General features: G+C 32.0%; 11 protein-coding genes across 30 annotated transcripts; 6 read left to right on the top strand and 5 right to left on the bottom strand.

Moving 5' to 3' along the window:
• Nucleotides 1–7,958: 7,958 nt before the first annotated feature.
• Nucleotides 7,959–54,204, bottom strand: LOC139510155 (uncharacterized). 8 transcript variants are annotated; one of them, XM_071296505.1, is made up of 11 exons: nucleotides 54,069–54,204; nucleotides 47,258–47,362; nucleotides 34,846–34,977; nucleotides 34,035–34,055; nucleotides 19,262–19,437; nucleotides 17,708–17,808; nucleotides 15,544–15,639; nucleotides 14,275–14,514; nucleotides 12,874–13,024; nucleotides 11,893–12,028; nucleotides 7,959–11,412 (listed from the first exon to the last, which is right to left on the bottom strand). In XM_071296505.1, the coding sequence occupies exons 3-11, from the start codon at nucleotides 34,918–34,920 to the stop codon at nucleotides 10,270–10,272; spliced, it is 2,139 nt and encodes a 712-aa protein (XP_071152606.1). In that variant the 5' UTR covers nucleotides 34,921–34,977; nucleotides 47,258–47,362; nucleotides 54,069–54,204; the 3' UTR covers nucleotides 7,959–10,269. The 8 variants fall into 8 exon arrangements, with proteins under 8 accessions (XP_071152606.1, XP_071152659.1, XP_071152630.1 ...); XM_071296558.1 differs by lacking the exon at nucleotides 14,275–14,514; XM_071296529.1 differs by lacking the exon at nucleotides 34,035–34,055.
• Nucleotides 54,205–54,277: 73 nt separating this feature from the next.
• On the top strand, nucleotides 54,278–85,154 carry LOC139510147 (mitogen-activated protein kinase kinase kinase 1-like). Of its 2 annotated transcripts, XM_071296470.1 has the most exons (21): nucleotides 54,278–54,816; nucleotides 56,360–56,422; nucleotides 58,467–58,584; nucleotides 61,035–61,067; nucleotides 62,007–62,138; nucleotides 62,529–62,687; nucleotides 63,760–63,876; nucleotides 65,277–65,413; nucleotides 65,733–65,854; nucleotides 67,146–67,233; nucleotides 69,494–69,647; nucleotides 70,198–70,440; nucleotides 71,883–72,004; nucleotides 73,499–73,590; nucleotides 75,827–77,419; nucleotides 79,965–80,137; nucleotides 80,612–80,773; nucleotides 81,152–81,314; nucleotides 82,035–82,166; nucleotides 82,593–82,867; nucleotides 83,228–85,154. In XM_071296470.1, the coding sequence occupies exons 1-21, from the start codon at nucleotides 54,629–54,631 to the stop codon at nucleotides 83,384–83,386; spliced, it is 4,425 nt and encodes a 1,474-aa protein (XP_071152571.1). In that variant the 5' UTR covers nucleotides 54,278–54,628; the 3' UTR covers nucleotides 83,387–85,154. The 2 variants fall into 2 exon arrangements, with proteins under 2 accessions (XP_071152571.1, XP_071152582.1); XM_071296481.1 differs by lacking the exon at nucleotides 56,360–56,422 and having other exon boundaries at nucleotides 54,288–54,816.
• Nucleotides 85,155–91,524: 6,370 nt separating this feature from the next.
• LOC139522603 (coiled-coil domain-containing protein 24-like) lies at nucleotides 91,525–101,323 on the top strand. Of its 2 annotated transcripts, none has more exons than XM_071316072.1 (9): nucleotides 91,525–91,641; nucleotides 92,658–92,828; nucleotides 93,348–93,508; nucleotides 94,440–94,507; nucleotides 96,197–96,296; nucleotides 96,751–96,843; nucleotides 97,594–97,721; nucleotides 99,035–99,137; nucleotides 100,319–101,323. In XM_071316072.1, exons 2-9 carry the CDS (start codon nucleotides 92,676–92,678, stop codon nucleotides 100,755–100,757), a joined length of 1,245 nt encoding a protein of 414 aa, XP_071172173.1. In that variant the 5' UTR covers nucleotides 91,525–91,641; nucleotides 92,658–92,675; the 3' UTR covers nucleotides 100,758–101,323. The 2 variants fall into 2 exon arrangements, with proteins under 2 accessions (XP_071172173.1, XP_071172180.1); XM_071316079.1 differs by having other exon boundaries at nucleotides 91,538–91,588.
• Nucleotides 101,324–110,969: 9,646 nt separating this feature from the next.
• On the bottom strand, nucleotides 110,970–115,405 carry LOC139510116 (uncharacterized). Of its 3 annotated transcripts, none has more exons than XM_071296422.1 (2): nucleotides 115,265–115,405; nucleotides 110,970–112,416 (listed from the first exon to the last, which is right to left on the bottom strand). In XM_071296422.1, exons 1-2 carry the CDS (start codon nucleotides 115,273–115,275, stop codon nucleotides 111,069–111,071), a joined length of 1,359 nt encoding a protein of 452 aa, XP_071152523.1. In that variant the 5' UTR covers nucleotides 115,276–115,405; the 3' UTR covers nucleotides 110,970–111,068. The 3 variants fall into 3 exon arrangements, with proteins under 3 accessions (XP_071152523.1, XP_071152532.1, XP_071152541.1); XM_071296431.1 differs by lacking the exon at nucleotides 115,265–115,405 and adding an exon at nucleotides 114,766–114,895; XM_071296440.1 differs by lacking the exon at nucleotides 115,265–115,405 and adding an exon at nucleotides 112,913–113,038.
• Nucleotides 115,406–117,550: 2,145 nt separating this feature from the next.
• Nucleotides 117,551–147,671, top strand: LOC139510070 (protein KRI1 homolog). 2 transcript variants are annotated; one of them, XM_071296313.1, is made up of 19 exons: nucleotides 117,551–117,683; nucleotides 119,297–119,373; nucleotides 124,675–124,780; nucleotides 127,149–127,251; nucleotides 133,794–133,883; nucleotides 134,914–134,998; nucleotides 135,541–135,624; nucleotides 136,379–136,482; nucleotides 138,144–138,270; nucleotides 138,799–138,894; nucleotides 140,151–140,260; nucleotides 140,327–140,387; nucleotides 141,164–141,251; nucleotides 141,764–141,843; nucleotides 142,307–142,415; nucleotides 144,243–144,373; nucleotides 144,996–145,060; nucleotides 145,996–146,100; nucleotides 146,961–147,671. In XM_071296313.1, exons 1-19 carry the CDS (start codon nucleotides 117,605–117,607, stop codon nucleotides 147,640–147,642), a joined length of 2,382 nt encoding a protein of 793 aa, XP_071152414.1. In that variant the 5' UTR covers nucleotides 117,551–117,604; the 3' UTR covers nucleotides 147,643–147,671. The 2 variants fall into 2 exon arrangements, with proteins under 2 accessions (XP_071152414.1, XP_071152404.1); XM_071296303.1 differs by lacking the exon at nucleotides 140,327–140,387 and having other exon boundaries at nucleotides 140,151–140,321.
• On the bottom strand, nucleotides 129,719–133,608 carry LOC139510078 (beta-1,3-galactosyltransferase 5-like). The gene has a single exon (XM_071296326.1). It carries the CDS (start codon nucleotides 131,411–131,413, stop codon nucleotides 130,169–130,171), a length of 1,245 nt encoding a protein of 414 aa, XP_071152427.1. The 5' UTR covers nucleotides 131,414–133,608; the 3' UTR covers nucleotides 129,719–130,168.
• A 3,178-nt stretch (nucleotides 147,672–150,849) lies between the features above and the next one.
• Nucleotides 150,850–157,240, bottom strand: LOC139510108 (uncharacterized). Its single transcript, XM_071296409.1, has 5 exons — nucleotides 157,059–157,240; nucleotides 156,152–156,269; nucleotides 153,864–154,003; nucleotides 151,645–151,777; nucleotides 150,850–151,342 (listed from the first exon to the last, which is right to left on the bottom strand). Exons 1-5 carry the CDS (start codon nucleotides 157,189–157,191, stop codon nucleotides 151,333–151,335), a joined length of 534 nt encoding a protein of 177 aa, XP_071152510.1. The 5' UTR covers nucleotides 157,192–157,240; the 3' UTR covers nucleotides 150,850–151,332.
• LOC139510087 (organic solute transporter subunit alpha-like) lies at nucleotides 156,294–181,424 on the top strand. Of its 7 annotated transcripts, none has more exons than XM_071296364.1 (9): nucleotides 156,294–156,391; nucleotides 157,709–157,767; nucleotides 167,385–167,551; nucleotides 170,470–170,543; nucleotides 171,737–171,901; nucleotides 174,101–174,215; nucleotides 175,283–175,535; nucleotides 177,251–177,396; nucleotides 180,616–181,424. In XM_071296364.1, the coding sequence occupies exons 1-9, from the start codon at nucleotides 156,378–156,380 to the stop codon at nucleotides 180,715–180,717; spliced, it is 1,095 nt and encodes a 364-aa protein (XP_071152465.1). In that variant the 5' UTR covers nucleotides 156,294–156,377; the 3' UTR covers nucleotides 180,718–181,424. The 7 variants fall into 7 exon arrangements, with proteins under 7 accessions (XP_071152465.1, XP_071152439.1, XP_071152486.1 ...); XM_071296338.1 differs by having other exon boundaries at nucleotides 156,295–156,391; nucleotides 177,251–177,432; XM_071296385.1 differs by having other exon boundaries at nucleotides 156,296–156,391; nucleotides 181,268–181,424.
• A 12,410-nt stretch (nucleotides 181,425–193,834) lies between these two features.
• On the top strand, nucleotides 193,835–209,863 carry LOC139522585 (organic solute transporter subunit alpha-like). Of its 2 annotated transcripts, none has more exons than XM_071316061.1 (8): nucleotides 193,835–193,951; nucleotides 194,937–195,091; nucleotides 196,310–196,383; nucleotides 202,032–202,187; nucleotides 205,169–205,283; nucleotides 205,976–206,228; nucleotides 208,200–208,348; nucleotides 209,342–209,863. In XM_071316061.1, the coding sequence occupies exons 1-8, from the start codon at nucleotides 193,903–193,905 to the stop codon at nucleotides 209,345–209,347; spliced, it is 957 nt and encodes a 318-aa protein (XP_071172162.1). In that variant the 5' UTR covers nucleotides 193,835–193,902; the 3' UTR covers nucleotides 209,348–209,863. The 2 variants fall into 2 exon arrangements, with proteins under 2 accessions (XP_071172162.1, XP_071172154.1); XM_071316053.1 differs by lacking the exon at nucleotides 209,342–209,863 and adding an exon at nucleotides 208,628–208,754.
• A 10,961-nt stretch (nucleotides 209,864–220,824) lies between these two features.
• On the top strand, nucleotides 220,825–221,370 carry LOC139506568 (uncharacterized). Its single transcript, XM_071295489.1, has one exon. The coding sequence runs from the start codon at nucleotides 220,825–220,827 to the stop codon at nucleotides 221,368–221,370; it is 546 nt and encodes a 181-aa protein (XP_071151590.1).
• Nucleotides 221,371–221,903: 533 nt separating this feature from the next.
• Nucleotides 221,904–226,208, bottom strand: LOC139522575 (ceramide kinase-like). The gene is made up of 8 exons (XM_071316045.1): nucleotides 226,045–226,208; nucleotides 225,751–225,921; nucleotides 225,391–225,513; nucleotides 225,133–225,196; nucleotides 224,424–224,791; nucleotides 223,307–223,516; nucleotides 222,719–222,903; nucleotides 221,904–222,445 (listed from the first exon to the last, which is right to left on the bottom strand). The coding sequence occupies exons 1-8, from the start codon at nucleotides 226,127–226,129 to the stop codon at nucleotides 222,236–222,238; spliced, it is 1,416 nt and encodes a 471-aa protein (XP_071172146.1). The 5' UTR covers nucleotides 226,130–226,208; the 3' UTR covers nucleotides 221,904–222,235.
• Between the last annotated feature and the right edge of the window lie 23,384 nt (nucleotides 226,209–249,592).

Below are 249,592 nucleotides of genomic sequence, written 5' to 3'. Positions count from 1 at the left end.
TTCCACATAGAAAGGTGCGTGGGTGTTAGTAGTACGTCGTATAGTGATCTTAGTAGGAAGCTTATTTATGTTGTGTCTTCTGTACTATCATTTTTCTGTTTGTCTTTTTCTTTCTAGCCATGGCGTTGTCAGTTTATTTTTGATCTAGGAGTTTGAATGTCCCTTTAGTATCATTCGTACCTCTTTTATCATCTGTCCGTCCATTCTCCACATCTCATGCAAACATATCTTTTTGGTCTTCCCATTTCATATGTTGCCCTTTTTGTTTCATACTGACGGCACTTGCCATAATAGTTGCTGAATGTAGCCAACACCAAGTCGTCCTCGCCCGATGTTACCACTCCCACTATGTCTCTGTCACTCTGTGTCTAAATCGGCTCTCTACATCTTCTATAGCACTCTTGGTCACCCATTTCCTTCCTATCCTAACATCAACATTTGCCTCTAAGTCTTTCACCTTGTCATCTTTAATGTATCTTAGCATCATAACTTGTCTGGTTTTGGTGACTTTAATAAACTTCTCTAATAGAAGACAGTGGTAGTTGAAGTTTTGAACTGGTGCTGTACAAACCATTGCTGCTAAAACTCTTTGGAACTCCAAACCATTTGCGTAAGTTGTTGAACATCCTTTCTAAACTTTCAACTTTGGTTAGAGGTACTTCGTACATCAACAGAGGCCATGTGATCCTTGGTAATATTTCATACTTACCCAATATTTTGACTGTTTTCTCCATAAAAGAGGGACGAAAGATACCAAAGGGACAGTCAAACTCATAAATCTAAAACAAACTGACAACGCCATGGCTAAAAATGAAAACGACAAATAAACAACAGCACACATTACACAACATAGAAAACTAAAGAATAAACAACACGAACCCCACCTAAAAACTAAGGGTGATCTCATGTGCTCCGGAAGGGTAAGCAGATCCTGCTCCATATGAGGCACCCGTTATGTTGCTTATGTGTTAACAAATCCGGTAAATAGTCTAATTCGGTAGGTCACAATCATGAAAGGGAAGGGGATTGTAGTTACGACGTAAGGAACATATCCAATATCATTTGTGAAACGGTTATTCCATAACGGTCAACCAACTCGTGATGGCGTCCGTAAAATTTACAAAGGGATGATTTCAACTTCACCATTTGGAACTCTTGGATTAATGGCTTCCTTGTGAACAGCAACCCTCTATCAAGAAAATCATGATAGGAAACGCAAGCACGGGAATATCGTATCAATTGGTAGGTATAAACCCCGTATGCAGGTGCTGCTAGAATGTTGCTACTTAGAAATGGAAAGTTCACAATTGGAAAGCTGAAATCATCTCTTTTGTCGTAAAGTTTTGTTTTCAACCGACCTTCATTGTCAATTTCTAGATGAAAGTCAAGATATGAGGCCGACTTAACTGCATCTGTCGTATCCTTTATCTCTAGTTCGATGGGATAAATACATCCAACATAGCCACCAAATTTGGAATTATTTAGTGAGAGAACATCATCTATATAGCGGAAAGTAGAGTTAAAGGATGTTGCCAACTTCTTATCTTTCTTCCTAAGAAGTTCCTACATGAAGTCAGCCTAATAATAATAAAGAAACAAGTCGGAAAGTAGAGGGGCACAGTTTGTTCCCATTGGAATGCCGACAGTCTGATGAAAAACACGTCCTCCGAACGTAACAAATTTGTTGTCAATCAAGAAATCAAGCATATTGATAATATCAGTTTCAGAGAATTTTTTGTTTGAAGCAGAGTGATTCTTTACAAAGTAGGATTTGTCTCTCCCTAAAACAAGATACTTGTATCAACGATGGCCATTCTTTTTTATGAAGCAAAGCAATACCAACTCTTTCAATTTATCTGTTAGTTTGGAATGTGGAATACTTGCACATGTGTAAAGAGTAGAAAAGTCAAATGTTTTAATACTGTTACAAGATGAAATAGAGTTAGATTGTATGTACTCTAAAAGATCTTTGAAATTTTTAAGTATCCACATTTGATTCACGACCCCTCTAGAATAGGCAGATTCACAATAACTTTGAAGCCCGTCTTTGATTGCTGATAAAATAGATGTTAATAATTTAGAAAGAGGTTTCGTGGAGCACTTGGAAGACCCAGCTATATACCGTGGTTTGTAAGGACACTTATGTAGTTTAGGTATCCAATACAGTGATGGAAGATCCAGTTCTTCATCTTTGGTTGAAATTCCAAAGGAACACAGAACAGACCTATGATTATAGTTGAAATGATGTATCCTCCAATTCGGATCTTTCTGTCCTGTACCGTTTCTTTCTTTAACAATAGACTCCTTGACTTTGAAGGCTTGAAGTTCATGCGTGCCCAGTCTATAAACTCACATAAATCTTACAGTATCCACTTAGCTACCAGAACTGACTTTGCTGTTATTTTATCATGCCATCCATAAATACTCTTGTTGGTGGCCGACTGACCCCAGATGACATTACGGACCCTCTGTTCATCTGATCTGCTGATTCTACTAGTAGATCCATTGCTGCTGCGAATAGAACTATCGATATGGTACATCTTGTAACAATTGCCACTTCTTGTCTCTGCCACGCTGTTGTGTAGTCTGCAACTGTAAGCCTCATTATAAAGTTGTTGAAATAGTATAGTGCTGAAGCATTTGTCTACCCATAGCAGGTACTAGTATGTGGTATTTCTTCAAGGTTAAGTCTACTAGCTTGTGTGGTATACTTCCGTAAGCATTTGCCAGGTCTTACCACATGACAGTCAAATCACCTGTTTTCGCTTTGACTTCTTGGATAGTCTTTGTTAAAACGCTGGTATGTTCGAGGCACCCTTGTACTCCTGGTACTCCACCTTTCTGAACTGAGGTGTTGCTATAGTTGTTCTCAAGCATACTAGTATATGTTGTAACCCGCTTTGCCAAGATTGCGTTTGTATATTCTCCCTGTTGACATTGCTTACCTCTTTTTATGACTTTTGTTTGTGTACCTTTGTTTTCTTGAAGCACTTTGTTAAGTTGCGTTGTTCTCTCCTCAGTTTGGCAATTTCACTTACTTAGTACTCTTCTGTTATCTTTCCTGGTCTGAATTTTACCTTTCTTCTGTTATTCCCTATCTAATTAAAATATAGATTTCTGATTTCGTTAGGGACGACATCAAAAGTTCAATGTAGGATAAAAAAACTTAATTCACATAGTTTTTTCACTGACCCCCACCCCCCTCTTAACTAAATTTGGAAAAAAAAAGATTTACCAATAGGGATATATGTAAAAATCGATTTTAGAGATACAAAACTTGTAGAATTATACCCCTACCCCCAAACTATTTGATTTAAGTTTTTTTTATCCTACATCGATCTTTTGATGTCGTCCCTTATTCTACATGCTTTGACTCCTTTTGTAGATCATAAAATCAGATTTGTGATTCCCTGGATCCGTTTGTAGAACATAAAATCAGATTTGTGATTCCCTGGATCCTTTTGCCGCTTTGACTCCATGTTATTGGTCATATAGTAAAATCAGCTATTCACATGTTATTGGTTTAATATTATGATCTGAAATTAATCTATTTGCTTCGATTAATTTTGTTAGTCAAAAAAATAGGTCTGTGATCCCCTAAATATTTTTTTTGCTTTAAATTCATCGATGTTGTTAGTCATTTTAAGTAAGATCAGTGTTTCAATTGCTCATTGGCACTGAATCCATGCTTTTGGTCATAAAGTTAGATCTGTAATTTAATAGACCATTATTGCTTTGAACCCAGGCTGTTGTTTTTCAAGTAAGACCTGTGATTCACCAAATCTTTTGCTTTGAATCCATCGATGTTGTTAGTCATTATGATGTTCTTTCACTAAATAATTCAAAATTTGGTGACTATGTTGAACGCATCTATCCCATCGAACTAGAGATAAAGAATGCGACAGTTAAGTCTGCCTCATATATTGACTAACATCTAGAAATTGAAAATGAGGGTCGGTTGAAAACAAAACTTTACGACAAAAGAGATTATTTCAGCTTTCCAATTGTGAACTCTCCATTTCTAAGAAGCAATATTCCAGCAGCACCTGCATACGGGGTATATATATCTCCCAATTAATACGAAATTCCCGTGCTTGCGTTTCCTATCATGATTTTCTTGATAAAGGGTTGCTGTTCACAAGGAAGCTATTCAACCAAGAGTTCCAAATGGTGAAGTTGAAATCATCCCTTCGAAAATTTTACGGACGCCATCACGAGTTGATTGACCGTTATGGAATAACCGTTTCTCAAATGATATTGGATACAATCCCCTTCCCTTTCATAAATATGATACCGAATTAGACTATTTACCGCATTTGTTATAATTTGAGCAACACGACGGGTACCACATGTGGAGCAGAATCTACTTACCCTTCCGGAGCACCTGAGACCACCCCTAGTTTTTGGTGGGGTTCGTGTTGCTTATTCTTTAGTTTTCTATGATTTGTCATGTGTAATATTGTTTGTCTGTTTGTCGTTTTCAATTTTAGCCATGGCGTTGTCAGTCAGTTTATTTTCGATTTATGAGTGTGACTGTCCCTCTGGTATCTTTCGTCCCTTGTTTTTTAAAGTAAGATTTGTGTTTAAATTTGAAACTTTCAATGGTTCACTTACACTGAATCCATGATGTTGGTGATACAGTTAGATCTGCAATTCACTGGATCCTTTTGCTTTGAATACATGTTTTTTTTTGTCATCACGTAAGATTTGTGATTCAATAATTCTTTTTGCATTAAATCCATCCTTGTTGTTGGTGATTTTATGTAAGATCTGTATTTCAATGGATTAGTTTGATTTGAATCTTTCTGTTGGTCGTAAAGTAAGATCTGCAATTCATTGGTTCTATTTTCTCGGAATTCATGTTGTAAGTTATACAGTAAGATATGTGTTTCACCATTTTAAGTAAGAAATGTATTTCAATGCATCATTAGCTCTGAATCCATGTCGTTGGTCTTAAATTATGACCTGCGTTTTCCTGAATCCATGTTGTTCATTAAAAAAAGCAAACTCCTAGATTTACTGGATCTATCTGTTTTAAATCCACGATGTTGGTCCTTCTGTAAGATCTGTACTTCAATGAATCAATTGCTCTGATTCCATGTCGTTGGTCATTTTAAGTTTGATATGTGAATCACTGTATCCTTTAGCGTTGAATCCATTTTATTGTTCATAAAGTAAGGTCATAGATTCACTGGATCTATCTGTTTTAAATCCATGTTGTGTTTGTCATTTTAAGTAAGATCTGTATTTCAACGGATCAATTACTTTGAATCCTTTTGATGGTCATAAAGTAGTTATACAAGAGTCAATTTTCTTCATAATGTTGCTTTAAAGTACTTGTTTGTGAGATAAGTAGGAGGGGCGAAATATACTAGAGTTAAACTCATAGAGAGAAAATAAACTCACAACGCCATGTCTAAAAAATAGAAAGACAAACAGACAAATAATAGTACACAAAACACAACATAGAAAAGACCAAGCAACAAGAACTCCACTAAAAACTAGGGGTGATCACAGGTGCTCCGGAATGGTAAGCAGATCCTGCTCCACATGTTGCACCCGGCGTCGTGCTCATGTTATTACAAACCCGGTAAATAGTCTAATTCGGTAGGTCTTTCGTGATTAAAAGAAAAGTGGATTGTAGTTCAGACATAAGGAACATATCCGATATCATCTGTGAAACAGTTATTTCATAACGGTCAACCATGCAACTCGTGATGGCGTCCATAAAATTTTCGAAGGGATTATTTCAACTTCACCATTTGGATCTCTAGGTTGAATAGCTTCCTTGTGAACAGCATCCATCTATCAAGGAATTCATGATAGGAAATACAAGCCCGGGAATATCGTCTCAATTGAGAAATATAAACTCCGTATGCAGGCGCTGCTGGAATGTTGCTACACAAAAATGGAAAGTTCACATTTGGGAAGCTGAAATTAAATCATATTTTTTGTGGTAAAGTTTTGTTTTCAATCGACCCTCAATGTCAATTTCTAGATGAAAGTCAGATATGAGGCCGACTTAACTGGATCTGTCGTATCCTTTATCTCTAGTTCGATGGGATAAAAAAGTTCAACATAGCCACCAAATTTAGAATTATTTAGTGAGAGAACATCATCTATATAGCGGAAAGTAAAGTTAAAGGATATTGCTAACTTCTTATCTTTCTTCCTAAGTTCCTGTATGAAGTCAGCCTCATACTAATAAAGAAACAAGTCGACAGGAAGAGGGGCACAATTCGTTCCCATTAGAATGCCGAGTCTGTTGAAAAACACGTCCTCCAAACGCAAAACATATTTTATCAATCAAGAAATCAAGCATGTTTATAATGTCAGTTTCAGAGAATTTTTTATTTGAATAAGAGTGGTTCTTTACAAAGTAGGATTTATACCTCCAAAAGACAAGATAAATCATTCCCAGGTGCAGCATCAGCATGGTTCCAATCACAAGGACTATTTCCTCTTTGTATTGGTTCTGTGAAAAATTCATTGAGTATATATGTTCAAGTATTCCGTTTTAGGGCTATGTCAATATTATCATCTTGGCCTGTTGCTTTTTGGGGATTTATATTTATTTTTATAGACACTCTATCTTGTCCATGTTGTTAATTGTTTCGTGAATTGCAGCAATTTTATCATGAAAAACTTTATAAGCCATAATAAACCAAATTTGAACTATTCTTCTTAAACCATATTTGTAAGGATTTTCTGTTCTGAGGGATATCTGTAAATGAAGTGTTCTTCTGAGAGATATTATCTACTCTTTTCATTGTTCTGAATTTTTTTGAAGGAATAAAGCTATTCGGTTGTTTTATATAATCTCTGTTACTCAATAACAAATCTAAAAATAAGTCTTCATGGGGATGTATCAATTGTTTGAATTTAGTTTTTTTTCTTTCTATGGAGAATATTTTTTTGTACATTTATTTTACAGTTTGAATCCAAGGTAGTTGTTGTAAAGTTGTTTTCAACCAACCCTAATTGCCAATTTCTAGTTGCATTTGATAAAATTAAATATTCACAAAAGAGATGATTTCAGCTAGCCAATTGTGAACTTTCTATTTCTATGTAGAAACATTCAAGCAGCACCTGTATACAGAGTATTTATCTCTCAGTTGATAAGGGCTTATATTTCCTATCTGAATATCATGATTTTCTTGATAGAGAGCTGCTGCTCACAAGAAAGCTTTTAAACTGAGAGTTACAAGTGGTGAAGTTGAAATCGTCCCTTTATAAGTTTTACTGACGCCATCTCAAGTTAGTTGACAATTATGGAATATCAATTTCACAAATGATAGGGGATATGTTTCTTATGTCGTAGCTACAATCTGGCCACCTTTAAACTTATTACCGAGTTTGTACTAACATAAGCAACAAAATGGATGCCACACGTGGAACATGATCTGTTTACAATTCCAGAACACCTGAGATCACCCCAAATTTTTGGTGGGGTTCATAATGCTGAGTCTTTAGTTTTCTTTGTTGTGTTTTGTGTACTATTGTTTGTCTATTTTTCTTTTTCTGTTTTAGCCATGGTGTTGTCAATTTACTGTGGCAAATGAGTTTGAATGTCCCTCTGGTATCTTTCGAGCCAAGGGTTTCAAATTAACATTTGGTACTTGAAGGTTCAGAACCTTTGACACTCCTAACTGAAAGGTCCACAACCTATATTCCAGGTCCTACTTTTACTGGAAATATTTCATGATTCAGTAAGATACAAAATTCATCCTCTTTTAAATTAAGTAGGCTCATATTATTAGGGATAATTTCTGCAATGTTGGTACAATTTTGCTCAGTAGTATCTGGAAATACCATTTGCATTTGATATCAATCAACACCAAGTTATAGGAACTACTGAAACTATCTGACCTAATAAATTAATAGTTGGATGGAAAATCATGTTTAACCACACTCACAACTGAAAATCCTGTTTTTAACCAATCAAGAAAAAGCAAATGGCTTTTCAAATTATTTTATAATTACCAGAATTATAGTATAAAGAATATTTGACACAAAAAAATTATCAACAAGAATTATGTGTATATGATAAAAATCTAAAATAAATTTGTCATGACAAAATCTAAAAATAAAAAGATAAATATGAAATATTGTCAGTAAAAACATTATTTGTTGTTGAAAAAATAAAATCATTATACCAAGGAGGTCATTTATATATAACCTCCTTGATTGTACACTATACAAATAATAATAATAAAAAAAAAAAAAAAAAATGCAGTATGACTACAAACATTGGCACATTAAAAAATACTTGTTAAAATTCTATAAAACAAACTATACCTCAAATGCAGAACTTCATGTAATGATTTTATCAATTAAGATTAGTTGAGACTGAATTTAAAAAAAAAAAAAAACTTTTATCTTATTTATGTTCAGTTCAACAAGAGATCTGTGTTGCATTAAAACTATATTTCATGCAAGTCAAATAAAGGCATACACAAAAATGTCCATTGATTTCCTATTTTACAAAATTGATTAGCGTAAAGTAGAAAATACTGGAAACCTGACTTTGCAATTTTAGTGCCAAACATGTTTGTGATCCCTAATACTAATACTGAACTTCATCAACTTTCAAATCTAAGTGGAAGGGAACATATTTGCAATGTTATCAAAATTACAAAATTAGCAGAAATATAACCCTTGCTAATAATCTCACGTTTTATAGTTTACTATAAAGTTTTCACACCCAGCTTTAAACAAAACATCTTTTATGAATTACAAAATGATTTTTTGAAATCATAATAATGAATGGTACATGCTAAAAGTTGTCTACTTGGGTTGCTGACAAATACATTATTCTGCATTGTGTCTGAGTTATTTGATTATTTTTTCGGGATGCTACTAAATGTTAAAGCTGTATTTGATAAAATTAATACTAAATGAATATTCAAACAGTTAATGAAGTTGGAATTGAGATATTGAAAAAAAAACACCAAATAAATAAATGAAAATTAATCTAACATGATATAAACAGCTGAGAAAGAAATTACATTGCTGTAAGGAGTTGTCTCCCATTATCATTTATCATTAAAACAAAAACAAAACAACATTTTCAACAATTGTCCCTTAAATTCTCTGAAAATATATGATTTCTGTGTTTTTTTGATTGACTATTCGATGTATCTATTTTACTTAAGGCACACAACAGTAAGAGCTAGAGTAAATGAAAATTATCTTTTAAAATTAAAAAATATTTTTTGATTTCTTGAATTATCTTGTTACTTTCAATACACAGATGATACAAGCTTATAATGTGGATTCATTTATTTTCGTGGATACCAATTTAAGTGGATTAAGGATAACTTGCATATTCATGGATATTTCCTTTCGTGGCTTTGATGAGATCTGCATAGTCCTAGAAACCTATAAAAAAAATCATCATTTGTTGAACATTTAATTTCATGGTTTAACTGTACCCAAGAAATCCATGAAAATTGGTATCCAACAAATAATAATGTATCCACAGTATTTATAAAATATTTTTTTGTATTTTGTAAAATTTTACTTTAATCATACTGCATAGACAATTCTACAATTACAAATATATAATAAACATTAATAGTGCCTCAAATGCATAATAAATTCGTAGGATTTCTGGTTTCTGGTATAGCAATACCTGTTGTATTTCCTATACACTGATTATGAAATGGATTATCTTCCTTACATATGAGTGATATGACTCTTCTCTTCACAAGAAGTAAACGAATAAATGCACTTAATTATACCATTAAAGGGACATAATCACTAAAACATAATAACATAAGGATGACAATAATAATCGTCTTTTCAATCTTACGTTTTAAACAATCTTAATTTTAGATCACTTTTAGATCCATATTTCAGAAAAGATTTCCATTACATTAACAAGGAATTCTAAATCCTATTTATCCTCTAGAAAATTCAAGTTGAAACCCTCTATATTTTTATGAAGTTAACATTTAGAATTCATAGGAAAAAAAAGTACATTTAAAGATCAAACTCATAGATGTCTATAATTTTGATTTCTCTAGAAATCTAAGATTCAATGATATCTAGTAATAAAAGATTTAGTGAATTATCTTTAAATTTGATCCCCAAAAAAATAAAATGAAAATGATTTAAAATCAACTACTAAAGAAATGCATGTACCATACACTGAGACGATATAAACCATGAGACTTTTAACTCACTACAGTTTATATCTATACAGTATATCTATCTATAACTACACAATATATAATCAGAACAGCTCTAAAACAATGTCAAAGCATATCAAGACAGGTCATCCTTGAATTTAACAGTTTTTTCAATCGAACTTTCTGTTATTTTCTGTAAATCAGTTCCTTCTTTTTTGAGGCGACTAGTGGTTTCTACCTCAGTTCCAGTTCTATTTGTCGGCCATGGAGATTCACCTTCAAACTGTTCAGCTGTTGGTATATTTATAGATACGGTTGCAGGTGATAGAGGTGCTGATCTTTTGGGATCTGCTACTTTGGTTTCCTCTCTCTCTTCCACAGGTGGTTCTGGAGACGGAGCAGGTGCTGGGGTCGTTTGTTTGACCTCTCGTTCTTTTTCAACAACCTGCACTTTGTTCTGTTTAGTTACCTGTCTTATTGCTTCATTAGTTTTTGCTTGAGATATATATTCATCTTGTTTCGGTAGGTTTGGGTGTGTTGGATTAGGAATAGGCATTTTGATTTGAGAAGAAATCTGAATATATTCAGTTTCAGATTTGGGGCCAAAACTTGAGTATAGTGCTGGACTTCCAATACGCCCTGATCTTCCAGAAGAACTACGATAACCAAGTTTTGAACCAGAACGTTCACCATTCCTATATGATCTATCACTTCCTCTGACAGAACTTGCAGACTTCAATGAAATATCTGTGTTAGATCGTACAAGAGATCCTGTTGGGGGACCTACTACTAAATCAGATGTCTTCGACCGACCTATGCTATAATTCAAGGTCACAACTTTGGCCTTGGAATGTTTAGAACTTATATCACTTCTGTCACTAGCATGTGAATCCACAATACTAATTTTGCTAGGACTATGCACATTTTCTTTTCCATCATCCATCCGTGGAGACATTCCATTTTGTTCAAAATAAATACTACTTCCCTCCAGGCTATCCTCTGACCTATGATGTGTCCGTCGGTTATCAAGTGTATGTCTCAAAACATCGTCAACCGATAAATTATGAAGCATTGATTCATCATCCAATGATTTCTGGTCTATAGTAATGTCTACAAGTTTATTATTTTGTTCATGACCAGTAACATATGTACGTGATTTTGGACGATGTTTTACTTTATAACTCCCTGGTCTTTCAATTATTGTCATACTTATTTTTTCTTTCAATCTATCTTCCTCATTTTCTTTAGTAAACAGAACTGGATGTGTCTCACATAAATTCTGAAACAAAAAATGACTTTCTTAATAATTGATGATACAAAGAACAAAATGGTTGGTAAAGGGCATAGTAAATTAGTAATCAGAAAAAAAATCCTGTAAAGTCACATTAAAGATAGACTATTTACTTATCAATCTTTGATAATGTTTACTTGAAGTTAATTGAAACACATCTTTATGTATAGTATAAATTAAAAGAAGTACCCTGTATCTTTAAAAGTAAAAATTTACACTTCTTACAAAGCAAATGAGATACTTCTGATGATTGATGACAAACTAGCGTCAATCTAATCAAAAGGGTTAACAATCAAGGACTTTGGATATCTGAGTTAAAAGCATCTGCACTGAGATGAATTTACATCAGATGAAGAATAGTCTGTGGCGAATTCAGAATTTTCACTGACTACCACAGAAGGGGCGGTGGCCCAGGCACCCTGGACCCCTCTTAATCTGCCTCTGATAGTTAAATTAATAAATACTTACTGGTTTAGCTCTTTCCTCTAGTTCCCCTCTAGGGGAGATAACTTTAGTGACAGGACTGGTAACTGCATCATCCCAACATAGTGGAATGATCATGACACCATTACTTTTCCTTTCAGGTTCTTCTTCCTTTATGTAGCTGTTAAAGTAATGAACAAAAGTATTTTTTTAACATAAGAAACATTGGTCACTATCTTTTTCTGCTGTCAATTACAAAAAAATATTTGCCCTGCACAAAACTTTGAAAAAACTTTTTTCATTGGAGCGTCACTGATGAGTCTTTTGTAGACGAAACGCGCATCTGGCCTAAATACTAAATATTAATCCTGGTATCTATGATGAGTTTATTTACAACTACACGGTAAATGCCACTGCTGGTGGAGTTTTAATTCCCCGAGGGTATCACCAGCCCAGTAGTCAGCACTTCTGTGTGGACTTGAATTGTCATTGATATGGTCATAATATTAAGTTAACTGTTTACAATACATTGAACTTTTTGAAATCCTTAGGCTTTTCTACCTCAGGAATAAATTACCTTAGCTGTATTTGGCAAAACTTTTAGAATTTTTTTTTGGTCCTCTGTGCTCTTCAACTTTGTACTGTAATTGGCCGTTTTAACCTTTTTTCATTCGAGCGTCACTATTGAGTCTTTTGTAAACGAAACGCACGTCTGGCATAAATACTAAATTTGAATCCTGGTATCTATGATGAGTTTATTGACATATAAAGATTTGTAAATATTGAAGATGCTTAAAATGGTTTGGTTTGTTCTGTGTACATGATTTTTTTCCCATATCTTTGGTTGTTCCTATATGGTATGACTTTGCCTTCTCGAATCTCCAAAGTGGATGCATTTCAATTACTTCAACCAAAAAACACAATATTTCACCTAGATTCCCTAGTCCATTTTTAACCTTAAGATCTTGAGACTGGACACTACCACTGATGCCAATTCTAACTTTATATCCTTTCTGTATATATTACCTTGTTTCTCTGGTCCATCTCTTGACCTTTAGATCTTGAGACTGGACACTTCCATTGATGCCAATCCTAACTTTGTCTCCTTTCTGTAACTGCTGAGCTACCTTACTACCAACACTACTCTCTATGTTGTAATACTCTGTCTCCTCTGTCACTGTAATAGGTCAAGGTCAATAAATATAGGTATCAAGTTAACACAAGGTCAATAAATATAGGTATCAAGTTAACACAAGGTCAATAAATATAGGTATCAAGTTAACACAAGGTCAATAGATATAGGTATCAAGTTAACACAAGGTCAATAAATATAGGTATCAAGTTAACACAAGGTCAATAAATATAGGTATCATGTAAACACATAAATAGTTTTTTCATGATTGACTGATTAGTGTTTCTTATAGCAGTCTTAGCACGAAAAGGCTACTATGCAGGCAGGTTCATATATGAGACAGCATATTGCTTAATTTGATATTTAGTATATGTGATGCCTTGTAAGTAAATATTAATCAACGTTTTTGAACGGTAAATATTAGCTTGTACATGTAAAATGAAATATTATATAAAACTTTCATATTAGATCATGATATCTATATTTCAAGGATTTTTGTATTGTATTGTGTGTTGCATATTTTTGAGACATTTTGATGTGATTTATAATGTCAACATGATCTGAAAATCAAAAACATATATTACATGAAATTACTTTGTTTTTTTTAATTGGTTAGAACATGCCTTATGTTGTTAAGTTATCATGCATGGTAATGTTAGGTGTGCATGGGACATAATGAAAGATAGAAAGATCATATCACCATGTTGAAGTATCTGTTAACAGTCAATTAAAAATTGATTTATTGATATACAAGCTAAAAAGAATTTCCGTATAACATTATTTTATCAAATTATCTCCCCTTATTCTGAAGTTACCAGTTTTATTTAAAATGCTAACATAAAAAGAATAAAAATGCTGTACATTTTTGTATTTGTGTATTTGTTTTTAGAGAAGACAACTATTTCAACATTATTTTTGAGACAATGTATTTATATAAGTTCAATGTTCTTTTATCCTCATCCATTTTTTTTAAATTACTTGTAAGTAAGTACTTATTTATACTATTATTTGTATATGATATATCTATTAATAAAATTACTTAAACACTTATGATTATTTTCTCATAATTTAAAACTTAAAAGCATATTTTTTTTCATATTCTCTGACTGTAAAAAGAATAAAGTTCAAAGATTTCATTCCATCTGCGTTATCTTTCCTTGTTATGTTATAATTGAAATGAGGCTTATTTCTGAGCATTTAACAAAGAAGTAAATATAAAGATTGCTGTTTATCCCTGTCTGTTTGCAAATCTACTACAACTAACTAGCAGATGCTGCAAATCTACTACAACTTACAAGCAAATGCATCCACAATGCCAGTGGATCCCTCTGCCGGTGTTCCCCCAAACATCAGCCAACTATCAAAGCTAGTGGGACCCTCCTTGGATTGTCCCCTTACAAACACACCCTGGTTTAAGTTGTGGTGGTCTGGTTCCCAATGCTCATGAATTTTCTGTGTTAATTCTTTTGTTTGTCTACTTGACACCAAAAGAGGATCATTTTTCTTTTTTCGATCTTCAGATTTTTGTACTGCTCCTATAAATTTAATATAACACTGCCTTGTTATATGTCTAAAAGAGATGCATTTATTTTTAGCTAAGCTCTAATATAGCTTTAACAACTGAATCTAACTTAAGGTAGTATGGAAGCCAAAATATAGTGGAGGCCACTTAGGAATATCGATCAATTTAAATAGATTGTTTTGCTTAAATTAGGAAACTGATATATTTCAAAATTTTCTGAAGATATTTTGTAAATGTGTTTTTTCTCATTTTTTTATTTTTTAATTCTAATATTTGTTCCTAGACTTTGGAAATAAAATGCCTTTTTGCAAGTACAACAAAAAATCTAAATAGTTTATCAATATTCCAATACTACCATAAGTTCTTATAACAAACCTTTAGTACCTGTAATAGCTTATAAATCTTACTAAATTTCTTATAGCCATATATTAATCACAGTCACAGATCAACATTATAGGATAAAAATTCATGTATGTTTTTTTTTCCAAAATATAGTAAGGAGTAGACTTAATTTGCAAATATAGAGATTGTTCTTGTTAATTTTTTTTTAATGTTAATTGGAAAGATAAAAACCAAAACCTGTGCAATAACTGCAGTTAACTTGCTGTAACATTTTTTTTTCTCAGAAATGTTGACATTAAATTTTTAAAGTTTCATAATAATTTATACACATGTACAAACTATATTTCTAAGGATTTTGAGCACATGTTTTCAGCCATAGGTAAGACAATTCTATATTGTGAAAGTCCGTGTTGATAAGTTGTAAATTCATGTGATTGTTGAAAACCTTGTGGTTTGAAGCTTTTAAAAGTACAAATTAAAGAAACTTTCTAATAATCACAATCTTTTAATTCAATATTTCGAATGGACCACAAAATTTCACAAACACTGACTGGTACTTCCACAAATAGTTATTTCTTCAAAATGACTCAAATTAACTAAGCTGCAAGTTGGAACAACACTTATCAATCTGAAAAATGTTATACCAAAGTTTAACTGCATTAGTTAGAAGACACCAAGTTTATCTTTTCTATTACAGTACCTGCTGTTTTGGGACGTAAATTGGACCTTGGTCTGTTAGCCCTTGGTGTTGATGGCTGTGATTTGGAGGAAGTCAGCGGTCTTCCTTGAATCTCAACTAAAAAAGAAAATAACTAAATTTTTTAAAAAGGAAATTTTGTTTATGACAAAGTTGTGCATAGTGACAAATTATCAAACAAAATGGTGGATACACAGAGAAATTTCAAAAATACATTGTTAAGGTCAAATATAATATATGTGTTTCCTCAAACCCTATCTATTCTAATTTTTAGTGCCTACCATTACGCTTTTTATTCCATTTTGGAACAAGCAGTCAGACTGATTCCCTAGTAGAAACCAGCTGAAACATGTTTATTGTAAAAAAGAATAATATTGCCTACCTACTACTGACCCTATTTTTTTCAGCATGTTAGCGGAAACACATGAATTTTTTTTTTGCCTTATTGGGGTTACTTTTATTGCAAGGGGAAAATAAGCTTGAATCTCTGGAGCAAGAAAATGATTACAGTAATTTCCTGTAAGATAAAAAAACAAAAAAAAACATTTCGACTTCTTAATGGTATCAATGTTGTGAAATATTGACAGATCTAATCCTGATTTTATAGAAATTCAATAAATATTATCATCATATGTCAACATAATGGTATAAAGTTATAAGATAAAGCTGCAATGAGTTTACACTTTTCTTTTATCAGTCTTCCATAATGTTTATTGCTGTAAATTACCAAACTTTTTATTGACAGCCAAATCATTGGTAATTCCATTAAATGTTTGTATAATAAACATATTATTTTTATAACTAATTATAAAAAAATAATTATTTTGTCAGCAAAAAATAATTTGAGAATGTTCTCACATTAAGAATAAATGAAGATAAGTTGCATGACTGATTTCAATACTGTTAAATAAGAATAATCCATTTTGAAAACATTATTAAAAGTCTTTATATTGAGAACAAATTAAAAGATTACACAGTGTTATAAGTTAATCAGTACTGGGTGTTTACACAGACAGACAATATGGATCAAACTGTTTAAAAATATGTTAAGTTTCCACAAAAAACTATCGATGCTGTCAGTTTTTATTGCAAAAAACTTTATCTTCAGATGTTTTTCTTGATGATAAAGAAGCTTCTGTCTAAGTTTTGTAAAATTCTATGAAGGTTTGACATAGTTATTGTTGACATAGGAGCTTGTACTTGAGTGGGTGTTGTTTTTTCTCATGCTTGTTTTCATTAATTGTTTTGCATAGTTTGTTCTTGTATTGTGCCGTTACATCTCTGTCCCACTGGTAAGGGGGAGGGTTTGCCGCCAGCAAACTAGTTTAACCTCCCCACATTCTGTATGTGCCTGTCCAGAACCATTTAATTCAGTGGTTTTTGTTTGTTGCTACACATCATATTATTTTTTTTTCTCATTATTTTGTACATGAATCAGGCAACTTTGTGTTACATTTGTCATTTCAGGGCTTTTTTTAGAGCTGAATATGCTGTATGGGTTTGAAGGCTGTACAGTGACCTATAGTTGTTTATTTCTGTGTCATCTGATCTCTTATGGAAGGTTGTCTCATTGGAAATCATTCCACGGGTTTGAAGGCTGTACAGTGACCTATAGTTGTTTATTTCTGTGTCATTTGGTCTCTTATGGAAGGTTGTCTCATTGGAAATCATTCCACGGGTTTGAAGGCTGTACAGTGACCTATAGTTGTTTATTTCTGTGTCATCTGATCTCTTATGGAAGGTTGTCTCATTGGAAATCATTCCACGGGTTTGAAGGCTGTACAGTGACCTATAGTTGTTTATTTCTGTGTCATCTGATCTCTTATGGAAGGTTGTCTCATTGGAAATCATTCCACGGGTTTGAAGGCTGTACAGTGACCTATAGTTGTTTATTTCTGTGTCATCTGATCTCTTATGGAAGGTTGTCTCATTGGAAATCATTCCACGGGTTTGAAGGCTGTACAGTGACCTATAGTTGTTTATTTCTGTGTCATCTGGTCTCTTATGGAAGGTTGTCTTATGGAAGGTTGTCTCATTGGAAATCATTCCACATCTACTTATTTTTATATTGTAAATTTTTAAATACAAAATCACTTAGGTGCAAGTTCTGAACTTTTTAAATGTTGGGTTAATTAATTTAACAGTAAGAGTTCTTTATGTAACATACTGTTTAAGCGTTTAAATTTTCTGAGATGATCCTGGTCACCATGATACTGTCTGTTTGGAGATTGTGGACGTCTTCCCTTGGACGGAGCTGACTGTATGTTTCTGAAATAACAAATATTAACTATTAAAGCACATGTTAATATGTGGTTAGGTGTTCTGGGAGAAAGATCTTTTGAGATTTTTCATACACTTGACTACTTTAGGTAGAAAGGGGAAAAAAAAGGGGGGTGGTGAATACTGCCATCCTGGCTTAAAAAGTAACAGAAAACAATTGGTATAAACCTTTAATGAAATAGGCAAAATTTGAGAGAGGAATGCTATTCATCTTTAAGAATTTTCATCTTTACAAAAAGAAATGTTTTTTATGCCCCACCTACGATAGTAGAGGGGCATTATGTTTTCTGGTCTGTGCCTCTGTTCGTTCCTCCGTCCATCCCTCTGTGCCTCTGTTCGTCCGTCCGGTTAAAGTTTTTGGTCGAGGTAGTTTTTGATGAAGCTGAAGTCCAATCAACTTGAAACTTAATACACATGTTCCCCATGATATGATCTTTCTAATTTTAATGCCAAATTATAGTTTTGACCCCAATTTCTTGGTCCACTGAACATAGAAAATGATAGTGCAAAGTTCAGGTTAAAGTTTTTGGTCAAGGTAGTTTTTTATGAAGTTAAAGTTACATCAACTTGAAACTTAGTACACATGTTCCCTATGATATGATCTTTCTAATATTAATTCCAAATTAAAGTTTTGACCCCAATTTCACGGTCCACTGAACATAGAAAATGATAGTGGGAGTGGGGCATCCGTGTACTATGGACACATTCTTGTTATAAATAAAATTAATACCAACTGAGCCATATGTGAGGGTGGTAATGCCCTTTACCGTCAGGCGTCAAACGAAAATTTACAGTTTAATAGCGTCAAATTTGTTAAAATTTTACAGTGATTCATCAAAATATCGCTATCGTGATTCGTCAGATGTCTCAAATAATTATCTTTACCGTTATTTTTGGGGAAAAAAAGCATGATTCGTCAAATTCTGCTGATTTTTTTATCATTCAAAAGAAAGTGTACATTTTATCGTCTGACATGCACTAAAAATTACTGTTAACGTCATTTGGCAAGAATTTTTATTATTATATGTCATGAAGGTACCCCCATCACTACCCTCATATGTGAAGAGATAACTTTATTAATCTTATCTTATACAGGAATGCACAGTCAATTTAACTATTTTGTTTCGTAGCACTTAAAATAATTCCATGAACCAAATTTTTCTTTTTATTTTCTGAAGGCACAATATAGGAGCTATCTTTCATATCTTGTTTCAAAATCATATATTGACCGTTTTGTTTTCATTGTATTCACACATGTTTTATATCCACAAAATCAGACAAACTTGCATATGTAGCTTAAAATAAAGCCTTGAGAGACTGTGACACATACTTTTTATTATATTTATGAAAACAGCATGATATAAACTTCATTTTGGCAAAGTAAAAAAAACCTGTGTTTTAGAATCCACACTCACCTGACCATAGTTAATAAAATACTTACCTTGGTTTATTGTATATGGAGTGTATTAGTTGATGCTGTTCTTTAATGATATCTGTGGATGATTTTGGCCTATATGTCCTGGTACCGGTCACATCAATATTGACAGTTCGACAGGATAATACTGGTTGTGGAGGGTAATAACGATGTTTTATTTCTATTTCACCTAGTGGCCGCTTCTACAAAATAAAACAAATAAAGTATTAAATAATTTGTGTACTAAGTTTCAAGTTAATTGGGCTTCAGCTTCATCAAAAACTACCTTGACCAACAGCTTAAACCTGAAACTTGCACATTCATTTTCTATGTTCAGTGGATTGTGGAATTGGGGTCAAAAGTCTAATTTGGCTTTAAAATTAGATAGATCATACCATAAGGAACATGTGTACTAAGTTTCAAGTTAATTGGACTTCAGTTTCATCAAAAACTACCTTGACCAAAAACTTTAACCTGAAGCGGGACAAACAGATGGACGAACAAACAACAGACAGACCAAGGCACAGACCAGAAAACATATTGCCCCTCTACTATCGTAGGTGGGGCATAAAAAGTTCAAAACATAAATAGACATCACTATGATCAAAACATAAACAGGCAACATCATGGTCAAAACATAAACACACAACATCATAGTCAAAACATAAACAGGCAACATCATAGTTACAAACCACACTATGGTTGAAACATAAACAAACCACACCATGGTCAAAACATAAACAGACAACACCATGGTCAAAACATAAACAACCACCCCCTGGTCAAAACATAAACAGGCAACACCATGGTCAAAACATAAACAGACAACACCATGGTCAAAACATAAACAGGCAACATCATGGTCAAAACATAAACAGGCAACATCATGGTCAAAACATAAACAGACAACCCCATGGTCAAAACATAAACAGACAACATCACGGTCAAAACATAAACAGGCAACATCACGGTCAAAACATAAATAGGCAACATCACAGTCAAAAAATAAACAGACAACATCAGGGTCAAAACATAAACAGAAAACATCACGATAAAAACATACACGGACAACACCATGGTCAAAACATACACAGACAACACCATGGTCAAAACATAAACAGACAACACCATGGTCAAAACATAAACAAACCACACCATGGTTGAAACTTAACAAACCACACCATGGTCAAAACATAAACATACCACACCATGGTCAAAACATAAACAGGCCACATCATGGTCAAAACATAAACTGACAACATCATGGTCAAAACATACACAGACAACATCATGGTCAAAACATACACAGACAACACCATGGTCAAAACATAAACATACCACACCATGGTCAAAACATAAACAGGCAACATCATGGTCAAAACATAAACAGACAACATCATGGTCAAAATATACACAGACAACACCATGGTCAAAACATAAAGTTGATAAACTACAAATATACAAACAATAACCTATAAAACACTTCATAAACAAAAGGCTGTCACAACGACAGCAAACCGGATTTATTAACATTTATTTGTGTCCTGGCAATATCACAAGAACCATAACTGATGAATGCTGAAAGTGAAAATCGTCAATATCAAATTTGACCTCCATTTTGTAGTCAGTATCAACATATTAAAATTTGAAAACCTTAGATTGAATGGTTCATTAGTAAATGCAACAACGTGAATGGAAACGCCATTTTACGATCTTTCAAGAACCATAACTCCTGAACGGTAAAAGTCAAAATCGTCATTATTAAACTTGACCTCTATTTTGTCATCAGTAACAACATATAAAAATTTCAAAAGCTTTGGTTGAATGGTTTATGAAAAAATGCACAGACACGACTGGAAACACCATTTTTCAATCTTTCAAGAACCATAACTCCTGAACGGTAAAAGTCAAAATCGTCATTATTGATCTTGACCTCCATTTTGTCATCAGTAACAATATATTAAAATTTGGGAAGCTTTGGTAGAACAGTTCATGCGTAAATGCATGGACACGACTGAAAACTCCATTTTTCAATCTTTCAAGAATCATAACTCCTGAACCGTAAAAGTCAAAATCGTCATTATTTAACTTGACCTCCATTTTGTCATCGGTAACAACATATTAAAATTTGGGAAGCTTTGGTAGAACAGTTCATGCGTAAATGCACGGACACAGCTGGAAACTCCATTTTTCAATCTTTCAAGAACCATAACTCCTGAACGGTAAAACTTGACCTAGCTTCCTTTAGTTGTCAGTAACAACATATTAAAATTTTAAAAGCTTTGGTTGAACGGTTCATGAGTAATTGCACGGACAACATTTGATTGCCGCCCGCCCGCCCGTCCACCCTCCCTCCCGCCGTACATCCCCAAATCAATAACCGACATTTTTGTCACAAAAATCCGGTTAAAAACTAAAGATAAGACAAAATTGTCTACTTCATTCGATTGAATTAGTTTATCTGAAAGATTTAAACTGATTTAGTCATTAAAGACGCTCAAATTCAAGCTTAAATATGAAAAATCTATCAAATGTGCCATAATATGTCACTTTTCCAATGGTTTTTGTCAAAAATGAAAGTGGCCGCATTCGTGTTCACTCTGAACCTTTATACATGTTGTGTTTTTTCATCAAATGTAACTTACATTTTAATATTAAAAATAACCACAAATGTGGCTACTTCCATTCATTAAAATATTACTCAAATGCAAAAATTGTGATGATTTCAGTAATTCAGCATGACTTAATGATGTTTGTTCCCGATTTAGTGTGGTTATCATATTTGCAACAGATTATTTTCCCCATACATGTGCATACATAATAAAACTCAAATATCTGTTTTTCATGTTCGAGACATAACTTTATTCCTCAAAAAGAGAATACTAAAGATTAAAGAAAGCTATAAAGTATGGCACTTATAGACTTCTGTAGATTATTAGTAACTACTTGTAATTTCAATAGGGCTTTCTTAAATTACTTGTGACTTATAAATGTTGAATAAATTATAAAAACATTATAAATGTTGAATAAATTATGAAAACATTATAAATGTTGAATAAATTATGAAAACATTATAAATGTTGAATAAATCATAAAAACAATGTGCAATAGTCATGTTTGATGGACAACCCTTTACAGAACAAGTTATCTGGTAAGAAATATTCCTATTGTTTTTCTCTGCTATTCTTAAAGAATCTACAACTGATATAAGAAATATGAATACAAAGACAGGTAGGGTATATAACCCAATAACAAAAATAACCAAAAGACATCTACAGGTCAAAATAGAGTCTAAATTAAAACCTTTTGATGGTCCATAAAGCTAAAATGACAATATTTTAGTTAACGATAGCAGAGATGACACAGATGTGTCAATAGATATAGGAAGATGTGGTATGAGTGCCAATGAGACAACTCTCCATCCAAGTAACAATTTATAAAAGTAACCCATTATAGGCCAAGGTACAGCCTTCAACACGGAGCCTTGGCTAACACCGAACAGCAAGCTATAAAGGACCCCAAAAACTACTAGTGTAAAACCATTCAAACAAGAAAACCAACGGTCTAATCTATATAAACAGCATGGTTGAGCCGTTAGAGAAAATGGACAATAACTACATACAGACAAACAAAACCTAGAGATGTATAATATATCTTATGTGAAAATGACAATTAGAATGATGGTTGTAGTATGAACGTAGTTAGGTCGTAAAAAGAGCGTAATGAGGACGGCAAGGGCGTGCTAGAATCGTACTATGGTCTTGAACAGCATGGTGTAAATGTGGTATAGTCGTAGTGGAAGCATAGTTTGGTTGCGGTGAGAACGTGATGGTCATAGTGAGGTCGTAATAACGTCGCTGTGAGATCGAAGAGCAGGCTCTCGGAATAGAATCACCCTTTCGCTACGCTCTCGCTATGATTGTACAGCGACCTTTGCGATCTTACTACGACCTTAGTGCGCTCTCACCACGCTTCTACTACGACATGATTTCGCCACGACCGCACCACGATTGTTTTGAACATGTTCAAAGTTGGCCACGCTCATCACGATCTTGAAGACCTCACCACGACCGTGATACGACCTTACTGCGATCTTCATGATCTATTACGATCATCAAAATTTGCATTTTTTCACAGATTGTAGTGCGATCGTTGCCTAGTGGGACTGCGGTATTAATGTCTAATCTTTTCAGAATTGGTCATGACATACTATCAGACCATTATTTAAGAAAATGTTATGCAAATTATGACCTTATTTTCTCTGCCAGTTTATGAGATTTAAATTAAATGTTACAGAGAATAGGAATAATGGCAATGTTAAAATAGCCTAGTAAGTTACTCGCCTATAGATGCAAAATTATTGAAATTGATACATGTACCACATATTGAAAAGCTTATAGTAAATGTTATTCAAGCAATATGCCTACCTACATCATAATTTACTAAAAATAGTGCTTTGTTTTAAGCTGATATTTATATTACAATCTTTTAAAGATGGATAAAATCTAGAGTATTTGAACAGATAAAATCTTTTCTGTAACAAAATACAATATTTAGTAATATATCTGTATTAAATGATAGAATGCTCAGGACAGCATTTCATACTCCTGTTGTCAGGTTACGATCTGAGGAAACATTTAGATTCAGAGCTTTTTGTTTTTATGACTTTAAAATATAATCCATTAAACTTTAAAGTCAATTTCATATTTAAGTATTTAGAATTTTCATACTACTTTAAATAAATTAAAAATCGTTTTGATATAATTATTTAAGAAAACTGTTTAGTTTAAGAACCGCTAACTAATGGTTTCCAAACATTTAATTTAAATGGTCCACAAATTTTAAATAAAAAATTAGAACTTTTTTCTACATAAGGACAGGTACAATGCATAAAAAACTCTTACAAAATAGACAAAAAACTCACGGTAATTCCTACATCTTCACAATTGAAATTTGAGAAAAAAATTCACAGTATATTCCTACTTCTTCACAGTTTTTTTGCCTACAGGTTGACAAAATGAAGTCCTCTTGATAACTTGTATGCATATCCAGACATTTACATAGTGAGTCCAAACATTTTTCAAATCAATAACAGAATTTGTTAACTTTTTCTTTGATAAACATTCAACTTACAGACCTCTACGTCAATTACTCTGTCACTTAGGAGTTTAATTCCAATATGGAATTCACATAAACTAAACAAGTTAGTATGAAATACAACACATAAAACAAGATACGCTCCCGAGCAACATTAATCTACACTTTACTTTTACTTTAATGATTCGTGTTTTACCGTATTATGTAACTTTCATGGTAAAAATCTTTAAATTATTTATGACAAATATAAAACTTAATCAGATTATTTTGTCAGGGATGTCATTTTCATTCAATATAGGTAAATAATATATAATAAAATTGTTAGGTATATATTCTAACTCCCCTGCTGTGATTTTTCAGATGAAAACTTTGTGTTCAGGAATGAATGTTTCAGGTCAAGCAAAATAAAAGACCTACATATTCAGGATGAAGCACAGTATGGTAGTATACAAAATATGTGCATTTGATTTCTATATGTTTGCACCAAGTGTGTACGCCTCCATAAGTATCTTACATAAAAACAGTCATTTAAAAATAAAAACAGAATTCTTAAAACTTTTTAAGTCTTTGAAATTATGGAGATGGTTCAACCTTTAATGTAGCATTGCAACCATAAGGATCACCAAATGTATTAGTATTATAAGTATATTTCTGTACAATGTTTAAATAACAACTAGGACAGGTCCAATTTGTTTATTTCTAATTGTGATGTGTCATTTATAGCTTTGAAGTTATTGTTTGAAAATACCTCATTTATTCATTTTTTTTAATTTTTTTTTATTAAGGATTCAATTGTAGGTTATAGTAACCCATTTGTAACATAAATCTTAGAATGATCTGTATCACTATGTCAAGCTAATTGAAAGTTGTTGAGCTATATTGTACTATGAAAATGGTGCTGAAATGGTTAAATACCACTGCCATTCCATTATTAATTTCTGAAAAATGTGTGAAAGCGTTGACCCTATGATCATATATCGACAAAAATATATATTCATTGCACCAGAGTATTTATAAAACATTTATTTTTGAAACGCTAATATAAGTCGATCCCAGACAAGCAGATTATAAATGTATTGCTAATTTCTTTATTGAATTCCTTGATACATTAACAATAACAATAGTAACAGTACTTATTACAGCTTTTGTCATAGAGAAATTGTTGGAGTTATAAATGATGAGAGAAGATAATTCATATTTCTCAGTTACCTATAAATGCAGAGAATCATCTACATTTACTTCAAAGTACCATACCGGAAAGTGACCATAGAATAATAAAATATTCTGCTCACAATATCAAGAAATTATTATTTCAACAAAATTAATAAACCTATAATTAAGTAAAACTTTATACATACCCTTAAGAATATCAAACTGAGATTAAATTACCAGATAGTTTATTACAAGGACATTCCAATAACACTGTTTTGACACATATAAAATGGTTAAACCTAATAAGTTATAATATTTTTTCTTATCAACACCTTTTATCTAACTTGAGGTCTCAACAAATTTAATTAAATGCTAGAACACTGCTTAATTGGCCTTGTTTTAAACAAAGTTACTATAAATAGTTAGTTCTTTATAAAAGTCAATCATTTTGAATGATTATGTAATGCTATACTTAGGTTAATTAATTTAAATGTGATTTTCATTAACTTTGAAAAGTGAATAACAACAACTGGGGAAGTATGCTAAAGTAAGTGAGGGAGTACCAGCTCTTTGTAATAAACCCAACCCAAGGTATCTTGCTAGAAAAGGCTGAATCAAGTTTCAATCAAGCACACCTTAAAGCTGACCTTATCAATAACCAATGTCAAAGAATGAAACAAAGTAATCTCAAATATGAAATCTAATATCTACATTATATGTTAATATTTGAATTGAAAATTATTGCATAAAGTTTATTCTCATCAAGTATGTACTTTATAAAGGTTTTTACATATAAGTACATTTGTACATACAATTAATGAATAAATATTCGTGTCACATATGTATCAAAGTATTTCCAATTTGTTTGTAAAAGTTTACCCATAGATGTCTTTTGGTTTTTCATATATTTGACATACTAGCTCTTTCATTAAATTATATCCAAAATCTCCTTTTCATATTAAAATACTTTTCAATTTAATATTAACTTTGTATGACCAGATTTTCAACATATTTTTTTATGTTTTTCGTTATAAAGAGGGAGAAAAAAAATCTTACCTTCAATATGCAATGATCAAATTTTAAAAATGTGTCAACCCATTAACAAAGACTTTTCTAAACTGTAATAGACCTCCTGAATTGTTTGGACAATACTAATTGGTCAAATTTTTAAAAGACTATCTGTCAGGGTTAATCCAAAATAACAATCATAAAGATCTTTAAAAATCCTATAATCATCTCTTTTAAGAAGATATACAAGCAAGTTCATATCAAAAAGTAAACAAAGTACAGGATAAAAATAACACTTCTTTCATGAATACACAAAGCATATAGAAATCTTCAAAAGGATAGTGGGGACATGTTATAATTCTGTTCTTCAATCAAACTTTAAAATAATGGACAGAAAAGATCAGATTAATATTTTGTCAAAAGAAAACAAAAATTCTACCTTATTATGTTAGTATAGGAACGTTAGTTATTGGCAAATTAAAAGGACAAAAATCTACAAGAACACTTTTTATAATTTTAAAAGAATTTTTAGAACAGGTCTTCTACATTTTGCATGGTCTCGGACTCTCCGCAATGTATCTTGTTTTTAATACTTATATAAAAAAATAAGGTCTCCAGTCATACTTCAGTGATTACCTATATTATCAACCAAATTTTTTTTGGAAAAACACACACACAAAAACACACTGAATCTGCTTATGTCTTATATATTTTTAATCAAAATCATCCTCATGGAACATGCAACATCTTAAAGTGTTCCATATCTAAGGAGAGGTAATTTTTTGTCACAAGATTTTTTTCACTGTGATACAGTGGCGGATCCAGAACTTTTTATAATAAAAATACAATTTTAATATCACACTTAACTATCAAGATTTGTTATTTGAATTTTATTAAAAAGTTGAATAAATGTTATATTTAATTACCTTAGTTTGAAGCTCGGTGTCTTATCACAAATATCCAATGTACTGTCAATAGCACAAAAAAAAGAAGTACAAAAAAGGATGCTTAACAAGACCTACAGATCTTTAACACTGCCTACACTAATAAAGACATAAAATCTGAAAATATTGTTTCAATTCATGACTTGAGTATTTGTGCAGAAGAGTATGTCTGTTTTAGTACAAGTACCCTATTTTTTTAATAACACCTTTTAAAAATGTTCAGAAATGCATGGGTAACCTATTGAATTATTTTCGACTGTTAAATTGTAAAATGTTGAGTCTATCTTAAAGTCTGTCCTTAGCTTTTAACTCTTTCATGGTTATTTTAATTAATCTGCGTTTATAATATCAATAAGCCCTCAAGTGGATTTAAATCTTATAACATATTCACTGTCAATAAATCTGTCATGGAAATGGAAGTAAACTGAAAAAAAAAGACTTTATGTTATGTTATGGGTTCATGGACCCATACATTTGTTTACTTTCAAATTATACATGATTAATAGCATCTTCTGGATCATTCACAATAACCAAAATTGACAAATCTTATTATGCAGGCCTCTGCAATCCCCTAAGAATAAGTCATGCCTTAGTTTCTAATGTCTATCAAAGATTTTAAGCACTTTAACCTTTTATAGAATTTGTCTCATTTTAGAATTTATTAGAGAATAAAGTCTTAAAGGAAAATAAATGACATATTACTGTAATTTTGAACTTTATTCTAAATTCTGTCATGAACACCTGGCAAAACTTCATTAATTACCTTCTTTATCAATATTAGGACTTTAAAAATCTAGATTATCAAACTTATACCTAGTACATGTAATTTCATATTCCATGAATTTCCTCCAAGGATTCATCCCAATCATTTATCAGAGACAAGACTCAAAAGGGTCCAGGATGAGAAACTTTAACCATGCCAATGATTTTTATTGTCAGCCTGTTTACATTTGACTGACAATCCATGTTATGCAAATATTTTGTTGTCAGCCTGTTTACATTTGACTGACAATCACTGTTATGCCAATGCTCTGTTGTCAGTCTGTTTCCATTTGACTGAAAATCAATGTATGTTATGCCAGCCTGTTTACATTTGACTGACAATCAATGTTATGCCAATGTTTTGTTATCAGCCTGTTAACATTTGACTGATAATCAATGTTATGCCAATGTTTTGTTATCAGCCTGTTAACATTTGACTGACAATAAATGTTATGCCAATGTTTTGTTATCAGCCTGTTTACATTTGACTGACAATCAATGTTATGCCAATTGTTTGTTATCAGCCTGTTTACATTTGACTGACAATAAATGTTATGCCAATGTTTTGTTATCAGCCTGTTTATATTTGACTAATAATCAATATTATGCCAATGTTCTGTTATCAGCCTGTTTACATTTGACTGACGATCAAAGTTATGCCAATGGTCTGTTGTCAACCAGTTTACATTTGACTGACAATCAATGTTATGCCAATGTTCTGATGACTGTCTACTTTAAGTTTTGACTAACAATCAATGTTATGTCAATGTTCTGATGACTGTCTATTTATATTTGACTGACAATCCATGTTATGCAAATGTTCTGTTGTCATTCTGTTTATATTTGACTGACAATCAATGTTATGCCAATGTTCTGTTGTCAGTTTGTTTACATTTAAAATAAAATTGAGAATGGAAATGGGGAATGTGTCAAAGAGACAACAACCCGACCAAATAAAAAACAACAGCAGAGGGTCACCAACAGGTCTTCAATGTAGCGAGAAATTCCCGCACCCGGAGGTGTCCTTCAGCTGGCCCCTAAACAAATATATACTAGTCCAGTGATAATGAACGCCATACTAATTTCCAAATTGTACACAAGAAACTAAAATTAAAATAATACAAGACTAACAAAGGTCAAAGGCTCCTGATTGGGACAGGCGCAAAAATGCGGCGGGGTTAAATATGTTTGAGATCTCAACCCTCCCCCTATACCTCTGACTGACAATCAATATGCCAATGTTCTGTTGTCATTCTGTTTACATTTGACTGACAATCAGTATGCCAATGTTCTGTTGTCATTTTGTTTGCATTTGACCGACAATCAATGTTATGCCAATGTTTTGTCGTCAACATGTTTACATTTGACTGACAATCAATATCAATATGCCAATGTTTTGTTGTAAATAGATATAGGAAGATGTGGTGTGAGTGCCAATGAGACAACTCTCCATACAAATAACAATTTAAAAAGTAAACCATTATAGGTTAAAGTACGGCCTTCAACACAGAGCCTTAGCTCACACCGAACAACAAGCTATAAAGGGCTAGTCTATTTACTTTTGACTGAAAATCAATGTTATGCCAATGTTCTAATGTAAGTTTGTTTACATTTGACTGACAATCAATGTTATGACAATGTTTTGTTGTCAACCTGTTTACATTTGACTGACAATCAATGTTATGCCAATGTTTTGTTATCAGCCTGTTTACATTTGTCTAACAATCAATGTTATGCCAATGTTTTGTTGTCAACCTGTTTACGTTTGACTAACAATCAATGTTATGCCAATGTTTTGTTATCAGCCTGTTTACATTTGACTGATAATCAATGTTATGTCAATGTTTTGTTAGCAGCCTGTTTACATTTGACTGACAATTAGTGTTATGCCAATGTTTTGTTGTCAACCTGTTTCAATTTGACTGACAATCAATGTTATGCCAATGTTTTGTATCAGCCTGTTTACATTTGACTGACAATCAATGTTATGCCAATGTTTTGTTATCAGCCTGTTAACATTTGACTGATAATCAATGTTATGCCAATGTTTTGTTAGCAGCCTGTTTACATTTGACTAACAATCAGTGTTATGCCAACGTTTTGTTATCAGCCTGTTTACATTTGACTGACAATCAATGTTATACCAATGTTTTGTTGTCAATATGTTTACATTTGACTGACAATCAATGTTATGCCAATGTTCTGTTGTCAGTCTGTTTACATTTGACTGACTACCGGGTATCAATGTTATGACAAAGTTTTGATGTCAGTCTGTAAATTTGACTGACAGTCAATGTTATATCAATGGTCTTTTTACTGCTTGTTTACATTTGATGCCAATGATCTTTTGAATAGCATATTTAACTAACAACATAATACTAAAATTGTCCTTTAAACAGGATAATGGAAACATTAGATATAAATTGTTTCAACATAGTTTTTTTCAGCAGGATAACTGTGAGTGTTATGTTTAGAATGTATTATCATAAATGTACAACTTATGATATAAATTGTTGGAGCCCATAATGAACAAGCACATGCACATGTATTTAGAGTCAGAGAACATCATTGGACATGAACAAGCTGGTTTTAGACAATACAAAAGCACAGAAGACCAGACTACACATTTATCACAGGTAGTAGAAGATGCCTTCCAATCAAAGAAAGTAACATTGGCTGTCTTTGCAGATTTTCAAAGAGCATTTGATAAGGTATGGAAAGATGGACTCTGTGCAAAAATGCTTAGATATGGCATAAGTTGAAGAATGTACAAATGAACCAATGCTTACTTGTACAATAGAAGAGCAAGAGTGCTGGTAGATTGGCAATGTGGACAGAAAGTACTCTTAAAACAAGGGTCCTACAAGGAGGAGTATTACAACCAACTCTATTCATACTCTTTATGAACGACCTAGTACCAGAGTTACCAAAAGGGGTACAATCAGCACTTTATCATTTATGCAAACGATCTTGTTCTCTGGTACTCAGAAAAGTATGCATCTACAGCTAAATACAGAATACAAACAGCTTTGGATATGATAGTCACATGGGCTAAGCAGTGGTATTTTACCATCCACAGAGAAAAAACAACAGGAACACTCTTCACACTCTTTGGATGATACTCCACTTAAAATGAAAGTCCAACAAACATACCTTGGGGTAACTTTTGACAAAAGAATGATGTGAAAGCAACATATGACATCAGCTGAAGCGAAGGCTAGGAGAAAATTGAACATCATGAGGAAACTTGCAGAAACAAAATGGGGTGCAAATGAAAAAATCTTGAAATATGTCTACCAAGGGAATGCACGACCACACCTTGAATACGGATCTAGCGCATGGATGACTGCAGCCAAGTCTCACCATCAGACTTTAGACAAAGTTCAGAATCAGGTACTACGTATCATCACAGGTGCTATGAAATCAACACCAATAAAAAGTATGGAGGATATTACAAACATACCACCATTAGGTAAGAGAAGGAAGTGCAAAGCCCTGATACAGGCCACCAAATATCAGTGTTCACAAGACCACCCAATGATTACCAGACTGAAACAACTCTCATCAGGCAGACTCAAAAGATCCAGCTTTACATAAGAGACAAGAGCGTTACAAAGACAACACCTGGAAGCTCTACCTAAATATATTGAACCTAAAGCTTTCACAATGGATCACAACCCATGTGAAGATAAACTTGGAAATGTCACCATCCATACCCTTGTTCTGCTCATTACCACCAAAGATGAACAGACTAGCAATGTAAAACACTGACAATGAGCATGCTTGAAGAAGAGTACCTTTCAGAAACCTGGGTAAGAGTATATACAGATGGGTCAGCCACAAATGCAACAACAAAAGGATGGGCTGGTATATACATTAAGTACCCCAATGGAGACAATCAGAGGCAATACCAACAGGCCTACATTGTTAAAACTACAAAGCTGAAGAAGAAGCCCTTACTCATGCTGCACACTCCATCAATAACAAAATCGATAATACACTTCAAGTAGTATTCCTGACTGATGCCCTCTCTGTGCTACAAGCTTTGAAGAACGACAAGCTACCTCAACTCCAACTAGCCTTATATAAAATCAAAATAAAATTGAGAATGGAAATGGGGAATGTGTCAAAGAGACAACAACCCGACCAAATAAAAAACAACAGCAGAGGGTCACCAACAGGTCTTCAATGTAGCGAGAAATTCCCGCACCCAGAGTCGTCCTTCAGCTGGCCCCTGAACAAATATATACTAGTCCAGTGATAATGAACGCCATACTAATTTCCAAATTGTACACAAGAAACTAAAATTAAAATAATACAAGACCAACAAAGGCCAGAGGCTCAAAAGTCTGACAACAGTAATTCAGTGGATCCCTTTGGGGTAATGAACAAGCTGATAAATTAGCAAAGTATGGTGCTGAACAAAGACAGGAAGAAAATCCAGTCTGCTTCACAGAGATGAAGACTATCATCAAATCTCTGTTCAACACTCCACAGCAACAAGACAGTTACCATCAGCTAACAAGATCTGAACAAACCACCATATTTAGACTGAGGACAGGACACAACAGACTCAACCAACATCTACACAAAGTCATGAAGTTGTTCCATTTCCAATGTGTACTTGTAGAGAAGCAGAGCAGGAACGGCGCACCTCTTACAGTCATGCAAGATCCATCAGGCATTGAGAGAGAAGATATGGCACTTAGATACACCACTCAAAGAGAAACTATACAAACCAGTGGATGCCCTACAGAAGACCACCAGATTTGTTGAGGAGACTGGTATTCAAGTGTAAAGGTGAACGATAAGAAGATGATATAAAGTAAGCACTGTATCTTCAGTTAACCCTCTGTTTTAAAAATGTCAAAATGCATTTTATGGACAAAATGAATTGAAAATTTATCTAACGAAATCTTTTAAAAATCTGACCTTAAATGACAAATGATATAAAATCATTTCATTTCATATTTTACTTTTTGGTGTATACATGCCTATTAACTTTACAATACACAGAACAAGCCATTTTAAACACATTACCACACAAGTTATATTCATATATGTCCTTTGTATGAGTATGTCTTATATATTCAGGTTATCTCTAGTTAAACAGACATAGCAATCTAAACAATAGAATTTACTGGGTAAATTTATTAATTTTCAACTTAAATCTGTTTATATGCACTGTTGACACACTACATATGTCTGGCCTGTCAGAAGAAAATTCAGAAAATGACTATTTGATGGACAACAACATTGCTAATTCGTTCAAAGTTCTTAGACCATGAACTAGGGGGCAGGGCCTCAGACGGTTGACAAACTGAGACGTATTAATAGTTTTAGTGGTACACAAAAACATACATTACAACGAATCTGGCTTATTTATGATCTAGTTTTAATGAAACTATGTGAATGTAGAATTTTGAAAACCAAAATATTAAGGCGATAATCAGCATGAATTATAAATTCTGATAGAATTCTTGTTTTCGTCAATGAAATGTTCAATAATATTCAATTAGAATTATTTAAATAAGCAATGCTGCATCAAAAAATAAATTCTGGTGACGTAAAAAACTTGGTTCTAAATAATATGATCCAAATAGTGCTTCTTCCCATTTTCTTTGTCGCCTTTCCTATTCATGAAGTATATTGTCACCTGTCACCATGTCTTACTGAAGTTACATCACAAAAAGCAATTATAACTGACCCTTAAACACAAATTTGAATAAATATTTGTAAAATAAAGTGAACTGATAGCTATAATTTGCAGTGCAGTGTATGGTATATAAAGCATATAATTTATGTTTTTTATAACACAATTTTTCTTTTCATCCTACCTGAATTTCTCCACTTATGAACTGAAAGCACAATAAAGTCTAAAATTTCTATTTTTTTAGCAAAAGGAATTTAACTTATAAATTATAAATGAATCGGGTATGAAACTTTATAGCTTTTTGATTGTCTGATGACTAAACTGTAGAAATTCTGATTATGGGAGAAAATGTCTGAAAGGTAAGAAGATTTTATTTTATTTCAAATCTCAAAGCTACAATGTGCAATGATACATAAAGCCTGTTGTTGCTTCATGGCAGTATAAGATATAAACTTTCGGTTTTATAAAAAGCCTGTGCAGAATTGCTCAAATATATATCTTTTATAGGTGGTAAATACAGACAGACATTAGCAACAATATAAAACTTATATACTGTAGGAATAATTTTATTAACCTTATCTCATGAACTTGAGCACTACTGTAATTGCATTTAAAATGGGATTTTATCTGTTTTAGTGGTCAGTAGGACTACTGCAAATGTTACTGAAAAACTGGTCAAATAAACTAAGTTCAAGCTAATATTTTGGACAGGAGGACAAATTAACTACTGGACATAACTCTCCTAAACATTAGTTTGTTTGACAATGTAAGTCAAATCATGACTCACATTTTATCAACATATCAAATACTTAATTCAGGACCTCTTGACCCCTCATGTTGTTGTATTATCATGATTTAAGGATTGATATAAAAATTAAAATTAAAAAAATCAACAACCTAACATCAAAGCATGATCTTTTACTCTCCAATGCTGTAGTCATTCAACTAACTATAATCAAGACACAATCTACAATATAGTTTCCTATCAGTCTTACCATTGCTTGCTTTCTAAGTATCTTCCTAGCATGCATGTCAGCAAAGTCCATTGCTGTTATATATCTTTGTGCCATCCTACTTTCTGTTTATCTTTAAACTGCACAATAATTCACATCCTTAATTTTGGCATCCTGCAATTAAATTGACAACTTATTAACAAAAAACGTTAACAATCTTTCAAATGAATTTTATAAAAAAGTAAGAATTTCCCAATTTTAATACCATACAATGAAAATATTCCAACACTTTTCAAATCTCAGATAAAAATATATTTTGTTATAAATAATATTCAAATCAAATTTCAGATAAAAATGTATGTTGGTACAAATTATTTGAATAAAAGAACTTCAAACAAAACATATTATATCTAATAACCCCATAGGGTTTAAAAAATAAAGAATTTTGAAATTAATGGCATTAAAACTGGTAATATTTTGCCATAAAACATTAACAATAACATGATGTGTCAATATATGAATAAAATACCGTTAAATCCCATCAGAAAATCAAATAAAACTTAAATGACTTGTTAAAATAGGCACATATTCTATTTTAGCAACTGTATGTTTGCAATAACATAATCTGAATAAAATGCATAGAGGTCTTTTAGATTTAAGATTTTGGGTGTTCCTGTCTCACTGAACATATATCTCTCTTCATTCACAAAGATGATCCAAACTTTACAAGGTTTAATTAGGAACAAGAGAACCAGAATTATCTCCCCTAACAAAATTGCAAGACAAAAATTTCTGGTGTCAGAAAGATACCAAAAAGGACATTCAAACTCATAAGTGGAAATAAACAGAATACAGGCCATCTTTATGCATATAATGCTTATAGGCTGACATTGGGGAAACACTGCCAATAGTCGTAAGGTACAATTAATTTTTGTTCTGAAGGTTCTAAATGCAATGAATTTGGTGTAAGTCTAAGGAATTTCTAAAGTTAATAAACCTGATTGAATCACAAATTAATCTGTTTATTATAAACTAATTTTCTAAACATCAGCTTCAGATCTTCAGGCATCCCAACAAAAATTTCAGAGAAGTATAATTTTCATAAATTTTTGTATCAGATCAATATCTTCAGGAATTACGAAAAAAACTCTTGAAAACTGTTTTATATCAGAGAAGGAACTAAGGAAAAACAGCCTTGTATGATTATTTAATTTTAGATTCTTGTGTATAATTCAGAGTTTAGTATGATGTTCATTATCACTGAACTAGTATACATATTTGTTTAGGGGCCAGCTGAAGGACACCTCCGGGTCCAGGATTTTCTAGCTGCATTGAAGACCCATTGGTGGCCTTCGGCTGTTGTCTGCTCTATGGTCGGGTTGTTGTCTCTTTGACAAATGCCCTATTTCCATTCTCAATGTTATGTAACACTTTCATGCAACAGCCACTTTATAATTGTGGAAGTATAAAAATTAAAACTTGAAATTTAAGATTTTAATCAACATTTAATATTTGAAAGGTCAAAAGAACAATTAGTCATAAGGTTCTTTTCTTAAAATACTAAGAGGACAATTTAGACGTAAGACATGATAGAATGTCATCATAGAACTTAAAAAATAAAATTTTACCGTTAAAAAACATTTAAAAGTTAAATGGTCTGTTGAATTAAATGATTGGTTACGATTAAAAGAACGATTTAAAACATTTTCTTGGTGTGTAATTAAAATGCACTGTTCAAATCATAAGGGTTGAAAACAAATATCAACAAGATTATATGTCCTTAGGACACCATGATCACTTGCAGTCGTATTTTCCTACTAATGTGTTCAAAGAAAATAGAGGGTCACCATAATTTTTCATATAAGTTTTAAAAATGGTGAAAATTGAACTTGACTTTAATCAAGTCACAGGAAAACCTAAATAAAAATTTTGTAAAAGAGTTTGCATGTTGATGAAAAGACACTATTTGGCAGACACCCAAACCACATGCCTGCTGTACATCCCCAAATTGAGAACTGTTTTTTCATTCAAAAATCCTGTTACAAACTTGATGTACTCAGTTTCAATATGATCCCATGTGACAGAAGCTTTAGAGTAACATACCTCAACCTAAAACTAACTTAAGAATGCACTTATTTCAAAATATCACTTTTCTGTGTTCAGTGAGCCATGTAATTTTTGTAAAAAAAGAAACATGTGTTAAAGTTTTTAAGTTTTTATGACCACAACTTTAGTGGTAAACAAACTTGACCAAAACAGACCATTAAAGAGTACACAGACCATACACAATGCCTCTCTACTATCCTAGGCATTGCAAAAAAATACCAACCCCACTGAAGAATCCATACTTGATAATTGATATACATGTTCAGATATGAGAAAATCAACCAGATATTTTGTATTGGATAAACCAGTAAATGTCACTAGACCCTGGCTAAAACAGATTGTACTGCTATCCTACAAAATATAACTCACACAAACTACTAATCAATGTATGAAAGAAAAGTTAAACAATTAATTTTAACCATTTAAATTATTTAAGCCTTTTTCAGATCACCAATATTTTATCTTTATGTTAAAAAAAAATTAAATAACTTACAATTTAGATAACCTTCTAAGTATATCACATTTAGTTGTTTTATGCTGAAACGTGGCAGAAACTCAATTACTATAATGCACGGTGCATAATATTTCATGAACCTGTTGTCATCTTTCTTCTAGGTATTGTACAATACACACTTAAACAAACACAGATAACCCCTGTCCATACAAAACAATTATTACTGCCTGAACGAGCATGTCAACTCGAGATTTAAACCATTTGTCTTAATATTCTTCCACGTTTCTATCTTATGAATGAATCTTGATCCTTTAAATAAATAGTGGAAACCCGTTACCGATCACTAAGATTTTCCCGATCAAAGTTACTGATGTTCTAATGATCTTTATAATGACAAAGTTTTAACTCTTCTGTTGTCATGTTTAAAATTTCATTCGTTTCAATAAATATGAAATCTATGGAAAACTTCAATACTACCAAATATTTACATAAATAAGTCAAATGATGCAGTAAATTATTACAATGTATATCTTTCTACACAGAGTTGTTACTGCTATATATTGAATAAATGATTTTGAACCAAGGTTGATAGGATTATATGTGAACCATTCTGGCATCCAGCCACTGAAAGGGAGATAAAAAGTCCATAATATTGACAATGTTATAATTTGTCCCAATATCATCAATATCTTTTATGGAATTACTTGCTGTGTTTAACAATATTCTCCTATTAAATTTTTCTGCCAATTTCAATATTACTAGTATAATAGATTGACAAGTTTTTCATCAATTTTAATTTTGTAGCAATAAACAGTAAATTATTTTAATTTCTAATTTTCAGCTTATGTTAAATGTAATCTATTAAAAGTGTAGTTTTTTACTTCTTTTTTTTTTTTTGGGGGGGGGGGTTCTATGTTAGGAACATACAAACTAGGGAAATTTAGTTTAATATGATACAAAAATATCTGTGTCAAACATGCAGTATCTATGAAAATCAACTGGTATAAATGAACCACTATGATTTAGGATTTGGTATTGAAATTTAATATAGATATGATTATTGTTTGTCTCAGCTTTAAATGTCTATTGATATACAATATTTTAAATGTTTGAACATTGTGTGTCAATACGACTAATGTATAAAATATATAATGACATATGTAATTAATAGAGTTGTCAAGAGCTACACTACTCAAAACATCATATTCAATACTTTAATACATCAGAAATGTACAGAAGAAAACGCTATTGATTCCATATATTAAACATACAATTTACTCCAATCATGAATGAAAAATTCATAAGCAATCCCTTGTGGTTCCACATCTTATCTTTAAGCCAGGAGATTTTAGTTAGACCTCCTTGGTCTATCAGACAAAGTCATCTCTTTCTTTTGGTGAATTTCAACAAGCTTTCATGGACCCCAACCCCATTCAATGGTTTGAATAAAATAGACTTAAAGAAGAGGAAAATTTTATAGTTACCCAGACCTACTTATCGTTGTGTACTTTATTACATTTTTTACTTTAGTTAACCAGACCTACTTATCGTTGTGTACTTTATTACATTTTTTACTTTAGTTAACCAGACCTACTTATCGTTGTGTACTTTATTACATTTTTTACTTCGAAGCATTTGATGTTGCTGTATTGTTATACTATGTTTTTTTTCTCAGCATACCTTCGAAATACATCATTACTGTCACAAAGGAGTAGGTCCGGTAAGGACTGATTTTGGCCTCAAATTTCAGGTTCATCTTACGAAAAATTTTGACCACTTTTTAAACTCTTAAGTGTCTATTTCATTTGAATTAATTAATTTATGTGAAAGATTTTAACTGATTTAGTCATTAAAAACAACCCGATTCAAGCTCAAATATGAAAAATCTATCAAATATGCTGAAAAATGTCACTTTTCATATGATTTTAGTCAAAAATGAAAGTGGCCGCATCCGTGTTCATCCTCAACCTTTATATATGTTATGTATTATCATAAAATACAAGTTACATTTCAATATTAAGGATGAACACGAATGCGGCCACTTTCGTTTCACACTAAAACTGTCTAAAATTTAACTAAAATGCTAGAATTTTGAAGATTTCAGTAATTTAGCATGACTTAATGGTGCTAGTACCCGATATATGTGCATTGTATTGTCAAAAACAGCCCATATTTATGTAGGAGAAGCATTCAACTGTCCAATAAATAACTAAAAGTTTACATTTTAACAATTTTGTAAAACTGCTATATTTTGGGGCCAAAAAGGGGTCTTACTGAACCTACTCCTTTAAACTATATCTAAGAATTAATTAGTCCTTTTGAAACTTTATTAAGGAGTAAAAGCTTAACTCATGCATCATTTTATAAGAAGAACAGAAGAGCTTTATACTTTAAAATGCTTGCCATTCAATGCTTTACTACATACCCTATACACGGAAGCATTCAATTTAAAAAACTAAACAAAACATTTCTATGCTTTAACCATATAATCACAGCAAAAAAGAGTAACCATAAAATCTGGTTGTGCACTAAACCCGCCATGGAGATTTTCAAAAGTTGGCAAACTGGTTATTACCAGTTATATTAAGCCTATTACTACTTTTCTATAATAGAAAAACAAAGGGTATGGGGTATGCATTAATTATGTTGTTAAGAAGAGCATCATAACATACAGTTATAGATGTTGCATTTTATTGGGAAATAAATAATACTGTTGGAATGTCTCAGCCAATAAAAATCATGATTTGAAACTTCTATGACATGTAATAATATAAGAATGTAACCAAACGAAATTTGTGCTTTTCAAACATTAGTATGTGATAGCTATAGCCTGTGTAAACTTGTAATATTGACTGCCAAAAACTAAATCCATCTATTAGTAAAATAAAATAAATTAATCAAGAAATTAAAAGCTTTTTCTTCAGACACTATCTACTGATCTTCTACTGAAAAAGTTTCATATAAACAAAGCTATTGCAGGTGTCATAAAAATGATAAAAAATGCCTCAGTAAGAGTTTCATAAATTTCTATATTATTTTATCCCCAGATTTTATCTTAATATTTAACAGCAATATAAAGTCATTTTTTTTTCTCAATTACAAAGTTTTTTTAATTTTAAAAACACCATTTGCATAAGTTTTCAATTTATCTGTTACATATTTATGCAGAATAATTAGATATCAAGTCAAAGACATGGGTATCTATCAAGTTGGATGTAGTAAATCCATAACCTCCGATTTAATTTTTTTTTTTACCACAGACAGAGAACATATCAATCTATTACTTCAGTAATTTTTGTGTCTGCCCTTCCATTTTGTGACTCAAGAAAAAAGTACCTGACTATAATAGGCTCAGAAAATTCATATTATTGGTATAGGGCAGCCTAGGGTCATACATTAATTCACTCACTTATGTCTGTTACTAGTATAATTATTATACTAGTAACAGATTAGTATATGTATTACAATAAGAAAAAAAGAATTGTTAAAAATATTGGCACTTTGGGCAAAATGAGTCCTAGCATTTGCATCCTCTTTATAAATAATGAAATGAATGAGATGTTATGATTGCCAATAAGACAACCATCCACCAGAGTGTGAATAACATGGATGTGAAAGAGAGGTGAAGACACAAAATGGACAGTCAAACTCATTAGCTGAAAAATAAACTGATAATGCCATAATATGGAGAGAAAAAAACCTGAAAGACAAGCATCAGTTCACAAAACACAGCATAGAAAACTAAAGACTGAACAACACAAACCCTATCAAAAATGGGGAGGAAGTGATATGGAAGGGTAAGCAGATCCTGCTCCACATGTTGCATTTGTTGTGGTGCTCATGTAAATTCAGACCCAGTGATAAGTATAATTCAGTAGGTCATATTTGTGGTGTAAGCATTTTAAATATGTCACAGTATGGCCTTCAACAATTAGCAAAAACAATACTGAATATCTATAAAATCATTCTCCTTTTAAAAAAAAATCTGTTTGAAGTCTTTGAAACATTCACTAAGTTAATTCTAATTTAAATATGGAAGTTTTTATCTCAAATCTCAAATGCATACTTGGACCTGATATTTCCTCTTTACAAAAATATAAATATAAATATTACAATTAATGTTCTTCCCTTCTTGATATAATACAAAATCACTTAAGATTTGCTCAATATTCCATTTAATTACAGTTTTAATTGGAGATTGATTGTACTATTATTTTACCATTTAAAATATGTCTATATAATTACCTGCTTTTATGGATTGTATTATTCCCAAAGTTTATCGTTAAACGTTGAATTGAAAGAGACTATTACATATCAAAAGCACTCAATATACTTCCTTTCAATTCAACTCTATTCAAATACTTTCTCATGAAAAAGGTTCACTTTATCTTTAACCAATAATATATTATTGTATATCAATTTAAATATTTGTTTAAAATCTGTGCAAACAATAGCAAATCCAATAAAATGAAAGTCTGGGGATTAAAGTCTTTTGAGAAGGATTTCACCACATCAAATGTTGAACGAATGCATTGAATGTGTAGGATTATCTACCGTCTCAAATCTTATTAATGATATCGTTATTTATGTGAGGTGTGCTGATATAAAGGCAAAAACAAGGTTATCTTTTCTTGAATTCTAGCAGGACCATGTTAATACAATGACTATATAACTTAAAATAATTCTTTTTGTGAGTTTAATTTCATTTTTGAGGCAGTATTGATTTTGAGACAGATGCCATATTAAATAATATATACTTTAATGAATAACCTTCAATTTTTTAGGATAATGCAGTAGGATATAAGGTCTTTAAGTAATCAACTTTAAAAAAAAGTACAAAGCTGGCAAAGCCAACGGATGGTTCCCATACTGCAAAATTTTTATAAAGAAAACATTTTATTTCAAGGGTTCAATTAATAAGCATAGTTGAATGGAGAAAAAACATGTACTATTAAGGCCAAATAAAATAGTATGTGTGGTTCCAGTTACATTTGAAAATAAGTAAGGGTAGGTAGGTAGGGACTTTTTTTTTATTTTATGTTTTTTTTTAACATTGAGTCTATGGGAGCAACATTCTGACTTTAACAGTGCTTGATGAAAAATGACAATAAAATGTTTAGGGTAGAGTAGACTAATTTTTAAGACAAAAAAGTAGGGACGGTAGGGTCACTGGAACCACACATATATTTTTATTTAGCCTAATGTTAAATTTTCACCTATATAAATGTGTTACATTTCTAAGTGCCAGGATACCATCCCAAAACCAACTGTACAACAAAATAGTTTTTTGTATATTATATATGCAACAGTGACCTTGACCTTTACTAAAAGCATATCATGTAACTTAACTTTACCAATGATCCATGTAAATGAGGTCAAGTTCATATCCAGACATCATGCAATCATTCCATACACCAAATATAGTTGAGCAATTCGCCTTTTCAGAATCTAAAGGACTGTGGGTAATCTCATTGTTCCTACACCAAAATGAAAATAACATTAAATCATTGGACGGATTTCCATTGTTTAGAACGTTTTAAACCAATCACAATGTTTTGGTGTACGCTTTGAAAATATTACCCAAAATGCATTAGATTATGAAATGGGGAATTGCTTATAGTAGATGAGAAACAGACATACAAATGTGACTTATTTATAATAACCATGAAATCTTAACTTTGACCAACAAAATTTGAAAATGAAGTCAAAGTCAAACGAACCCTAACAAACTGACATGTACACCTTACGATCATTATATATATATTATATTTGACCTACAGCATATAGTTTCTGAAATATAAACTTGCCCAAGTAATTAACCTTGATCACTAAAATGAGGTGGAGGTCAGATGAACCATGTCTGATGGTTACTGTAAACCAACTGATTTTCGCAAGCGACTTATTTTTGCAACTTTCGCAAATATGTAAAACTTTGATCACTCCTTATTAAACTACATCGAGTAAATTAGAAAATCGCAAAATTAAATAGCTGCGAAATGGTATAGGAAGAGTAAAACCCGAAAAAAAGTATCTACAAAAATAAGTTGGTTTACAGTATGTTGGCCTTTAAAGGATCTCAAACATGTATGCCAAATAAATTATTAAAACACCCTTTATCCAATGCTAAAGCCCAAATATGGTTATATCATCAGGTCACATGTTTACCATATAGTGTAAAAATGTTTACCGTAACATGTCAAAAAGTTTACTGTAACATGAACATTAGCTAAATATAGATAATTGTAACCATGGAAAATCCCACTGGGATTTTTCACCGGTTAACTCAACCGCCGGTAAACTCAACCGCCGGTTAACTCAACCGCCGGTAAACTCAACCGCCGGTTAACTCAACCGCCGCCTAACTCAACCGCCGGTTAACTCAACCGCCAGTTAACTCAACCGCCGGTTAACCCAACCGCCGGTTAACTCAACCGCCGGTTACCATATCTATATAAATAGGGTGCAAACATTAATCCACCATTCTGCCTCTGATGAAGGTCCTTTATGGACCGAAACCGGTCAGGCTATCAAACATCACCAGGCGCTGTTAATTATGTGTATTGGTATATACTATATTTTTATGCTTTTACATTTTTCTCACTGATACACATAGTTAATATGGCTTCTACTAACGAAAGCTCCATGGAGCTAATGTGTTTAGAGACTACTTATGTCAGTACACCTTTCCTATATTGCCTATTGATTTTTCACTGGCATAGGAGCTCTAAGCGTAAGCCTAGCGATTACCTGAAATTGATGTATATATGTAATACCTACATTACAAACTTAAGGTGTTGAAAACTTTTTAACACTGAGGATTAATATTCATCTACCTTTGATCTTGAAAGGAGTACTAAAGGCTTAAATGAAGCATTCTAAATAAGAACCCCCCCCCTAAACCAAATTTTGTTTGGTTAGGGGGGGGGGTAATAGTTTTGACTTGATGTTTTGGTGTATCACAAGCTAAAACGTCAAGACTGCATGACTACCATGAATTACTATTTCAAGACTTGATATACAGGTGTATCATAAGCCTGAGGTCAAGACTGCATGACTACTAGGAAGTACTATTTCAAGACTTGATATTTAGGTGTATCATAAGCCAAATATTAAGATCACATAACTACCATGAAATACTATTCCAAGACTTGATATTTAGGTGGATCATAAGCCAAAGATCAAGACTAAATGATTACTATGTACTTCTTAAATTATTAAAACACCCTTTATCCAATGCTAAAGCCCAAATATGGTTATATCATCAGGTCACATGTTTACCATATAGTGTAAAAATGTTTACCGTAACATGTCAAAAAGTTTACCGTAACATGTCAAAAAGTTTACTGTAACATGAACATTAGCTAAATATAGATAATTGTAACCATGGAAAATCCCACTGGGATTTTTCACCGGTTAACTCAACCGCCGGTAAACTCAACCGCCGGTTAACTCAACTGCCGGTAAACTCAACCGCCGGTTAACTCAACCGCCGCCTAACTCAACCGCCGGTTAACTCAACCGCCAGTTAACTCAACCGCCGGTTAACCCAACCGCCGGTTAACTCAACCGCCGGTTACCATATCTATATAAATAGGGTGCAAACATTAATCCACCATTCTGCCTCTGATGAAGGTCCTTTATGGACCGAAACCGGTCAGGCTATCAAACATCACCAGGCGCTGTTAATTATGTGTATTGGTATATACTATATTTTTATGCTTTTACATTTTTCTCACTGATACACATAGTTAATATGGCTTCTACTAACGAAAGCTCCATGGAGCTAATGTGTTTAGAGACTACTTATGTCAGTACACCTTTCCTATATTGCCTATTGATTTTTCACTGGCATAGGAGCTCTAAGCGTAAGCCTAGCGATTACCTGAAATTGATGTATATATGTAATACCTACATTACAAACTTAAGGTGTTGAAAACTTTTTAACACTGAGGATTAATATTCATCTACCTTTGATCTTGAAAGGAGTACTAAAGGCTTAAATGAAGCATTCTAAATAAGAACCCCCCCCCCCTAAACCAAATTTTGTTTGGTTAGGGGGGGGGGGGTAATAGTTTTGACTTGATGTTTTGGTGTATCACAAGCTAAAACGTCAAGACTGCATGACTACCATGAATTACTATTTCAAGACTTGATATACAGGTGTATCATAAGCCTGAGGTCAAGACTGCATGACTACTAGGAAGTACTATTTCAAGACTTGATATTTAGGTGTATCATAAGCCAAATATTAAGATCACATAACTACCATGAAATACTATTCCAAGACTTGATATTTAGGTGGATCATAAGCCAAAGATCAAGACTAAATGATTACTATGTACTTCTTAAATTATTAAAACACCCTTTATCCAATGCTAAAGCCCAAATATGGTTATATCATCAGGTCACATGTTTACCATATAGTGTAAAAATGTTTACCGTAACATGTCAAAAAGTTTACTGTAACATGAACATTAGCTAAATATAGATAATTGTAACCATGGAAAATCCCACTGGGATTTTTCACCGGTTAACTCAACCGCCGGTAAACTCAACCGCCGGTTAACTCAACCGCCGGTAAACTCAACCGCCGGTTAACTCAACCGCCGCCTAACTCAACCGCCGGTTAACTCAACCGCCAGTTAACTCAACCGCCGGTTAACCCAACCGCCGGTTAACTCAACCGCCGGTTACCATATCTATATAAATAGGGTGCAAACATTAATCCACCATTCTGCCTCTGATGAAGGTCCTTTATGGACCGAAACCGGTCAGGCTATCAAACATCACCAGGCGCTGTTAATTATGTGTATTGGTATATACTATATTTTTATGCTTTTACATTTTTCTCACTGATACACATAGTTAATATGGCTTCTACTAACGAAAGCTCCATGGAGCTAATGTGTTTAGAGACTACTTATGTCAGTACACCTTTCCTATATTGCCTATGTATGCCAAATATAGTTATCCTACATTATTGTATTACGTAATAAGTCACATGACAAAAAACAAACAGTAATGGTTTCAGCTTTTGAATTATAATACTTTTAAGTAGTTCATTTGATATCAAGTTTGTATCTACCTACATGTAAATAGTCTGACTGTCTTACTTGACAATTGAAAATGTATGATTACTGATTACATATAATCACACTGCAAAATGTAATCGATTACATCTGATTACAATTACCCTATGCCTGTTGTGTATTTCTCTTTTTCTCTATTGATTTAAAAAGTTAGCAATCAAATTATTAATTAATTTTTGACATTCTTTATTTTCTTAGACAGAATTTTTTAGTTTCTAAAACCCACACCTAAGTCACATTACTTGAGGAAAACTTCTCAAAAGTAAAAAGTGCCTTTTATCCCTGAAACCAAGGACAGTGTTATTTGACTACTTATTAATAGAATAACTGAACAAATAAACAGTTTCTGTCACTTCATGTAGGGCCAAAACAAATGGATCGTGAATGCCATAACAATTACATTTAGATGTATTTTTCATTATGATACATTATTTTGATTGGCTAGCAGAAATCTAATGTCCTTCTGATATTTACATTCATTTCACAATGAAATTAACATTCATGATGACACGAGGTTCCACAATAAAGTGCACAGTCAGGTAAGTTAAAGAAAAACTTGATAGAAATCGTGATTTCATGATCCTAGCTAAAGAAAATGTAGTTATAATTATTGAATGGTTCTTTTTGTAATTTTATAGGGTTGCAAAAGCATTGACTGTGCACACTTTTTTAGAATGAAGCACTTCCTCGCTTCATACAAAATGTACTTTCTTGGTCAATGCTTTTACACCCCAATGAATTTACAAAAAGAAGCATTTAATTCTTAAATACAGGTTAATATTAAAATAGGGTATATCAGACATACCATCAGTTCTTTGCCAACATGTTCTTTTAGCACTTATTGTTCTGGAAGACATCTTGAAGAATTCTGCTAATAACCTGTTACATCTCAGATGGTCATGTGATCAACCTGGAAAATATATGTTTTTATAGTTAAAAAGGTATGAAAATTAAAAAAAATTAGATTTCAAATTAACACATGTCCTATGAAGCAGGGGAGATAAAAGAAATATATTATCTTGAACCAGATGCTCCGCAGGGTGCAGCTTTATACGACCGCAGAGGTCGAAACCCTGAATGGTTGGGGGCAAGTATGACCACAACATTCAAGCTGGATACTGCCCTGAATTTGTATTGTGATTAAATAGTTGACACAGGATAGGTTTCTGACACAAAATGGAATGTGGTCTAATGCATTTAAATTTTTTTTTTTGCTTTTTAGCAATTCACTATGCTGTTGAATATAAATCCCCTCAAAGAAAAAATATTAAAAGAAATTTTCTTTTTAAATTCTGAAATCTGAAATGAGAAAAAAATATTGAACATCCCCCTCCCTAATTTTTTTTCACTTCCCCCTTTCCCTTATTCCAAAAATGATCTCAATTCAAATTTCTAATGGAGTTTGCAACAATAACTACTCATTTAAATACTTTATAAAATAATAAAATATAAAATGTCATACAGTCATGGTTAAAATTAAAAAAAAAAAGGGGGGAATGTGTCCAAAAGGTCAAAGATAATGCCCCTGCTAGCATATAACTTTATAACGGGATATGACTCGAGAACTGTAAAAGTGAAGCTGCCAAAAATTGAACTTAAACTGAGTTTAGAGGTAATAAGCATTATATACACATTTCATTAAATTTAGTTAAGACAAACTTAAGTTAAGAGAACATGAATTCTTCAATTTTTCCACTTGTAAAGGGCATAACCCTAGAATGGTAATCAAAGTGCTTGTAATCACTGAATGGTAAAGATTGCTTTAATTTATCAGTTGGTAGTAAAGTGAATATTACATTGTATATTGTATATAGCATTGATTTAAGTTGATTCAACTACTATTCTGGACAAAGAAAGATAACTCCAATTTTCAAAGAAGATTTCATAAAGCATTGGTTTTATGTGATTCAACAACCATTCTGGTCAAAGAAAGATAACTCCAATTTATTGACTTGAAACTACAAAAATGCTTGTTTTTGGACCTTTTTGGCCCTTTATTCTTAGACTGTTTGCCTCATAACCCTTAAAATATATCTCAACCTTCTACTTATGGTATTAATCATTGTGGTACAATTTCAGAATAATTGAAATACTTATACACAACTTATTGTCCTGACACTAGATAAATGCTTGTTTTGGCCTCTTTGGGCTCCTAATTCCTAAACCTTAGGGACCATAACCCCCAAAATCAATCCCAAGCTTCCTTTTGTGGTTATAAACATTGTGTTAAATTTTATTAATTTCTGTTTACTTATACTAAAGTTATAATCTAGAAACCATCCGTCTTTGGACGACGTTGACGACGTGATACCAATATGCGACCGCAAAATTTTTTGCCGTCGTGTAAAAATAAGTTTTAGTCATTTCATCAAATTTTATATGACCAACCTGTGGTTATTCTAAAAAAAAACCAGTTGTTTTAAGCAAAGCAAATGTCATATGATTTTTTTTTAAATGAAACAATATACATTAAATGAGACAGAATACCAAATATCATATTGAGGTTAACACACAGTAATAAACATAGACATGTGTCAATACAATATGGCATGCCTGAATAGTCCAAGTATATAAAAGTTGGGAATGACAGTTTATAAGCCACATGTTACTAATATTTACATGGTAAAGCAGTATGTTGGACATGACAATATGGTTGTTCTTCTGATCTTGTTAGCAATCTTAGTCACAAGTCCTTTGCCCTAGACTAGTCAATTTTTTTTTTGGACTTAATAAGTATTTGCAAAACTAATACAATAGAAAAATGATGAAATATTGGTATTCAGATTATTAGTTGGCAAGGATTTTGGTGCAGAGTGCTGTGAGGTATACAATTCTTACCAGATTTTCATGAAACTTATATCAAAGGTTAATATATCAGTAATGTATTGGGCAAGTATGAAAATCATTGCAGATCAAATAGTTTTTAAAGGAGTTATATCCATTGGATGCACTGTCACACCTACATTTATTAAAGAATTGTTATGCAAATTATATCAAATTTTTATCTGGTAGGACAAGTTTAAAAATCAAAAATCATGTTTTTCGATCAGTACTAATTATGTATGATTTTACAGTTGTGTCCCATTGAAATAATATTTATATTTAATTCTTAGAAATCTTATACAGGCTTATATTTCATGATCAACTTTTTTTTCATTTTATAAAATTTATATAAAAGTCTGATATCAGCCAGGTTTTGGAAGATTGCTGACCAACTATTTTTACAGGAGTTCTTTCCCTTTGAAATAGTTATTTTTAAAGTTCATGTTTTCAGTGGAAAGTAAGGCCCTTTTCATACCATGTTATTTTATAATATGTTTTTTTGCATTGGATTTTGTCATTTTTTTGCAATTTTAATTGTTGGTTACAGCATATTTGCTGACATACTTTCAATGTGGTTTACAGTGGCGGATCCAGGGGGGGGGGGGGGGGGTTTCGGGGGTTGAAACCCCCCCCTTTTTTTGGCCGATCAATGCATTTGAATGGGAGCATATAGTTGGAACCCCCCCCTTTACTCTGGGTTGGGAACCCCCCCTTTTTGAAATGGCTGGATCCGCCACTTGTTTATTATATTCATAATATATGAGACAACCTATGCAGTTTTTGGTGTTTTCATTACTAAACTACTAAAAGAGAAACCTTTAAACGCTTTAAAAATGACTGTCATAATTTTGCAGAACACTGACAGCAGGTACATGTAAATTCCCTACCTATTCCAAACTTTGACAGAGTAAATCAATATTGTCTTATCTTGAATCAATACTTCACTTTGATACACATACAATTATATCATAAAGGTGTTAAACATGTCTCCAACAATGCCTTATTTGTATAAAGAGCCCTAATAACTGATAAACTATCTGTCATTATTACAAAGACAGGAGACAATATAAATACTCTTCAATCTTTATTCAGCTATTTATTCAGATAACACAAAATTTACAATGTACTTCAAAAATGTCAATTATATTCAGTCATAAGGTTATCATCTTCTGACTAAGTTTATATAGGTATGTTTACAATTTCAGGTGGTGTTGCTATGTAGACTAATTTCTAGAGGATAATTTTATCAGATCAGAGGCGGATTTAAAGGTTTTTTTGGGGGGCCTGCCCCCCTCCTCCACTTTTTCTGGGAAAAATTTGGTTGATTATATAGGGAATCAATGAAGCATGACTAGAGCGACCCCCCTCTTAAGCAGTCAGTTGGCCCCCACTTAATAAATTTTCTGGATCCCCCACTGCAGATCCAAATTAAAGATTCTTACAGCCTCTGTAGATGTTATAGTTTCATTGTCTCAAATGTTGTTGGCTTGGCAGTGGTAGATGTTTCATAACAAATTTACTCTAAGAAATAATTGAAAGACAGGCATGTTAGTTTTGCACAGATCAAAATGAAAGTTAATAGACCACTTTAGAAAAAGTTTTTAGTGTATGTGTGCCTTTATGACTTTTATCTAAAATAAAGCAGTTCTGTATGTTTTCCCTAACAACAGCTAGCAGTGCTGATTATTAATCATAAGAATTTAGTTTGCCGATAAATTCCTGCAATATAGCATAAAAAAAAATCATATTTTTCAACTGCCCAATATCGGAAGGAAGTGACAATGCACCTAAACGCACAAATGATGTTCTTTACCTCTTTTTTTTTTTTACCTTTTAGGGTCTTTTTAAGAAAGTAAGTCCTTATGAAGATATATTTAACCTAGCGTTTCCATATTAATCTCACCTTCAGGTACATGTGCACCAATCTTACTCCTAATTACCCAGTATATAATTGCTATTTTCTTATTGGCCATGTACCACTTGGGACATGTAATAAAAGTCGTTTTAGACATATTATAGTTGTATATATACTTTCATTTATATACCTTTTATAACTTTAAAAATAATTGTATTGCACTTTTATAGTAATGGTGTAAAAAAAATTCGTTTGTTGCTGTGTTACAAAAATGTTTTCCATTCATTATTTTGTACTTAAATAAGGCTGTTAGTTTTCTCGTTTGAATTGTTTTACATTTGTAATTTAGGGGCCTTGCATAGCTGACTATGTAGAATGGGATTTGCTCATTGTTGAAGGCTGTACGGTGAAGTCTAGTTGTTTATTTCTGTGTCATTTGGTCTATTGTGGCGAGTTGTCTTGTTGGCAAATATACCACATCAAATCTTCTTTTTAAATGTAGATGAAATTTTTAAAAAATGATTTATTTTATGGTTTTTAACCATAATAAACATTTTATCCATTTTAAGGTTATATTTATATAAAAAAAAAAGGAGACCGAAAATCTATATGGTCACATGTACAATAGAATAAGAGATATTTTATGATGTCGGTACCAGTATTTAGATGACTTCCACATGATCTTTACAAATGTGGACAGTCTTGTTTAGAAATGATTTAATGGAATAACAAGTTGATTGGTTTATTATGACACACACACATTTGTCAATCACTTAGACATTACTTTTATCACTGAGCTAATCATGTAATATAACTGTGGTGGAATCAATCATCTAAATAATATATTTATTTTAAAAAAAATATTCTTTTCAATTCCAAGACAGCTTTATCATAAAATTTTGAAGCAAAACATCAACATTTTTTTTCAAAGCATTTTTTTATGGATCATTTGGCAAAACAGATGTGGAGGTATATATTTTCAATACTTAAAAATATAAGAAAATTTAATCTTTGCCTGTCTGTACTGACTGGACATTTTCTAAGTCTAATCATCATGATCATATACATTTTGTAGATGAAGATTGTGTGTATATATATATAGAAATATTTATTAAAGTCATATGAAACGAGTGACCAATGAAAAATAATGTTTATCCAATTCTTGAACCAATGCATGTATATTCATAAACGTAGTCTTCTGTGCACGATTTTATCTTTTTTTACTCAACCATATTATCGCATAATCGTCATTTTTTTTTTCTCTCTGTCTGTTATGAAGTGAAAATATGGCAGCTACTTAAATGTCGTGTTTTGAAGCTGAAGTTTGCCAATTGTCACCTTATTGTAAACAATAAAAAAAGCATCGATATTTAGCACGTGTATAACATGTACAATCAGATAATAGTTTATTTTAATGACAGATCCATGCATATTGCGATCACCGGATTTTTACGAGAAGGGTCACGCTGAGGTCATATTGTATACGGAAAATATGTGGGCGAATTGCTTCCTGGAAGCAAGGAATTAAAATAAAGTAAACTTCTTCTAAATATGGACAGATTAAAGAATTTTCTTCAGAAAAAAATATATGTACATAAGTTTTATAATGAAAACTATCCATTTAGTTATAAAAAACATATTCATCATTTTTTTTAATTTGAGGTATCATATGACTTTAAAACATCTTATTTTTTTTCTCCAAAACTTTAATAAGAACTGATAACAAAAAGGCATAATTGACTGGAATCGGGTCTGTTCGCCCTGATTACATGTTTGCCCTTGGTCCGGTCGCCCTGAGTTCGTTCGCCCATAGAGTCTGTTCGCCCTGCATACTTTTATTTCAAAATATTAATTTTAAGCCTTTAAGGGCATAAAGTTTACTAAAACTTATTCAGATATTTGTATGGTATAAATTCTCGACATTCATGAAAAAACATGGAAATATTTAAAAGTTGATGGCTTATTTGGGAGCATTAATTGTTCAATGATATAATAATAATTCTCACTGCTTGTTTAATGTCTTTCAAACTTATCTTTGTTGGATAAATAATAAAAATAACGTTTTGTTTTGATAAATTTGTCAGCTTGAAATGACTGTAAAGCAGTCATTTATGAATTGTAAAACATAGAAAGAATTTACAAGTTCATTTATTCCTATATTATACTGCATAAATTGACTTGATAGAATTATTTAAACTGTAACAGTTATAACACATATCAATAAAGATAAATACATTGTATTCAAGTATTCTACTACATTTGTATGCAAATAAAACGGAAACTGATTATTTGGTTGCAGTAATACAAATATTGAGCGAATTTGTCATCAATATTTATCATACTCTGTACAAATAATGAACATTATGCAAGTAGACAATAATAATAAAATAAAAAAATCAGGGCAAATGGACCCTGGGCGAACAGGTATCAGGGCGAATAGGTACCAGGGCGAACGTGAATCAGGGCAGACGGACCCTGATTCTAATGGACTGTAATGACCAAGGCCAAGTGGTGATAGGCCAAAACAACACATGGACTTTAACATATCTGAAGCCCCAAACATCATGAACATCACACATAAATTTGCTTCATGAAAAAATTCTTCTTCTTTATACATGTATTTACGGAATGCCATCAACTTTTTGGGAATTACTTTCCGGTATTACTGAAGCAACAGCCCTGGTATCCAGACAATTTGCTGTTAAATGATCATGCAATTCTCTCAAGTCTACACTAGTCACTCATGAGCCATAAGTCTATAAGTGCAAAATTATATCCTATTTATTTTTTTAGGGGAGGTCACTGATTTTAATTAATTTTAGAGGGGAAAATTCTGACTGCAATTATTTGTCTGCAGTGATATGATATCATATATATTTTATAGGATGATCCTCGGGTGTTAAAGGGTCTTGCACATTGACATTTAATGTTACCCTACCATTTAACAATGTGCTTGACGTTGTCAACAACAACTACCAAGTTGATCGTTTTCTCCTTTTCGTAATCAATTATTATGTAGCATGAAAAGGGAAATAACTAGCCAAGCACCTGTCCTCCTTTCGAAATTTCTAGACTGATCCTTTCTTCAGAAGCTAATTTTCGAAAATTCCGAGAATTTACATAGATCAGGCAGACGTTTTTACATACGTGATGATTCACCTGCTATTGAGCTTGTAAGAGACATCATTGTAAATAAAATTGGAAATGAACTAAGAAAGTTGGTTTGTAAACAAAATGAGGTGGTAAAAACAAGGGTATTCCTACCGGAAATAGCTGTGCTAGATAAATAATAAACCGCATACCAAAATAAGATAACATTTTGAATTGAATGCCATCGAAATGTAACTACAGAAACGTTTGCAAATACATCTTTTGTTGTATTTGGCGCTTGTTTATTTATAATTTGTCTGCATGTCGTCAATAATTTAGTTAGAATTACAATGAAATGAATGGTGAAAGCAGTCTTTGAGCTTTATGTGACATGATACTCCGTGAAATATGGAATCAGCTACATTAGCAAATGATGACGCTGAAACAAGTAAGCAGTCACAGACAAATGGTTTTTTCTTCGAGGATACAGATTTTAAACCAAATTGTATAGATTCTGAGGAATATCTTGGACCTCATGATTGGAGAAAGATTCTGAGACCAATCGAAGATGGAAATTTAAAGTCACAATCAGCAAGGTTATAATTGTATTTTATAAAAGTAATATTTAAATATGACTGCACAGATGTATAATGTAGTTTTACCAACATTTTCATGTTTCAATGGGCTGTCTCAAACTATAAAAAAGTTTTAAAGCTTGACTTATAGATGAATATTAGTATACAGAAATCATAAGCTACATGTATATTTGTAGCAGTCAGATGTTACATGTCTGTTTAAAACAACTGCACAAGCTCTTCAGATAAGTTGCATCCAATGGGGATTGCACTTCAATTGTTTGACAAATTAAATAATCATAAGCAACACAATATTTATTCTTTATCGCTCAACCAAGTGTAAATGTCAAGTTTTGATGAGGTGACTTCATTTTCCAATAAAAACCCTTGCATGGCTGGTTTGTAGTTTTCTTGTATGCAGGAAAGCTTTGTTAGGGATAAAATAATGATTAGAAACTCAAATAAAAAAATTCATTTCTAGATTTAAGTCAAGATACAAATGTATGCAGCAGACTTAGTTGTATTATTTGTATCTTACAAAAATGTAGCTACACCATCCTTTATTACAGGGTCAATTGGATAGATGCAATCAACAAACTTTGGTTTATCAATGAATATTAACAGAAATACATGTATATCTATATGCATTTAGCGAACATGAAGTTAAAGGTCAATAACTAGCTTTGTTAAATTCTTCTGGAACAGTCACTGAATTAAGTTTACCCAAAATGAATTAAGGAACACATGAGAAGTATTGAATCTTTTTTAAAACATACCATTTTCAATGTTAATTTAGAAATCAAGCATTTCTTATTGCTTATAATCAAACATGTACATGTAATGCATATTTACACGTGTAGATCATGAAAAAACTGCTATTTTTTAACATACATTTGTAATTGAATTAAATAACATGCAGCACACTTTTTTTTCTAAACATACATGTACATGTGTATATGTATCATGTACATTCCAATTAACAGCAATTTATATACATGAATATGTTTGCTCATCTACATCTACATGTAATTGGTTTTTATTTTGATGTTAAAGGCTAGTTCTGTTTTTTTCTTTCTATTGAAGTAGAAAGCAGACATATCTGTAAAATGCAAGATTCAGATTATATAACTGATTAAAATGGTTACGTCTCAAAATTATTGACAGAAGTCATTTTATATTCTTTTAATTGTTCTGAATATATTTACCACTTGAGTTGAATTTCACGAAAAATAAAATTAATGGATTTTTTTTTTTATCATTCAATATACAATTGTATATAATATGAATAAGGTGCATAATGCATGTATATTATGCATATAATTGCAGATTTCAAGAAAGGAATGACGCAATTCTGTAGTTGAGGAAAATACAATTTTTAGCATATTTGAGTGTGACAATGTTGAATTGTTATAGAAAACAAAACAGGCCCCACATGCACCATGTTACAGAATTTACATCATTTTCCCAAAATCTTTTATATCCATTCCAAACCTTGGAATAGATCATCCTCTTGGCTGTCTTAGTATCTTTGATTTTTACTGACAGTTTTATTTGTTATGTCTAGATGTGAAAGCAATGAAGACCAGAGGATAGCTACAAACTTAAGTGTGACAGAGTCAGAAAACAAGTATAGCTTTGAGTGTTTATGTTGTAGCACCCCAATACTCCTTCAGTCATCATATAATTACTTCACCATTTAACACATTGATTTTATAGAGACATGAATGTTCTTTTGAGTTGTAGAAATACATACAGTACCTATATAGATATGGAATTGATTTTTGAATCACATTTATAATGCAATGAATTGTAAATATAGTTGGTAAATGGCCATCACTTTTTTGCACATGTCATTTATTTGTACTACCTCCCTGCATGTTCACGACATTGTATAAAATTCATGACTGTCATTTTCTTTTAAAACCATATAAGTAAGTGTCAACTATCCAGATACTGAATGAAACTCTGAATATATTCTTCTTAAGTTTTGAAATTTCCCATGGAGTCTCGCAGGGAAGTCAAAAGTTCATCTTTGGCAATGTTTGGAGAACCAATTTCCCAATTTTGTTTTATATGATTTAGTGTCCATAAGCAACCTGATACTTATATCCAAATAGTCTATTATTAATTGTAATCATTTAGATAATGATCATAAGAATATTTGAAAAAAAGTATTTTCAATTTTTCTGAGAAAAGAAAAAAAAACTATGTAAAATATTTACAATGACAAATTTCCCATTAAATAGTTCTGGAGGTTTGAAAAGTTGACAGCCACTTGTATGTGAAAGAAAGTCTGTCAATAAATTATATTATATCTTCACATTTTTGTTAAAACAATTATCTGGTTTTCAGATTCATGTCATTCAAAATTCAGATATAATTAGGTTCTTATTTATTTCCTGTTTAAAAGTTCAATTTTGTACAGACCCTCTTGTTTCAATGACTGGGTATCTAAGATATTCAAAAGGGTAAACGACTTTCATCTCTTCACTGTGTTTCATTTGTATAGATACAAATCTTAGAACAATACTTGAAAATGGTCTTTAACTAAATAGATATCCACCTTTAATTTCATATTGTTTATATTTATACATCATATTTTTGAGAACCAGAAGTCGGTTTCACAAAAAAAACTTACAACTTAGATTAGTCATAAGTCATGAACAATTCAGTATACTAACGACCATCTTAGTTGTAAGTTTTTTTGTGAGACTGACTCCAGATGATTGAATTAACAATGCTTCGGCAGTTTAACTTACAATTCCCATAAATACTAACACCATACATGTAAAATGCCTGTAGATAAACGTTGTGTAAATGGTTTTCTATACCTGTGAAGCTCGGGGAAAAAAAGGAGTAAAAAGCGAAAAATAGTATATATTTAACAAGCATTTTACCTCCTTCACTTATACTGTATTTTATAAAATATTTTGCAGGTATTATGCATGTATGAAACACAATATTATAATCAGCACTTTGCAAAGACTTACAAAGAGAAGTTTCTAAATATGAATGATTACAGCTAGTTGCCTATATAGTAAATAAAAATGTGCATAGTTCAATTATCTTCTGCAAAAGCTTATCTTACTACATAATTCAGTTTTCTCCCCACCCTTATTATTCTCACAACAATTCAGTATGTTAGACATAGATAAAGGAACAAGATTATTCCTTTCAAATTATTATTTGTTAAATATAGATATGTGGCTATCAATAGATACTAAATAGTTACCACTCCATGAAATATGGCTTGACTCTAATTATGAGGGGCACACCTACAATACTTTTGGGGAGAAAACTTTTATGTATATACATGTGCTTCCTGTACTGGTGTAAGTTAACCAGAAATAAATGAAACAGTATATTTTATATACCAGGTATATGCATGCTTTTTGTCCATAATTAATTTAATTGGAGCATGCAATAAATCATCCATATGCATTCATTCATTAATTATATGCATGTTCAATATTTTATCATTTAAACTATTTTCTTTTTATATATATGTGTGACAGTAATGAATTTTGTTATTTGATTTAATTTTCATTATGAGCATTCATCTTTATTATTATATACATTTACTTGTATTAATTAGCATCATTTGTTGTTAGTTGTAATATTTGATATGCAATTCAATAAAAATTTAAATCTTGCATGTATACTTTTTTCAGAGCTATTAAGGACAGTAGGAAGATACATAATGAAGATTCTAAACTGAATGAAAAACCAAAACGAGTTCCCTCATGGAAAAGACATTTGATAGAAAAGAAAAAGAACAAAAGTGGAAGGGTATATTTTGCTTTACTTCATTTGAGACTTATTCATAAGAAATCATTATAAACTTAATAATTTTACTAGTTTTATTTCTAAATAATGCTAAACAGGTAAATGCTACTGTGGTAACATTTCATCATCATATAAAATCCCTTGTTTATGGTTTTTTGTCATATTTCAGGAGTTTTTGATGGAATCAATCTGGTCTACCAGCCAGTTCAATGTTCCCTATTCCCTTGAATTTGTTTGCTCAGAAGTTCTGTTTCTGTAATCATAACGACCAAACTAATACATATTAGTTTTGGGGTAGGAATATCTTTTATCCTTAGGTGCTAAACACACCTTTATTTTCTAAAGTTAGGATAACATTAGCCTTTTGTATCACCATATTTAAACTAGTGTCAAACAGTGTACAATGTTTATTATTAAGATATTTTTACCAAATTATTACAATTAATATATTCATATGGATTCACATCCTTGTACTATACAATAACAGAAAAATATGTCCTGAAGTAAATGGTGGATTCCTACTAATCCCAATACTTTTTCATATGCAAAGTTATGTTTGAAACTGTCTATATTATTGCTGCATTCATTATCATCTATGCTGTGTACCCACTGCTGCCACCAATTGCAGCACCATCTTTATCAACCATTATAACATGTAGAAAAATATTTGTTTACGATTTATCATCAAGTTGATGTTAACTATTTAGCAGTTCAATCAAATATATAGGTTTAAAAACAAGAAAATGTAACACAAACAGATTTTGTTATTAGAAAATATAATATACATGAAATGTGACTGTTGGTTGTTGACATTTAAGTATGTATACAGTGCTGCTTCCCACACGTTCACAACTATGTGTTGTGAATATGTCATTTTGAGGAGAGAAAAAGAGAGGATCTTATTAAGCATCATTTATTATATTGTGTGAACAACAGTTCAGCAGAGGAAACAAGATGTTGAAATCATAAAATGGTACTGTAACATGTATTTGATTACACTTTATTTATGGAAAGTGCCAACAATTTATTTGTTTTCTCTAATTTTTGTGCTATTTTCCCATTTCTTGATCAATGTGCAAAAAATATTTCTCCTCACTAGTAAAATATTTGTTCTCGGCAAGTGATTAGTTGAAATTTGATTATGACGTCAAAATGTTTTGTTTTCTTCTTAATTTTCCTATTGTGACGTCATGAAAAAAGGGGATCATGTCTGATGACGTCGCATATAAAGAACACAAGTTTATGAAAATCTTTGAAAAAGAAGGATAAAAATCATCAGGGAAACAGATTCCAACACTGTAACTTGTGTATTACAATATTTCTCCACTCTCAACAGTTAATTTTAAATATTTAAAAAGCTCAGCAAGCCTCGCACTTTAAATGATAAAATTTAACTGGCTCGAGAGGAGAAATATCGGAAAACACTAGTTGCAGTGTAGGAATCTATATGTCTGCAGTTGGTAATCTCATTTTAAACATAATTTTTTTTTTAATCATACTTTTGAAAATCATAATTCCTGAGATGTAGCTATAGTTAAGTGGATTAAATGAGTTGTTTAACCTAAATATATGTGATTAAGACTCAACAAGTAACATTTTTTCAAGCAGTACTTAAATTATCGAAAACTCTAAAATAAAAAATAAATGTACATTATACATACTATTCGTCTGGAACAAATGTGAAAGATCCTTCAGTCATAAAGCTAGAAAGACATGCTACTCAGCTTCTTATTATCCTCCTATCATAATTTCGTGCTACATGTAGTTGTGGGTGTTACAGCTTGTTATGACTACAGATATTACAGAATATCTTTCAATGTTGCACAGTATACCACAGTTGCAATGGTCTGACAGTTGTTTTGGACTGCATACTGTATTCCTTGCATATGACTGTATTACCAAAGACATTCTTGGACCCTGTAATCATTTTGTAATATGTTGGACATAAGGCCCTTACTGGTTTCATGTTTTAAAAATACATTTTGCATCAGGTCAAAAATTTCCTTTCTGAAGAAGTGGTTTTAAAAAAACAAATTAATTTTGATCCGGAATCTTTATCTTAACTTGAATGCTGTTAACATATAAGTAGTTGTAACATATATTATTGTATAGCAATATAATATTTCCCACAGAAAGTAACCAAAAGTTAGCGTGCAATAAATCTTCAAAATTCATGACGTCATCAACGATCAAATCTTAGTTTAAACCAGTTTTTACTTGTAAATATTATATTGCTATACAATAAAAGGGTTATTGCATGAATATTGGGGAATATTGTCCCTCGTAGAACATATATTGCACTCGCAAGCTCGTGCAATATAAAATTCTACTCGGGACAATATTCCCCAATATTCATGCAATAACCCTATATTCCTGTTTTAAAAAACTTAAAAGAAAATTTTCATATGATTTGTTTGGCTTTTGTGTACTAATTGTTCCTCTTTATTTTCTAGCTTGTAAGAAATGGAAGTGGAGCAGGATCTCAGGTACATATTGTTTTAAATTTAGTTGCATGGCTTGGTTTTATAAGGTTGTCACTGGCTTCAACAGTACAAATATATTTAAAGCCTTTCTTAACCCTATAAAACTGAGTTCCATGTAGAAGTTGTATAGCTTTAACCTTTTTCTTGTCAAATAATTTTTATAAGAAAACTGAAAACAAAATAGTGTCCAGGGTCTTGTGTTGTATACAGAATTTTGATTGAAGCACATTACATCATCATCATTGAAAGCAAAATTATTTACTGGTACTCGTAATAAAAAATAGTGTAACAATTTATTACTCTTGTTTTAAACAAAACCCATACAGTGTCAAGTAAGCTGTTAAAGACCAAAACATGACAAACGTGAATTTATTAAAATGAAAAATTTACTTTTGAATACTTAATTCAGTTAAAAAAGAGGTAATGTCATTTCATGTGTCCAATTTTATTCAAATTTTGGAATGAATTGTAAGATTTGTAAAAGACTAAAAAGAAACCCATGGAAAGGTTTCATCACCCATGAAGCACAGAGTATAATGCTCCACCCACTTCAACTGTCCAAGAAAAATAGCTCAAAGCTGGTCTTGAGAATAAAGTTTTTATCTATCAAGAAAAAGATCATTTTTAGTCTACTGTGCTATTTTGTATGACATAAGCTTTCTATTCTGCCTTTTGTAATATATCATTTGAATAATGAATATAAAAAAGAGGAGATGTGAGATGATTTAACGGGACAGCAAGCCATAAAGGGCCCCAAAAATGACTTGTGTAAAACCATTCAATTGGAAATCCAACGGTCTAATTTATATAAAAACAAGATTCTTTAATTTTTTGCTTAAAAGTCATCATAAAAGTTATCATAGAAGTGTCCGACAACTTTGTGTGTTTTTTTTATTTTGCACATAATTATTTTCGAAGTTTGTATTTGATCTTATTTTACAGGATGGTGGTGGAGTAATGAGAAAGAAGTCATTCAACAGAAATGTGGATTCTACCTTTAAACAACAAGTTGTTAATAGTAATAATCTATCACAGAGTAACTCTTTCAGAAGACGAATTTCTCCTTCTAATTCAGTAAGTTGTCTTAAACTTAGTATTATATACACCAAATAATGAAATAGTACCTTGAATCCAAATATTGTTTTAATGAATTGGATGTAAAAAATTTTGAAAATCAGCTTAATATAAACATTTTTAAAAATCATTATATTTACACGTAAGAAGACACCATTTTGAATTTGATGAGTTTGATGGTAGTTGTATATGTACCCAAGTTGAAAGAGTTGAAATTTACAAAATAAATCAACAGTTTGGACCTTTTTTGATGATAAAAATCCTTGATCATTGAAGAACACAAGATAAAAACAAGCAAACAATGCAAACGATCATATGGAAATAAAGTTTTATTTACATCTGCTTTTGGACATCATTGTTAACTTTTTGTTATTTGTCTTTTTTTCTCAGTTTAACAAACAAAGCCAAGGTTCAAGTTTGTTGACCAAAAATAGGATAGAGAAGGTACAGAGAGCTAGGTTATATTTACTTCAGCAGAATGGACCAAACTCATTTCTCATTGGTGGAGATTCACCTGACCATAAATTCAGGGTTATCATTGGTCCACAGGTAGTTACTTAGTGAGAAAGTATATTCATTTGCTTATTCTTTGATAACAGAAATTAAATGATTACTTACTTGACAATACTTAATTTACTACACATTCAGAATGTTATTTTCTGATATGAAAAATCATACCAATATAATTTGATTTTGTTTAAAATTAGCAGAACCATTCAGTTAGGAAAAACATAAATTACTGATACTATATAGTTTGCAAGTATAATTTTCATTGGCTGAAACTCTTTAGCAAAAGTATGCATTCATTTTAAAGTCATAAGAAACCTCAAATTAAAAAAAAAAAGAGGGAAATTTTTTTTTATAACTAAATGGATGGTTTTCACTCTTCACATATACTTTTTTCTGAGGAAAATTCTCTAATTTTTCCACATTTAGAAGAAGTTTACTTATATTTAATTGCATGCTTCCAGGAAGCAATTCACCAACATATGTTCCGTATGCATAGTGACCTGAGCGTGACCCTCCTCTTAAAAATCCGGTGATCGCAATACGCATGGATCTGTCATTAAAATAAACAATTATCTGATTATACATGTTAAACACGTGCTCAATACCCATGCTTTTTGTTATTTGTTTACTATAAGGTGGCAATCGGTAAACTTCTGCTCCATAACACAGCATTTAATGAGCAGCCATATTTGTTAAATCATAACAGACAGAGAGAAAAAAATAAATTGACAATTGTACGATATATTTGAGTAAAAAATGATTAAATCGTGCACAGAGGACTAAGTTTACGATATATACATGTATTGGTTCAAGAATTAGATAAACATTATTTTTCACCACTCACTGGTTTCATATGACTTTAACCAAAGTTGCATTTATGAATTTGCCAGATTTTCTTTTCTTTCTGATTATGTTTTGTTCTCCATGATTTGATTAATTTATGGACATTTTTTAATGTGCTTGACCCATCAATTACTGTAACAATTTTAAAGATCCATATTAAACAAAGTGAAAACTAGGTACGAAATGAGATATTAGCAATTATTTATTATATCACATGTCTAAAATTATAATTTTATTGACATATGATACAAATATATTATCTTTTCAGACGTGTAGCTGTGGAAAAGGCCCACATTGTGTTCATGTTTTGTTTGTCATGTTGAGAGTATTCAAAGTACAAGAAGGTGACCCTTGCTTATGGAGCAGAACTCTGAAAAATTATGAGGTAAGATTATAATACAAAATTTTATCGTATTAAAATATACCAGCTATAATTGAACTCCTCCTGCCATATTACTGCAGTAATATTTATATTGAACTTCTCCTGCCACATTACTGCAGTAATATTTATATTGAACTTCTCCTGCCACAGTACTGCAGTAATATTTATATTGAACTTCTCCTGCCACATTACTGCAGTAATATTTATATTGAACTTCTCCTGCCACAGTACTGCAGTAACATTTATATTGAACTTCTCCTGCCACATTACTGCAGTAATATTTATATTGAACTCCTCCTGCCACATTACTGCAGTAATATTTATATTGAACTCCTCCTGCCACATTACTGCAGTAACATTTATATTGAACTTCTCCTGCCACAGTACTGCAGTAATATTTATATTGAACTCCTCCTGCCACATTACTGCAGTAATATTTATATTGAACTTCTCCTGCCACAGTACTGCAGTAATATTTATATTGAACTTCTCCTGCCACATTACTGCAGTAATATTTATATTGAACTTCTCCTGCCACAGTACTGCAGTAACATTTATATTGAACTTCTCCTGCCACATTACTGCAGTAATATTTATATTGAACTCCTCCTGCCACATTACTGCAGTAATATTTATATTGAACTCCTCCTGCCATATTACTGCAGTAATATTTATAGTGAACTTCTCGTACCACATGACTGCAGTAACATTTATATTTTACATAGAAAGAAAGATCTTTTTAAATTAGAATCAAGGAATTGTTTGATATATATTAGTGAGACAGCAACCCAATGACAACAGAACATTTTCACTAACAACTTCACTAAATAGTTGACAGCCTCTAACAATAAAAAACAATACACCATTTTAATTCTGTGTTTTCCCTTAGGTACCATTAGTTGTCATGTTGTTACAAAAGTTGACAAAGCTATATATATATCCTACATTCTGTCATTGTCAACAGGTATTTTCAGTCAGTGGTTGAAGTTTAATTTACATTAATAATTTTTTCAGACCTTCATGAAATTAAGGAAAGAAGCAAAAGATCACAACTAGAAGCTAAAAATATGTATTATAAAGTTGAACAAAATATACAAGACTGTGATTGCCTGCAAAAATATGGAACACATGTACATGCCATGGAAAACAAAATCAACCACATTTGTACAGATGAAATGTTATGCTTTAAAAATGGAAAGCATAGTAATTGGAATTTATGTTTATGCCTACATACAAAACTATCTGTATAAAAATGTACAATGAAATATTATTTGTCAGGTAAAAATATAAATGTAAATGGCCATATGTTTATATCATGCATGACACTCTTAATTTAAAAAATATGTACAGACTTTAAAACTAAGCTATTTAATTTCCAAATGTTTGGTTTTTTTTACTTCTAGGTGGAAAGTTTGTTCAGAATTTATCAAAATAAAGTATCACTTAGAATTTCTAAGAAGAGAAAGGAAAAAGAAAATAAGAAGGGATCATCTTCAGAGTCTGTATCACCTGAGGTCACACCAACGCAGTCAGAGATTGGGTAAGTTACACTAGCACAATGATATACATCTACAAGACCCAAGATCTAAATGGCTTTTAATGATTTATTTGGTGTATTACTTGGGATTATTTCATTCTTTTTCAAAAGTAAAATTTTAACAAATATACAAAGAACTCTTTTCAATTTTTTATAGATAATGTTGTCAGCCTTTTCAAATATGAAGAAATGAAAAAATAATCATGTATATTAACTCTTTTGTAAAAGTGACACACATTTTAAGATGTTTTTTGTCTGCTTCTTGTATTTTGATTATATAAGTGAAATCACCAATTGATATGACTTGAACTTGTTATTACAGTAGTGTGAAGGAAGAAGAAGATACATGTCCAATATGTCTTCTGGAAATGTTAGAGGGAGAAAGTCTTCTCAAATGTGAGAATGGCTGTCAGAATAGACTTCATCATCATTGTATAGCTGTGTGTAAGTACTCTTTCTAAATTCATCAATAGTCACCTATTTTTTGTCTCGCCTTGACGGAGTCAAAAAGCTAGGTATGCTAATTCCGATGGCAGCGTCAACAATGTATTAGTTTGTGATTAGCTCTAGTTTATGGCGAACCACAAGTGGTAGGTCAATCATATTTGGTATGCAGTTTTATAAGCATTGTCACATTTCATTTCCATGGAGATTATTTGGCCCTGCCCCCTCAGTTATGGTCTAGTGACTTCAAAACTTTTGCTTACTTTACATGTATTAGTTTGTGATTAGGTCAGTTTATGGGGAACCACAAGTGGTAGGTCAATGATATTTGGTATGCAGTTGTGTAATCATCAGCACATCTCAATTCCATGGAGATAATTTAGCTCCGCCCCCTTAGTCGTGGTCTATTGATTTTGATTTTTTTTCTGAATTATCATATATTAGTTTGTGATTAAAATTTGCTTATGTTAAGTCAATGATATTTGGTATGCCAAATTATTGGCATTTGCAAGCATCGTTTCCATGGAGATTAAATAGCCTCACCCCTCTTATTGACTTTGAAACTTTTTTATAGTTTACTAGTTAATGTTTGTATTTAGATTTGGGAACCACTTAAAATAAGTCAATGGTCATGATGGTATTTGGTATGCACTTGTATAAGCATTGGCACATCTTATTTACATGGAGATTGTTTAGCCATGTAACTCAGTTATGGTTCATTGACTTTGAATATTTGCATAACTTGTGTAAGATGTTAAAGTATTGCTATTTTGATTTCAACATTTGCATAATAAACATTACAAAAAGGCGAGACATATCTCAGTTTATTTAAGCTGGTGGTTATTTCCCTTTGAGCATTGGATTATGTCATTGTATACAACAGAAGTCTACGAACAACACAGAAATTATTATTTGACCCTGCACCTTCAGTCATTGTGTTTTGACTTTGACTATATTTTGCAAAGTTTTCATGTTTAATTATTGAAATTTTAATTTCAAAATTTCAAATAACATACAAAAGAGCCATATCTTTGTCAACAACTTATCAAAATGTTGGCACTTTTTCACCAAAAAAATCATCTCTTTCGGGTTGATGGATTTCTGATAATTTGGTTTGCATTATTTCTACGCAGATTGTTTTTCTATATTGAGGCTTTTAAATTAAACACATTTTCTGGAGAGAAATTTACTTCCAAATTTTCAACTTTTGATCAGAGTATAAAGGGTGAAGGAACTTGTGATCTTTTATGAAATTGTTTCTATTATAAGAATTTGAACAATTATTTTGTAGGGTTTGAGCTGTGTCGGAGACAGAATGACCCATTAATTTGTCCATTGTGCAGAGCAAAGTGGAAAACAAACACATTCGAAGTTAAAAGGTAATGAAAGAATTCAATGATGCAAAATTAAAATAGAAACAACCTAGTAATTATTCAACCAGATGAATAACTTTATCATAAGACAGCTTTTTCTCTTCTCTGACTTTTGAATGATAAAAATAGAAAAGAGGGACAGTAACAGTCTACATAGTAAGTTTTTTTCTTGAAACTTTTATATATTGATTCGGTGTCTTCTCATTTATCCAACTTTTAAAAATAAGGTAATCTCATTTAGCCAACTTTTTATTTTTGTTAATTATTGGGTTGTTTGTTTAGTAATAATAAGGTGTCTTTCTAAAATTTGACAGTAAATTTGTTCCTGTATGTTTTTATATTATTCAAGAAATATATATAACATAGGCGATAGTGAACTTGTTACATTTTATTTTTGAATAAAATTTGGTATATTTCAAATAATAAATAAATGTTTCATAAATTTATACAGAAGAAACCCACAAATCAGTAATATTTGTTCATTTGAGGTTTTGCGTTAATTTGCATTTATACTAGTAACATGTATAATTGGTATAGCATTTTTACTTCCCAATCTGGATAGCCTTTGGTAGTATCATATTGTTTCAATATCCATTAGTTAGTAACTTAGTCACATCATCGGACCTACATTTTGCCATCAAGTTCAAGCACCATATTTATTCATGTACCAAAAACCACCTATCGGAACTAAACAGTGACATGATTGCTTTAATTTAGCACTGTTGTACAATAAAGTCAATTTTCCATATTCAATCATGTATTCCACATTAAAGCCTACAATATTTAAAACGAACGAACTTTATACTTCAGTGTTTTTTTGTCTTGTATCATGTGCTGCTCAGAGAAACCAATAGAGAGATATTTATTAGTCTGGCTTCTTCATAATTTGATGCTAAATTGTTGAAACCCAGGAGCTTCTGAGCTTTCCCATGGACTCTCTACCAGGGCAACCGTAATTACGCCTTTCGTTCATAAAACCCTAGCCTAGGACTATTGAAATGTTTAGTAACCCCTTATACCGTTTGATTTGGAATTTCTCTTATTGGTCTTCTGCTGTTAAGATCCATCCATTCATTTTAACATACCATAGACAATTAATGGAGAGAGTTTGGCATAAAAAATGTAAAACCCTGACACTTTCACTATAAAATATACATGCTCCAAATCAGGAACCGTTACATTAGTGCATTACATATTTATTTTATGTTTTTTGGCAAAAATAAGGTCCAAAAAAATTTCATTCTCCACCCCCTCTTTCAAATATCCTGGAAACGCTCCTAAACATACACTGACAACAGACTGACCCAACTTAAGGATAGATTACAGCAAGGATAGACCATCTACTTAAACTAGGATGAAGATCTACTGAACATTCCTTTAGTGTGTGCTATGGTTATTTCTGTGCTACGCGTTTTTAATCATTGTGCTTGCATTGCTTTTGTTTTTTTTTATATATATATATAAAAATATATGTATTATATGTTGTGTGAGTTTTGTTCTGGTAAGTCTTTGTGTACTTAATTATATATATATATAAACGTATTCAACTTATATTTTGTCTTATTTGAATCATTTAGTCAGAAGAACAGAAAAAAATGAACGAAGAGGATCTATTGTACAAAAAAAAAGGCTCAATCTCATTGACAAATCTCTTCATGAATAAAAATGCAACTGATATTTTTTATCCAATTCATGTTTTAACTAACGGTTAAAAAACTTAAAAATACTTTCAAATGATTTACAATTCATTAACTAAATGTTAGTTGCACATTTTAACATGCTATATGCTAAATGATACTACAGAAAATTTAATCCAGGTATAATTTTCAGTCTTATTTTTCACCTGTCATTCAACCCAAACTCTAATTGAAAAACCCTTTGTTCTTGAATATCTTTGATCTCATCTATCCAACTTTTTTTTTTACCTTTACTACCTAGGATTTTAAAAAGTTGGATAAATGAGAATGAACCATTGATTCTTTTATGTAAGATTGATGAAAAATAAATGTGGTGCTTGAGGAGTGAATTTAAAGGAAAAAACACTGAGAAGATACCCTTATAATAGGCAATTAGAAAATAGAAATAAAAATCAAGATCACCTGAATTGTTTAAATGCTGCAAAACAATATAGTGTGTTCACTGTATTGCTTATTAGAATTATCTCCCCCTACATGTAACAGTTAATGCCCTTATCATACCTGCTCATTAAAATTGTCACATGGCATTTACATGTTTTCTGTATTTTAATTTTTAAATTCTATCACAGTCATGAAGAACCTGTATCAAGAGAGCCACCAGGGGCCCCTCCTAATACAAGAGCTCCATCACCTCAGCCACAGGCGTCTGCAGCAGAGACTCGTCTTCCATATGCTGATCCAGTACCTTCAGAATTTAAAGAAATGGCTTCACCCTGGATAGAGGTTTGTTTCTAGAAATAATATGAAAACAATTTACCTCATTGTCAAATTTACTTTATTAATTATATTGAATGACATGCATATACATGGATTAATGTTCATATTTTATTGTTTAATGGTGCAATTGTTTAGATGCCAGCAGATGCAATAACATTTTGCAACCTTAATTTGTCAAACTAGATTAAAATAACTCAAAAGAAAACTAAACAACAATGTCCTTTGAATTGGAACATTAACTTTGTTGTAGGCATTGAGAACTACTGTGATTCATTTATTTTTTAGTTGGCACCAAATTTCATGGACTGCTGTAAACTTTCATGTTCATTGATATTTAATTTCATAGTTTTACCGAGGTCTGCATAAAAGCCTTAAGGAAACTTGTAATTCGTTGAACATTTTATTTCGGGGTTCATCTTTACCCACGATATCCACAAAAATTGGTATCCAACGAATAATAATGAATCCACAGTATTGAAAAAAAGATTAACAGTCATTAGTCTTCTTACGGTTATATTCATAGATAATTGAGCATAACTTTGATTTTTTTCCCCAGGTGTTTGGTGAGGATTTGGTGTCCTGTTTTTTCACAAAGAATTGGTCGATAAGAGAATCAGCATTAAATCACTTAAGTAAAGAGGTACAGGCAGTGTTAATGAGAGGGATGGGTGAAGGCAGATCAGGTGTACTGGTATCTCCAGAACGACAGACAGCAACCCATACTACATTAGAATGTTGTTGTCAGATTCTGGCCTTTATGAGCAATGATCCTGTGTACAGAGTTTATGTAGCTTCATTGGTAAGTATCTATAAATCCTTTTAAGTACTCTTATGAAATTAGTTTAAATTTTTGTTTTCTTTTGCTGCCAAATTATTTGCTAGTGTTAGTAAGTAAAATATATACAGCACAGGACAATCCATGGGACTTTAAGTTAACTAATATTTATACCCCCGCCTTAAAAAAGGGGGGGTATACTGTTTTACCTCTGTCTGTCCGTCCGTCAGTCCGTCCATCAGTCCGTCCATCAGTCCGTCAGTCCGTCAGTCCGTCCGTCAGTCAGTCCGTCCCATGAAACTTTCGTCACATTTTTCTCAGGAACTACACATCCACCCTTTCTGTAATTTGGTATCAACATTTATATATGTCAGCCATACCGTGTGATGCGTTTTCAGATTCATCACTTGACAACTTCCTGTTTACCGAACACTTGTCTGATTTTACACATGATAGCCAAGTTGAAAATTTTCGTCACATTTTTCTCAGGAACTACAATACAAGGATTTCTGAAATTTGGTTTCAGGATTTCGTCACATTTTTCTCAGGAACTACAATACAAGGATTTCTGAAATTTGGTTTCAGGATTTATATAAGTCAGCTATACCGTGTGATGTGTTTTCAGATTCATCACTCGACAACTTCCTGTTTACCGAACACTTGTATGATTTTACACATGATAGCCAAGTTGAAAATTTTCGTCACATTTTTCTCAGGAACTACAATACAAGGATTTCTGAAATTTGGTTTCAGGATTTATATAAGTCAGCTATACCGTGTGATGCGTTTTCAGATTCATCACTCGACTACTTCCTGTTTACCGAACACTTGTATGATTTTACACATGATAGCCAAGTTGAAAATTTTCGTCACATTTTTCTCAGGAACTACAATACAAGGATTTCTGAAATTTGGTTTCAGGATTTATATAAGTCAGCTATACCGTGTGATGCGTTTTCAGATTCATCACTCGACAACTTCCTGTTTACCTAACACTTGCATATTTTTACACTATTAATATTATCCACTTGCGGCAGGGGTATCATCAGTGAGCAGTAGCTCGCAGTTTCACTTGTTTAGTAAGCAATTATAATCACTGATACCAAAAAAAAACGGGTGCACATGTCAACCAATCAGGATTAGCTATATTCTTAATTCTGAATACCATGTTATGCTCATAAAATGGCGGCGCCCATAAAATCTAAAGATTGATTGTAACCTTTTATCCCTATGAGTTAATAACTATGCAACTGGAATGATTTCATTTAGTAATCAAATACAATACAGGTAGTAATAGTCACTGTCTGTCCAACAGTACTAAAAAACTGGCGCCTTCTCATTCACCCCCTCCGTCACTGTACTAAAATGTATTTTGAAATTACTATACAGTTTAAACAATTTGTTATGAATAAAGGATGAAGGAAAAATGATAGATATTCTTTAACACTTGAATTATCTTGTTTCAGAGAACTTTGAGAACAATATTGTCATACACACCTTGCAGAGAGCAGCACCAGAAATTAAGATTAGAAAGATTACTGAAGTCTATAGTTGATGCTGTGGCTATCAAATGCACAGATGGAAACAGGTTTGTTTTAGTTGTACAAAATTAATATGTATTATTCGGTCATGATTTCAGGGTTAACAAAAGAACAGTGTAATGAACAGAAATCCTAGTCATTAAATCAATGTAAGGTTTACAGTGTACAACTTTTTTTCAAATCCAAGATATATCGTGTAAAATATTTTTTTAATTGAGGTGGGTGAAAAAACTTATTTATTTACCAGATACCTGGAGATGTCAGGTTGTAATATAAACACTTATATATTTATATTAAAATAATTTGCATGCATAAAACCGTTAATATGGTTTTATGAATAAAAAGCATAAAAAAAAGTTCTGCCATAAACAAATAATTATTACTCTATTGAGAAAATTGATGTCATAAATAAATTTTGACCAATGAAGTATTAAATGAGATCTAACAACCTAAAACTTGGTTAAAAAAAATGAATCAGTAAAAGTATATATTGGCTAAGAATTAGAGAAGATACTTTACGAAGAGCAAAGAAAATCCTATTTCATCTTGAGAAACTGAACATGTTGAAAAAGTTGACATGTCTTGGACTTTCCCAATTTCAACATCAGTTGACTCAGCAAAGTTTTTATCCTATAAAGTTGACATTAAAGTCATAAGAAACCTCAAATTAAAAAAAATAATGCATATTTTTTTTTAATGGATAGTTTTCCTTATAAAACTTATGTACATATACTTTTTTCTGAAGAAAATTCTTTAATTTGTTCATGTTTAGAAGAAGTTTATTTTATTTTAATTGCTTTCTTCCAGGAAGCAATTCCCCTGACATATTTTCCGTATGCAAAGTGACCTTAGTGTGACCCATCTCGTAAAAATCCGGTGATCGCAATACGCATGGAAGTCCTTAAAGTAAACTATTATCTAAATTTACATGTTAAACACGTGCTCAATTTCCATGCTTTTTTGTTGATTTTTTGTTGATTGTTGACAAACAGGTGACAATCCTTAAACTTCGGCTTCAAAACACGAACTTTAATTACCTGCCATATTTTCACAACAACACTGACCGATTGAAAAAAAAATTGACGATTATACGAAATTTATGCCAAAAAATGATAAATTTGTGCACAGAAGACTAAATTTATGTATGATGTTTGTATGCATTGGTTCAAGAATTGGAAGAACATTATTTTTCACCGGTCACTTGTTTCTTATGACTTTAAAACAATAGAAATGGTGAAAATATCTTTTACCTCACAGTATGATTTTTTCCAATTAATAAGCACTTTTTGTGATAGAGAAAATTGATATTTGGTTTTAGATAACAAATATTTTTGTTCTTTTTCCAAAAAATGAAGGAAAATTATGAAAATGTACACATTTAGAAAAACAGATGTATTACCAGTATTTTAACCAGATGAAATAATATTTTTGATGAACTGATACTCTGAATGATATGTTAGATTTGTTTGTAATTTTGTATGTATAAACTTGAAGCATTATTTTTGTTGTGATTGTGTTGTCATTTCAAATATAATTTACAGGCGTACTAGTCAGTTATCTTTATCAACAATAGTAGAAATTGGAAAGGGACAAGAAGGAGAATTGGCTGTGGGTAAAGAAATACATAATTCTGGTATGTTTAAATTTCTTTTTTTTCTTTTTTATATTAATGCAAAACTCTTTTTTTTTGAAAGCCCTAATAAAACTTACAGGTGCCTTTTAAATAAGATTAGAAGTCAGACAGAGATAAAATTTCATGACCTATCTGTTTAAGATCAGATTGATTAAAAATAATTGGTGCCCTTCAAAACTTTGGTATTTCCTGAAGAAAATCAAATGTTACAACAAACTAGTTTTATGAGTGTTTTTGGTGGAAGAAGACTTCAAGTCTTCTGAAGACATATGGTGCCGACTTTACAACCGTTACAACCTCTGTATGCCGCATCCGTTTTTGTGCATTACAATTTCATAACAACTTCCGATTCCTGACACCGATTTTTACACATGATTAAGCATCTGAATCTTTTTATTTGTAAATTAGGATTGAAAAACAAATCACTATCGTAAATATGTACCCTTTTATTTATGTAAATTATTAGATTTCATCTCATCTATATGAACATTGTTTGTTTACTTGTAACCGGATGTTTTTAATGTAGATATTTGTAGTACGCATGCATAAATTTGGATTGGATCGACTTGCCCTGTTTACATGTTCGCCCTTGGTCTTTTCGTCCTGAGTTCTTTCGACCATATAGTATGTTCGCCCTGTGTTCATTCTTTTCACTCTTATCAAGGACGTTTTATAATACGTCCTTGCATTTATTAAAAAATATTAAAAATTGTTAAAAAAAATTCTAAAACACGATTTAGCGAAAATCATCTGTTCCTTATTTTGTTCCCAAGGTAAAACAAATGTGTTCAGCCAATCAAATTCGGTGTTTCTCATGATCAAATTAATAACCCAATCAAAAACGTTTTCTCTGAAGATTATTCTAACATGCTAGATTTTAAACTTTGTTGCTTCATCTTGTAAAATCGTGAATATGGCACTGCCGCAGGTGAATTTTCATCTGCAAAGAGGGTTCTTACACAGCTTAAGGATAAAAGCATGGCTGATTGACAAAGTTCAATGATGCAGTACTACCATAAAGATAATACTGATTAGTAGTTTTCACTAATTTATTGACATAATACGTTATTTTTGTATTCAATTATATAATTTAAAGCACAATGTCTTTTTTTCACGAAGACCAACAAACAGGTTGGGACCCCTCCCCTGCCCCCCTCCCCCCAAATCCCCTTATGAGTGGTGACCCTTAACTGAAGGACTGTCCCTAAAACAAGGGGTCATTTAACTGTTGAGAAAAAACAAAGAAAATTTTTAAGATTTTTATCTCAAAAGTGGGAAAATTCATTATATTTGGAACAACTTTTCTAAATGAGGGGTCAAATTAATAAAGAAGATATAAGTTTAGAAACATCACAAAATTCTTTTGACATGTTTTGACCATTTAATACTTGATAGATGCATAGTTCTTGGGGAAAGTTTCATCAACCAATTTGAATATAAAGGTGCTCATTTTTTACAGTGGGTTGTTATGTTCTTCCAATGAGGGTTATCCCTCATTTGGAGTGTTGTTCCCAACCTGTAAAAGGTCCATCTTTGTGCATAATTCAAAATTGGAAATTTCAACAAGCATCATATATTCTTACACAAGAAAATAAACCCTAGTCTGCTAGCTACATGTTCATCTTTTCTACTGATTTAATAACTAGAATCATGCAAACAGACTTAAGAAAAAGGCATGTAAGCTCATCATTCAAATATGACACTTTTTCTAGACAATCCAGTTCGTGCAAAATACTTCACTAAAAATTGTAACCTTTAAAATTGTTGTCGCGCACTAAAAAACCCCATGGGAACTTTCAAAAGTTGGCAGGTATGTAACAAGTCTTACTATTTTTATGCCCTTTTTATGGGCATTATGTTTTCTGGTCTGTCAGTCCGTCCTGCTTCAGGTTAAAGTTTATGGTCGAGGTAGTTTTTGATGAAGTTGAAATCCTTAGTACACATGTGTTCCTTATGATATGATCTTTCTAATTTTTCTGCCAAATTAAAGATTTTACCTAATTTTCACAGTCCACTGAACATAGAAAATGATTGTATGGATGGGAAATCCATGTACTTATGATACATTCTTGTTTGAAGGGAAAAAAAACAAGAAAAAAAATATGTCATAACGATAATGGAACAAAGCAGGCTGGTATCAGCTATTATTACAGTAGTTTATTTGAAAAATATTAAATTTTCAGACCTTCACATAAAGATTGACATGAAGTTCTGTAAGGATTTTATTCTGTTACAGGTGGACATGGATTACATGGTTTAGATTATATTATTAAGTGTATGACTGAAGATTACGATGGTGAATCGGTCGCCTGGCAATGGTTACTGGGAAGATTGTATGTACTGGAGAGGTTGTTTGAAGAATTTCACAATGAACTGCTACCGAGGAATCCACCAGATGGCAGATCGGCAGATGAAGAAGGTCCGTCCCCGTCCTCTAAGTCGAGAGATGTATATCATAAACCTTCCGTACAGGACAGACTGTTAGCCATTGCTAGATTTGCTATTAAAGGGGTTTCTAATTCTCACATGAGAATAAGTCGAATGTCTAGACGTGTGTTTCTACTTGTTTGTAGATTTTCTGCTCATATTGAAAGTATGATAGATGATTTAGAAGAAATGCTCACTGCTATTGACACAAATGTAGGTGCTAATATGAAAAAGCGTTTGTGGAGAATAGTTAATGATTTTCAATTGTCCGAAAAAATAGTTCAAGAATTACATCATGGTATTCGTAATAGTCAACATTCAGATGATTCACCCACCGTTACACCTGTGTCAACACCACGATGTAACTCTCCTGTAACACATTTAGATGATGAGGCCAGAATTACTCGACCATTACCAACTGCTCCACCAAACACACCTATTCATTCAAGAAGAAAACAAAAAACTAAACGAACACCAAGTTTAAAAGTAGAAGAAGAAGGGAAAGAAACAATTGATGGTGTATCAAATAAATTAAGTGAAGTGCTGAACAATGAAGTTACAGATACCGTCAACCCACCTGCTCAATCACCGGACAAAAATCCTCCACCTATTCCGCCGAGACCATCAAGCAGACGTGGTAGTTATGAGATATTAGAAACAGGACCTATTTTAACCCCACCTCCACCAATATCACGTATTAGTTCAAATGTTGTTCAAAATAATAACATATCACCAGGCTTGTTAGAAACTGATTTCCCTGCTACTCCAGAGGAAATTACAGAAGTTTCCACAAATAAAACAGCAGAAACAATTGAAAAAAGGGATATACCACATAAAAAAAAGTTGTTTTTGCCACTCAACACAAGTGATGATGTTTTTGAGACACCTAATCCCGAAGATTCTACATTTGTGAACCCACCATCTGAGAACAACTCTACAAGCAATGATTTAGACTTATCTGGTGACATATACAAAGTAAGATCTTCATCTAAAATAGATGATCAATCTCTACAAGGCAGCATAGAGGAACATTCCAAAAGTTTTAAAACAGAAACTGACAATACGACTGAAAGTGCAGCTAATTCTTCAGAATTTGTTCCTTTAGATTCTGTGGTTGGTCAAGATCTTACTGGATTAGACTATGCAGGAACCACAGAATTTCAGTATTCTATGTCATCAGATGAAAAGCTCTTATCGTCTGATGATTCATTGGATAGACGAAAGCGTCGTAGATCTCGCTTGGCATCTTCAGACTGTGGATTATCAAGTGATGAGTTACTGAACTTTGATTCACCGAGTAGTAAAGGCACACCTAATAGAGAAGACAGGAAAGTCTCGTTTAAATCAGAGGTTACGTCATGTGCATCGCCAAAACATTTCCCAGACAATGCTGTCCATAACGGTATGTATGTTCTCATTACTTATTTTTATTTATGCAATTTTTATGATGTTCATTTAAGGCCTTTTTGGCAATATTAACTGTAGAAAATAATTCTCATCTGTAATGATGCCAATGAATAAAATATCTATATAGGGATAGATGCAGGGTTTCGAGTAGAGAGGACATAATAGTAAAACTAAGGATGAAGGTATCCAATTGGAAAACAGGAGGGGAGCACTTGGAGCAGTATATGCCCATTGCAACCCAACTAAATTGCCACTACTATATATAAAATGTATTACAGTGAGTTGCTTATAGGTGTTACTGTAAAAGTTTACCTATAGCTCAACCTGTTTTTAAAATTGACAATACAATAGGGACATTTAAATTGACCAGTTGGTATTGTTAGATTTAAATCTACCTTGATGTTACCTGTAAAAAAAATTATTCACCTAACCCAAAGTTTCAGCATGCTTTTTTCCTGAACTTTTTCTTACCTAGGATTATTCTATTAAAAAATTGATAGGGAAGAAAATAGTTTTGGTTTTCATTGTTTTAAATCCCTGATATATATAATTTATCTATTTTTAACCTAAAATTCTAAATCAGTAAAAGATTAAATTAAATATGTATTACTATGTTTGAAAATAAAACTGTCTTTACACACTAAATGCTTCTTTAAAATTCTAACCCTTATATATAGTATTGTCCAGCTGCCAGTGAAACAAAAAATAGCTGTTCAGGTGTTTACAGTTTAAATTTTCAGATGGATATGTTGTTCATTTCTTCACATGTCCCTTCAAGATTCTCATTTTGGATTATTATTTGCAATGTTTGAAATCTTTTGGTGTCATTGTGCATACAATATTGGATTTATTTTATTTGAATTCACTTCTTAGATTTTTTATAGCAATTTTGCTTCTTAAAATGTGATGTGTTTTTTTCAAGATTTTATTGTCATGAAGGACATCAAGGAGGAAATAATTCATTCAAACTGTTTTGTGGGGCTTACATATGATGTTGTACATGTAAAATTCAAAAATAATTTTGGAGTATACCTTGCTGTGTTTTTTCTTTGAAATCTATTATAATATTAGTGGGACTTTTGTGCATAAAATGCTGTGTTCGCTCAAGGAAATTCAAATTTTCATACAATGGGATTTAGTTATGTTAAAGATTAAAAAATTTCAAAACTGGAATTCAAGTAGGAGATATAGTGTGAGTTCATCCAACATGTTTCTGTGGCTTTAAATGTGATTTTAAAAACATTCATTATTAATTTGGGATCTATTACAAACTTAAGATGATTTACCATTTAAATGGGATCTTGGAAATGAAATAAAATGTTGAATTATGCAGTGGATATAGTCTAATCTAGTGATAAAGTGAAAAATGAAAGTAAAATATTCTAAAATATTCCTAACGTGAGGAAATGTTTTAAGTGAATGTGAAATTGGAAATAGTCATTATAAAATTCTGGATCAAATATTGTTTGATTTGGAAATTTATAATAGGAAATGAAATAAAATGTTTACTGTGGATATAGAAAAATCAAGTGATGTATAGTAAAAATATAAATAAAATATTACAAAATATTTGTAAAGTGAGGATAACTATTTGGAATATAGTAATGGAAATGATAAAAAAAATTTACAGGATTCTGAATTATGTATAGATTCTGCACCTGTTAAATTAGGATGTATATCATGGGAAGTTAATCAGAATTTATACTATGGATTTAGAAAAAAATCTAGTGAAGTAGTGAAAAATGAATAAAATTGGGAATTATTTAAAAACTTTGGAATTCTGGATGAGATGTCAAATATTAGTGTAAAAAAATAAATGAAATTGTTTATTCAAATATGATTTTGATGTTTCATAAAGTGAGTGAAATATTACGACTGGATTATTTAGGGTATTAAACACTGCTAGTAGTGGCTATGCAAACATTAAGATGAAATGTAGTGCATTTTAGGCCATGCAATTTTAAATAAACTGCAAGAAAATAACATGTATGATATTGTCATTCTTGTTTGGCTTGATCACTCCTAATATTTTGAATGACAGTAAAATAACAAATCTCTCAATAGAATAATCCTAGGTAAGAAAAAGTTCAGGAAAAAAGCATGCTGAAACTTTGGGTTAGGTGAATACAATTTTTTACAGGTAGCATCAAGGTAGATTTAAATCTAACAATACCAACTGGTCAATTTAAATGTCCCTATTGTATTGTCAATTTTAAAAACAGGTTGAGCTATAGGTAAACTTTTACAGCAACACCTATAAGCAACTCACTGTAAAACTTTTATTTAGTAAACAATCAAAAACAGGAAATGTCTTGATCTGATTTGAATATCGAATATAGAAAATAATTTGAACAGCATATTCAGTGTAAGTTGTGTTCAAACTCAACTTTTTAAGCACAACAAAGTAATGATTTTATAAATTTGCAAATCAGTTAACATACCTGTGCATTCAAAAGGAATAATTTATGTGATTAAAGATTTTAAAAATCTAAAGACAAATTCAAACCGTTTTATTTGAGAGATTTTTTTCATTTGATCAGATAATGACAAGAATGGAGAATCATGTCTTTGTAAGGAGGAGATAGAGAAAGAAGAGGCTATAGCCTTAGCTAAAGCATTAGAAGTATCGGGTAAAGACCCACCTACTCCTAAAATACCAGGACTAACTCCAACAGAGAGAGAGTTAGTGATAACCATTAGAATACAACCCGATGTAAGTATTGTAATACTAGAAAATTGTAAACCATTAGAATACAATTATGTATAAGTTTTGTAATACTGGAGAGTTTACAATAAAAGCCATGGTTTCATAGACACAGATAAAAGAAAGCATGTCCAAAATATTTGAAAATATTTGCAACTGCAATATAAAAATTTACTTTTGAAAGATATACTATAGTACAAATCATTCTAAAGTGTTACTTTAAAAAAATAATTTTGGTTATGTTTTAATCAAATTCACATGACTTGATTTCATAAAACTTTATGACACCACATGACCTGTACCAATATAAAATGTTCAGGCTTCATACTGTTATACTATATTGTGTAACAGACTTTTTGTTCCTTGAATGTTCTACCTTCAAAATATGATATCTATAAATTGTATGAAATTTTTTCATTTACTTCAAAATAGAGTCAACGACATTGAGTGAGTAATAAATGATAGTACGTCTTGTTGTTGTAGGATTACAAAAGTCGAGACAATAACAATGATAATGACAATGCACCAAAGTTTTACTATGAGGATGTCCACTGGAAGAAAGGACCATTACTGGGCACTGGAGCATACAGCACCTGTTACCAATCCAGAGATGTTAAAACGGGAGTTATTATGGCTGTTAAACAAGTAAGTAAAACAAAATTGGGGTCACAATGGCTGTATAATAGGTAGATAGAACAAAAGTTGGTTGACCTTAAAGATACTTGGCAATATACAAATATACTGATAGATAAAATAATATTCTTTTTAAAAGACGTAGGTTTTGTACTACAGATATTCAAATTAATTTGTGTTTGATAAGATGAAGATGTTCATGTAAGAATGCACATATTTATATTTTTTTATCAGATATCATTCTGTAAAAGTAGTGGCTCTGAACATATTACCTTTATATTTTTAGATATCATTCTGTAAAAGTAGTGGCTCTGAACATATTACCTTTATATTTTTAGATATCATTCTGTAAAAGTAGTGGCTCTGAATATATTACCTTTATATTTTTAGATATCATTCTGTAGAAATAGTGCCTCAGAACAAGAGAAGGTTGTAGAGACAATATCAGAAGAAATACAGATGATGGCAAAACTGAATCATCCTAATGTTGTCAGAATACTAGGGGCCACTAAACAAGGATGTCACTTTAATATGTTCTTAGAATGGATGCCAGGTAACCGTTAGATAGAGACACTAATATAGCAGAGCAGACATTTAGGAATCACTATTTTCTATCTTGTGTCATTGTTAAGGTGTCATCTTTCAACTGTTATCTGAAAATTGTCTAAAACCACTCTATGTAAACCAAAACAAAATTAATGAAAAACTTCCAATATTTATGTTGATATCATCTGTTTTATTGGTGATGGTCTTACTCTGCTCAGGAAAAATGAGAATCAATTTTTTATTCATTTAATTTTTCAAAGCTATACAGGGAGTTTACAGGATGAACGTCTTTTTTGAACTATGATACAAAACAATAAGAGGAGATGATTGGGCCTTATAACAAAAACATTGACTTTTATTTGAAGTGGTGGTAATGTTTTCATGTGTTTGTTTACCTAAACCTTTTTACAATTGCCAACATGCAAAAATCACAAACTACAAGAAAGGAAACACATTAGACTTGAGATGCCTACCTTTTGTAGAATAACAAAAAAAGTTACAAGTGTATAGGTACCAAATCTTACTCTAGTCACATACCAGCATAACCAAACAAATAAAAACGTAACAACAGAACTTTTTAGATGTATTAAATGTAAAACTGTCAACATGTTGAAGATATGACCAGAGAAAATTGAAAACTTTTAGAAAACTATTAGTTTTGCCAAAACCTACGGATGTTGTTAACAAGACATATGAGTTACTAATTAATACATGTTATTTATTTCAGGAGGGTCCATTTCCTATTTACTGAGTCAGTATGGTATATTCTCTGAAGATGTTATGATCAGTTATATATTCCAAACATTGAGAGGTCTGGCATATCTCCATGACAACCATATACTCCATAGAGATCTAAAAGGTAACAATATAGATTTATATTTATTGGTATAGAAAACTATTGTATTTATCCAAATTACAAGTAGTTGATTTACAAAAAAAAATATTTCATCCTATCTGTATACTTGCCAAGTTATTGTTCTTTTTCAAAAGCAATTATTACAAAATCAAACAAATCAAACATCTGAAAGTTATTTGATATAAAAATAAAGAGATGTCATTATATTGCTGGTGAGACATCTATGCATCAGAGCTACAGGATGCAGATGCAACCAACTATAGCTCATTGTATGACCTTCAACAATGAAAAAAAACAAATTGTATAGGAAGCTATAAGCTGCCCTGAAATGACAAAATGTAATGACTCATATCCAGAAAAAGATATATAAAGAAAAAGTTTTTTAAAAGCATAAAAACACAAATTTTAGGAAGGCTTATTTCATTACAGGTGCTAACTTGCTGGTAGACAGCACAGGTCAAAGGTTAAGGATTGGAGATTTTGGAGCAGCTGCTCGGTTGGCCTCTCAGACAACAGGTGCTGGAGAATTTCAGGGACAATTATTGGGTACAATAGCTTTTATGGCGCCAGAAGTTTTACGGGGTGAAGAGTATGGCAGAGCTTGTGATATATGGAGCACTGGTTGTGTCATAATTGAGATGACAAGTACGAACCCACCGTGGGATGCAAAGGCTGTATCTAATCATCTCGCTCTTATTTTCAAAGTAAGTGAAATATTATATTTCATGTATAGTTACTGCTGTATGTCGTTGGATAAAAGATGCAGTTAAAGATTCAAATAGACATAAACATAAATATATAAAATATATGTGTGATACATAAGTGTCATTTTAAGCATGCTTTAACCTTAGGTTTTGTTAAACTGGTTGAGAAAAGTGAAATAGAAAAATTGCAAAAAATCAAATAAGCTTTTCCTTATCATAAATATTGTACATCATTGGCTTACAAAGGTTTTGGATGTGTTCATTCCTGATCACGGTAAATTTAGAAAAAATCCTTTGATAAACAAAATTTATTTAGTGTTTTCTTTTTATTATAATAACAGATTATATTTTATATTTTAGATTGCCACATCAATGACTCCGCCTCCAATTCCAGAAAATCTGTCTCCACCAATCAAAGATCTGGCTTTAAGATGTCTTGAAACAGATAAAAAGGACAGACCGTCTGCAAAAGATCTTCTGCTGCATCCTGTATTTACTAATTACAAACCAATAAGATAAATGAAATATCACATTTATTGAATTAGATGATCTTTTTTGTTTCATTACAAGCACAAATTTTCAAAATCAAAAGACATTGAAATGGATTGTCTTAAATGAGACAAATGTGAATGGAGAAAGATCATTCATTTTGGAAATGTGCTCTATATTTTTTTCCAAGAAGCTATTTAAAATTTAAATGTTATTTCTACCAATATAATAGTGCTAATATATTTTGGTGATACAATACCAAGCAAAGACAATTATAACATATCACTCATATCTCTCACTTGATGTTTTTACATTAAATTGGTAAAAGAAGATTTTTATTGGGTAGAGGAATTATAAAATGAGTGCTGAATAAAATCAGAATTAATATGTTTGTACAGAATAAAGAGATTGTCTTTGTCAGCTGTTTATGCCTTGCAATATTTTTTATTGGATTAATATTATAGGATAAGCAACACAAAGGGCCAGAAAATTTGTTCATATCAAGAATTAATGCCATCATTTCCAAAAGACAGATCATAAATATTTTTATATGAAATGAATTGAATTGAAACAGAAAAGAAGTCTTATAGATGTATAGTTTCAAGAAATGGTTGTGAATTTTTCTATTCCGAATCCTATTTTTATATATAAGATAATATATTTTACTACAATTTGTAAATTATTTATTTTATAAAAAAAAGCAGTTTTTTTACTCAATGTACAGTATTTAATGATGCATAATAAAATATGAATGAATGAGATATATATAATACAACATAGTAATCTTTACAACACATAGTAATCTTTACAAGGTCATTTTGTACAGTGGAACCTGTCAATAGAAAATTTATTGAAGACTTAGGAAGGCTATCTTTTTTAATACTTTTAGTCATTATCAACATGGATGGTATACCAAATCATTCAGAATTTTCAATTCTGTTTCATTTTGATGTTCCGACTTCATAGATAAATTAATGAACCATTTTCATGTTCTTTTTTTATTGTGATTTTATTGTAAGATCTAGTGGTAATTTTTTTATGACCTGATGGCTGTTTAGCTGAAAATTGGCATTTTTTTTAAGCAGGTTTCACTGTATTTTATCTAGTCATGTAATCAATTCTCAATGCCAAAATCTGTGTATATAGTTAAGCTTTATTATATAAAATCTTTAGTAACAAATCTTTAATTGGTAGTTAGATTTGTAGTCTGTTTAGATACTAGTTTTGATATAATCATCATTTTTACATGTTTGTTGTTATTTTCATGAAAGGGAACAATTTCATTTTCAAAACTGTGATACAATGATAGAAAAAGACCAGATCACTGTTTTGGGGCAATTTCCATTCATAAAAATCACCCTTTAAATAAGAATTTAAGATCATGCAAGAAGTAACTGATAGCCCTACAACCTAGAGTCTTCCATTTGACAAAATTCTTGACAACGAAAATAATTGCCAGAATGTAGTGTTTGTTTAATTTTCATGTCTACTTTCATTGTGCATGTATACATATCAACTTGTATGTATTAGATAAAAAAAAGTAAGATGTGCTGCATTTATCTTTGCATAATTTATTTTTTTACCCATTTGGGGATGTTTTCTGAATACAAATAACATGAATAATGCACACTTTTTCTTAATCTTTATTTCATCAGTTTGGTCATCATTTTACCAAATATTATTCTTATTATGATTCCTTATATATTTATTTGAACTTTAATCTGTTAACTCAACTGTTATTAAATTTCTTTGCCAAATGTGTATCAATTCCCCTTATTCTATACATTCTAAAAAAAAATTGTCACTATTCAGTACAAGATCTGCTTAATCATATGAAACTATTTACATCTTTACTTATTTCACTGAAGTGCTAGTTTGGATTGACTTATACTAAAGAATATGAGCAACAATTACCCAAGTTTTCTACTGATTTCTTTTTTCTACATTACTTTGTGTTATTTAATCATATAATGTTTTCCATGAAAACATTGTTCATATGAAAACTATTTGAAATACGATATATTTCAATGATCTGTCTCCAATCATGAACCATCCCATCATGCTTACCTTAATAGAATACCATGGATGTCACAAATTTAATTAAAGTGACGTGTTTATTAGTGTGTCTGAATCAAAATCAAATTTATGTGCCTTTGAACCATTCCCAGAAGTTTAAGCGTTGAAAATTATTTCAGTGAGATAGGTTCTGAATATGCATGATCTAGTATTCTAGATGCCACTAAATGTTAAGCAATCAACAATCAATCAATCAATGTGGCAATCTTCATCAATCAATCAATGTGGCAATCTTCATCAATAACTTTCTAAATTCCCCTTTACATGTCATACTATCAGAAGACTGCAACAAAAGACATTATATCATCATTGAAAGTTGGTATCTTTGTATGTACTTTGGGAGGATCATAACAGGAACTTTAATTTTGAGAACATGGTTTTAATTATTTAAAAAGTAAAGTTAAAAATCATAGACTTAAGAAATGGCTTAAATCATTTAATTAGGGCAATAACAATCAATCATGTTAAAAGATGGATAATATAAGATAAGTTGTATAATGTAAATATTTTTTTTTATGACTATCTGTAAATCTTCCTTCGTAAGTGGCTATTTATGCCACTAAAAATCAGTTTGCAGTTAATTATTGTATGTCAAATTATTTTTTTTAATATTGCATACAATTTATGTGTGTTAAATTTGACACAGTTTAAGTCATTATTAGGTCAACAGCATCTTTTATCTTATGATTGCCCAAATTTTGGGTATTTTGCAATAGATAGTCAGCAAATTGCTTGTTTTAAGATAACATTTTTTTAAAGTTCTCAGGTTTTTATGACTGATGGTAGAATGGGTTATTATAAACGACATCATAGCTTTATACTTTTTGATAGTTTTTGTCTGTATAAAAAGCAATACAAATGTATAAGCTACATCATAAGCAATCTTTGTACATGTATCAGTTTGTGTATTGAATGCCATCTTTATACATGTAATAGTTTTTGGTTACACTGTAATCTATCTTTATACATGTAATAGTTTTTGGTTACATTGTAATCTATCTTTATACATGTAATAGTTTTTGGTTACACTGTAATCTATCTTTATACATGTAATAGTTTTTGGTTACACTGTAATCTATGTTTATACATGTAATAGTTTTTGGTTACATTGTAATCTATCTTTATACATGTAATAGTTTTTGGTTACACTGTAATCTATCTTTATACATGTAATAGTTTTTGGTTACACTGTAATCTATCTTTATACATGTAATAGTTTTTGTTTACACTGTAATCTATGTTTACACTGTAATCTATGTTTATACATGTAATAGTTTTTGGTTACATTGTAATCTAAGTTTATACATGTAATAGTTTTTGGTTACACTGTAATCTATCTTTATACATGTAATAGTTTTTGGTTACACTGTAAACTATCTTTATACATGTAATAGTTTTTGGTTACACTGTAATCTATCTTTATACATGTAATAGTTTTTGGTTACACTGTAAACTATCTTTATACATGTAATAGTTTTTGGTTACATTGTAATCTATCTTTATACATGTAATAGTTTTTGGTTACACTGTAATCTATCTTTATACATGTAATAGTTTTTGGTTACACTGTAAACTATCTTTATACATGTAATAATTTTTGGTTACATTGTAATCTATCTTTATACATGTAATAGTTTTTGGTTTTATTGAAGACAATTATTTTTATACTTAATTGGCTGCATGTAAGGAAATGGGATCTTCAAACCTATTTAATAAATTCAGAATTGTTCAAGCCTTTAAATGAGGTAGTACTTATGAATTAGTAGACATATCTGAAAAGAAACAGTAGAAAGAATAATACATGTCTTACTATTATTACTGGTATTGTAGTTTTAATGTTGTAAACAAATACATGTGTGTTGTAATTTCATGTTTTATGCTTTTATTTATTTATTTGTTTGTTTGATTTATCCACCAAATAATTTCTTGTTCATCTAAGATTATTTACTTTAAGGTTTCTGACCAAGAATTTACTCTGCAATTTACCCATCTAAGATTATTATCTTTAAGGTTTCTGACCAAGGATTATACTCTGCAATTATTAACCAACCTAAGATTATTATCTTTAAGGTTTATGACCAAGGATTGTACTCTGATTTACCCACCTAAGATTAATATCTTAAATGTACATGACCAAGAATTTTACTTGGCAATTTACCCATCTAAGATTATTATATTTAATGGACATGACCAAGTTTTTTTTTTGTAAACTTACCCACCAAATATTATTACCGGTATCTATAACGTATATGACCAAGAATTTGTGTGATTAATTGTACTCTGCCAACTTACCTGCCTAAGATTACTTACCTTAATATACTTTAGTTAACTTGCCCATGGTTAACTTTTATTTATTTGACCAAGAATTTTACTTTGTAATTAACCCACCTAAGATTATTTGCATGAATGTATTGACTAAGATTTGTACTCTGTTATCTTACCCACCTAAGAGATATTAACTTAAATATATATAACCAAGAGTTTATGTGATTTAATTGTACTCTGTCACTGACTATCAATGCTACTGATATCAAAGCACTTCAAACAATCCTTAGTAAAAAGTTTATGTTCTTTTATTTATATACTAAGGTAGGGTTGATTTTTTTATCTCGACTGCCTTTTAATCATTTGATACAATGCATTTTTAGATTTAGTAGCTGGTGCTTTAAATGACTTAAAAAAACATTGGACAGAAAAACTTTTAATTTCAAAGAAAGACCATTCTGTATTAAAAAAAACTACTATGTAAAAAGTATTTATAAACTTCTTCAATATTAGAATAGATACTTTCAATCAATGACACAGATAAAGTTCATTAAAATAAAAATGTTGTTTATATGAAAAGATAATCATTATGTAATTAAATATTAGTCAAAACTAGGCCAGTCAATTCAAAGCCTAATACCATTTCTTTCACCAGTCATGCATAATAATTCATCTCCATGAACTTTTTGCATTTAATGACCATTGGCCTGTTTTGAAATACACCTTTGATAGTTTACACTTGACTTTTACATTCAAAGTACATGACAAGAAGTTGTTGGAATAATATCTTGTTTACCAATAGAATGAATATCTTTGTAAGGTCAAGCTAATTAAAAAAATATCCAACATGTTTATAGTCACTTTAAATTCTTCCAAATTGATGTTACATTGGTGCTGACTATTTTACCTCTGTAAGGCCAATTTATTTTAATCCATTTTTTTTCTGTAGAATGTTTTTTAATTTTTAAAAAAATGTTAAAATTTATCCGACCTTTTAGGCTTTATGAACAGTTTCAATACTTTAATAAATGTACTTAGCTCTGAAGTAAGTTCATGATGCCAGTTATAGATACTTTTCTCCTAATAGAGACTATTGTAAAATTAAAAAGGAATTGATATTACTTAAATTCTGAAATGTAAAGGTCAGTTTTAATGTCAAAGGTCAAACTCCATCGAAAGAAATTTCTTCAAAATCAATTGATGTAGCCTGGTACATTCCGTAGAGTCACAGTACCAAAATATCATTTGTATTATTTTGTAAAACTTTTCTTTCTAAAGTCTTGTATGTTATGTGGTTTTAGGTTTTATTTTTGTCAGATATATTTTTTAATTGGATGAAAATTATTCCAATTAGTTGTTACATGTATTATAGAAATAAATTCTACAGAAGAATCCTATTGTTGTGTTTTGCTAACGTGTTTCCCTGTTGTATACAATCAGACTATGGTAGAATTCAGAGGTTTTTATCAAGCCATACTTAGTTTCAGCAGAACATTTTACTTTTCCAACAACAGATTATTTACTCATTTAAATATTGAGCCGCCAAAAAAAATTTGAGTGACTACATAGCATCCATGGAGTACTGGTATGTTGATGTGTCTGTGTCATGCATTTATAAATAATCATTTCCTATAGGTCAATGTTCGTCCAGCTTGGTGTTTATAATCATGATGAGAGGATGACTATACTTATGTGGAATATGCTAGATGATAGCACTTTTGTCTCCTTATATATATATTATATATATATACACTGGAAGAAATAATGTCCTAGAAATATTGTTTTTCCAGTACAGTTATGAACTAAGCTGATATTATTGGTATATGAACATTTATACATCTGTTTCACTTAATTTTGGAATCATGGTCAATAGATGCTAGCATAAAACTGTACAATTTATTGATGCACTTCCTGCCTAGATGCAGTGTTTAAATAACTTAGTAAATGGTTCTTGTCAATTACTGAAAGTGGTATGGTCATAACTGGATGTCTGTTATTGAAAGTTGTATGGTCCTAACTGGATGTCTGTTATTGAAAGTTGTATGGTCATAACCGGATGTCTGGTTTTGGTTGCCATCTCATTTATAATGATTACTAAAGGGTTACAAAGGACAACTGAACCAGGAGTGGAACATTTATAATGATTACTAAAAGGTTACAAAGGACAACTGAACCAGGAGTGGAAAATGTGTTGAATACTATATTGATATAGGGTTTGTAAGACTTTGTGAAGTTATTAAAGTGGTAAAACAATGCAGTTTCCATAATAATGTCATGTTAGTGTCTTATCTCAATTATTTTGAGCTTTGACCCCAAGCGTGTCAAACTAAAGACTTAAAAATTAGTATATTTTATTTATTTTCCATTATTCTTGCATTGTACATGTACTTTGCAAATACAAATTCAATTACTGGTTATTGTGTCAGTCAATCAGTAAAATAGTATGGTTCATTGGTGTGGCATTAATGAGCTGTTAACAATGAGATGTGACCCCTAACCCTTAATATAAATGGAAACTATAAGTTGTAGGGAATCATTCGACATTTAATAACAATCAGAAAATTCTAAGTTGATGGAATTCACTGGGAAGAAAGTAAGTTAATAGTTTTTTAAACTGTTACATTTTGACTGACTTAAAAATAAGCAACACTATATATACACATCAAATAATCAATATCCAGCCATTAAACAATCTTAGACTTTAGAAAATATATATAAATAAATATTACTTAAAAACACCAAATTGACCATTAAAAATTAACAAACAGTATATTCAAATTATTATTATTTAGACTTTAACAAACTGTACACATATAAACATACCTCACATGTAATGCAAAGGTCTTTGTTTCACCAACTGATTGGTTTGAATCAGTTTACAGTATGATTACCAGTGAGATATCCCCCAGAAATCAAAGGACAAAAATGTTAACAACTTTAGGATTATGAACAGCCTTCAACGAGGAATAAAACCCATACTGTATGATAGGCTATAATAAAAAAAAATGTGAAACTATTCAAAAGAGATAACCAATGACCTGATTTTTCTCTAAACAACAAATATTAGAAAAACTGTCTTATCTCTTGCTCAATGGTCCCTTAATTTTTATCTTGATTTAAAGTCTGGTTTTCATATATACAATCAATTAAGATTTATATTTATTTTCATTTATTTTTTATTTAATAGTTCTTTGTGTTGGGATGTTGCATCACTTTCTTAGGTACGTGTATTACAAAGCCCCAGCTAACATTTTAACCCTGTTACAGTTTGTATGTGTCCCTATAGTCGGAAGCCTGTAATTTAGTCGTTGTTTGTGTCCGTATATCAAATATGTTTATATTCTATTGTTATTTATATAACATTTGCTCTTTACGAAAGGTATTTAACTGACTGAAATATAAAAACTTCACAGGATCAATCGCTGAATAACATCAGTTCTAAATGCATTATTAAGACACAAATCTAATCACAACAAATAACAATACATAAATATACACATATCATTAACTTCAATGATTAAGTTCTGTAAATAAATTTTGTGCATTTGTTCCAGTGAAGGATTTCTTTTCAACATTTTAAGTTTGGAATATTAAACGTTAACATTTTTTAAAACTAATCTGTAAAGGGAACGTAGCTAGCTGTGTGTGCTCCAAAGCTGGAGGGATCTACATAAAGAAGAAGTTGGGAGCAATCTTTCCATGAACTCGAGTTTTAGGGTGATTTATACACTGTTAAACTTAAGAAAGGATTGTGTGTTCCTCAATGAGGGAGAAAGATACAGAGAGTTTTAAAGTTCCGGATTTAATGATCCGACAACGGTTTTTTATCTTACAATTTGCATTCCAAAATGGCGACGATGTGTTAACGATAGTTTCGAAAATCAAATAGATGTTATTATCAGATCTGATGGTTTTTATATTTTTACAATCAATTAATATGACGAGTAAGTCTAAATCCAACACCCAGACCATTTTATTTGATAACCTTTAGTACTTGTATCTTTGTTTCTCACACAAGTGCCCCAAAAGGCAAAATCGTCTGCTTCGTTGTCTTAACAACTATGACAACATTTTTATTTAACAATTATGTTTCGAAAACGCATTAATTTTTTACATTTTTATATAAATTTCAACGATAGGATATTCCTTTATATGAAATATACATCTATAATAGCCTACAATAGAAGTGGTTAATCATTTGAAAGGGAAATCACCTCACAGTTCCAAATTTTACCCTATTTTTTTTAATCCCTGTATATATATATATAACTTCTTTTCCTAATAAGTTCTCATTTGTTTAACATGTATATGTCAATTGTGCATGCACACCAGCATGTATTCTTTATTTAACCACAACAAGAAGATATCATAAGTAAGAAGCTTATTTAAATCACAAGAATCGGAAGTTCTATCTATGAAATTCTGTAAATAATAAAGTCGACTATCAATAGAGCTTCTCGTAATTCTGTAAATAATAAAGTCAACTATCAATAGAGCTTCTCGTAATTCTGTAAATAATAAAGTCGACCATCAATAGACAGATAGAGCTTCTCATAATTCTGTAAATAATAAAGTCGACTATCAAATGATCGTAGAGAAGCTCTATTGATAGTCGACTTTATCATTTACAGAATTTTATTGATAGAACTTCCAATTCCTGTGTTTAAATGGTGACAAATTTTATATTTCATTAAATTGAACCTGATTTTGTAAATTAACATACAACCTTCATAGTAATCATAAACAAATATTAATGATTCAACTGGAAAAAAGACATTCATATGAGACACATTCTATGTGATAAGCTCCAGCAGACTTGATTTTTAAGTGGGTTTGCACTTCTTATTGGCGACTTTAAATAATCATGACAATCAAACAAAAACAACACATTGTATTATGTTCAATATTAATACTACAAAATGTTAATTAAATTGAATTTTACATTATATTGTTTAAACAGGTTAAATGAGAGAAAAAAATGGAGGAGCATCCATTTGATCTTCAAGCTTATGAACCACCACTTTCTCTGTGGAGTTTAGTGGAACAACATGTCAGTCCATATGAACAGACAGAGATAAAAAATATGTTAGGAGAATCATTGGTGGATCAGAGTTTAGAACTACATGCTGAGGTTTGATGTCCTGTAATTTATAAAGCCACACATGTGCTTTAATGAAATTTATCAGTGAATCAGGGTTTAGGATACAGTACAATGTAGGATTTAGGTTTTAGTCACTGTTGCACGAGTCAAATTATGACACCTACATTGACCATTGATCAGCTTGGGGTCATAACTTGTCATAAACTTGCGACAATGTAAAATGTCATACCATTTATTTTTAATATTACAAATTTAAGTGATCAAATTAATCAGAAAAACTTACGTCATTTTGAAAAGGGTTGGTAAATGGTGGAAATGAACACTAAAACTAACATTAATTTCACAAATTACAGACTAGACTTTCTTGAAATACTCTTTGCCAGACAACACGTCAATTACACAAGACGAACACAGGAAACCACCAGGATGCTAAAAAAATCAATAAACTATGGAAATAATGGTCAGGTTATTTATCTTAATTAAGCCATTTGTCAGTTTATCTTATGAAAACACTGATTATTATTATTATAAATGGATACTATTTTTCAGATTGATACCTTGTTAGAAATATGGCGAGATTATAGATATGAAACTGATGACATGCAGCCAGCTAAAATTCTCCCAGAACCGCCAGGTCTTCGTGGTAGACTTATACAAGAAATACAATTTTTTGTTGATAATGTAAAAGAAAAAGCACAAAATCAGGGAATGTAAGTACCAATATTGGAACAGCTAACACTTTCAGCATTTAATTCCTAATTTTATAAGATAAAACAATATGAATACATTCGATGGGTCACATTTGGCATAAAACACAGAAGAACTTCTTGTTAAAAAATAGACTATACATTTGTTGCTTTCACATTTTTTTAAAGTTTAAAAATAACAAAATCTGAGGTCAGATATTTTTAATAGACATGAAGTTATATGAAGTCTGTAGAGTAAGTACAATCAATGATAATTATGATTGATTTTCTTATTCAATGTTTTACTAATTTCAATAGAAATACTTGTTGTTTACCATTTATTGATTGTTGCACTTTATTCATATGATATAATTCACTTTAATAGGTGGTATCATGCCAAACCCATTTGTGAAGAACACTTTGGATTTTATCCTCTTTTCAGTCAAACTAAACCCCTTTAAATTTACTTCTTTTCAAACAAGCATATGGCATTTAGGAGTGAGAATGATATGTGAAAATGATTATATCTTTCTACACACTTGTTACCTTGTGAGCCAACAGGTTAAAAATCTGAAACAACACGTTTGTCAAGTACAAATCATGGTATATTCTTAAGTAACATGTTATTATTTAGATATGCATGTAATACTTGCCACTGGACACAAAGAAAAAGCTAATAGATAAAAAAATAAATTAAATGGATACAGTAGAATATCAAACAATAAAACATGAGTGAAAGTAATACTCAGTAGTCTTCTGGAATATAAAAATTGGTGCTTTGTACAATGTATATAAAAATAAGGAGATGCGGTATGATTGTCAATGAGACAACTGTCCACCAAAGTTGAAGGAATGCTCTCTTTACCATTGTTTACTCATATTTTATTTGGATGGGTTTCTACACAAATTAATAAGGAAAACACTGATCATTAAATAATTCTGTTTTTTATTTTAGGAATCCTGACAGGGTATTAAACACAAAATATAACATGGAAGTGATTGATTATGCATTAGATAGTTCAAGTAAGTTCATGTAATTGATCATGTATTCAAGTAAGTTCATGTAATTGATCATGTATTTAAGTAAGTTCATGTAATTGATCATGTATTCAAGTAAGTTCATGTAATTGATGATGTATTAAAGTAAGTTCATGTAATTGATGATGTATTCAAGTAAGTTCGTGTGATTGGTCATGTATTCAAGTAAGTTGATGTAATTGATCCTGTATTCAAGTAAGTTCATGTAATTGATGATGTATTCAAGTAAGTTCATGTGATTGATCCTGTATTCAAGTAAGTTCATGTAATTGATCCTGTATTCAAGTAAGTTCATGTAATTGATGATGTATTCAAGTAAGTTCATGTAATTGATGATGTATTTTAGAAATAGCTCAAGGTAGTATTTAAGCAAATCATGTATGTGATTTAAAATCACATATAATTATAAAAATAATATTACTGAACAAAAAATTAAATGAAATTTTTCTGTGAACATATGAACATAACATGCATATATAAAAATAAGTGTATAACTACAAGTTTTTTTATCAGTATATTTGAAATAGATCTTAAACTGTTTCTCACTTTTTAGCTCACCTGGCCCAAAGGGCCAAGTGAGTTTTTCTCATCACTTGGCGTCCTGCGTCAGGCAACCGGCGTTAACTTTTACAAAAATCTTCTCCTCTGAAACTACTGGGCCAAATTTAACTAAACTTGGCCACAATCATTATTGGGGTATCTAGTTTTAAAAATGTGTCCGGTGACCCGGCCAACCAACCAAGATGGCCTCCATGGCTAAAAATAGAACATAGGGGTAAAATGCATTTAGAGCAAATCTGACGGGGTAATATTGTTCATCAGGTCAAGATCTATCTGCCCTGGAATTTTCAGATGAATCGGACATTTCGTTGTTGGGTCGCTGCCCCTGAAATGGTAATTTTAAGGAATTTTTGCTGTATTTGGTTATTATCTTGAATATTATTATAGATAGAGATAAACTGTAAACAGCAATAATGTTCAGCAAAGTAAGATCTACAAATAAGTCAACTTGACCAAAATGGTCAGTTGACCACTTTAGGAGTTATTGCCCTTCATAGTCAATTTTTAACAATTTTCTTAAAATTTGAAGATTTTCAATAACATTTTCCACAAAAAGTACTGTTATAGATAGAGATAATTGTAAGCAGCAAGAATGTTTAGTAAAGTAAGATCTACAAACACATCACCATCACCAAAACACAATTTTGTCATGAATCCATCTGTGTCCATTGTTTAATATTCACATAGACCATGATGAGCGACACAGGCTCTTCAGAGCCTCTGGTTATGATCTCCAGTGTTTCTTCACAAAACTACAGACAACAACTCATATGTTATATATATATTCATTCTACTATATGTTTAACAGTAATTTCAGCACAAAATATAAAGTAAATGTACTGCAAATATTTTTTACAAATGTACACTTCTTTACTTCTTGTATGTTGTGAAGTCATGTATTTTCGTAGGTACCAATTTTCATGGAGTGAGTAAAACTTGCATTTTCGTGAATATTTGATTTCATAAATTGATTTTGCATATGTGTACATACAACCCTATAGAAAATGTGTAATTTGTTGAACATTTAAATTCATGGTTTATCTGTACACAAAAAATTCACGAAATTGATTCCCCACAATAATAATGAATTCAAACTAAACTTTAATACTGTAGGACCTGGAACAGGGAGGCCTGGCTCTGCACGACCATGTTCAGCATTTTCTAGAGAAGGAAGAGATACACCTATGATAACTAGTCCTACTGGTAGTGATAGGTATATAATATAATATTACAATAATTGTCATTATGTATAATACATATACCCTTACTTCAGAATTTTTTAATCTTAAAGTTTTCCATGATTTGCAACTCTTAAATTGTTGAAGGAAGCCATAGTGCCCTGAGAGAACCACAGACCTTCGGTAGAAAAACTAACAATCAAGTCAACTAAGATTAGATTTGAACTCACCTGCCAATTGCAGGATTTCAACTCATGACCTCAGTGTTGAGAGACTAGTGATTTAATCGTTATATAACTCACACCACTTAGCTACCGAGGCCCATACAGCTCTTAAACAGTCTAGAAACAATTCTAATTTATATTTAAAACAGATATATGAATACCAATCATTATTAATTTTTTTAGTGATGTATTATATATTTATGAATGAACAAAAGTATGTCAGAAACAAGTACATCAATATATTTCCTATTTTATTTATTTTCAGAGCCTCATTTGCATCCACTTTAAGTGAAGAAATAGAATCAATGAATGATAAGTTGAATTATCTGAAGTTTGATGAATGTGTCCAACATTTAAGGTACTAATGACTGGATGAGTATTGCAATAATTAGAACACATATTATGATATCTGATACAATATCTGTATGAAGATTTTCCTAAAAATGCAATAATTAAACTCACAATTTTGTCCATTCTCAAAAAATTGCAATAATAAATGCATGCAATATATTTGGAAAATACAGTGTAAAAACTTCCTGATCTTAATGAATTAATGGAGAAAATGTCAATAAGACAACAACACAACACACATATTATTAAGAGGTCTTCTACAATTATAGACACAGGTTTATACAATGTTTCAAGCTTTAAATGTCTCGTCTGAAGAACTGTATAAGAATTAACAGGAAATAAAAAAAGAGCTTTGCAATCAACACCAAGTTCTCCAAAACAAACACAACACGTTTATATGACACAAGACAACCACTAACAAGGGTCCAGATATGGAACAGGCATATGAATATGTTGTGAGGTTAAACTAGTATTGTGATACTGTTTTTTAGTCTGCACTGCTATAAAATAAAAGATAAAGAGGCATTATATGATTATCTACCAGTGACTAAGCAATGAGGATAAGAAACAACCATAGGTCACTGAGCAGCCTTTAACAATGAGTAAAAACTATATTGCTTCAGTAAGCTGCATGTTTAAACCTGTACATTGTAATTTCTTCAAATTCTCTCAACTCTGATTTTTCTGCTTTGATATTTTTTGCATCTTTGTTGAGTAGTATTTCCATAATGTTTATTCATTATCTTGTGGATTTTAGATCAACATTAGAAGAGGAAAATGAGATATTATTAAGAGATATAAGATTCTTATATGAATGTATTGATGATGAGGCTGAATTCAGGGCAGAAAAACAGGGTACAGTGTCCAGGGAACCTACAATATTAGGTTAGTAATAAAAAACTGGGTGCCGTGTCCAGGGAACCTACAATATTAGGTTAGTAATAAAAAACTAGGTGCCGTGTCCAGGGAACCTACAATATTAGGTTAGTAATAAAAAACTAGGTGCCGTGTCCAGGGAACCTACAATATTAGGTTAGTAATAAAAAACTGGGTACAGTATCCAGAGAACCTACACTATTAGGTTAGTTATAAAAAACTGGGTGCCGTGTCCAGGGAACCTACAATATTAGGTTAGTAATAAAAAACTGGGTACAGTATCCAGAGAACCTACACTATTAGGTTAGTTATAAAAAACTGGGTGCCGTGTCCAGGGAACCTACAATATTAGGTTAGTAATAAAAAACTAGGTGCCGTGTCCAGAGAACCTACAATATTAGGTTAGTAATAAAAAACTGGGTACAGTATCCAGGGAACCTACACTATTAGGTTAGTTATAAAAAACTGGGTGCCGTGTCCAGGGAACCTACAATATTAGGTTAGTAATAAAAAACTAGGAGCCGTGTCCAGAGAACCTACAATATTAGGTTAGTAATAAAAAACTGGATACAGTATCCAGGGAACCTACACTATTAGGTTAGTTATAAAAAACTGGGTGCCGTGTCCAGGGAACCTACAATATTAGGTTAGTAATAAAAAACTAGGTGCCGTGTCCAGGGAACCTACAATATTAGGTTAGTAATAAAAAACTGGGTACAGTATCCAGAGAACCTACACTATTAGGTTACTTATAAAAAATTGGTGCCGTATCCAGGGAACCTACACTATTAGGTTAGTTATAAAAAACTGGGTGCTGTATACAGGGAACCTACACTATTAGGTAAGAAATAAAAAAAACTGGGCGCAGTGTCCAGGGAACCTACAATAATAGGTTTGTAAAAATCTGAATTCTTTAAAACCAAGGGTATGAAAACAATCATAGTTGCCAGACGGTCTTTAATTTAGACCTTATTTACTATGGAATATACACAAGTGCAAGTGTTCACCTTTTGAAGGAGAACAAGATCAATTGCTTGTAATAAAAAGAATAGAAAAAATTCAAATGAAATAAGGAGTATTTGATTTAACAAATCTTTTCACAAACATTTATTTAATTATAATATTATATTGTTTAATTGATGCATTACTTTTTGTATATATTATCATGACAGAGTATGAATTTAAAAAATTCTATTAACAAGAAAGGATTGCACAATTTAAAAAATTCTATTAACAAGAAATGATTGCACAATTGAATTTTATTAAAAAATACTGTTGAACAAGAACCAATAAATACTTTTGAATATTTAATGTGTTTGTAGATTTGCAACAAGAAAGATCCAAGATGGAAAAAGAACTGCTAAACAACACTGTAGTCTCAGTGTCTAAAAAGGGTACAGGACCTCGAAATATGGCTTCAATAAAGTGAGTAAATATGTCAGGAATCAGCACAGGAAATATAGGGAGTATTCATCCACTCTCCATCACTTTTATCAGCAGAACATTAAATTTAGAAATTAAGATGTTTAGAAAATAAAATATAATCAGGGCTATTCCAGAAAAAAATGTATGGGGGGGGTTGGGGGGTTGGAAGGTACATTATATTAATAATACATGGGTGATGGGTATCAGAGCAACTTTTCACACTACAATGCACTATAATTCTCAATTACAATTGTCTGGGTGGCGGGTGCCGACAAAAACTGCCTTCCAACCCCCCCACACATTTTTTTTTGGAATAGCCCTCAGCTGAAAGCTTGTGTCATGAAATTAAAATACATTTGGCATTTATTTGAGCAGTAGAAAGGGTTTATGAGAATATATTTTTTTGCAGTTACAATAATAATATTATCCACCCATTTTTCTGTGGTTATGCTGTTATGTATATTATTTAAATAATTAGAGTTTCATCTAATATAGCATGATCAATTTATTATTTTTCCTTCTCTAATAAGTATTAAAAATTTTGTTAGCAAAGGTTTATGACTTTGATTCAAATTTTACCAAAATTGGTCAGAATCTTTGGGGTATCTATTTAAAAAAATCTTTGGGGTATCTAGTAAAACAAAATGTGTCTAATGAACCTGAATGTCAACCAGAGAAAGAGGGAAAATGTTCAGAATGTTGAGTATTACCTATTTTTTATTGATTAAAAAATGTCAGATGTCTTCTTATTGGAGTAATATTGCCTTATATCTTACAAACTTTAATTGATGGATAGACACTGTAAATATCAGGAGTCATTGCCCTTAAACAATATTTGTTACACTTATTTTGTGTTTTGGGTCAAAACTAAAGAAGAAAGAGAGAACAAAAACCAGAAAATATGATCAGCAAAAAAAGATTTTTATCATGAATTCTATTCTAGTCAAAAATGTTGAACAGTGTCCATTTTTGAATACGCTTATTGACCTTGGTAAGAAACACAGACCCTTTAGAGCCTCTAGTTTTGTTTTTATCAAATCTTCTAACAGGCTGTATTTGAAATTATATGTAAGAACAAGAATTTCATGGATACCAGTATAAAAAAAAAAAAAATTTCATCTGTTGTATTATGTCTTTTGTTTGAGTCAGATTGTAAACTTTATAACTGTTGTTTTTTTTAGGAAACTTGGACCAATTGAATCTCCAAAAATAAGAATAAGAAACATAGATAGCCCACCTGTTCCAATAATAACCAGAGACTGTGAATCACCTAAAACTCCTCTAGAACCAAAAACTTCTAGTTCACAAAGACAAGGTTCTCCAACTGTACTGTCTTCCACTTCTAAAAATAGACCTTTAAAGGCATCACATGATATAAAAATTCAGTCAGCTGATAATTCTACTTCACCTGGTGATAAACTCAAATCTGGTTCAGGCAACCAGGTAAGGGGTAGACGTACGGTTATGACAATGAAGGAGGGAATTAATGGAGCACAGATTGTGACTTTAGGTATGCCATCAGATCAGGGTATTACACATGTACCTACTCCGCCTCCTTTAGAGAGGCCACGTTCTGCTCAGAGATTTAGAAAAATGGTGATGGACTGTCGAGACACGTGACAGAAAAGTAGTATTTAATTGATACAAAATGTGATTCATTCCTAAAAGAAGTCTGTGATACTGACACACATTGATATCTGTGATAAGAGACACATATTGAAGTTGGCATTTTTTACTTAACAAAGTCGAGCTTCCAGAAATTCGGGAGAAGAAATGACATCTTATTAGTGCATGTCATTCATTAGAAAAGTTAAAAAATATTTCAAAGTGTTAAATTGTGTGTTATAGTGTTGCCAGTATTAACATTAGATTTAATGAAACATGCATTTGCTCATATTTTAATGAGCTTGACAACATACTGAAGTCTTGAATCTTCTACTTGCCTGTGTTTGAAAAATAGTTGCACAAAGTGTTTATTTCCGACTCATTTGTCATAAGTGTGTATTTCATTATTTTATCATTGAGTGTTGTTGTTATATTGATTTGTTAAGACATGTCTTGTTTTATATTTCTGCGAAGCTGACAACAGTGATTGCTGAATAATTGTAATTTATTTATAAATGTATTAAATTGTGCACATTGTACACTGTTCAGAATGAGTGCTAATAAAATTGATAGTAAAGATATCGATTTTTATTTTAATGATCCAAATAGCAAAAAAATCTGAAAATCTAGCTCCTATCCAGTGGAGAAGACAATCTTGGTGATCTTTGGTTCATTTCATTACCAACAGGATCCAGGGATTTAGGTAGGTATAGTTTGCAACATTGACACACAACAAAGTAGGAAGTCTGAAGGAAAAAAATTCTAATATTGTCTATTTACATTAGACCAGTAAAAATATACAGATTTTGAGATTATTTTCTTTTAAATCTGTGGATCTCTTACGTCTACAATTTTATTTTGGAGGAATGAGGAAAACTTACATGTTTATGGAGATTATATTTTGTGGTTTTGACAGTCTGCATACAAGCCCATAGAAATTCATAATTCCTTAAACACTTAAATTTCTGATTCATCTTTACCCACGAAATTCACTACATTTCCATAAATTATATTGAATCCCCAGTACAGGTAGTTGCTGTAAACTCCTTGCTTCCACACCCAGTAGTTATATTTCTGAATGTTCCTTTTATTTGCAGATGTCTCAAGCAATGTCGGGCAACACATTCAGTTCTCTTGTTTATTTATATTTGAACATGATTGCAATATTTTACAATCAAAATTGTGTGTTGCTTACTTTTTGTTCAAAGTATGCCTTCAAAGCAGCTCCAAATCACTTAGCTGTGTTAAGAACAATACTAATGTTGGTAGACTGATGGTGCTTGGAAAGAAACAAAATGGTTCTTTCTTGGGGGAAAAGTGGTTACCTCTGGTCTATTTATCATTTTGGGGCAAGGGTTGTTGACGATCTTTGTGGAGTAGATCATATAAATAAGAAGATGTGATAAGAGTGCAAATGAGACTAATCTCCCTTATGCTTGATTTTGCATATAATTCATTCAATGTGTTTGTTTTCCTATATTCTTCAAGGCTTTTTGATCATGTTTTAGACACAGCCACATGTTCAATCTGTGTGATTGTTGTGCACCAATCTTTTCTTTAAATTCTGCTCTAGTGGGTTGATCTTTTTTTGTTTGTTGAAACACTTGCATGCATGTACATTCCACTGTGTGTCTTACCATTTATACACATGCAGGTTTTGTGCAGTCCTTAGAGATTTCTACAGATAAATTCAAAGATCCTATTTCCGTTGCAAACTGTATTGTCGATGTATATATCCCATGATCAAAAAGGTCGGTCAAAAGCTCATTAGAGCTTATGTTTGTCTATGTTTGTAAACCTTGCCGACTCTAAATAAAGCTTATTTATTATTATTATTATGTTAAGTGGTTATTGATTGATACTGGGAACAGTATATCTAACATATATGTTCCTGATTGATACTTTGTTTTTGCTTGCTTCAACTTTATCCACTAGTATTGTATAACCGTGGAGTTTGTAAGTTGTTCGTTTTACTGGTCGATTTTTGGGCGATATTCTTGAAACAAGCGATATGTTGAAACGTGTTTGATATTTGTTTTCCCAATCTTTCTGAAGAAGATAACTGTCTGCTTGGTTAAAGATGGTTCGAAAGAGTATGCTTTCAGTGATACTTTTAACGATTTCTATAGTTGCTGTTTCTGTCATACCATTGATGCAGGATGAGGACAGTTTATGGTATACCACAGAGATTGCTTTATCGTGTGTACTGTGACAGTTTCTATTTGATTTTAATTATACAATGTCATGGCTTGACACGATAAGCTGGTTTGAAAAGATTGTTGTTGTAATTGGAATACCTTTGCAACAAAGAGGAAACTGTGAATATGAAATTGTCCTACTAGATATGGCTTGTAAACCATAGAAACCAAAGACCAAGAAACCGATGGAACTTGTATGTATGGACCTCCTAACATTGGGAAATCTAAAGGTTGTTTGAAAACGGCATTGTTATTACCGATCATTTCACTCGTCATGGTTAAGCCGTCCCAATGAAAAACCAAACTGCTCGAACAACATCCGAAGAATTCCCGAGTCACGTCATTTAACATTTATATGGACTACCACAGCAAGTTCGTGTAGACCTGGGCCGAATTTCAAAATTAGATTATCAAGAATTATGCACAAGAATGGAGAAATCACGAACTAGCTATTGTCTATTTTGGCAACAGTTTAACACTCAGGAAGATTCAACCGCATGTATACTGCTAAACATGCTAGGATCTGAGTATTAAAGAAACATGACTGGAAATCCCACATTACCGAATAAGTACATGTGAACAACTGCACTTGACAGACAAGCTAGTACATGATTTGTACCGTATTACTTATTGTTCGGCAGAAAAAACAGCTACCAATAGTTAGCGAATATAAACTGGAAACATAAACATGTAAATAACTAGCAACGAAATATGCAAAATAAACTCATCACAGATACCAGGACTGTGAATATTGTACATACACCAGACGCGCGTTTCGTATACAAAAGACTCATCAGTGACGCTCGAATCCAAAAAAGTTAAAAAGGCCAAATAAAGTACGAAGTTGAAGAGCATTGGGGACCAAAATTCCTAAAAAAAAATCCAAATCCAGCTTAGGTAATCTATTCCTGAGGTAGAAAACCTTAGTATTTCAAAAAAATTTAATTTTGTAAACAGTTAAGAAAGAGCATTTTGGATCGGGTCATTTGAGCAAGAAAAGAGATATGTTGTAACAGCACAAGGTAGACACAATGATAACTATGACCGAAAGAAAAGAGGAACAGTACTTGACGTTGGAGGCCGTGTACTTGTTTACATCGTAGCTTTTGGTGGTGGACATAACTTCTCGGATAAGTAAAAAAAAACATTATTAGAAATCGTTGAAGATCAACACAACACAGAAAAATCAATGTTGTAATACAAAAGGAAAGTGGACATGGCCGAAATAAACTTAATACCGAAATAAACTATTGCAGTTGGATTTTTTTATTACAATTTAGGATATGAACAACATGATCAAACTGGCTTTGTTCTAGGTCGATTTATAGGAGAAAACACATGATTGTTATATGACTTGATGCAAATTGCAGAAGAAAAAAATCTACCAGGACTTCTCCTTTTTGTCGACTTCGAAAAAGCCTTCGACTCATTATCATGGGATTTCCTACAAGAAGTATTAAAATTTTTCAATTTTGGACAATCTATTCGTAATTGGGTGAGAATTTTCTACTCTAATATTAATTCAGCTGTAGGTGTAATACCACCATTGATTTTTCCCTATTAGTCTTTGTTAAATTGGCACTTTTAAAAAAATCGTACAGTATTTACCTTTATTTCAACCAAAGAAATACTTTGCATGTGTAAAGTTCAATCCTTTCCAGTGATACAGTGAAAATTTCACACTACATTTCATTGCATATAAGAAAGTAACCACCGCCGAGGGTAGACAACCCAATTTTTACACTGTTATTTACTGGTTACCTGCTTTGGTAACTATGTAACCTTAACTTTCCAAAAATTTTTATAAGACCATCAAATAAAAAAAGAATGATGCTTTCAGACACCCAACATACATATTTACGACTCAGAAAAATTTAAGTGCATTGAAATGCAGGGTTAATTTTCTACAACTGTCAAATTCAAGGGAATATTTTTTTAGGCCTACTTTCGTATGCAACCGGATGTGACGTACCATGATTTGGTGGTATTACACCTGTAAACCAAGGGGGTAATTTATCAGATTTTTTAAACATTGAACGGGGTTGTAGACAAGGCGATCCGCTTTCTCCTTATTTGCTTATATTGTGTGCTGAAATACTAGCTATTAAGCTTCGCAACAATAAGAAAATAAAAGGGTTAAAATCTGTTAGTATTGAAAATAAATTGTCTCAATTTGCTGACGATACTGCTATTTATTTTAGATGGATCTGAAGAATCTCTAATGGAAAGCATGAAAAACCTTAATTATTTTTGGGAAATCTCAGGTTTAAAAATTAACTACAGTAAAACCCAGGTTGTATGGATTGGCAGTATGAAATACAGTCAGAATGAACTTTGTACTAGCTTAAACTTATCATGGAGTAAACATAATTTTTCGTACCTTGGAATAGACTTTGATGTAGATTTATCAAAGATGATACAATTAAATTATGACAAAAAAAATATTGGAGATTGAATCTCTTTTAAAGCAATGGAGCAAGAGAAACTTAACTCCTATTGGGCGTATTGCAGTGGTTAAAACATTGGCATTACCAAAGCTTATCCATCTGTTTTCATCATTGCCAAATCCAGACTCCAGATTTATTCAAAAACTTGATACCTTGTTTTATAGTTTTGTTTGGCAAAAACCAGTTGGTAAAGTTAAGAGAGAAACATTAGTGAAAGATTATTTTGAAGGGGGTCTAAAAATGATTTGTTTGAAACCTTTCATAAAATCACAGAAATGTACATGGGTTAGAAGGTTGATCAATAATAAAAAAAAATACAGGAAACTCTTGCTTTCTATGGGATTGATTTTGACTTATTAGAAAATACAGGTGTCAAAAACATAGAAAAAAGTATGAATGTATGCACAAATCTATTTTGGAAAGATGTTTTGAGTGCCTGGAAAGAAATTGTTGCATTAAATATTGAATATTATACATGGGAATATTTTTTGAATATGCCTTTATGGTTTAATGAGAAAATTAAAATAGAAAATGATGTTGTTTTCTACAAAGACTGGTATGACAAAGGTGTACACATTGTAAATGATTTATTAGATGAAGCCGCAGAATTTTTTTCTCTGACTGAATTCCAGAAGGTGTATCAAATAGGTACAGATTTTCTGAAATATTATGGCTTAATAAATTGTGTTAAACAGTATTCACAACATTTTGTTAAAAATGCTACATCTCCAATTAAGAATTGTTACCCAAGCATTCCTAATAATATCAAGATTTTTTTAAACATAAAAAAGTTTCTAAAGATATGTACCTCATATTGAGAAAAAATCTTACGGAACCAACAAATAAAATGAAAATTAGGGAAAAGTTTGGTGTCACTAATGATGAAATGAAACTCATTTATACACTTCCATTTAAAACTACTACAAATAGTAGAGCACAGTGGTTCCAATACAGGATAAACCCCTTAGTTTTGACTACTAATTATTTCCTGGAAAAGATAAAACTTGTACAAAGCTCTCTTTGTAATTTTTGTAATATACAACCAGAAACCATTATACACTTATTGTGGGAATGTGAAGCAGTACAAATTTGTTAGAAAATTTTGATACATGGACTTCATCTACAGCACATGTAACACTTAACTATAACGGTAAGACTTTTGTATTCGGTATTTTTGATGTTAGAAACTGTATTGTACAGAATAAGATATTGTTCTGTATTAAATATTATATTTATTCAAGTCGATGTTAGAAAAAAGTTCTATCACTTCAGGCACTCAAACATAAGTTAAATTATCTGTACTGTACTGAAATAAATATAACTATTTACAAACAAAACCAAGAACAGTTTGAGAGAGAATGGAATTGCTGGCACTTTCTGTGTTTATACTGAGAAAAATCACACAAATACATAAGACTTTTGTTTTTAAATTTGCTAATGAAACCTATAAATCTGGCTCTTTACTCTCCATCTTTCTTCAATCAGAAACCATATAATGGCAGTAATATATAGAGCAAACCACAGATGACCAATTCTTCTTTTTTTTCCTAAAAATTTCAAACTTGTATTTGTTTTTTTGTTAGATTTTTTTTGTTATTCTTTTGACAAACTTTTGATTTTTTTCTTTTATTTTTCTCTATCAATTTTTTTTTTCTTCTTCAAAATTTTACTATAGAAATAAAACAAAACATAGACAAATTAGTTTGCAGCAGAAAACTCAAACTCAAACTGTTCTTAATAAAAGAATAAGTAATTATAAGAAGTATTACTAAATTGAACTTGCACAAGAACGTTATGACGGAGATTGTGGAAAATCTACAACAAGTTGGTGATGCAAACTCGGCGGTAAATTCTTTAACGGATATTATTTATAATTGTGCGTTTGAGGTGTTCGGTAGTTCAAGATTGACCCATGAAAAGGAATTTAATCAGACAGTAAAACATAATGAGTGGTTCAACCAGAGATGTAAATTTGAGAAAGCTCAGTTTAATTCAGTTCGTAATACTTTTTTACGTAATGGAAATGAAACAAACAAACAATTATATATACAGGCACGAACAAAATATAACAAGACTAAACGTTCTGCTAAATTTCAATATAAAAAATCGAAAGGTATTGAATTGTGCAAACTGGCAAAAACGGAACCAAAAGCATTTTGGTCAAAAATTAGACGAAAAACTAAATCATCGTGTAAAGTTGATGCGGACAGTATGTACAAGCACTTTAAAGCCGTTTTGGGTGGTGATCAAAAAGAAGTATCGTCAGATATTAGAAAATTAATTAACGATCCATGTGTGAATAATCTTACTATTGAAGAACTTGACTGCGCTATCACAGATTGCGAAATTAAAGACGCACTTAAAAACCTTCGCATGGGTAAAAGTCCAGGATTCGATAAAATCATAGGAGAAATGTTCATGTCCGATTCCGAACTTTTTGTGCCTATTCTACTGACGCTTTTTAACTTTCTGTTCGATAATGGTTATTACCCTGAAAATTGGGGTGATGGAATTGTTATTTCTGTGCCGAAAAAAGGGGACCTGTCAAACCCAAATAATTATAGACCAATCATACTTGTCAGTATATTTTCCAAACTTTTTACTTATATTTTGAACAAACGTCTTATAACGTGGGCTGAAGAGAACGAAAAGCTATTAGCATACCAATTTGGATTCCGACCGAATAAATCAACAATTGATGCAATTTTCGTGCTTCATGGTATTATTTCTCATACTTTACAAAATAAAGAAAAACTATTCTGTGCATTTGTTGATTTCTGTAAAGCGTTTGACAATGTAGACAGACGAATATTATGGTATAAGCTTTTTAACTCTGGAATAAGTAGCAAAACAATTACTATGATAAAGTCGATATATGCAACTGTGCGCCTCCGTGTGAAAACTGATGGAGAATTTTCGGAAGTGTTTGAAAATATTTCTGGCGTGAAACAAGGGGAGCCCTTATCACCTCTTCTTTTTATATTTTTCATCAATGACATTGCTGAGGAGCTTGAAACAAGTAACAACGACGACTTCGTTTGTGTGAATGGTATTTTGATTCATCTGCTACTTTTTGCTGACGATACAGTTTTATTCGGTAAAACACCAGAGGCACTGCAGCTACTTCTTGATAAACTTCTAAAATATTGTTTAAAATGGAACATTGAAGTGAACAAAGATAAAACTGAAATAATTGTATTCCGTAATGGATGGCAACAAGTCAATCACAGTTGGTATTATGACAAGCACGAGCTCAAAGTTGTGAACTCTTTTGTTTACCTAGGGAATTTATTTCACTATAACGGAAAATTTCAACAAACCCAAAAGAGACTATCCCAGCAAGCTAATAAAGCTCTTGCGTCAATCTTTAATTCATTTAAGATGCTATACATATCAACTCAACAGAAATGTGAAATGTTCGATAGTCTTGTTGGATCGATCTTAAGCTACGGTTCTGCGATATGGGGGTTTCATCATGCCAAGGACATTGAACAGGTTCATAATAAATTTTGTAGATTTGTACTTAAAGTTGGTAAAAATTCACCTATTTGTGCTGTTATCGGTGAACTTGGACATTTCCCAATGTATATTATTAGAAAACAAAGAATACTTAAATATTGGTTGAAAATTGTTACCAAGAAACCTATTGTATTTGATGTATATAAAATGTTGGTTAATGATGCTGAGAATGGTAAAACAAACTGGGCGTCAAATGTTCGTACCTTGTTAAATGATCTTGGTTATAATTTTTTATGGTATAACCAAGAAAATCTATTTTTTTCATATGATGTTTTGAAACTACGCCTCTATGATCAGTTTATACAAAACTGGCGTTCTAGTATGTTCGATTGTGAAAAATTGGATATTTTGAAAATGTTCAAAATTGACTTTTGTTTAGAAAAATATTTACTTCTTGATGTCAATGTTAAACTCTTAGCAAAACTTAGGTGTGGTTCACTTAAACTCAACATTGAAACTGGACGATATAATAATGTGCCTCGTAATGAAAGACTTTGTCAATGTTGCAATATGAAAGCTATTGAAAATGAATATCATTTTGTAATGATTTGTCCAGCCTATAGACATCTGCGTTTAAGATTTTTGCCTAAATATTATTGTTCTTGGCCTAATATGTCAAAATGTTTATCACTTATTCAAACAAGTTCAAGGACTTTGGTATTAAAACTTTGTTGTTTGTTAAATGAAAACTGGAAACTACGGTCACAACTGATAAAGTAGATTATATATGTTACTATCTGTTTAATATCTGGTGTTGGTTTTTTTTTTGGTTTTTTTTTGTGTTATTATTTTGATTTCTGTTTTCATTTATATTATGTCGCTTACTATATTATATATGTTGTTGATGCTATAGCATTATATTATATGCTGATTTGCAATAAACTTATTACATTACATTACATTACAATTAACTTAATTATGATTATCTGTAATGTATTACCTGCATTGTAAAGAATAATTTATATACCTTTGTATATTATCATGATTATGTATTGTGTTTTGATAAAATAAAATAAATATAAAAAACATATCAGATGACAATCCGGGGAACCAACACAGTGAAGAGGAATCAGATAACAGTGATTTACCCAAGCAAAGAGTTGTGGACGTTCACTGCCAATCACGATAAGGGGGAAACGTTTAAGAAAATACGTCGGTTTGTGATGACAAGACTCTTATTAGTTTTTATCTTGCAGTCTTGTTAGCAATTATCATGATTATACAACATCTTCTTATTTTTATATCAATTAACTGATTTTATTTCATATGAACTTTGCTTACATCCACTTGACTTGAACATTGGTAGATAGTTATCTCATTGGTATCTCCTTATTTTTATGTAGTTCCACTCCAGCAAAAATCAACACAAAGTTTAAAATGAACTTTCTGGACAAGGAAATAACCCAACAGTTATCGACAAAAAGGACAGCCCCGACGATGGTAATGAGCATGAGTATTTCATACCTACAGAAGTTATAGTTATTACCTCCACCAGTAGTGGCATCGACCAAGTAGTTGTAAAAACTCTTCCAAACTACCAGACCTTAGAACAATCGATGTGGTACCCCAGACGAGCGTTTTGTCTACGTAAGACCCATTGACGGCGTTCGAATCAAAACAGTTGGAAATCCAAACCAAATACAATATGAAGAGCATTAAAAATCATAATTCCGAATGCTACATAGGCAATATTTAATAGATTAACTATTTAACTTCAAAAGGGGTTCGGGAGCAACCATTTAACTTCAATTCGGGAGGGAGAGGGCTTATTTTTTTCACAGTCACATTTTGACTTGGATGGAGTGTTGTTTCATTGACACTCATACCACATCTTTTAATTTCTATTAAGTCTGTGTTTTTGAAATACAGATTGTTTTTTTTTCTCTCTCTCAATATATTAACTATATTCTTCTATAACGATAAAAAAACCAAAATACTTTGGTCATCTAACTTGCATTTTCAACCGGAGTAACTCTTGATTAAAAATGCATGTTCAACCAAAATTTTGTTTAAGAAATGGCCATCTTGTCAAATAGACTATATATCTAATGATAACAAAATGGTACCGACAATTTTTTTTTCTTAATAAAAGGACAACAACTGTATAAAAAGGGCAAGCAGAGATCAAATACTGGATAAATATACAACAATCAGTAAAGCGTTTACAATGCGCAAAACTGTTTGTCTCTGAGAAAAGACCATCTTTTGCCATAAATCTTTTCTATTCGTTCCCTTGTTCTTCCATAACTCCATGCACAGTATTTAACACCTCTATAAAACTCTTGAGTCCAGTTACTGCATCGTGGCCAGTCTGCTCTTTTAATGAGAGCGTATCGTCGAACGTACAGATTTTCTAAGTTTCCTTCTTCTGCAAGAAGGATGACAGTCATTGTTGACATCCGTTCACTTACAATCAATGTGTGAAGTTTTGGACAATGTCTTACCAGAGACAACACCGAGGAATCACAGCGATCGTGAAATGCCCTAGAACCACGTACAAATACCTTTTGAGCAAATATTTCAAGTGTTGATTGATAATTGTATATGACAGAGGTCATTAAGAGGTCTGTGATTCTGTAAGTTGGAGTTGCTAGAACGATCTTATATACAGGTGCGTGTGGCTGTATCAACAGTTCATCTTTTGTCCGGCCACTTATTTCAAGAGACACTTTCAAATGTGGGGCCATCTCTCTGACCAATCTCCAAGCATCTGCAGAAACAGGTAACGCATCACATGTATACCTATCTTGGACAAGCTGAAGCTCAGTTAAAACAGTACCGGCCAGTAAAAGCACAACTTCATCATCCACATTATGGGGTCCCAGAACTAATGTCTGCAAATTCTCAAAGCAATTGACTATTGCTGTCAGAGGATACGGACTGCTACTAAAATCTAAGATTTCAAGACGTATGATGGATTGTGAGCATTGCTTACTGACCGACTCAAGAACTCCATCAAGGTCGTCGTTTGCCAACATGAGCTGATTAACTGTAAAATACTTAACACCCCGAAGAGCTTCCATTAAAGATTTCAGACCTTCAAGCATCTTTCCTCCTGTGCCGTGAATCTGTCGTCCACTTATATCAAAACTTTCACATGCAAATATGAAATGAAATGTCTTTAACAAAGGCATCGGATAGTCTTCATAAAAAGACAAAAATGCCTGTAGAATTCTGAGAAACTCGTACACGTTGAAGTATTCAATTGACGGCATGATATTCATCTTCTTGAAATATCTTCCGACTTGATAAAGACACATCTGAGTTTTTCTAGGACACAATTCTCGTTGGATACCTTTAAAGAAGTTAAACCTTCTCCTTGTCAAAGACTTTTTCTCTAAGACAAATGTTTCCCATACTCTCGGTGAGTAAAACGCAGCATACCACGTGGAGCATACTTGTGATGCTAAATGTCTTTGTTTTGGAGATAGATAACTGTATATTTCCTCAAAAATTATCTCAGGCAAATCCTCCCAACCAGGTTGGTTTTCACCATTCAGAGTCATTTTCCTGTAAAAAGAAAAGCATAACTATTTAATTGTCCATTTATTCGTTTTTTAAATTAATTAATGTGTTGAAAACTTGAAATGCTTATTAATTTATAAAAAAAATAGGATAGCGGCACTAAGCTATACTGTTTCTTTGTCAGTTCTGAATTTACTAATTCTAAAACGAGTTTTTGTCACCATACGGGTTATTATATGTTCTCATAAATTTAATGATGGTATGATAAACCCCTTATGTTATGGTAGGAATTGTGCTTGATTTTCATATGATGAATTAGACATAATCTTTCTATAACTTTAATTGAGGTCTGGAGCTGGCATGTCAGTAACTGCTAGTAGTCCTTTGTTAATTTGTGTATCATTGTCATTTTGCTTAGTTTTATTTGTTACCGACATCAGACTCGGATTTGTTTTAAACTGAGCTTTACTGTACTTATTGTTGTCTGTGTGTTTCTTTATTCTTCATTGGTTAGAGTTATATGGTATGGTTGAGATCTCACATAACATGCTTAACCCCGCCGCAGTTTTGTGCCTCCACTGTTAGTCTTGGGTGGTTTTAAATTTTAACTCGTTTATATGTTTTTGATTTAAGTATTACGTCCATTTTCGTTGATCTAGTACACATTTTATTAGGGACCAGCTAAAACCCACCTCCGGGTTCGGAATTTTTGTCGCTGCTGGCCTCCGGCTGTTTTCTTCTCTTTGGGCGGTGGATTGTTGTCTCTTTGACATATTCCCCCTTTCCATTGACCTTTCATATGTTTGACTTTTTTAATCTCTTGTGATCAAATATATGAAAAAAGGCTGAATTAATATTGATATTCACTCATAGGGTCTTTGCATCGGCAATATCCACATTAATTCTAAAACAGTTGTTGGCATATGATACAGGCTATGTTCTTCTCGTATATTTTATGGTGGTATGATACTAAACCACTAATGGGAGGGGATTGTGCTTGATTTTCATATGATGAAGACATGATCTTTAAATAAGTTTAATTGAGGTCTGGAGTTGGCATGTTAGTTACTGCTAGTGGTTCTTTGTTAATTTAATTTATGTTGATCATTTACATTTTACTTAGTTTGTTCTCAGTGTTATCTATTATAATATCGGACTTCTTTTAAACTGGAATCTACTGTGCGTATTGCTATGCGATTGTTTAAAATCTTCTTTGGCTAGAGGTATAGGGGAGGGTTGAGATGTCACAAAACATGTTTAACCCCGTCGTATATATTTTTGCCTGTCCCTTTTCTGACCTTATTATCGTTGTATGTCTTTTTAATTTTTGGTTCATTTATTATTTTCGGAGTTTAGTGTGACGTCCATTTTTGCTGAACTAGTATACATTATTGCTAAGGGACCGGCTCAGTGAGGCCTGTCTCCATGTGAGGGATTTTTTTCACTATGTTGCAGACCTAAGCATTGGTGGCCTTATGCTGTTTTGGACCGTTTGACACATTCCCCGTTTCAATTGTCGATTTTATTTCATTTGTAGTACGTAACACGCGCGAAGTTACACATGGATGGGTGATATTTTTTTTTAAATAAGGTTATACATGTGCTTGGTATACATACAAGTCTCTGATTGTATCATGGAAGTAAAATGAAATATAATATTCCCATGGTTATATAATCGATGTCATAAGCATCTTAAACTATTAAGGTATACATGTATTATCTTAGTATTCATATCTAATGTAAAACCACAGTCGGTAATGCTTCAGATATTTCATTTGTCCAATTATTTTATCTCTTCATCACTGTCTGACCCTAGCCATATGTGATAATAATCGGATTATTTTGACATATGGATCTAATATACAATATGCAAACAGTTTGCATACATGAAACAAAATTATTTATGAACGTTATGTAATGTTTGAAATAGCTTGATATAATAGCTTAAGCTCTATTTTTCGTTCCAAATATCATATAATTATATTGTCTCCTGAAATTTGTGAAAACATGCCGTTTCCTTTGACGTTTCTCGAGATTACCTTTCGTCAATCATTAATACGCTACCTTTTCCAAATATTATGTATATACGAAAATATACACCTTATCATAACAATCCGTTTTATTTCAGTAAATAATGTGTTCGCCGAAGACAAGTGATATGGTTATATGGTTATACCAGATTTCCTATGCAATTGTGGTGCGAACAAAACAAATGTGTTTGTGTAACTGTAAATTAAATGCGATTGCATTGTTTACATAATGTCAATATGCAGCCGTATGAAATGTTATAAACGGATTTCTAAATTGTTAACCTAACACAATTCCAAATGTCGTGATACCATATAAAGACTTCATAAAAAAGTCTTAAAGTAAAAATTGACAACACTTTCTTACCTTCTTGTTTTGTCTTTGTTTCCTATAAGAATGATGATTTATGATTGTTTACATATGATGACTAAGAGACACTAACAGACAAGAAGCCAATTATTACTACGTCTTTCAGGCACGATTCCAACTTGTAATTTATGCATAATTAGTTATGATTTCTTGGCGATGTATGTTACATCAGTTGCTAGTTTTGGTTCATATCTATTGACAGTTTATTGACATACACTTTCTATATGTATGTCTACCAGTGTGTGATTGCCAACAGTACACATGCATGCACACGAGCGTGCAATATGAATAAACGAATACTAGTAAACATATTAGATAAAATTTGGAAAATAAAGCGAATCTGTTTATTGCTCGAGTAAGATCAAAGACCTGAGTTGAATTGAATATATATATAAATCTATGGTTAATAATACTTTGAGTAACTTTTTGTCACAGTTCAGTTGTTTTTGTTTTTGTTTTGAAATTTACACAAAATAGAAAAGAGAAATGATCTTACCTGACTTGCATCGTTACACTATCATCGGCAGCACAACATAAAGGGAGTATAATAATTAGACAGATCTCTGAGAGACAGATATCTAACGTAAGCTGATACACGGGTTATATATAATACAGAGATTAGATGACTGTGCAATCTGGTTTACCTTCACCTTCAGCTGCATGTGTATGCATGTAAATTTTGTAGGCTGCAATTATATCAGTCTGTCACTGTTCGATTCAATGGTTTACATGGTTTGTTTTTACTTATACACCGTAAACTTTCATAATCTCGTTCGAGTAGCATTGGAAAAGGGAGGGACCATTCTTTAAACATGTACTTCTTTTGTAGGAGTCTTTGATACACGCAAATAAGATTTCAAGCCAACGAAACAAATAGTCAAAAGACATGTAGAGATCAATATACGATCTTTAACAAGAGTCCAAAATCCCAAGCCTGTAGCTATACAATACTCTGAATAGAGTAGACGTGATTTTGGAACAGTTGATAAAATTGACTGTGATTTTTTTTTTAACTGCCATCCATGCCAAATTCCCTAAATGACAAAAGACAAAAACTATATATAATTTTTTTTTTAAATCCAGATTTCTTTTCTTACGATTTGAGACCAAAATAAAGCCAATGCTCAGCTGCATGAGCTGTACAGTATATAACTGAGGTAAAGTTGGCCTTTTCTCACCATTTAATATCGAAAAGGAGTTCCATAAAATTGAGAATGGAAATGGGGAATATATCCAGCACCCAGAGGTGGTCATCAGACGGGCTCTAAATAAAATTGTGTATTGTTCATGAAAATGGACGTAACACTAAACTCCACAACATATGAATGAACTAAAATTAAATAAAAAATACAACTTCAAGATTAACAAAGGCCAGAAGCTCCTGTCTTGTGACAGGCGCAAAAATGCGACGAGGTTATACATGTTTTATGAGATCTCAACCATCCCTCTATACCTCTAGGCTATGTAGAATAAAGAAATACAACAAAAACGCACAGTAAAACCTATCAATATTGGTAGCTTATTTTGTTCCTATCTCTTCTGATTTAAACAATCAATTTTAAGATATTCTAGATTTTGAAATTTTCACCTGAATACACCCTTAAGGTAGATGGGGTGTCTAAATTATAATCCATAGATTTTTTTAATAATTTGCCAAAATGTAGCTTATATCATGCTCTTTAAAAAATAATAATAAAAATAATGGGTCACGGGACTTATTTTCACGCTACACGGTGTTCAAAATTGACAGATTTTGTATAGATTATGCATGGAAAACACAATTTTCTGCAATAAAGCGTAAACTACACCATAGAATTTGAGATACCATATGAGAAGATAGCTTTTATAGTATGCTTTCAGTTAAGAAAAAGACAAAATGGGGTCACCGGACCTGTTTTCTTGCTACATTATAAAATAGGAAAATTCCTAACACATTCTATTGTAAAATTACCGTAATCTGAATTATCTGCCCTTGCATTTGAGTTGCCTCCCCTTATGTGGCAAAGTTGGAAAAAAAATTAATCAAACAAAAGTTTTCTGTTTTTTGTAAAATACAACCATAAATATGATAAAACATGTCATTTTATATATTGAGGTCAAAGGTCTTACACATGAATTACCTACTACTCTAAAAATTTGCACATTCTATTAAAGATCTAGACCTTGTTGTCTGGTATTTCCTAATCCAAGATGGAGGAAGACACCCTATCTACCTTAAACCGGCTTTATTACTGTTAATACTTATTCTTAACAGTTACATATTGTTACTTGGATGGAGAGTGGACTTATTGGCACTTCTAGGATAAACCACATCATATTCTTCTAATAAAAAAAAAGAAAATTTCAGAGGACATTTCTGATATGTTTAGCTATGCTAAAAATGGTATTTCCGAAAAACAAAGGATTTGAAATAATACCCCCTTTTTTAAATCTCCAAAAGTAAATGATCGTACTAATTTATTTACCTACTCATCTTACACTTCACGTACTGTAATACTTACTTTAATGCTTACTTACTTGCTAATACTATCTACCAAGAAAATCAATTAATCAAGGATTTGTATAGTTAGAAAGTAATCAAAAAGTCCAAAAATTCAGTCCTAGATTATCAGATGACAAAAAAATTAAAAAAACAGTCCTAGTTTATCAGATTTTCAATTAATCATGAAATATTTGGTCTAGTAATATAATGACTATAAAATTGGCGATGTAATCACATACCGTAATCAAAATCCCCATGGTGCTCCATACGCAAAGAACGTACATACGGATAACATTATTAGAATACACCAATATAACATGTTTCTCTTCCCTATACTTTACCTGACCCACAAGCATGTCCGAGGAGCTAAAAATCAACAAAGCATATGCAGAAAATTACAACGTATGGCGAAAGAAAGAAGAACTCCAGAAACGTAAGCATGATGAATTCAATCTCGTCTATATAATCATATATTTTTTGCATGAACCTATCGTCTAGAATTGTAAAAATATTTTACACCAATCTAAGTGTGACACTAAATCAAGAAGTGCCCTTGTTGCATACGCACTTGTTTTTAACTTTGGGAAGATCCACTATGAGGATAGTTATGCCCTTTACCATCTGGCGTCAAACGATCATTTTTGGCTGCCATTATCATCAATCCTCAAACTTTTATTTAAGGCCTGTTGGCACGAATTGTCCCAATGTTCAGTTTTTCTCAGCGTATTTTCTTCTCTGTGCTTTAAAGATACGTTGATAGTGGGTCTTTCAATGGATAGAAACAAATGCCTGTGTCAAATTAGTTAAAACTTTACTGGGAATTGTCATAATAGCCTTATCTGGATTTGTCAGCCAGGGCCGTAACTACCTATGAGGCAGGGGATGCCTCCCCTGAATTTTCTACACCAAATTTATTTTTTTGAAGTAATAAAATGAAATATTGACAATATGTACACGAAGAACTTGAATTTATATTATAAACAATACAAGTTTACAGTTTTAACACTGTTATCATGATACGTGATATATCTGTCATTTTCCGGATTTTTGATCGAAAGGGAACCGTTTCAGTATATTTTTTTCTTTGTGTGGCCGTCCGTCTGTTATTCAGTATTCGTACGAGAACACATATGAAACTTTGCTTTCGACAATTTTGAATAAACTTAACTATTCACATTTATTTAGGGGCTCCAGTAAGCAGAGGAAATTCCCTTTGTATTGTGAATCGTTTGTGATATCAGAAATTCGTTACCGGCTGAATCATCTGTTGGGTCATTTTTTAACGTCTCCCAGCCGATCTAACGAGAACATTATGGTCAATGCCTTAGTAGTTAAACACTTCAATTTGTTGAAGCAGAGACTTTCTAAAACTAAGTAATATTCTAGTTTAGAAAGTCCCTGGTTGTAGTTATATACATGTCTGTTCAGCTTTCAACAATATTGAAATTCAAGGTCCTTGACAAAAAAAATGTCTTGCTTAATATGATCTTGCTTAATATGTTTTTTTAATTGACCAGTTTGATTTCTAACAAAAATATCTTTAAATACAGATACTAATTGTTTGCATAAAAATTGCTTCCAGGATCCAGCAATACTGATGTTTCTTAAACATGTTAAAGTAAGTAAATCGAAAGAAAACGGGTCATTTTTAGCCATTTTTCTGCGAGAAAAAAATCGGCGGGGGGCTGCGACCCCAACCCCCCTCTCTTGGGGGCATCAATCGGCGGCCCCCAAACTCCTGCCTCCCCTGAAGTCGAACCCTAGTTACGGCCCTGTCAGCGGTCTCAAATTTATTATCTTTAGCATCATTTTTTGAAATTTTTATAATGTGATGTTGATTTTTTCATCATGTAAAAGAAAGTGAACATTTTATCGTCAATCACCAAAAATAACATTAACGTCATATTGCAAGAATATTTGAGGTACTCCAATTACTACCCTCCACTATCAACGTAAATATCCGTTTGGATCTTCCCCTAGAATTTTAGGGATAGAAACAAGTGCCTGTGCCTTGTTGGTACCTTTATAAGAAGTTTATATTTGTAGTGAAAGATAAATACGGAGATGTCAGTGATCTGGATTCAGAATCAAGTTCGTCAGAGTCTGAGGATGAAAATGCTGAAGTATGTATTAACTACCTGGTACACATGAAATACATATTCTTTTGTGTATATATGAGAAAAGCTATATATACTTCTTGTAAATGTATACTATACTGTCTAAACAAATCCATGATATTATGATAATTTTCACATTCTATAATTTACTCCACATTCTAATATTATAACTGCCTTCTCTTCATGCCTGCTACTTTTTTTGCATCAGCAAATATAACTATTCCTATACATTTGTACTAGCATGACCAGTGGTCTTGTTTAAAGACCTAAATATAAGCATGATAAGTGCAACTTAATACCTAGTTTAAAAAAAACTTGTTTTGTTAGAGCATTGCACTACATATATATAAATGGCCCTTTGTATAATCAATTTCCCATCGAAAGTTAATAACATTAATGTCAGACACCTGATGATTGTTTAACGATTAATAAATTATGTCACTACATGTATAATCAATTTACTAATAGATAGGACTTATAAGGTGATAATTACTCATTAAAATGTAGGACAATGTAAAATTAACCTTATTGTTCATATCATGATTAAATTTAAATTTGATGCTGAACTTGAGAGCAACAGGGTGAGAGTTTCATAGACAAAAACCCTGATTCAGCCTGTTCTGATGAGTTAATCAACTGATTTTTAGTTTTTAGTTTATTCATATGTTGTACTGTTACATTGCTGTCCCAAGTTAGAGGAGGGTTGGGCTTACATGTTTTACCCCGCAACGTTCTATACAGGCCTGTCCAAAGTGAGGAGCCTGTAATTCAGACTACGTCAGAGGTTGTTGTTTTGTTGCTATATATCATATTTGGTAAATTTGTTCATTACTTTGTTCATAATCACCAGGGCCGTAACTACCTATGAGGCAGGGGAGGCAGTTGCCTCCCCTGAATTTTCTACACCAATTTTTTTTTAAGTATATGTACATGAAGAAATTGAATTTATATTATAAACAACACAAGTTTACACTACAGTTTTAACAGTGTTATCTTGATACGTGGTATGTCTGTCATTTTTCTGATTTTTGCTCGAAAGTGAACCGTTTTTTTTTCGTGTGGCCGTCCGTCTGTTATTCAGTATTGAGGGGGGTCAGTATCCGTACGAGAACACATATAAAACTTTGCTTTCGATAATTTTGAATAAAAACTTAACTCTTCACATTTCTTTGGGGGCTCAATTAAGCAGAGGAAGTTCCTTTTGTATTGTGAATCTTTTAAGATATCGGAAATTCATTACCGGCTGAATCAGCTGTTGGATCGTTTTTTTTAAGTCGCCTGATCGTACGAGAACATAATTTATGGTCAATGCCTTAGTAGGTAAACACTCCCATTCGTTGTTGCAGGGACTTTCTATACTTAGTATATACTAGACTATAATAGAAAGTCCCTGGTTGTAGTTATATACATGTCTGTTCAGCTTTCAACAATATTGAAATTCAAGATCCTCGATAAAAAAAATTATCTTGCATTCTATAATCTTGCTTTAGATGTTTTTTTTAACTTACCAGTTTTTTAAAAAAAATATCTTTAAATACAGAAATACAGATAATAATTGTTTGCTTGAAAATTGCTCCAAAGATCCAGCAAAACTGATCTTTCTTAAAGTAAGGAAATCGAAGGGAAACAGGTCATTTTTAGCCAATGACTGAGGGAAAAAAATCGCCGGGGGCTTTGCCCCCCCACCCCCCTATCTAACGGGGGCCTCAATGGGCGGCCCCCAAACCCCTGCCTCCCCTTAATTCGAACCCTAGTTACAGCCCTGATCACACTGTTAGTTTTCTTGTTTAAATTGTTTTTAGGAGTAATACCACTATGGACTTTCCCTTATTATTTCTTGTTAATTTAGCATTTTAATAGACAAAACACAGTTTACATACATGTATTACTTATAGTAACAGAAAAACCAACCTGTTTGTCACTAAACACTTATTTTGAGGCCCTTTATAGCTTGCTGTTCGATGTGAGCCGAGGCTCTTTGTTGAAGGCGGTACTTTGAACTAATATTTTTTTACTTTTTATAAATTGTGATTTGGATAGAGAGTTGTCTCATTGCCACTCATACCAAATCTTATTTATACTAATCAGAAAAATAAACCATGAAAATGAAGTCGAAAGTAAAATGAACCTTGTCAGATGTACATGAAAACCTTTCAATTATAACATAAACCAAGTCTAGTTGACCTATTAATATTTTAAAGTTGTAATTGAAAGTCTGTCTGACAAGGTAGACCCAACATTGAATTCTAGAATTTTAGTTGATATTAATGTTTGTAAAACTTGTAGTGACACCTTGATTTCAAAGACTGTCAACATATTCAGTTATGCTGTCCACCCATGTTCAATCCTTTTATGCATCCTACCTATTTTTAGGCAGTTAAGCTGCCTTATGCGAGCACCCTGGATTTGTGTTCTACCCAATAAATGCTGAAATATGTGCCATTGTTATCATCTAGCTGGCTACTATATTATTTATAACTTATTGGACAGTTTTTTCATACTTTTCATTCTGAATTACAAAAAATATGACCAGAAAAACCTTAAATGATCGTCCATTTTCCCAAAAGTTTTGAAGTTGCACATAGGAAGTAGAGCACATTAGGAATCCTTATGTAGTTTATTCTTCCCTGAGCTTTTGGCTAAGATGTCAAAGAACAAATGTATGAAATATTTAATCGCCGAAAATCTCTAAAGACAAGTAGTTAAGATTTCCCAAATTGCAAAAGTCGTAGGAATATTGTTTGTCGTCAATACGTAGTCAACTACGTCAGTAGTCTATTAATATAAGTTCAACTGATCACGCTGTTGGCGGCAATTTTGAATTAGAAGACGAAATTTTCGTATCTTTTCAACTTGAACGCAGGGGTTCAAATTAGCGGTGGTCCGAGGTCTGCGACCTTCCACTTTTGCAGTCGGACTTTCTACTTGGTTACTAGCTACGCCCGACATGCCCGACGGACCTTGAAAGAAAATAAAAAATTAACTTCGCAAATATTTTTACCAAAGTGTCCTAATAAACGATCTCAAACTTATTTTCATCATTACTATTCATGACAGCGATGTTCAATTTGCTCAACCGCTAGCTTTATACAGAAAATCGCCGACTAATTATGTGTAAATCCGAGTAAAATCGTATCTCACTATCTGTCAAAAACAACATTGAAAACAAAATAGCTGCCGCGAGAAGACAATTCCAATATTGCATCCGATTCCGGAAGCGGATAAGGGTAATCCCGGGTTTTGGATATCAACTAAAAAAATCCAGACAGGTGACAAAATACATCTATGCATGGTAAATAAATATAAACACTATAATTGAAAACCAAAAGATATATGTAAAAGAAAGAAAAAGCAGAAAATATTTTGTACACCAATTTTAATCTCAAAATCCAGTACAACGTGACAGCTTGGAACAGTTTATCTAACAATATATATGTTCCTGGTAACAGTATCAATTTTCTTTATTAGTGATAAATGTTGGTAATGCATGTTAGATGCTTTTCAAGTTAAACATATTACTGCAATTTCAAGGGATATTTTTTTCTTCTCAGTTTTGATAGGTCAGTTAAAATAGCTGGAAGTTTCTTATATAAAAAAAAAGATGTGGTATGCATATCCAACTATAGCAGTCATCACGTGACTTTGACGACGTCACACATCACCCGTATTAAGCCCAAGTAAAATGTATAGAAATGCACAGGGGCTTTCAAGAATCGATAAAATAAAGTACTTTAAGTTCATGATACAAAAAGTGTGGGAATATATAGTAATTCCTCATATATTAAGAAATATATTTATGCCTTTTGAAAAAGTTTAAATTTTGGTCTTCTCCCTTCCAAATGCTTTTAAAAATTTGTCTTGTTGCCTCGATAATTTCACACTGTTAATCATCCAACTCCGATAAATATTGGATTTTCTGTCATGTTAAACCTAAAATTGCGATTTAAACAAAACAGATGGAATAATTGTGAGAATATGTGCTTATTACTATATTCATAAATATTTGAAATATCGTATATGCAATAGTTTAATTTTTTATTATGTCCCTTCCAAATTGATTTGAAAATCAATCATTTTCAGAAAATCTGGTATTATTTTTCAAGATGGCGACCTCATTGACAGCGTGGGACGACTTGGTAAAAACATATTTTGTAAGATTGTTACATTGAAAATCAAATAACCGTTGGATGCTCGCGTTTTCAGTCATTGTCTTACCTTAAAGCAGCATAGAATCAAACATTGGTTTCTTTTGATAAAGCTGTTACATGCTGTTTATTTTATAAAATTTTGAAAAATATGGCGACCAAATAATTTTCAAACGTGGACGATGTTCGACACTTATTTTGTACATGCACATAAATCCAATTTAATTTCACTGTTTACATTGCAATTAAATATGACATGTTATAGTCACTATAATGATAGCCAAGGGCATAGCTAGATAAAGGAGATACTAATTAAGTCATAACATCAACGTGATCAAAGATCGATGTATGGGACAATATAAAAAAATCAAATGAAAAATAGGGGTAGTCCCTAGGGTCACCCCACATCCTCTTGTGTGTGTTTTTTGAACTTGTAAAAGATTGAGATACCAACGCCTAAACCATATTCATTTCTGTTTGTCATTTCAAAAAAGATTGAATGACATACAAGGTCAATCTCATAGGCGACACATATGCATATCACTTTTCTAGACCCTAACACCTGTCATTTTATTCCAAACTTAGACATCATGGACTTGGGGTGAAGGTGGAAGTCATTTACATTTACTATGGACAGGTCAGTCAGACCTCACCATTGATCCCTATAGTAGTAAACATTTATCTGATTTGTGTCTCATAACTTTTGTACTGTACAACACAAACTCAGGGAAGCAAGTCCATTCATACTTTTACAAGCTCGTTCTAAAGTCAATTTGAACTAATAACAGTCAACTAATACGAACAATTACGATCAACTAGAAGAACTGCAATCATTGCAAATTTGTACCACTGCTGAGTCATGAAAGACTCATGACCATTCGTGGTCATTTGCATTGCTATTGAAAACCTTGATAAAATATGAATTATTTGCCTTAATGATTAATTCATTAAATAAACATAAATGTACAATTATATATGAATGTTTAATGTTTGTTCTTTTAAATCTTTAAAAACAAGTTGAAGCAACATTGCCACAGTTTTCATAATTATGTTTGCCTTGGTTTTTGGTTAACTGCCTACAGTGCTTACAGCGCTTTGATTTTGAAGTACCAATTTTCCTTGTTCAAGATTATACTGTTATTGAAGTATGTGAATTTTACAGGGTCTTACAGCTTTAGTAGAGAGAGATTGGCTGAGAACTTATGCTGCTTTGAAGAAGAGAGATCCAAAGATTTATCAGAAAGATGTCAAATTTTATCACAGTGATGGTAAGTGTAATGTTTTTAAAATTATTAATTGAACCTTGTTGTTTCGAACTGGGTTGTGACCAAAATTAGGATGAGTCGGGGTAATTTTTTGGTCCTGGTAAAAAACTTTGTTTGATCAATAGATACATGAAGATGTGGTATGATGAGACAACTCTCCATCCAAGTTACAATTTATAAAAGTAAACCATTATAGGTGAAGGTAAGGCCTTCAACAAGGAGCCTTGGCTCACACCCAGCAAGCTATAAAGGACCCTAAAAATTACTAGTGTAAATCCATTCAAACGGGAAAACCAATGGTCAAATCTATATAAAAACGAGAAACGTTTATGTTTATCTCTGATGAGTTGAACTTGGTTGATTCAAATACTCAATGTCTTGAGTTCAAAATTTAAGAAAACTAATCAGATTAAAGCTGTGTAAACAAACTGGTATAAAAAGTAAATGACATGTTAAGGTGACCAGTAATTAACACCTTTCTTGATCATCCAAGTGGAACTTTAGTGTGTTGAACATATTTCACCTGACATAAAAACATAAGGAATTTAAATGACCGAAGCTGATTACATAACATGTAATTGAATCGTTAGAATAAAAATTAATTAATTACAATAAATAACAGGGTGAGAGTTGCATAGACAAATACCCTGATTCAGCCTGTTCTGATGAGTTAATCAACTGATTTTTATAGTTTATTCATATGTTGTACTGTTACATTGCTGTCCCAAGTTAGAGGAGGGTTGGGTGCCAGCTTACATGTTTTACCCCGCAACGTTCTATACAGGCCTGTCCAAACTGAGGAGCCTGTAATTCAGACTACGTCAGCGGTTGTTGTTTTGTTGCTATATATCATATTTTGTTTTTAGGAGTAATACCACTATGGACTTTCCCTTATTAGGGCCCCACCAAAGGCGGGTCCCCTATAGTGATCAGTCTGTCCGTCCGTCCGTAACACTTTGTGTCCGCTCCATATCTAGAGAACCATTATGATTTCATACTTTATACTTTATATGTTTATTAACCACCACCAGAGGGCGTGTCATGATGTATGTACAACTTCCTAGGTCAAAGGTCAAGGTAAAAAAACTTTGGTTTCAGTTGACAACCCTGTGTCCTGTGGTGAAGATCGTGTCAGCTCTATATCTTGAGAACCGTTATGATTACAAAGTTTATACTTGACATGTATATGAACCAACACCAGAGGGTGTGTCATAATTTATGAACGACTGCCTAGGGCAAAGTTCAAGGTCAAAAACTTTGGTTTCAGTTGACAACCCCATGTCCTATGGTAAAGATTGTGTCCGCTCTATATCTTGAGAACCGTTATCATTTCAAAGTTTATACTTGACATGTATATAAACCAACACCAAAGGGTGTGTCATAATTTATGTGCAACTTCCTAGGTCAAAGGTCAAGGTCAAAAACTTTGGTTTCAGTTGACAACCCCATGTCCTATGGTAAAGATCGTGTCCGCTCTATATCTTGAGAACCGTTATCATTTCAAAGTTTATACTTGACATGTTTATAAACCAACACAAAAGGGTGTGACATAATTTATTTACAACTTCCTAGGTCAAAGGTCAAGGTCAAAAACTTTGATTTCAGTTGACAAACCCATGTACTATGGTGAATTTGTGAATACTGGAGTTGTAGGCAGTTCACCAGTTAGATCTGGCATGCTGGTTAGACCAGTGAAAACCTCTTATTAGTCTTAGAAGTTATATATCAATGAAGAGATTAGAAAAATATAACTTATCCAAGGTCACCCAGGTCATTATATAATTTCCAAATTAATAAAAAAAAATCAGTTTGATTCTTGAACCCAGAAATATTAACGGTCTACATTATGACAATTTTATATTCCTGGCCTATTTGGCAACAGGGTTTTTAAAGTGAGTCTTTAATCATTCGAGCGTTATTCCCCATTTTAATTTGGAAAATTGCTAGGCACCAGTGCCCTCAGAAACATTCTTCTTTATTTTATTCTGAAATCAGAGAATGGTCATAAACCTGTTATAATGTGTAAGTAAAAAGTAAAAAGTCCTACCTCAAAAAAAAATTTGAAATACCTTTTTTGTCATTGAAAGCGTTAAAGAAAGCATCCTTATAAATGTTTTGTGAACAAAGAAAAGGAGTCTTATCCATTTTCTTCTTTGAATTGTTTATACTGTAATATATGATTTTATTAATTTTCTTCTTTGAATTGTTTATACTGTAGTATATGATTTTATTAATTTTCTTCTTTGAATTGTTTATACTGTAATATATGATTTTATCCATTTTCTTCTTTGAATTGTTTATACTGTAATATATGATTTTATTAATTTTCTTCTTTGAATTATTAATACTGTAATATATGATTTTATTGTAGATGATACTGATTCCAATGAAGGACCCTCCTCCTCCAAGGTGAAAGGAAAAAAACCTGTATACTTAAAAGATTATGAAAGAAAAGTTATTTTAGAGAAAGGAGGGTTTGTATTGGTTTATTGTGTTTGTTGTTAAGTAAAACAATAAATACTGTGGATTCATTTATTTTCGTGTGTACCAATTTTTTATTGGTTTGAGGAAAAATTGTATTTTCGTGGATATATGATTTTCGTGGTTTTTCTAAAGTCTGCATACAAGCCAATTGAAATTTTGTACTTCTTTGAACATTTAAATTCATGGTTTACATGTAAATACAAAATCCACAAAAATTGGTATACTGTACCACGAATATTAATGAATCCACAGTATGGAGTTTAGAATTTATATGTAATGTGGAATCATTATTATTCCTTGGATACCAATTTCAATGTCAGGATTTTGTTGCAACTTGGTACTGGGAAACCACAAATGTAAATATTCAAAGAATTACAAATATTCTGTATGACTAAATGTAGACTTTTGGAAAATGACAAAATCAAGTATCCACCAACTCTGCCCTCAGTTATAATGACCTTGCTTTAACACTTTGCATTACATTATGGTAATTGAAAAAAAAAAAATAACAATAAAACAGGTCTTTTTTTTCTTTTTTTTTTTTAATTTAATTTAAATTTTTTATTGAAATCTGTACATTTGTTAGTAATGAAAAAACATTGAATACTGGTACCTTATCCCGGCTTCGTTAATGTTAGCAATAGATCATGTAAATATATATGTACAGTGAAACCTGTCTAAACCGAACACCCATGGGACTTTGCGTTTTGTTCGGCTTTCACAGGTGTTCGGATTGTAGAGGTAAACGGAAGTTGAAACCAAAATAATTTTGGCATTTACTGACAAGGGATAATAGGGACACAACAGACGACAGTTTATTTTTGTGTTGATTTAAATGTAAATGTAAAATATAAGAAGATGACGTTTGGCTACATTTTTGTTTATAAATCAAACGCCACTCCATCCATCACGCTCGTCGTTATAAGATGTCCGACGTGGAGCGATTTTGCTTTTTAGAATTATTTTCTCATTCGTTCATTCACTAACCAATGCAGATTCACAGTCTCTGTCAAATGACGATTCCGTAGTAGAACCGGGAACGTCATTGTACACACGAGTTCTCGGACTAAACTGGTCACCCGCTGATTGATACTTCGGCACATGATAAGAGTGAAACAACAGCAGGGGTCAAGTTTATTCTTGGACTTTATCGTTGCTAAATAGCTAACGGAGGTCTTCGGTAGCATACGAATCAAATATATAGGGCCTCTAAAGGGAATCCGGATATCGAAATCCATTGACCTTGTTGTGTTGCACGACTTCTTAATCCAGTGAAAGGCTTTAAAACTATTATTTAATTAAACAGTTTATCTACAGAATGGCAGTTACGATTTTGCGGTCGTAATTACTTGAGTAACGTGCATTTAATTAATCTGAGGGAAAGTTCCTTTCTTGTCATTATCGGCGATGGGGGTACCTGACCAGTTTAACGTTTCTTTAAAAAAAATATCACTTTATACATGGACACAAACATGCTAATTAGTTTGTAATAACAACTCACAAGTTCATTAAACCTCAAATACCCTCGGGGATACTCTGCCATCCTGTGTTTGTTTAATTGAATCATGCAAATAATTAATCATATTTTAGTGTTTTGATTGGTATTGATCGATTTTGACAGGTAATTTTTAAATATAAATTTACTAACGAGCCTTCTAAAAGAGTTCGGTATTCGGTGTTGACAGGGTTCGTTTTTTTCAGGTTAGATTAACGTTAGTTGATAGGGAAATTTTGTGGGACTTTGAAAATTGTTCGGTTTAAACTGAAATTCGGTTTTATCAGGGTTCGGTTTACCCAGGTTTCACTGTATTAGTATTTGTTAGTTACAAAACATTATATCAGCTGTAGTTACTATAATATAATACCACATTATTCATTTGCATTTAAAAAATGACATAATAAATGTTAAAAAAAAAAGGACCACAAATAAATTTAAGATCATAATAGAATAATGATTTTAACAAACATACAGATATTTTAAGTTTTATATTTTTTTAAGAATGGAAATATTGAGGAATAAAATAAGTGAAATTGACAAAATTAAAAAAGAAAGTGAAAATAAATATAATGTTCAGATGAATATTTTTGATGTTTTTCACATATGAATTATAATAGGACTTTAATTACAATCAAACAAATGAGTAAATTGAATCCACAATTTGTTGAAACTCTCAACTTTAGTGTTTCTTACGGCTATACACTTCTCTAAAATATAAAGATCTTTTAGTATTTTCTTCACAGCATGAATTGATAAAACTTTCTGGAAATATCTTGTATTATAAATATATTGTTTAAGACACAGAAAAATTAGGTTTGAAATTTCACCCTTGTATACATGTGAGACATCACCAAACAAAAAATTCTTTGTTTGAAGCTAATATTCTATGATTTACTCTAAATTGTAACCATTTTAATTTTGTGTTATTAGTAACTTTCAATCTGTTTTGATGATTCAACTTTGGTCATATAGCATATGCTCTTGGGGCAATATTAACTGTTTTAAAAAATTAAAAAAATTTTGCATTGAATTATTTTGCTACTTACTACATTTTATTTTGTGTTTGCTGATATATTATCAAATTCTGAGATTCCCCAAAACTAATAATGAAAATAACAGTCTGAAAACGTTAAAAATTGAAAGTCATATGCTATATATTGGAAATTAATGACCTGCATTAGTTTAAAATCTTAGTTTTAGATTGCTTACCATAAAGTTGTGGTCGTGAAAACTTGAAACTAATATCATTTGTTCATATTGATAGGACTTACATAAAATATATGTCAAATCAGGATTTATTCAGGTTTTGTGGTTCACTAAACATGGAAAAACCAGTTAAAATTTTGATTCAGATTATTTGCTTAAAATCCAGTAGATATTATATATAATACATACAATCATATTTGAATTCAAAATGAACAGTCAAGTCCGTTATCATATTTTGTTATAGTTTTCCACATTTCTAATGAATTGGTGTCATTTTTTAAAATATTCAAATAAAATAAACTGCATGTCTTATTATATAAACTATTTATCACAGGTTCAAAGTAAAACTTTGGCATGAACATATTTATCTTTAAGAGCAACGATAAAAATCCACTTCCATAAACATCTTCTAACCATAAAAAAGGTACTTTTTTTGTTGCTTTGTACATTTTTCTTACAACATCAATTGACATTATTGAACTATGTCCGGCACAATATGGGAGAAACTTTGTGAATGGATATTCTTCTCGTGTTATAAACCATTTATTGTTCCTGTCACGAACTGGAATATTTTCTGTTATCATTTTACATTCCAGAACTTTCGATGTTTGTCCAGCATTTAGCTTCTCTTTCAAGTAGGGTACTATGAGTGGGATATTGACCATAATGTCATCGTCCATCTTGATGACGAATTTCGCATTGTTGCAGAAATTTTTTACCCAAAATAAACTAAATACAAGTTTGTATGTTAAATTCCTGTATGAATCTATGAAATTACCTTGAATAATGTCTGTGTATCTTTTACTTTCCTGTTCAATATCTTGTTGAAGTGTTTCATTTTCTGTTTTACCGAGCACAAATACATGTTCAATGTTTTTATTTTGAAAACTAGAAATGGTTCCAAACGTGGATCTAATCAATGTTCGTCCAACAAAATTGCCTGGTGCCATATGTATAAAAATTAAAAGAAAAACATTTTTCCCTTTGCATTTGACATTTTGATTAAGTATTAATTCGTAGCGATGTTGATGGATAAATGGGTCCATAAGTTCATTATCAGAAGCATTGATGTAATAGCTCTCAAACTCTGTTGATATGTTTCTTCCATGAAATATTTGTATTTTCTGCGTATCGTCTGATTGTGTTTTCTCTGTAGTATATTGAAATTTCTGCATCACATGATGTAAATTCTCTTTAGCGTCTGTTAAATTCGCTGTAAAGTCTTTTAAATTCTCTTTAACGTCTTTAAATTTCTCTGTATTGTATTGTAAATTCTTCCTAACTTCTTGTAAATTCTCCGCAGTGTATTGCAACTTTTTGTCAAAGCTGTTGTACATTGTTTGATGATATGTTGAAAGAGAAATTGTCACTGTCTTAAAACTAAGAAAGAAAAGCATGAATACAGGTACCCAAAAAACTGCCAGATATACTCTCTGTACAAATTTCATACTTTTATCCAATGAACTTTGTACATTCACTAATTTCTTCCTTCACGTCTCTTTGATTGAAGATAGTTTTTTTGTATGTCCACCTAGAGTGTCACTTGGTCATTTTCAAATAGTTTCTATGTTGATCCAATTATTTGATTTTATTTTAATTCCTGTTGTTCTTTAGGATGACATAATTAAAAATTAAAGAACTTCAGCTGTTTAAAAGGGATATCAAAGATATAACGATAGATAACAATAGATAGACTAATTGCTATAACAAGAATATGCCAGTAGCTATTCAAAGCAGTTAAAGGAATACTTTAACACCAGTGTTTGTTTATTTTTAAGATTAAAATTAATTGTTTTAATTTGGGTGTTAAAGTGGTTAATTCCACATTTTAAAGTAATCTCATTTTATAAATTATTATTTTATTATTTTAGATATATGTTGAAACAAGTTGTTGCGAATAAAATTCAAGTTTTATTTTGAATATTAACTGATATTAATATTTTACCTGATTTTGTAGCATCAAGGCTCTTTTCTTAGTTAAACCTACTGACCTATAATTTTTATCTCAATATTATTAGATTAAAAACTTCGATCATGGTATTGTTGTCAAGAACCTAGAACCATTGTCTTCTCAACTTACAAAATGCCCCAGAACAAACTTTTTAGATTTATTTTTTGACACATAAAAGTTCTGAGCTTCAAGTCTATATGTTGGTCCTATGTCTAAAGGGGGCTTGCGTGTATCAATCTTTTTTTCTTTTTTTTTTATTAAATATATAATTTCCCCATTTTTTTCTATAAATAAACTTTATCCTATACTTAATAGACAAAAATAAAATATGGGGTCACTGTTCATTTAAGCTCACAATCAGCCTTTCAAAATAAACATGCATTTTTGTTAAGGTACTTTTTATACGACTGCAAAATCGAATAATGCTATCATGTCGTTGTCCTCCGAAAACACATTTAGTTTCTGAACAATAACTTTAGTTTTAGTGAATGGATCTTTTTAAATTTTTACCAGAAGGTTCAATACCACTAAAGGAAGGTTGGGATTGATTTTGGGGGTTATGGTCCCAATGGTTTAGGAATTAGGGGCCAAAAAGGGGCCCAAAATAAGCATTTTTGTAGTTTCTAACAATAACTTGTGTTTAAGTGTATGAATCTCTCTGAAATGATACCACGAGTTTCCATACCATGACGGGATAGTTAATATTGACTTTGGGGGGTTATGGTCCCAATAGTTTAGGAATTAGGGGCCAAAAAGGGGGCCGAAAATAAGCATTTTTGTAGTTTTCAAACAATAACTTGTGTTTAAGTGTATAAATCTCTCTGAAATGATACCACAAGTTTTCATACCATGAAAGGATAGTAAGTATTGACTTTGGGGGGTTATGGCTCAAAATGTTCTGGAAAAAAAAAGGGGAAAAACTAGGTTTTTCTGGTGAATAGACAATTAAGACAATTTAAAAGCAGTGTAAGGGAGGTAATTCAAAAATATTCAACATACAATGTTGGGTATGTTTTCGGATTAACCTCCCTTACACTACTTGTAAATTATGAATAAAGAAATGTCAGGTTTTTGACTAATTGCAAAAAAAGGGGGTGGTAGTAGTTTCAGTTTTTTTTCCAAATTTCTCAAATTTCAAATTTTGAAAAGTTTGAAGAAGAAATCTTAAATTGCACAATATTGTGCAATAGATTTGTAAGATCTTGACATTCGTTTTGTGTAAGAAACCCATATTATGTAAAAAATCCAAATTCAGAGCTGTATCAAGCTTGAATGTTGTGTCAATACTTGCCCCAACTGTTCAGGGTTCGACCTCTGCAGTTGTATAAGGCTGGCCCTGCAGAGTACCTGGTTTTCTGTTGAACTAATAGGAGAAAAAAAGGTGATATGGAAATAAAAAGGAACAGCATTACTGAAATTGCTTAAATTTTACAATAGTTTAGTTTTATTACAGCTTATAATAATATTGAAAAAAATAATAAAAAAATAAAGGTCACCGATGAGCTAAACAAAATATTTCAATTTTAATGCCAAAAAATGCATTTTTTCACCAAAGGGAGATAATGTGTCTTTTTCAATTATATTAACATTTTAAAAGTCATCTAGGGCCAAATAAAGGCAACAGTAGTATACTGCTGTTCGAATTTATTTTTTTGGTTGATTTAGAAAAAAAAATGTTTAAGATTTTGCTGAATTTTCTGTCCAAACCATACCTAAATGTGATTTGAAATTATCCAAACTACTCTTCCAATCTTTCCATTGGTGATTTCCATCACTAAGATTCCTTTTTGAATTTTTGTCTTGTGAACATTTAAAGGTATCTTTTTTCATGTTTTTCTACAACTTATGCTTTAAACATTTTATTTTTATCTTTGCAGTAAACTGGTTGATGAAAGTGACAGTGATGAAGAAGAAAACTTTCGACAGAAACCAAGTTATTACGAAGAACAGGATGAAATTAAACAAAGGTGACATTACCTCACTACTGCTTCGTCAAATATAAAAACAAAACAACAACACCCATCAATTACTGCATGGTAAGAGTTTATTCTGGTCAGCATTTTTTCTCTTACTAGCATGGTGCCACACTAGTTTGCTAAATGTGTCGACCAGAATAAACTCTTACCCTGCGGTAATAAATAGGTGTTGTTGTCTTTATTATCATTTTATTTTACTTATCTAGTGAAAAACAACTGTGAATACCTTTCGGTATCCACCCACTATTACCCAACTGCACGATTACCACTTCAGGTGTTGGTTCTCCTTGTATAAATAAAAAAACAATAAGACCAATTATAAAATCCAATAGATTTAGTAAATTATTATATCACATCTTTTAATGTAATCATCATATATTTGATGAATTTATTATTACTTTTTTGTACATTTTCCATATTTTTCTTACAAATGAAAAAAGTCAAAGAATAAATGACAACTGGCAGCAGTAGAGCTTAAAACAAGTCATTATTTGTATCTGGAATCATTTTAATTCTGGAAATGATGTCTTTATTCTTAATAAAGACTGGCTGACAAAGTCATGTTAGCTGAAATGGGCAATAAACGCCAAAAATCAATCAATTTTTGAAATAGTTACATTAAGAAGAATATATAAGCATACAGCAAACAGGATGACAGAGTTAATGATATCTTTTATAAACTAAACTGCAGGTAACATCACATGTGTGTACTAGTTTTATAGGTTATCGTTGATCATCTCAACGAGATTGATTTTCTCGCTTGAGCCGGGATGGCGAAAGCGAGAAAGGCAATCTAGTTGAGATGACCAATGATAATTTGTTTATAGCTATTTTACCTATGATGACGTTGTCAATTTCATGTCAATTTCGTTAGCAACGCCACGTGCCTGCTTAGTTTCTAGTGATAATTTTCCATCTTAAGTGCGTAGCACGATATGAAAATTTATCACAAAAAAAGATCAAAGGAAAAATGCACAAAATAGCGATAATAGTTATTATATTACATTCTTGAATATTTTAGTTTCAAGTCAGCTTTTGAGGACTCGGGGAGTGAATCAAGTGATCCAGAATTTCTTACCAAAAAAGTGAAAACAGAAAAAGAAAAGGTGGGTTCATCACAGGGCTTTCAAAACAGTTGATCTTTGCCAGACAAATCTATTTCTTTCTATAAATGTCAAGATATAATAAAATCTGAACCAGACATATTTTTATAATTATGAAAAAACTTAAGGTTAAGGCGTTTATCATCATAAAGTGAAAACTGCAAAAGTGAAAACTGAAAAAGAAAAGGGGAATTCATCGGAAGGTTAAAACTGAAAAAAAGAAAAATAGAAAAGTGGAATTCATTATAAAGTGAAAACTAAAAAAAAATAACAAAAGTTCATCATACATTTATTAAAACATTTATGCCCGTTTGAAGATCAGTGCATGCAAACTGTTTTGCTTTTACTTTTGTTTTTTTTAGAGGCTGATTTAAAAGTGTATGAAGGACAGCCCTGATAACAGGAAAGTTATAAAACAAGATATATAAATATTTGTCAAGAATATGTCTACAAGAACTCTTAAAAATTTTCTTTTAATGTACCTTATCCATTATACATTTATATGTTATATAAATTATTTGTATGAAATACTGTTCTTGTTATAGGTTGAGGAAGATACAGATTTCATGTCATGGGCGAATGAGGAAAAGAAGGGAAAAAAGGAAGACAAAAAGTTTGGAGTAGAATTGGTAAATAAAATATTATCATGGTTTATCTGTTGAAAGTTTTGCTTGGTGGAAAAATTGTGTATATATTTATTGAAAATCCTCATTTTGTCAGGTTGGCTGCTTGCATTCTAATCATAATTCATATTTTGTCACCATTAACCCTAGAGTAGGCTAAAACATTGATGCAAGATCATATCTTACAAGTTGAAGGTTACAGCTGTTTTTACCTTCAAAATATATTCATTGGTGGCTGACCAGCATTACAGAAAGACTCGTGTTGAAGCAAGGAGTAGAAAGATATGCTTCAGACAAGACATTTCAAGGCATATATCAGCTGTGACCTCCAACTTATTAAGATATGATCTTAAATCAAGGGTTAAGCCTACTCTAAGCTAAGGTTAATAGTAACAGAATACGAACTGTGACTAGAATCTAAGCAGACAACCTGTGTTTTAAAAAAACTATATATTGTCTTCTTTAATTTTGATTTCTAGATTTTTTAAAGTCATGAAACAATGAAAGATTCTTGTCCGTTAATGTAAAAAAACGTATTGCCGAATTTCATTTATTTTTGTTTATCAATGCTTTATCAATGCTCAATCAATGTTTTAGGCCAGCTGAAGCCCACCTTCTGGTGCTGAATTTTCTTGCTACATTGAAGACCCTTTTGTGTCCTGTTTTCTTCTTTTTGGTTGGGTTGTTTCCTTTTTGACACATTGCTTGTTTTATTCTCTATTCTAATCATTAATAAATATATTTTGTTATGTTATTACAGGGTTCATTAAAACAATATTGGAATGACCCAAATCTGGATGAGGGAGAGAAATTTTTGAGAGATTTTATAGTAAAACAACAGTACCTTGACAAAGACGCAGATAGGTAAGATGATTCTTTGTAATAAGTTTGTCACAAAGTGCTCAAATCTACCATATACTACCATAATGTCCTCTCCGTAATTTCAATGCTACAATATTCTGTTGCAGATTCAAAATCATCATGACCTTCATGTCATATTTTTGCAAGTGAAACCCTGTTTTCAAGTTAATTGATTGATTGATTGTTGGTTGCTTAACATCCAGTGGCAAATATTTCAAGTTAATTGGGATATACATCAACAATATTTTTCTTCTACACTCCACTTTAAAACATTGTGTGAATATGTGTGCAGTTATCATGACCTATATTGTATCCATGACCAATTCTTTAGAATAATACAAATATGTAACTTTTCAGAATGGTTTACAATATTGCATACATGTTACAACACACCTTCTGGTTTTACAAGTTTCACATGTACTAGTGAATAGTCCTGATTCAATACCATCATTTGTTGAGATTATAAATGATGATGTATTTATTTCAGAATACCATCGTATGATGAGATTATAAATAATGGTGTATTTATTTCAGAATACCATCGTATGATGAGATTATAAATAATGGTGTATTTATTTCAGAATACCATCGTATGGTGAGATTATAAATAATGGTGTATTTATTTCAAAATACCATCGTATGATGAGATTATAAATGATGGTGTATTTATTTCAGAATACCCTTGTATGATGAGATTATAAACAATGGTGTATTTATTTCAGAATAGCCTCGTATGATGAGATTATAAATGATGGTGTAATTATTTCAGAATACCCTCGTATGATGAGATTATAAACAATGGTGTATTTATTTCAGAATACCCTCGTATGATGAGATTATAAATGATGGTGTATTTATTTCAGAATACCCTTGTATGATGAGATTATAAATGATGGTGTAATTATTTCAGAATACCCTCGTATGATGAGATTATAAACAATGGTGTATTTATTTCAGAATACCCTTGTATGATGAGATTATAAATGATGGTGTATTTATTTCAGAATACCCTCGTATGATGAGATTATAAATGATGGTGTATTTATTTCAGAATACCCTTGTATGATGAGATTATAAACAATGGTGTATTTATTTCAGAATACCCTCGTATGATGAGATTATAAATGATGGAGTATTATTTCAGAATACCCTCGTATGATGAGATTATAAACAATGGTGTATTTATTTCAGAATACCCTCGTATGATGAGATTATAAATGATGGTGTATTTATTTCAGAATACCCTCGTATGATGAGATTATAAATGATGGTGTATTTATTTCAGAATACCCTCGTATGATGAGATTATAAATGATGGTGTATTTATTTCAGAATACCCTCGTATGATGAGATTATAAATGATGGTGTATTTATTTCAGAATACCCTCGTATGATGAGATTATAAATGATGGTGTATTTATTTCAGAATACCCTCGTATGATGAGATTATAAATGATGGTGTATTTATTTCAGAATACCCTCATATGATGAGATAATAAATGATGGCATATTTATATCAGAATACCCTTGTATGATGAGATTATAAACCATGGTGTATTTATTTCAGAATACCCTCGTATGATGAGATTATAAAAGATGGTGTATTTATTTCAGAATACCCTTGTATGATGATGAGATTATAAATGATGATGTATTTATTTCAGAATACCCTCGTATGATGAGATTATAAATGATGGGGATGGACTGACAGATGATGAAGAAAATGTAGAAAAGCAAGAGGAATTCGAAAGGAAATACAACTTCAGATATGAGGAGCCAGACCAAGATTTTGTATGTTGTATTTTAGATTTTTTTTAGATTTTTAAGCAGTAATAGGTAATTGGAAAAGTTGTTATATGAATCAAATATTAGTGTGGTTATCAAACATGGATAGAACAAATGATCTATACTGAGTTGTAGTTATCACCTGCAAAGTTTTAATCCCAAAAAAACATGGTTTAATTTAATTTAATATGATAATCAAATCTTAATTGATTACTTTGATTTCAGTTGCATTAGCATGTATTTGTAAGACAAGAAAAATTATAGCAGATACAAAGCACTTCTAAAGAATATTAAGGTTTATGGGAAATTAAAATCTTCAAAAATCTGAATATTGGTCGAAATCCCATTGTTTGAACTGATCACAAACTTTCATGTATGCATTTAAAAAATGTTAACAAGAATGCTCCACATTTTGAAAACCGGGTAGTAAAATTAGTTGGTCCTAAAAGACAAAGTATTGCAACAAGCCACCTAAGGGATATGCATTATCCTAACACTGAGCTTAAATCTTAAAGGAATTTGTTATTGTTACAGATCAAATCCTTCCCTAGAACTATAGACGATTCTGTCAGGAGGAAAGAAAGTAAAAGAGCAGATAGAAGAAAACAATTGAGAGACAGGAAGAAAATGGTATAAAATTGTATTACTTGAAAGGTTCTGTGCTTATGAATACATTTGAAAATATGTCTGTATACCTCATTTTCTAAGTACCGGTAACCATGTTTAAAGGTAGATTTTAAATGACTCTGAATATGTCAAAAACAGAACTAAGGTGGTTTTTGTTGAGCCTTCGACTTTTGTCGAAATTGTGAAACATAGCGATCCTACATTCTGTTGTCTGCTTCCACAAATATTCACTCTGTGGTTAAAGTTTTTGAAATTTTAATATTTTTCTTAAGCTATCCTGGATTTCTACCAAACTTTGACAGAAGCTTGTTTATGATCATAAGATAGTATCCATAAGTAAATTTTGTAAAAAAAACCCCATTTTTTTCTGTATTTTACTTATAAATGGACTTAATTTTTCTGCAAGGAAACATTACATTCACTCTGTGAATGAAGTTTTTAAAATTTTAATACCTTTCTCAAACTATCCTGGATTTGTACCAAACTTGGACAGAAGCTTGTTTATGATCAAAAGCTAGTATATAGAAGAAAATTTTGTTAAAATTTTGTACCTGTTTATCCGTATTTACTTGTAAATGGACTTAGTCATTGTTAGTTTTTCTTCCAGTTAACATTACATACATTCTTCTGTTAAAGTTTTTAAAACATTTATTAGATTCATATTAAAACTATCCTGGATTTTAACCAAAATTAGACAGAACCTGCTTACAATCAAAAGATAGTTTCGAGAGGAATATTTTTATTAATTTTTTACCTCATTTTTGTTGAGCCTGTGATTGACAGCAAAAGTAGGCGAGATGCTTGGTTCCATGGAACCCTTACAAATTTTTTATTTAATTTAAAAGAAGATGAAAGTAAAAAATCTGTACTTTATGAATATAAATCAAAGAAGTATAATAATTGGTTTGATGACATTAAGTATAAAGAAATGTTTTTTTTTATATTTTAATATTACATCACCACTGACTTTCCAGAAATGCACAGTGATAATTCAGCTGAATTAATATTTTAACTCCAAAATGTGCCCTCTTGTTTAGTTTTTTGCATGTACTTTTTCATGGAACTTTTTATAAGAATATAATTATGTATATTGACAAGAATGATAGTCCATAGCTCTATAGTAATTATTTTGTGATACTAATAACAGTTAATTGTCTATTTAATTGATTATTTCAGATAATGAAAAAACATTATATATTTATATTCCAACAAAAAAAAGCATGTAATGAGTTTGATTTTTTTCTTTATTCTTATTAAAGGAAAAGGATAAAAGGAAAGAAGAAATAAAACAGCTGAAGAATATGAAGAAACAGGAGATAATGGATAAGATTGATAAGCTAAAGGAGATAGCAGGGAACCAGTCTCTTGGGTTGAATACAGAGGATCTAGAGGGGGATTTTGATCCAGACAAACACGATCAAATGATGAAGGTAAGTTTGAATACAGAGGATCTAGAGGGAGACTTTGATCCAGACAAACACGATCAAATGATGAAAGTAAGTTTTCATTGATTGAACTGATTTATGTTCCCAAGGTTAACAAAAGCATTCGAAAATCATTATTTATCTCAAACTAATACACATGTGTCATAATATGACCTAACTGATTTAAATGGATTGATGTGTTCATCTGAAATTATACATGTAATTGAATTTCTTTTTCACTGACCACTGTATTGATTTATGATATTCTTTTTCCACAAATATTTACCTAAGATTATCTTTGATTACCATGACAAATAATTTGTGATTCTGTTGGTGATCAACCAAAAACTACTCTACATGTGTCTTCATTCTTTTTTTTATCCTTTCTTGCAGGAATCGATCGAAATAAAAGAAAATATAAGATCTCTTTTATAAGAGAATGAACAATTTTGTCAACTTTAGATAACGCTAAGATCAATTAGAAATACTATCTCGGCCCAAAGCCACAGAGAAAAATTGAAACTGTTCAAAGAAAAAATAAGAGACAAAAAATGTTATTACAATAATAAAAGACCATATCATTCAAATACAGCTCTCTGGGAGTAGAATATCTATTCCCTAACAATATTCACCCTGAGGCATTCTAGCCTTACCAAGCTAAGCAAGAGTTGTTTCCATTGGTCTGTTAAACTTCTTGTTTTTTGTTTGAGTCAAACTACTAGTATCTCAAAACATTTCTCTGGTTGGGCTGACTTCCAGATAACGAGAGTGGACCGTATATGAAATAAGGAGATATGAAGTAAAACTTGTGTTTATTTTAAAATTAATGAAATGTCATATAATTGCAGAGTTGTTTTGATGATGATTTTTACGGAGGAGAAGAAGAGGATATAAAACCAGTTTTTGCTGATGAAGAGGATGACGATTTAATCCCTGGTAACAATATTTTACTAACAATGATTTAATCCTTGAGGAGAAGATTTAGCAATGATAGATAAGCCATGTAAGAAGTGGTATTTCCTAACTGTTAATTTGATAATATTTTTTTTCTTGTTTCTTTTAGTGAAGTTATGGTGAAAAAGGGAAGATTTTTCAAAAACTGTTGAAATACTCTCACTTATATTTGAAGAATTGACATATATGAACAAAGAAAAAATGAAATTTTATAGGATTAAGATTGTCCTTACATGTGTTTTTTCTTATAGTATGCTGTAAATTCAGAAATTATTGTGTGCATTTATCATTGCTATTTTGTCATTTTAGGCTAAAATATTCAGGAAAATCCTGTTTGATTCTTATGAAAAATATCAAAATGTGAATTTAAATTATTGGGATTATAACCCTGTCGCATTTTTCGCAATAATAAAACCATCACAATTACATGTATTTCTGAATTTACAGTATAAAAGAGTTTGTATAGGTTGTAATGCTTTAGATTTTATTGACAGAGAATTGGGACAATTGGACTGGACCAGACCCTGAAGACGTTGATGAAACAGAACCTCATATGGACGATCCAAATTTTATTGTAAGGCATACATAACATCAACATCTCGATATATATAAATGAAAGTTATCATCACTAGTTATCATTCCACCATGTCATTTTAGTTGCTTAAAGGTCATGGAAAATTGAATTGTGCTTCTTGTTTATTAATTTTTCCATGTAACTTTTAATTGAGTTGACTTTTGTTGCCATATATCAATAAATTGGGAAGCATGGGTATGAATATGTATGAAAACGATGAGCATAAGAGCTCACCTGACCTTCACTTTTGTAAATGGATTGGTGACTAGTGCTTACAATCAAATAGCTATAGATATATCTTTTTATGTCACTGATTGATTTGGGGTTATGTTTTGGGGTGGAGGTAATGTTTACAATTCTTTTATTTCAACGTACAGTAATTGACTTTATTTTTATGTAAAGTGAGTATATTGTTAAAAATTATTTGTTAAAGGTTAGTAGATACATTTTATATTTGAAACAGATGGATGCTGATTATGACCCAACAAAAGCTGTTGAGAAAACTGGTAAAAAGAAGAGGAAGTCAAAGTTCAAACAAGCACTTGCTAAAAAGAAACCTGTTTTTGATCCAGGTATGAATGAGTAAGATTAAGCAAAATTTTAATATTTCAGTGAATAAAATAAAACTAATATTTAAATAGGAACCTTTTTGATTGTTTAAGTAAGTCTAGCTTTATTAAAAAAATTATTCACAGATGGAAATTTACAAAAATCTGAGACGTTGAGATTCTTTTCTTTTTTTTCTTAATCTAAAACTAACATTTTGGATTTATGAAAATCAAAGCGATGTATGTTTGTGTATTAACTAAACACCAATTTTCAAAATCATATTGTGATTAGTATTAAGGTGGTACCTAACACTACAGGGAGATAACTCTGTAAAATCAGCTAAATGTTTTAATTAAGTTGTGTTGTTAAGGAAATATTAAGCTTCTCGATGATCAAAATTAGTGTTTGTCAAACTGCTATATAACCAGTGTAATTTTTCTGATAAATTAGTTGGTTCAAATTTTTTAAAATATTCATATTTTTGTCAAAGGGTCAGGTAAATACTCTGTAAAAATTTTATGAAAATTAAACAAGCCAAATTAATTTAAGTGAAGGTGTTAGGTACCACCTTAAGCAACATTTTAAGTGCATCTAGAAAGAATCAAGCTCAAATTCCTGTTTTTTTTTGTTGTGATTTGTACTAAACTTTTGGCAAACCCTTAAGGTACATTCATGGTATACTGCCATCTTGGATTGTACAATAGTAGTACAAAATTGTTCTAGTGATTTGCTGAAATCTGCAAATTTGGAGACAGATTTGCAATTTATTGGTTAGACTGTTTATTGATATTAACAAAAACTTGGTGATTTAGTGTATTATTCAGGATATTTAAACAAATATCAAATTTTGTGTTTTTAACATTTTTTTTCTCTCCAAATAAGCCATTAAAGGGGAGATAACTCTGTTAGGTGTAATACCACCATTGATTTTCCCCTATTAGTCTTTGTTAAATTTGCACTTTTCAAAAAAATGTGCAGAAGTTATCTTTGTATTAAATAAAGAAGTACCTGGCATGAGTAAAGTTTTATCCTGTCCAGTACTATAGAAAAAATTTCACATAACATTTCATTGCATACAAGAAAATAACCATCTCTGGAAATTAACCAATCAAATGTCTCCCCTTGTCTAACCTATGTACAAGGTTTAGGAACCATGTAACCTCAAGTTTACAAAATATTCTATAGAAACCCCAAATAAAAAAATAATAGTGATTTGAAATACCCAAGACATATGTTTATGAAACAGAAATGTTTTACTGCAATAAAATGTAGGATTAATTACCTACAACTATCAAATTCAAGGAAATATTTTTTTTCGACCCATTTCGTATACAACCAGATGTGACGTACCATGATTTGGTGGTATTACACCTTTTATCAAAAAATATGTACTGGACCGATAGGAAAATTTTTCAATTTTTAATTGTAGCAAGAAAACAAGTTTGGTGACACCATTTTTTTACTTTTTTTCTTAAAACATATTATAAAACATATCTTCTTACAATTTATTTCAAAATTCTATCTAATAGATTTCTTTTTATGTACAATTTAACCAAATTTAGACAATTTTCAACAACTCATAGCTAGGAAAATAACACGGTGACCCATACATTTTATTATATTTTTGAAAAAAGCATTAAGATCTTCATGTTCATAATGTAAGCAAAGCATAATGAAATTCTGTCTCAAATATATATGCATATGATCTGCCTCAATGAGTATTCTTCAGTTTAAATTTGTCAATAAAACAATGAATGATAATTTGTAGAAAAGAAGACTTTTGAGGAGTACTATAATGATAACTACAGCTTGGACTATGAGGACATTACACTATTTATTATAATTTGTAGAAAAGAAGACTTTTGAGGAGTACTATAATGATTACTACAGTTTGGACTATGAGGACATCATAGATGATAAACCATGTAGATTTAGATACAGAACCGTTCTTTCCAATGACTATGGACTGTCAGTAGACGAGGTACAAGAAAGCTAGAAAATATATAACCAGTAGATTTAAGCAATGAGACCAAGTGTATATACTTTCCTTATTGCAGTAAATTTTACAAACAGGAAAATTATTTAAATATTGAATTTGAAAAAAATATTTAATTATATTTTCCCATGAATGGCATTATAATTTTATAAACCACTTAGGTTGACATTTTTGACATTATAACACATTCTTTATTTATGTCTCAGGTCTTAATTCTGTTGATCAGGTAAATAATTGAAAGGTCATTTCTATTAGATGTATTAAATAATTGTCAAATGATCTAACTGAATTAATCTGACCTTGACCTCATTTGCATGGTCCATAATTGAAGGCTAAGTTATACTGTGATAAGGTCAGGTTCACAGATAACATAAGTATTAGGTGTACTATTTGATTCAAACATGTACATCTGTCAGACCTTGACCTTATGTTTTTGATTCATTGATAATGTTTAGTTTCTGTTATACCTGTATTAAAGTGTTTCAATACAATATTCAATCAGAATCTGTAAATCAGGTGAGATATTTCAGTCTGTAGTCTTGTTTTTCATGTATTTTCAACGATTTTGGTTTTGTAAAATTGTAAACTTAAATTTACTTTTCTACAGGTTTTGACAGCAAGAGACAAAGAATTAAATGCATGGGCATCACTAAAGAAAATGAGCCAATATAGGTAAAAACAAGGTTTTCTTAATTAACGGTTGACAAAATAAATTGTTTACAATGATGAGATTTTTCTAAAAAAACTTTTTATTGTAATCAATCAAAGGGAGTCCTTTAATGCATAAGTATGAATCCTCTCTTTAATATAACCTTATCATCCTAAAAAAAAAAATATGCATTTTTATGCCCCTGTTATAGCATAGGGGGCATAGTTTTACCCTTGTCCATCCGTACATCAGTCCTTACATCCCAAAACTGGTTTCTGTTTTTAAACTTTTGTTTGTCTCAACCAAATGTTCTGAAACTTGTACACAATGCTTATTACCACAAAACACAGATCAAGTTTGAATTATACCCAAAAACAAGTGGAAAAATTGCTGAATTATTGTGTTTCTGTTTATGAAACGTATACACAATGCTTATCACTACAAAACTCAGATCAAGTACAACTTTAGGTAGTGTCAAATTTACAGTTCTTGAGTTATGTTCCTTTATAACATTATATGCAAGCGGGTGCATCATCTGTGTCCCATGGACACATTCCCCATTTATTTTTTGTTGTCTTTGTTACTGAATCATTATGATTTGGAAACCAAAATTCAATAGCTTAACAGTGTTCATTGTAAAAACGTTCAACATTTACATTTATGCTTTGTATTAGATTTACATTATCTTGATTAATTTCAATTGATTTTGATATGTTGAAACAACTTATGTGTATCATTACAGTTTAAAGACTCATAAATTCAGAAACAAAAACATCAACATGAAAATAAGGAGATGTAGTAGGATTGATAATGAGACGAATGTTTGATGCAAATAGAGTGGATGTAAGCAACTATGGCCTGCATCTATTTGAAAACCCCATTCCTCATAGTTTGCTCATGATTGCCAATGAGACAACTATCTACCATAAAGTTAACTCTTAAAATACTTGTATTTCAGGACAGAGGAAGAAGAAATGGAGGATTTAAAGATATATTCTCATAAGTCAAAGAATACGGATAAAAAGGCTAAAATGTTACCAAGTCTTAATGAAAAAAGTAACAAGTAAGTAATTAGTATAAAAATAAGTTGATGTGGTATGATTGCTAATGGGACAACTATCCATCAGAGTACAAATGGAGTGGATTACTATGGCACCCTAGATGAAGTTTGCATTTTTTGTGAGATATTTAGAGACTGTATGCTACTACATTAAACTGCCATTTGAAGTGTTTTCAATTGAAATGTGCAGACTGTATAAGTAAAAGTTCCCAATTAATATTTCTATTTGCAATAATGAATCTCATGGTCTTATAGTCCTTTTTTCAATGGAAGGCAGAATGTTTAGTAGATGTAAGGGGAAATATTAGACAATACAACAGATATCTACTTATCATACTTTTTACATCCGCACGCTGGAAAGCTGCCAAGCATATTTATTTAATAAAACATTAAAATAAATTTGTCTGATGTAAAGATTCTCATGAGACTGCTACCCAAATCCTTTCTTTTTCCAATATTATCCATTTTGTGGCTATATTTTATTATGAATATGTGATATGGAACATATGTCAATGAGACAGCAACTGATCAACACAAATAACAAAAAAAAAAAAAACACCAACATAAAAACACAATGTTCGTTCACTAATACAACAACATAAAAACACAATGTTCGTTCACTAATACAACAACATAAAAACACAATGTTCGTTCACTAATACAACAACATAAAAACACAATGTTCGTTCACTAATACAACAACATAAAAACACAATGTTCGTTCACTAATACAACAACATAAAAACACAATGTTCGTTCACTAATACAACAACATAAAAACACAATGTTGGTTCACTCTTGTCAATTGAAGCAAATAAACATGTTATTTTTTCTTGGAGTTAAATCTGCTATTTTTATTTAAGAACAAAGATGGCAGGAAGTCAGAAGAATAAAAGAAAGAAAAAGAATAAGGGAAGTAATGAAGAAAAAGGGGAAAGCATAGAAGAAAAAGGGGATAGCATAGAAGAAGCAGGGGCTAGCAATATTGCTAAGGTAGTGTTAGATTCTTCAGTGAATGTCAGTGATGTAATTAAGAGTGAAAATACTGAAACGGTGAACTTGAATACAACTGAGAAACTGTCAGATGGGAAAAAGAGAAAGATGACGGATCAACAAAATAATGCCAAGAAGAAGAAAAAGAAACTACATTTAAAGGAAGAACAGTCTGTCACAGCAGAAGATATTACTTTATCAAAGGAAAAAATCACAGTAAAGGAAAAAATCATAGTACAGGAAAAAGTCACAGTAAAGGAAACAGTCACATTAAAGGAAAAGAAAATTAAAAAGAAAAAGAAAAAGAAACAACTGTTGACTGGTGCAGGTGAAAGTAGTAATACACCTCAAGAAGGGACAAATAAATCATTGGAAGTCAGCCAGGAATTAAAAACGGGTGAAGCTAAAACAAAAAAGAAGAAAAAGAAGAAGAAGAAGAAGAAACTTCCTATATTATCTGACGAGAGACTTAAAGCATATGGAATCAATCCTAAGAAACTCAGATATATGAAGACTGACAATTTCAAACAGAAGGTCAAGGCCAAAGAGTAAAAGTGTATCATAAAATTTTATCATATTCACTTGTTTTCATGTGTATATTTTATTAGTCTTTTAAGACATATTCTTATGGTCCATAGTAACACAATTTAGGGACGCTAGTACATTAACTAAGAGGAAGACTTAAAATAAGTTTTTGTCATCATAAGGTATCACATGTCTTATATGCATCTGTAAACATCATCTTTACTTGACTGTAAACTTGGAAGCATTTGGCAATTAAAGGCAGCAAAAGTCAACTGTTCAACTGACATTGTATTTGAATTTCAGAAAAACAATTTCCCAGCCAGATGAGTAATAGATTCATTATTAGGTTCCTGCCTAGTGGTAGGTCACCCTATAGTGATCAGTCTTGTCTGTCTGTCCATAACAAAATGTGTCCGCTCTGTATCTAGAGAACTGTTCTGATTTCAAAGTTTATACTTGACATGTATATAAACCAACACCAGAGGAAGTGTCATAATGTATGTACAACTTCCTAGGTCAAAGGTTAAGATAAATAAAATAGTTTCTGTTGACAACCACATGCCCTTATGATAAAGATTGTGTTCCTTCTATATCTTGAGAACAGTTATGATTTCAAAGTTTATACTTAACATTTATATTAAACCTCACCAGAGGGTGTGTCATAATGTATGTACAACTTCCTAGGTCAAAGGTCATGGTCAAAAACTTTGGTTTCTGTTGACCACCCCATGTCATATGGTAAAGATTGTGTCCCTTCTATATCTTGAGAAACATTATGATTTCAAAGTTTATACTTAACATGTATATTACCCAACACCAGAGGGTGTGTCATGTTTGTACAACTTCCTAGGTCATAGGACATGGGGTGGTCAACAGAAACCAAAGTTTTTGACCCTGACCTTTGACCTAGGAAGTTGTACATACATTATGGATATGTCATAATGTATGTACAACTTCCTAGGTCAAAGGTTAAGATAAAAAAAACTTTGTTGTCAGTTGACAACCCTATGTCCATGGAAAAAATCGTGTCCGCTCTATGTCTTGAGAAACATTATGATTTCAAAGTTTATACATGACATGTATATTAACCAACACCAGAGGAAGTGTCATAATGTATGTACAACTCCCTAGGTCAAAGGTTAAGGTCAAAAATTTTGGTTTCAGTTGACAACCCAATATCCTATGGTAAAGACACAAATTTACTACCACATGTTAATTACTAGATGGCTTCCATTTCAATGATGTCTAGGTTAAATTTTTTGGTAAATATTAAGGGGCGGATCCAACCATTTTTTGAAAAGAGGGGTTCCAACTACATGCTCCCATTATCTATATCTTCCAAGATTGACCACTACTTGATGGTTGAAAGAAAGAAATCCAGTGAAGTAATTATTATTTAGATTTAATCCAGTCAATGTCATGCAATTTATGATGATACTTTGATATTTTGGTTACAATATGATGTGTATTTGTAAACTTTTTTTTTACAAAATTACATAAATAATGCATGTTGTATTGTTATACAAATAAAATAGGTTCATGTACAAATGCATGATCATGAACAAAGCTTAAGGAAGATAACTCCAACTCAAATATTTTTTTTGCTAGCAAAATACAATTCAATTAGAAAGGAGTAAGTTCTGTAAGGGCATTATTTGGCCCCAATTATAAAGTTCATAGTTATAAGACAATAAATGTTTTAAGTTGAGAAAGTTTAATAGAACTGTTTTTGCCAAAATTTTATTCTAACACGTTGATTTTTACATCCCAAATAGGTCAAAATAAAGGGTTTTGGTGAAATTTGACAAAAACAGATGGATTTCAACCAATTTAAGGACAGGAAAGATAGAGCGCAGACGTCGAAAAACTTAATATTCAAATAAAACATGTGAAATGTCTTCACAAACATTATTTTAAAAGATCTTTGTTATGCGTTCTATGTTTCCTGTCTAATAATCTATGGAAAATTTACCGATTTTCATTGATTTTTTCGTGAAAAATCAATATGAGTACAACTTGTGACGTCATAATGAAACCCAGAAACATAAAATTTTCAACAAAATGGCTTATTTCCTATCTAGTCACTGTATAAGCTATAATATATTGTGATATTGGTCAATAAATCTGAATTTTAAATTGACGCTAAAAATGGGGGCCATTTTAGGACCTTACCGAACATACTCCTTTGCAAAATGAAACCAATCTTTACCCTCTAGTATTCACAAGCACTTTGATTGTTTTTTTTTTGGTAGGTGTTTTAAATAGCTTGGACAGTTTATTGTCTCCCTTGAGTACTGGGACGTGTAATGGAAGTTGTGATAGTAGATATTAGTTGTAGTCTAAAAGTTTATTTTATAGCATTTTTTCATATTTCATTTGCAATTTGACTGAATTCCAACTTAATAACCAAAACAGTCAATGAGACAGCAATCCAACAATACATCTATTCCAAAAGAGATCAAGAGGTCAACATGAGGTCTTCAGTGATAGAAAACAATAAAAAATCCTTGAAGCTGTTAATGGTGAATTTTGTTCCTCATTTACAAAGAGCGCCAAGTGTGTTATATATGACACATATAAAAAAGAAGATGTGGTATGATTACGGATTAGACAACCTTTCACAAGAGACCTGATGACACAGAAATTAACAACTTTAACAAACATGTACAGTATGTTTCAAGTTGTTGCAATATTTTGTTTTCTAGGTCCTAGATTTCAGGTTACTGTAACCATAGCTGATATATCAACAATACTGTAAATTCAGAAATTATTGCATGCATTTATTATTGCGATAATTTAGACTAAAATGCAATTTTTATTTTTGCTATATTGAGAAAAATCCTGTTTAATTCATACAAAAAATTTCAAAATGTGTGTTTAAATTATTGCCATTGTAACCCTGTCACATTTATCTCAACAATAAAAACATCACAATAATTTCTGAAATTACTTTCATATTTGTCCTTCATCTATTGTTTTGTAAATAAATCAGCCTGTTGGTTTTCTTGTTGATATAATTTTACATTTCATCATGTCAGGGTCTTTTATAGCTTACTACAACAATGCATATATACAGTGTGGGTTTTGTTCATTGTTGAAGGCAGTTCTAAACCATGAGTTGCTTACAGCAGCTTAATATAACCACTGAATTGCAGGCTCCAGATTTTGGCATGGCAAATACCTAATGTTAAACATGTTTTCCAAATGTCAACCTGAGGAATGACAAGCTAGTAATGAAGGTGTATACAAATATTTTATTTTAAAACTTGTCATTTTACTGAATTATCGTACATCATATAACTATCTAACCAAAGAGAAGGATATATTTTCAATCAAATGAGCATTTCATATAATGTACTCAAATCTTTTATTCAAATCAAAATATATGTTTGTTCATTTAATAAAAAAACCCACCAAAATTGTATTTGACAACAAAATAAAGTCTGTATATTTGGAAGTTATCTGAACAATGTTATATATTTGGTTGTTACTTGAAAAATGTATAAATATCAAACAGATATAAGACAAATCAGCTACATTTATTGAAATGTCTGAAGGACGGAATATATGCAAAAATAAAATTAAATGTATGTACTAAAATGTGTTAAAATTTAAAACAACAAAAATGGGACCAGCCCATGTATATAAATATGGATATCACAGTGATTAACATAATTAACTACTTGATTGGGATGTCATTAAGTCTGGCTGTCCTGATCAACAGTGCCTGAAAATATAAAAGATAAATGATGAATTAAAGGAAATGTGGGAAACTATGAGAGATCAATATTGTACATTTATGTATTTTTCTGTACAAACTTTTTTTTTACTTTTGTTATTTCATTGAACAAGAACAAACAGGCGGAATGCTAAAAATGTGCGTTTCAAGTTTATGTTGTATGTCTCTAAAATAGTAAAATATTTATGCAAAGTTGAGATAAAATCATGGGAAATAAATTTTATGTACACCAAATTAAAAACTCAAATCCAAAATAATGTTTTGAAAGTCTCAATTAAAAGTAAACCTACCCACAAAGTTGCCTGCATCCTATCAGTGTATAGTTATACAGTCTATCATTGTAAGTATCCACACCAGGCTGACAACCACCGGTCATATTGTACCAAAAAGAGCATGCAAAGGCTGAAGATCGGTCATAACACGCTGCAAATAAAACATAAATGTTTAATATCTACACCAGGCTGACACCCACCAGTCATATTGTACCAAAACGAGCAGGCAAAGGCTGAAGATCTATCATAACACGCTACAAATAAAAAGTGTTACAAAACATATAAATATCTCAAACATCTACAGCAGTTAAAAAAAATGTCCAGATTTAGTTATTTTCTTCATTTGCCAGAGGAGAGTATCGTGCAATTGTTTTTTGTTCATATATAAAAAAGAAGATGTGGTATGATTGCCAATAAGACAACTCTTCACAAGAGACGAAGGAATATGTAGGTAGCCTTCTGACAAGCCAAAAAACCCTAACTGTAAAAAATGAGGGCATGTCTGGTTCAATCGTGAATACTTGTACATGTACTGACATTGTTGAACTATTTTCACTTGATACAAGTGTAAACAGTATCAGGAAAATGAATTTTATAGGTACAGGTTATGTCTGTTTACAGCTTAAAGCTTATACGGCTACCTAAAACTTAATCATCTAGACTTTAGTTCAATAGTTATCAAGTCAAACTCTAGTTTTCAAACATAATGTGCACGTTATATTTGCCACTGGCTGTGGCACACGCTAACATATAATGGGGAAAACTTACCTGTTGGTGAGATAGTTGTGACTGGACTGGATGTGGCTCAAGCCAACATATAATGGGGCAAACTTAACCATCGGTTAGATAGTTGTGACTGGTCTGACTGGAAGAAACTTACAGATAATGAGGCAAACTAACATGATGGTGAGATAGTTGTGACTGGACTGGCTGGAGCACAAGGTAACATATATTGGGACATACTTTCCCTTTGGTGAGATAGTTGTGACTGGACTGGCTAAAGCACAAGGTAACATATAATGGGGCAAACTTAACCATTGGTGATATAGTTGTCACTGGACTGGCTGTAGCACAAGGTAACATATAATGGGGCAAACTTAACCATTGGTGATATAGTTGTCACTGGACTGGCTGTAGCACAAAGTAATATATAATGGGGCAAACTTAACCATTGGTGATATAGTTATGACTGGACTGGCTGTGACACAAGGTAACATATAATGTAACAAACTTAACCATCTGTGATATAGTTGTGACTGGACTGGCTGTGGCACAATGTAACATATAATGGGACAAATCTAACCATTGGTTATATAGTTGTAACTGGACTGGATGTTACACAAGGTAACATACGAGGCAAACTTATCTGTGGGTGAGATATTTGTGACTGAACTAGCTATAGCACAAGCTAACATATAATTGGGCAAACGTAACCATTGGTGATATAGTTATGACTGGGCTGACTGTGGCACAAGGTTACATATAATGGGGCAAACTTAACCATTGGTGATATAATTGTGACTAGACTTGCTGTGGCACAAGATAACATATGATGAGGCAAACTTACCAGTTGGTGAGATAGTTGTGACTGGACTGACAGTGGCACAAGTTAACATATATTAATGAGGCAACCGTATCTGTGGTTGAGATAGTTGTGACTGGACTGACTGTAGCACAAGCTAACATATTTTAAGGCAAACTTACCTGTGGTTGAGATAGGTGTGACTGGACTGGCTGTGACACAAGGTAACATATAATGAGGCAAACTAACCTATTGGTGAGACAGTTGTGACTGAACTGGCTGTAGCACAAGCTAACATATAATGAGACAACTTACCTGTGTATGAGATAGTTGTGACTGGACTGGCTGTGACACGAGCTAATATATTTGGCAAACCTACCTGTAGGTGAGATAGTTGTGACTGGACTGGCTGTAGCACAGGGTAACATATATAATGGACAAACTTGCTTGTTGGTAATATAGTTGTGACTGGACTGGCTGTGGCACAAGGTTACATATAATGAGGCAAACTTATCTGTTGATGAAATACTTGTGATTGGACGGTCTGTGGCAGAAGCTAACATATAATGAGGCAAACCTACCTGTGGGTGATATAGTTGTGAGTGGACTGTCTGTTGCAGAAGCTAACATATAATGGGACAAACTTACACATGGGTGATATAGTTGTGACTGGACTGGCTGTGGCACAAGGTAGCATATAATGAGGCAAACTTACCTGTGGGTGAAATAGTTGTGACTGGCCTGGCTGTAGCACATGACAGTTCAGGACAACACCCAGGAAATGACAAGGTAGTATTTGCTACAGGTACACAATTAGGGCTGTCAGGATTGTAACTATCTGTTACCTCAGTGCAACTGTAACAGAAAGATTTCGCATGAAACGGAACTTAAATTATTGAACAAAACTAAATGCATTAATATGATAAAACAAAATAAAGGTTTTTTTTAAAGGGCATACGATACAGTTACAGGGGAGGTAATGACGTTGCTAACGTAAAATGTTATTTTCGCGACGTCAAACTATGACATATCGGGAACAGATGCATTTTTCGACTGATTTTTATCATTCAAACTGATTTAATTTGAAAACGAGTGCATGGACCCCTATTTTTTTTAAAACGGCAATTTGTTTCATTTTGCAAGGAGATTATGTGACCCAAATTTTATAAAACTGTTAATAGCGGATTTTTTTTTAATCTTGATAAACATGCATCAAAAATTACGTTTTTTCCTCTATTCATGAACATTTGATAGATATGAGTTATTTCTGAATAAAAATTGCATAATTTTAATGATACTTATAAAATACAGAAATTACCGATTATTTAACAAAAAACAATTTGTGTTTATCTTTTAAAACAAAAAAGTTATGTCTTTCTTTCGAAAAAGAAAATACGGACACAAATGTCATAGTTAGAAATTGCATTAAATTTCCTTTAGATTTTTATAGGGAATATTCTTATTTTTATGTTCAGTATTTTAGACATTTTGGAAATTTGATTTTATATTTGGCTTAAACATTTTGAAGTTTGGTTCACAAGTTTTCTTTCACTTTATTATCTATCTTAATACAGAAATATAAGGTGTAAATCTGCTAAACAAAGAAAAGATTATTTTCAAGTTATCTTGTATGTATTATCTCGTCTATGAAAAAGCAAGGCGACAGATTAAATTATGTAATGTCCATTAGTTCTTTTATAAGGGTTAACAAATAAATACTTTATGTAATTAGACGTCTTTTGACAAGTTAAGTTGACAAAGAAGGAAATAGAAATAGCCACATTGACAATGAGTGGTTTTGCAAGTGGTACGATAATCTGCCACTTTTACACTGAAAATTTTGTAAAATAAATTTTGATTGGCTCAAAACCTGAAAATTAGTTTAATTCCATGGATTCACTTTTTTTCTTGATTAGCGTCACTCTGCCATACGCTATCAAGAAATAAAGACTCTTTTTTATTGAATCCTTGGTTTTGACTATTTTCAGGCCTGCCAAAGACAATTGTGTCAGCTTTCTTTAAGAAGCACGCAGCACCCGAAAGTAAGCTCACCGAATAGTTCATCACCCTGCTCGCTCTACCCACACAATAATTACACAGAAAACTTAGTTGTGTCACAAATCTGAATTTTAAGCAAATATACAAAATTTCGACCTCATTTTCCTCAAAAAGAAGCACATGAAGGTATATTTTGTATTACATATTTGATTTAATCAGGTAAAAAATAGCCTATATGCAAATTTTCAGCAACTTGTAAATACAGGTTCAAAACTGTATCGTATGCCCTTAATTTCCATATTTTGTTTACACATGTTTAAATAGCACAATTTTGGATTGAGTAGGAAGGACTAATTTTATACTTGGGCTTTATAGGTTCCTGTATGCGATTTTTGTTTTGTCAGCCACATGCATCGTATCGCAGTTCCCCATATGTTAGGTGGGTATTTGCCAAAAAGGTGTGGTAAAGTTTACGGGTGAATTACTGAGCTCATTGATAAAATAATAAGGATGACTGCAGATTTTTGTAAGCAGCTGAAAACGAATCAAATTATATGTGGACATTGGTAGATTAACTGGAGTATTAATTAGTGCAATTGTTGTCAATTAATTAATCTGGAAATTGAACTGTTACCCCATACTGCTTTTTCTCTGTAATTTAATTAAATTATGGGGGTTGATTTTGTTGTTATATTTACTTATATTCGATACTCTTGTTTTTCTTCTTGTTTGGTTACCAAAAATCGTTTTTCTTATGTAAATGTTCATTATGACTTAAGCTTTTCATCTTACATTGTAGACACCATGTTATTTTAATACTTGAATTATATATACTATAACTTATTAGATGCTCAAGATTAGATGTAAAACAATTACGTCCCAAAAAAAAGTTTTGTTACTTATATCCTTACTTTAAAAAAAAATATGTTTAATAAATGGTTATGATTCAAACAATATTTTTAAGAGATATAATTAATAGTCTACGAATCAGTCGTTTGTTGTTACCTATGTAAAATAAGATAGTTCTTAAGTGTTCCATGCCAGCATCTGTTTCTATCGCATCCTCCAGTTGTCGCCCATACATCACCATGAGCTCGGATCGTACCCAAGTCATCAATACAATCTGGTGAAGAAATATCTTGTTTAAATTCACGTATGACTGAAGAGGTTAACAGTATGCAGTATCGTTTCTACCAAAAATAATCAGGTCAATGATCTCAACAAGGATATAATGAATTTCAAAAGGTAGGGTGTCTTAAATTTATGCAGCTATTTTGTAATAAACATCTTAAAAGATACAACAAAGATATGTGTGTCCATATCTCTCTTGATACAATAACCTGGGTGTTTTTTTTTTTTTTTTATAGAAATTACCCACATTGTACACAAACTGTGCATTCTAAACAAAAGCTTTCGGGTAGACGTCAGTGACAAAGTAATCCAGCAGCAAAAAAACATCCAACTTTCCTGTAATCTAATATGACTCGTATTATAAATAATCAAGACGTGTTAAATAATATATCATAACATTATCAGTATTTTTGTCATCGATCAGTCTATCGGTTGCAAAGAATATTAATAATACTACAGCCCTAGACTACAGCTCTGTACAATGCTGTACGTTCTACTGTTTAAAAGTCATTGATTTGAATTTTTATTAATAAAGGGAACCTTATTTCAAATAAATACATTTTCCTAGATATTTATACACACAAGTACTGATAATTAAAAAATCCCTGTATAGTTAAATACAAAATAAATGCAAAATAAATGATTCATATCAATTGATATTTTTTTAATGATACCTTTCTGTCAGATTTATTTATTTATGTCGTGATTTCTTTAGATTTAGCATAATATTTTCCATGGAAACAAACCACAAAAGTTAAATCAACAAATTATTACAACTTACCAGATGTGTATTCTACTTTAGAAACAATCCTAGGGTCAGATATGATGGATAATGTTAAAACACTCGTAGGCACAAAAACATATATAAACAAACTTAAGGCAGAGGCTTTCATTCTTTCCTTTTTCTTCGCCATTTTGAAAGACTATGATTTTTGTATTGTGAAGACTTTGATCACGTGGTAAAACTTATTTGTCAATATTTACTCGTGTACATTTAATCTTTAAATAGTTTATAAGATTTTACCTATACATTATATAGTACACACTATATCACACTCTATTGTACGTATGACCAGTTATACCTATCACTGACCAACAGCTGAGAAGGTAAGCTTATTATATATCACTATTAAATGCATTACAATGACAATACATGCAGCAGCTAAACATTCATACAGAAGATGATTTATTGGTGTAGTCATCTGTTTATCATTATTTCTTTTATTAATTTTAGTATTACTTGCCTATAATTTGTATGCTTTGCACGGAATAATAACAGAAAAAGTAATAAGCATATTGCAAATAATGCAAAATATATCCAAATTCGACCTGTACCCAATCACAATAAGACATTTGTTTTTAAATACGAGTAGTTTCGAACTTGCTTTCATGCATGCTACATATCATTGCTGTATACTCTTGCACTTTCAGTACCGCCACCATGCTGAACTGTTCCAATGAATATCCACGGACCGAAGTTTTGTACAGAGGTAATTTTCAATATGACGAGATATTAAAGCTAGTATCTGAAGCTGAGAACTGAAGCAATACGATAAACATAAATAAGCAAATATAAAGTCCTATTTAGAAAAAAGTAAAAACACAAAAATACTGAAATCCGAGGAAAATTCAAAAAGGTAAATCAAAAATCAAAAGGCAAAATCAAAAGTCCAAACACATCAAACGAATGGATAACAACTGTCACATTCCTGACTTGGTACAGGCATTTTCTAATGTAGAAAATGGGGGATTGAACCTGGTTTTATAGCTAGCTAAACCTGACATGTCATAATTCCATTTTGTTATTATTAAAATTATATGTTGTTATGATTTTGTAATAAAATAAAATTTTATATTTTTGAACAGCCTATAATTTGTATGCTTTGCACGGAATAATAACAGAAATAATAATAACCGCTGTGCATATAGAAGCATGACTGGAGTGCCCCCCCCCCCCCCTTTTAGGTCAGTCAGCGCCCCCCCCCCTTAGAAAAAGTTTTGGATCCGCCACTGAGATGGACCTTGGTCATCAATTCTAATAATCTTAGATCAACCTTTCTAAACTTAAAAGTAAAGTTCACGCACCCTTACTGTTCAGATTGTTAAAGATTTTTGCATTCGTCGACATTTTCTTTGATTAAAGTAGTATTGATCTGACAACCGCTGTGCATGTATACTTTAAGGATATAAAGTACTAAATGGTGGCCCCATTGCCGGCAATGCTATTTTTAGCAATTATCTCCTTAAAAGGCGCTTTTAATAAACTAATTAATGAACAACTGCTGTTGTCTAATTGAAGCTCGATATCTATTCGCGTTTTTACCGCACTCAAATATATATGGTCCCATGGCTTTTCTTGGTGAATTTTGGGGTTTTTCACGATACCTGACGATTTCGCAGAAAAATTTCCCTAATTTTGAGCAACATAAAAAAAATATTTCCGGCTAAATACAAGTGAGAGGGTTAGCTAGCTAAAATGGAATTATGACATGTCAGGTTTAGCTAGCTATATTTAGAAGTGATGAGAGCGTATGTAGTCTATGTATTACCCAGAATATATATACCAAAACAGTTTTGCAACAAAAATATAAAATTTTATTTTATTACAAAATCATAACAACATATAATTTTAATAATAACAAAATGGAATTATGACATGTCAGTTCTAAGCAACATGCATGTTTATCACTCACATTCACTAGGAATTTCTTTGAATGGAGCACAGAAGAGTCAAAATGCGGAAACGAGTATAGTGTTATTCAAAATCAATATTTCGCCCAAGCTCCAAATGCATCGATGACGGTTTACCGTGCACCTAGTAGTTGCCCTTAGTCTTTATACTAATCTTGTTGCCGGTATAAACTTGTCACGTGTTGACGTAAAGCGAATGCAGCGCTCCTTCCTTTGTGTTATTTTTTTGTTGTCTACCAGATCTCGACCTATCATGTGCAGTTGCAATTTGTCGATACCTGTTTGTTAGTCTCTAAACTGTTGACTTATGCACATTAAGGTAGCACTACAGTCTAACAATGATGTTTTGAAGATATTTTTTTTATCACATAATTTTGAAGTAAGTATTATTCTGCACAGTTTGTAAAAATCCCAAAGTCAATATCATATCACAACAGGGAGTAAATGCCCCCTTTTCGTGGGAAAAATTTGGTTGATTATATAGGGAATCATTGAAGCATGACTGGAGTGCCCCCCCCCTTTTAGGTCAGTCAGCGCCCCCCCCCCCCCCCCCCCATAGAAAAAGTTTTGGATCCGCCACTGAGATGGACCTTGGTCATCAATTCTAATAATCTTAGATCAACCTTTCTAAACTTAAAAGTAAAGTTCACGCACCCTTACTGTTCAGATTGTTAAAGATTTTTGCATTCGTCGACATTTTCTTTGATTAAAGTAGTATTGATCTGACAACCGCTGTGCATGTATACTTTAAGGATATAAAGTACTAAATGGTGGCCCCATTGCCGGCAATGCTATTTTTAGCAATTATCTCCTTAAAAGGCGCTTTAATAAACTAATTAATGAACAACTGCTGTTGTCTAATTGAAGCTCGATATCTATTCGCGTTTTTACCGCACTCAAATATATATGGTCCCATGGCTTTTCTTGGTGAATTTTGGGGTTTTTCACGATACCTGACGATTTCGCAGAAAAATTTCCCTAATTTTGAGCAACATAAAAAAAATATTTCCGGCCCTTCATACTATACACGGATGGACAATAGTATCATTTTAATATAGATAGCCTATAACCTATTAGAAGATACAATCAAACAACTCATGTTACTTCATTTAATTTACTGATGATTATGTATAACATATCAAAAAAATATACATACAAGTTTTTTTTGTTTTTTTAATTTTGATACAATCATCAATCTTTAAGTGTAGTTATTGTCAATTTTTTAATATATCTTGTGCGTAAACAACACAACCTGTTTCGCCAATTCTTTTAAAACCTTTTTTTTTCAAAATGGAAGGATAATATTAAATTGACTTCGATTGACAAATACGTACCCGAATTCGTCAATATATCTGACCAATGTACGTGTCCACACGTGGGTTTATGAAGGGTATATATAAGCAACTTTGCATCACATGAGACTCAAACAGCCGGAATCATGGATGCACGACTAGGAGTTTTCCTTTTCTTGCTTGTGACAGTCCTACAGACAGTAGTACTGTTGGTAAGTTGAAATTTTAAAGATGTTATGTAAATATTATCTGTATGTAGATATCCGAAAGGTTTGTTAGTTTTACTTCCTTTTTAAAATTAAATACTTTTGAAAATTTGTTGATGGAAGAGTCTACACAAATACTGTACACTTATACACAGCGAACATAGAAATTACCTAATCAGAATCGAAATAATTGATTATCACTCTGGCAAAAATAATCACGAATATAATGCCTACCCATGTTAAAACTACAATAAAGTATAGCTGGCATCAATTATTTCTGAAATAAAGTACAATTCTAAAATAGGTACTGGAGTTTGAATTACGATTTTTACCCATGTCTGTGTTGTTGGGGTAAAAAGCATGATAAAAAGAGAAACTATCAACAATAACAAAAGAAAAAAAAAGGGAAACAAAATCAGCAGCAGTAAAAGATCAATCAACTGAAATTCTAGTCATGAATATATTATAGCGTAATACATTGGAGCTTGGCTTTCTAATTTCCATAAAAACATACTGCATTCTATTTCAAAAATGAAATGCCGACTAGCGGTATTTTTTAAATACATTGTACTTATTCAAGACGAGAAAAAAAAAATGAATAAATAATAATACAATGTATAATAGTGCACAAATATAACATTCATTTCCTTTTCCTGTTCAGGTAATTCAAGATATATTTGGTTGAAATGCACTAGAAATTACCAATTGAGGGGAATTAATTCCGTAATTTGCTATCATTCTAACCAAAAGATATCTGGAGATTACTCGAATTACCAGACACACAGAAACCAAAGATCTACCATTCCTACCTCAAGATGAACGTTACTTCAAATTGGATGATTAAGTTGGTTTGGTTTTTTTTCGGTCAAATTTGAACTTCTTCTAAATTGCCTGACGTTTACAAAGAATTAAATATATATAGCACAGTTCACACAGATTATAAAGATGAATAAAACAAATTTTCGTTTTTGGAAAACTGCATGGAATTTTTCAATTTCAAACAATATTCTCAAGCTTCAACTTATTAAAAATTTTCGTTTTGCCTTATTCTACATGTGTAACTTCCAAAAATTATTTTTCGAATAAAAAGAAGCAATACACTATTCAAATTCAACATGCGTCGGTGTAAGTTATCGCATCGGTGAAATATAATTGTATTTAATACAATTAAAACATGTGTTACGTAGCCAAAACAAGGAGATGCAATATTCGGAAATAATGATAATTTCAGATATGAAAATGAAAAGGTATATAAGACATGTAATTACAATGTTTAAATTAATATTTACGGATGGACAATAGTATCATTTTAATATAGATAGCCTATAACCTATTAGAAGATACAATCAATAACTCATGTTACTTCATTTAATTTACTGATGATTATGTATAACATATCAAAAAAATATACATACAAGTTTTTTTTGTTTTTTTAATTTTGATACAATCATCAATCTTTAAGTGTAATTATTGTCAATTTTTTAATATATCTTGTGCGTAAACAACACAACCTGTTTCGCCAATTCTTTTAAAACCTTTTTTTTTCAAATTGGAAGGATAATATTAAGTTGACTTCGATTGACAAATACGTACCCGAATTCGTCAATATATCTGATCAATGTACGTGTCCACACGTGGGTTTATGAAGGGTATATATAAGCAACTTTGCATCACATGAGACTCAAACAGCCGGAATCATGGATGCACGACTAGGAGTTTTCCTTTTCTTGCTTGTGACAGTCCTACATGTACAGACAGTAGTTTGTAAGTTGAAATTTTAAAGATGTTATGTAAATATTATCTGTATGTAGATATCCGAAAGGTTTGTTAGTTTTACTTCCTTTTTAAAATTAAATACTTTTGAAAATTTGTGCCTTTGCACTCAATGATCATATAATTATAAAATCAAAATTATTCTTAAAATAAAGGTCAAATTAGAATAGAGGATGTATAAAATTTAAAAATCGGTTATGTACTATTGCATAGATCGATATTTGCTGAGTTCTAATTATTATTTGTTTTTATTCTTTACTTTGATTGTTTTATAGTTTTATTTTTGTTGGAAAAAGGGGTTAGTGTTGGGGTCGTTGTTCCAAGTAAAAAAATATTGGTTTACAGACTAGCAGAATATGTTTCATACATATCAAGTTTTAAAAAAATAATACATAATTTACGCAGGGTTTTTAAGAGAAATATGATAAACATTAAGGTCCAGCTCTCAGCTTACAGAGGATATAATGTTATGTGCAAAACAAAGTGTATCATGTTGCTATTACAAACAAAATTCTAACTTTCTATTCATATTTTTCTTTTCCTACTGACTGTATATTTTTGTCAAAATATATTAAAATTGTTCACAATTATCATTTTATTTTCGGAAATCAATTTTCTTTTATCTTTTACACATCAACACACACTACTTAAAACTTTTTAAGGGCTTACATGGCTTATATATGTGTTGTTAATCAATGTGTCGGATTTTTTTTCAAAACAAAATGGCATATAGACAAAGCAAACAATCATATATGATTCCATACATGCGCATTGCTTTCGTTTTTATATTTATTAAATGATTTTTGCGAGTTTAAGGTTCATTATAACAAATGGACAAAAATTGCTGTGTTTAGAGTACAAAAAACTACTCCGAGTACAGACTACATTCATCTTTCTTTGATGGTACATGCATACTCTATTAATAAAAAATATACCGAACATTTTATCCCATTTACGGATTAGTATTAAAAGTATTGCATTTCAGTGAAGAAAACAAATAACAATAACTTCTACTTTTTTCCGCCCTACAGACTTGACGAAGTCTAATGGCAATTGGTCACGAAGTCTTGTGGCAAGTGGTCACTTTGTCTAATGGCAAATGGTCAGTGGATCTAGTGGCAAATGGTCACAAAGTCTAATTGCAAATGACCAGTGAATCTAAGTAGACATGGTAACCATTTGCCATTAGATTAACTGGTAATTCGCCATTAGACATGGTGACCATTTGCCATCAGATTCACGGGTCATTTGCCATTGGACATAGTGACCATTTGCCATTAGACATACTGACCATTCGCCATTAGGTCCACTGACCATTTGCCACAAGACTTGGTGACCAATTGCCATTAGACATAGTGACCATTTGCCATTAGGTCCACTGACCGTTTGCCATTAGACATAGTGGCCATTTGCCATTAGATTCACTGACAATTTGCCATCCAACATAGTGATCATTTGCCATTAGATTTACTGACCAATTGCCATTAGACATGGTGACTATTTGCCATTAGATTCACAACCATTTGCCATGGTGACCATTTGCAATTAGATTCACTGGCCATTTACCATTAGACATATTGACCATTTGCCATTAGATTCACTGGCAATTCGCCATTAGACATGGTGACCATTTGCCATCAGATTCACGGGCCATTTGCCATTGGACATAGTGACCATTTGCCATTAGACATAGTGACCATTCGCCATTAGATCCACTGACCATTTGCCATTAGGTCCACTGACCATTTGCCACAAGACTTGGTGACCAATTGCCATTAGACATCGTGACAATTTGCCATTAGATTCACTGGCAATTCGCCATTAGACATGGTGACCATTTGCCATCAGATTCACGGGCCATTTGCCATTGGACATAGTGACCATTTGCCATTAGACATAGTGACCATTCGCCATTAGATCCACTGACCATTTGCCATTAGGTCCACTGACCATTTGCCACAAGACTTGGTGACCAATTGCCATTAGACATCGTGACAATTTGCCATTAGATTCACTGGCAATTCGCCATTAGACATGGTGACCATTTGCCATCAGATTCACGGGCCATTTGCCATTGGACATAGTGACCATTTGCCATTAGACATAGTGACCATTTGCCATTAGACATAGTGACCATTCGCCTTTAGATTCACTGGCCAAAAAAGCAAAAGTGTCGGACAAAAAGCAAAATAATCGGACAAAAAGCAAAACGGACAAAAAGCAAAAGTGTCGGACAAAAAACAAAATAATCGGACAAAAAGCAAAAGTGTCGGACAAAAAGCAAAAATATTGGACAAAGAGCAAAAGCGGACAAAAAGCGAATTACGGACAAAAAGCACCGTATCACGCGTATTCATTGATCACAATTTTGCATTTAATTGGCCAGACGCTTATAATATTTCACTGATTTAACACACTCAAAATGTGCCTTTTAAATTTTGTCTTAATTTCCAGGGTTAACTGGCATTGTTTTCATATAAGAATATAACATTGATAAATTTTTTTTTGGAAATATGCGACGGTATGATTGCCAAACTCGGAGACAACTATTCAATAGGGCTCAAATGAAGTGGAGGTGAGCAATGACTGGCAACCGTATAACCGCATTCTATTCTGTTAAGAATTTAAAAGCTGCTTAACTGGACTACGCTCTTTTTTTATTTCGCTAAATTGGCAAAATTTAATATCATACAAACGCCTTATCTATTCTCTGACAATCTCTTAAAATCTTATCTCGTATTGGAGCACAGCTTGTGCTTCAGAAAAAAATAACGCATCACCTACTGATGTAGGATATCTGTGACAAAATATATAAGTAATATAGTCCCAGAGGATATCAAATATACATATAGTCTCGATAAACACTTATATCCTCAACAACGGTACGTTTGACTCTAATTAAAATAAATACGCATATATATGTACGGTAAATATTAGCAGCTTAGGTATTACATCTATGCTGCAAGGAAGTATTCAAATGTTCATTAAAGTAGCTTGCGTCATAGTTTTTTCGCATCATATGTAACATATCTCTATAGGAAGATGCTAATGCTTATTCAACAGGTCAATTAATAATTAAGCTATTGCGCATGTATATGACAGGTGGCCATAGAAAGAACAGATGTATTCCGAATAACATCCGGTGTTCCGAAAGACTACGGACATCGTCCAATATATACTGCGTAAACCCTCAGGGGCTTACGCTAAAACACATTTTTACTACCATTTGACATGAATGTGCCATTTTCATCCAAGTTGGAAGACAACAATTGCAATTAATGAGCTATATTTTGAAATTAATCCAACCAAAAATAAATTTATATATAGATTAAGGAAGAGTTATATTTCAGCTTTAAAATGAGTTAAAGATTTTAAAAATCCATTGAGTAGTTTTGGAGAAATTAATCTTTGAAGACTGTTGATTGGAGTCAGAAAATTCTGACTAGTGTTAAATCGAGCCGCGAAGTCGGGAACACTCATTCCAACATGAACCATTGGCTCAGTATACGACAAATACAGAGATAAAAAACTATAGAAAATAATCCTCAACCTAAATAAAATATTCTGTTATGCTTGGGGCTGCCATACATACGTTTAAACAATTACAATTGTAAATACAAAGAAAATAAGTTATAAATATATTCATATTCAATGTGTCTTCTTTCTTGTAAAATAAAGAAATTTACCAAGTTTCTAAAATTCGTTTCCTAACAATGTTTAAATTATCGAATAACACATTTGATTAATTATGTGACTATCTTCACTAGACATTATTCATAGTTGCATGAAATATTTGCCACTGAACGTAATGAACAATCATTAATCACTGGACACTGTGGGTATATACGACAGCCGTTTCTCCCATTCGTTCAGAAGATGGACGTCTAAATTTTCTGTTCTACTATTTACGCATTCTTTGGTATGAAAAACACTCATCGATAATAGATTCGCTGCATTTATTTGCATCTGTCTCTAACTCGCGGAATACACTACAATCGTTTCAAATAATCTAATATTTGTTTTTATTCACAATGTTCGAATAAAGTCATCACAGACACCAGGATTAAAATTTTGTACGCCAGACGGTCGTTTCGTTTACAAGTTAAACATTGAGGACCCACCATTACAAATGGTTTTGCCAATAAGTTTAAGGTAATCTGTTCTTGATGTAGAAAACCTCTAGTGTTTTTGTTTTGTGAACAGTATATTTATAACTATGACTGTCACCATATCAATGTCACAGTTATATATACGTGCTATTGCTATCGTCTAACATCGGTCGTTTATCACCATCCTTAAACTTTATAAAAACCAAACAGTTTCTTTGCCTGAAATATGATCACTTCAACCTCAAACTTTCAAATAAATCAGAATGTCTTGGTCGATGATCCTGTAATATCACTGATTGTTGGATGCAACCATTATATCATTGATGATGGCAGTCAAACAAATACTTCAAATGAAACCAAACTGAAACACATGTTAAAAAAAAAGAAAATGAAATATGATTGCATATGAGACAGCTATTCAAAAGACACAATTTGAAGCTACTATATTTCCAGCCCATCACACAGCCGTCAGAAATAAGCAACACCAGTATACACCGTCTACTCAGCTGTAAAAGGTTGCGACATGAAAAAAAAATGTTCAAAACAATTCAAACGATAAAATGCACAAAATAAAAATGATACTTATATAAAAATTATGATAGACAGCGACTAGCGATAGGTTACCTTCTTGGGACCTGTATACAAACAATGTAGCGAGGTTATACATGATTGCTAGCGTTAAGGTCAGTTAGATAATGTAGCGAGGTTATACATGATTGCTAGCGTTAAGGTCAGTTAGATAATGTAGCGAGGTTATACATGATTGCTAGCGTTAAGGTCAGTTAGATAATGTAGCGAGGTTATACATGATTGCTAGCGTTAAGGTCAGTTAGATAATGTAGCGAGGTTATACATGATTGCTAGCGTTAAGGTCAGTTAAATAATGTAGCGAGGTTATACATGATTGCTAGCGTTAAGATCAGTTAAATAATGTAGCGAGGTTATACATGATTGCTAGCGTTAAGGTCAGTTAAATGTAGCGAGGTTATACATGATTGCTAGCGTTAAGGTTAGTTATATTGTATGTGTATTTCAGATCTGAAAGAAAACCAGTACCCTGACGTGATAGTGGCTTTGACAATATGTTGTATACTATGTGTAACGATGATAGTAATATACCTAGAGGCAGTTTACTTTGTGTTCAGATTTCACAGCAACACACGACAGAAAATAAGGATCATGTTCTTACTAGCTCTATGTCCCGTAAGTTTACACTAGATATGAATAAGTATTGTGTTCTAACTTGCTGTTCGGTGTGAGCGAACGCTCCCTCCGTCTGGAAGGCCGTACCTTGACCTATAGTGTGTTTTTTTCTTCAATAAATTGTTATTTGGACGGAGAGTTAATTGTCTCATTGGCACTCATACCACATCTTCCTATATCTGTTATATGTTAGTTTACATAAGTTATAGACAAGGATCGTGGTCTTACTACCTCCATGTCCAGTAAGTTTACATGTTCTCACAGACTTTATTTTATGTTAGCATACATCAGATATTCAATAGTTACATTGGTTTCTGCTGTTTTAGATAGATAACTTGATTATACTATGTCCTTTTTGTTCACCTTTAGATTGACAGTCGATATAAAGATATGTAATGTGTTTAATCAAAAGTAAAAGAAATTAAAGTCTTAAAAAAGACCGGAGTCGTAAAAAAATACTTATAATGTGTGTAAATATTTTTGACAAGCCTTTAACAAATATAGAATTATTGAATCGGTCTTGGAAATTCACACTGTCTCTGAAACATCAGTGACACCAGTTTTTAAGTGCTTACAGTAACTGTAATTATCATTTTAAAGATACTGTAATTATCATTTTAAAGATATCCTAATACATTATTTTGAATGTAATCCGTTTAAATCCGATGTTATGATAAGTTATCCCCCCTTAGGGAGCGTAGCGTAACATAACATTGGATTTTATTTCTGATTGTTTTGATATAAATACATATTGTTGAAGGCCGTACAGTGACATAATATAGTTGATCATAGTTGTTAATTTCGGTGTCATTTGGTCTCTTGTGGAGAATTGTCCCATTGACAAACATACGCTTCACAAGAGACCAAATGTCACAAAAATCAACACCATTATAAAATAAAAGAAGAATGTGTCCATAAGATACAGTGGCCCCCGGTTTTAAACATGCAAAAGTCAATAAATTAATTCGAACCTACTGCATTTGTTTCCTTTGAAACTTAATGACATATGTATCTTATTCTGTATTTGGTGTTAACAGGCAGTGTGTATAAGTTTCTGAAATTTGGTTATGGCGCAGTCAGTAAAGATAAACTGGTTCGGAAACGGTAAACTTAGTAATGTTACCATTAAAAAAGGCATAACTTGAGAATAATAAAAGTGACGCCACCAACATTCGAACTTAAATCTGTGTGTAATTGTAGTAAGCGTTGTCTTTAAGTTTCGTCACATTGAGTTTTGGCAAAGTAAAGTTAGATTGCAGAAACAACAATTTAGCAATTTTACTATTTATATAGAGGTATGTCTCAAGAACAGTGAAAGTGATACCACACAAATTCGAGCTTGTCCTGTGCTTGGTGATAACAGGCATTATAGGGTGGATAAGTTTTATATCATTTGGTTGAGGCAAAGTTAAGAAAGAGAACGGAATCTAATTTCGTGATGTACATAAGGCAAGGTAAACTTAAAAGTCGTCTTCGTCTGACGACGGGAGCATAAACAATACGGTAGCGATATGGACATGTTCTTAGTTTCTTAAAAACGCTAATGGTATCTAGAATAAGGACTCTTAAGTGATTTATAGTGCAACTACAACTAACTGAAGGGGGTTTATTTATGGACATATATATCATTTTATAAATCATTAAGTAGCGTTCTGTCTTATAAATAGGCATGTTATTTGACATGATGTTAATTTAAAGTAAAATAAAGCAAATTAAAAAAGATATACTTTACAGTAGCAATCAGTGTGTGTATTTATAGATATATGTCATTGTATAAAGCATTGGAATAATGTTATTTTAAATAGCATGCTATTTGACATGATGTTATGTTTGTTTAAAATTAAAGTATTTCAGGTAGACCGTATACTAAGTACAAAAACATTTTAGCAATAAGGTATTAAATACAGTTTGATTACTCGTGTTCAAAGCAGATTCGTTACCTTGTGAATTTATGAATGACTATGGCTAACGGCGTTATTTTTTGGTCTCCCCACGCAACACGATGCGTGGGACACAAAAATAATGGTCGTCCGTTACTCCGCCTATTTGTTCTGCTATTATATACATGGAAAAATGCTGATTTTTTCGTTTACCTTATCTAACTTAATTGCCTCAACCAAATGTTATAAAACTGATACACAATGCTTCTTACAACAAAACACAGATCAAGTTGGAAATTGGTTGGCGTCACTTTTATCTTTCTAGAGTTATGCTCTTTTACAAACTTTAAAGGAAAAATGCTGATTTTTTTGTTTACGTTCTTTAACTTAAGTTTGCCTCAACCAAATGTTGTATCGTTCTTGAGTTATGTCCCTTTATACATTATATGCAAGCAAGGACACCATCTGTATCCTATGGACACATTCACCATTTATTTTTTTACAGAGGCAATGTGCTTTGGAAATATAAATCTTTGAACATTGCATTGTTAGTACAATTTACAATTCTTATTTATTACATTTATATCAGGCGTTTATCAGAAATGTCTAAAAATCAATGCAGATCCACTTTTAAACAGAGTTATTCCCCTTGGAAATATAAATCTTAAAGAAAATGGCATTGTTAGCTTTCTTATTTTTCACATGAGTTATGTCTCTTTAAAATTCAATGTGTATTGAACATTGCATTGTAAGCTATATTTTTCAGGAGCTCTGGCCCTTGGAACAAATTATGCATTGTAAGCGATCTCATGCCCACATTTTTGTTACATATTTACCATAAAGTTTAAAAATAAAAAATAAAAAAAATATTTAGTTATTGCCCTTTTACAGATATTATATGAGCAACTCATGAGACTTTCGAATAAAATTGAGAATGGAACAAGGAATGTAAACACCGGAAATGTGTGCACTGCATTTAGCAGGTTACGCTGAATAAGAGTTATTTTATGTACTTTACATAATTTTTTTCTTTTTCAGATCATTGCATGGACTTCTTTGTTAGCAATTCTAGTACCAACTGCAACATTGCTTAGCGAATTTACTGCCTCAATGTATGTTGAATTGTTTTTCTAAGTTCAATACACATACTAATATATAACACCAATATGGCCAACTTGAAACAAAAATGAACACCCTGTGGGATGTTAAATATATACAGTGAGAAAACTTACATAAAATAGACCAGCATCAACAAAAAAAATAGACTGTCTGTAACCATGGTTACTGTTAGTTTATGTACGGACATATTCAAAGTTTTCCTGGTCCCGAGTCACTGAACTAACTATGACAACGCACAAAAAACTAAACACATTCTAGAGGTCAACATATTTGGTTTTACAATATATAAGTGTCTACTCAATACCTCAGGCTCTTAATATTCCTATCAGGAAAATACTATTTTAAATCCGATGTTCAGCAGTTGTCGTTTGTTGATGTGGTTCATACTCATAGTGTGTCTTTCTATGTTGTGTGATGTTATATACTATTATTTCAGAAAAGGGAGAAGGTCTCTTTATGTGGTTCATAAGTGTTTCTCGTTATTATATAGATTAGACAGTTGGTTTTCCCGTTTGAATGGTTTTACACTATTTATTTTTTGGGACCCTTTATAGCTTGCTGTTCGATGTGAGCCAATGCTCCGTGTTGAAGGGTGTACCTTGACCTATAATGGTTTACTTTTATAAATTGTTACTTGGACAGAGAGTTGTCTCATTGGAGCTAATACCACACAATCATATATGTATGTATTCGTGTTTGAGTACGCCCTAAATTGGGGAATTGTTTTGTTTAGGTGTAAAATTTCATTAAACTCTGGTAATATGTAAGTGGTAGGTTTATTTATTTTACAGTCCTTTTACAATAATACAGAATTTTAAAAAAACCTTCCTGTTGTATTCGTTTATTTTATGTTTGAATGATTGCTAAATAAGACTTTTAGCCAAAACCCTTCACAATCTAAGTCTTCTTATGTAACTACGATGCTTTTCAGTAAAATTGTATAAGCCATAAGACCAAGGTTTTCTTGGTTCACCCCATCAGGAACACCCAAATCCAGTTATTAGTACTAACTTGTTTATGACTACAGACTGTAAATCATTTTGCTTTTGAAGTCACTGCTTTCACAATGACTTATATACCTCGCATATTTTTTTATATATACATTGCAAAAAATGTTCCTTATGAGTTAAAATGCTTGTCTGTAATAATCCCACCAGTTCTTCATTTTATGTTATTTTGGTTTTAGATACGTCGGTGTTTGTATAGTAGTGTTTCTAAACATGTTATTGGAGTATCTGGGAGGGACGACACAACTGTTAACCGACATGTCTGATCAGACGTTAACATTCGGTACACCTCCATGTTGTTGCTGCTGTATGTGCTGTAAATGCTGTAGATTTCCTTTTAACAAGTAAGTAATGATAGACCTCGAGCTTTTAACAAGTAAGTAATGATAGACTTCGAGCTTTTAACAAGTAAGTAATGATAGACTTCGAGCTTTTAACAAGTAAGTAATGATAGACTTCGAGCTTTTCAATAAGAATAATGAGTCAACAGCTTTAATTCTCTCAGAAACATTGACAAATAATCAAAACTTGCAACGAATGATCCTTTTTCTCGTAGTTCTTCGGTTTATCGTTCTGAACATGCATAAACTATTTGCTACTGGATGTTAAGCAAACAACAATAAATCAAAACAACTGTTACTTTAAGTTGCTCACTTCTTTTTCATCATTCAACTTTTGTTGGCGATCATTCTCCAGTGATGCTTCCTACCTAATCAGAAAATTACACAGGCACTTGTTTCTATCCATGGGAAGACCCATTATCAACGTATATCTCCAGTGATGCTTCCTACTTAATCAGACAATTACACAGGCACTTGTTTCTATCCATGGGAAGACCCATTATCAACGTATATCTCCAGTGATGCTTCCTACCTAATCAGACAATTACACAGGCACTTATTTCTATCCATGGGAAGACCCATTATCAACATATATCTCCAGTGATGCTTCCTACCTAATCAGACAATTACACAGGCACTTGTTTCTATCCATGGGAAGACCCATTATCAACGTATATCTCCAGTGATGCTTCCTACCTAATCAAACAATTACACAGGCACTTGTTTCTATCCATGGGAAGACCCATTATCAACGTATATCTCCAGTGATGCTTCCTACCTAATCAGACAATTACACAGGCACTTGTTTCTATCCATGGGAAGACCCATTATCAACGTATATCTCCAGTGATGCTTCCTACCTAATCAGAAAATTACACAGGCACTTGTTTCTATCCATGGGAAGACCCATTATCAACGTATATCTCCAGTGATGCTTCCTACCTAATCAGACAATTACACAGGCACTTGTTTCTATCCATGGGAAGACCCATTATCAACGTATATCTCCAGTGATGCTTCCTACCTAATCAGACAATTACACAGGCACTTATTTCTATCCATGGGAAGACCCATTATCAACATATATCTCCAGTGATGCTTCCTACCTAATCAGACAATTACACAGGCACTTGTTTCTATCCATGGGAAGACCCATTATCAACGTATATCTCCAGTGATGCTTCCTACCTAATCAGACAATTACACAGGCACTTGTTTCTATCCATGGGAAGACCCATTATTAACGTATATCTCCAGTGATGCTTCCTAACTAATCAGAAAATTACACAGGCACTTGTTTCTATCCATGGGAAGACCCATTATCAACGTATATCTCCAGTGATGCTTCCTACCTAATCAGACAATTACACAGGCAATTGTTTCTATCCATGGGAAGACCCATTATCAACGTATATCTCCAGTGATGCTTCCTACCTAATCAGACAATTACACAGGCAATTGTTTCTATCCATGGGAAGACCCATTATCAACGTATATCTCCAGTGATGCTTCCTACTTAATCAGAAAATTACACAGGCACGTGTTTCTATCCATGGGAAGACCCATTATCAACGTATATCTCCAGTGATGCTTCCTACCTAATCAGACAATTACACAGGCACTTGTTTCTATCCATGGGAAGACCCATTATCAACGTATATCGCCAGTGATGCTTCCTACCTAATCAGACAATTACACAGGCACTTGTTTTATCCATGGGAAGACCCATTATCAACGTATATCTCCAGTGATGCTTCCTACCTAATCAGACAATTACACAGGCACTTGTTTCTATCCATGGGAAGACCCATTATCAACGTATATCTCCAGTGATGCTTCCTACCTAATCAGAAAATTACACAGGCACTTGTTTCTATCCATGGGAAGACCCATTATCAACGTATATCTCCAGTGATGCTTCCTACCTAATCAGACATTTACACAGGCACTTGTTTCTATCCATGGGAAGACCCATTATCAACGTATATTTACGAGCTTTATAATAGTTGGTCTTGACATGGATAGAAACAAGTTCCTGTGGAAAATTACCTAAAATTACGATATCTTAGATCATTTTGATGGTAGTTTTATTATTTCAGTAAACATATGCATAAATCCAAGTATAAAATTATTATTTCCTTCTTATCATATATATTATTATTGTTGAAATATCTAATGTTGTATCCATATTAATCATTGCAGAAAGACCTTACGAGTAGCATCAGTATTTACCATACAAATTGCCATAGTTCGACCCATTGTATTGTTTGTAGCGGCAGTGCTTTGGACTGACGGCAAGTACGCATCAGGAGACGAGGTAATACTTCATTTTTCTTTTATATCATGTTTCGTAAAAACAAAATTTAAATGAACCACCAAACTTTTTTTATTTAACATAATACTGTTTTACATATATGGAAATAGTCTTTTATGAAAAAAGTATGGAGTTGTAGCCATGGAACTGCTTTTGTGGATAAACCTTATCAGGAACGCTCAGATGAAAAAGATTGGAGATTAATAAATATGACCGAAAAGAAACCCAAAAAGAAAACACACATTGTAGTCAGCTTTGCCTGAAGGAGTTTCACTATCAAGAAAACCCAAAGATCAACTATATGATCCACTACAGGTTAACTTACAACCTTCAACAATTAGCACAAGCCATATTGTATATTAAGCTATAAGAGGCCCCTTGATGACAAAATGTGAAACGATTCAAAAGCCAAGACCTTGGGTCTTATTTATGCCACAACAATTAACGAAAAAAATATTATATGGAGTCGATAGTTACTTAATCAACGACAAGCACTGGATTACAGACCCTTGGCTTTGGACAAATAATTGTGCGTGTTTAAACAGTTTTGTGAGCGTTTTTGACACCTCCCGCTAAACTGAGACAGAGGTTTAGCAACACGACATCAGAACAAAAAAGTAAAAATCGTTGGGAAATGTATGACTAATAAAAGTTATACTTAGTTCAAAGATAAATAAACAAAAAGACACAAAATATCAATTTTAAAATATTTGCAGTTACTGAAAGTTAGTCAAAAGCCCAATTTTAACTAATTGATATATTATGTTAACCTCAGTTTTTGTTGAAACTACATATTTTTACTCTATTTCGTTTTCCAAAACTTTTTAATACCATGACCAATGTCAAAGTTACCACAGCGCATGATTCCCCCAAAGTTGAAACTTTCAATTGACAATGTCATCAACCCAACATTAAATGTATTTTCTTGACCAGTCATGACAAACAACAAATATGTGTAGGATACCATAATCTTAATACTGAACTTTAGTATAGATAAGAAATAATAACTATTGCAATATGGTCACAGCATTGAACTATATATTCCTCAAACATTTGAATTCTTTTTACAGGGAGAACAGTCAAGCATTACTTTTCCAATCCAGGTTTTTAGTGGAGTGTCAACGATTTTGGGAGTCTGGGGACTTCAAATAGTCTACCGGGCCACACGAGACCGATTAACCATGTTTAGAGTTAACTTAAAATTTGCGTCATTCCAGCTAACGTTCGCGATAGTCAACCTACAAAATTTTATATTAGCAATTTTAGGGAAAAACGGGATACCTGCTTGCGAAGGTAGTAGAGGGCCTTTAATGCGTGGTTCAAGTAAGTGCATTAATGTTGTCTCTGTCACAACCGATGTTCAATCAAATATTTTAATTTTTTTCATTGTTCAATCATTTCATGGTAGACATAAGCATTCGTATAAATATCTCAGTATATTATAAGACTAAAAAAACTGTTTCACCATCAAATACTGATAACTAAAAAAATAACCGCAAGTTATTTGAAACTTTTACTTAATTATTTCATAGATGCAAAGACTTTATCTGGAAGTTCGTTTGTACCTGTTGATATCTTATTACAAACGGAATTGCACATACACATTTTATTGCAATATTGCTTATAGAGCTAAACAAAGAATCGATCCTTGTTATCTCATTGGTACTTTAAATTAACGTATCTTAAAGGTGTATCAATTTAAAGTTGTAGTAACAACCATCAATAGTCTCGTCATCTGATTTTTTTAATACCTAAAAATATATCAGATGTAAAAATGAAAAAATGTTTATGATTGCAAGATAGACAAGTCTGCAACAGGGACCAAAGGACATAGACCTTCAAGGTTAGCAACTATATGTCACCGTAAGGCTTTCAACAATGAGCAAAACCCAAACCGCATAGCAAGCTTTTGAGGTCTAGAAATCACAAATTAAAAAAATTGCAACAAGAAAAATAAACGATTAATGTACAAAACAATACACGAAAAAAACCGAAACAAATGACAACCACTGAATACCTTGAGATAGGCACTTACAGAAATTAACATGACTAAATAAATTGACGGGCACGCCAACTTTCACCCAAACCTGACACAGTCGTGTAACAGCAAAATACAAGAAAAGAATTATAAAAATCAGTTGACCAGCGCTCTTTAACTCATCAGATAGATTTTATAATCTTGGTCTGTTTCTGAAACCAATTCTAACATAACTTTTGATTTTATAACCCCGCATACCAACATTCCCAATGTGAAATTATAATTGTTTTGAATAGACATTGAACTACACAAATTCTTTTTTGCGACGTTTGCATTTTCTGACGCCCAACACGCGAAACAAGAATGTGTTTTTTTAATTTGATAGATGCTTTTTGTGTTTTTGTATATGTTTGTTTGTCTTGAGATTGTAACACTGCTATAACCATATTTGACTATTTTACCGATTATGTCTGTTTTGTTCACACATCGTGGTGAAAATAATTGAATTTGATGCGACTGTCATAAAAGTGAGAGGTTTAGCGCTATAAAACCAGGTTCAATCTACCATTTTCTACATTTCAAAATGCCTGTACCAAGTCAGGAATATGACAGTTGTTGTCCATTCGTTTGATGTGTGTTATCCTTTGATTTTGCCATTTGATTAGGGACTTTCCGTTTTGAATTTTCCTCGGAGTTCAGTATTTTTGTGATTCTACTTTTTATGCATAGATCAAATACAACTAACTAAAACCATAAGATGCAAAGTAATGACCTGAGAGTACGTAGGCCACACTGTAAAATATTTTGGTTTACCCTAGCCAAAGGAGACAGTAGGTAGGTAGGTAGTCATGTTCTTTTCTTTTTTTCGGCAAAGAAAAATTGAAGGGTCAGAATTGTTTTCGTCTTACTGCTTATCTGATTAAAAAAAATTTACAAATGAGGATAATAGAAGAGTTTGAGAAGGTAGATATTCTAGTAGGTATCGTTGGGACAAACAAACTTATTCTTTTTTATGGCCTTACATACTAGTACGAGTTTAAACAATTTCTACCTTTTTCAGGACTGAATCACTATTTGTTAGTGATAGAAATGTTCCTACTCTGTATTTTATCCCGATTCGCCTATCGTCGACAGGAGGCAAAGAATATACAAGAGTATAGTATGGATGGAGTGACATCGAGTATAAAAGATTCCAGCGACAAAGAAGTAAATGGCATTGATAACTTTGTTGATGTAGCAACTGTAAGCTAGATCCCTGTTCCCAGCTAGTTCATAGATGGTTTAAGGTTAACTGATACAGGACAAGATATGATACATTTTGGCATTTATGAGATGACAAAAATTAAAGTCATTAGCGTTTCAACGAGAAATAACCATGCAATGCTCACTCTTATAAAGATTTGTATTTTATTCCGTTGCAAGTAAATCATCATATTTGTCCTGTTTCAACAGCTATTGAACTGGTTGTTATTGTTCACAATGTATAAACACGGTCACTACATGTACACCTCTGTTGTCATTTTAGTATTGTATGCATGCTAGTTTCTCCAATGTATTATTAATATTATTTCTTATATTTTTATCAGGGTAATATCGGTAATCATGTTAGGGGTATACAGTGCTAAAAATTTCTCAGGGTTAAGAAGGGACGATAAAGTATCGACAACTTATTTACCTCACACTCTTGGATTCTCAGGGTTACCATTATCAATATTTTGTCGACAACTTATTACCTCACAAAGATTTCCGGGTTTAACATTGACGATTTTGTCGACAACGTATTTACCTCACACAAAATTCTGGGTTAAACCTTGACAATATTTTGTCGAAAACTTATTTATGTCAGTAACACAGATTTCTGGGTTGGACATTGATGATGTATTGTCGAAAGGTTAATTAACTTGCATAGATTTCTCGGTTAAACATTGACGATGTTTTGTCGACAACGTATTACATTTCAAAGATTTATAGGTTTAGCATTGACTATATATTGTCGGCAACTTTTTTTTTTTTTTTTTTTTTTTTTTTTTTACCTCAAATAGATTTCTGAGTGAAACGTTGACGAGATTTTGTTGACTGCTTATTGACCTTTCACAGTTTTCTTGTTGAATTTTTTTTTACGATATATTGTCGACAACTTATTGACCTCACACAGATTTATGGGTAAAATATTGACGATATATTGTCAACAACATATTAACCCACACAGATGTCTGATAAATGTATATCACACAGAAAGAAATTGCAATAAATAATCAGTTGTCCATAGTTTGTCGTTATGCTTTTTACTTGAAATACAGATATTTGTCAAGGACAGTTAGTTATGTGTATTTCTCAGTAAATTGTTTTAAAGCCAGTTGTTTTAATCCATTTGTATAAAAAAACCTGTTATAGATCTACTTTTCCATCTGATCCTTTATCTCCCTCGTGTATCATGGATCTGCCCTTACACATGATCTTTCATCTCCCTTGCGTAGCCTTGATCGCCTGTCACACGTGATCTTTGGTCTCCCCTTACTTATGTAGAATTTTATCTCCCCGATGATTCCTTGATCTGCCCATATCACGTGATGCTTCATCTCCCTGACGTGGCCTTGATTTGACTTACCACGTTATCCTTTGTCTCCCTAGTGTGTTTTTGATCTGCCCTTACACGTCATCCTTATCTCCCTTGCGTGCCCTTGATCTGCCCTCACACTTGATCATTGATCTTCTTGACGTGTGTTGATCGACCCTTGCACGTGAGCCTTTATATCCTAGGCGTGTCCTTGACCTGCCTTTACACGTGATATTTTACATCCCTGTGGTGTTTTTGACCTTTACCTCGCACAAATTTCTGGGTTAAACTTTGACAATATTTTGTCGAAAACTTATTTAGGTCAGTAACACAGATTTCTGGGTTGGACATTGACGATGTATTGTCGAAAGGTTAATTAACTTACACAGATTTCTCGGTTAAACATTGACGATGTTTTGTCGACAACGTATTACATTTCAAAGATTTATAGGTTTAGCATTGACGATATATTGTCGGCAACTTTTTTTTTTTTTTTACCTCAAATAGATTTCTGAGTTTAACGTTGACGAGATATTGTTGACTGCCTATTGACCTTTCACAGTTTTCTTGTTGAATTTGTTTTACGATATATTGTCGACAACTTATTGACCTCACACAGATTTATGGTTAAAATATTGACGATATATTGTCAACAACCTATTAACCCACACAGATTTCTGATAAATGTTATGTGTATTTCTCAGTAAATTGTTTTAAAGCCAGTTGTTTTAATCCATTTGTATAAAAAAAACCTGTTATAGATCTGCTTTTCCATATGACCCCTATACCTCTCTATGTGCCATATGTAGTTAGCTATTTCAATTGTATATAAATCTGTATATTATTTGTTGTCGGATACAAATAAGTACTCAATATGTGTCTCTATATTGCTCAACACAGTTTATACAAGACATGCATGTTTATTGTACACGTGCCATTTACATTTAATTTACTTCACAATTAACTTCAACAGGTCGAGTACACTACCTTATACCGGTATGCATAATTTAGCATACTAATGTTCGCAAACCATAACTGTTTTTAAACATAATACTCATTTCTTTCTTGAGCAATTGGCCAATCCAGAGAACGAGTTGCAATGCATGATAGACTTTACTACGTGTTTACATTTTATTTGAGTTTTTTAACTGGCTTACAACGAATTTTTCGGAGATTGCTGGAAAAGATTTCAAGATATTTGTTTTTGATATGTGATTACATTTACAAACCATAAAACAATCTTAATTCTAATATCAGATTTTCAAACAACGAAATGTATCTGTCCGTTGAAAAGAATAATTGGAATTCTCCAACAAATGCCACTAATTTTAATGATGAATAAACTAAATTAAACAAGATATAAAGAGATCCAATGCAAAAAGACATGTTTCAACCAATTTATACGTATGTAAAAACATAAACGTACCAATTGTTCTGCATTTCGTTAATTTATGTCTCTTCAGTGATGCCCGAGGCCAAAATATTTGAAATACAAATTTCAAAGCTTATTGTAAGGTGATAGTGAAATCGTGGTTGCACATTGTGGTCAATTGTATCGATCGGTCAATTTATCAGGAACGTTTTTACATTTTGTATTTTGGAAATTACTTTGCAAATCTCGTCTAGTGGTCTCGACCTGTTTTACTATATTTATATTTGATACCTTTTGTTTATTTGTTTTAATTATACACTATTTTTAAGCAATAAATGCACTGTATAAATGTATATATATATACTTCTCGCTGTATATAATCATTCTTTTTTAAACTTTGGTTAAGGTGTAAATACTAATGTTGATCGTAATTATTTTTAATGCATTGTCAATAGTTGCTACTATAGGCTACTGCAAAATTATATTTTTGTTAAAGCATTATAAACGGAAGTGCCAAGTATCAAAGACTATCTACAGTACCTTTACAATAAGGACGAATGCATCGGATGTTTTACAGCAGGACGGCTATAACAAATAAATATACCAAAGAAGATATTTAAACGAATATGTTATAACTATATCGTTCATATTCACATGTTATAATATTATTATTTACTGAAGAAATTATGATATATCCGGTGAAACTTATATTGAATTGAATTGAATTATAATATTATTATCTTTATAAATTAGTTTAAAAAATGTATGTGTTACAATACTCATGTCTCTAGTAATTTGATATAGTTTTAACTTTGCTGGTTGATATGAAATACATATAGTGGTGATAATAATGCAATTACATCGATAGAACTTATCACATCAACGCAACTGTTTCCACTTTTTAGGTTATTTGTTGATGCTACTCCAGTTTTATCATTCCGTCACGTTTTGTTTTCCAGACAGTTTAATGTCAAATTATTTTAGATTGGTACATATAGATTATTTCTCTGGTTATCAGCGGTGCTATTTATGTATATCTGTCGGGTATTTCAAATTATATTACGTCTCAAAACGTTACAAACATAAATATCTTTTCATCAACTTGGAGATTACTGTAAACACATAAAAGCATTTCTTTATACCTTCAGGATGATGGCTCTAGACTATACAGATATCAACAGTGATATTAATGGGATGATATTATTTTTAAAAACACTTATATGCTCACACTCAAGCATGTTAACATACCTCTAATTTACCTTGTCAATTTACCTGTAATACCATTATAAATACATATTATATTCAGTCGTTTTTTGTTTGCTTTTTTTTATATACAAGAGAGAAAATAACACTGGTAAACGAAAAATGGGAAATCATCTACTTATTTTGTTGTTCTCAGGGATTAACAAAATTAAGTTTTAACAAGAAAAATCTCATGCTTTAAGGTATAATGATTGTCCCTCTGAAATTTGCGGTTTCAAAGCTGCAATTTATCGTGAAATTGATATGAATAGGTAATGACAATTCTGCTATATAAGCGTTAATGCTAGTTGTTGTCCTTGGTTAAATGACTGTTTACCAGTAAATGATGACCTTCAAAACCATTGTGATGAGATACTTAACCAGTGGTGTGGATTCTCCAAAATTCAAAAGATCTACTGCTAAATCTCGGATCACAATCTCTGCAATTTTGCAGCAACATGACAATCTTTGATTTTTCTACGCTTTATTTATTCTGTTCTTTCCATTAGCAACCCAAACTTTTCTGATTGGATTCCATTGATATATCCCCTAGAACTGGAAATTAAAGAGACAACAGACACGGCTTCCTCTGTCTCATTTTTAGTCCTATACCTCCAATTTGACATACACGGTCATCTTAGTACCAGAATCTATGACAAACGAGAAAATTCTAATTTTGAAATTATCAACTTCCCCACCTTAGTAGCATTATAAAAACTTAACCTGCATATGGTATATACATTTCTCAACTTATTCGGTATGCAAGAGCTTGCAGCTACTATCAGACTTTATAAAACGTCACAAGTGTCTGGGCAGAAAGTTGATGAACCAGGTGTATGTCGAAGAACGTTTCGTCATTTTACTAAAAAGAAAGTTCACTGGAAGGTATCTGGGTCTTGTTGATAAATATTCCGTATCAACTTCACAAATAATACACGATGGTCTTGAAGTATAACTTCTGGGTACTAACGTTGGTTATAATCTTAATAACATGCTACAGTATGCTTTTATTTGTCTTTAATCGTATTACTTTTACTGTTAGGTCTGTTTTTATTGATATTCATTTGACGTGACTTTGTACTTATATATCCCGTCATTATATTTTTGTTCTATGATAATTCTCGTATTCTTGTCTTTCATTTTTCTTAATGTGCTTTGTCTATTTGTGTTTCGTTGACACATATGACGTGGCTCTGAACTTATACACCCCGTTATTGTGCTGTTGTGAAACATTTTTGTATTCAATCTTTCATTTTTGCCAAAATGCTTTGTCTATATGCCTTCTTATGTTTCTTTGATACATATATGACGTGGCTCTATACTTATACATCCCGTCATTGTGTTATTGTGCTATGGTACATTTGAGTATGCTTGTATTTAATTTTCGCTAATGTGCTTGGTCTATATCGTATATGCCTTTGTGTGCCTCTTTGTTACATATTTGTTTGTTTTTATGGTGATAAATGTAGCGATTTTAGTTTGACTGTGTAATTTATTATTATGTAAGATGTCTTTCTTTTAAATACATAAGGGTTAAATTACATTTCTATAGGGCAATGCCCGGTATTTTTATTTATTTGAACGGTATCTATATTATTTAAATTCATCGCCCGGTATCTGAAGAACCGCCCGAGGTACCGCCCGGTATCTACAGAACCGCCCGGTACCCTATCTTTGGAACCGTCGGGATACCGTCTGTAATTATGTATATAAGGGGATGCAAGAGAGAATAGAGAAGAGATAGAATTGAGATTGTTAGTTAGACGTGTTGAGAGTAATTGTGTTAGTGAATTAGGATTATTATTCAACTGTTTTATTATGTCAAACTGATATACATTTAACAGATTACATAGTGATTTGATTTGAAACTTTGTGTTGTAATTTGTTTTCTTTGTGCCATTTGAATATGGATTTTACGTAATATTACTTTTACTGTTGAATGGTTTCATGTGATATCCGTTTCACGTGGCTCGGTACTTATACATCTCGTCAATGTGTTTGTATTGGCTTTCATTTTTTTGTGGTTTGTTTTGTATTTGCGACTTTTTGTATTTCTTTTGTTCTTATAACGTGACTGTACTTTAAAAGATCCCGTCAGTATGATATTGTTCTATTATATGTCATTATGATATATTTCTATTATGAATTACAATATACGTTGAACCACAAACGTCAAAATCATTCAATCGCGTAGTGGAATTAACTATTTTTGGATTCTTATAAATCCTATATATAACTTTTGGACTAGTTTAAATCTCGGTCTATTTCTTAAATTTATTCTTACATACTTTTGATTTTTTAACCCTGTATGCTAACATTCCCATAACAATTTTAAAATTGTTTGTACGTACATTGAACGACAAATTTATGTGACGTATAAAATTTTCTGACGTCAGACACTCAAATCATTAAATGGGTTCGTAGATAGTAGATGTTTTTGTGTTCTGTTAAATTGTTCCTTTTAAAATTGTTAAACGATGATGACTGATGTACCCATATTTTGACTATTATATTTATTGTGTCTGTTTATTTAACGCATCAATGTAAAAATATCGGAAATTGATGAGACTGTCATTAAAGTGAGAGGGTTAGCGCTATAGAACCAGGTTTAATCCACCATTTTCTACATTTGAAAATGCCTGTACCAAGTCAGGAATATGACAGTTTTTGTCCATTCGTTTTTGATGCGTTTTGTTATTTGATTTTGCCATGTGATTATGGACTTTCCCAATTGATCTTCCTCTAAGTTCAGTATTTTTGTGATTTTACTTTCTACCAAAATAACACATCGACAAACACGAATCCTTACAAAAACGACAACGCTACAAATGGTGGCAGCGGTGGGATAGCCATACACAAAGTTTTATAGATTCGTAATGACGAGAATGGTTGGAATATCAGTGAGACTTAAACTATTTGGATACATGTTGATGTTCTTTACTACCTCAAGAGGACAGGAAGAAACATACGTGCACGGACTGTCTTCAAATACCCAAATGAGAAAGGAAAGTTTAATAGATAAGATGGAGTTACGTTTTGGACATTCAAACATGAAAGAAAGCTATCTTGCAAAGGAAAAACTAAGGAGAAGGAGACCTAGTGAATCGAGTAGAGATTTGGGGCAATCTATTGAAGATTTGTACAGGCGTGCATACCCATCTCAGCCAGAACTTGTCCAAGAAAACGGTATCAGATCGTTTCTTGACGCTTGCGGTGAGTCGGAGGAGTTCCGCATGCTTATAAGGCGAACTAAGCCTAGGACACTCCAGAAAGCTATTGCAAGTGCCATGCAAGAAGAATGTAATCGAATGAATGAAGGGAATGTGACCAAGGTTGACAGGAGAAATAATGTAAATACAGCGGAAAAAGGAAGTGATGTTCTTGAACTGAATTCAAAGAAAAACAATTATTCAGACGTTCCTATGAACAACCGAAGATATCAAAATAAGAGATATAGACAGTGTACGAATTGTAGAAAAAGAGGACACACAAGAGAGTTCTGTTGGAGTAGGACACATTCAAACGATCAGAACATTTCAAATCAGACGGTCCCAGAGGAAGACACCGCCCAGAATAGCAGTGGTACCGTCCAGCAGTTAAACAACAACCGGTCGGAGCAATAGGCCCTGCTCCGACCGACGGTAACTGGTGGCCTAGCAGAAGTTTAAAGGAGTGTACCTTGGGTAAACATAGGACGTCACGTACCACTCAAACTGAAAGGGGTGATATGGAGATTGACTTGGATCACTTATTAGACCAAGATTTAACTCCAGAGTATCACATAACACCTAAGCGGTTGAGTGATGGTGCGTTTGTTATCTGCGAGAGGAACACATAGACAGCGAATTATTGTCAGATAATATTGGACAAAATGACGTACGTAGCTGTGTTAACGAAAATATAAGGAAAGGTCGGTATGATGGTAGAAAGTAAATAGAAGGACCAGCAATTACTTGCAAGATCGATACCGGTGTAAGACATACTTTCATAACAAAAGACAGCTACCGAAATATTTTATCTGATAGTAGACCTATGCTAGGACCATTAGATGCCAGGTTCATCACAACTATTGGTGGTGATTTAAAAGTGTTAAGAACTGCCGTTATGACATTATCATGTGATGAATTTTGTGGATCAATTTCCAATTATTGTTTCAGGAGTAATAAATCATTTACTTGGTGAAAGTATTATCCAATCCATTCGATGTCAAAGGGACTGGAATTCTTTATTTTTAGAAATATGAGGCAGAAATATTCCATTTCATGACAAAATATGGACTATCTTAATTCTTCTCTCGGTATGGTGCATGTTAGTTTGTTTAACCCAACCAATAAAGATATTATGTTGTTCAAAGGAACACATATTGCTGTGTTTGTACCAGTTTTGAATATCGGCAATTCTGTTGAGGTAGAAGATGAACATGAAGATGTTTGTGGTATTGTTGAGCATCGTAATTCGTCTGATAGTCTGTTTCCTCAATATATGGAAAAGATGTACCAAAGCGGTATACAGAATCTTTCAATTTAAGAAGCCGATGAATTTAAAAGGGTATTGTTGCAAAATTGTTGTGTGTTTGCTGACCCTGATGGAGAAACTGGACATATATTTTTGGGAATGCATGAAATCATACCGGAGAAACAGATACCAATCAAGGAACTGTAGGACCATTCTTTATATAAATCATTGGGACCGCTGAACATTTTTTTATGAATGAAAAATTCTACAAAAAAATATCTGTACCAAATCAAGAATATGACAGTTATTATCCATTCGTTTAATGCGTTTGAGCTTTTGATTTGATTTTACAATTTGATTAAGGACTTTCCTTTATGTATATTCATCGGAGTTCAGTTTTTTACGTGATTTTACTTTTTACACGACTATTCCCAATGCTCAATTGAAAGATCGACTTCATCATCATGAACACTAATTGTGCACCCGTTATGGCTGACTTGTTTTTGTATTCGTATGAAGCAGAATTCATTCAAATCTCTCTGCATCTTCCAAAGTTCTTTAATTTTACTTCCAGATATATTGATGATGTCATATTACTGAATAACCCATATTTCAGTCTGTACTTGCATCTCATATATCCCAGTTAACTTGAAATTAAGGATACAACTGATACAAGACTGCTTCATACTTTGTTATTTTCCTGAATATTGACACAGATGAATGACTTCACACTTAAATCTATGAAAAACGGGATGATTTCAACTTTCCTATTATCAATTTTCCATTTCTCAGCAAGAAGGTAACCCTCTTCTCCGTCATATGGTGTGTACATATCTCAATTGATACGTTGTACTCCTGCATATTCAAACTATACTGACTTCATATACAGGAGTGTGCTCCTCACGCAGAAACTGCTCCAACAGAGTTATGAGGAGGAAAGACTAGAAATAACACTCCGTAAATTTATAAGACACCATCATGTGTTGGTTGATCTAAACGATGTGTCTGTGTCTACAACTAACTAATGACATTTTCACTATGTCTTAAACTGTGGTTTAACATCTATGTTGTATGTCTGATAAGTAACGAACGTGACCTATTCTCGAATATGCCTGTTATACCGAGAGTGATTTTGCTTTGCTTCACGACGTGTCTATTTTGGTACATCCAACATGTATTTCATCTGTACGGTAAATTTAAAGTCGAATTATCTGAGCATAGGTTTAATTTTGGACACTGAAATATCTTAACTAAACAAATGTAGCATATAGATATACATATATATTAGTAACATTGTTTTTTTTTTTGTGTTTGTTTGTGTGTGCTTCAATTGTAGTCTGTAATTATATGTTGTTCATTACTTGTAATTAGTATATTTGTGTTATAAAATGTAAATCTTCAGTATAATGGAGGAAATAAAGAGAATCAATCAATCAATCAACCATCATTGTCATATTCCCGAATATAACTGTTATACTAAATGTGAATTTGCTGTGCGGCGTGTCACGGTGTTTTGTTTGTACCAACGAATGACAGGTGATATCCATTCGTTTGTTGAGTTTGAGCTTAAGATTTTTCCATTTGAATAGAGACTTTTCGTATTGAATTTTCCTCGGAGTTCAGTATTTTTGTGATTTTACTTTGTACATCCAACTTTCATGGATTAATTTTTGATGTTTCTGTTATGGTATCGATTAGATAGATATAGGAAGATGTGGTGTGAGTGCCAATGAAACAACTCTCCATCCAAATAACAATTTATAAAAGTAAACCATTATAGGACAATGTACGGCCTTCAACACGGAGCCTTGGCTCACACCGAGCAACAAGCTATAAAGAGCCCCAAAATTACTAGTGTAAAAACATTCAAACGGGAAAACCAACGGTCTAATCTATATAAAAAACGAGAAACGAGAAACACGTATAAATTACATAAACAAACGACAACTACTGTACATCAGGTTCCTGACTTAGGACAGGTGCAAATATTTGCAGTCTGTTATAGTCTGTTGCAGATAGTCTGTTATGTCTTGTTGTTTATAGTCCAATAATTATAAAATTGTCTTTTCATACCATCATTGTCAGGAAAATATTTGGATGAATATTGATAAAAATAGTTGTATAAAATTCGAGATTGCATGTTAGTTGCGTAAGCGCGTCACTGTTTTTGATATCCCGTGGTGTTTATCGTTAATTGAAAATGTTCATTGCACTGCAGTTTGCATGTTGTATCAACTATTATATTATTTGTGTGTGTGTGTTTCTCTGTTATGAATGTTAGTGCGTATGTATGTGTTGATTTCTGTCACGTAGTGTTCTATCGATATCTTTTAACATTGATTTAAAGCGGAAGGTTTAGCATGCCACTAAACCAGGTTCAACCCACCATATAATGTCCTGCACCCAGTCAGGAATATGGCAGTTGTTATCAAATAGTTCTATGTGTGTTGGCGTGTTTCCATCGGTTTGGGTTTGTAACCCGGCTTTGTGTTTTCTCAATCGATTTATGACTTTTGAACACCGATTTACTACTGTTGCCTTTATTTACCCATTATTTGAGTGTTAGTTCAAACGATCATCACTTGAGAACAAATTAACCAATTTCATCCCAAACTAAACATAAATTATTGTTAGAATAAGTATCAAAATGACATATCTGGCCAATTGTGTGACTCATAGGAGTCTATATGTTTCCATTTTAAAATAATCTCTCCTTTACCCTGTCTCCCCCCTGTTCCCTATCTAATCCCATGAATTCATGCAATTTAGCTTAAGATAATCACAAAGAAAAGTGTAGTCTGCTAAATGTCCATGCAAATAAGAAGATTTAGAATTATCTTAAGATTCAGGGTTACGGGTACTTCTAGAAGAAATTTTAAGGAATCTTTAAGTCCCTTATCAAATGACAAAATCAAAAGCTCAAACACTTAAAAGACCTTGTTTTGCCATTTTGGTTTTACGTAGAAAAAGAAATATTTGTTTTGTTTTGTATGTTCCTTTTTTTAAGAAATGTGCTGGTTGGTTATTTTTTAAAGTAAGTCATTGGCGTATATTAGTTTAAGTTGTTTGTACACAACTTATTTATTTTGATAATATGTTTCAAATTCGTGCCCCGTAAATGATTGTTTTCATCAGCTAAAATTTCTAGTTTCCCGAAATTAACGATTTCGATGAGGTTTTCAACTTGCAACATAATGTCGTATAACTATTATATGTGTGTTACTGTGTCAATTGATCTATATCACAAATGTACAAACTAAGAAAAAAAAATGTTGAATCTGTCATGTTTTCTCAATAAAAGCAATTAAAATTAATCAATGCTATTTTATTTTAAAATCAAACTTCCATTACAAATGGCACACTTAGTGTTGCATCGCAACAGCCAAACAGCACAATTCAAAACCGAGCATTATTGAATTTTTCTATTAATAAAAAATCAATTCAAATAATCAATTGAAGCTTATATATTGATGATACATTGTTTGTTTGAGAAGTTTAAAGTTCAAGAGGTTCACTGGATTTAAAGTGCATATGCACGAAATTAGTACGTGAATTATGGATGTTAATAAATGCTTATTTGGGAAGTCTGTGACTTTATCGGTTTTTACTTGCTTATAAACATGCATGTTCCCATTTTTCTTTCGCCTAAAAAATAAATTTTTATCATTCAATGCAGTTATAAGCTCACCTGGTCCAAAGGGCCAAGTGAGCTTTTCTCATCACTTGGCGTCCGTCGTCTGTCGTCCGTCGTCGTCGTCCGTCGTTGTTGTCGATAACTTTTTACATTTTGAACTTCTTCTAGAGAACCACTGAATGGAATGAAACCAAACATGGCATGAATGTTCCTTATGAGGTGTTGACCAAGTGTTGTTACTTTGTAGCCGATCCATCATCCAAGATGGCCGCCAGTGGGGGACTTAGTTTAACATAGGATCCTATGGGAAATGCATACAAATGACTTCTTCTAGAGAACCACCGAATGGAATGAAATCAAACATGGCATGAATGTTCCTTATGAGGTGCTGACCAAGTGTAGTTACTTTGTAGCCGATCCATCATCCAAGATGGCCGCCAGCGGGGGACTTAGTTTAACATAGGACCCTATGGGAAATGCATACAAATGACTTCTTCTAGAGAACCACTAAATGGAATGAAACCAAACATGGTATGAATGTTCCTTATGAGGTGCTGACCAAGTGTTGTTACTTTGTAGCTGATCAATCATCCATGATGGCCGCCAGCGGGGGGACTTAGTTTAACATAGGACCCTATGGGAAATGCATACAAATGACTTCTTCTAGAGAACCACTGAATGGAATGAAACCAAACATGGCATAAATGTTCCTTATGAGGTGCTGACCAAGTGTTGAAACTTTATAGCTGATCCATCATCCAAGATGGCCGCCAGCGGGGGGACTTAGTTTAACATAGGATCCTATGGGAAATGCATACAAAACGTCCGTCGTCGTCGTCGTTAACTTTTTACATTTTGAACTTCTTCTAGAGAACCACTGAATGGAATGAAACCATTGCAAACATAACATGAATGTTCCTTATGAGAAGCTGACCAAGTGTTGTTACTTTGTCTCCGATCCATCATCCAAGATGGCTGCCAGTGGGGGGCTTAGTTTAACATAGGACCCTATGGGAAATGCATACAAAAGTCTTCTTCTAGAGAACCACGCAATTGAATGAAATCAATCATAGCATGAATAGTCCTTTCCTTATGAGGTGCTGGCCAAGTGTTGTTACTTTGTAGCCAAATTTCAACTGTTTTTATATGATTTTAAAAACACAAGTAGAGTCAGGTGAGCGATACAGGCTCTTGGGAGCCTCTAGTTATTAGTGTCACAAGTTAGAGGTTAAGCTAGCTGTGCACCAGGTTTAATTTCTACACAAGGATACGCCTGTACCAAGTCAGGAATATGACAGTTCAAGTTGTTTTCAAATCATTTGATGTGTTTGAGCAACTGATTTTGCCATTTAAAAAGGGACTTTCCGTTTTGAATTTTCATTGAAGTGTTGTTTTTGTTTGATTTTTTATGTATGACTATTTGTGATTTCTCATGCACAAATAACTAATGTAACTTTTGTTTTTATTGATAATTTGTATTGGAGAACACTCACCAAGAGGACCTTTTTAAAAATCTTTTCTTTTCCACCCTGAAATATTGACAAACAAGAACCTGGAAATGATCAAGAATAAACCTTATTTTCATCCTAGTTCGATTAACAAATACAAGTTTGAAAAAATTACGTAAATATTTTATTGAAAATCTATCCGAAGCGAAAAGTTCAAATAATTAAAAAGGTTCGATATAAAAGGTTTTCTGAACTTTTTGTAGGAATTTATAATAAATAATTATCAGTGAACCCCTTAAGTTCACTCCATATGCGATGTAGTAGTTACTAATTGAGAAAAAGGAAATTGGATGCAAACAAAAAAAAAAAGATTAAAAAAATCTATAATTCCTTTTTGCAAAAAACATGTCACTAGATTATGTAAATATTTTGTAAAAAATCTATACAGCTAATAATATATAAATGCACACTCCATATATTGACCCTATAAAACGTTCCGTTAATAACTGGTTTCCATTTAAAAATTAACATGTTCAATGTTTATAGTTGACAATGTGGAATGTTGGACATTACACATAAAACGCTGTGGGATATTTATATCTTGTCATTCTAGGCTATCAAACCAGCGATAACAGGGGTAAGAAGTTTGTTATCTTTTTTTAATTTCCATTGAGAAATTTATTCAATTCAATTCATAGTATTTTCTAGTTCTATATCAAACGTACGTTTAGAAAAGGGGTAGCACAAATTGCAACACCTATACACCATAGAATAATTAGTCTGATACTATTTTATTATTTTTAGGGAAGGCAGTACCCTTCTTGAAATTTTCATTGTGCAGGTATATATAAGAAATAAATATGAGTGAACCCTTGCCTGTTCATTCCAAGTACTATGTATTTATTGTTTAATTCATTGTTTAATCATACGTTTTTTGATTGAGTTAAGTCTGCCAATTGATATTTTATCGTATGTTTTTCTTTATTGTGATGTTATGCTATTGTTTCAGAAAAAGTGAGAAGGTTTGGATCCATTAAAACGTTTAATCCCGCTGCAAATGTTTGCACCTGTCCTAAGTCAGGAATCGGATGTACAGTAGTTGTCGTTTGTTTATGTAATATATACGTGTTTCTCGTTTCTCGTTTTGTTTATATAGATTAGTCCGTTGGTTTTCCCGTTTGAATGGTTTTACACTAGTAATTTTGGGGCCCTTTATAGTTTGTTGTTCGGTGTGAGCCAAGGCTCCGTGTTGAAGGCCGTACTTTAACCTATAATGGTTTACTTTTTAAATTGTTATTTGTATGGAGAGTTGTCTCATTGGCACTCACACCACATCTTCCTATATCTATTAGTTGACTGAGAAAATAAGAAGAGAAGACAAACAAATTTAACGAAAATTTATGTTGAACATAAAATATACTATTAATGAATTAAACCACCAGAGAAACTTGGCTAAACTAGTAAACCAAAAGCTTCCTATTGTATATACTCGTTAAAAAATAAAGTAGGGCTGATACCTGGGGTTATACAACGTGGACCGGGGGGGGGGGGGTTACGACCTTTACTACACATTAGGGTCTCGCACGGTCGGGGGAGGGGGTACACGATACGAATACGAATGTTTTATTTGTTTCTTATCCATAGTTCAATATATCAAAATTTTATTAAAACATAAATACACGAATGCATATTATCAACACTTATACAGTTATATACTTATATATCCATATATATGTATATCCCCGATAAGATTAAGATAGCATGGAAATATTGTAACAGTAATATCTCGAGTAATATATTTTTATCCCGAAGGGTTTACTGGGCTCTCTGTGTGTTAAAGAACCGTGGGAACAACTCTTTTTGAAAGATGTCCGTAGGTAGTCTGCTGTATAAAACAAATCCCACCAATAATCTTTGTCAAAAGTTGGGAAACAATTGGATAGGAAGCTATACACATATTACAAAACCTACCTATTGTATTAATTATTCAATTGTTCTGGTACTGAACAAGCATGAAATATTTGCCACTGAAAATTGAGCAAACAACAATCAAACAATTACATATTTGTGAAACCAGGACTCACACAAACAAGATGATAATACTACACAGTTATTCGTTACTCAACAAAGCATTTCTATTGTTGAATACATATCTCAATTGAGCTTAACAATTATTCTATAATCTAACATCATCACAAAAGGGAAACTATTTCAATAGTTCCAGAAAAGAATTGGTTTTCCAGTTGTGTCTCGTTTTGTACATTTAAGTGTGAAATGCAATTCGTCTTCGACATCTGAATGACATGAAGTACAAATCATAGCTTCTTAGGAAGTTGTATTATGCCAAATTTGTAAATTTTAGGCGACTATTACGTTGGTTTTTTTTTTACATATTTAACAGTAGGTAGATTTCTTATTTATAATTGTTAACAAGTAACTGTTTGATGTAATTCTAAACCCACTGTGAAATTGCCGTTTGAGCTATATAAATCTCTGAGTAAACTTTTAGATGTTACTTGCAACCTGAAGCCATAGGCTTCTTAGATAAAAGGGTGCACACCCGATTCAAATACAAGTAATGCAACGAGAAATTCCCGCACCCGGAGGTGTCCTTCAGCTGGCCCCTAAACAAATATATTATACCAGTTCAGTGATAATGGACGTAATACTAAACTCCAAATTATACACAAGAAACTAAAATTAAAAATCCTACAAGACTAACAAAGGCCTGAGGCTCCTGGCTTAAGTTCGAATCAAATTGAAATAAATGAAAAACGATACACACTGAATACACAGATTCATAAATTTACAGTTCCTGATTAATTTTCTCATGCCATTTTATTTGTTTCTAAATATTCGACCAGTAAAACTTAATCATTGTGAATCCTTGATTTTGAACGTTTTGAAATATTTCATTAGGAATAAATATTTCAGTGCACCCGTACACGATATAGTTTTTGACATATAACACACATTATGTGGTTTCAGGGGCAGATATAGCAGGATGTCAAATTGTTCTAACGAGTTTCCCACAACAGGAGTTTTATATGATGGTGAGTTACTCTATTTTTACGTGGTACTATTTACATTGTTACTATTTACAAACAATTTATCAAACCGTATGAAATCTGGTTCGGACTTAAGAAAATTAGTTGTAGGTTTGACTACAATGCGTGTTTCACAACATTTCCATTTCTATATTACTTTTAACAAAATATCTTCGCCGATTTTAAAAATAACCCATTTAAGTAAAAATAAAAATGAGAATGGAAATTGGAAATGTGTCAAAGAGACAACTACCAAGACTTTAGTGTCCAGTTCCTTTTTATAAATAGATGTCCAGACTATATTTCAAATGGAACAAGACGAACATCTTCTTAGAAGAAGTTTCAAAGGGTGTAGTTGCACGTTGCTTGAAGTATGCTAGTGTTTCACTGGACTGAATTCAAAACAGACGGTTTATAAGAAAGGATTGAAATGAAAATACTACGCAATGTAGAATAACTAAAACAAATTCAATTGTTACTAGAAACTATTTGAAGCTGCGACACTCATGAAGTGCACATGACCATTCTCAATTTCCAAGTGTTCACCCATCAAGCTGAAGCATGTTTTACATACAAAACTTTTTCGTAGGTATGGAACGATAAAACGAATATATGATTTCATTCTTGTTTGTTTTGTACACATATTTCGTTGCTTTTGGTTTATATCGTTTGTTTATACCTGAAGGGAAACATGAAAATGTTAAATATATTTATAGTTTACAAAAAGTCCTAAACAACCTTTAAGTTCCAAAAAAAAAATAATAATTAAATAAATCACGTGCTTAGTCATTAAAGTCGAGCGCCCAGAAGATGTACTTGAGTTAACCGTTTTTATATTTGTTATTAACAAAATTTTTAAGAAAGGCTCAGTCTAGTATATACGGCCATGTTCCAAGAATATGACACACGAGTTTTTTTACGTTAACACTTATATTGCATATATATATATATACCGAAACTATTTAATGCATACTGTTATATTGTATTACAGAGCTAACTGTTGGAGAATTGGTGCCTGGACTGATTGGATGTGCCCTTGCTGTTATTGTTATTGGTATATATTTTGAAGAGATATGGTTTATTTTACATCACTACCCACATAAAACACAGAGAACAAAATTTATTTGTTTACTAGGACTTTATCCAGTAAGTTATCATATTCTTCAGTAGTTAATGTTAGTGATATCAATAAAAAAAAACCAAACAAACCTAAAGGCATTTAGAGGTAAAAAAAAACAACCTAGAGGCATTTAGAGGTAAAAAAAACAACCTAGAGGCATTTAGAGGTAAAAAAAACAACCTAGAGGCATTTAGAGGTAAACAAAAACAACCTAGAGGCATTTAGAGGTAAACAAAAACAACCTAGAGGCATTTAGAGGTAAACAAAAACAACCTAGAGGCATTTAGAGGTAAACAAAAACAACCTAGAGGCATTTAGAGGTAAACAAAAACAACCTAGAGGCATTTAGATGTCAAATGAACATCAGACATGTGTCTATGAAAAAATGAGCATGAATACTTTACTTCTGGAAAAAAAGGTAACGTTTTTAAGAAGATACAGTAATAACGAGAATGTCACATTCCATTCAGATATGTATAACTTAGGACCCCTATAAGTCATTTTAAAATGACGGTATAGACACCCTTTAAAATGGAATCCATTCAAGCTTGCCGATTTTTAACATGATTTTGTTCCAAAATAAATGCTTGGCGATGTTCATAACAAATAGTTTTTCTCAAAGTTTTGAAGATTTTTTCCATGGAAATTGGGATACATAGTTTAAATAAATTCTAATCAAGCTGGTGAATTTCAAGTGAAAGTAATTTCACGTGATATTTGCATCCGAAAATTGAAAACCCGTTCATGTATATAACGTTTATTTTTTGTAGAGTTCCTTTTGAAAAGTGATACATATATTTTCAATAACAAGTCGATAGCTAAGGATAAAGTGAAGCCATTTAGAAATGAATTAAAACGCATGCTCCTGCTTTTGACATCCCTAACATGGCATTCTTTACATTATGCTTTCTGTTTGGTTTTACAAAGTATGATTTACATTTGCTGCTGTTCGGGTTTCCTTTTACATGATATGATTTTCAGTTTGTTCCTGTTTGGGTTAACCGTTACATGTTATGATTCAAATTTATCTTTTCTAGTTATCCTTTAAATTGTATGATAACCATCAGGCCCTTGTTAGTATTATCCTTTATATGACATGGTTAACATTATACTCTTGTTTGTGATACCCTTTTCATAGTATGATTTACGTTTTGTTTTTGTTCTAGTAGCTACCCGTGACATAGTATGATTAATATTGAACTGTTTTTAGAGTTACTTTTCACAGTGCATAATTTTACTTTTAGGTAGTATGTATTACCTCCTCAATCGCGGTTTTAATACCAAGGGCAACATTTCTTTGCGAACTTGTGGCGGCCACGTAAGTATAAACATAGTATTGAAGTACTCAATCTATATATGTTTCTATTTTACAGAAATATTATATTTGATAACCATTTTAAATCAAAACTTGATAAAATTTGTGTATTTATTTGCAGCAGAGGTTATCCTAACATGAATTATATACATGGATTCGTGCATTACAAACATTGCTACGTTGATTCGTGCATTACAATCATTGCTACGTTGAATATTTATATACATGGATTCGTGCATTACAATTATCAGTCTATGGAAGAAGCGATTCGATAAAAACTTTTCTTATATCAACGAGTTGCATTGTGGGAAATTTCAGACGAATGTTAGCATTTGTGCGAAATAAGGCCGATTTCTCGGTATGAAGTAATGACTCTTTTCTTAAAACAGGGTGACATTTAACACGAAATACGTCTGGTGTATAATTTCCATAAATTATTTTATGTAATAACAAGCAAGGTGTATTTAAACGAGAAAATTGAATTGTTGAATAAATTAAACATAAATGCATAGATGTACACATTCTATAAATATCATGTAGCAAATTCAGTGGACTGCAATTGAGATGAATTCAATTGTTTGCTAAGTCAAAATCACCTATAAGTCAAAGACATTGCTATATTTTATTATATCAATGCGATATTTGTCTTATATCATAGCAATGATTTTTTAATAAAAAAAATTTATGAATGCTATACTTTTCTAATATAACTGCTATAGTTTTCTTATATAAAATGAATACGATGACACGTCACAATGCATGTCAAGAAAACTGCAAACATAATTCACAAACTTAGATCATGACTGGTTTAATGTTTTAGGATCAACATCACTAAAATGTCGTAACTGTTACAAAATTAACGCTAACATGAACTTATCATTCCGAAAATGTTGCTTGACCCTATTGATAGTTAATAGTGTTAACAACCTGTTCAGTATAATTGCTTTCAATCACATGGTTTAACCGACTAACTAACATGTTTAACCCCGCCACGTTATTTATGTATGTGCCTGTCCCAAGTCAGGAGCCTGTAATTCAGTGGTTGTCGTTTGTTTATGTGTTAAATATTTGTTTTTCGTTCATTTTTTTTTATATAAATAAGGCCGTTAGTTTTCTCGTTTGAATTGTTTTACATTGTCTTATCGGTTATTTTGGTCTCTTGTCACGTGGACATTTGTCTCATTGGCAATCATACCACATCTTTTTTATAATTCTATTTGAAGTGATGATGCAATGGCGAAATTTAAATGCGGTTGCAAATACGTTTACCGACCTATTAGATTCTAATATACTGGTCACACTGCTATAGCCTATCCACCTTAGTAATATCGAAATAGACAAAAATATCATTACTTAAAAGAAACATTCATTCAAACAATTACAATCCAATACAGCTCCAAATTACTATGAATATTCAAATGGTAGAATAAATAATCCAAACAAATTAAAATGTACAAATGCTGATGTCCCGAACTTTAAAGATACCAACTGAGTAGCCTCAGACTATAAATTGGACAACTTTAGATACAACGAAAATAAAAAATCTTGTCAAACAGAAAATGAATTTATTATTAACATAGAAAAAAATATTGAGAAGGAAAACAGTTCTTTTTGGATATCAGAGACTTTTCCCGTTGGTAAACCGATATCTCTTTGAACATAATATTCAGATGGCCGCGTGGACACTCTTTTACATCGCGATGACCATGAGGGCATTCCGATGTATTGTTGCCACAGAGATTTGACTTTCGTTTTTTACTAGTAACCGATCATATAAATACGCGAACAAAATAACAAACCGTATCTCTTGTTATAAATTCATTTCTTCAATGAGTACTAAAAAAATGTTTAGGACACAAATAAATAAGATGTAAATGTCTTTGGACGTTAGAAATGTGTAAATATCTTTTCTATATTTATAAATTTAGATCGTTCAGTTTGAGGACTGGGATGCAGTTATTTATATGGGCAAATTTTAAAGATTTATAGATATAGGAAGATGGTGCATGAGTTCGAATGAGACAACTTTCCATCAAAGTAATAATTTGTTTAAAGTAAACCATTATAGATCAAAGTAGGGCTTTAAACACGGAGCCTTGGCTCACAGCGAACACCACGCTATATAGGTACAAAAACATTACTAGTGTTAAACCATTCAAACAGGAAAACCAACGGTCTAATTTGTATAAAAAAAAGAGATTCAAAGGTACAGGTCAGATTTTGTCGAATCAATCTGAACAAGGACAGTATGATTCATCTTTGTCACAAGTTAGTTTCATTGTTATCAATAAAGAAAGTCTTCCATGTGTGCGTTGCGAGCATATCGGATATATATTATTTCGGTGCGTTCATTATGAAATTTGCGAAGACGTTACGCGCGATGTTCGTACCTCTTTGGAAATTCGGTGTAGTTGGCAAGATTCAAGTCCAAAATATATAATTGTGTGATATCATATTCATTGCTATTGTACGTATTTAAAAAAAAAACGATTTTTAAAATAAAAACGAAAAAAATAAAACTATGTTTCATGCTGCATGCGAAGCTTCATTTAAAAAAAACCGGCGATATTTAGGTTGTCCCGCGTAACATATTTCATTTATTGTAACCACTAAACTATGATTTTCGACAAAACTATTTAATATTTTGAAAAACGGATTTTTCTATTATTAAACAGAATGTTTCCTTCAGTCTTTTATGCAATTTTTATGACGTTAGGGAAAAAATGGGATTCCAAAAATGAGAATCAAAAACATTTATCTAAAATGAAAAAAAGTTTAGTATTTGTATTTACTACATCAATGTTAATTTGCTTAATTTTATGAATTTAAAGATAAATATCCTGAAAAATGATATATGGTAATTTATGAGCGATTTTTCAAAGGCTTACAAGTTTGTCGCACCGCCATTTTTTGACGTAAAAAAGAACTAAACTCAAATTTACGTCAATTGTTTGTTTATCACTGCTCTTATAATGGTAGAATTTTATGACTGTTTAAAAATGTTATTTTTCCTAAATTTTCAAAAAACTGAAATACATTAATTTTCGATCAGTAGTTAAAAAGCACCGTCGATTTTGCGGAGTCTTACAAGAATGTCGTACTTGCTTAAAAACAACGTTTTAGTCGGATTTTTCATTTGAACGTTGTACGAAATACTCGCGACGTTGTGTTACGCTTACATGTACGAACATCTCGCGTAACGTCTAAATGTTATATATGTAAACAATCATTTTGATACTTAGGTATTTGATTACGGCATTGTTTATTAAACCCTTATTTGATTAGTTTTGCTTCTAAAACCAATTGAGAAATTTGTAAGATGTTACCAAAAACAATTTGAATTTAAGCAATGGTCTTAAAACTGCTTATTTACATACAATACTACATCGGACCCCAAATTAATTCGATATGAAATCTTTCTATCATATGCCTCAACAGAGAAGAAACACATTTTAATATGGACGAATCGACAAAAGTATACATAATGAACATTGTTTGGGAAAGTCTTAAAGTAACTTTCTAAATTATGTTTGAAACTTTTTACAATGCATTTATTTAATAATTTTTTTTTTTTTTTTTTTTATTATTATTTTACTTTCCAGTATCCAAATAATTGTTTTGTTCACACAGAAAACGTAGCATTGAGGCGTATTTTCCGGAATTTGCCGAGTATCACCGGAATGCCATGCGATAACGTTACGGAAAGGCATGCGATAACAATAGAAGCATGTGATAAACTTTTCATATCAGCCCGCTAAGCACCAATTCGAAGAAATATGGAATTTACGTTAATTTAATGCTATTATCATACAGTAAAAATCATATGTTATTTAGTCTAAGTATATGATGAATCCTTTTATCATATACTTAGACTAAATAACATATGATTTTTACTGTATGATAATAGCATTAAATTAACGTAAATTCCATATTTTTCGAATTGGTGCTTAGCGGGCTGATATGAAAAGTTTATCACATGCTTCGATTGTTATCACATGCCTTTCCGTAACGTTATCACATGGCATTCCGGTGATACTCGGCAAATTCCGGAAAATACACCCAAATGCTACGTTTTCAGTGAAAAACATTACGAAATAGTGTACAAAACAATTATTTACTAAGTCTGATACTGAAAAGTATATTGTGTAAATTAATTAAAAAGATAAAAAAATAAAAAAACAAACAAATTATTAAATAAATGCATTCTTTATAAGTTTCAAACATAATTTAGAAAGTTACTTTGAAAAGGTTGACTTTTCCAAACAGTGTTCATTATGTATATTGTTGGTTTTTTTTTTTTTTGGTCGAGTCGTCCATATTAAAAATGTGTTCTGCTCTGCTGAGGCATATGGTAGAAAGATTTGATATCGAATGTACTAAATTTGGGTCCGACGTCCTTGAACTTTTCAATCTTTGAACTTCTATTTGAGAACCACGTAAAAGGACCAATATATGAATTTGTTATTTTTCTCCATTGTTGAAGCATATGATAAAAAGATCATAACATGTCATTTTTCATATCGCATGTATTATCAGCCCTCGGTCAATATCAGCCCTCGAGCCATGCGGCTCTTGGGCTGATATTGAACCTAGGGCTGATAATACATGCGATATGAAAAATGCCATGTAATAATCTGATAGTATCAACCTCATACAAAGGCTATATTTGTATAATATCACTATGTGATATAAGAAAAGTTTTTATCGATACGCTTCTTCCATAGACTGATTATAAACATGTATTCGTGCAATACAAACATTGCAACGTTGAATATTTATTATACATGGATTCGTGCAGTACAAACATTGCTACGTTGAATATTTATTATACATGGATTCGTGCAATACAAACATTGCTACGTTGAATATTTATTATACATTGATTAGTGCAATACAAACATTGCTACGTTGAATATTTATGCTGCATCCTCAGTCAGAGTATCATGTGTAAAAATTAGAATACCGTTTATTTAGTTTTATTAAGATAAAAACAAATAGGAGTACATGTTTTATAAAACGATCGCAACAAGGCACTTTATCTACTGTATCCCCTTGGTACCAAATGTGAATTAGCCAGTGTTTTGGCATAGTTTAATATCATCAACACTTTAAAGACAAGTTGGCAAAAACAAATGTATTTATTGACCGCAAATTAGAAGTTGAAATTTCAAAGAGAGTTCGCAGTTATTTTCAATATACTGAAAACAAAACTTGTGTATTAATTAACATTAGGCTTTTTAGTCCGCTACCGTATATGCACTATAATACACAAATACATATATATTGGAGATTTGTAAACATGGGCCCCTTACAGCTTGCTGTTGGGTGTGAACGGGATGCTCTGTATTGAAAGCTGTACTTTGAACTATAAATGTTTACTTTTTACATATTAGGACTTTGATGGAGAATTGTCTCATTGGCACTCATACCACATCTTTTATTTTCTATGATATGTGATGCAGTAAATTATCGTACAATACAGTATGCAGACGTATCTAGTTTTATTGAATCAGAGTTGGCGTTTCGCCGATAAAAAGCACAAACACATATTCGTATGTAAAAAACATTTAAATACCAAAAATAGTTCATATTAATAAAGTAATTTGAAATTTCTATTGTAACTGGTCACACTACATTATATTACATTGTAGATATTTGTCGTTCTGCATTCTATTGTTTGTCAACATGATTGTTTCCTACTTTGGTGGTACAAAAAACCTTCTATATGTGATGTCGGATGAAAAGATGCCATTTAGAGTACCACCTTGCTGCTGTCTGTTTTGTTTCAACGATTTACCATTTAACAGGTTTGTTTAATTTTCAACCTTATTTTATCTTCTTCTTTTATATAAATAAGGCCGTTAGTTTAACATTCAATGTCATTTAGGGGCCTTTTATAGCAAACTAGGCGGTATGGGCTTTGCTCATTGTTGAAGGCCGTACGGTTACACATAATTGTTAATTTATGTGTCACTTTGGTCTCTTGAGAAGAGTTGTTTCATCGGCAATCATACCACATCTTCTTTTTTTTTTTTTTTTATATTAATAGGAATTTGTTACTAATTAACCGATAGTTTATTCTATAAAGCCGTGTTCTTATGAGCACAAAATATGTTTGACACATGCGCACGAACTTACTGTGTATACTAACGTTATTTCCATCGGTATCCTTTAAAATATATACATTTAAGCAGCTAGCATAAACTTTTATTATATATCTTTATAAAACAACATATATTTTCCCTGCTCGTAGTTTTTAAACTTATCAAATATGAAATGTAATGCACAGACTCCTCGGGGAGGAAACGGGAAAAGCCAAACATTTTTACGGTATTTTCGTACGCTTCGATCTATAAAAATCGGTGCATTACGTTTGCGCGCATTACCATTACATTTGCGCGCAAAAATCATTACGTTTGCGCGCAGCTTTTCATTACTATTGCGCGCATTTATTTGACAGGTAAACTCAGGCAAGCTTAGGCAATAACTCTTATTTATCTATGAATTTATTCAATTATTTTAATTAAAAGTACCCTTTCCGTTAGACTAAATCACCTACTCACCCACGAGGAGGTAGAAGTTGGATACAAGCAGGATAAGTCGGTTGCATTATATTCTATCAATCTGGAAATTTTTATACTCATCACATACTAATGATTTTCTCCCCCGATTTGCTATAAAAAAAACTTCAAATGTTCGTTACTTAACAAAACTTTACAATCTAACTTACAATAAATTATTTACGAATTTTAAAGAGATCACTATTCGGGGTACTTGAGCACCCTGAAAAATTCGCAATGAAGTTACATGTATGCCTTAAGTTATAACAGAATTTATCATGCACACTTTATATTTTGTCTTAGAATACAATATGAACAATATAATGATTAAAATATATTTTCAAAGTTAATGAAATTTTATATTATTCATATTTCATTATCATGATTATATACCCTTTTTTACCTGAGTTTACCTGTAAGATAAATGCGCGCAAATGTAATCAAAAGCTGCGCGCAAACGTAAAACATTTTAATCCCCAAATGCGCGCAAACGTAGTGCGCCCATAAAAATACTGTATTTGACCTATTAGAATCGAAATAATTCCTTCGTGTCATGATCAGTGTAAAATATCGACAAATATAATGCCTACCCATGTTAAAATGAGCATAGCGCATGACATGAAGGAATTATTTCTTAAATAATAAATATTGTTGAACAGTAAAGTCAAATGGTAGGCTCTTAAATGGAGGTAATCGGAGAATGAACGGATTAGATTGACACTTCTAGTAACAAAACGACAATAACTGTGTAAGGTGATTGTATGCACGTATAGTTATTTGGAACGCTAGCTGACAAAATTTCCTCATAGATTTTTATTCCTCAAATGAAAATTTGAAGTCGCAAATTTCCTCAGAGGAAATGGAATTTCCTCAAAGGAAAATATTATGCAGAAAATTCCTAAGATTTTTCCTCAAAGAAAATGTGTTCTTCATAAAAGGGAAAATATTTCCCTTGAGGAAAAATCTTTGTCCAGGAGGGAACTTTGATTTTCCTTAAGGAAAACAGCTATTCCTCTGCGTAAATTGTTGAAAACAGGGGCAAAACTTTTTCAACATTGGTGTTAGAGCCAAATTTTTTAGGACAAATATCAGAGAAGCAATACCAACCAAGTTATCAACTTCATTTTGACCAAATTTAAGGTGACAACGTTTGAACACAGTGGAATTGCAAACTTGTCCTGGAGACAGTTCAATGTTTGACATACCTTATATTTGTAAGCATGGTTTCAATGTCATAAAGATGCCTTATTTTCATTGATTTCAATTAATTCAATACATTAAAAGGATTTTTGTTGAAAATATAAATAACGATCAAAGAATAAAAACAACTTAGAACATCTAAGATAAACTAGATGTGTCAAAACGACACGAATGGCCCGTCTCAACAATTTCAACAACACATGTGGACACAAACATGATGGTAGTCTCACATATCAAAAATCAGCTCAAAATCTGAAGGCGTATAGAAAAAAGATTTTAAACGATTTTCAACGTCTTAAACCCTTAATTTTAGCAAAAGTGAGCTGAGAAGAACTAAACTTAAACTAGATCTGTAATTCATCATGGTTAACTAACATAACAAAAATCAGCCCAATATCTCAAGGCGTTTAGAAAAAAACTCCATACAACCGTGATTTTCAACAATTTATCAACGTCCTAAGTTCGGCAAAATTAGCGGAGCGGAACGAAATTTAAACTTGACCTGTAACTCATCATGATTAGTTCACATACCAAAAATCAGCCTAATATCTCAAGACGTTTAGGAAAAAACTCCGTATTATGGTTTGTTGCGAAATGACGGAATGACGAAATGACGGAATGACGAAATGACGAAATGACGGACAAGGGTGAAACTATATGGCACCGACAACTTCGTGCGGGGCATATATTTATCGGACTGTGACTTACAATTCATTAAAAATTAAACACTATCAAAGGTTATCTTAAAATACAAAGAAAAAGGTAAAGATTGAAACAAACATCATAAACATGTTTACCGCAGAGGCGGATTTAGGGGGGGGGGGGGGGGGGGGCAGCCCCTTTTTGGGAAAAAATTTGGTTGCTTATATAGGGAATCCCTGAAGCGTGACTGGAGTAGGCGACCCCCCCCCCCCCCCTTAGACAGTCAGTGGGCCCCCACTTATGAAAATTTCTAGATCCGCCAGTGTACCGTTAGAAAGAGAGTCTCACACCTGTTTTATTGTTTACCGGAAGTTTTCTCTCCACAGGAAGTACTTGCGGATAGCTACAATGATGGTACTTCAGATTACTATAATCAAACCAGTGTCCCTGTTTATAGCAGCTGTTTTGTGGACCGATGACCAGTATACACCAGGAGACGAGGTACAAATATGTTAGGTTTATGTTGTGAACAAACAAAGGTTAAATGGAATTAAGCGCTTACTCCCGCAACATTATACATGTCCATTTCCGAAGTCCGGACTGATCAGTTTGTAAACCCCTGGGTTGTGGTTGCTGGCTGTGTATTATAATTGTTGTTCGTTTACTGAAGTAATCATAAATCAAGCTATTATTTTTGTCTTTCAGATTGTTAAACATTTTGTCGTCACTGTGCCTTTTATAGCTTAGTAGAAAAACGTAAAATCACTAAAATACTGAACGATGACCAGTACATGACCAGTAGATGTTAATATCCTCGTCATTTGGATGGTTGTACGATTGGCAATTTGCCACATCTTTTATTCTTTATGTTAATCAATCCGATTTGTGCATTCTAAAACCGTGTGTCGTTTGTTAATTTATATTTAACATTATGTTTTGGATTTGTTTTTACAGACACACTTATATTTCATAGCTTTAGCTTCAAATATGTTTGTCAAAACTAGTAAACTATAGGCACTGAAAACGTTTTTTCTTTGAAAGAGTTCGATGAATTATACTAATACATAGATTTATATGTAATTTGAGTGATCTTAAAAGGTCTGAATATTTTAAAAGTGACTGGATACTAGGATCATTTTCGATTAAAAAAATGCAATTTTTTGGTTTCCAAGTTCAAGTAATTATTATTTCAGAGTGCTCCAAAGAATGGTGTGTTTTACACAAACTTAACTGGTATGATATCAACAATAGCTGGTATCTGGGGAATCGCTATTATATATCGATCAACCAGGCCGAAACTTCCAGCCTATAGGATTGGTTTAAAGTTTATAGGTCTGCAGCTTGTTCTGATATTTCTTAATCTACAGTTTGGTATTATAAGCCTCCTAGCCAGGAATGATATACCAGAATGTTCAGGAACCAGGGACTCTCTTGTGAGGGGATATCGTAAGATACTTTGGTTAAAAATATAAGAAGATGTGGTATGGTTGTAAGGGATAAAATTGAGAATGAAATGGGGAATGTTTCAAAGAGACAAAAACACGACCATAGAGCAGAAAACAGCCGAACGCCACAAATGGGTCTTCAACACAGCGATAAAATCGAACAACCGGAGGCTGTAACACAATACATGGTTATTTAGAACACCAGTTTATTAAAGCCCGTCTGTAACAGTGTCCATAACGGACGGTTTCCTCATACAGTAAAATACATAAGTATATATACAGAATATAAACAGTGTCAAGGTTTCATTTAATTTGACCATTACAACTTTCATTCTAAAGATACATGGATGAATATCTCTTAAGTTGACTATAATTGACATGTTTTGACCAACCTGGATATTGATGTTTGAAGAGGGACGAAAGATACCAAAGGGACAGTGAAACTCATAAATCTAAAATAAACTGACAACGCCATGGCTAAAAATGAAAAAGACAAACAAACAACAGCACACATGACACAACATAGAAAACTAAAGAATAAACAAAACGAACCCCACCAAAAAAACTAGGGGTGATCTCAGGTGCTCCGTATATCCAGTGTTTTAACTATTTGTTATTGCAACATGTCACCATCTGGTCTGCATGTAAACATGTTATATGCAACGTAGCGGTCATTAAAACAACCTTTTCCAAGGTCATGATTTTCTAAATAGATATTCCCCTGTATTTATTGTATTCAATTTCATAAACATTTTGAGAATATATAATCATAAATATAATGCGTTTTGTTAAAATATACTTTTTCACTTTTTTTGGTCTTTTGGAAAATGTTGTTTGTGCTTTATTTAGGCCCTTCTACAACGACATTTGTTTTACATGCACACGTATAAAAATTGCGGTTTTTATCCAACGCAACGATAGGTGTGAACGTAGTTTTCAATTAAGACTTGTATATATATACATATATATAGAAAATAATAAAATATACCACGAGGAAAGGTAACACACGGCCAGCGAAAGCTCTTTTTTTGAGAGCCACGGTGGTCGTGTGGTCTAGCGGGACAGCTGCAGTGCAGGCGATTTGGTGTCACGATATCACAGTAGCATGGGTTCGAATCCCGGCGAGGGAAGAACCAAACATTTTTGGGTTGATGTTTAGACGAGTTATATATATATATATACAACTCGTCTAAACATCAACCCAGCAATGTTAGATCTGTAAGTTTGCTTTCGCAAATTTTTGGTTCTTCCCTCGCCGGGAGGGATTCGAACCCATATATATATATTTTAAGCCCATCATAATAGTATTGTCACAAGGCGGGCTTCAGCAGGTTCCTTATTAAAAACGAGTTCTGGTTTATCGGATTTTACTTGTTTGAAATATATTATTTTAAGTATTTCAAAAAATGAAAATACCAGACAAGATTAATATTTAACATCCTAATTCTGAGCACTGTGTATTGATACATCCAGAACAGTGTAATAGGAGACTAGTCATTGAATGTTTGGAACTACATATATGGTACATTGTAAACGGAACACATCATTGCTAAATCAACATTTATCACAAGCATTGTACAAAAGTTTGGTTGTTGTCGACTTATATATATGTATTATTTTTTGTTTCGGGGAGAAGGGGGATCGATGTTGCTCTACATACACTATCACTGTTATATTACAGACATATATCTGATGTTCAGTAGTTGTTGTTTGTTGATGTGGTTCATTAGTGTTTCTCGTTTCTCGTTTTTTTTTTTATAGATTAGACTGTTGGTTTTGCTATTTGAATGGTTTTACACATGTCCTTTATTGGGCCCTTTATAGCTTATTGTTCGGTGCGAAAAAATGCTCCGTGTTGGATACCGTACTTTGATCTATAACAGTTTACTTTTACGAATTGTAACTTGGACGAGATAGCTGTCTCATTGTCACTCATACCACATCTTCTAATAAATATGTACAACTATTTCAGGGCTTCACCACACTATGCTAGTTTATGAAGCGTTTCTAGTCTCAATATTAGCAAGATTTGCTTACAGGCGATTAGAACCAGAACTTCTAAGTAAACTGGAACTCGAAAACGAGGTTCCGAAAACTGATGACAACAAATCAACTGGAAATGTGAGTTAAAAATATATCATAAAATATACAAAATTCAATTCTTATATTTGTTTTTACCGCATTTGCATAAATCAACGTAACAATGTACTCTAAATTTCAGTAAATTAACATCAAAAAATTAAATTATTCTTAAGTTGTGTGTGTGTGTGTGTCCAGATTAATGCGATCCTATCAGACTTTCATAACTGCATGATAAAACGCTCTACGTACGAAACTTTCATTACTGCATGATACAACGCTCTACGTACGAAACTATTTTTGTTATTCATTTAATTTAAGACTACGAAGAGAATTTTGTAAACGCCAACGGACAGCAGGCAACAACCCTCCCCCCAAAAAAACAGTTAGGCAGATTGACATTAAGAAGTAATGAAACAGTTAGGCAGATTGACATTAAGAAGTAATGAAACAGTTAGGCAGATTGACATTAAGAATTAATGTAACAGTTAGGCAGATTGACATCAAGAAGTAATGAAACAGTTAGGCAGATTGACATTAAGAAGTAATGAAACAGTTAGGCATATTGACATCAAGAATTAATCAAACAGTTAGGCAGATTGACATCAAGAAGTAATCAAACAGTTAGGCAGATTGACATTAAGAAGTAATCAAACAGTTAGGCAGATTGACATCAAGAAGTAATGAAACAGTTAGGCAGATTGACATTAAGAAGTAATGAAACAGTTAGGCAGATTGACATTAAGAAGTAATTATTCTTTCTTAAATCAACGCAGCAGAGACAGCATATGACTAAAATGTACTTAACTGTAAGCCTTAAATATTTAAATTAATGATCAGTTTAATGAAAATCATTGTCATTTGCAAAACACACACAGTACTAAAAGTTTGTTATCTGTGGTACTAACATCCAACATACATTGATTTCTTTTCATTGAAAAAATAGAAATGTTTTGCATAAATTTTATTATGTTATTTGATCATCTTAGTAATAATATCAGTCTTTAGAAAGTCACATCTTATTATTATTTTCAGGTATAAAGACATTGAATTCCAACTACTCGTATCTTTGTTTAAAGTAGCACGTGTTTACTTGTGTATGTTTCATAACTTCGACATATCCTCAGAAGAGTAAATGTTGAAACTATATTATAGTAAACAATAACAGTACATCTATGATCGAACAGGAGACGGCAGTTATTTACAACAGACAATTAGACTGTGATATTTGTTAGTGAATATGTAAAATCTGGAGATCTATGGAATGACTTATTTGAAATCAAAATTGTCATCTCAATCTTTTCATTTGAGTTTCTTTCAGAATCATCGACACTGTTATATTCTCGCGAGCTTTGTGGCTTGACACGTACCTGTCGAGTCTTCTGGTGATTTCAGACATATATGTAGTTCTGAAACAGGAAATATCGAATTTAACACAATTCCTGAATTTAGATAGTTAGCATTTAACTTCAGTATTATTGTTTTTGTTTTGATACATGCATGTCTTTACAGAGGTTAAGGTTTTAATCACTTGATATTAAAGTTTACGTGTTTTTTTTCAAGTCTAATTCGTATCAATACTCATTACAAATTATATATGAACATGAATGGCTAGTCGTCAAAACTGTCTCGTTATTTTTACCTAAACAATTAAGTTTGAAATGAATTAATCTGTTAAACCTTATAGGTGTCATACCACCAATTACTCCCTCAAATTTAGAACGTAGGCCTACTCGGACAAAAAATAGTGCATTTGATGTCATTGTTCACCTAAACTAACCAACAAATTTGCAGAAATGAAAGTTTTGTTGAAAGAGAAATATATTAAGACCATTTTAAGCCAAAATTTACCTGTTTATGAGTTTGCATTAAAAATTGAGGATTAATGCGCTCCATGGTATACTAATTTAAGATTTCCAGAAAACCAGGGGTTATTTTTAGTGGTACCTCCTTTCGGAAGCTCTCTTCTTTCTTATATGATTTTGAATGTATGTTGAAAATTGGCATGCAGAAAGGTGACACATGAACAATTCAGGATATACCTAGTTTCTATGAAGTTAAACTTAAGGTAAAATATTTAGAAAGCTGTGAAAATTGCAAAATTTGGTTGAACAGACAGGGACTTTTAATTGGTGGTATGACACCTATATACCGTGAAAATACAACCATCCATTGTCCATTTGTCATCGTACAAATAAACTCATCATAGATACCAGGATTGAAACTTGATATTTGCGCCAGACGCATTACGTCTACAAAAGACTCATCAGTGACGCTCGAATAAAAAAAAGTTACACGGTCAAATAACGTACGAAGTTGGAGCATTGAGGATCAAAAATTCCAAAAAGTTACTGTTAATGTATCAACAGAGATCAAAATTAGCATTGAACTGAGCTTCTTGTTAATAATGCACTCTACGACAGATAGTAGATCATCTGAACGAATGCCAATGTGATCTATTGCAAACACCTTGCGTCCGTCGTCCGTCGTTTAAACCCTTTCGAAGTTCTGCTTCTTTTTAACAACGGAACTTATTTTCATGAAACTTCTCAAGGTTGGTTATTGGAGTATTTAGATATACACTCACTGTTTTATACACTCGTTGTTTTCTCCCGCTTTATTAACACAAACCGTCTATATTTAAACACGAATTTCATACAAATATGCGAGCCGGTTTAGGGTGTCGGACCACTAATTCAAACTATTTTATCACACATTTTGCAGTTTTCACAGCTTTCTTAATATTTTACCTCAAGTAATTTTAAGATCATTTCAACCATTTTTATTATACAACAGTGACTTTTCAAAAGTACCGAATTATCCCTCTTTGTTCGGTGTCCGTTGGAAAACTAATTAAATTATAAATCAGAAATCATTGCGATGTTTTTATTAAAATCAAAAAATGCGCCAGAATCATAATCGCAAGAATTTAAACTTGCATTTTGATTTTTTTTTAATAAATTTAACAGGATTTATTGCAAATATCGAAATCGCATTTTAGACTAAAATGACAAAATCGCAATAATTTCGGAATTTACAGTATATTTTTTGATTGAGAGATATATTTATGTATTTCATTTTTGAGCCGTATGTAGCCACAATTTCTGTCTATCAGACGTTTTAGCATTTTTTTTTTTAAAACGTTGACTTAATTGAAATACTACAATTAAAATTGCAAGTATAAAGATAAAGAAATACATAGAATGATATATAGAACTAGAACACACCCGTGATATAGTGGGTCCGTGACTGAATTAAAGTATATAACTATGTGTAAGCCTTATTTTAGTATTGGTATTGTCATCTGATAAAGTCGTGCCGATTATAAGATACACAATTTTATCTGCTTTCAAATCTTTTTGTTTGAACCCGTCGACCTGGAACTTATTATTGGTAATATTCATGTCCTGGAATTGAGCATTTTCTAATCAACAGCATTGTCCAATAAAGTTGAATTCTTTGATTCGCTGTTTTACGTCATGCCCGCTAACACATTGAAAACTGTACCTATACGCCTTATTTTAAGTGCAGATTTTTAGTAAAGTCTTACTGATTAAAATTCTACAATAGGTAACAATTTGACTGAATTTAGTTGTGCCAACCCTGTGATTATGACCCGTGTATATAGCAAAATCAAATACACCGTTTGGTGGTGCGCCTGTCAGATGCGGAACGTACAGATAAGGTAATAGGTAACGGGTGAATATACTATTGGTATCGGTATCGGATTCGACCCGGAACTTGTTAATTATTGGCAATATTAATTATGTGAAAAACAAAAGGGTCTGGAGTGGTGTAATTTTTAATCTACACCATTGTCCTATATTAGTTATATATAAAGTTGAAATCTTTGATTTGTCGTTTTTACCCGATGACGGCTGATAAATTGGACCTCGTAATTTTAGTATTATAGATAAAACAAACATTGAATTGTTTAACATTTGTTATTTCTTGGCCTTTTATAGCTGACTTTGCGGTATGGACTTTGCTCATTGTTGAAGGCCGTACTGTGACATATAGTTGTTAATTTTTGTGTCATTTGGTTTCTTGTGGAGAGTTGTCTCAGTTTCAATCATACCACATCTTTTTTATATTGAATCATTGGTTATCAATAAATTCGACCATGAAAATTTAATACGGTTTTACAACGGTAATTCAGAGTTATGATGTCTTATGTGTATTTGATGAAGTGACTTCAAAAAGTATTATATTTGCTCTCATTGTTTTTGGGATCTGGTGTACCTGATGATAAAATTGAGAATTGAAATGGGGGATGTGTCTTCGGGACGACAACCCAACAAAAGGGCAGAAAACAGCCATGGCCACCAATGGGTCTTCAACACAGCGAGAAAATCCTGCACCCGAAGGCGGGATTCAGCTGACCCTTGAAGAAGTTACTGCAAATTTTTGTTGTTTCTGATGTAAATGAACCTGATGTAGTGACTTCAAGAAGAACGTGATCTCGTTGATTTGGTGTCTGGTGTACACGACAAAGTTGCTCCTAGAAGTACGTATTCTCAATGTTATGTTTCGTGCATTCGTGATGAAGTTACTCCTAGAAAAATTGTTCTCAATGTTATGTTTCGTGCATTCCTTATGAAGTTAATCTTAGAAAAATTGTTCTCAATGTTATGTTTCGTGCATTCGTGATGAAGTTACTCCTAGAAAAATTGTTCTCAATGTTATGTTTCGTGCATTCCTTATGAAGTTAATCTTAGAAGAATTGTTCTAAATGTTATGTTTCTGAGATATCTGATGTAGTGACTCGGAGAAGAACGTGTTCTCATTGTTTCGCTGAATCCAATAAAGTTGGTTCGGTATTTTGTTTTATTATCATTGTTGGTGTACCGTATGAAGAAAATTTAAGAACGAGTTATAATTGTCGTCATAATAACAGTTTTATCAGTTTAATTATCAGTTTAATTGAAGTCTTGAGCTGGCATGTCAGTTAACTGCTAGTAGTCTGTTGTTATTTATCTATTATTGTCATTTTGTTTATTTTCTTTGGTTACATCTTCTGACATCAGACTCGGCCTTCTCTTGAACTGAATTTTAATGTGCGTATTGTTATGCGTTTACTTTTCTACATTGGCTAGAGGTATAGGTGGAGGGTTGAGATCTCACAAACATGTTTAACCCCGCCGCATTTTTGCGCCTGTCCCAAGTCGGGAGCCTCTGGCCTTTGTTAGTCTTGTATTATTTTAATTTTAGTTTCTTGTGTACAATTTGGAAATTAGTATGGCGTTCATTATCACTGAACTAGTATATATTTGTTTAGGGACCAGTTGAAGGACGCCTCCGGGTTCGGGAATTTCTCGCTACATTGAAGACCTGTTGGTGACCTTCTGCTGTTGTGACAGTGTTGTTTTCTATGGTCGGGTTGTTGTCTCTTTGGCACATTCCCCATTTCCATTCTCAATTTTATTATCATTAACCAAAATTTAAGTTGTTTCTATTACTTTCAATCGTATTTTCTTTAGATTGCCCTTATCTTCGTGCACAATTTCTATGTAATTGCATTTATAGTAAGACATTAAATTGAAACAACGCCATTTACATTAATAGTCCTGTATTTCACTTTTTCGGAAGAACCGTTTTGTATCACTTCCTTGATCACGATGCATCTTTTAAACATAATTGATTATGGATTATGAAATAAATGTAAAGCTCTAGTCATGCAATGAGATTGAATACAATATAAACAGCGTAGGATTTTTAGACCACAGCTGCAATAAAGTCAAATTGTATCCTTCTACTGTTAAATAGTTATTATCGTTTATTGAAATCTCTTTACGTACAATGTAACACTATGATGAACAAATAACCGTAAAGAGCTATTAAAGATCACAAAGGACCATTCATTTACAATAGAGCAATCTTTTTATCATGAGTATTAAATTAGTTCACGGTGTTTTCCCGAACATTATATATCTTAGTGTGGATTTTCAAGCTAGTCTGAAGCACACCTACATTTTATTATCCACCATTTTCTACATTTGAAAATGCCTGTACCAAGTCAGGAATATGACAGTTCTTGTCCATTCGTTTTTGGTGCGTTTTGTTATTTGATTTTGCCATGTGATTATGGACTTTCCGAATTGATTTTTCTGAGTTCAGTATTTTTGTGATTTTACTTTTTATCTCATTTATATCGTATATGTTATGTTAAAAAGAATCGGTAATCGAGCTTTTTACTAAATTACAGGTTGTGCAAAATTTATTTGTTTTGCAAAGATTAGTTTCGAATAATTATAAACTGTCAAAATAGCCCGTCGTTAGTATTTAGATATGAGTCAAGGTTTTTACTAAACACGGCCTTTTTGCTGCAATATGTATATAACGGAGATACATTTGAGTAATAAATATATTTTTTTACATCCTTAATCAGTATGCATCCTTTTAAAATTATTCATAGGCATGTTTAAAACTCAAAACATTGTAAAAGTGCATTGAAAATTTTCACATATTTACAAATGATGAAATAAACTTGATAATAACATGACTTATTGTCTTGAGCAAAAAAAAACCTATCAATGTCCAATTGTTTCAGATATACATATTGACTCTATAATTCTGTTGCTTCTGTGTTGTTAAGTTGATGTCCACAAACTTCTCTTTTATTCCTATTCAGAAATTAATTTTTTCTTCATATTTTAGTCTGTTTTACCTGATGGAGTTTCTTCAAGAAGAAAGGTGATTTCTATTCAATATGAGCGCGTTCTCATTCATTTTAATGTCGGGTGTTCCTATTGAAGACACTTAGGCAGCAACCATTTGATTTTCGGGGGGGGGGGGGGGGGGGTGGGGGTGGGGGGGGGGGGGGGGGGTTATGGTTTTTTTTGGAAAAAAAAGTTTGTTTCCAGGTTTTGGTGAAAAAAATAATTTGTTTTGGACCCTGAGAAAAAAAAATTGTTTGTTTCACCCTCAGCTGCCACTATATGTAATGCTAAAATTGAAAGAAAAAAATTGTTTTCGGTTTGTCGCTAAAAAATAGATTGTTCTTCGCCGAAGGCGAAAAAAAGAGTTTGCACAGAAAAAAAAACCATAGCCCCCCCCAGAAAATCAAATGGTTGCTGCCTTAATGAACTATTTAATAAGCTTTCTTTAGCATCATATCACTTTAATCATCATCAACTAGAATTAAGATGTTTCTATTTCTATTAAATATTTCATTTTAGATTACCATGGTTTTCTTGCAATAGTTCGACGTAACTGCATTGGTAAGAGATAAAATTAACACAACGCCATCTAACATAAAAAGTTCCAGTATTTTATGATTTTCGGAAGAAACATTTTTTGTCACTTCCTTGATGATGATGCATTTTTTTAGAATTTATTTATAGTTAGATGTAATACTTGAAGCAATATAAAGATGCATTGATAATTTTCGCTTATATGTAATTGCTATAAGAGGTGGGCCAATTTCCCCTGTATTTTTCAATTTAAAGGGTCAAATGTCGGGGTCAATGAATTTATGTTTTTTTCTAAAGAAATAAATTGATCTCTATATGCTGAATGAAAAAGTGTCGCAAAGACAAACTATAACGTAACGAAGTCATACTGCAAAGTGGAAGTTTTTCGGTATTTTGCAAGCACTAAGTGCACTTTAAAATTAATCACTGTAGGTACATAAGTGAACTTACTGTTCCCGGGATTAGTAACCTTTCTAGTAAAACTAACTCGATACAAAGTAAACTTACTAGAAGTACTAGTTAATTAACTAAACATACCAGTAATTTTAACAACAAAAGACGAATAATTTTAACTTGAAAGACTAGTAATTTCACAAATATGCTAGTTAGAATATCTCCTTTGCTATGTAGGCTAGTACATAAACTTGGTATTTTTTTTAATGTGCTTTGACATAAAGATGATTTAAACCCAAACATGAATCCTAGCAACGCCCTAATATTATCATATACTTGAAACGTAAATGTTCACAGCAATAACACGACAATTTTGTGGTCGGAATTTCAAGAAATCGCAATTTACACTGAAAAAGTGCATTTTCTATCCGCTTTTTAACTTATTCTCAGTCATTTGTACGTCTATTTTAAAATTTTAACTGATTATATCTTAAACTTTTTTAATGTTTTATTTATATTTTTGTTGTAAACTGCAGTTCAAAAAGTTCTTTTGCATAAAAATATTCCACAAAAGTCCCATTTACATTCCCATTGCTAAACATGTTTCCAACAATTTTACATGTATCCATTTTTTGCATAATACCCAAATGTTTTTCAGCAAAACGTATAACTGTTGCAGACATGAATGATTTAATAACAATTGCATAATTTATAATTATGACACATTTGCAAATCATTTATTTTTTATGGAAGCTATATAAATATATGCGATATCAAAAGTTTTGTTTCAATGTAATCTAAAGCATGTGCATACTATATACATTTATGAGACAGAAATGGCTGGACAAAGAGCCACCATAGACTATCCTTGAATATTATGGAAAATGGTTACCCTCGAAGTTTATCTGTTCTAGAAAATCTAATCCAAAGTTCCTTAAATCTGATTGTGTTAATGTAAGAAATTTAATATCCCTAAATGAAAAAACCGAAAACAACCCATTACAATACATAGATAAAATGTAACCACAAGCTTTCTAAATGGTGATACCGAGTCATACATTACAATACATAGATAAAATGTAACCACAAGCTTTCTAAATGGTGATACCGAGTCATACATTACAATACATAGATAAAATGTAACCACAAGCTTTCTAAATGGTGATACCGAGTCATACATTACAATACATAGATAAAATGTAACCACAAGCTTTCTAAATGGTGATACCGAGTCATACATTACAATACATAGATAAAATGTAACCACAAGCTTTCTAAATGGTGATACCGAGTCATACATTACAATACATAGATAAAATGTAACCACAAGCTTTCTAAATGGTGATACCGAGTCATACATTACAATACATAGATAAAATGTAACCACAAGCTTTCTAAATGGTGATACCGAGTGATACATTTTCGTAGGATGTTCTTAACCACAAGCTTTCTAAATGGTGATACCGAGTGATACATTTTCGTAGGATGTTCTTAACCACAAGCTTTCTAAATGGTGATACCGAGTGATACATTTTCGTAGGATGTTCTTAACCACAAGCTTTCTAAATGGTGATACCGAGTGATACATTTTCGTAGGATGTTCTTAACCACAAGCTTTCTAAATGGTGATATCGAGTGATACATTTTCGTAGGATGTTCTTAACCACAAGCTTTCTAAATGGTGATACCGAGTGATACATTTTCGTAGGATGTTCTTAACCGTGGCTCTTGCCTTTAATTTTTTATTATAATTTCTAGCCATTGATGTTGTTCATCATCTTAATAACGTGTAAATGTTTTCTTTAATTTGTCTTTCTAAATAATTACATTTACTGTTTAGTATAATCTTGGTAATATCGATTTTACCTTGCTCGGTACTTATACATCCCGTCATGGTGGTTTTTTGTATTATTGTCTTCCGTTTTTGATTTTGTGCATTTTTGTTTTTCTTTGCTGCATATTTCTTTCTTTTTATAGTAATTAAGATATTTTTAAAAAATATTGATTTGCTGAATCCCCCCCCTTTTTTTTTAACATTTTTAACAGTCATATCTGTTTGTTTAGTTCACACACGATTGTAATGGAATTTTATGCGACTGTCATATAAGTGAGAGACCTAATCCTCTATTATCTACATCAGAAAATGATTGTACCAAGTCAGGAATATGACATTTGTCTATTTGTTTGATGTGTTAGAACTTTTGATTGAGACTTTCCGATTTGAATTTTCCTCGGGGCTCACTTTTATGTGACCATGGTTGAATTTTTTTACCCCCCCCCCCCGAAATGAACACATTAATTAAAATGAGACGTTTCCAATATATTTGGTATATTATTGGACAATTATGGTGTACAGTAGTTATCAAAGGTACCAGGATTATAATTTAGGACGCCAGACTCGCGTTTTGTCTACATACATGTAAGACTCATCCACATATGCATCAGTGACGCTCATATCAAAATATTTATAAAGCCAAATAAATTTTTGTTTTCTAATAGACTATGTGAAATGTAATCAGATATGTTACGTATTTTGAAGGGAAGACATAAAAAAAGGAAACCAAAAAAAAAACAAAAAAAAAAACTTTATAATACATATATATATATTAGTAATCAACAACTATAAACATCAGGTAACTCAATGGAACACAGAAGTGCTGACTTCTGGGTTTGTGATACCATCGGGAAATTAAAACTCCACCAGAAGTGGCATCGACCCAGTGGTTGTAAATAAACCCATAATTTGCACCAGTGAAACAGAAAATACAATTAAAAGATATAACCATACGAAAATTATATATTTAGAATTACAGTGTTTAAGGAAAAAGCAACGCCATGGCTATAAGTATCCTTTATACTTGTTTGGCTTTATAAATATTTTGATATGAGCGTCACTGATGAGTATTATGTAGACGAAACGCGCGTCTGGCGTACTTATTATAATCCTGGTAACTTTGATAACTTTTTACTCTTGTGTTATCAAGATAAAATAAGAACAAAAGTTATTTCTTCGAAAAAAAAATGCTGATGATCCATAGAGCAAATCAAGATAGACATTCCTGAATATTGAATTAGTTACAAAGATAAGCGAAAATTTTAATAACAACTAACAACGCTCAAAACTAAAGTTATTGCGATAATTATTTTCGTGATCCTTATTTTTTAATATTTGTTTGGTGTTCTAAACTTTTACTTACGAGATGATTAAAACAATTCCTTGGGAAATAATAAATGTAAAATTACAGTTTGAAAATTTCCAATTATTCTGTAATTGATACAAAAATAAACAAGTTCAAAGGTAGTTACAAGTTTAGCACTTCAGTCTATAATGATACATCTAAATTATTAAGTTGTAATATAAATAGCAATGAAGTGTTCGAAATACCAAATATAACTACGCGTTTGAAAATCTTTTAGATAAATCACAATGTATTACACTTCCTAATGAAGTAATGCCTGATTCAAACCAAATAAACAGATACTGCATTTTTTGTTGGTTTTACAAGTTGCAGTCTTCTTATAATTTAAAACACATAACGGGAAACTTTAAGGCAAAACAAATAAATAAAAAACAATAAGGTCTTTCCTCGGGAAGAGGAAAGACCTTAATTAATAATCTTCAAAGCTTTCTTTTTTGGGTTCACATCCACTCTTATCACCTAGAGCTACATGTACTGTATAAGACACGACTACAATAGGTGTCTTCAAAATTATCATTTGTACGTTTTTCTTTTTTCTTTATGTTTCCTATTGAAATGTGAAGCATGGTAAAAATACCATTCCGTTATTATCAATGACGTTTTTAATGGAAGTTCACATTACTAAAAGTTTGAATTCTTTTGCTGGCAAGACATATGCGTCTGATATTTCTTGGTTGAACGTAAACATCTGATATTGTGGTTGGTCGAAGAAGAATCTGTCCATTTTGGTCGGTCGTATATATTTGTTTTTTTTAGTCCATAGTATTCTGTTTTTTTTCTTTTGGTCCACAGTACAAATCTGTTTTTTTTTATGGCGGATGTATACATGTTGGTTGGACGTATACATCTGTTTAGTTAGCTGGTATCATTTATGCATAGCGTTAGATCGTGTAGTTATGTTACTGATTGTGGCGTTGTTAGATCGTGTAGTTATGTTACTGATTGTGACGTTGTTAGATCGTGTAGTTATGTTACTGATTGTGACGTTGTTAGATCGTGTAGTTATGTTACTGATTGTGACGTTATTAGATCGTGTAGTTATGTTACTGATTGTGGCGTTGTTAGATCGTGTAGTTATGTTACAGATTGTGGCGTTGTTAGATCGTGTAGTTATGTTACTGATTGTGGCGTTGTTAGATCGTGTAATTATGTTACTGATTGTGGCGTTGTTAGATCGTGTAGTTATGTTACAGATTGTGGCGTTGTTAGATCGTGTAATTATGTTACTGATTGTGGCGTTGTTAGATCGTGTAGTTATGTTACTGATTGTGGCGTTGTTAGATCGTGTAGTTATGTTACAGATTGTGGCGTTGTTAGATCGTGTAGTTATGTTACTGATAGTGGCGTGGCGTTGTTAGATCGTGTAGTTATGTTACTGATTGTGGCGTTGTTAGATCGTGTAGTTATGTTACTGATTGTGGCGTTGTTAGATCGTGTAGTTATGTTACTGATTGTGGCTTTGTTTAGATCGTTTAGTTATGTTACTGATTGTGGCGTTGTTAGATCGTGTAATTATGTTACTGATTGTGACGTTGATTAGATCGTGTAGTTATGTTACTGATTGTGGCGTTGTTAGATCGTGTAGTTATGTTACTGATTGTGGCGTTGTTAGATCGTGTAGTTATGTTACTGATTGTGACGTTGTTAGATCGTGTAGTTATGTTACTGATTGTGGCGTTGTTAGATCGTGTAGTTATGTTACTGATTGTGGCGTTGATTAGATCGTGTAGTTATGTTACTGATTGTGACGTTGTTAGATCGTGTAGTTAAGTTACTGATTGTGGCGTTGTTAGATCGTGTAGTTATGTTAATGATTGTGGCGTTGTTAGATCGTGTAGTTATGTTACTGATTGTGGCGTTGTTAGATCGTGTAGTTATGTTACTGATTGTGGCGTTGTTAGATCGTGTAGTTATGTTACTGATTGTGACGTTGTTAGATCGTGTAGTTATGTTACTGATTGTGGCGTTGTTAGATCGTGTAATTATGTTACTGATTGTGGCGTTGTTAGATCGTGTAATTATGTTACTGATTGTGGCGTTGTTAGATCGTGTAGTTATGTTACTGATTGTGACGTTGTTAGATCGTGTAGTTATGTTACTGATTGTGGCGTTGTTAGATTGTGTAGTTATGTTACTGATTGTGACGTTGTTAGATCGTGTAGTTATGTTACTGATTGTGACGTTGTTAGATCGTGTAGTTGTGTTACTGATTGTGGCGTTGTTAGATCGTGTAGTTATGTTACTGATTATGGCGTTGATTTTCGTCGAAATTTACTAATATCACATTATTAGTTTCTAGTATTGTATAACTTCAGTTTTTATTTTGTTGATTATTTTCCGTACCTTGTTTAAATCCTTTCAGATAAATAAGGATGAATATGGAGTACCGTCACCATTAAAAACTTCTAGAAAGGGGACCTTTTAGAGCATAGCATAGCATATGATATATATATTTATCTTATGCACAAAGCTGTTTTAAGACCTCATAAACAAGATACACATTTAGTATTGTTTGGTAACGTTGTTGTCTCGGCTACGTTTACCCTACATCTCAGAATATTGATTGATTCAAGGTTGGCAAAGACAGTGAACCAAAACTTCACACAGGTTAGAAAAAAGACAAAAGTCAATCCACCAGAATTATAATATAAAATTAAACTCGAATAACAAGATTTCCACGCAGATTCTGCCAACATTTAGCACAGAAGAAGTTAAAATATATCTACCCAAAAGCTTGGCTAAAACAAAGAAAAACAGTAACAAACACCGTAAAACAAAATCAAGCATGATATGATACATACAAACTATTGATACTGATGATAAAGTTTTATTTCGTACAATTTTTATTTGAAAACAAAAGGCAATCAAAGTTCATCAACAGAACAAATTGTAAAACTCATGACCAATTGTATGTTTTCAACAATTATACATAAACGTTTCTATATCCACTAACCACCATGTATTCTGCTTACTGATTATATGTCAGATTACGATGGTATGTTTTCTCTGCGCAAATCTTACTGGCACCCAGTGTGAAAGATTGTTCTTAATATGACTGTTTATGTCAAATTGATAAGTCACGACATATGGGATTGTCGTCTCAATCTGAAAAGTCTCCAACAATATTCAGGGTCATTGTCGTCTCAGTCTGCAAAGTCTCCAAAAAATTTCACTGCGTTTCTATGCAATTTAACATTAAATACGGGTTCTTTTAATCGAATACATTCTCCGTCACAGTTGATGTAATAGTCTTTCTGAAGTTCCTTGTTGTTACCAGCTGTATTTACAGTGGCATTCAGCAACTTAACTCTGTAGCCGGATACTTCATGTTTGCTGACGAATTTGTAATCATACTGAAAAATAAGACACATTATATATCAATGAAATCATAAAATTTATTAAGAACAGTAAAATTCTAATAATTGACAATTATGTGATATTTGTTGAATTAATGCATCATCTGTTAAACAATGACATTTACGTTTACATTGCTTTAAAACAACACATGTATTGACATTTGATAAAATTATTTTTTATAAGTTGTCTGCATGTAAAATAATTTGTTTCATGTCAACATTTTTGAAATAATTTCTGATATTTTATTCTATTAAATGAATTATACATACACAATCTGGTTTTTCTTTTTTAACTTTAGTAAGCTGAGACACGTGGTCTGGTAATGTACATTTGTGTGTGGTATACACCATCAGGGAATTTTGACCAAAATGAGGCGTCATTTTCCCGTATTTTTCTTTCATCATAATAGCATGGGAATCGACTGCATATATCCTGCCTTCTTCTTTGACCAAATCTGGAAACAAAATGGTCTTATTTAAATTTTCATTAATGATTTATTTATCATATACTTAGAAAAAGAAGTGAAGGAATACATATTTTACATTTCATACTTCTCTAAACATAACAATATCATAAATAAATCATTGTAAAAACGAAAATAAACCATAAACCACTAGGTTTATTTTTTACTTCGACAAAAAGATTTATTTAAAATCCATTTCTGCAACTATGAAAATTTTAAAGTTGATTTTTAAAAATAAAAACCTATGCTAAAACTTATTTCTCAGTATATTTTGATGTTATACAAAATTAAATAATTCTGATAACGTTTTTTTCCTTTATATAATAAAATATTTTTAAAGCTAACTTTATGAATTCAAAATCTCATTATTATAGTGCAAAAATTACAAATTTACCTTCATTAACAGAGTTTTCTTTCTGCAAATCGGAAGAGGATTTTGTTCTTTGCTTTCTCTGTAATTTTGAGTGTGATAAGAACCCATTTGGTAACGACATCTGTCTCCCATATAGACGTGCTGTTTTGGGCGTTTCCTTCTGTGTTAAAGGATAATACTCCACTTCTACATCAAACTCTCTCCTCTTCAACATACTTCCCAATGGAATAACTACAAAGGAAGCTTACAGATATTATGGAGGTCTAGACATAAATCTTTTCTATTTTTTATTTTATTTTACTATAGAAGGACATCAATTCTGTGAGAAGCTGTTGGACAATTTTACACTACATATTCTATGTTAGTGAGTATTTTCCCATTTATGTTGGCCTATGTGTTCATGTAAAAGAGGGACGAAAGATACCAAAGGGACAGTCAAACTCATAAATCGAAAATAAACTGACAACGCCATGGCTATTAATGAAAAAGACAAACAGACAAACAATAGTACACATGACACAACATAGAACACTAAAGAATAAGCAACACGAATCCCACCAAAAACTAGGGGTGATCTCAGCTGCTCCGGTAGGGTAAGCAGATCCTGCTTCACATGTGGCACCCGTCGTGTTGCTTATGTAATAACAAATCCGGTAAATGGTATAATTCGGTAGGTCTCATTCATGAAAGGGAAGGGGATTGTAGTTACGACGTAAGGAACATATCCGATATCATTTGTGAAACGGTTATTCCATAACGATCAACCAACTCGTGATGGCGTCCGTAAAATTTACGAAGGGATGATTTCAACTTCACCATTTTGATTTAATAGTCTTGAATTTGGATACGTTAAAACACTTATTGCGACAGTATTCTTATAAACATTATTAGCTGACCTTGTAAAACAAAATTGAAAAAAAAATATCATCAAATTTTACTCTAAAAATTCCTTGTACGTCAACGGTGACCTATAATTGTTAATTTCTGTGTCATTTGGTCTCTTGTGGAGAGTTGTCTCAATGGCAATCATATCACATCTATTTTTTTTTACTGTAATACAAAACAGCAATGAAATATTAATAATTAAAAATACAAAAAAATCTAAATAATGTTTTTATTTGAAAATAAAATGGCTTACTGTTGTATCGGGAAGGTCCCATCCATCTAAACTTTTCACAGTCGTGCATCATATCACCAAACAGTCCAAATCCAAGAACTAAGGCCGAATAGGACAACAAATGTCTTCCTGCATGAACACTGACAATATTGGAATCAACATGTCTTCCTAATAATATGTGAAAAACAGCAGTACGTGCACATCTCGTTCCATGGAGATATTGCACGATGACGTCACCGGAGCCTGCTGGAATTATGCCAATAGGAAGAGCAGACGAAACAATATCAGCGTTGTGATTATCAAGGTTTACACTGTTGTCTTGTTGTACTCTCTTGACCAATCCGTTCATACATTCACAATATAGTCCATCGCCTCCTACTGTGACAATCCTATAAAGTGATGTAACTCAATTAATGAAAGGTATATCTCTATAAAAGCCACTCTGATATATTAAAATATCGCATAACAAAGAACTGAAGGTAAACTTTAAAACAATAAAGGCCTTTCTGAACTATCGAAATATCACATAACAAAGATCTGCAAATATCATAGTTAAAATAGTGCAGCTCTTATTTAAATTCCATTTAATTTGTTCTAAATGTAAATTGCATAAACAGTTGCGTGTTTAAATATGTAAGCTGGTATTGAATGTTTGTTTTATATACTTATCTTCTTTAACAAACAGTATCTTTTTTAAATTTATTTCTTTAATGTTAAACGCCACACGTACCCGTCTATCTTTGAAAGGTCGTAGTTCTTCAAAATCTCCGTGGGTTCATTTTGTCTATTTGTTACTAAAATAAAATTAGAAGAAATGAAAAACAGGTCACAACGAAAAAATATTCACAGGGTTAGAGCAACCATGCAAAAGGAAAAGCATACCGTTTAATCATAAAAGAAATATATACAAATACATATGATACAATTTAATACTAGTTTTACATTACTGCTTTGAAATTAAGTCTTGTACAAATATTGTCAGACTTACCAATTATGTCCAATTTAACACCACAAAGTTGAAACAGAGAATCTGCGACCTTCTTATACACCTTAATTCCCCTCTTCTTTCCAGCGTTAGGATTGATAATTACTAACAAACTTTTTGGACGACCTGTAGTAATTAAATATGCATCTATTAATATTGAGTTATATAATCAAATATTATTTTTTACGATTTTTTTTATAGATAGAATTATAATATACAATGTATATATATATATTTACCTGAACAAATTAAGTAAATAAACAATTATACCTTTTAATCAACCTAATTTATTGGAACATGTCAGATAAAAAATAAACACGACTATTGTTTTCAACATTGAATAGTGCATTTTGACTGAATTACCTTTGAATTTAACATCCAAATCACAATACAGATTTTGTATATCCTCAAAGTCAGCTTCCAGAGAGATCGTCCTCATGTTTAAAGTTTTGTTCTTCTTCTTCTTCACATAATAAACGGTCAAGTTTCCATCTTTCTTACTCACCTTCAACATGTGGCGAATTTCAATTGATACTGAAAAAAATATATGCAAGTATTAAAAAATAAAATAAAAACATGAGATGAAGAAACGCAAATAAAAACAGATGATTTCTAAAGTATTTTTTAATTTAGCTTTCATATGCTTAAGCTTCTTACCAAGTTTATCATTCTCTGGTGTTGCTAAAGTCATGACTCCCTCACATACGCTTACGTTGACGATTTTGTGATCAAAATGAAACATTTTTATTTGTTTGTACAATTATAAGCAAGTACGATGTTAAAATGAAGTGGCCACGAAAATTAAGTTACATATATGTGACATGTCGGTGATTTCCAGATTTAAAAATAGAATTTGATCCGGAAAACCTATATAAAACATTACTTAGAATGTGGGAGTAGTAAACCGGATATATTTAACAGTTGAATATATGCACAAAATATACACGTGTAAGCATTTCTTACATTAGGAAATAATTATTATAACTGTAAATGGTTGTTTAGAAAAAAAAAGAGAGTGAAAAAAAAACAAGATATAAGGAAAAATAAACATTGATACAGGCCAGTGTTTTGTATAGACAGTTTATTTAACTTTTAATATACCAGTGGTTAAAGTATTTATAAATCTTAAGGTTCTAGTTTCTCTCTATCTATACTTAATAATGTTGTTGTTTTTTTTGGTTTTTTGTTTTTATTTCCATATCATCGATCTCAAGGTTATAAGAATATTGCATGGCAAACTTATATGAAGGTTATTATTCAACAAATAAACCAACTGGAAATCTTTAACAATGGAGTAAGTGAGACTTTAAGTCACTGACGAGGCTTGTGTGGGTCAGAAAACATCTTACCCGCGGGGCCTGAATTCACATTTTTTTTTATTCTTGTGGATTTTTTAAATGTTATATACATGTTTGCATTACATTGAAATGGATTTTAAACATAATTACAGCAGTGTACGCTATTAACCTAAAAAGTTGTATAACAGAAGGACACCTATCAATTCATAGCTTCTACGTGTTAGTAAATCAACCAGTAACCAAACAGACAATATTACATATAAAATATTACACAATTGCACAATTGAATGTTCAGTACAACTTCTTTACCTAGAAAAAAGTTGATGACCAAAAAGATGTACCCAATGCATTTTTACGCTGCAAAATTTTTTTCTCGTTGTATTTCAAAATTATAAAAATAAAACAAATTGAAGTGAAATGTTTGTTACAATCATACATCTATGTGCATTGTCATTTCCTTTGAATCTTTTACTTTACGATTGATTGATTGCATGATGAATGTTACAAACACGATTTTCAAATTAAATATAACAACTTAAATGCTATTTATAAAGTTTGTTTTAAATGTGTTTGCTCTGTAAAAATTTATTTTGTTGTTGTTATGAGGGGTTAGTGTGGATATTCTTCATTTTCTTCTGTCGCTGAACATGCTCTTACACTAAATTGCAGACTTATTTCATACATTTAGTGTTGCAGAATACTCATTTTCATCCCATCTTGCAACAGACTATCTTTTTGCAGATCAAACCATGCCAGAACTCAATTGGTCGCCCCTCAAATGTATCTAGACCCTTCATTCAGAAAAATCTAGAAGTACGAATCTTTGAACAATTAAATATAAGATATGTTAAATCTATAAATATTGGTGGGCGGGAAGCAGCGAAAACCGGAACCGTAGCTGTTGTAGCCCTTACATCGTCATGCAAATTAAACTGATAATGGAAATTTGGGAATATGTCAGAGAGATAACAACCCCACCAAAGAGCAAAAAACAACCGAAAGCCACCAATGGGGTTTTCAACATAGCGAGACAATCTCGTACAAGAAATATTTTTTTTATTGTTGTAAATTTTTTTGTTTAATTTGGTGTTGTTTACCTACTCTTCAGTTCAGTGTTACCAAGTGTTGATGTATATTTTGGAAACGAACACATTTTGAAACATTAAATTAGTTGGGTGCTGCAAAGTGGATCGACAGGATTGATGGGCGAAAAACTAAGAGTGCAATCAGAAACAGATTATTATGGTAAAGGTTCTCTCCTAACTCGAGACATCGAATTTATCTCCGCACGCGTCTTACAGTTCGAACGAAAGAACTATAAGTGATTATATTTCTATAACATGGTCAGGTGTTTTTGTTAAAAATTAAAGATTCAATTAGATTCTCACTTAAAAATATTTAAGTTGATACTATAAGGTAATAAATATAAAGCCTTATAATTATACATAGTTTGTCATTTAACCGGTAATCTTCCTTAGTTGCTTTGTTGAAGAAAAGACTGGAAATATGCATCATTTTCTTACATTGCTATTAAATTATAATACATCAATTTTTTAAATATGTTTCAGTTTACATTCATTCTTTAAACGAAATACCTATTATAAAAATATGTAAGAAATGCTTTACTACAACGGTGTACTAACGTAAACAGATCTGTTAAATGTCTAAATACATTATTTATAAATAAGTAGATATTAAAATGTCAACATTATTTTGTTCAGCTTGATATTTCATTTACGTTACTCATCTATTCAGCATAATTTGGTTTAAAACCATGAGAACCACAAGGATGTAAATAATATATTTTTGTAAAAGCCTATAATAATTTATAAATCATATGAATGGTACACTGGCACTTATTAGTAGGATGTCCCCCCATTCAATTCGTTTTTTTAAAACAATGCATAACCGAAGCCAAATCGATTTACACAGTAGGAGATATATTAACATAATTATATTTACGGGAGATGGATAAACATAAATCCCCCCAAACAGACATTTCATTTATTTGTTTTCTCCCACAAAATAAAAGTCAGATGACTTATGTTTAGCAGACGTAAACACTTTTCGGGGGAAAAGGGATATTAAACAAAATGTTTATAATCAGAACATCATGCATATAGTCGTATTTTCACAAGTTAATGTATTTGTGCTTCTTAAACAAACTTGATTTTTCAAGCTTTTTTTTCTTCCAATGCATGTGTCATCAATTACACACAGTTACCTGCCAATGGTCATTTGTGGCAATGAGGGTATTACAACTTCTGTTAGATCATACCAAGGATTAATCGGGAATCGTTAATATATAGATAAATAAATAAATAGAACAAATGGACAAAACGAAATGAGATCAATGACAATTAATAATTAACATTTTTTTTTATCAACATGCTAAAAAAACATCTCCAATACTGAAAATAAATTTTCGCGTTTAAAAAAATAGCATGGATAGCAGAGATGAACAAAGTTAACTTTTTTTTATATAAATAAGACCGTTAGTTTTCTGGTTTGAATTGTTTTACATTGTATTATCGGGGCCTTTTATAGCTGACTATGCGGTATGGGGTTTGCTCATTGTTTAAGACCGCACGGTGACCTATAGTTGTTAATGTCTGTGTCATTTTGGTCTTTTGTGGATAGTTGTCTCATTGGCAATCATACCACATCTTCTTTTTTTTTTTAAATTATCCACACTTCCCTCAAAATATCAAATGGTCTTCCAGTTTCAAGTCGTCTTTATTCCAGAAAGATCTAGGTCACCTTAAAAAAATTCTCCGCGAAGTAGGCTATTTATATTAACATGACGGTAAACGTATTAGTTTTCTGTGCAGTTGACAAAAACCACCATGCCAAACCGACGCCTTCAATAAATCTTATATCAATTATGGCCCAAACAATGAATTTGAAAAGGGTAATACACATTTTAATGTAAACTTGTCCAAATAATTATGACGTCTTGAAAGGCTATTATATTTTTTTCTTTGACGCCTTACGTCGAAGTAAGGCGTCAAAGAAAAAAAATATAATAGCCTTTCAAGACGTCATAATTATTTGGACTAAATGTAAACATCCTTTCAAATTTAATCAAAGTCTATTAAAAACAAAACAGTGTTAAACTGAAGAAACAATTTAGATTTTTATCAAAATCATTTCTGTGAAAATCTATTCACCTTCTTATATAACCCTAAAAATATATATCTTTTGTCCAATATATATGTTATGATATAATCTTTGTATTTGAGGCATTCTATATTCAATAATTGGTTTGATTGCCATATTATATTTCTAAAGATCCTTCATTCATTGTAATAATAGACGTTTTATTATTTATCATGGCATTAAATAATTACTCCTATGGTTTATAGATAAATTATATATTTTTTTATTCTATTTATACTCCAAATTTCATTCACAAATCTGATAGGAAATAAAAAGAGAGATGAGAATTTGATGATCCAACCCAAACTTAAGACCATCTCCATTCATAAAGATTCTTATTAGCATATCCCAAGCTAGGAGTATGCAGTCAACTGTTTGTTGATGGCCGTCTCTATGATTATTTTAATACTAATATTAGGAGCATATAACAGAACGTTGTTTTTCTCTTTTGAACCATTTTAGATTGTTATATATTGTCCTAAACATGCATGAAATATTTACCACTGGACGAAGAGCTTGCTTTTTTTGTGTGGCCAAGCCGAACATAGTATAAAAATACGGATAGGGGAGAAGAAAAGAGTGATATTAAAAAACAAATTCAAATAGATTATTCTAAAAATAATATATGATTTTAATCTGTATATGACAAGGGAAAAATGGTTTTGTTACAACATTTCAAAGTATCAAGGCACGAATTTTTGATGGTTATTGGAAATTTGTATTTCTATCAGAGAACCCCAGTCTATCATTTTAAAAAGAACATTCCAATTTGTGTTGACTTTCTAGTTCCCTAAGACATTAACCAACCAGAACTGAGCTAGAGCTTGTATACTGCTTTGATATGTAGTAGAATATTTTGTTGAATTCGGTGACAAGTTTGCACCAACCGATTTGCATTAATATTCTAATGACCAATGATTGTATATTGTTTCCTTTAAGTTCATTTAACCTCGTTCAATAAGTATAATTAATAAACAAAGCCTTTCCCAATTTAAAACAATCTGTTTCTATTGTTAAAAATATGTCCTTTCTTTGAAAATAGTAAGTTTAATATAATGTAATTTTCAGCTATCTTAAGCTAGAAATAAAACCACAACGAACGAAAATCTGCTCCATACTCGAACGGTCGTACTTAACCTAACAATTAATACCAAGGAAAAAATGCAACAACGTGATTTTGAATAGGCAATTTAAAATTTTCAGTATAACACTTTTAAATTATAACCCTTCATTTGAATAGTTTATTAAAATAAAAAAAATACTAAAAACCTATCAGAAGTCATAAGTTGAACCGCTGAACGAGTACGTTCACATTGAATGACTCTTCGAAGGGATTTAGTTTATTCATTCATAAAACTTGCGATAACTGTAGTATTTTGAAGTACAAACAGTATTACTGTACTACTTATTGCTACATAAAACCTTTACAATTCTGGAAAATTCATGTAGAGATATTTATGAATAATATAAAAACAAGGAGACTTATTATGATTGCCAATTAGACAAACGAGGGGTGAACGATACCAGAGGGACATTAAAACTCATAGACAAAAGAGAGGTGAACGATACCAGAGGGACATTAAAACTCATAGACAAAAGAGGGATGAACGATACCAGAGGGACATTAAAACTCATAGACAAAACAGGGGTGAAAGATACCAGAGGGACATTAAAACTCATAGACAAAATAGTGGTGAAAGATACCAGAGGGACATTAAAACTCATAGACAAAAGAGGGGTGAAAGATACCAGAGGGACATTAAAACTCATAGACAAAACAGGGGTGAAAGATACCAGAGGGACATTAAAACTCATAGACAAAACAGGGGTGAAAGATACCAGAGGGACATTAAAACTCATAGACAAAAGAGGGGTGAAAGATACCAGAGGGACATTAAAACTCATAGACAAAACAGGGGTGAAAGATACCAGAGGGACATTAAAACTCATAGACAAAAGAGGGGTGAAAGATACCAGAGGGACATTAAAACTCATAGACAAAACAGGGGTGAAAGATACCAGAGGGACATTAAAACTCATAGACAAAAGAGAGGTGAACGATACCAGAGGGACATTAAAATTCATAGACAAAAGAGGGGTGAACGATACCAGAGGGACATTAAAACTCATAGACAAAAGAGGGGTGAACGATACCAGAGGGACATTAAAACTCATAGGCAAAATAGGGATGAAAGATACCAGAGGGACATTAAAACTCATAGACAAAAGAGAGGTGAACGATACCAGAGGGACATTAAAACTCATAGACAAAAGAGGGATGAAAGATACCAGAGGGACATTAAAACTCATAGACAAAAGAGAGGTGAACGATACCAGAGGGACATTAAAACTCATAGACAAAAGAGAGGTGAACGATACCAGAGGGACATTAAAACTCATAGACAAAAGAGGGGTGAAAGATATCAGAGGGACATTAAAACTCATAGACAAAAGAGGGGCGAACGATACCAGAGGGACATTAAAACTCATAGACAAAAGAGGGGCGAACGATACCAGAGGGACATTAAAACTCATAGACAAAAGAGGGGCGAACGATACCAGAGGGACATTAAAACTCTAGATAAAAGAGGGGTGAAAGATACCAGAGGGACATTAAAACTCATAGACAAAAGAGGGGCGAACGATACCAGAGGGACATTAAAACTCATAGACAAAAGAGGAGTGAAAGATACCAGAGGGACATTAAAACTCATAGACAAAAGAGGGGTGAAAGATACCAGAGGGACATTAAAACTCATAGACAAAAGAGGGGTGAAAGATTCCAGAGGGACATTAAAACTCATACACAAAAGAGGGGTGAAAGATACCAGAGGGACATTAAAACTCATAGACAAAAGAGGGGTGAAAGATACCAGAGGGACATTCAAACTCATAGACAAAAGAGGGGTGAAAGATACCAGAGGGACATTAAAACTCATAGACAAAAGAGGGATGAAAGATACCAGAGGGACATTAAAACTCATAGACAAAAGAGAGGTGAAAGATACCAGAGGGACATTAAAACTCATAGACAAAAGAGGAGTGAAAGATACCGGAGGGACATTAAAACTCAAAGACAAAAGAGGGATGAAAGATACCAGAGGGACATTAAAACTCATAGACAAAAGAGGAGTGAAAGATACCAGAGGGACATTAAAACTCATAGACAAAAGAGGGGTGAAAGATACCGGAGGGACATTAAAACTCATAGACAAAAGAGGGGTGAAAGATACCGGAGGGACATTAAAACTCATAGACAAAAGAGAGGTGAACGATACCGGAGGGACATTAAACTCATAGACAAAAGAGGGGTGAAAGATACCAGAGGGACATTAAAACTCATAGACAAAAGAGGAGTGAAAGATACCAGATGGACATTAAAACTCATAGACAAAAGAGGAGTGAAAGATACCAGAGGGACATTAAAACTCATAGACAAAAGAGGGGTGAAAGATACCAGAGGGACATTAAAACTCATAGACAAAAGAGGGGTGAAAGATACCAGAGGGACATTAAAACTCATAGACAAAAGAGGAGTGAAAGATACCAGAGGGACATTAAAACTCATAGACAAAAGAGGAGTGAAAGATACCAGAGGGACATTAAAACTCATAGACAAAAGAGGGGTGAAAGATACCAGAGGGACATTAAAACTCATAGACAAAAGAGGAGTGAAAGATACCGGAGGGACATTAAAACTCATAGATCAAAGGAAGCTGACAAATATTCACCATATAACATATGAACTGGGATATAAACAAATATAGATATAAAAAAGAAGATGTGGTATGTTTGTCCACAAAAGACCAAAATAACACAGAAATTAACAACTATAGGTCACCGTACGGCCTTCAACAATCAGAAAACCTCATTCTGTACAGTCACATATAAAAGGCCCCGACATGAAAAATGGGAAACAACTCAAACAAGAACAGAACAGTCTAATTTATAACAATACAATTTGAGAAACACCTTTTTGACGGACATAAACAAAAAGACAACCACTGAATTACAGGCTTCTGACTTGGGAATGGCACATACATAATGTTGCGGAGTTAAACATGTTTGTGAACGTTCAACCCCGCGGACGGGCTACCGCGGGTCTCTCGACCATCGAGGCCCAAATCAGTTGAAAATGGCTAATTTTAATAATATATATGTAATAAGTAGATTCTTGATTTATTTTCAAAATCCATTTTTTTTTATTGTTTCTTTCAAAAAATGTGCCCACAATAATCCTTTTATTGACGAATATACTTTTAACTTCTTTAGCAGATAACGTAGTTATAATCCTGGTTCCTTTGATAACTATTATCATAGTTTCATATATAAAAAAGTCTATGTATGTGCCTGTCCCAAGTCAGGAGCCTGTAATTCAGTGGTTGTCGTTTGTTTATGTGTTACATATTTGTTTTTCGTTCATTTTTTTTACATAAATAAGGCCGTTAGTTTTCTCGTTTGAATTGTTTTACATTGTTTTATCGGGGCCTATTATAGCTGATTATGCGGTATGGGCTTTGCTCATTGTTGAAGGCCGTACGGTGACCTATAGTTGTTAATGTCTGTGTCATTTTGGTCTTTTGTGGATAGTTGTCTCATTGGCAATCATACCACATCTTCTTTTTTATAGTATTTATAGCTTATTTTTTTGTCACACTTTTCTTTTTATTATGCCCCACTTAGAAACATTATGTTTCGGTCTGTGCGGCCGTTCGTTCGTTTGTCCTGTCGTCCGTTCGTTCATTTGTCCGTCTGTATGTACCGCTTTACGTTTTTGATCAAGGTAGATTAAACTGAAGTTAAAGTCCAATCAAGTTGAAACTTAGTACACATGTTTTCTATGATATATTCGTATATTTCTAATTCTAATGGCAAATTAGAGTTCTGATATCAATTTTACGGTCCACTGAATACAGAAAAGGAAAGTGCGAGTGGGGCATCCGTGTACTAAGGATACATTCTTGTTACTTATGTGATAGTGCTTGTGTTTTTGTTGTACCGGTTAAAACTTTAATACCAAATCTGTTCCAATCATTATTGTAATTCTTTGTAATTATTGGAAATGATCAAGCTTAAAAGAAGGCAGGTCGAGATCCAGAAAAAGTTAACTCAAACGATTAACTGTGCTATGAACCAACAAAAGTAAAAACAAATATGAAAGAAGAGTATTTTGGACACACGTTTCTTTATCACAGAAATCAGGAAGCATACTTGTTTTGCACACACACAATTGCACATTTACTGCCTTGTTTGTTTTATGATTGCGAGAAATAATCATTATTTTGGTTCATTTGATGTACTTGTAGGCAATATGTTAGGGCGTAAGGCACAACCCAGTTTGCACTAAATCTTGCAACTTCCCTGGAATTAGTGAATTACATTAAAATAAGACGTGTCATTTAACTATTGTATGTGTATGAATATAATCATGAACAGTTGTTAAAATCATATCACAGATTGCATTGCATTTTCAAGGTCATCCTGTCAACAAAATAATTAATCCAAAAAACTCACACTTTGAGACAAACAGAATAAATCGCTACTGGCGACATATTATTTTAATCAAATACATCTATGTTTCAATATCAAAATATGTGGAAGTTTATCAAAATCCCAAATATCTTTTTATCAGGATTATCTCGACAATGAGGAATACATATCCTGGTCCTTGTGGAGAATGTATATTAAACAGCTATATGATATGTACCTATATATAAATAGATATCTTTTTATATTTTTTGTGATGTGTTATGTTTTGTGCTATTTGGATTTTATGTATATCATAAACACCATTTAAGGGTATAACAGTGCATTATTTCAATAAACTATCAAAGTGTACAATAGAAGATAGTTGTAACATACAACCTTTGTTTCACAATAAACAAAGTATTTTATTCAATATAGACATTACTTTTAAACCAATGCAACATTTAATTCCCCCTTTTAGTTAATACATATGAATCAAATTAGTCTGGGTGTTAAGTTATATGTATATGTATATAGTTTAAACATCTCATGATCATTAATGTCAACATCTATTACATATAATTGTAAAGTGGTCTGCAGTTGATAATTTTCTGTAAACCTCTCTACCGAGAACCGGTTAGTAATATAGGTTATTTGGAATTCCACGTTTATCATCAGCTATTTTGTAAAGATGCTGCATGATCTATTTCACAGAACAATTTATGTTTTACCAAATTACATTTAAATCTGTTGACCCAGAATAGACAAGCACTTTACAATTTAGGTGCGTTCAATTTGATTAAATCGTGCTGGGAACGCTGGTAGAATGTCAAAAAGGGTCATACAATTTAGGAAATGCTCGCGCAAATCCAAGTAAGCTCTAATGAAATATTCCATTGACTGCATAGCTAACGGAACATATAACAACGAGATGTACTCTAAACAAAAGAAAACTGATTGAAATAAGAGGGATCAAGTTAGAAATTATTAGGGAACTGAAACAACCGTAGGCAAAGCTATCGTTGATTTTGCGATTCTCTTTATGTCCCTTCCAGCTACTGACGTGTTCATGTGTATACATTATTGTTAAATACTGTCCCACTTTTAATGCTTCTTTGTAATATATTTCTTTCTTTTTATACATTACAATATTGTCCGCTGTACCCCTATTTTTAAAATGTTTACCTGTTATGTTGGTTTGTTTTGTTCACTAATCTTTGACAATATAATTGAATTTTATACGACTGTCTTACAAGTGAGAGGTGTAACTGGCTTTTAAACCAGGTTTTATCCACCATTTTCTACATAAGAAAATGCCTATATCAAGTCAGGAATATGACAGTCGAGTTTGAGCTTTTTCTTTTGCCATTTGATTAAGGAATTTCCGTATTGAATTTTCTTCAGAGTTTTTTTGTGATTCAATCTTTTGTCGGGTAACATTCTCTGTTGATTTACTTTTATTTACAAACAAAACTGTTGTACACTTTTATAAATCATTGATCTATCCATAATACAGGACAAGGGTCATGCTACTTAATGGTAATTGTGGTTAAACCGCGAGACTCATTCATGTTTTATATCATATTACCTAACCCAGAAGATTATGGAAGTAACAACTTGTATTTTTACATTTGTACTTCTAATGTTAATTATGTATCTAATCCCATGAAATACATAATAATTGTCTTACTATTATATCGAAATAATTCTCAGATCTCAAAAATGTTTGCCAGATTTCTCGCATCTGCTTAATAATCATGTTCTACAAAAAGTGCAGATTTAAGAATTCTATGTTTTAAATGTGCATTATTTTTGAAGTGTTTGTATAAATCAATAATAAAAAAGCTATATTCAATCGGACAATTAATGCACATATATGGTAGAGATAATTTATCAATATCACTTTAAGAGGGAACACTATTCATTACTACAACGTTGAAGTAAGTGTCGGTACTTTATATGTTGTGAATGTGCATATCCTTTTAGATATATAATATACCATAATGATGGTGAAGTTGTCAATAGCATTTTTAAAAAAGTGTATAAAAGGAAACAACTATTCACGATAAAAACTTTATAGTAAATTATTTGAGATCAATGAATTATACCTATGATGTGTTTCGTATTTTTCAATTGTTTTATTCTGTTTCCGTTCCAAGAACTTATTTCTATTTTCTTTTCATAGTCTTTTAAATAATTAAATTCAAAGACAGATTTGGGCGTTGTAATGTCAAAGTAAAGATTCATACTGTTAAATAAATAATAAGAACTATATGACAGAAAATTCTCTCGTAACGATTTATAAGCTTTTATATGAACATGATTTTTTTTTGTGTGACCTTACTTTTATTTTGTTGTTGTAGCTATGGTAACACATTGTACGAATTGGAGAAACGAGCTCATACTTTTTTTTACAGGTATAATGCTGTTTAGCTTGAATGACTAATTTCGATATTGTTGTATTATCCTTCCGTTACTATACCATACACACGATTGAGCTCTTAGTGTAATCATAGAGCTACAACTTATGTGCCAGTTGATAAGTTGATAATTTAGAAAAAAAGAAAACACCGAGATGTGTCGTCTTTGTTTTGAATTTTGAAATAAAATAAATGATTACGGGCAGAATTGGCCCTAGAAGTAATTTAAACTGGAAATCATTAAACAATTTTTGTATTCAAAATAAATTAAAGTAAATCATTTGAAAAAAATGTTATGCGTTGACCTAAATGGTGCGTGGCATCAAATGACAGACACATAATTCCTTCTTCAAACCAGCTTTCGCGCATTACCTATTTTCAGAAATAATGGGGACTGAAAGGACGTTATCAATAAATATATCAAATTGAACAACACATAGAATATCTTACTCGGAATAATGATTGAATGAACATCAGGATTAAATGAACACACCGCAGGACATAATAAGTTCCGTTGATTCCCCCCACCCCCCCCTAATTCGATATTTCAGTGGTGTTTATTTCCGGATTTTTTTAAAGGACCTCACATGTCTAAAGTGATTGTATGACGGGTAAACAGTATTACCTAGGACAATTAATTTTATTAACTATAAAAACGATTGAATGGCTAGAAATAAAGTCATTAGAAGACTTAAGTAAAAATATCCGTTTTTGTTTACAATTCGTTCACATGTTCAGAGTATTAACAGTTCCTATTACTCATTATTCGAAGGAATTCAATCATAATGTTAATTTAGATATTGAAACTATTTGTGATGTCATATAACTAGGACGTTGCTGACCATGAGAAATTTGTTCTTACATAAAAATTGACCACTGGCTACCACTGGCTTAAAGTGTAGTATGTTATTCAAGAAGCAAAATACCTAACAAATACCTCTGTTCAACCATTTGACACGTTGAGGTTCATTATAGCAGACAGTCTTGTCATTGGGTATCAAAACTTGTGTTTGTATCACACAGAAGAAGCAATATAACTTTGCAGGTGTAAAAATGCAGTTATATTCTGGTTGGGCTGAGTTCAAAACTCTTTAATAGAAACCGCGCTATGATATTGTCAAGCTAAATGTAAAGAAATGAACAGGCAATATATACTTCAAACCTTAAATAAAGGTTATAATACATAAGGACAACATTATATGAGCAAATGCTCCGTGTTGAAGACCGTACTTTGACTTTGGTTTACATTTACAAATTGTGACTTGGATGAGAAAGTTGTCTCATTGGCACTCATACCACATTTACTTATATCTGTCGCATCGAACTAGACGATTGTGTAAGGCTTATTTTTCACAATTCGCCTACCCTTTATCTATATCATATAAAAACGTAGACTGTTTAACTTAATTTACTTGTTTATCACTTTTTAACGAGCGTCAAATGTCTAAACGCAAAACATAAACTGGTACTAACACAGTTTGTTCCTGCGGATGGAAAAGAAATTTTACCAAAAACAAACCATCCCTATAAAGGATCATTATTTAACCTATTTAAACTGCACTTTATAATAGACATTTCTTAGAATGATGAAATCAAGATAAATTGAATAACGTATAATAAGTTCATTCTAATTGTTTAAAGTCGTAGCGGGTTGGGATAGGCCAAACAGAGATATTTAATGTAATTGTTATATAGGTCACAAGGACTAAATATGGTTTGACATATGAACGAAAACGTAGTTGAAGAATGATAGTATTAATATTTCGTTTAAACTAAAAGAAACAATTCTAAATTGTTCCGATTCTTTTATTGACGTGTGTATGTTTCATTACCAAGTGTGACGCTATTAGAAACCCTATCTATATATCATTGAGAAAGAGTATCAACAGCGAATGTCAAAGAAAAGCTTAAAAATTGAAATAGAAACACCAATGGTTTCCATTTAACTGTTGAGGTTCATTATAGCAGACAGTCTTGTCATTGGGTATCAAAACTTGTGTTTGTATCACGCAGAAGTAGCAATATAACTTTACAGGTGTAAAAATGCAGTTATATCCTGGTTGTGCTGAGTTCAAAACTCTTTAATAGAAACCGCGCCACGATATTGTTAAGCTTAATGTAAAGAAATGAACAGGCAATATATACTTCAAACCTTAAATAAAGGTTATAATACATAAGGACAACATTATATGAGCAAATGCTCCGTGTTGAAGACCGTACTTTGACTTTGGTTTACATTTACACATTGTGACTTGGATGAGAAAGTTGTCTCATTGGCACTCATACCACATTTACTTATATCTGTCGTATCGAACTAGACGATTGTGTAAGGCTTATTTTTCACAATTCGCCTACCCTTTATCTATATCATATAAAAACGTAGACTGTATAACATAATTTACTTGTTTATCACTTTTTAAAGAGCGTCAAATGTCTAAACGCAAAACATAAACTGGTACTAACACAGTTTGTTCCTGCGGATGGAAAAGAAATTTTAACAAAAACAAACCATCCCTATAAAGGATCATTATTTAACATATTTAAACTGCACTTTATAATAGACATTTCTTAGAATGACGAAAGCAAGATAAGTGGAATAACGTATAATAAGTTCATTCTAATCGTTTAAAGTCGTAGCGGGTTGGGATAGGCCAAAAACAGAGATATTTAATGTAATTGTTATATATGTCTCTGCCCAAGGTCACAAGGACCTAAGGATGGTTTGACATATGAACGAAAACGTAGTTGAAGACTGATAGTATTAATATTTCGTTTAAACTAAAAGAAACAATTCTAAATGGTTCCGATTCTTTTATACTATATTTATTCGAGTTTAACTGAAGGGGTAAACGCACGTCTAGCGAACAAAATTATCAGTCTGATATACTTGATTTGATACTCAAACTAAATATCACTTTTAAACTGTATGCCGAATACTGTTCGCATAGCTAGAGAAAAGGTCTCACTTTGTTTCAGAGTTAGACAATTCAGGTTTCAGAATCCTAAAGGTAATTTAATATTTGTACCTTGAACATGTATTGTACAAGACGTTGTTAGTCAGTCTCAATATTTTGGTGTATGCTTTTGAATTTCTTCCCAAGAAAGATTTTTTTTTTAAATCTGAAAATAAATCATTTAAAGACGATACATGACAAACAGATTTGTTATACATGTAATTAAGACAAAACCAATCAGCGAATACAGAGTAGTTATATGGTGCAAGATCTGTACAATAAAATAATAAAACACAATTGACTGTGTCTTCCTCTGCAACTCCTTCAAAAACTATTACAATCGTGAAGTTGTAGAAAGTAAATGGTATTTTTATATGCATAGTCGTATCTATTTATCTTTATCATTTTAAGAAAGAGAAAACAATTTTAAGCGATTTAAATGCATTGCTCTGAAATTTAGTGTTACAATAAAATTAACGGTATCAATTTTCTTGCACCAGATGCGCATTTCGACAATACATGTCTCTTCAGTGATGTTCGTGGCCAAAATATTTGAAATCCAAAGCTTATATAAAAGATGAAGAGCTATAATCCAAAAGGTCCAAAAAGTATAGCCAAATCCGTGAAAGAAATACATTCAGCACTTCATATACGTTGATATATATTCATTCATAATTAGAAATCCCACATAGTATATTTAGGCCGACAATAAGTGCTCTTACATGGTGAAGGCAAAATATAAATCAAACTTAAATGGGGGAAAAATATTCGTTAAAATCATTTGTAGTCAGCGTAGGATCGTATTTTTTTAAAGCTTGATAAGTATTTCCAGTGTTTATTTCTTTTTTTGTCAGAATTTAATGCTATGACAGTAATCTATTGTATTTTACTATACATAGCACCCGATGCGCTAAACTGGACTAACCTTCACCAGAAACGCTAAAATCAAATAAATATCAATAAGAGGGTAAAGTAGTTTACCCATGTTAAAATCTGAAAAAATCTATGTTTTCCTCGAGGAAAGATCAATATATGAAGCAGATAAAAAAAAACCCGCAACAATAGAAGGCCGCTGTTCAAAAGTCATCAATAGATCTAGAATAATCAAAGAAAAAACCTAGGAAACATATCTGACATAAGATAAAGCAAGCCGTGTTCTATACGTGCCATTTTTTTTAAAAAGAACATATCCCTAGACAAAAATATGATCCGTTGATTTTTTTCCAGATATGAGGCTATGACTTGTAAACAGTATTACCTTTTTAAAAATGATTACATTCACTGTAAAAATAGTTCCTATTACTCATTATTCGAAGGAATTCAATCATAATGTTAATTTAGATATTGAAACTATTTGTGATGTCATATAACTAGGACGTTGCTGACCATGAGAAATTTGTTCTTACATAAAAATTGACCACTGGCTACCACTGGCTTAAAGTGTAGTATGTTATTTAAGAAGCAAAATACCTCACAAATACCTCTGTTCAACCATTTGACACGTTGAGGTTCATTATAGCAGACAGTCTTGTCATTGGGTATCAAAACTTGTGTTTGTATCACGCAGAAGTAGCAATATAACTTTGCAGGTGTAAAAATGCAGTTATATTCTGGTTGGGCTGAGTTCAAAACTCTTTAATAGAAACCGTGCTACGATATTGTCAAGCTAAATGTAAAGAAATGAACAGGCAATATATACTTCAAACCTTAAATAAAGGTTATAATACATAAGGACAACATTATATGAGCAAATGCTCCGTGTTGAAGACCGTACTTTGACTTTGGTTTACATTTACAAATTGTGACTTGGATGAGAAAGTTGTCTCATTGGCACTCATACCACATTTACTTATATCTGTCGTATTCAACTAGACGATTGTGTAAGGCCTATTTTTCACAATTCGCCTATCCTTTATCTATATCATATAAAAACGTAGACTGTGTAAGATAATTTACTTGTTTATCACTTTTTAAAGAGCGTCAAATGTCTAAACGCAAAACATAAACTGGTACTAACACAGTTTGTTCCTGCGGATGGAAAAGAAATTTTACCAAAAACAAACCATCCCTATAAAGGATCATTATTTAACATATTTAAACTGCACTTTATAATAGACATTTCTTAGAATGACGAAAGCAAGATAAGTGGAATAACGTATAATAAGTTCATTCTAATCGTTTAAAGTCGTAGCGGGTTGGGATAGGCCAAAAACAGAGATATTTAATGTAATTGTTATATATGTCTCTGCCTAAGGTCACAAGGACTAAGGATGGTTTGACATATGAACGAAAACGTAGTTGAAGACTGATAGTATTAATATTTCGTTTAAACTAAAAGAAACAATTCTAAATTCCGATTCTTTTATTGACGTGTGTTTGTTTCTTCACCAAGTGTGTCGCTGTTTGAAACCCTATCTATATCATTGAGCAAGAGTATCAATAGCGAATGTCAAAGAAAAGCTTAAAGATTGGAATAGAAACACCAATGGTTTCCATTTAACTGTCCATCTTACATTTCCTTTATTACAAGTTTGGTGATGTTCCTATCGTTGACATCCAACTATATTTATTCGAGTTTAACTGAAGGGGTAAACGCACGTCTAGCGAACAAAATTATCAGTCTGATATACTTGATTTGATACTCAAACTAAATATCACTTTTAAACTGTATGCCGAATACTGTTCGCATAGCTAGAGAAAAGGTCTCACTTTGTTTCAGAGTTAGACAATTCAGGTTTCAGAATCCTAAAGGTAATTTAATATTTGTACCTTGAACATGTATTGTACAAGACGTTGTTAGTCAGTCTCAATATTTTGGTGTATGCTTTTGAATTTCTTCCCAAGAAAGATTTTTTTTTAAATCTGAAAATAAATCATTTAAAGACGATACATGACAAACAGATTTGTAATACATGTAATTAAGACACAACCAATCAGCGAATACAGAGTAGTTATGTGGTTCAAGATCTGTACAATAAAATAATAAAACACAATTGACTGTGTCTTCCTCTGCAACTCCTTCAAAAACTATCACAATCGTGAAGTTGTAGAAAGTAAATGGTATTTTTTATATGCATAGTCGTATCTATTTATCTTTATTATTTTAAGAAAGAGAAAACAATTTTAGGCGATTTAAATGCATTGCTCTGAAATTTAGTGTTACAATAAAATTAACGGTATCAATTTTCTTGCACCAGATGCGCATTTCGACAATACATGTCTCTTCAGTGATGCTCGTGGCCAAAATATTTAAAATCCAAAGCTTATATAAAAGATGAAGAGCTATGATACAAAAGGTCCAAAAAGTATAGACAAATCCGTGAAAGGAATACATTCAGCACTTCATATACGTTGATATATATTCATTCATAATTAGAAATCCCACATAGTATATTTAGGCCGATAATAAGTGCTCTTATATGGTGAAGGCAAAATATAAATCAAACTTAAATGGGGGAAAATATTCGTTAAAATCATTTGAAGTCAGTGTAGGATCGTATTTTTTAAAGCTTGATAACTATTTCCAGTGTTTATTTCTTTTTTATGTCAGAATTAAATGCTATGACAGTAATCTATTGTATTTTACTATACATAGCACCCGATGCGCTAAACTGGACTAACCTTCACCAGGAACGCTAAAATCAAATAAATATCAATAAGAGGGTAAAGTAGTTTACCCATGTTAAAATCTGAAAAATCTATGTTTTCCTCGAGGAAAGATCAATATATGAAGCAGATAAAAAAAACCCGCAACCAATAGAATGCCGCTGTTCAAAAGTCATCAATCGAATAATCAAAGAAAAAACCTAGGAAACACATCTGACATAAGATAAAGCAAGCCGTGTTCTATATGTGCCATTTTTTAAAAAAAAGAACATATCCCTAGACAAAAATATGATCCGTTGATTTTTTTTCCAGATATGAGGCTATGACTTGTAAACAGTATTACCTTTTTAAAAATGATTACATTCACTGTAAAAATAGAATTATTCGAACACTTAAATTAAAAAGCCGTTCTAGTATGAGAGTACGTCCATTGCATTTACAATTCCTGTTAATCATAAATCGAAGGAATTATATCACATCTTAATTTAGATGTTGAAACTATTCAAGATGCACGAGAACCAGGAAGTAGGTGACCATTGGAACTTTTTCACACTTACAAATTTAACCACTTATACAAAGTATATTTAAAAAGTATGAAATTGTACCAAAAAATCCGAAATTGTATTTTTGTTGTGTAAAGTTAACTCTATTCAAGCACTTCCTTTATACAATTATGACAAGTTTGGATACATTAAAGCAGCAAGTCCTGCTGAAGGAGAAAAATGAGTTGCAAGTGTTGCAGTTATTAAATCAAGATATTCACACATTAGTTGATAAAACAAATTGTCTAGTCTGTTTTAATTATAGTTGTATCTGAAATAGAAACTTTAATATTTTTTTTTAAACTTTCACAATTAACCAAACAAGAGGCTCTCAAGAGCCTGAATCGCTCACCTGAATTTTTTTGGTTTAATCTCATATCAATGATTATTTTGGCTTTTCAATTTATTTAAATGTTCTTTGAATCGTCCTATTTTCTTCAAAAGCAAAAAAAAAATCATTTTCTCCGATCTTCTATTTTAGCCATAGGAGCTATGTTTCTTGACATACAAGGAAATGAAATATAAAATTTATACTAGATACTCTGAAACTCTAAAACTCATTTAGCCTAAGTTTGACTGAAATTGATACAGCAGTTTCAAAGGAGAAGATTTTTTAAAGTAAGTCAACATGATGAACAAATTGTGAAAAAAGTCTTTAAAGGGCAATAACTCCTTAAGAGGTCAATTGACAATTTTGGTCAAATTGACTTATTTGTAGATCTTACTTTGCTTAACATTTTTGCTATAACAGTTTATCTGTATCTATAATAATATTCAAGATAATGACCAAAAACTGCAAAATTTCCTTAAAATTACCAATTAAGTGGCAGCAACCCAACAATGGTTTGTTTGATTCATCTGAAAATTTCAGGGCTGATAGATCTTGACCTAATGAACATTTTTACCCCTGTCAGATTTGCTCTAAATGCTTTCGTTTTTGAGATATAAGCCAAAAACTGCATTTGACCCCTATGTTCTATTTTAAGTAACGGCGGCCATGTTTTTTGACGGATCAAAAATCTAAGCACACACTTTGTGCAGGATAATCTAAGGAACAATCATGCTAAGTTTCATCCAAATCCATTCAGCAGTTTCAGAGGAGAAGATTTTTTTAAAGTTAGCAAATATGATGAACAAATTGTGAACAATTGACAATTTTGGTCATATTAACTTATTTGTAGATCTTACTTTGCTGATCATTTTTGCTGTTTACAGTTTATCTTTATCATTTTTTCATTCAAATCCATTCAGTAGTTTCAGAGGAGAAGATGTTTGAAAAATAGTTAACGACGACAGACGACGACGACGACGACGACGTCGACGACGACGACGACGACGGACGCCAAGTGATGAGAAAAGCTCACATGGCCTTTTAGGCCAGGTGAGCTAAAAATGTGAATTCATGATATAGAAATACTCAGACAATAAAATGTGGTATGATTGACAATGAGAAAACTCTCCACAAGTGACCAAATGACATAGAAATTAACAACTGACGGTCATCGTACGGCCATCGCTATCGCAAACCCATACCACATAGTCAGCTATAAAAGGTACCGAAATAATCACACATGAAAACCAATTCAAACGTGAACATTATAATTACTTACGGCCTGATGTATGTACTAAATAATGAAGAAAAAAACCAACTGATATACGGAAACAAACGACAACCACCGAATCACAAGCTACTGACATGCCCAAGCACATACAGAATGTGGCGGCATTAAACTCAAACTTATATTTGGACAGTGGGATAATAGTACAACATTATAACAAACTAAAAACAAGTTAGAGACAGCGTCACTCATCAGATTGTAGATTCATGATTGTGTATAGGTATATAAATAATATTTAGTCATAAGACTGTATTATTGTTATCGACCTATTTGTGAAATTCGCACACCATACATCTATATCAACACATAGGAACAAGATTCACCACTGTGCATCAACGTTTATTCCTTCAGACGAATTGAAAATGAAAATTTACACAACCAAACACTATCCTCATCCCTGGAAGGGATGGTTATGTATTTATTCACACTGCACTTGGCAATACACATTTCTTGGAATTATGAAAAGTACATGATAGGAAAATTGAGTCTGGGCTTTAACATTTACAACTTATAAAGATGCAGATCTAAATCATCACTTGTCTGCATATTCACCTTATTATAGAAGGGAAACAGTACATAAATATACGATATCAGCTAATAACTGTACAATAAGTGCATTCTATATTTTAATCCTTGAGGATTGTCATTGGCGACACTTATTAGAACTATTAAAAAAAGGCGAGACGTTCTTTGCCGTACCTCCGGTTCATTAGCTTTCTGCTCAGACACTGGTGACCTTTAACAAAGTCTGAGTAGGACCACCAACCTATTGAATACAGAAAGAGCTGGGAAATGTATATCCGAAAATAATTTAATTTTGGATGTAACGCGTCTTCTGATTGGCTGACGTTATTTTGTTATCAGATCATATACATATTTTAGTCATGTGATCGTGACGTCATCAACGTTTTTTCAAGGTTGTCTACGGTTCAAAATTGAATTTAGAATTGAATTATAAAAAATGACTGTAATATTTTTTCTGTCTATTCGAAATAACATAAAAAATGTGGTGCACACTGTTAAATAACCCGCTACGCGCGTTATTCAGTGTGCACCAAATTTTTATGTTATTTCTTCATAGACAGAAAAAATATTACAGTCATTCCTTAAATATATGAAAAAGAAATTGGTATATTGTTACTAAGGCTATGAACATATCAGTGGTCATCTGTGACACAGATATTCATAAAGAAAGCTTAAAGGTGTCCGTAAAACGTTCGAATAGAACTTTATCAACTGGAGTCCTTGGCTCGATACCACCCTTTCTACTTGGAGGAAATCATGATAGATAATGTAATGTCTGAAATATCACGTATGTTTGAAGAAATATACTCCATATAACGTAATATAGTCCATTTAACGTAATATACTCCATTTAACGTAATATACTCAATATTTAACGTAATAAACTCCATTTAACGTAATAAACTCCATTTAACGTAATATACTCCATTTAACGTAATATACTCCATTCAACGTAATATACTCAATATAACGTAATATACTCCATTTAACGTAATAAGAAATATACTCCATTTAACGTAATAAGAAATATACTCCATTTAACGTAATAAGAAATATACTCCATTTAACGTAATAAGAAATATACTCCATTTAACGTAATAAATATATACTCAGTTTAACGTTATCAAAATGGTTTTAATTACGGTGGTTTTAATACAGGATCATTCACAAACTGTTTGATACAAAAATATGTTACGCATAGGAAAAACTTGATAAATGAATACATACAAAATGCTTTACATATGGGAAAATTTTAATAGATGAATATATGCAAAAATGCAAATTGATCTACCACTTACTTTGAAATAATCACATTTAAGACCTTAACAAACTGAAAAAGAAACTACAAACTGTTGTAATAACCGCATAATATATCATACATGTTTACATTGAAGCATTTACGAATTCTCTTTAAGAAAATTTCTTAATTGAAAAGAACCAATCATGTTTCATAAAAGTAATAATCATTGTGTTATTCTATGCATTTGTTTCTCTACGTCTGGCTTCAGTCAGTTTAAGATACACTCTTCAAGATGCTGGATTTAATAAAGAATCCAAAAATACGTTTGTTTATTGAACAGATATAACAGCATACTTATGAAACAATATTCATTTCTATTTTGTTCGACCTCAGTATTCATTATACCAATCAATACAGATTACTATAAGAAAAATACCTGATGTAAATGAGTTGTAATTTCTATAAAAAGAATCTAAATAAGTGTGACAAAAATAAGAAATTCCCATCATGTACCTAGGTCAATGTATTCCGATGACATAGTATGTAATTTATCATCGGGTCACATCGGGATATACTTACGATGTTTATTTATAACAATTATATGTACGCTTACACAGCACAACTATTTATATTTGTACAAGATTTGATCAAATGATTAAGTGTAAATATGTAAGTGACACATATATGAACGAACTTAAATCAGTGACACTTTGTTTAGACCTGTTGCCATTTGTCCTGCTTGAAATTGTGTGTTTTTCCTCAGATCTGTATCTATGCCGTCACAAAATTCAAATATGTTTCTAAAATTGGCTTTTGAGTAAAGTGATATGATCTGGGACAGTCACATATAAAATGCAACTGATTTGAAGTGATGAACCTTACCATATTGTGGGACCGTTATGTAAAAATACAGTATAAAAACAAACCAATTCGAAAAGACTTGAATCATCAGATCGGCACAAAGCACATTATGCAAATCAAAAACAAACTGCAAAGGATATACATCTAACCTACCGTTCTGTCTTCAAGACTTCTTTATGTATACCAACAAAACAAAAACATTTAAAACTGATGTTACTTTATTGATAGAAAATAGATAATAGTCTGACTGTTTTCTCTTTAAATATTTCTTTGATTAGTTAATAATTATAAAAGACATTCGTAATCAGGCTTATAAATGTCAGCTAAAAAAATCATAAAAAGACTCTTACAATATGCAAGGATATATATATAAGTGCCTATAAATAGCAGCACATGACATACAAATCTATGGGAGTGTGGATTAATCAGTACAGAGATTAATTCAATTACACAAATAAAATTATAGATTGCCTAAGGTGGCAGAAACCAGTTATTTTACAATAAATCTTTAGAAT

The sequence above is a fragment of the Mytilus edulis genome, chromosome 1 (assembly GCF_963676685.1).
Source record: "Mytilus edulis chromosome 1, xbMytEdul2.2, whole genome shotgun sequence".
NCBI classification, from domain to species: domain Eukaryota; kingdom Metazoa; phylum Mollusca; class Bivalvia; order Mytilida; family Mytilidae; genus Mytilus; species Mytilus edulis.
Note: the sequence above shows the minus strand (reverse complement) of the source record. Positions and strands in the feature narration are given on the sequence as shown.

Excerpts from the sequence above, each read along its gene's own strand:
- LOC139522603 (XM_071316072.1), top strand. The coding sequence starts at position 92,676 with ATGGAGGAGCATCCATTTGATCTTCAAGCTTATGAACCACCACTTTCT. Across the intron at positions 93,509-94,439 it reads AAAGCACAAAATCAGGGAAT|GAATCCTGACAGGGTATTAA; the intron begins GTAAGTACCAAT and ends TTTTTATTTTAG. Across the intron at positions 99,138-100,318 it reads CGAAATATGGCTTCAATAAA|GAAACTTGGACCAATTGAAT; the intron begins GTGAGTAAATAT and ends TGTTTTTTTTAG.
- LOC139522585 (XM_071316053.1), top strand. The coding sequence starts at position 193,903 with ATGTCAAATTGTTCTAACGAGTTTCCCACAACAGGAGTTTTATATGAT. Across the intron at positions 195,092-196,309 it reads GTTTACTAGGACTTTATCCA|GTAGTATGTATTACCTCCTC; the intron begins GTAAGTTATCAT and ends TTTTACTTTTAG. Across the intron at positions 202,188-205,168 it reads AACGATTTACCATTTAACAG|GAAGTACTTGCGGATAGCTA; the intron begins GTTTGTTTAATT and ends TTCTCTCCACAG.
- LOC139510078 (XM_071296326.1), bottom strand. The coding sequence starts at position 131,413 with ATGAAATTTGTACAGAGAGTATATCTGGCAGTTTTTTGGGTACCTGTA.
- LOC139510087 (XM_071296338.1), top strand. Across the intron at positions 157,768-167,384 it reads GACCGAAGTTTTGTACAGAG|ATCTGAAAGAAAACCAGTAC; the intron begins GTAATTTTCAAT and ends TGTGTATTTCAG. Across the intron at positions 167,552-170,469 it reads TCTTACTAGCTCTATGTCCC|ATCATTGCATGGACTTCTTT; the intron begins GTAAGTTTACAC and ends TTTCTTTTTCAG.
- LOC139510147 (XM_071296470.1), top strand. The coding sequence starts at position 54,629 with ATGGAATCAGCTACATTAGCAAATGATGACGCTGAAACAAGTAAGCAG. Across the intron at positions 69,648-70,197 it reads TGGCTTCACCCTGGATAGAG|GTGTTTGGTGAGGATTTGGT; the intron begins GTTTGTTTCTAG and ends TTTTTTCCCCAG. Across the intron at positions 82,868-83,227 it reads ATCTCGCTCTTATTTTCAAA|ATTGCCACATCAATGACTCC; the intron begins GTAAGTGAAATA and ends TTTATATTTTAG.
- LOC139522575 (XM_071316045.1), bottom strand. The coding sequence starts at position 226,129 with ATGTTTCATTTTGATCACAAAATCGTCAACGTAAGCGTATGTGAGGGA. Across the intron at positions 225,514-225,750 it reads TTTGGATGTTAAATTCAAAG|GTCGTCCAAAAAGTTTGTTA; the intron begins GTAATTCAGTCA and ends TAATTACTACAG. Across the intron at positions 224,792-225,132 it reads GACCTTTCAAAGATAGACGG|GATTGTCACAGTAGGAGGCG; the intron begins GTACGTGTGGCG and ends ATCACTTTATAG.
- LOC139510155 (XM_071296505.1), bottom strand. The coding sequence starts at position 34,920 with ATGGCACAAAGATATATAACAGCAATGGACTTTGCTGACATGCATGCT. Across the intron at positions 19,438-34,034 it reads TCATAAGTGGAGAAATTCAG|AAGCGGCCACTAGGTGAAAT; the intron begins GTAGGATGAAAA and ends TTTATTTTGTAG. Across the intron at positions 11,413-11,892 it reads TAGAGGAAAGAGCTAAACCA|AATTTATGTGAGACACATCC; the intron begins GTAAGTATTTAT and ends TTTTTGTTTCAG.
- LOC139510070 (XM_071296313.1), top strand. The coding sequence starts at position 117,605 with ATGTCCGAGGAGCTAAAAATCAACAAAGCATATGCAGAAAATTACAAC. Across the intron at positions 136,483-138,143 it reads CTTGACAAAGACGCAGATAG|AATACCCTCGTATGATGAGA; the intron begins GTAAGATGATTC and ends TATTTATTTCAG. Across the intron at positions 140,261-140,326 it reads GCAGGGAACCAGTCTCTTGG|TTTGAATACAGAGGATCTAG; the intron begins GTTGAATACAGA and ends GATGAAGGTAAG.
- LOC139510108 (XM_071296409.1), bottom strand. The coding sequence starts at position 157,191 with ATGGCGAAGAAAAAGGAAAGAATGAAAGCCTCTGCCTTAAGTTTGTTT. Across the intron at positions 154,004-156,151 it reads AACTATCTTATTTTACATAG|TTGCACTGAGGTAACAGATA; the intron begins GTAACAACAAAC and ends TTTCTGTTACAG. Across the intron at positions 151,778-153,863 it reads CACAACTATTTCACCCACAG|CGTGTTATGACCGATCTTCA; the intron begins GTAAGTTTGCCT and ends TTTTATTTGCAG.
- LOC139506568 (XM_071295489.1), top strand. The coding sequence starts at position 220,825 with ATGTTACTGATTGTGACGTTGTTAGATCGTGTAGTTAAGTTACTGATT.